This window comes from Lonchura striata, chromosome 6 (assembly GCF_046129695.1).
Source record: "Lonchura striata isolate bLonStr1 chromosome 6, bLonStr1.mat, whole genome shotgun sequence".
Lineage (NCBI taxonomy): Eukaryota > Metazoa > Chordata > Aves > Passeriformes > Estrildidae > Lonchura > Lonchura striata.
The window spans coordinates 57341893-57581878 of NC_134608.1; the positions used below are offsets into that span (position 1 = coordinate 57341893).

General features: G+C 39.0%; 1 protein-coding gene across 3 annotated transcripts; it reads right to left on the reverse strand.

Moving 5' to 3' along the window:
* Positions 1–6686: 6686 nt before the first annotated feature.
* Positions 6687–219933, reverse strand: GALNT18 (polypeptide N-acetylgalactosaminyltransferase 18). 3 transcript variants are annotated; one of them, XM_021544855.3, is made up of 12 exons: positions 219714–219929; positions 219311–219570; positions 129403–129595; positions 117554–117720; positions 83274–83457; positions 81621–81818; positions 78798–78912; positions 63861–64046; positions 59821–59958; positions 53383–53478; positions 23780–23944; positions 6687–7167 (listed from the first exon to the last, which is right to left on the reverse strand). In XM_021544855.3, exons 2-12 carry the CDS (start codon positions 219537–219539, stop codon positions 7021–7023), a joined length of 1818 nt encoding a protein of 605 aa, XP_021400530.1. In that variant the 5' UTR covers positions 219540–219570; positions 219714–219929; the 3' UTR covers positions 6687–7020. The 3 variants fall into 3 exon arrangements, with proteins under 3 accessions (XP_021400530.1, XP_021400532.1, XP_021400533.1); XM_021544857.3 differs by lacking the exon at positions 53383–53478 and having other exon boundaries at positions 219714–219933; XM_021544858.3 differs by lacking the exon at positions 23780–23944 and having other exon boundaries at positions 219714–219930.
* Positions 219934–239986: the final 20053 nt, after the last annotated feature.

A 239986-nucleotide genomic window follows, 5' to 3' on the forward strand; every position in this document is an offset into this window, starting at 1 on the left:
CATCTTCTAATGGTCCCATTTTGATCCCAGGGGGGCTTGGCAAACCTTTCCAAAAGGAAAGAAAAAGGCCATTTACTGACAGTGTAATTTGAATGTGGAATTGTTATCTTGTAGCTGTTTCATGGCTGTGCAGAACTGCATAACAAATGAGAATGTGTGGTACTTATAAACTCTGCTTCTCTGGCTTCCTGGGGCAGGCAACAACAGAAAACGTGAAAAAAGAATATTGAAAACCATTTTAGCTTTGTATTTTTTAATTATTAGTGCTGGGATTCAACATTATCCTTATGGGAATTAAACTGCATGAAACTAGTCTTTATAACAGAGTTCAGATTATGTATTCCAGTCACTGTTTATTGTCTCACCCCAGGGGAAAAAAAACCATCAGAAAAAAATCAATGTCTTTGTACTAATTCTCATTGGACTCCTATTGATATTGTATGATTTAAGAATCTGCAGTTGCATATTTTTATGTCAGCAGACATTTGGTGGTGCCTGGGACATTGTATTTTGCCATGCTACATTTATATGTCGGAACATACTGTTGCTTAGTTGTACCTGCATTTTTTATTATTCAGGATAACAAGAAGCAATTGTCTTCAAGACATAGTAAAGCACAACATTTAAGCTTGCAGATGACTACGAGCTCATCTTAAGTATGCTTACTTTTTTTCATAGTGACTTACTAGGGATCTGTACATATGGGAAATGAGGGATGAGTGGACCATGGCACTGTGGTTATGCTCTTCATTTATTTTCTGTGATTTGTTTTTTTTTTCACCTTCAGTCCTATCATGTCTTTGCATGTTAGTAATTGTGTATAGACAAAAAAAAAATTTGTCAGTCAGGTATTTAATTTTCCTTGGGGGGAGCACAAAGTTATCTCTTAGAAAGTTCTCTCCTAGCACTTAGAACTGTACAAGGCGGTATAAATTAGATTTGGAACTACATTTATTTGTTACTTATTTTCTTTTGAACATTTAAAAATCTTGTTTATAATGTTTCCTTTAGACTGGACAGCCATCCTCTCCCTCAGAACCTTGTTTTTTTCTCATAGAAGAACACCATCAGCTCTCACAGATTTCTGTGCCCAATGCCTCACCTCGAGCTCCTGCCTCACTTGTTCTTTGGGACAAGCAGCTTATGTATTCCTGTTGTTGCTCCATGCTTTACTTCCCTTTACTCACCTCCAGCTCCTTTCCATTTTTTTTACACTTTTTCCCATCAATTTTGTGCATTCTTGGCCACCATTCTTCATGTTGCTATTCTATTTTTCAGCTGATTATTGAGCCTGGTGCAAATGCAAATACATCAATTGGGCCAGAATCCCAGAACTGGGGTGTTCTTGTGGCAAGTCTGGAATTGTTAAACATAAAGGAACTTTAGTGCAGGCTTTAACCAGAGGGAAAAAGGAACCTTTTATTTTAAGAACCAGTGGCATCTTGTCAGTTTTTCATCTTTTAAAAAAACATAACCCCACAAAACCTATAATAAACAACAACAAAAGCAGACTGAAGAATTTTCTCCCTTTGCTTTTCAGCTTTTTATTCTCCTGTTTTTCTCCTGTATCCCTAGAAACCAGAGAACTTTAATCTAAGCTCTCTTTCCCTTCATCCTCTGGCCTGTCACCCCATTGCAGCAAACACAAATAACCTTTTCTTCCAGAGGCCTACTTGGAGAAAAATAATTTCCTTTTGATCATGCCAGTACCTGAATTGCTCATCCTGGTTTAATGCTCGTGGTGTCTTTGTATTCCAGCCTGGCTTTCTCAGGATAAAGACTTGTATATGTACCAGTGCCTCTAGATTCTGTCAGGCTGGTGCTGCCAGCTTTATCTCTGCTAGTCCTCCTCACAACCAGTACAACTACTACTGTTTTCTTGGCAGGCTGCTGCAATCATAATTTGCTTTCTTTTTGAACCTGAAACATCTCCCCAAAAGTTCATTTCTTTTGTTACTGTATTGGCTGGATATACTCTTCTGGTTTTATTCAATTTCCCAGGTGATAAAAGTTATTTAGAAGTGTAAATACAGGGATGATTTTTGCCTGTGCATGTGTTTGCCTGCCTGCATGAGGAGAACTCCTGAGATCAGCCAGTGCCCTTCATTATTTGTGCCTGTGCTATTCTTTCCCTCTGCTTTTATGTGCCTTACAAACTGTGAATTCCTCAGAGCAAGGATGATGACTCCTTATGTACTCGTAAGAATGGGTGTTCTGTGAGTGGTATTGCAATAATATTGATTAGAAGTGTTTCTCCTTGGACTGAATGCCCTGAGAAGACAAAATTCAACGAATAACACACTGTTGTCACTTGTGGAAATTACCAGAGTGCTCCAGATCTGTGTTTCACATGTAAATCTCACCTCTGACAGTTCTACACAGTCTCCCTGTGACAAAGCAGTGCTGGCTCACAGTGCTAGGAGGGCACGGGATGAGTGGGAGCTGCCCAGAACTTGAGCTGTCTGCAGTGCAAATACAGCTTTCATGCCCTTCTTATAGAATTTAAGCTTTTGTTTGCTGTGTTAGATCTAGGAGAGAAAAAATGAAAATGGCAGTATTAAAAAAAAATTCCCCCAAAACATACAAACATGCAAGTATATTCCTATCTCTTCTGTTGCCTTACTCCCAGGCCTGACACACCCTTGTCTCCCCCCCAAAAAACAAAAAATAGAAACTGTTTAGGGAATATATTTCTATGTTCTTAAGGAGAAACTTGCCAAATTTTAGTGCTATACTCTGCTCTGGTTTTAATTCCCATTAACAGCGAAGTGTATAATCATTCTGTGCTGCTTTGCTTTTTTCCAGTGCAATGGATTTGGATGAACATTTCTGCCTCTTATCCTAGCAAAGTATAATTTTATTAATGTTTCTAGCTGCATAATACAGTATGAATGTATTTTAATAGTCAGATGGAATACCTTGATGGTTTTTTTCCTTAAAATCATGTTTCACTGCTTGTAGATGAAACTCAGCACCTATATGTTTGGAGAGAGGATTAAAATAGTAGGGTAGGGGTCTTCATGGTGATTTAAAATGAACATAGACTTCAAAAATCATGGTCTAGTAATCTCTTATACTGCACTAGTTTATAGATTGCTGGACAAAGTATTTTTTTATGCCTAATTTTAACTTGTTGTACAATAGAAATAAATTAACTATTTCATGGGAATGTTATAAAGACTAATAAATTATTTAGGCAGGACTTTAAAGCACTGGTATAAGTAGGTGGCGAGTATTACTGGTGAAGGTACTCAGATGCATAAATGGTATTAGGACACAGCAGCCACTTCAGTCTCTGAAAATGTTTCACTGGCTGCTGGTGGTAGAGATTTGCTGTTGCATGTGACCTGGGGGAAGCTGCTTAACTCCTCTGCCAAATGGCAAGACTAATGATGTAGCTCAAAGGCATTTAATCTGCAAAGAGCTTTGAAATCTTCTCTCAGTGAGCTTATTCAAGTTGCAGGTCATATGATGGTTTTTGAAGATGTTTCTGCCTGTGCTTCTTTTTGCATGACAAGGATACAGGATGCTTTCTATTTCAAATATCAATTTTATTAATTATATTTATAAATTATTATACTCTTTGCTATACTTATGTTACTTGACAGGGAACTGGATCTGTACTGAGGATGTGGTCCATACTTGCCTTAGAAGTGAAGGAGCATCTTCATCTCTGACTAGACTCAGCTGAGGAGTTTTATTACTTCTGGAATGGTACTCTTTGCTAGCTTTTCCTCCTTAAAAGACTCAAAACCCCCCAAATACAAACAACTATTGTCAGGGAATACTTTTTTACCTTTTGAGGCAACTGATGGTTGAATAAGGTTCTGTAGTTTTCCAGAAAGTGAGGATAAGTTTTATTTTCCACTTGGTGCTTTTGATTATTTTTTTCTCTTTGACAGTGTGAGGCAGTGTTCCTCTATCTGTAATTTTTGTGCAGCTGAAAAAGTAGTGATGAGGGAGTTCATTGCTAAGAGTGTCCAGTGAAATGTGGCCACATCGTTCAGTTCTGCTTGTGCTGTTGTGTTTTTCTGAGAGGCTTGTCAGAGAAAATCTGTTTGGAGACCTGAGGTCTCAGAGCACAATAATGGTAATGCTTATGTACACTCATAATTTTTACTGTACCCTTTTGGTAGCTTTACCCACAGATTTAAACCCCTTTCCCTTTTATTATGTTATCACATAAAAATGTTTGCTCTATGATCAAATACAAAGGGAAAAGTATATTCTAAATCATGCATTTTACCTGTAGCCAAATTGCTGCAGTATAAAGTAATGTTTCAAGTCCAGATTTATAGGGTTTCCCACCAAGGATTTTTATTCTGGTAATTCTGCTGTAGTTACCAGAATTGCAGTGCACTCAAATTTAAATCCACAGTCACCACTGAGGAATTCCCTGTAAGGCTGTTGACAAAAAGTGTTCCTGAGTGCAGACCCCATGGGAATCAAGGGATGCAGCAGCCTTGGAGCTGGAGGGTAGCAGGGAGGCTCGGCTGTACAGCAGAGAACACGGGTGCCAGGACAAGGAGTAATGGGTTCAGACTGAAAGAGTGGAAATTTAGCTTGGATATATGGAGGAATTTTCTTACTGTGTGGGTGGTGAGGCACAGGCTGTCCAGAGATGTGGATGCCCCATCCCTGGGGGAGATCAAAGCCAAGTTGGATGGGGTCAAGTGGAAGGTGTCCCTGCCCATGGCAGTGGGAATTGTTCTAGAGATCTTTAAGGCCTCTTCCAACCCAAACCATTCTACATCTCTCTGGTTTGGCACTGTTATGTGGTTCACTTAAGTAGGGTGTGGATTTTTGTTGTACTTTTTTTTTTTCACTTGGCAATGGGCATCAGCACACTGCTGCAATGTGGTCAGGAGTAACTCCAATCTTATCTAGCCAGATTCTAGACACAGGATACTCATTAGGGTATGAAACATAGTAATTCAGAGCTCAGCACCTTTCTTTCAAGTCTTTGCCAGGTATTTCCTTCTCATAAATAACATCCCCAAACCAAAAAGTGAAGGCCCATGTAAGCAAGCCTGGAGAAATCAAGAGGAGACTGATATGATTCACAGCATTTGTCTTTTTCTCATGGCTGCATCTCCAGGCACCAAAACCTCGGTATTGTTGCTGGAAGAAAGTTCAGTTTGTCTCCTGCTCCTCTGCCTGTGTTCTGTGCTTTTTCTGTCTGAACATGTATTTTCTTCCCCATTTATCTGGAATGGTTGAATTAGGAAGTGCTCAAAACAACTCTGCATTCTAATTCTAATGTGTGTTTTTTTACTCAAAAAGGCTGAGGGGCCTCCACAGTTAGTCAAAGTTAAGGTGTTCAGCCCATCTCCACCTCTATGACTTTTCCCCTGTTGTTGGCTCAGAGTTTTCCTCTTTGAGAAGCAGATGTATTGTAACTATGATAAATATATACAGCAGAAATTCGAATACCTTAAGTTAATGTGCCACAAGGCTTTTTGAACAGCCCCAGGAAGCAATGCTGTGAGCTGATCCTCAACATGAAGCCAGTCTGTAAAAGACAGGCTGGCACATAACCAGCTCCAAAACAGGTTAGAACTGTTGCTTAAGGTAGAAAACAGAATAAAAATAACAAATAGAGAAAAGAAAGGAGATAAAAGAGAAGGAATTTATATACAAATAAAAGCAGCTGGAAATAGACTCTAGTAATCCCAGTGCTCTGGTTTATCTCATTAAATTTTCTCTCCTAACCAATCTGAGCAGAGATGAAGTGATACGGAATTGCATTCACACCTCCTTAAAGGCAGGAGAAAGGCAGAGTGAATTCATACCTTTTTCTCTTGGATGAAGCCATTTTTACCCAAGTCTGCAGTACCCAGGGAACAACTGCATTTAAAAAAAAGAGTTGTAAGAGCAATGAAGAATTGGAAGGAAAGTTCAGCCACTGAAATTGAGGCTAACCCACTGCGAAATATCAGGGTTTATTGTCGCTCTGCTCTTTTGAGAGTTTTAAAGTTCTTCTAAAAGTTTTCTATGCCTTCTGATGCTTACATATTTCTACTGGAGTTTCTCATGCATATTCATATAAACAATGATTGTTTTTCATTCTTCTTTGCAATGATTTTTTCCATTCTTGTGAGAAGAGAGCACTGATGGACTGTTGGTTTGACCAGTGTAGTTGGAGAGATGGTAATTTCATCCTCCAATTCACTGTCACTTTTGAAATTCTATATATTGTGGAGTCAGAAGCAAACTTCCTCGTTTGCATCTAGCGTGCGTATGTGAGTTATTTCATATCATAGTGCAACAGTTTATATTTTAGTTTTCTTCCAGTAGCTGCTGCTTTTCTCTTGGTTCTTTTTTCCCCTTCCTTTCAACAAATTCACTTTCCTCAGCAACAAATTCACCTCACTTGAGCCCTGGCGTTCTCTGTGGGGTTTTATTAAGTGGTACTGGAGAGGAAAAGTACTTGGGGGCATAACACATCCACACCCCAGACCTTTCCCCTGTACTTGTGCACCAGTAGCTACAGTGGACTAGAGAGAAAGAATGGAGAAAATCCTCCCTTGTTGTAGCTATTGGTGTGCAGGTAGAACTTTTTATCAAAAGTCTGGACAATTCTGATGCTCTGAAGCAACACGCCGAGATCAGGCTTGGGTTAATGAAAGGAATGAAACCAGCACTTAACTTCCAAATGGATTTCCATGGAGACACCTACACAGTAATAGTATTTGGACTTTTTTATTCAATAAAAGCTTGAGATATAAATATTCTCCATTTGCTTAATATTTACGGTTGTAAAATATTTTAGGATAGCTTACCCGTCACCTGTCATTCAGCATCTCTATAAATGTTGTGAAAACATCATTGTGAAAAAAAAACAACTTCTTATTTCCAGCCCACAAACCCTATTTCACCACACTCTCAAAATCAAATCAGAGACAAAAAAGAGGAGAGAAGAAACTGGGGGGATGGGGAGCAGGAGGAATACAGTACAGCAGGAGACAATGCAGTACTTGCTACACAGTAGCAAAAGAAATGGGTACAAAATTTAGTCTGCTATAATGATAAGCTTCTCAGGACATTTGTTATGGACCAGCGTTGTCCAGTGCACTTCTGAAGGACCACTTGAAATCCAAATTCATTTTCATTGTTTTCCTGCAATTCCAGGCAGCGCTTGGATTTTCGGTTCTGGATAGGACCTCCCTGTAAGGATTGGGGGAAAAAAGAAAAAGAAGTGTTTGTGTTAAACACTGACCTTGCTGCATTGCTACTGTGGAGTAATAGAAGCCATAGAACATTCCAGTGTCCATCTACTGTGAAAAACTTTCCACTTAGAGACAAGATAAGCGCTGGATTTGGAATGAAGGTTCCTTTGTCACAGGCTGGTTTAATCTCTGATTAAAATCTCTGAGACTTTTAACCCCTTCTTCGACAATGAAAGCTTTGTGAAACATTAATCCTCCTTGATCTGAAAGAGAAGAGAGATGGCCTGGGGTCCAAGATGTCAGAAGAAGTGGGAGGAGATGATGGAGTGGCTTTTGGCTGGACTTTTCTTGTATAGCCATAGACTGAACCAATTTCTCCTGGAACACAGACTGCATTTTAGGGGGATGCAGTGGTTTGAGCCAGGAGAGTGACAGGAGTGGAATGAACAGAGGAAGTTGAGGAGGGTGTGGTGGTGCTCTCTGCCTTCAGGGAAAAGAAGATCTCTGTTCTCTGGACCCTTGGGCCCAGGGGAGAAGAAAATGGGGGGGACTTTTTGTCCCAAAATGTGAAACTGTTCTTTGGTCCTTGGCAAAGCATCCTTAAAATGAACCCTGTGAGCAGTCTCGGTCCATGCACGGTGGTGAGAGCACTGTGACATGGAGAGGAGAGGTCACCATGGCAGATTTTCTCCGGGCAGTGCCATGTGTGACATGGAAAACACCAGAGGTTGTAATTGTGTTTCCTGGGGGTCTATGGTGCAAGAGAGACTCCTCTCTCCCCTGATGGATTGAATATTGATTATTTGAGGGGTGGTAACTTGATTGAGGGTCCAAATTTTGTCTCACTGTTTTGCTGGAAATTGCGTGGAGGGAGGGGGAAAGTTCAGTGTCTTTTATTATAGTTGTAGATTAATAAATTTACTTTCTTTATTTTTAAGCTCGAGCCTGCTCTGCTCTGTCTCTGATTGCATCTCACAGCACTTGTTTGGGGAAGGTGTGTTCTCATGGGGGCACTGGCATTGCACTAGCATCAAACCATGACACTTGCGTAGAGAATTACTGGCTCAATCTGTAAATCAAAGAAAGGAGTTGGTGTAGATTTGTACATCTGAAGTATGGAAAGAGCAGAAGCATTGAAATTGCTTATATGTACAATGGGGAAAAAACAGTTGCTGTAAAAAACCCAAATATGTGATTCCATACAAAAACTCACCACCTCATAGTTTTGTTCAAGTCTGTGTTATACCCTGCATTATAAAGTCATAACTGGGAAGGATATTGGCATAAACTGGGAAGGACTGGGAAGGATATTGGCATAAACAAGGCTGTGTGCTGTTTCAGAGCAGGCTGCTCCCCAAGTTCAGTACAGGTTCTGCTTCATTCAGAGAGGTGGCTGAGGGTCCCTTCCTATTCCATCAGTAATGCTTAGCAAGAGCTTTCTCTAAGGTGTGACTTCTAAAATAGCGTTCTGGGCCTGGTTAATGAAATACAGAATTAGGTTTGAAAGCTCCACATTTTAAATACAGCTTTGGATAAGAGGGACCATTTCTAGAATAATCCACAAAAATTCAAAATGTGTGGCTCCCATAAATCCTCCTGGTAGGTCTATGTGCAGCCTTGATAAAATTTCCACTGATTACTTTCCTAGACAGACAGGCTTGCAGAGGCATTTTAATACACCTCCATAATGAAATGCTGAGTGAACTGTATTTTCCCACTGCTGCATCACTGTTATTGACATTTGTATTAATAACAGTAGTTAAATTTGACTGCCTGGTGGGAGCATAAACTCCAAACTAGCCAAAAACAGTAATATGGCATGATTTACAAGAAATTTGAAGAAACTAGGATGAATACTTTGTCAATACTTTATTATATGCCATTTCTTCTCTTATCCTAGACACCCACACTACACCCCCCCATCACTAACCTCATTCCCCCATTCCCTTGGTTACTTTGGCCTTCTAGAGATCACTGTAGTGAGGCTGACTTTTTTTTTCTCCAAGTTAATTTAATGAGCTCTGAACTGGGTTATTCACACATAAAACTCTGAGGAAATGGGTATTTTCTCATTGTGAAAGGAACAGTTAACTTTTCTTCTAGAATAACATGACCTTTCTATTCTTGATTAAAGCTGTAGGGTGTGGCTTTCCACTGTGTAGACTCAGTGTTGCATGGCATCTCAGATTTCTTGGCTTAAACTGGGAATTGGGAATTACACCTTAAAAATGTTTCTGCCTAAACCCAAAATCAAGATTAAATTTGTTGTTTTCAACTGATGTTGGAGGTGCTTGTGTTGCTGTTAGTTATGTAAACTAGTTTTGTATCTTTCATTTATTGGTTGTCTCTCATCTGACTTTTGGTACTTGAGACATTCTCAGCTCAGAACCTGCACTGGAAGCTGAAGAAAGTTGTCCCACTTTATCTTGTTAGAAAACTAACTTAGCTGGGTCCATTACTTGCCTCATTTCTGGACTTGGGATATGACTCTGTGCATGGTACTCTTAGGCTTCTCCTGTCATTTCAAATTTACTGGCATAAGGAGAGGAACAGAATTCCCCTCTCTCAATTTTTTTGTGAAGTACAGCACTTGGAGCTCTGTTAGTAGAGGAAGGCACAGTGTTAAGATTTAAAGACTGCCATGCAGAGTTGGAAGTTTTCTGCTTAATTTCCATTTGTTTCAGTGGTTAAGAGTTTCTTTCACTTGAATGGGCCCAAATGCTATGTGGGTTTGGGGGTAGAGGAAGGAGGATGTTCACAGTGGAGACAATGTTTTTTGTTTTTTTCTAAATTTTGTAGAGCAGATCTAGGTGTTATATTAAATGTATTCATGAGAAACACTTTAATACAGGCAGCTACACAAACAAGGTGTAAACCATTCCTAAGGAAAAACAAAACAAGCGAGCAACCAAAAACAAACATATGAAGAGCCCCTTCACACTCCTTCACTCTTTCTGATGTGCACTCATGTGAAATATGGCTTTTATTTAACAGAAACAAGTGAATTGGGACATAAAAAGCCAAGGAAGCTCATTTTGATGTGGAGGAAGTGCACTGCATTGGCTACTGAAAACCACCCTGCTGAGTACACTGGAGCTGCTGTATGGAGTACAAAAGAGACACCAAAATTAAGTACTGCCTAATATGTGTGAATTGAGTATTGTAGAGAGCACAGATGCTTCCAGAAAGATGTGCTTTTCTTAACCACAAAAGGGAAACATGAACTCCCAAGCCTTGTTAGGAGCTAAGCTGTTCTGTTTCTAAGAGATGAGAAGCCTGTGCAGAGCCACTGCTTCAGCCCTCAGAGTGGGTGCAGTGTACACAGCATTAGATGCTTTCAGCAGGCATAGAAATGAAAGAACTGCTCTGAAGTACAGGGAGAAAGGTCAGTTACTTAAAATTTCCTGTTATTTTTCTATTGTAAATGCAGGCGAACCCAATGGGAAGAAATGACAATGTCTGACTCAATTCAGAAGGCTGAATTATTTCTTTATTATAACTATGCTAAAATACATCAATATACTATATAAAAGGAGGATACTAAAACTACATACTACTTTCTCTGACTCTAACACAACTTGTGACCCTCTCTGAGAACCCAGCCCCAGGTGGGTTGGATTGGCCATCAGGCTCAAACAATCCTCACCTGAATCCAACCAAGCACTCACCCCAGGTAAACAATTCTCCAAATACATTCCACATGGGAAAAACAAGGAGCAGAAATAGAAATTGTTTTCTCTTTCATTTCTCTGTCTGCACCTCTATGAAAAATCCTGATAGGGAGAGAAATGTGCTTGCCACAATTTTTCTACTTAAGTGTGTTCATTTTCATCTCTTGATATGCCCAATCTAAACCTAGGACAGTGGTATTGTCCTGTCAGCTCTGGGCTGCTGACAGTGCACCTCATATAGGCTGCAAGGCCTGAATTAGTGAGCTGTGTAAGGATTAAAGCACAAGAACTGAGTAACTCCAGGAAAAAACTGAGCAGGCAGAACTGAGGCATCCAAAGCTAACACTGTCTTTTGCCCCTCTAACTGGCTTGGCCTCCAAATTACAGAATTCCTGAGTGGTTTCTGCAGCCTGTTGTCATCATTAGCATTTGGAACCCTAAAGCCAAATATGTGGGAGGCAGTCCCAAGGAAAGTTACCCAAATATGCCTTGGGAAGCTACAACTGCATAAAAGTGTCATCTGGAGATTCCCCCCTTCCCCATGTAAATGAAGATATGCCCATCATATGTTGTATCCTCCCCAGTTTATGCTCATCACTGTTTGTACCATCCTTTGTCCTCATTCTACCCTCAATAAACCCACACGCTCAGTGAAAGGCAAGTTGCCCATCTGGTGCCTTTCCCCATTCTAGGCAAGATCTCCACTTTCCAATTTAAAGGCAAAAATTGATAGCCTAGGGTAATGTCTTTAATCACGAAACATTAAACATAATTCTGTAGGCTGAAACACGTTGCAAGAGAAATTCTGTGCAACTGAACAGAATTAGGATTAAGATCACTGATGATGAGAGAGCTCAATGGCAGTAGAAGTCTCAAGAGGATAAAGAAGCATCCAGGTCAACTATTCTGTAAAAAATAGACTGAACATGTCAGCACTAACAGGTTTGACTGCAAACTGCATGGTTTTTGCAAAGCAAATTGATGCAATTCCTGTGAGAAGCACCAATGTTCTCAGCTCCTGTTGGCACTCAGACACACAGAAAACTGATTGAGTGCTTTGTAAGTGTACTTTTAATGTTAATACTGTCTCAACTCAACATCCTGGTACACAGAGTGGAAAGCAATGCTTCTGACTTCCTTTAGAGTACTGCACTTTCTGCATTTCTGCTGTGTGGAAGGGGTTTCCTTCCCAGTCTTTCATTAAGGCAGAATTTATCCAATAAAATGGCACTTAAGAACACCGTTTGACATGCCTGCAAGCCCTTGCAGTAGCAACTTGTGCAAAGTAATTAGACAGTTTGTGCTGAACTGTTCTATGGGATCTTTTTTGGTTTACTGAGGGTGGTAAATTCATAGTTACCAAAGCTGATACCTGGTCACTTGTAGAGAAGAGGGATGTTAAATGAGTGTTGGAGGTTGTCAGCATTACTGAAAATCAAACTGACGGCTATTTTTAAGAAGTTATTCTAAAGTGAACACTTTTCCTTTCAGAGTTTAAACCTGCTTTTTGCTCATCATAATGAAGCTCATGTTATTCTTCCTGAAAGAGAAAAAACATACTTGCCTAAACATGGATATTTCAGAAAAAGGTCTTAAAAGGTTAATAAGTATATCCAGTCTCCTATCACATACACTGTATAAATCATTGTATTTTCTAGTCTATTAATTTTCTATTTGGATCTCACTCAGTGACCTCAAATATTTACATGCTCACTCTGCCTTTGAGGCAGAAACTCCAATCTTTGCTGTTGCTTTGATACATTTGAATCAAAGAATTATGGTGAGGTGTATGAGACACTCTCCACTCCAAACAGAACACTTGAACTCCTCATGCATTTCCCCAGAATACTGGGGTAAATTTTCAGTGACTGTTGGTACACCAAATTTAATCCTAAAGGAAATTACTCAAATTATACAAGGTGTCTTTTTTTCCTCTGTGTGATTCACTTCTGTATGGATGTTGAAGCAGTAACAAAATGTTCACAGGAAGATGGGAATAATTTATCCCATCCAGTAATTTATGCATTTTCAGTATTGCCTGTTACTTGGAAATATTGGATGATGTTATTCAGTTTAAATTTTCTGATTTTTAGCTGTATAAAGGATATAGTTATATATAATACAGAGGTAACTGATTAACCTCTTGAATCCAAAGAAGTATGACAAATTTTCCAACTCTTTGTCTGACAGGTGTGCTGTAAGTAAAGCATGCTCTATAACATTTTTTTTTGCTGTTCAAATCTTTAATCAATTAACTTGAACTATTTAAATTGAAATATTTCTCACTGAAGTATATTGATAGCTGCCCTTACTCAAATACATGCTTCCTAACATATTTTATATGAGTGCTGTGAAAATAAGGTGCATTTAACTGCTTTTATGTATGTGAAGTATCATATACAGCAGGTTTATATATTAAAAATATATTGTTATCTGTTCAGCTATTTGGATCATTATTTATAGGGTAGATAAGCAATTGAGAATTTTTACAAAACTCAAAATGTGAATGACTCACTTAAAATGTGAAACTATTTTTCCAATATTAAACAAAACTAATTACTATGTACAATGTAAACTTAAATGGTGCTATAATAGGGATCAGCCAAACCATTTCTTAAGGAAAAAGTAAATTTTTTCCCTCCTCCTACACTCAAGTTCTGTTGTCAGGTCTCCACCCAAGCACTTACATCCACTTGCTGGTACTCAGTGTGTAAATCCTGTGAAACATCCTCTGACAGTGATACATCATTCAACAGATACTTCAATGTCTACATCACAATTTTGTCTCATTCCTCTCCCAAGACATCCGAGTGCTCAAGTTTTACATGATCATAAATGCTAAATTTTCACAATGCTGCACTAGATTTTTAATACTGAAGCTGTGACAAATCAAATGAAGCAGCCTCATCTGTATGTCCAGAGCAGGTTTTAGTAATTAGATGTCTGTGCAATCATTTTCTGTTTTGTTTAGTCTGGATTTGATGGTCTGATTTGCTTACTCTCTCCAGGATATAGAAATACACCACACTGTTAATTAAGGTATTAAAATAAAAGCAATTAAACCTGGTACAAGGAAATGCAGTTTCATACAGAAAATGTAACTGGAATAGAAAAGAAATTATAGACATGCAGCATAAAAATTAAAAATTGAACACATGGATCTATACCTATCACTAACATTTCTCTACATATATTAAAAAATAAAAACATATTTAGAACAGGTTGCAGTCCTGTTAATAGAAAGATTAAGAAAATGATAACTTGAAAATACTTAAATTCAAACCTTCACAGAAATACCAAGAAGCTCTTCAGGATATGATAGCTGGAAATGTATTTTACTACAGAAAATTGGGATAAGACTACAAAAACATAAATTTTGGAGAAAAATATATTAGCCAGACTAAGAGATTTTTCAGAAAGTAAACACAAATTATTACTCTATCAGCAGTGGCCAGGAAATCTTCCTGACATGCTAGAAAAACATGCAGAAATAACTATCCTAGGCGTATGATGTGATTTTTGTAATTAATTATGAAACACTGTCTCAGGGGTGGGGCGTGGCTGTGGTAGAGTGGAAAGCAGATTAAAAAGGGAATCCTTTATCCATACATAGCCCTGATAATTATAGTTAAATGCAGAGTTTACAGCTGAATGCATTGTTTGGTTTTTATTTGGCAGCAAACCCAGATGATGATGCATTATGTTGATCTTCTGAGAGGCAGGACTACCTAGCAAGTTGTTTGTGGAAAAGGAAAAACTGTCTTGATGCTCTGCAGCTGAGGGGGATGTGCTTGGTTTTTCTGACCACAATTGTCCTGAGTAACCAGTAACAGGACTCAGAAATAATTGCCTTTTTGGGAACTTAAAGGAGTAAGCTGCAGAGATGCATGTTGGTGAGGGATGATTCACAGATTGGTATTTCTGATTTTATTTTCCTTATCACTAAAGGGAATGGTGTTCACACTTGTGTCTTCTTTTTCCCTAATTTGCCTGCTTATCCTACTTGGTAGCATTCAGAAAACTCCAGATTCAGAATGCACCACATTCAATGCTCACTGGCTACTTAGTGCTCCAACTTTGATACTCAAGTACTAAATTAGAACTTGATATGTGTTTCTAAACTATGTCAGTTCACAGCAACAACTACAACTGCTACATTTTATACTCCCTCTAGAAGGAGAAGAGTTGGAGGTAGGCAAATCCTGCATTTTAAACACCTCTGGAGTTGTGTGTGAGACTTGACCTATAGAAAATATCCAAAGTTAATGCTTTACTCAATGTTTTCTGCAGGGTAATTTTTCTCTAACTAAAACCCAGAATTCTTTACTTTCTTTTCATTTATTGTGCCATGCAACAGCTGCTTGTGTAGTGAAACAATATCTTGAAAAAGACATGAGTGCTAGAGAAATTTGCTTTATTTATTTTAATACTGCATTTTGTGAAAAGCTCAGAACAGTTACCTTCTTCATTCTGAGATTACATAAATTATTTCTGCAAACAACTCAGGCTTGATTCATCTGCTGTGATCTAGGCTTGCTTCAAGATGTCTGAAGTGTAAGACAGAGAAAAGCAACAAAGATGTTATAAAGTGTGATTGACTATTCAGATGGTGGGGAATTACAAAATGTAGTAACATGAAATAAAAAAAGGACTTTGCCTAGTAGGGGAATGAAAATTAGTGTGACCTGCCTTTAGTGTTCAAAAGTATGCCTACCTGTGAACAGCAGTGAGGAACTGGTAAACAAAGGTTTTAAGGAAAAAAGGAGTGTTAGACTAAAAATTTGCTACAACTATTGATGACTTATGAGAGTATAGGAAACCTGTTGAATTCATTGTCTCAGACATCAATGTTCAGTGACTGACTGATATTTTTGATGGGCTGAATTAATTTTAAGAGTGCTGCTAACTCTTTTTTAGGCATGCTGAGATGATCATTCAGACAAATCAAGCCTCAATCTTCTCAAAGAGAGCAAATCAGGGGTCAAGAAGGGAATCCTCCTCTTGGATTCACAGAGAACTGCTGGCTCACAACAGAGCTCATTTCTGTGGAACAGCAAGCACTGCCCTATTGCCTGGGGCAGTCTTCTGGATGAGGTAATTAATCCAGTTAATTAATTTTTTGATCTGTGATGTAGGAAATGGTATATTCCTAGGTTTTGCCTTCCTGTTTGGTTTTAGTAAAAGTAATATCACTGTGGTACATAGAATTAGAGAAGTGTTTCAGTGGCAAGAGACTTTTTAGATTATTGAATTCAACAAATTAATTCAACACTATCTGTTTCATAACCAAACGAAACCATGGCTCTAAGTGCCACTTCTACGTGTCTTTTAAATACACAACTGATGTGAAGAACACAACTTCATATTGCTATTTACCAGCCTTAGCATAGGTTACACCTAGTTACTCTTCTTCAGACAGATTAATGAGAAACTCCTTTCAGCACAACTAGGAAACCCAAGATTTTTATATTTTTTTATAACCCAAGATTTTTCTATTTTTCCCAGACACGCTAACAGATTTCCAAAGGTTTATGGGGTTTAAATGAGATTATTTGTGAGAAATAAATCCCTTGGAATACAAAAATACCAAATGACAATTTTATTTCTTTTGTGTGTGTGTTATATTTAATTAATCTAAGTTTTCTAATCTGAATGCTCCATAAGAAGGAGGCTTAATGCATTTTAACCCAGAAACTGAACTACTTGCATTATCATTATATGCTTATGATTAAACCAGTCTCTAGGGCCTAAGAAATAAATTGAATGCAAAGTGAAGAAAATTAGGAAATGAATTTGCACCAGTATTTCAATTGATCTGTATAGTCTAACATGGGATTTTAGGCTTGGGACTCTGATCATAGTGTCTAGTTTTTGAAAATAGCTTTTTCCCCACTAACCACACAAATCTGATTATAACTCATATTGGGAAAGTAATGTCCTTGCTGCTGCTGCAGCATAAACCTTGTGCAGTTTACTCACACAGTAATGAAAATAATCTATTTTTTTGTCTGATATACTGAGTGTCACCACTCTTGGTTTCAGGCTTGATGGCCTGATCATTTCACAGAATAACAACCACTTTTTTCTTGTCAATTTTTTCATCCTGATTTATCTGATTTCCAAGGGAATATTTTTCTCATCTTCTTATCTCAGCCTGTAGATGATTACTTGGTAGCCATATCTTGCTTACGTACGTACTGATTTTGTCTCCACTGGGATTAAAGATGCAACTTTTACTGACTTGATAGGGACAGAGTTTTGCTTTCAGCTGGGAATTTAGAAATAATAACAGCAAAACTTCTTCCATCCCTTCCACAGCTGGGGAATGCAGAACCCAAGCAGAGACTGGCATGGTAATGTAAAGGAGGAGCCAAAAGCAGAGTTCAGATCCCCTGAAACTCAAGCCCTTCACTTGGTGAGTGCTGGTTATCACTCAAGTTGTAGGAGACATTCTGGATTTGGCCATTGCTTTGCATGCCTGCCATGACAATGCCATGCAGTGCCTTGGCAGCAGCTGACACCTGCAGCTGTTGGATGCAGCCTACCTGGACAGCTGAAATTAGGAAGAACCATGAGCAACTTGAACAAATAATTTCTTTGTGAATAAAGGTGGCATTTAAAATTAGATGCTGAAATATGCAAATAGGGTATCTGTTTTGAACGAAAAACATGAGTATGTGTTAACTTCCTTCTAAATTAATTCAGCACAAGTGTCTTTGGAGCTTAAATGTAGTTCTCAGGAGAGTAAATACTGCATAATGTGATATGCTAGAAAATATTTGAAATGCACCCACTAAAATCTTGTTTTACTGCTGCATTTCACAAAAACTTTCTAGCTGGCAAGTTCTACACCAGTTTGCAAAGATTAAAACTTTCTGCTAGAAAATTACTCCAAATAGGAAACTAAACTGATACAATGAAATTTTGGTTACCACTAGCTACGGCAATAATTAAGAAGCAAATTTAGCATCAGTTAGGAATAATTGCCAATCAAATCTAATCAGTTGTTAAAACACAATATCATATAGTAATATTTCTAGTCCATATTTTTGTGCATGTTTTTCACATATACATTTTTGTTTTTAACTTGTAGTTAAGTATTCAAACTGGAGAAAGCTTGTGTGCATTTAGAGTTTTCTACTTCTCCATTCCATTCTGCATAAATGATACTAAAATGTTTATAGTAAGACATAGTTCATGGTGAATAAAAAATAAATACTTTGATACACCTCTTTTAAAATTCATATTGTCATGTTAAAATATGACAAGAATATTAAGTTACACGTTAGAGACCAATTTACTACAGAAAAATGCAAATTGAAGCATTAACTCTAGTTTTCTCATGTCTAAGCAGAACAATGGTTCATCTTCCTTATTCTCCAGCTATAATGCCTTGTGCAGTTATCCAGTTAGTTCAAATATTAAGTACAGGCAACCTGGGGTAATATTTGATCAAAAAATCGGCAAAGAATACCTAAATATAGAAATGCTGCTGATGTGCTGGACCTCTACACCAACACTGAACTGTGGGGTTTGTGGAAGTGCTTTTTTATGGGTGAGGTTCAAAACTCCACACTTGGCAATACTAGTTACTTAAAAATCAGATTGCCTCACTAAAAATACAGGGCTTAACGTAGTCTGTTGGCTCATGTAATTGAATAATTAGGTTCTGTTTTTCTTTATATTTCTCCTGCAGGATCAAAGTCTGTATCTCTTTTAAGAGGATCATCCCTTTCTGTTCTGAGCTGCCATGCAAACAGCACTGCCTAATTACACAGTTCTACAGCAGTACAGCTGTCTTGAACTACAGAGACATACTGAGAGTATTTGTATCCCTTGCTGCTAGAAACACCACATTAATGCAAACTCTTGATCAATCAGTGATGCTGCTTTGCCAGCCTGTGGCTCCCATAATGGAAGAACCTGATGAAGTGGATGGGGGCCACTGTTCCCTTAGACACACAGAGCTCTCCTGAAATTAATCCCTCTTGTATGCTGATGTCCTTGGCTAATGGATGGGATGAAAACAGGAGCGGACATTAGAATTAGGCTGCTGTAAAATGGTGTTGGGCTCTGCTTCTGCACTCTGTGCTCAGCAAGGGGGCATCTGAAATTGGTACAGAGACTCCCTTCTTGCTTCCCAGCTCATCAGTTTAATCTTGCTATGCAGCTGCATTCCTGTACTTCCCTGGGCTGTGGCAGTGGGTAACGTAGTACTGCACAACCTTTCTTTTCATTAGATAAAGGTGGGTAAGAGTAATTTAAATGCAAAAGTCTTCAGGAGGAACAAGATGTAAATTCAGTAATTTTAAGGTCTATTCTTTCTTTATACAGCTAAACAGAAGATCTCCTTATCTATTACCTAATACGTATTTATGTAAAATCGAAATCATCATATTTATCTGAGGAATACCTGTAACAACTCAGTAATTAATAAGCTTGTCTGTCTTCTCTTTTCCTTCCCAAGCAATTCCTACTATTATTTTTAGGATATACATATTGTAACTACAGCTATCAGCAACAAATTTTATTTACAGTTTCTGGCCATAGCATAAACCACTTCCTCCAAGCATTTATGAATGGGAAGACATCCTGTGGAAACCTTCAGTAGTGACTAGAATCACAATTCTGCACACCATGCATAAGGAATGTTATCAGAAGACATGGGAACAGGATGGTGCTGAGAGCAGGACCTGCACATCTTCTCTCTCCCATGAAGGATGTGGTGAGTGTCCATCCCTATAGATGCAGATTCTTCCTACCTTTCTATGGGAACCACACTGGAAGCTGAATTGCTTAAATTAACTAAGTATGAAACAGCTGTAAATGATTAATCCCAATTTTTAGCTCAGCCTGGTGTCTTTTCTTTTGCCTCCTTTTACACAGAGCTCTCCCCTGTTGCATTTCTCAAAAGAAGCAAAAAGCGAGACCATGGCTCATCAGGTTAGAATAGGATAGTCACATACCTGTCCTGCTGAACAGAAACAGGATAGTTCAAGAGAAAGAGTAATTACAGAAAAACTTCCTCCTTTTGCCTTTGCTATGCTTCTGGAGGAGCCCTAACGAGGTAAGTGAACTTTCTTACTGATCTGCTACCACCCAGGTGAGGCACGTAGAGACAGATTTCACTTGTAGGGCAGGCAACTGACTCTGCATCAGCAACAAACCTGGGAAATCAGATTGGAGACTGAGAGACTTCTTAAAATTCCACAAATATGGGACTAGTCCTCTGAAAAACCTGATTGCAGCACTGAGAATATACAATCAGAATCTCCAGAACATCAACAAAACGAATCATGTATCAGAGAACGGATACGATGGCCACAAGCAGTTTCTACCAACAGATCTCCTGAGGACTCACCTGCCCAGGTGCTCTGGCCTTCAGCAGCCCCAGCAGCTTCACTGGGCACAGGGACAAATACTGCTGAGCTGCTGCTGGCTTCCAGGGGAGCTGCTGCCAGCAGTGTCTGCACCTGCTCCTCGCCAAAACCAGCTCACAGCCTGAGCTTTTGCTTTCCTCATGCTTCATCCTGCCAAAGCAGCTTCCTCGAGACCGTGTTTCAAAGAATATTTTACTAAAATTCTGACCTTTTTTCTTATTCTTGCCTCTATCTTCTCTGCCTTGTCTAATTTCTGATCACTTACTGTTTCTTTTTTTTTTTTTTGCTACAAGCTCTTTGTTCTGATTAAATGAAAAAGTGGTGAGACAGACTGAACTACATGAGTTGTCAAACACCTAGAAAACATTCCAGCATAAAAGTATTTCCAAAATAAGCATTTCCCTAAGAGAAGACTTGACAAACAGCCTGAATAATAAAATTCTTGAACACCACCCAGTTGATGGGACTCTTTTCTGGGCTAATTTACATATTTTGACATAATTACTGTTATAAACACTTGAAGAAGCTTTGCAAGCAAGAATGCCACCAAAGCCTACATTTGATTGGGTCTCATTGCACTTGGCAGCTGTACAAAACTGTGGAGCATGGAAATGTACTCAGATAGATCCTGGTTATACAAACACATACTACAAGCTTTGAATGCTCAATGCAAGTTTCTGTACAGGACAAAGATACTGGAGGTAGTGATTCCCTCCAAGTGCCTGCCCACCAAACCACAATTTTGTCCACAAAGCAGCAGTGGACATCTGGCTGCCTGACTCCAACTGCCTGCAACTGAAGATAGCCAGGGATTTAAAAAATTTTAAAACCAAAGTAAAAGATAAAATAAAAAAAAGAAATCAAGTTTGATATATATGTCTAAACATATATATGTATATGTGTATACACATGCTTCTGATCTAAAAGATGTGACTTAATAATTAAATAGTTCCTTAATAGATCTACAGAAGCAAGGAGTCCCCTAACTGAGGATAACCCCATCTTCTACTTTTGTCATGTGGAAGCCACTCATCATTACACAGTACAAAGGAGGAGGAAAGTGTTACCTGGAGGATATTTTATTTTTTTTTTTAAGCTGTATAGTTTTCTATCAACCAGACTGCTGTCCATGTCCCACTACAGACTATTGTGAGACCTCTCTGATTACAGTCTTTCCTCATTCAAACTAATTTACCATAAATGCCTGTAAAGCAAGGAAAATACAGATTTTTGTGCTGGTCAGGGAAATTTAGTTCAATTGGCTTATCCTGCTTTGGGTGGTCAGTCTGTTTCTGTTCCCTTTCTGAGACAATCCCCACTTGCACTGCTGTATTTTTACTTACCTATACCATCAGACATTCCCATGGAATGGCTCAAGAGCCCAGAGAAGTCAAAGCATAGCTGCAGCTAAAGGGAAGTGCTACAAAAGGCTACAACCAGCACCTACATTTGAATTAACAGTTCTCAAATTTCAAGACAATATAAGCATCAGTATGATACTCACAGTAGTCCTGCTCACTGCACATATGGAAAAGAAATACCAGAGCTTTAAAAAAGTAATAAAAAAGAGTCTTTTTAGAGACAGCTTCCAAGACAGTTGCACAAATACATCTTTCACCAGACTAAATGGGTGCACTTCAAATGGAGTTCATCAGCTGATCTTGGCAAGACCTGATTACATTCATTAACTTTCTTCTAACTTACAGAATGTACCCTATTGAGCAGTAATGACATTTTAATTGTATTGGGTATTAGCAAAATCAGTTTTGAACATAAAACTTGTAATTATTTCATTTGTCTCTTAATTTATCATGAAGAAATTAGCTTTCACTTCTCTCAGGGAGATGTTCCTTTGCAGAAGAAAGAGAGAGGTCACAGAGTTGAGTTTACCAGTGCTGCACCTTCATTGAGAGATTGTAGCTGGAATATGGAATTGCAACAATTCTAATACTGCTAAATCCCATTTTTAAAGATTTTAATAGCTAAATTATCAAGGCCTTCTACTGCTGCCCCCCGCCCCAAAGTAGGATCTAACATAATCAGTATTATGAAATAGCAGCAGTATCCTGGAGTAGAAACCATTAATTGTCACCAAAACCTTGGGGTATACAGTGCAATCACTGGATAGGTGGACCATGATAAAATATTACTGAAATACTCTTTGATTTTAATGATACTTTTTAGAAATGGTACAAAAAAACCAAACACAGAGATGGATACAGTGAGGCTCCCCTCATGAAAACACTAGTGTTAAAATTTGTGAGAAGATATAATTAAAACTTTGCCCTTAAGTTGCCAATTTAGGGATTTAAGATCTGCTGCTTAAGAGTTACCTCCTAAAGACCTAGATGACTTTCAAGTATAAATAAAAAATCAGCTAATACTATGCTTTACTGATTAATGTCCAGATGCTTTCTGCAACAAGATTGATACTAACTGTATTAAAAATGTCCTAAAGCATATGGATAATGGCTATTAAAGAAATTATTGAGTTGACAGAAAAGGTATTTGCAAATCCATGTGGATATTGCAGAAAAATTAAATGCAGGAAAAAAATTGCTTTTATTGGTGAGCCTCAGCCTGTGGGCTGGAGTACTCAACTAGATTTGTTGACTCAAAACTGCAGAGGAGCAACTGTGCTACCAGGCAGACTCACACTAGCTATGACATTTGCCCCAGAAGCTCCATCATGCATGTGTTCTAGAAAGGAATGTGATTTAATTTCATTGATTCACTAGCATGCCAGCACCTGACGTGGCAAAATTCCACTGTGTTAAACTCACCTTAGGAAAAACTCATCTTTCTTTGAAAAACAGAATTTGACTGTTTTTGGCTTCCAACCATTGGAACCTGTTTTGTCTTCAGGGTAACCTATACCCCTCTGTGGAAACACTGAGATGCCTTGAGTCACCCTGCCATTTCCCCTTAGCTAAACCAGAGTGATCTCCTTAAGTGTTATGTGGCAGAGCACCTTTCCTAGCCCCAGAATTTTTGTGGCTTCTTTACTCTCCCTTATTTTTCTAAATCTGATATGAATGCAGACACTGGGCCTGGCCTTAGTGTCCTGTCAGCATTTTCATCACTATGAGAGCACCTCTCAGCCTTTCCTTGAGCCTCTTTCTGCATCTCTTACACTCATGTGTAAAGCATGAGCTGTTAAAAAAGAAACAGCAGAACTAGCTCATTATGAGGCTGTTACCACCAATGATCCACTACCACCATTTCTGAGTGGCTACTTTAGAAAAACCAAACAAACAGATTTCTGTTCCTTGTTCCTAAGTAGGTTACTTTGCATTTGAAATAACCATTTTTTTTCCTCCCCCATGACAGTACTCTTCCTTAGAAACAAGTTATTAATGGTGAACTGAGAAAACAATATAAGTTTTGTACCCTACTGAGGTAGCTGACACAGGGATCAAAACTAAACATCAGCTTCCTGGCTCTGCGCAAAGAAAGCAAGGATAAATTTGGTTCTGTTCTGTTCATAAACAGATTTACTCACATTTCAACACAGAAACAGCTTTAAAACTTTCTGAAATGGCTGCTGGGTAAGAATTACCTGAGTAAACTGCCAGTAAAGCTTCATTCTCTTGGCTTTGGCATAATTGCATTCAATGAGCCTGGGCCTGCTGTTCACATCCACCAGACATCTGTTGTCGTCATCGTCAATCGTGGGGCTCAGAACGCCCACGTGGAGCTGCTGACTGCTTGTGTAATAAACATTCTGCAACAGGAAGCACAAACAGGATTTGTGGCCTCTACACAGAAAGCAGCACTCTGACCCAAAAGCTAATGGCAAGGATAAATATGCTGAATAGCAATAGGCTGACCCCACAGTAGCTTTTAAATGATTTCCTTTCATGCAGAAGGCAACACAATATTTTAAAAGTTGGTCTAAATGAACAATTAATTGCTTAAATACTGGCTAAGTATTTAAGAGGAAATATGCAAATACAACTGATTATTGTCTCATCATGTGACTTTTTACTTCTGTTTTCTGTGGCCATACTTAGGGTCCTCAAAGAGGATTGGTTTGAATATGGCCATCAGCTTTGATTAGACTATTTCATCTGAGGATAACACCTCACTGGAGAGGTAAAAAAAGATAACAGCAGCACAGGAGTTCAGGGCATCTGTCGTTTATAGAACAGATAGAAAGATAAATTAAAGTTTTCTGCAAACGAATACTAAAACCCACACTTGAAGCAGCTACTATATAAAAAAAAAATAGTTGTTATCAACTGGTGACAGATACAGGCAGGAGAGAGAACAGAATGACCACGTTTCAAGGCATTTGTTCTCATTTAACTTTTTATATGTCAATACACACAGATATAAGAGACAAGGAAAAGGGACAGACACTGGCTGCTCTGTATTTCTAGCAAAGAAGGGCCCTTAAAGGCTTCAGGGATTACACCTGGGACCAAAGGCATGAGTTTATTATGTTATACAAATTCTTTCTGCTCTGTTTGACTACAAAGATATGTGGAAGGTTTCTCTAGAAGAAAGAAAAAGAAGGGGAAGGATGGAGGGGATATGTCCTGTTTCAGATTGGCAGGTTACATGTAAGCCCAGGAAGGTAACACAGGAAGGTAAACATAATCCTATGCCAGGATTGCCTGATTGCTAATCACAAATATAATTTATTTTGCTAAAATCAGACCTTTTTCTTGGAAGGACCATGAGAAAGATGAAATGGAAACTTTAGGTGTTAAGTCTGTGGTAACTCAGTAGTGGCAGAGTCACAAGAGACAAGAGTGGACAGAAGCACCAAATTAATGCCCCTGTCATTTACTGTAGCTATTCTATTTGTCTGTAACAAAAGGGAAACTGGAAATTATGCTGGGTATATTTGGGAATCTTTTTGGTGCCCAGATTTTCCTGGTATTTCTTCATTGTTGATGCAAATTGTTTTATGCGTGAGTGTTCTCATTTGTGAAAACTCTGGTAAAATAGGAGAGAAAGCAGAAAAGCCGGGTTTAATGAGCTTCATGTAATTAAAAAAAAATCAAAAAATTGAATGCTGGAAGCAGTCAATGCAAGGATTGAATACAATCACAACAAATGATGGTGTTTTGGGCAAGACTGCAGCCCCTGTTTACCCTCCTGTAACACTACCAGGGCAGATGTAACCTGCCAGAGCTGCATTAAAGTTAATTAAGTCACCATTAATGGTTTAGACTAATCCAAAGTTTTGCCCCCTTAATGAAGCTCCATTGTTTTCACCCCACAGAAACAATAATAAGCCTGAGCTGCCTGAAGAGAGGTGAGTGAAAGTTTTAAGAGGTTGAACAGAGAAAAGCTGAATAGTTCAGTCCTGCCTTGCAGGAGGAGAGCAGGGAGATAAAAGCAGCTGGCAGAGCACATTTCCAGAATGGATGGTTATGACTGAAGTAAGGATTGAAGTAAACTGTAAGAACTATAACAAGATCACTCTGCATCCACAACTCACGTTATTAACATTCCTGCAAACAAAACTGATGCCTTAGAAAATAAACAAATATTCAGAATGCACTTTCTAGACAGGCCAAGAACAACTATTTTAGACATGTATATAATTTAGACAATTTATTTTGGTGAGACTGAGGTAGTGACAGAGCATGGCTATAAGATCAAGATCTTAAAAGGGGATTGTTAGGACACCCTATAGATGAACATTTTGTTGCAGCTTGTTTACCTCTTACCTGAAATTACTACTAGAAAGCAAAGTGAAATTGTCAGTTATATAAATTTTTAACTAATAGGAAGTGGTATTTCATCTCAGCATGTTGTCACTACAGAAAACATGATACAAGAAAATAAAGGGGGCAATTTTTTTCTTAATGATACATATCAGTGACTGGAAACAAATGAGCAGGCCTGGCTGTAACTTGGGGAAGTGCATTCTATGGCTTAAGGTCTGCACAAAGAAAGCAGCGTGTCTGCAAACCCCCACGGCTGAGCTGTTGTAGCAGCTCACACACCTCAGCCTTCTGCAGCACGGCCCAAAGGCTGCAGGTAATCATTTCACCTTCTGGATGGCCAGAGCAAACCCAGCTCACACTACAGCTCTGCCAGCTCCTTCTGGGGTCAGTGCAGCAATTTTTCAGCCTGAGCCACTTTCTGGGCAGATGCAGAATGATGGCTCTGGCTGGAGGAATGACTCAATTCTGCTTGTTGGCAAAACTCTACAGAAGCACAATAATCAAACACAAATTTAATTAGCAGGTTGCTAATTAAGGGAGCCTACCTGCTGATATAACTTCATTTTTCATTGTGGGCCAGTTAGAAAAAGAGGTGAGAAATCCTAAATTCTCACCTAGTGTTGGGAAAGGTATCTTTCAGCTTGGTAATTGGCATGTAAAAATGAGCTAAAACAGAATGTGGTATGGTGGCAGCCTGTCCAGCAAGGCTCTTCCAGGATGTTGCTTTTCTTATCCAGTAATGTGGACAATATTTAACTGTTCTATGTATCATTACAAACATTTTAGTCTGTTATACAACAAATCCATTTCTTATTTCACTTGGGAATTGAAAACGCACGACCTTGCAGCTTGACTGCTGTTTCTTCTACTGGAGGAATCAAATAAAAACCACACAACCTCTAAAAATTAAATTTGAGCAGCATGTGAGCCAACAGGGAGGTACTGGTTTGTGTTGCACTTGGCCAGAAAACTTTTCTTAAAATCTACCAACAGTCCCTGGTTCCTCTTCCCCACCCTGAGAATTAAACCATCCCTGCACTGAGAGAACACAATAATAACTCTGTTGGCATGAAGGGAGGAGATCCATTTGGTAAAAGAGAATTAACTATTACTAATTACTGTTCTAAACTGAAACCTAAAAATGACTAAACATGAAACCATGGTAAAGTCTCCCTTTAAACAATTTCATATATTAAAACTACTTTAATTGCTTTCTATTTGCTTACTTGCATTTTCCAAAATACTTTTTGAAGGTTTTTTTTTGGGGGGTACTTTTTGGGGTTTTTTGAGTGGTTGTTTTTGTTTTTTTTTTTTTTTTGGTTTTTTTTTTTTTTTAATTTGTTTAAAGGTGGTACACAAATTAGTTGTCTGGAGCAGGCTGTAGGAGATTACCTGAGTTACATGAACTGAATTACCCTCTCAAAATGTACATCTTAGCTATGCACACTATGCCTTTTTATTGAACATATTTTTAATTGAACCTTCAGGTAAAGTATGGCCTTGCAGATTAAAACCATACTCATGCTTTAACATCTTGTAATCACAGTTTGCAATTGTGATTTAAACAAGCTCTTAAATATATGCTCCTTCTTGAGGAGGATGCTTTTAAGAAGCATCAACAAGCACACAAGCTGTTCTGCAGTGCACTTCAGCACAAAAATGGACCATTGAGGCACTTTTGTTTAAAACACTTGAAAAGATACAGGTGAAATGCATTTCACTAGTACATTTGTTCTACAATATTGCAAACATCATCATCAACCAACATAACAGGACAAAAATTCTGCAGTAATTCAGGGCAGTGATTTGTTGAACAACAACTCCAGACTGTCCTAGAAGTCCAAATGACTGAACACTAAATATTAACTGCTAAGTTGCTGGGGTAACTTAAAAAATTTTACTTAGAACTTGGACTATTTTTATTTGAGCTACAATAGCAAATGTCACAGCAGTGCTTGCTCAAGGGACTAGACCTTAGACAAAAATTTATTTTGTTCCACTGAAGTCAAGACACTTGCTGTGTGCTGATTTACAGCACTCATTCCAAGTTCCTTAGCAAAACAAGCACACATTTTCACATCACCATCAACACATACTCCCGGAGGAGCTACTGAATTTCCAGGGGAAGAATTGTGCTTGAATATTGGTACCAAAGCACCAGGTAACAACTCCCTTTGTCTGTAACAAAATAAACCTCCTTGCATTTCATTAGTCTGCTCCAGCCCACAGCATTTTAACATCTTGTTTTTTCACTCTAGCAGCATTGATGTACAACTATGTCTCCTGGGCACCTGGCAGGGAGCACTTCTGTTTAGGAAATCACTTTGGTTTGACAAAAGGCACTAACCTTCTCAAAAAAGTGAAGCTCCAAGGATTCAGCATTACTGCCAGTGAGGAACTCTAAAAACCTGGGCAGGATTTGTGATCCACAAAGTTTCAGAGTCAATGTGTGCCCTGAGCCTTTGGCACGGCCAACCCTCCTTCAAGCACTCTCTCACCAGGTGGGTGAGTGCCATGCACACAGGGACAGGCTGACTATCTAAGATGCAGAAGAAGAAGAAAACAGTAGTAATGTCATCAAGAAACAGTAGTTTTCTTCTTCTGTTGAAAAAGAAATAAAAGGCGGAAATTGTACAGTGCAGGTGTATTATTTCACTTCCTGAAAAACTGAGTAGGTTTGCTATTGCCAGTGGTTTTCGTTAGGAAAGAAGAGATTCCTTTAGAGAAAAAACTTCCAATTGGCTTTACATCAATGTTATGGTACTTAATTTCACCAGTCATGAAGAGAAATTCTCATCACTTGATATGGAAATCATGATGGTCATGGAGACAAGGATGTCTAGGCCATGCATCAGGAACATCAAAAAGCATTTGAATGCAGGTAAGACTGAGCTCCTATACTAGTGAGAAGAGAATGCAACAAAGACATTGTCCTTGAAGAGTCTTCAGGATTAACAGTAGATCCATTTTTTCATGTGAAGTGTTTGTGAATAGAATTAACCTTGAAAATAACATTGTTTTCAAAAACATCTCTTCTAATGATACACAGTTCTTATCAATAGAAAAAGAAAAGCACCTTTTTTCAAACTGTTGTGCACTCTTTTGACAAGAAAAAGAGTATTTTTTCAAGCTGGAAATGATGTTAACTACAAAAATGCCTTGTAGCACACTGCCATGGGCTGCCTGCATTCCTTGCAGGTCCCAGCTGCATTCAGGGACCTCAGGAAGCTTTCCCTGGAAGCCTTCTGGGGCTCACAGCAGATTAAAGTGATGGGAAAGAAATTCTTCAAAACAAAACCCTGGGTTGTCAATCTAAAGGTTTGCAGCAAGCCAATGAATAAAGTAACAGATGTTTCCTACCTGGGCCTGAAGAGAAGCACATTGGCTGCCTTCAAAGCATGGCAGAGGTGTCTGCCACAAGGCTTCTGTTCCAGTCACTTTTGTGTTCTCAAGGGCCAGCCTCCTAACTAAACTCTTCATAATTAATCTTCCCCCAGACTGAAAAAATGTGGTGATTTCTTGTAAATTGTTTCCAGGATTTTCACTATCTGCTGAGAAACCTGCCTTGCAAATACCCTTATATCTCTAAACTGGCACCTTCCAACTGAAGGACCAATTAGTTTGTAGCTTTCTTGTTTATTTTACTAGAAGTGTCCTATCTAAAGCCATTGTTTAATTTCCATTTGCTCTACCCAATAATCTCTCTGTCTATTCACATTAAGACAAGCAAACTGAGATTGGTATCACATAATTAAAACTAATAAAATGGTTTCCCAAATCCTCATATGAGTTTAAAGTGTGAGGTTTAGTCATGGCATACTTATTTTTGTTAAACAGTTTATCTTTATTTCTTAAGAAAAACATTTATTTGTCCTAAAAAAAGATATCTAAAGGATGAGAACATGAATGAGTGGTAGTTGAGACCTGCATAGGATTCTCAGGAAATCAGCATAATGACTAGGAACTATTAGAGAAAATTAGGTGTTTTAAATGTTCTCTGCACATGCATTTCAGGTGAACTAATTTGATAAATTTTTTTTCTATTTAATATTCTAAGCTTCACATTTTCTAAAAGTTTGCTTGACTATCAAGGAAGCTTATAATGTTTCAATGAAAACAAAAGCTGTATTCAGTACTGCTACACAGACCGACTCCAGAAGTAAGGACAAGCAACTTCACCTTTTGTCACGGCACCAAGCCATACCCTTGCTCATTTTTGGGGAATGCCAGGACTCCCCTCTCTTTTGATGCAATATCATGTAGCAAATCAGCAGGGAAGAGAAAATGGAGAGTTTATGCTTGGAGTCACAATCTCCCCTAAATCTCATTTGTTACATTCAGAACAAAGGGTCTTTTGGCCCTTCTATTCCACTCATCTCCTCCGAGATATTACAGATCTATGACAAGTTTTGCTTGTCTTCTGTTTTACACAGGGGGATGATGCTAAGCATGATCCACAGAATTTCCTCCTGTGCTTCAGCTCTGGCCCAGCCTGGTCAGACAGAGCCAGACCAAAAGGCTGGGACAGACCTCACTGGTACAGATCAGCCACTCAGCCAGGGCCTGGCAAACTGAAAGATGCTGCTGCTCTTTCTGAAAATCACCAGCTTGATTGCCTTGGCAAGTTTCCTGTAGGGCTGGAAGGATAATTCTGGTGCAACACTCACATACAGCGTGCTGCGTTGCAGTGGCACAGTGCAGGACACACCTAAATCTGCCATGGGAGAAATGAAACCCAAGGTAATTCAACCAACATTTTTGCCCAGTGAAAATATTTCAAACGCCAACTCAAGATAAAATCTGCACAACCCCCCCAGGATGCTGTAGAGTACAGGGGAGGGTAAATAAGCTCTGCTTACTTGGACACAAACGCACAGCTTTGGCCTTTTCAATGATGTCAGGCAGAACTTCTGTCCTTGAGAAGTTTGCCCTAAAAGGTCAAATTGTGATTCCAATTGCAACTAACACAGAAATTCTACCGACTTTGAGTGTGATGGGATTTTTGGCTCCAAGTTTGTTATTAAACTTTGAAAAGCCACCAGCCTTTATAAAGACTTCAGAGCTGAAGTGGGTTGCCAGTTGCAGTAAATTATTCATAGGAGCTAGTTTATCATGTAGCAAAAAATTACACTTAGATGTTCAACTTAACACAAGATGATTATCTGAAGGATAAATTGCCAACTCCCCACTGTAAGTTTAGAGCAATACATACCAATTTTCAGGCTGAAAGCCATTTGTAATCCTTATGGCAATGTTCCCAGTTGAAATCGTGCTGGAGACTGGTACATGACTCTGCATTTATAATGAGCAAACTTAATGCTCACCACCAGCAGTATTTATTTGCTACTTTGCCTTTGGCATAATAACTGAGGGATAAAAAGCCTGATTCACCACTGCTTTATTCCATCTTTGAACCATATATTTTTCCAAATGAATCCATGAAGTCATTTATTGTCAGGATTAATATATTAACATACTAGGTCCAAAATCTCATAGCAGATTCATACTTGACTGTAACTCCAGCTAAGGAGCAGTCTGGTGGATTCCAGTAAATCCCAACTTAGCTCCCATTGCCTCTACTTGGCTGTTTTTATTGGTCCTGATTCCTGTTTTGGCATTTCTTGCTACATAAATACATCAGAAGGAAAGAGCTTTCCAACCCTGAAAAGAAAATGCCCAAGAGAATCCAAGTTCATTCTGAACAACACAAACATACACATCATTAAGATAAAAATCAAGAGTTTTCCCATTTACTATTCATGTAGGAAGTGGCAAAGGAGAGAGGCTGTGCTATCCCTTAGCAACAGCATCTCTGTGTCTTGTGCTGCCCTAAAACACTGCTGAGGAAGGAAATCATGAGAACATGGGCTGAGAATTACAGAAAGTTACCCCTAAGCCACAAGTCAACCCTCAGAAGATTCATGCTGGTTTTGGAGGCAGGTTTTCAGCCTGATGATTCAACTTTAAAGCCATCATGATGATACTTTATCCATGTGGAGCATCAATTAACTATGAATCTTGCCATAGTGAAGAGCTGACAAACAGCTCTGGTATACCAAGTGTAGCAACACTTTAACTTAGATTTCAATTGTATTAAAGTGTGTAAGAAAGATACACTATTTCACGTCAGTGTTCCGATTTGTATCTACTGAATTAAGACACCAGCATATTGATTATTTGACCTACTTGCTGTTCTTCATGTCCATACACTAATTAAAACCTGAACTCTGAGCAACAATATTTGATAGTAATAAAACCAAGGTGCTCAGAAACTTTAAATAATACAGTGTGGTGCTAGAAATACATGCTTAAAGACACAAAAATGTTAACATTTTGATAGAAAATACACAGGTACTAAATGCCAGACCTTTTCGTTTTAATTTAAATTCATGAACTCATATTACAGTGGAATACCTAATTCTGATATTGCCTACTTTGGTATTCTGCTGTGGTTTTATTTTAAACAAGCAAACAAAAATCCTATTACTTAAGCTCCACTTTTTAAATTGAATAAAGCTGTCAATCATGGGTTTTACATATGCTCTCTCTATATATATACCCTATATATACAGGAGAACTGACATAGTTCCCTTAATTCTGGTAAGTACAGAATTAACAAGGCCTGGATAAATTAAAATTGTACTTGATTTGGCTTTCAATGTTTCTCAGAGTTTTGCTCTTTTCTCTGTACAAGATCTCTACATTTCTTCCACAAGGGGAAAAAAAATTAAAAAGGCAGCAAAAAATCCAGAACAATTCTGGCATCTGTGTCCTGCTTTTTAAAAAACATGTTGTCTTATGGCTTCTGTGACTTGGACCTATCTGCAGTTTCCTTCACCCTTTCCCACTAATCTCTCTTTAACCTTCACAGTTTTCTTTGTGGATTCCTAAAGAACCCCCATGTCTTTCTTTCCCCGTTTTCTTTTCCTTCAACATATACTCACCAGGAAACAAAATGTCTTTGTTTCCATATGCTGATGCACTGGTCCATCCTTTAAAGCAGAGCTGACTTCTAGACAAAATCTGAGCTTAGTTCACTGCCATCTGTGTATGGGCATTTGGTAGCTCAACATTAAAAACTTTAAAAGCAGAATTTTTTACCTTTTCATAGCTACACCTCCAGATTACTATGGGCACAGTCAAGTTCAGATAATATGATATATGTTTATATAATGCCCATCATCACCTTGAACCTCTTCCCAATCATCAAATCTTGCCATACAGCCTATTTTCCCTGCAATAAAATACAACTTTTCCACTTAAAGGCAACCCTTGCTGGTTTCCTCACTGATGTCAAGATTCATGCCCACTTCAAATCCCTCCCGAATGCTTCTGAATTTGGGTTTTCAGGCTGCCTTTCCAGAAGGCAATATCTTTCCTCTTGTTCTGTTTTCCACACTGCTTAAACTTACTTGTCTTCATTTTCAAAGCCCTTCTGAACTCTTCTCATGTTACTTATCAGCCAAGCAAGTATCATTACCTTATTATCCAGCTCCTAATTGCCAGCCTTCACTGTTCTCTGCCCATTCCATAAAATTTCCCAAATGTTCAAAAAGAAAAAAATAAAACAGTAATTAAAATTTTTCTGATTAGCCCAAAGCATTACTCAAGAATGCTCTGTCAGTATGTTCTAGCATTCCCTTTTCATCTCTCCCAGAATCTCCCATTTCTAATACTCTCTTTGTAGGCTTTAGCTCTTCAAGTCAAGGGTGCAAGTTTTATTCTGTGGTAGTAGAGCACTTGATATTAAAAAAACATCTGGATAATTATTGGAGTGCCTAGAACTGCAATAATAAGCATAACAATAAAAAATATGCAGTGCCAGGGATGTATCATGTAGCTTACCACTCCTCAGAAAGTGGTTCTTCCAGTAGTATAACCTTCTGAGAGTTTTCTAAAAAAAATTGTGTTATTTCTACCAGTATTATGTTTCCTAAACTAAATTTGATTGATTTTTTTTTGTCTACAAGGGATAAGTTAAGGGAAATTACAACCAAATGCTACTCTCTCTTAAGATGCTCTACAGGAAACACCTTGATCTCAAGTGTTCTGAGGTTCTTGCTTGTTTGTGAGGTTTTCAGATTGTAGATTCATTTAGTTTTGCTTTCTAATCCAGGCCTGTCATGTTTAATTTCATATGGCAGTGAGCAATGACTATGGATACAGAGGTCCTTTAATTCCTCTTGCGTTTCACAAGTGCTGTAATTTTTCATCATTTTGTGACAGGAACAAAGGAAGGTAGTTACTGTACAACTCTGGAAGAATCCCCAGCTCCCTACAGGTATTTCTTAACATATAGGCCTACTCTTTCTCCTGGCTCCACTGAAAGGAATCACAAATCTGTTTCTAAAATCAGATGAGCCATTCTCACCCATTCTTAGAATCACATGTGCACTTGATTTCAGTTTTCCAGAGGTACAACATTGACACCAACACATGCAAATTCAAGAAATAAATTATCTAAAATGTAGTTACTTTTTGTGCCAAAGACAATAAAATAAAGACATTAAAACTCCTATATGGAAGTGAACCAACACATTTTAAGCTAAGTTGGTTAGTGACAATCTCTTTTTTTTTTTTTTTTAACTACTAGCAAGGACATATTCTTGTGGGAGGATGGATTGTGAGAGAATAGAGATAATGCTGAAGGCAATCTCACCCCTGAGGAGTTGCAGCTGTGCTAATTACCAAGAGTAGGAACCCTGCCCTCAATAGGGCACAGCTGTGTCCAATAAGGGTGGGTGCTGTAAGAGTGGGTTTGCTGGTCCAGAGGGGAGTTGGAATAAATTGGCTGTGCTGCTGTGAGGAATAATGGTCAGGTGTTTGTGACAGGGACAGTAAGGGTTAGTATGTGCTACTAGGGATAGAAAGGGTCAGGCTGTGACCTTCATGAAGCACCTTTGAGAGGACAAATTGAAATATCAAACCACCTGCAACCAAAGAACCCGCTTAGAGACTTTAGTTACAATGGCAATGCTAAAGTTAATAAGCAAATTAAAATAATAACTTAGAATATCCCAGTGTGTCAGAGCACTTTGACAAAAAGCTCTGAAGTTTTCACTTAGTCCTATTAGCAGTGTTTCCTTCAGCAGCAGTTTTAACCTCCCGCTTGACCCCCTAACCTCTCTGAAATAATTATACTCTGGAAGTCTTATTATGGATATTATGGAAGTTGTGAATTAGTTAGGAGCACAACCCATCTGGAGACCCACAGGATGAGAAGCACCAGTGGTCTGGAGCACTACCAGTGTTCCAACACAGTGAGGAGGGACAAAAGCCTCTGCAGTGCAGCAGAGGACCTCAAACACCAAAACAAAAAGAATTTCACCTTGTTCAAACACAGGAATGTGAGAGAAACAGCACAGATGCACAGCAATCACACAGACCATTTTCTTCAGTGTTTTGTCTCTCACCTGGTTTCAGGAATTGTCTTACAGCTGAGATATTGCCATCTGGAAATGTCATCTTAAAGGCTTATTACTTGCAGGTACATTGTGCATTTCCATGCACAGAACATTCAGTGCTGCAGTTTCAGTGACAAACAGCAGTTTTTGTATCAACCTCCACCACTTGAGCCGCTCAGTGAGTACTTCTGTAGTCTTTTCCCAGGTTAGAATTAGTCACTTTTCAGAGTAAAACCTGACACTATTTGCCTCAGGTTATCATGTCATACATGCCTACATTGACAGAAAAGGCAAATACTATATGTAGCCTAGTTTCATGCACAGTAACATTATTTTTAATAAACTAAAACAAATGAGATCTCTGTCAGATTTAGCTGCCCACTTTGTCATAATATGAATAAAATTTTAGACATCTGATGTCTGAGTTGTGATGTGCTTTTCTTTAAATTACTTATGTGACTTAACAGCCAACTTCACAACAGAGTATTAATGGATGAGACAGCTTGAATTCTGATCTTGCAGACATGACTGGTAACCACAAAAGCAAAGAGCACATTTACCATTTTTGTTGATTATCTCTGTCATCAACAGTTAAGCTTCTCTCTTTTTATAAAAGAACAAAGCCTTTCTTTCCCTTTGGGTTTGTGCTGATGGGGGCCTGTGGTGTGGCTGTTCATCAGGCAGGGGTGAGATGTGCAGCTTGGTGCAGTCTCCCTTTCCTGGAGAACAAAGGAAAGTTACTGTGTTCCCACCTGGACACACTCAGGAGTAATTTTCCTCTTAAACCACATTAAACCCATTGAGCTGAAGAAAATAATTTCTCCTATTTTAAATGAACAGCATCAAAATCCAAGCAAATCCTTAACGACAGTAGCCTACAAAAAGTAAAAATATTATGCCTTACCTGTAGATAAAGTATTTCAAGTAATAAAGCCTATCACTTCAACTGATTTGTTTCACTCTTTACTGTTGGTCTCTCTCTGTAGGCTGACAGGAGCTCATGAAGTTTTATCTGTCCCAACTGTATCCTAAAAGAAAATTTCTTCCCTGAAATGCTTTTAAGCTCTCCAAGGCAAGTGGAGAAATATATGTGCCTTACTAGAATAGGCACCTTCCCTGCCCACCAAATGTCTTGAAGGAGTGGCTCCACTGTTTTCAGGGTGACAGCAAATGACACTCAGAAAAAGAAGTCACATCTAGAATTTTAATGAGGATCCTGAACACTGCGACCTCATGCCAAAGTTGGAGCTTCGATGAATAAATGCATTGCAAAGTTCACAAGGCTCTGCAAGTAAGATTGAGATGTGTTTCAGGCTGGAATACCATGCTCATATCCCAGAGATTCCTCTTTTCTTCTGCTCTTCTGGCCCCCAAAAGAAGGGCAAAGAAAAGCATCACCAAATACATTTCTATCACTAAATGTACTTTTCATGCTAATGCCATTTTAAATGGAAAGATGGAAAAGAAGAATGCCATTAGAAGCAACTATACACCAAGATTTTTTACCATGAGTATTTAAGTCTTAAAAGATTTTCTAAATCAGGAACAAATAAACAAATATAGCAGTTCAAGAAGCAGAAAATTGCTTTGATGTTAAGGAGGACATTAATTCAACTGCCTGAGCTGTGAGAGAAGCCTTACTGAGCTTCACATCTCCTACAACTACAAATGTTGCCAGCTCTGTGTTATGCCCCTTCCACAAAGCAGGCTTGGGCAAGAAATGAAACTGCAAATACTGTGATATGCAAAGGCATGTTGCTTAATAATGCAAATGGTATGATATCTCCCTCCATTTTTTATTCATTTCATTTAATTTAATTTCTGGGCCATTCAGTGATACAGTGAAGGCTAGATATAAACTCAGGACTTCACAGGATAAGCAGAAGAGGCACAGATTTCTGAGTAGCAGCTTATCAGATGGACGAGGCAGCAAAATAAAACCAACAACTCTAAACCCAGACTGTTTAAATGACCTTCAAGTACAACACTGAATAGCTAAAATAGCTCTACTAAGCTCCAGGCTGCCAAGATACCACTGGGCTGTGACGCTGAGCCACCCTCAGCAACAAAGACAGATTATGTCAGGTTTTTCCTTGCATTTTCTGCATGTCTTAGGAGGCTTTATTTTAATATCTGAAGTAGATTATCCCATAACTATCTACAGGACACAGACTTAAAGAAAAGAAAAAGCCTGCTGTCTTGCAGTTTAGAATTAATGCAAAAGTTAGGCACATCAGTCACTCATAATTAAAAGTCGCTGAATATTCACAATATAACTGATAGTTCTTTCAGGACTCTTTTAAGTAAATTAATTTTACAATATTCTTTTGATTCTTCTAAACCAACAATGACTACTGTTAGCATCTTAATTTGCATGTGAATAGAAACACTAGTAAGGATTATTACAATTGTCTATTGTACAATAAACCATTTAGTGATTTGTATTATTTTGTGCAGATTGTCCCTAAAGCACAAATCTCTGGCCCTACACAGGCCCTCTAGGGCTAGATGTTCCCACAGAGGGCAGGGGTGGCAGAGGCATGCACTGGGGAAACAGTAGTTTGGGAATTAATTAATAATTAGTGGAATGGCATTCTCTCCTCCTGGGCTGTGGCCACAACAGAGGGAATGCAGTCCTGCCCCACGTACCCACCCCAGACTGTACAGAGGGAGGACAGTGACCCTCTCAATTCCTAGAGAAGCTCCAAGGCCCAGACAACCTGTGCAGGAGCTCAGCAAAGAGGCAGTTCACACCCTGTCCTTGTCCTAGCTGGGCTGTCATTACCTGTGACATGAATTAAGTGTGGCAAAACCCCAAAAGAGCCCCGAACCCCCTAAAATCACATTGGTTGTATTTAGCTTTCCCCCCAGACTAAACTGGACTGAAGGAAAGCATCGGATTTTCAGTCAACAAACTGTTGGTCCAGATCTCCCCTTGGTACACACCTGGAGGACACAACTACAGTCAACTACGAGTTATTCCTTCAGCATGCTCCTTTCCAAGCCCACTGCTGTCGGCCTCTTAAGCAGAATCTTGGGGCAGAAATTTGTCAGTCTCCAGTACAACTCGGTCTGTGACTTGCACCTATCAGAGTCACTGCAGGAAGACAGTGGAACAGTTAAAATCACACTACTCACAGTCTTGGGCATTCAATATGAAATCTCTTTCTATGCTTCAAGCCAACAGAGCCCTTTCCTCATGAACGAAATGGCATCAGCCCTAAAAGGAAGTGCCAGAAAATTTTGTTCCTTCAAGAGTCACCGAACAATTTGGGAGATGAATGGGAAGCTGAGGTGACAGGCTACATCCTCATCTGAGATACTGAATCACACTGATGTACCTGATCCTGGTACAGTGCTGAGCACTCTCTAAATACAACTAACTTCACATTCTCTATGGCACTTGGGGCACCACACCAGATTTGCTCTCCTGTTGCACAAAGTGGCTCTCAGACATGTTTGCAGCTGCTTTGCATTTAAAGTCTGATTTAATTATTATTTAATTAAACCCACTTCATGGCTGTTACTCAGAAAGCATTTCATCAGGCACTGGCTGAAATCCTTGGGCCAGCCTTACTGAAATTAGAGCTTTAGTCACTGTCCTGTTATCTCAAAGCACCCAGAGTTTATCCTTCATGATCAGCTGGGGGGCTCCATCCCCACTGTTATTTACACTATTGACTCACAGCTGCCACTGTTTCTTGCTGAAGATGAAACATTTTTATGAGTTACTCTGGTTATAGTTATCTTATATCTTTAATGCTTGGTTTGCTTCTTTAAAGAAGAGGTGTCAGAAATATCAGTTTCTTTTTATCTATCTCAAGTATTGGAGAGTTTTTAGCCTTTTGGGGAAGCAATGAGCCTGAGATCATGGAACCTTTTTTCACCCCTATCCAGACAATATATTTTTTCTTGGAGTTGGCAAATTTGGGAAGAGATGGAATTATTTTCCCTCACAAGGGACTTTTCTGTTGCCCAAGATGAACTGGGCTTCATCTGCATTTATGGATAGAATAGGAAAATAAAGTATCATGAGATATTTTACTTGCTCTAGCTAACCCTTCTTAAGCAGGGAGGTTGGACCAGACGAACTCCAGAGATCCTTTCCCACTTCAAACATTCTGTGACTGTGGGAAATAGCTTCCCATAAGAGCAAGGCTGAAAAATGCTGAAGAGCAAAGAAGCTGGAGAGACAGGAAGAATCCTAAGAGGAAAATTTGTTAATTAACGAAAAATTTAATCTTTATTGATCTTTAGAAATATAAACATTGCCGAAGATGATGAAGTAAACATCAAACCTAACACAGTATTTGTAGGTGGTGTTGTTTCTTCTTAGTGACCTTAACAACAGTGTTATCTCAGGGAATACTGAGCAAATTACAGAAGTCCTTCAAATTTATGTGCAGCAAGCAGATTTAACTTCCTTGAAAACATGTGACATAGGATATTAGAAGATATTTGGAAGCCAGAAATGGGTGCTCTGCAACATGCAGTTACTCCATAATCATTAGGTGTGGCTCCTCCTGGAAGTGGGGCAATTAGGTATTGCAGAGTACTAGCCATGTCACAAATCTGGCAGAATATCATGCAGCTCACTTGACAGCTCATATTTAAATGTGCCTTGAGTGCTCAAGAAGGTCCCAAGAGTCTCAGTCTATCTTTACGCAAACATTCACTCTCATTACTATCATATTGAATCTAAAAAATGCCATTTGAGGAAAAAAATAACCTGCTCCAGAAATGCTTAAACCCCCCAGATTCGTAATTGCTAACAGGAATGAGGTTAAACTTGAGGAGATGTTTAAATCAATGCAGTAGGTGAAGGGACTTAGTGTTGTGACTGCATTGAACACAAATAAATTAAATTATGATTGATAATAATTTGATAATTTGATCCAGCAGTGCTGACAGCACACAACCCTGAGGTCAGCTGGTAGCCAAAATATGTCCCATATAATGAAAACACCTGCAGGCACAATTTAACAAAGGAAACTGTTTTAGCACAGTGTACCCTCTAATGAAATGGTACTTGATAATTTCTATTTGAACAATTGAAGAATTCCTCACGTAAACACATTGAAGGACAAGCTAAAAATTTAAGGATTTGGTTCTGTGTTAATATAAAATAGAAGATCAAATAAAACCCCTAAACCAACATTAAATTTACAACTCTGATTTACCATGATCTACTTCTTCCATACTGAGTTCAGTCCATGCCCTTTTGGTGACAGATCTCCATCCCAAAAGCAAAGCAGCATTATCCAAAAATTTCCAGGTTTAATGCAGTAACCTCAGTTTTATAATTTTTTAAAATTTTTATTTAAATCTCATGTTATTTTTACTAAACCTAGTGAGTTCATGAGCTGTGTTGCTATTTTTAACTTCCCAAACTACCATTTGTCAGTCAGCCAATGCAGACTTCACAGTTTTAAGGCTAACTTGAGAGCTCAAAAGCACCAAAAATAACTGCTGAAATGGAATATGCATGCTGAACAAATCACTACGTCCTTTACACAACAAGAGCAACAAAGCTCCAATGTCCACAATCAATGCAGTTCCCTGCCAAAAAACCCCAAAGTTAATTCTGTAATAACATCAGAATGACTTAAATGCATTCTTCAGCTTTTCCACTTGATTGCTTTGAGTCTTTATGGACAGCCAGCTGAGCAGACAGGCTTGGCAGCTATTGCTTATAATCTATGCAATCACACTTCAGGAGAAATAAAACAAAAAAAAAAAAGGAAAATTAATTCAAGAAATTCAATAACTATTTTTTAAGCTATCCAAAAACACATAAAACACTCCTTCCCCCCAATTTCTTTAAAGGCATACCATTATTCATTCCCTGTAACAATTAAGTGCTATTTCTGAATCCTCTCAAGTGGACTGAAATTCCAAGAAGTCCTAGCTGTGATTGTCTCTTGGCTGACATGTCAGCAGATTCATGACCCAAAAAGGATCACCAGTTTTTCACCCTGCTCCCCCATATGCCATGAACTCCTTATTTCCATGTGCTTATCTCTAAGTACAATGATTTGTATTGTATTAAATTATAGTTTCCAGAGTTGTGTCAGCTTTGATGATGTCAGCAATTACTTTCTGTGATGGCCACTGACCTGCTCTGACAGGAATACACACCTTATTCCTAATGGGCATCCAGCTGGCTTTAATGTCTAGCCATTGGCTCTTGAAACCACTCTAGATTAAGATCTCTAGTATCCCATATTTTCTTTGGGAACAATACATCCGCTTTCTAAATATATTCAGGTTTAGACTGAACTCAACTCTTACTAAGAGCTAGTTTGATTGCTGATTTCAAATAAATTATCTGACACACATAGCTCTTTCCTTGGCTTCCAAATCAATGCAGGTTTTCTTTTTTCAGAGTTACTCATAAATATTCAATCAACATTTTATGTGAACAAATAATTTCTGACATTCTCTGTGCTTCTCAATTGGACAAATGACGGTTAATCAGCAGGACAAAAAAGATACCTCCTATTCACAGAAACACACTGTGGATACAATCATTCCATAAACATTTCTGCAAATAACCACATTCTGCAAATGCAGAACAGTATCAGGGAGAACCTAAGCTGAAGCTGAATTGCTGATCAGAATCTGAATGAACGCTATGGAAGTAATATGGCTCACGTAATTACAGAGGGAGTTGAATATGCTTTCATGGGAACTGAACTTGGTCCATGAATTCTAAATGAGCCAGTGGATGACTTCAATTAATTGGACTGACATAATAAAATTATCAATAAAGCTAAAGTAACTATAACGTGAATTTTCCATCTACTGTATTAACTAGCTTCTCTGATAGTTAATAACATACTGTTAAGAATTTGAGAAACAAAAATCTGACCTTCAGAACTTCAGTGTCTGATGAAGTAACAAGAGACAGTGTAATATTAATCAAAAGAATGTTTAAATTGACAACCATCCCACAATTACTACACCATCCATCTCCAAGTGCTCTACATGCGCTCCAATAACTGTTAATTTTATGCTAAATTTAGATTGTAAGCGACAATTGGTTTTAAAAACTGCTGATTGAACTGCCCATTTGCAATGAGAAGAGACATCTTTAAAATATGGATAACTCTAGTAACACCTACATAATATCCAATCCTGATCTATTTCAAATTAATGCACTTAAAAATGTGAAATGTAGTATTAGATTATAAGACTAGACTGCAGGTACCCAAAGCAGCTGCTCTGTTTCTCCAAGAGTGTGAAATAAAACCATTTCCAAATTAGCAAAGGAAAGCCCTTCCCTTCTTTTGTGGTTGTACAACATAATCTCACACAAGAAGTACTCATTTGTGAAGTGCCTGAGGGAAAGCTGGGAAGGGGCAGCTTTGGGCACCAAAATCAGGGCAGAACCAAACACTGCAGAAAGGGGCAGCAGCCCCAAAACCACCATATGAGTATTTTGGGGGTGTGGGCTGCAAAGCCCTTCAGCACCAAACCACAGCTCTGAATCCAAATCCAAAATCTAGCGTCAGGCTTATCATCAATATTGCCCAGCAATATTTCACTTCCACATTGTCAAATATTTCTGATATTTTCACCTGCTGAGATCAATTTGACCAAAGCTAGTCTTACGAAAAATAATCACTTATTATAGCATAGCATAAGAAAAAAAAAGAAAAAGCCTGGAAATGTATGTGCATTTTTATTTCCTAGATGAGAACAGTTCTAAACTGTTGTATAATATTCAGGTTAACAACTCTAATCTTTTCTAAATTAAAAAAGTACATGAGAGCTTGAAATGCTCTGATAACTTTAAATTCTTAGGCACTGCAGTTGCTCTCAACAGTTTATTTCAATTACATTTTCAATGCAGGGATTGTTTTTATTACAGATATTCTGGGCAAATTGCCTTAAAAATACAAACTAGGGAAGAAAGCTCTTACAGTGACCATGATAAGCTCAATAATTATTTGAATAATATAAAATTCAAAAAAACTATCAAAAGAGGGCATTACATAGCCTGGAAATCAGTTTGTTCTATATTCCATTTGCCTTCTTCCTTCACCAGCCTCACTTATTTAACAAAATGCTGAATAAATTGTTGTCAGAGTCCAGGATATCCCTCTGGCTGCCCTGGCTGTCTCGAGACCCTGGCATGAAGTCAAAAAACACCTGTGGCTTTTATTTTAGCCCGTGGAAAACTGCCAACTCTGGATGAGGAATTACAAGTCACAAGGGTTTTAGTAGTGTGATGTTTGAGCTAACACAGGGTGGAAACGTAGAATTTTGGGATTTTTAGAATGGCATTCAAGGGGGTACAAGATGGAGGAATTTGGGTGTGTCCTAGCTTTCTTTCCTTTCTTCTTGTCCTCTATGTCTTAGTGTGGTGGTGGCACTTTTCTATTGGTTTGGGGTGGGTCACACTGTCCAACATAGATGTTAGATATTGGAGCACTGTTATAAACAGACTGTATGTAACTGTTGATATAAAAGGTAAACACCGCCAAGAGGGCTTGGCAGAATCCTATGGTGGACTTGCTAGGCAGAGCGAAGCAGGTGAGAGAAAGAATACTTAGATAAGAAGAAATAAACAACCTTGAAAACTAGACTTCACACATTCCAGACCTCTTCTGTGGCTGCATTTGGGCTAAGACAAGCAAAAACCCTTTACGATCTCTCCTGGGGTCATCCTGACCTATAGGAGCCCCAAGAGAAATCAACAAATTGTTTCTGGTCAAATTACAAAGAGAGCAGATATATGCCTCTCTCCTTCCATATCATTAACAGACTATCAGCTGTGAACAAGATAGCCAGAAAAGATTATAAAGATGGATATAGTCATATAGAAAGGCAATAGAACTCAAGATGAAGAGAATAACCCAAATGCTAAAAGTCAAATGCAACACCTAAGCCATACAGAAAACAGGCAAGGTAACGATAACACGACACACAAAACACAAAGTGAAAATACTTTATAAATTATTTTTAAAAAAATCTGTGAGGAACATACATTGTGGAGGCTGGTGGCCCTACACAAAAAGGATCCATTACGGTTCCTTAGAGGGACAGACCCCAGACCCTAACTTGGAAAAATCTCCCCTGTTCAAGGAGACTGAGCAGAGCCTCTCCCAGGATGCTCTATTGTGTATGCAAATGTATCCCAGTTCTACCTCCCTGGTTGGCCTGTTGGCCTCTCTGCCCCTTTTTCCTTACATGTATGTGCCCTAGAATGTTCTCCCTTCCCTGCTTACCCATTGGCACCACTTTGGCTCAATGTCCCACCCCCTTTGCCTTATTTACTGCCACCCCTTACCCCGCCTCTGTACTGCCCCCAGCCCATTGGCCCTGATGCTCTGCTCCGCTCCCCCTTGTGCCCTGTATTTAAACCTGGACCCTCCTGGACTGTTCTTTGGTCTGGACTCCTTCGTGAGTGAGTGGCTGGAATAAACCTCCTCCTCAGAACTCCACACGAAGACCTTCCCACTTTGTCGTTGGTGATTCTACAAGAGGTGCTGGAAGCATGTGCTTGAGTGATTGTGTGTGTGTGTCTGTGCCACCAAGTGGGTTTGTTGCTGGAGATGCTTCTGGAAGGTCGCAGCATCGCTGCCTCTCGCTCTACTGCCAACGGGCTAGCAGCTCGCAACAGTACAGCATCATCAACGAACCTGTTTTTCTTAAAAGCAATAAATAAAAACCCTCCCAAGGACATCACACAGTGAGAAAGTCCCAGTCTAAGCCATGTGGTCCAACAGGGGGAAACAGATATGTTAATTGATTGATTGATCCCACTGAGCATCCTCTGTGGTCTCAGGGTGGTGCTCTGAGCACTCCACAAGCTCCCTCACTACTATTTTTTGCTGACACAATGCATCATTCTCTTCTGCAGTAATGTGATGAAAGCCGAGTTTATCAAGTCTAGGTAAATTACAACAGATTTTTTGCCAGTTGAAGTTTCTATTATCTCTGTGGAAATCCTGCTTTACTAGGCAAAAGCTGAGGAACTGAACGTCTTTGATAGCATTTTCTGAGTACCCTTCTGACATTGCTTCTGATCAGCATTTGCAATTTTTCCTCCTATTAAAGGTTAACTTATGCTTCTCTATCTTTTCAGCACATCTTCTAATATATGGAAAATTGCAACAGTACCTCTACTGTAAAATGTTAAATAGTTCTGCTATCATAAAAGAGCTCTTATCCATTCTCTAAGATGAGCATTTCCCTCTTATTTAGAAGAATTGATGAGTTAACAGATACAGTGTATTACAGACAACTGCTCTTATTCCTGTTACATTTTGTGGTTAGGGGTTTTATTTGCTTTTTCAAACACATGTCTCCTGTGGCACTGGCCAAGTTATCTTTGACTCTCCTGCTGCATCTATCTGCTTAAAGGAGCAGTCACTTCTCAATCACAAAAATACTTGGCCATTCTTTTTTTTCTTAGAGCCTTCTTGGCTCTAAGTTTTGCAGTAATTCAAGTTCTTAGTACTCTTCCTCACAGCACTTAAAAGAATTGAACTACTTTTTGAATTCTTGCTTTTTAACTTTAGCTCAGGTGCTGAAACCTCAACATCCAAGATTACTGCTTTAGCCAGATCACTAATTTCACCTTACAGTGGTATTTTCCTTTTTCATTATTCATGCTCACCTTCAGCAGTAAGCCTATACACTAGGGAAGAATACAGATTTCAGAAGCATAGAAGACATTTTAAACTTCCTTTTCATTCTAGACTATTCTATTGAAACAAAGATTATATTTCTTCAAAACAAAACCATTTCTCCAAGACTACAAAAATTCTATATAGTTTCAAATGAGAAAATCAATGTTACTCTTAGGAAAAAAAAAGATTATTTTTCAACTCTTTAATTTCACCATGGCTGGAGTTTCAATTCCAAGTGATCAGTTCTCTCAATTCTCACAGGTACACTCAAAGTTTTCACACTATGGTTTTGAATACAAAAATAAATAAGCAGAAATATCCATTCCATTATTTCCAAATTGAGGGATGTAAAAGATATTCCCTCTGATCCAGAATAATGCAGTTCTACAGCTTTTCCCCTCTGCTTTTTTTTCAATCAGTGAAATGTAACATACAAAAGACCTATCCCAGGTCTGAAACCAGAAGGACCTCTTGTGCTGATTCTTTTGAATTCCAGTGCCTTGTACCCTCTGAACAGAGAATGACATTCATTATGTCTGATACTTTAATAAAATCAAGAGGCAGGTTGGTCTCTGTCCTATTATTATAAAGACTCTTATTCAGTTGCAAAATAGGGTGTGCAAATCCTTCAGACCCATCAGATTCACACTCATAAGCTACAAATTCAACACCATGGATCTTCACCTGCAATGAAAAACTCTCTTATTTAGGTTGGAAAAGATTTGATTGAGTCCAACTGCAAACTTAAAGCTGCCACAGCAAGTACAGAAAAAAAATCACTCATGGCAAATTGCTCAGTATAAAACTGCTCCAAACCTAGAAATCAGATTAACAGATTCTCCCTCTGAAACTCTACACTGAAGGAAATAATGAGAATTTGGCCAGAATCAAAGTTAAGGAAAAAAAAAAAATTAAAAAGAAAATATTATATAATGTGAAATATCTTCATCCACAACACATCCCCAAGAAGAAAGTGTTGCACTGCTTGTGCTAGGCCAAGAAGGATTGGTTGGTTTTGGAAGCCTTTGACACATTTCTGTAGCTCCCTGATGTACCTGTCATATACTCTAAAGAGGCTGCAGCTTTGAATTCATCTTCTCAGGTATACATAGGAAAACTTGACTTTGAAAAGGATTGCAAAAAACTAACACCAGATTTTGCTTCCCTTGCAATCAAGGTCACAATTCCTATTAACTTTACTATGATCAAAACCAGGATTTATGCACTAAAAGAAATCAGAAGAAATACAAATAGACTTAATCAGCTACTCGGCAGGAATGCCTTATATAAGACATTAATTGCCACAGCAATTTACAGAATATGTTTAAAAATATATATATAATTTAATAATGCTGATAACACGCTTGCCAGGCAGTTTCAGTGGCTCTCTACATTATCTTTATTATTTAGGCATCTACCAAACTGGGCAGTCCAGATTGGAGGGAAAGAAAAAAAAAAGGCTATTTATTATGGAAAAGCATCCTTGCTCCCAGAAATCAAGCATGTACACAGAAGTTTGAGTTAGGTCCAGTGCTTAGATCATTCCACAGGAGTTCATAAAAAAGGCAAAGGACAACCTGTAAGACAACATTAGCTAGCAGAGCTGGCAAATGCAGCCCCTGGAAGAGGAGAAGCACATACTCTGGGAGTCAGACTACCCAGCCAGGCATGGCTCTGCATGGGAATAATGACAGACTCTGGCTGGATAAAGAGAGGAGTATGCAAATCCCTCAGATCCACACTCAGAAGCTAAAAATTCAACACCACTGATCTTCACCTGCAATTAAAACTCTCTATTTCTAGCTGGAAAAGACAGTTAAGATCATCAAGTCCAAGTGCAAACCCAACACTGCCACAGCAAGGACTTGCTCTGTTCCTGATCTGGCTGCTCACTGGAAAAGTACCTGGACCAGGATAGAACTGGATGCTTTGTACAGCTCAGGTCTCTACAGCCCTATGAGTGTCTGCACACGTGGAAGGATCATCCTCAAGGAGGTGAGGGCCAGCTCAGCCTAACATGTCAGAAAGAAGTGGTGCAGGCAGCCCTGTACACAGCTGCTGAATCCAACAGTTGCCTCCAAGACAAACATGAACACCAACCCTAAGTTTCCACGTAACTGAGAGCTGTTAAACAGCTGCTGTGTTCCCTTTTACTGCCTATAAAAGGCTGCCTGAAATGTTTTTATTGCAGACACTTCATCTTCAAGGCAGTGATTTTTCAACACTGAAGGGCCAGTCATTGATCTATCTGCAAGTTTTGTTGTTTTATTCCTTATTCCCTGACAGTCCACATCTGTTGCATGTGGGGCCTTCTGTTAAACTATTTTCTTGCACTGAGCCTCAGTTTGCAATGCTTATGTGTTTTACACACACACTTAACAAACTTCTAAATAACAGAAGATATTTTCTGAAATGTATGAAAAGTATCTGTGTATGAACAACCAACATGCTAAGAGATTTCATAGAAGAAAACACAGCTTTTATAAAATATATATATTATAAACACTTTACAAGAAGCATTCGTGAACCATACAAAGTGTGTTTGGAAGTTTCTAGGAGTTTTTAGCAACTACTCCCAGTACTTCAGACACTGTGCTTAGAATACATTATGTTTTCAGGTCAGAGACTTGTACAGCTTTATGTGTTGGCAGGACTCTCTTCCACTGCCTTGAGTGGAGATGCAATAATTCATACCAGGCAGGGCTGTAGTCACTGGTGTCAGTTCTGCAATCTCTTGCAAGAATATGAAAATATATAAATGGGTGTCCCTTCTCACCTGTGTTTCTTTTCTAGTGATAATCCCCATTCAGTTTTCTGACCCTGGTTGTCAACTTGAATTCCTCAAAATCTAATTGGTTTCTATGGACTTTCACATCACTGGATGAGCTTTGGGGTTTAACTGTTTACAAATTTAGAATTATATGAACCAGAAGCTATTGAACAAGGGAACAGAACTGCCTATTATCCCCTCAGTCACAAGCAATTTTCAAAGTAAATCTCTACTTAAAATATCACTTCATTGATTGATGCTATTTATTTATTATATAATAAAGTCTCTAATAATGTGGTATTTCATTCTCATAAAAGAATCTTTTAAACTCTCACTCAGGAGCAGATTGAATGCAAGTGACATGCTGTCATCAACCTGCCTTCAAGATTACAAACCTGCTTAAACAGCAGCCTTAAACAACAAAAAACAACCAGGCTCAGGCAGATGCCAGAACCAGGAACGGAATGCAGTCAGGCCTGGAGCTTGTATTTAGTAGCTGCAACTACAAAAACCATATTTTCCATGCAGAACAGGGGCACAGCAGGAAATAGATCTTCTAAGACGTAAATGTAGGACTGAATCGTTGCTTTACTTTAACAACGTCAGGAATTAAAACACTACCTTTATCCTCTTCTATATGAACCACATAAAAGAACTCTCAGCAAAACCCCTAGAGCCCCACATGAACTTTATGCTTTAGTTACTGTTTTGCCACAACTGTTCTTCTGCTTTCACATTTATCTCCTCTCACTGCCACCTCATCTCCCAGTTTTCCTGCTTCCCTTTTTCATCACTCTGATGGGGAGCTGTTGTGTTTTGCCTCTGAGCTGATCTTATGTGATTAAAGCAACAGGATATCTACCATCACTAAACAGTGTATTAAGGAGCCTGGTTTAACTCCTGCAGTTAACTATGTTATCATGTTGCATTTACTTTTTTGGCTGTTTCATCAGAAGCTGGGCTTTGTCCAGCTGTGCTAAGCAGCTGCACAGCAGGAGAGGCTTGATGTGGCAAGCTAACACAGACACTGAAAGCCCCTTGCAAACAGTGGCCAGCAGCACATCAGAGGTACCAAAATCACCTGATGGCCTTGGTCTGTGACCATCTAACAGCTGCCTGGCACTGTGGTGGCTGGAGGAGCAGCAGCAGATGCTCAGGTGTGATGGTCCTGCAGGTGAGCTGGGGAGTTATGCAACACCCTGTTATGCCAACACATCTGCAGCTGTACAGATGGAGCAGAAATGACAGCACTGGTTTGGGCAGAGACTGTCTAAAGGCAGGAATGGAAAGATGGGATGCTTAGAGAGAAATACTCTTCAACAACAGAATCAGAGGAGGATGAGCTACTTAGATAGTCATGCTGTTCAGATGCCACCACTTAGACCAGGATCCTCTCAACAGAAACTCTAATTATCTGGGCAGAATTTTGTAATTAATTCATTCTTACCAAAGGTAAAGGAATAGCACTTCTTCCCTTAAATTAATGTGAGTGCATTGCAGGATCATCACCCTTTTTGTTTCTTCCACTAGTCAAACATTCAGGCTGCTCTGCTCAGTGAATGGTACCATAACTCTTGTCCAGACTCCTGGGGACCAGGACAAAATACAGCTGCCCTGGAAGACACCCCCTGAAGATGAAGGGAGGGTAGGAAACACACTAATCACAGATTGGAGTTTTTCAAGTGCCTTCTGTCTTTTCAGGCCAAGCCAAACACCCTGCTGTGAGGAATTATTTCACATTAGTAGTATCAGAGACTACAGAAATGGACAGATTATATTTTGATTTTCTATTCCATCTTAGTATCTAATCACATATAAGATTTGCATCAGTTTATCTGCAGAACAGAAATATTAAATAAACACAATTATAAAGCACTCCAAGATACTTGCAGGAATGAACTGTAAATATGGCAATGTTATTTACAGTAGACACAGTGGACTGTGGAAAGGTTTGGAAATCTGAATTACAGAAGTCTTACCATCACTAATCCTAATTCTATTTAAAATGAAACAGAAACATCACGGGAAAATATACTGCTGATCATTTCATTGCAATATTTTAGGATATTTCCTTGCCATTTTCTACTGCTTTTAATTATGAAGCTACACATGATGTTTTTGATACTATCTAACAAAAAGGAATTTTAACATCAGGTATGCAGTTCCCTTTTTATTGACTTTGATGATTTCTTTCCTATATAAAGCGTATGAAAAGGAAACAGTAGTTGTACCTATGATTGTAAAACAATTCCTTATGTCAAAAACCTTATCTAAGCAAGAATTCTAAGAATTCTAAGAATTCTGCAAAAAGATGAGAATTCAAGAACATCAGAAAGCAGTTAGTGGAGGGAAAAAAGGTAGTTATCCAATTTAGAAGAGGGGCTGTAGTAGTAACTAATAACAGCAACTTAACTGCATATGAGGGAGTGGTTCCTGGCAGTCAGATATTTTATTGCACAGCTAGATGCAAGTTTGCTAAGTGGAGGCAGCAATAAAACTGTAAATGGAATAGCTACAACAGAAAAATTTTGCATCCGAGCTAAGAATGGCATCACCCAAACACTCAGCCAAGGCAGTCCTAAATCAGGGCACTAATCTGTTTTTGTAAGGAATGCCAGATAGGAAAAACAGACCCCTTTATACAACATTTCACCACCACTAGAATAAAATTAACAACTTACCGATATCTTCTGTGGCTACTGGCAAGATCACATATAAGATTAAAAGGAATATTTATACAAATATTTCCAACACGCAACAGAAAAAGTACATGGCTGGGCTGCAGCTCTGCTTAAGCAAGAGATGCAACATTGCAGTGGAAATCTCATAGAGGTATGCTGAGTGATGTTAGTTCTTTCCCTTTTAATACCACAATCCCTAACATAGAAAAAGTCTAATTCTCTTTTGAAAAAGTTCTCAATCATTACCCAAATATGGGCCCTTTGGATGTAGTTTTTAACATTAGTTACAAAATGAAATACATAATAATGGGGAGGAGACACAACATTTTAATTATGAAGGAGCAGAGACTTGTCTAGAAAAGTTTCCCTTGTCTCTTTCTCCTCTGTCATTTGTTTGCTGCTATCTCAGTTGTACAGAACTTGAGCTGACATTCAAAGGTACTTTTTTATCTGGTGAATACTGAGCTGCACTAATTGAAGTGACTTTGGTTATCGTTGTTTGTCTCTCAACTATAATTAAAGTTTCTAACTGGAATTTACAGGCATGCCTGCAGTGTGTTGTTCTCATAGATGAGGTGCCACCAGAGCTGTGGTGCCAGGGGATGAGGAATAATGGCTCTGCTCAGGGGTGAATTACACAGTTCCTTTGCAAACACTGAGGACTGTCTTGAAAAGCTCCTGCAGGCAAACAGTGGTTCCCACATCATTCTGTGACAAATAAGGCACAGCCCATGCAGTAAGTGAGTCTGATGGATGGGATTTTCAGATATTTCTGGCTTCATCATCCATAATTCACTCAAACAGGATGCCACCAGTGATCAATATTAAAGATTCTCGGCAAAGGAAGCCAGTGCAGAACAGAGCTGCAGCACGTGCAAGTTGGCAGGGAAGTAGAGAATTGTATCTGCAGCTCACCAAATTCATGTTTCCAGATCACTGTGAGGTCCAGGCACAGGGGATGAGACCACCCTGCTGCTCTGTCTTTATTTCTGAGATACTGTGAGGATTCATTTGCTGCATAGTCAAATCAGGTAACTGACAACTCCTAGGTAAAACCACATTCCACAACTCCGTAGGGTGGAGTGTTATGGGGTCATTTCAAGAAAGCAAATATAAAAAATAGTGGAAAAATTCAAACTGGAGGGATTTTTCAGTGTCTCCAGTAACTCCCACAAGTATATCCATTTTCTTTACATCGTTTTTGTATATGTTACTTTTAAGGTTAAGTAATCTCCACATCTGTCCTTGACAAGCATGTTTGAGGCCATGAACATTATTTTTCCTGTCAAGATTTGCCTCAAAACCCTTTCCCTTAAGCCCATGTACTTAGCTGGGGAGACACAGGTCTTAACCCTTTTTTCTGCCAAGGCAGTAATTCCAGCAGTTACGTAGGAAAATGGAAAGATTTTTGTAATTTGAGTCTTTGACACATACTACAGTAACAGGACAACAGCAGAGAAAGACAAAAGGAAGATTTATATGAAGGGCTTTCACAAGAACAGAGTTTGGAATTTGACACAGCTGTATGGTGTGAAGAAGCTGGCTGTGCATTTCACATTTGTAGAAATGACACAGTAAATATAAAAAGGAAAAAAACATCTTGCTTCAGATAATATATATATATATATATGAGTATACCTATGCATGTATGCAAAATGTTTTAAAATGCATTGCTTCATTACTATGACATGCACAGTTAAGGAATAGAAATAAAAGCTTTTATCAGCAAATCTGGGTCAGTGCTGACTTTCAGATTCCTTAAATTCTTTCAAAATTTATAAATCAACGTCCTTGTCAAAGCATTATTATACCACTGCTTTCTCAATTTACAGCACAAATAATGCTGTCTCTCTAAAAAACAGCTACTAAACATTTTGCCAAGGGATTGTTGCAGGAAAACAATGACAGGTACAAGATGGTTCCTCCCACACAATCTGCTAACAGCAGCAGCAAAATCAGACAGAGATCATTAGACAAACTAACCTGTGGTGTCATCCCGTGGCAGATGTACATGATTGGGATATTCTCTGTGTCTGGCCCTTGATCAAGGCATAAATCACTTTTCAAGGAATTCTGCAGCTAAAATACACAGAAAAAAAAAAAAAAGCAAGTTTTATGTGAGGAAAAAGATGGTGCGATTTCTTTCTTTTCTTTGAGAAAATAGATCATATGTAATTGAAGAAGGAAATAGGCAAAATTAAAAATCTGCTGCAGTGAAGAGAAAGCATCTGGACTAAATTCTTCCTTGCAGATAATCTAGCACCACTGATTTCAATAATGTTGCACAAAGTTTCAGGCAGGGTATATTTCAAAAAACCTCCAGAGATAGCAATATTTTTTTAATATCTGTTTTAAAAATATTTAGTCTCTGGTACACACTCTATACAGAACCTGAATGTATCGTGCTGAGCAAGATAGATGATGTATTAAACAGCTTTAAGAGTCACTCATGAGAATCTTCTGATTTCTGTAAATAATTCAAAAACCTGCTTTCAGCTGACATCTGAAGACTTCAGGGAAATTGTTATGCACCAGCTCACCTGATTATTCTGGGCTAACCCCAGCAACAATGAACAGACTTCAAAGTACTTGGCCCTGGTCAGAACAAAACCCTGTGAAAAACCTGGGCTATGCTGAGTTTTCTAAAAGTGAAATGCTGAATTAATGAGCACAGATAGCTGGGAGGTCTGTTCAGAGTGTGAGGACAAAGATACGGACTGCATACCCATGGATGTGCATAAAAGTGTTCAGTGGTGTAAGACTGGCTCAGAGAACAGGAGACAACTGCCTGATGGAGTGGAAATGTGGTTTGCAACCACCTGTGATTAACTGGGCAGTTCTGTCAGCTGTGCACAGGGGCCTCTTTTGAGGAAACCAAATTCCTTTAGAAAGGAAGCCTAGAACTGCATGTAAGAAGAGTGGAGAAGCCAGAGGCTGAACCCAGGCAGTGAATAAAATCAAAACCATCAACTCATCTCCACAAGACTTACAACTCTAAACCTAACTCTAAATCCAGTAATGGACAGGATGCATCTCAACACTAGAGAGAAAATAGGCATTAGGTATCAATACTGGCATTACTCTCAAGAATTAAAGCCTTGAGAATTACATAAAATCTTCTCTCTCAAAGCCTTCTATTTCTTATTCATAATGTAACCATAGCCATTACTCTAATAACAAAAAGATGTCTAGGCACCCCTCTCTAGCCAAACCAATGATAAATATCAGCCTTATTAATTCATGGCTTGGTCTATCACTACCTGTGAGAAACAACCTCTCACTTTAAAATTTCAAGGGTTTATTAAACCCTAACAAATACAACAGATGACTGAATAAGGAGAAAGAGCAGCACTGGGAGTGTGGAACTAAACAACCACGTGCTCGCCCACAAGGTGGCTGCTCCACCTTTTACACCTCTGGTGTTCCATCAAGTAATTCTAGCCCCTCCCTAAGTCTGGAGTCAGTTCTTCTTCGTTGTCCCTTGGTGGAGACTGCTTCCTTGCAATTTGACTGGAGGTCAGGTGCTGCTTCCTAGTACCTAGCCCGCCCTCCTCCCAAATACCCCAACTACCAAGGCCAGTGACAGCAATCCAAGGGGAGAGGAAGGAGGACTATGGGGAGAACATATCACAATAACATAACTATACATCAGTAAAACTCCTCTTAACATACATGTAATATTTATTCCTTAGTTGTGAGAGCCAACCATCACATTATCCATCTATAACGCTACCACTGTGTTTTCAAACCTCTTCCCTAAACTCCAATCCTAATGCTTGTCCTAGTGCAAACATTATAAACTTTTCCACAACAATCCCCATAATAAAGGAAGCAAAAAACCAGAAACAAAACAGCCATGGACCTGTTACTTAATAATGCTGTTGCAAAGTCTGAGGCCCAGATTCTCAGGAACAACCACTTTACAAAATCTAGTGGCTTTGTGGCAACCAACAATTAACCTGAGTAATGCAATTTTAGCCTACCAAGACTTAATCTTAAAAACAATCCAAAATATAGCAGACAATCCCTGTACTGAAACTCAGAAATAATTATCGTTACACTGAATACTACAGGTTTTGGCCCAGTGACATTGCTTTCTTCTAAATAGGAGGGTACTGCAAAATTTAGAAAGAAGTTTACTTCCCAAATATTTACTCTGCCACCAATCCCAACCCTAGCTATATTACACAGCATAAGCTAGACCTGAATGCTACAACTATTTCCCTAACTCTCACAGAACATGAGGAAATGTCGGATTCAGGAAATAAATATGTGGGGTATGTCTCTGTAGGTGCCTATATCCTAACCTTTACCCCATTCTGACAGCTTTTTCAATTACTCAGGATTTTTAAAAATTGATAATGCTATAGTAGCAGTATTTCTATTTCCTAAAAAAAAAAAAAAAAGTTTCTTATAGGTAAAAATTGATCTAGCTAAATTAAAAAATAATAGCTTTTATTTAGTGATCAAATTCTATCTGAGCTAGCCACAAAGAAAAGGACAGTGCGGAGCCCGGGATCAGTGCTGGGCGAGACACAGGTCTGACTATTACAGTATAGGGTCTCTTATGTTTCACACTGACTGTCTTGCTCAAGCAGTTTTTATAGTTTATTTTGCTCAAGGCAAGATTTTTGGTGATTGTGCTTTTCTTTCCATTCAAAGTCCCACATATTTATAGAGTCTCTTTTATTTGCCCTGAGTTGAACAAAACTGTGTCTGGAGAGTGATGTACACACCTGACTGAGTTATGGGAACTTGGCATTGAGATGTATCTTTTGGTTGTCCCAGCGATCTCAGTCTTGGGTAGTTGTTGAGACAATCATGGCTTGGGATTTTTTTGATCACCTTGGGAAACGACCCATCTCCAGACCTGTTTTAGCTTGCAAATTAAGTCTTCCTCTTTCTTACCAGCAGTAGTTTCAATATATGTGAGGCTACCCCCTGGCTCAGACTCACATGCTTTATGACAATATTTTTTAGTAATATAAAACATTACATATATATCACCTTATAGGTGCAAATTACCCATGTTACACATAACACTTTGAAATATCACACCTTTCTCTGCTGTAAGATGTGAAAGCAAACAGCAAAGCAGATACGAAAGAAGATCAGACATCTGAATGATTCTTTTACAAGAAGGATAGGGGCACTTAATCTTGTGTCATACAACAGTATTTCATAAAACAGTGAGCTGTGTATTTCACCAAACGTGACTTCTTTATCTGTTGTCATAGCTGTCCGCTGCTTCCTTTGTGATGGTACCAACAGGCCCTGTTCCTCACATCTCTCTCAGCTGATGATAATCATGTGCATTATTGGGCAGTACCTAAATCCTAGGATCATAGAATGGCTTGGGTTATGTTGGAGGTTGGGCTTTTCTGCTCTTTCCTTGTGACCTGTGGGATTTCTTTGTATTGTGCTGGTAAGAAGCACTGATGGTTGGGTGCTTGAGAGGAACTCCTTTGGTTTTTGGGAGTTTCTTTGTTGGAGGGGGGGTTGTGGCAGAAATATCACGAGAATGGGGGCAGGTAAAAAAGGATGGGGTTGGGGGCAGCTGCTCTCTCGTGACAGCTGTGACAGAAACTGTACCAAAGGGGAGAGTGCCTGCAGTCAAGGAGCCTGTTACTGGCTCCCTGGTTCTGTTTGTTGTTAATGCCATAGTTATTGGTTTTTGTTTTGCCTTGATATATATACTAGTAAAGAACTGTTATTCCTATTCCCCTATATTTGCCTGAGAGCCCCCTTCCTTTCAAACTTATAATATTTCAGGGGGAGGGAGAGGGGTTTGCATTCTCTATTCCAAGGTAGGCTTTCTGCCTTCCCTAGCAGACACCAGTCTTGTAAACCTAGACAGGTTAGAAGACACATTAAAGATTATCTCATTCCAACCCCCCTGCCATAGGCTAGGACACCTTCCACTAGACTAGCTTACTCAAAGACCCATCCACCCTGGTCTTGAACACCTCCAGGGACAAAGAGTCCATGATCTCTCTGGGAAACTTCTTTCAGTGCCACACTAGCCTTAGAGTAAAGAATTTTGTCCAAATATCTAATTTAACCCTGCCTTTGTTCAGTTTAATGCCATTCCCTCTTATCCTATCACTATACATCCTTGTGAAAAGTCCCTCTCCAGCTCCCTTTAGCTGTCTTTAGGTACTGGAAGGTTGCTCTAAGGTCTCCCCGAAGCCTTCTCTTCTCCAAGCTGACCACTGTGTCCAGTATTTCTGTAAAAAACTCTTCTTACTCTTTCTGTTTGATGAAAACCTCTCAGTATAAAATCACTGTTGCTGATTTTCCTTTTGACTTGCACAATGTGGAGTTGATCTTAAGATGAGTACTTTAGCTCTTCCACAGCCTTTACCTTATTTAGGTACTTTATTTGTATTGTATCACTTCTACCTGGAAAGACTGTTTTTGTCCAAAGCCACCTACAAGCAGAACCATGCATTAGTTGGCTGCTATGCCTCCTTCTCCTCAGGAAGCTCCACACTTGATTGGATCACAGCATCACTGAGGGCAGTTCCATGGTGTGTGGCAGAGGCTCACAGGTATCATTTTGGCATTGTTCTGAACTAATGTGGGAGTGTTACAGATAAAAAATTGATCCTGCCAAATTAAAAATGAAAAATACAAATTTTAAATAAGATGTTCTCCAAGCCAAGTTTGTCATCTCTAAGTCATGCCTTCCAAGGACAGAGACTATCTTAGAGGCTATGCCTGTCCTTATTATCTTGTTCCCAGACCTTGTACAAGTATGCAGCTTCCCAGGCCTCGAAACAGAGACTGTTTCCCAAGCTCTGTTTCCCAAGGCAGACAAAAGCCTGATTCTGGGATCTTAGACAGAGGTTTTTTGGAACAGGTATTCCATAGAATCATGGCCTTGTTCCAACAACCATTCCCCAACAGCCCAAGTCCAGGATTTCTGCAATCCATCTTTTCTTCCCATTCCAAGTCCCACACATTCATAAAGTCTCTTTTCTCTGTGCGGGGGTAGAACAATTTGGGGTCCTGCGGTGATGACTCTCCTTGATGGAGTTACTGGAACGTGGCATTCAGATGTATCAGCCTGGAGGATTTCAGTCGTTGCTGGGATGATTAATGCAGCCACATGTATTAGGTTGCAAATGAGGTTTTGTCAGAAACCAGTTTTCGAATATGTGGGGGCAACTCCCAATGCTGGTGTGTGTGCTTGCAACAATATCAAATATTACACATATCGTATCATACTGGCGTGAATTACATTCATCACATATAACAGGAGGTAACCATTAGGTAATGCATTTAGCAATGAGCTAAACCTTTGCTGAAGTGCTTTTCTTGTATGATTTTATGAAAAGCCAGCATGGTTATTTTAACATATTATCACAGGAGCCATGGAACTTCACATGATGTACGTCCCTTTGTTTGCCAAAACACAGCAGCTGCTCTATGGCACCCTCAGGGCTCTTCCAGAGCCACACTGGCCAACTGCACAGATCAGTTTTCTGAAGACAAACCTTTCACTTGTATGTTCTGTTCCCACATTTTCTAATTAGGATTGTCTTACAAAAAGAAAAAAATTAATTCAAAGGAATTAATTTTTTGTGAAAATGACAGTGGAAGTGAAAGTAAAAAGGACATCCTCGGTCTACTACCTTATTATGGGCCTGTTTTAATTTACTCTGTTCATCTTCCATGCCATGCACACCTGCCCTTCCTGTCTGGGGCCCTGCCAATTTCCAAGGGGCAAGAATTGCTTCTGCCTTAATTAGCACAATGCAATTCAAGCGTGATTGCAACACAGACAAGGGCACTACTGTCCCACAAGTAATGATGAGCCCAAAATGCATGGATTTAGCTGCACTTTCTGTTGGATGCAACATAATTCTCAAACCTCTCTAGTGGTGCTTTATACATGGGAAGCTATGTGAGATTTGGTTAACTTGGAATGTTAGTCTTTGATTGTGATACCTGTTCTAGGGTGGATCAGCATTTCCCTTAAATGGCTAAAAGTCTAATAAGGGAGAGCATCAGCCTTTAGCAGTTGGATTTGATTATATTAAAGGTCTTTCCATCCTAAATGACTCCATGTTTCTAAATTAAGATCTGGCTACAATCTTAAGAAGGCTGCAGTTGAGATACCAAGTCTATTTTGCAAATTCCCCTGCTGCCACGAACCTGCCAGCTCCAATATACCTGCAAAATCACACCTTGAGTATTTCTGTGTGGAATGCAAGCCATGAAGCAAACAAACAAACAACAAAAAAATCAGGGAGGACAGAGTGCTGTCTCTGTCAACTAACCATATTATTTAACTGGTGACTTTAAATTGATCTGATTCTTTTACTTTGAGTCAGGCATTGTCTTCATTAATTACTTCCACTATTACACCTTTTTCCCCCATGTTTTTATAATGGGAAATGTAAACAAGATCCTTACCACCCCATAGGCAATGGTATCTGAGTACATTCTCATTTCTGGATACACGCTGACAAGATACCACCTAAAGGTCTTGCACTGGAGCTTTTTCCTTAGGGCCTTCCTCTCTGAAATATCACCAATATCAATTCCGGAGTCCTGCACATGAAACAAAGGGCAGAAAAAGTCATAGAAACATCAGTGACACACTTCTGTCTAAACTACACACCCAGAACCTTCCTCATTGCAGAATCACAGAATAAACTGAGCTGGCAAGGACCCATCAGGATCACTGAGCCCAACTCCTGGCCCTGCATACCACCATCCTCAAGAGCCAAACATCGTTTTGACCTATGACAATAAACACGTTTTGGTTGTGAAGTGAGTCTGCTCCCCACACATACCCCAGAAGTGCCCTAGTTAAATATGATACAGTTCACCATGGCAGGGTCTCTTTCATAGTCTGCTTTGGTGTATGGGACTACTCCTGTTGACTTCCATGGGGTTTAGATCCAGTGTCCAATGAATATCACTGCTGTTCTCTAATTTCTTGGCACTTTCCAAATCCAAAAGGAATTGGCAGGAAGTAGCAAGTTGCCCTAGAAACATGAGTATTGCTAGTGTCCCAGTGGGGCCTAATCAATAGTGTATGACACTTTCTGGCCATTTCTGAAGCCTGGATTACTGCTTGACTGCAAAGAGCAGAAGCTCTGCTCACCTCTCTGAAACAGCACTTATTAAAGTTCTTTTGTAATGTAAAAAGATAATGTGTTATTTTTGTTAAAAGCAATTGCTGAATATTCTCTACCTTAATTTTTACTCTCCTTTACATTTCTGGCTAACCTAGTTTCTACTTTTCCTAAGAGCAGATCACAAAGCATGACTTTCATAAAGGCCTTGTATAAAAAAATCAATAATTTATCACATCAAAATCACACAGCAGAAATTTTTAGAGATGGATCTAAGTGCAAATCTGTGGCTGCTCTTGACAGGAAGTAAAATGAGACATTTTGCTCCACACACTGTGCTCAATGACTTCTGCCTCAGAGCAAAACACAGGATAAATACATTTTCATAGGGAAATCTTAGGATCTATCTTCTTAAGCAATAGCCTTTTACTGGGCCATGAACACCCCAAAGATTTTGGCAATATTTAAAAAAAACCACTGAATTTTCTTAGTTACACAAAAAAAAAAGTATCTGTGTAACTACCTATATTTCTGAGCTGCTGAAAACAACCACTACATCCCAAAGCACTGAATTAATGTTAATCTGGAACAAGTATATTTTATTATGGAAGCATTTTCTAACTGAAGTAAAATTGACTTCCACATTGGCAAAGTCTGCTAAAAAGCAGGAAACAGTGATCTGGCATTCACAGATAAGACATAACACTTTTAAAAATGGTGACTCCCCTTCTCAAGCCCTACATCATCTGTAAAACTTTATGTGGAACTACTCCTTAAGTGGAATTTTTTTTTTTCTGAATTTTGCAGCAAATGACTAAAAAGGTTATAGTGTGCTGAAAAACAATGAATGGGTCTTGTGAAGAAAACCCATTCATGCACCACTCTGGCTGCACTTGCCAGTGTATGTGACACTTATGTAAAGGAAAAGGAGGGTGCCAGCACACAAACATTCCACTTCAGGCATTAACAAGGCATCCTGGGATCAAGTACTGAATTGGTCCACTGACTTCCAAATCCTTTCTTATGCAACCTGAAGGCACCAGTGCCTGTTCCCTCACAGTTCACAGTATAAGAAAGAGAATTAAGGGCCTCAGCAATCACATCCTTTCATGCAGCTGGAGAATAAAAACAGCTCACATGTAGCACACTGGCTTTATCACCACCGATAAGAGAGTGTGCTCCCCAAAGCTGAGAATATGACAGGGGGAAAAAAAACAAACCAAGAAACAAAACCAGAAGTGCAGGCAGAACACATGAAAAGCACAGCTCCTGATTCTGGGACTTGAAGAATCTTTCCTCTGGGTTTCAAGTGCTTTTCTGAATCTATTTACCCAAGTGTCAGTGATGCAGAAGTCACCATGGCAGCAGAGGTCTCCATTTGGAGCCCTCAGCACTACAGAGAGAAGCCCACAGAGATCCTGAAAGGGCAGTCACAGCACACTGCAAAATGCACCTGACTCCTCTGGATTATTATTATTATTATTATTATTATTATTATTATTATTATTATTATTAGTAGTAGTAGTAGTAGTAGTAGTAGTAGTAGTAGTAGTAGTAGTAGTATAAGTATTATTAGTGCCCAAAGACTAAAACCTTTGGAAACATCTGACTTCTCAGAGATCTAGGAATTCTTCCAAGGAAAAAATCAGGTCCCATATTTAACATTTTGGAATAACATATTTCATGGAAAGTCCTGACTATTGTAACTAAATACATTTCTACTACCTACACAGTCCATTACCAGTATTCATTAGCTTCCAGATAGAGAATTACTCCTGTAATTGTCCAACTGCAACTTATCTTTGCATTCTTTATGAATTTGATCTCTAACTGCATTTGGATCTCAAATTTGCACAAGATTAAGCAACACCACCATCACCTCTGCATGAATATGATGCAAATTAGTGTATAGTGCTGTACATCCTCATTAGCAAAAGGAATTTCTAAGTTTTGTGTTAATGTTTTGTTTGCAAGTCAAAAAACTAAAACTTGGATTAATCAATGAAGATGAACCAATCTTCAAGAAAATAATTAACAATATGAAATAGAAACTGAAATTTAAATCTACCAGGCTAATGACAAATAAAATTCATTTGGAATTGCTTTGTCATAAAATAAGCAACTTCTGTGCAGAAATGTCTTTATTCTTGTATGGACTTCTGTGCAACTACTCAAAACTGGGACACGTAGAGGGCAGTTTTGATTCCATGAACATGGGCCTTTCAGAAAAGTCCTTTCCTATATCAGGTTATAGAGGATTTTTTTTCACAGTCATAGCAAATTAAGTGACTAATGCTGCAACCTAAAATAGGACAATGACTTCCCCACTTTTCCTTATCTAGTTTTAATCATGAGAGATGGAAGAAGCAGCTGAACCAACATCAGGTTTCATGTATTTAGCTGTTGTTTCAAACATTTTCTTCTAATTAAACTAGAGGAGAAGTACAGCATTTTATTTCTTGACACAGAAATTGCAGCAAAATCAGTTTGTCTGAACTGTTGTCAAATTAGAGAGATTTTATTAAAGAAAAACTAATCTGCTCTTTAATTTAAGACTTTGCTTTTGCTGTAATGATGAGAGTTGTACTCTAAGTTAAACTCCAAATTCAACAGAACCATGCTTTCCAGCTTCTAGGTGGAAACAATCACACAATTTCTGAGTACGTACAGTGCCCTTGCTCTGAGCCCTTTAGCTCACAGTTGTTCACAGATTAAATACCATTGACTACAGAAATGAAGAACAGCTAAAATCAAACTGAACTCTGATGTTGGCCATCTGACATTATCTCTTCAATACAATGGACCAAGCAGTACTCATCCATGGAAAAGAAATCAGGACAAACAGTCCAGTGGGGAGTTGCAGCAAGAACGTCATGACACCTACCAAGCCACCTTCACTCTGATGTTCTGTACTTATCAGATACCCCACACTTGCATCCATAGATGTCAATATGCCCTGGCAGGTCTCTCCTCACAAATCTGATGGAATTATAGCTCTCTGTGATGGTAAATAGGAGACTAAAGTTCAAATTAAGAGGTGCAATTAATGTTTTTTCCCCCCCGCATTTCTGCAGCTACTAGTTTAAAATATCCATGAAGAGTCATCAGTGAAAAGAATAAACTTGACAATAAATTATTTTTTAAGGAACCTAAAGACAAAAACATTATTCTAGAATAAGACACAACTACATATATATGCTTACATGCAATTGTGTATGTATGGGCATATACCTCATGCCTGTATATGGGACATAAATACATACATACATACAAATAAAATCCTACCAGAAAAAAAAATCAAAATTCAGGATAGTAACCAAAATGAAAAGGATCTAAAGCCAGAGTTTAGAAGCACTGGTCGCTGTGACTTACCTCCTGGGGTATGTTCCAGGCCATATAGACATGGCTCTTAAACTCGTCCATCCAGACCTCAGCCACCCTCAGAGCATTTCTCCGGACATGAGCAGTCAGATCCTCTGTGTATGGTTTGTGTGCTCTTTCGATGTGGGCAATCCTGGAGCAAGGCAGAACCTCGATGCTTCCTCCACACTGCCACACCTAGCAGGGAGAAATAAAAGGACATTCTGCTAGTGGCAGCACCCTACACCACTGCTAGCCTCCAGCAAAACACACTGGAATTGTTTTATTTCATTGTTAGAAAGGAGAATAACCATTCAAGACTTCTTGGACTATAAAGAGGTTGTGAGGGGAGGGTTATTACTTTTTCTTACCATAAATTGTTAGTGCTACTTCACCTTACTACAGAGTTTCTACGTTACCAGTAGCCACTTGTGGGAACTCAAAATGTCCCTCAGACATTTTTGGAGGTTCCGGGTCCAGGTCAGAAGCATTTGAGACCCTGGCAGGCAGCTGGAAACAGCTGTGATTTTGGGTTTGAGCCATGGAATGATTTACCAACCTTGCAGGAAGAACAAGAAGTCACAAAAGTTTAGATATTATAGTAGAAGTAGTTACAAAGTAGAGAGAAGAATTTTTGAGTGTTGTACAGGGGGGTTTTCGTTTTGTACATGGGGGTCAGAGGTTTTAAGATGGATTTGGGCCTGTCCTGTCCTTCCTCTTTCTTCTTCCTTACCTCCATGTTCTTGGTGATGTTGGCACTCACAGATTGGTTTAGAGTAGAAAAACACCATTTAATATAGGTAATAGGCATTGGGGAAAAACTGTAACCATGTAACACGTAATGTACCATATAAAAGACAGAAAAGCACCATTTAATATAGGTAATAGGCATTGGGGAAAAACTGTAACCATGTAACACGTAATGTACCATATAAAAGATAGAAAAGCACCATTTAATATAGGTAATAGGCATGGGGAAAACTGTAAACATGTAACATGTAATGTACCATATAAAAGACAGCAGCAGCCCTGGGTGGGGAGAGAAGAAGCAGTCGGGGTCAGAGAGGATGTCAGGGTGTGTGTGTGCCTCTGCCTGAGCTCTGAGCAAACCACAGCAGCCTGAGAAGAAAATCTTTTAGATTACTTGCAATAAACTGCCTTGGGACTGAACAACAGAGACTGCTGAGCCTTTCTTTGGAAGCTCGGGTTGGAAGAGAGACTTTTCCACCACACGGAGCCACCCCTGACCCAGGGTGAGCTCTGGCAGCCACTCACCGCACTCTGCCTGGCTCAATTAAGTTGTTTTCAAGATTATTAATAAGACCATTTATAGGGCATTCAAAACAGTAACACCTGGTTCAAGTTTTAAGCCTTGCAAGACTTTTCTCTGAAGTTCTTCACAGTACATGCATGCACTACCCAGAATCTTAAAGTAGGCAGCTTGCCATAAAAGGGAAAGTAGGCCAATCAGCTTTTTAAGACCGTTGAAGTTTCAGGTTCCATGAAGATTAGGAATATAAATACACCTTACACTTTGCTTTAAACATGGTTGAGAAAGGACCAGGTCTATTCCTTTTGAGAAGGAGAGAAGAAGACTGAGACTGCCTAATGAAAAGGTTGTGTGAAAAATTTCATCGGAAACTACTCTTATAATAGCTTTTTATGTAGGTTACTCTACCTGTTCAATTAGATTTCAGTTTTGCCCACTACCACAACTGAGCTAAAATACACAATATTAATCATAATTAATGCTTTAATTTCTGATTTACTCTTTTTTGCTTTCAACAAAAGAGAAAACCACATTGACAAGCTTAAGAGTCAGTGAAGTATATGAGTTATTTTTTGTATCATGTAAGCTTCCTAACAAGATCAAGGCAGGCCATTCATAATGGTTGAGTGGATGCTGCTCAGGTGAAAGACCAGATGTACCCAAACTGTTTGATTCTACTGAACAATTACCTGGGTGTCCCAGAGGCAGGTGTACTCACTGAGAAGTGACAGAGTTTGCCTTGGGATACTGCCAGCAGAAACTCCTGAGGCTTGGTACCTCATACTAAGAAAGCAAAAAATGAGAGTGGAGGATGCTTCTTTCTTCATCCAGGGGGTCATATTCTGGTCTCCCTCCTGGTGGCCAGGGATGTGGGCTGGAAAAACATCCTGTTCTGGAGCTGATCTCAGGCCCCTCAGATCTGTCCACCCTATAGGCATATGCTCTACTACGGAGGCACTTTGTTCAGTCATTCATTTTATATATTTAGACATCTGGCTTGAATACAGCATTTAGGCATTTGGCAGCTCCCGAGGCCAGAAAATGTGGCATGAATTCAGAATGTTTACAAAGCTTTTTTCTGAACTGGTGCCTAATTGCATTCAGCATATGCTGGGAGAAGAGATAGAGCCCAGTTTGCAGAGCTCTGTGGAAAGGGAGCTAACCCATGAACCTGCTGTGCAGCCAAAAAGGGAGCTGAAAAGTCTTCAGCACATCTCTGTTTTCCAGAACTTGGAAAAGCATTAGAGTAAATAAGCATAGCCATTATCAAAATCAGAGAAAAACTGAGATGATGATAAATATTTAAAAATAAATAAGCAACTGATCTGGCACAAAAATAAACTGGAAACAAAATTTGTGTTCTGCCTTTCTAAATATCATATTAAGCGGGCAATCCAGTTTAACAATCTAACAAAAATAATAGTTTGTCAAACATTTAATTATAAATGGTCCAACTACATCTCTTAATAGAGATTAAATGTGAACTACCACCAGGCTGTGCTCACACAATGCCTGCTTTCAGTCCAACTAATTTCTCTGTACAGCATGGACATCCAGCTATAAATTGTTTCAGAGTTACTCATTGTACAGTGCCTAAATTAGTATCATAAAAAACAAGGAAGATGTAGAGATGGTCATAATTTAGCCCAGGACAGGGCAATTCACAACACATGTGCACTGTGTATTCTGCCCAGCCTCTACTCATTCCAACCAGGGATGGCCTTCAGCCAAGGCCAGCAAGTGAACACCAAATCTTTTGTGGGATTTTCAGAGTTAGGTCTCAATGCTGTCTTCACAACAAGTTGAGCCAAAAAGTTCACAGCTTACAATAAGCTGAATTTCCAAGCAAAGTTTTAAGAACTGAAATTTGGAAGAGCAGTCATGTATAATTTCAGCATTGATTCAGTTATCAGGAAACTATGATTTGACTTAATACTGAAGTGAGATGTTTTCAAAAAACAACCTGAGATGACCAAACCCTTAACAGAGTTTGCAAATAAAAATTACCCTCTACCTGAATAAACACCAATTAATCAATTCCAGTGGCCACTCCTTTCTCCCAGACACTGTCAGTCTTTGTTCCATTTTCAAAGACTAATTAATTTCTATCAATTAATTAAATATAAATATAGAACTGCTAAGTTGCATTAAACAGTTTCAAAACCATATTATTTCCAAGCAAAACTTTCCTAACATACACAAAAATTAGCTACAGCACTTAACAAGGAGCATGAAACCTTGCCAAGTGGAAGCAGAGGCAATGCTTTAAAAAGGCAGAAAGTAGAATCCTGACAAGCTCAGCTGGTCACATATGGGACAAGCCAATGTCCCTTCTCCCTCCCAGTGTTCTTTGCCAGTGGGATTACAGTCTGGCAAGAAATCTCTCATTGCATTTAGGGAGCATCTCTCAGTGCATTTAAGTTGTTAAAAAAAAAACAACAAATAGAAATGGAGGTAACAGGCACCAAAGTAGGACTTTCAAATGACATGATATTCTCCTGGAATCTCATAGAAGTCAGCATCCCCAGCTCCCTAAAATATGCAAAATCTTCAGCCAAGGAATGAAGGGCTTTGCTGTTCATACACTAAACACTACACTGAACCACATGTATGAATGCTAAATAATAAACATAATTAATCGCTACAAAAAGCATCAGGGTTTTTTTTAAATTCTTCCCTGATTATATTTTAAATAATGGAATTTCTTGCAGTTTCTTTCTCTTCTAGACTAAATATCCACTTGAATCTGACCACTACTACCTCCTCTCATCTCTTTCACTCATTTACATTAATCCCTGGTGCTCTAACCATTGTGTTGGAGCTATTGTGGGTAGCTGGATGGTTTTTCAAGAGAAAAACCTTGAGATGGTAAAAATCTCATATCAGAAGTGCACAGGAAAGACTAATTAATTACTCTAAACAAATACCTTTCAGTCAGATACAATTTTTATGGCTTTTTTTAAAAGTAATATTTTAATACTAAGAGATGCATTTTCTCAAAGACTCTACTTCAAGGGAAGTTGAGCAGCCTTTTAGAGTGGCCTGTTCTTCATCTAATAAAATTCATGTAAACAGGAAGGAATAGAAATTGAGGGGTTAGTTCCTCACAGCTTCACACTATTCCCCTGTGGATTTTGCAGCTATTTTTTGCTGTCATTAGCAATCTTTATTCAGGCTTTATCCACACTGAATAGCACCCTTCTAGTTTTCCTGGACTGCTATTTTATTTGATGGCTATAAACACATGCAAAAGTCAAAAATCAGTAGAGCTTTTTCAAATTATCACCCATGGCTTTAGAAAGAAGTCTAATGATAAGAGCTTCAAAGACTTTTTCAAACCACATGGAATGGTTTGAAGTAAAATGTTACATTTCTGAGCATACTGTGGCTGCAATCAGTAATACTTAATGACTAACCTACTTGTACAAATTGCAAAGAAAACAATTTCCTAAACCATGCTTAAAAGGAAATTCAATAAATTTTCCTGTTGCCCATGAAGATAATTTAGCTATGACAGGCAAGCAGTGGAAATTACCAGCAATAATCTCAATTTCCTGCCAAATCTCAAAATATACATATGCAGTTGTAAAAAATAACATATGCTTTCATCACTGTGACACAATACATAGTAATTCACATGTCATGCTGTAAAAGCATCAATTACAAAACTGCACCAACAGGCCTCAGACTTTGCATTAGAAAATTTTGAAGTGTGAGGGTCAATGTATCTTTGGGAGTACTTTCCATGATTGCTGGAGTCTCAGGTAGGCAAAAGGTTTATTTTTATCTGGAGGAATTTCCTGAGGTTCTCATCCTGCTGGTTTACATTGCAAAAACAGTCTTTCAGGAAAAGAACACAGCAACTGGAGTTTCCCTTCCAAAGAGCTCTGAGCCCACTTCAGTGCATTTCCAATGTTCCCTTCCAAGGCAGCCTGAGAAAGGGCTCTTTATTCTTGAATTTCCTTAGGAGGTTCATATATTTGGTACAGCCCCAAGAAGGGCTTAGAGGGATTTCTCTTCTTGAAAGAGTTCCTTGTTCCCTTATCACTACCCAAAGGTAGTAAAATTCCATAAAAAAATTCAAGATCCAAAAGGACAATAGCAGTGACAAGGCGAACACTTAGAGAGATGAAAGGCTAAAATTAGCAGACCCCATGCCCTAAACTAAGCAAATCAAAGGAGAGATGACAGGGACATTAAATGAGTCCAGGGAATCTGCTGGAGGGTGGGTGAGGGGGAAAGGAGGGGGAAACTCCCTTTTAAATCTTCAGTTGTTGTGGCTTAAGTGGACAAGCTGTCCAAGCTCTAAGCACTCACACTGTTAATTTACTGAATGTTCATTGGCACATCCTTTTAATTGTGACCCTAAATCTGTGAGAATTTATGTTTAAATTTAAAGTAGCACCACAGAGTAAAAGGAAAACAGGTTCTCCATGCTGGGAGAGGCAGGAGAGCAACTTAAAACCACTGAGAGGACACAGGTGATGGCACAACAGCTCAGCAGGACTCCTCCTCTCTTGGAGGGGTACAGGACCTGAGCATTGGGCAGTCCAGGGGGACAGGACAAGTGAGGCAGCTACAGGAGCAGGAACACAGCAAGTGGCTTTTTAGAGCAACTTGCAAAGTCCTGAAACCCCTGTCACCCCTCTCTCTCTCCCACCAGGCATCCCACAGCGCTCGCAAAGCCACATGGCACTCACACTTCCTTACAAATACCCAAATCAATCTGGTTACAAGTTTTTTTAAGCAAATTCCATTCACATCTGGAAAACTGCTTTCACTACATTAATTAGTAAATCCTCTCCCATTTCGCTTAAATGCATTTGAATTTGCATATTTAATCAAAACAATCACAACTCTGAAGCTGATCCTTTTCTCAAATATTTAATTTATACTTCATTATAACTTCTTAATTAGAAGTTTCTTTTTATCTCTTTAATCACTGAGTGTTCTTTTTATGTTATAGAACCTTAATCTAATAAAAAAATAAACCCTATAAGTCATCAAGCAGTTTATTAGCATGCACTGCATTCATTAAATTTACACAGATTATGCAGTTTCTCCAAGAGCTAATGTGACCTTGTTTGATACCATCAGCTCACTTGGACTGCAAACAAAAACCTTTTAATAATTAAGTGATTTCTCAAAAAGCTGAAGTAATTTCTAGATTCTGTGAAGGTTGCAAATTACAAAATTAGAAGTACTCATTAAAGATGCCCTGAAGTTAAAAAAAACAGTCAGTGTAAATTAATTACTACTGTAGATACAAACTAATTAGTTACCAGTATCTTTGAAATATATTTTTGGGAACAATTTATTGTAAAAACTACTTGTGAATCTTGTCAGCCTTTGTCATTACCATTAATTGTTTACAGATAACCAGTAATGAGCTTGATATTTTACAGACAAATATGAATAAGCTATTTTCATTCAACACCATAATAATTTTGAATCTGCATTTTTATTTTGGTATCTTGGCAGGTGACTGCAGAAAGGACAGAGAGAATTGTCAGACACAAAGATCCATGAAGTCAATGTTCATATTTCTAGTTGCTATCAGTGAGTTTTCGATCATACCCTGGATGTGTTTGGACTGTTGTGCACATTTGTTGAGTATCTGTCTCTGCAGAGAGACACTGGATGAAATATGTTAATGTTTATTTAGGTAATATCTCCACTGAATTCAAATAACCTTCACTAAATATTTCTGATCATCACACAATCCTGTCATACTTTTAGGTAAACTTATTCATTTGTATGGAAGAACAGTCCTTTTTCATAACCAAGCTGATATTTTAATGTGAATCTGGAAGCAACCTACAAAAGCACACCCCCACAATACAAAAGGCTTTTTAAAAGGAAAGTAAAAGACTTTAACATAACTAGAGCTGCTCTTCATTTTTAAAATGTAAATTATCCCTTAAATCTAACTTTTGAAGTCATCATTAATTGCCTCACAGGCCTCATTTTACGTTAATTGTGCCTTCATAAAATACTCTCATTGAAAACCTAATATATGTAAAGATTCTTCACAAATTAAATTGTCGTTACTTTTCTTCCTCTTTTAGCTAATTGCTTCATTATGTACTTTTTAAATTGTTTTGTTCTGAAGGGATTAATTTTGCATGCATCTTCATGAGCTGTGAAACTTTTACAGTGCACTGTTAAACTAGGCATGGTGTGCTGCTGGTGTGAACTGCAGGAACCACTCTCTGCCTGTGTCCCGTGGAGATAACACATGTCAAGGGTCACTGAAGGCTTGTGGCTCCAGTCACTTCTCTTCCAAGCGTGTCTGTCTCATTGCCAGGCACAGTGAAGGACCCACACATCAATCACTACATTTCCAAGTTTAAGTTATGAACAGGAAGTAAAAGAAATCACTTCTTGTCTTAAAAAGCACAAAAGCAGGAGGCTGAAAAACAGGATCACCATGGGTTTAGTATTCACAGAGCAATGTACTGTGCTGGCCATCTTTTATGGCTTTACCTTTCTCCCCCTTACCACAGCTACACTCAGCTTGATCAGTCTTGCGAATCTTGCACTGTGCCTAAAGACCTGGTCACAGAATACAACATGCTGGGTTGGGAGGGACCCACAAGGATCACCACAGTTCAATTCCTGGCCCTGCACAGGACACCACAAGAGTCACACCATGTGTCTGAGAGCATTGTCCAAACACTTTCTTAACTCTGTCAGGCTTGGTGCGGTGACCACTTCCCTGGGGAGCCTGTTCCAGTGCCCAGATACCCTCTGCGAAGAATCTTTTCCTGATATCCAACCCAAACCTTCCCTGACTCAGCTTCAGGCCTTTCCCTTGGGTTCTGGTGGTGGTCATCACAGAGAAGAGGTCAGGCTGCTCCTCCTCTTCCCCTCACAAGTTAATTGTGACTGCAATGAGCCTCATCTCCTCCCAGGCTGAACAGCACAAGTGTCCTCAGTCCCTCCTCACACACCTTCTTCTCCAGACCCTTCATCATCTTCACTGCCCTTCTTTGGACACTGTCTAAGAGTTTAATGTCTCTTTTATATAGTGACACCCAAAACTGTCCCAGCACTGGAGGTGAGGCTGCCCCATTGCAGAGAGAGTGGGACAATCCCTCTCTTGCCCGCTGGCGATGCTGGGCCTGATGTCCCCCAGGATAGGACTGGCCCTCCTGGCTGCAGGGCACTGCTGACCCACGTTCAACTTGGCATTAACCAGCACCCCGAGGTCCCTTTCCACAGCACTGTAGCCCAAATTCTATCAGCATTATTAAAGACTGAGGCAAGAGCAATATTTGTGAGCAATCTCCAAGTGCCTCCTCATCCTTTCTTGTAGGGCATAGTCATGTCCTGTGTTAGCTGCTGCTGTAATACTTTTCTTTCCTGTGGGAGCAGCTAATAAAATGTTCTCACCCCAGAAATAGCAAAACCACAAAACTGATTCACTGGTAATGTGTAATTACACATGCTGTAGCTGCAGATTACCTGCTGAGGCATTCATAAGAAGAACAGAGGGAAAAACAATTATTCCAATGTAAGAGTGACTGAAACCAGAACAAGCCAAAAAAAGCCAGTAATTTTTGTCTTGACTGGCAAAATTTGGAGGCATGACAATTACTTATTTTATTCTCAATAGAGCCTTTCTTTTTTAACCTGTTGGAATTGCAATCCTGTAAATAGAGAATTTTATCCTGTGTCATCTTGAGATTCAAATTGTTGACACAGTGAGGTACTTTGCAGAACAAAATTAACCTCAGGAATAATCCTGTGCACGCGGATAAGCCACTGCTGGTTACACAGGGTGCAAGGCAAGTGCTTATGCCTTACTTGCACTGCTAAGGAATTATTTTTGTCTTGGTGAAAGTGTGAGCTGTGGAAGGCATTGGCTGCATCTTGTAACAAGTAACATCTGGTCAATCTTTACAATTTTTTTCTTTCAGGCTTCAATCCAGAAATAGTCTCCTCTTAATTCACAAAATGGATAAAAGCAAAATAAACTGCTCTCTATTTAAAGCTTTAATGCAAATTTAAAGATAAATTATTATATGGAAAGGCAGTATTTAAAAGTTATCTCAGAGTAACAACTAAGGGTATTTCTATTTTTGGACTTTTCAGCCTTTTGCCTTTACACATCACCAACCTTGTACTGTTGAGCAGTATATGCGGTGAACCCTGGATGCGGGGATGAAATGATGATGTCTGCTCCAGATCAGAAGGTTGAAGGATAGCTTTATTAAAACTATACTATAATACATTAATATACTATTTAAAGAGATACTGTATTATTCTATATACTTATTTCTTACTTACCTAAGTCAAACTCGTGACTCTGCTGAGAGCCCGAGCCACAGCTGGATCCATTGGTCACTGACCCCAAACAACTTCACCAGAATCCAACCCAGCAATCCCTGCAGGTAAACAATCTCCACAGCACATTCCACATGGGGAAAACAAAGAAGCAGAGATAAAGATTGTTTTCTCTTCTTTTCTCTGTGCTTCTCCAAGAAATCCTGAGAGACAGAATTGTGTCTCTCTGTCCAGAGAATGTGAATGTTACAGAGCAGCACTTGCGATCACGTACTAAGGATGTTTTCTGTAGAGCAAATCATTCCCTACTGGCAAAGGATATTGGCCTTCCTACTGAAAACAAGCTAAAAACATGGCTTTAAGACTACAACAAGTGATGACAGCTGCAAGAGCAAGAATGGGGAATGTCTTGATTAACTTTCCTGAGGCGTATTTGAGGAAGAGCTACATTGCTCAGTGGAGTGCCACGAAGGGAGGCCCAGCAGCAAGGACAGAAAGGGACACCAGCCACACATGACACATCCCACTGCTCTCTCTCCATGCAAACAGTTCCACAACACAGCAGTTTGGTGAAAAATCCCTTCATCTTCTTTGTTCCTTTCCTGACATTTCTACCTCTTGGCACACCAGCCTGTCAATCTGCCTAACAAAACAGTTTGTGAGGCAGCAACGGTAAATCACAAACTGTTTGACATTAAAATTAACTCTACATTTCAAAGAAAATAAAAGTTTACTGAAACAGAGGTGTTCAAAGGCAGCAGGTGTGAGGCAGACCACTGTGCTGGAAGAGCCAAAGCACCAGTGAGCAGCTGCAAGAATGAGAACAAGAGCATGGCAAGAAGGAGAAAATGTAGCCTATGTGCTGTGAAACTTCACTCAAGCTTGAACACTGTTGGTGTGGTTTAATATTATCCTCATCCTAAACCCAAAACACAGCACTGTACCAGCTACTAGGAACAAAATTATCTCCACCTCAGCCGTGCCCAGGACAACTGTGGAAAGGCTTTCCTTAATAAAATCAGACATCTATTTACATGCAATATAGTCATGGTTTCATGTAACTTATGGCCTGTGTTAGGAGCACTGACAGGTAAAATTGCTGGAAACTTCTAGGTAAAGAGGAAAAAGGGCAAAATGTTTCCATATAAATATGGAGATTTGGGGCCAAGTGTAAGTATCTTCACTTGCTTGTGATTAACAAAAAGAACACCATCCCAAGGGCAGTATTATGAGAAAGGTCTCAGGTGAGAAATCATCAGGATACACACACACTGTGGACTGGAAATGGCTGAAACATGTAAGCAGCCATCAGTTCCTATGAACCAAATGGGAGAGACCCAACTAACAGATAAAGAAAAATCATGATCCCAGAAGTATGTTGTGGCGGGGAGGTGAAAGAAAAAACAAGATAAGTAAGAGCCAAAAACACATTAAAAAACCCCAAACAAACAACAAACCAAGACCCACTCCAATACTAACAAACAAATAATAACTTCTGGAATTTAAAAACAATAGATCAGGGAGAATCATGATAGACTTCACATCTGCTAGCTTTGCCACAGAGGGACCCTAATGCATGGAAAATACCCCAAAGAACACATGGACTATTTTCTGCTCAAATAACTAATTTCTCCATCTCTATTCATTAACTGCATTCCTCTAGATCTCCACCATCAGAAACAGCATCAGCTTCACAAAAGGTCTGCAGACAAACTACCAGACTAGCAAGAAATGAAGCAATTAATTTCACTACAGCAATATACTGTACAAAAGTAGCATGCCAGACTCAGTCTAACTATAAACGCAATTTTCCTCCTGGGTCAGTCAACATAAAGTCCTGTTATACCATTTAGTTGGAACAAGACCCAATCCTTCCCTTCAAGAGCTTTTACCTTCTAATAAATTTTCCTCTTACCCACTTAACAGGGCCATTATATCCTTGTGAACACGAATTCATCTGCAAGCACAAAGTATTTGTGACACACAAAATTACTCTTAGTCAAAGCCTGGGCTTGCATTTCCATTACTCTGATGATGACTTAGTGTGGGACCTGAGGCAAATCACTGAGTATTTGTTAAGGCATCCCTAAAAGTGGCACAAATAACTTATTGTAACAGACATTTGGGAACTTTATCAAGCATGTAGGCTGCTTTAAAAGACAAAATAATTGCTACAGGGTTGCTTTTGATAGAAAATCTTCCAACTTCATTAGGAATTGGAAGAGGCCTTTAAGAAGCCTACTGCAAACTAGATTTGAACCATGCAAAGCAGAATCTGACTGAATGCATCCAATTGATTGCAGAGGATTTGTAGGGTCTCCCATGGCCACAAGAACTTGCTGGCACAACCCAGAAGCTGAGCCCAAGTGACACTGAGAAACATCAGCCTTACACTCACATAATTTTTCCACTTTAAGGCAGTTACCAAAACAGCTCCTGCTTGGTCCCATGGATAACAATGTGATTCCAATTTGCCCTCTAAATGCAATCTGGTAATTTAAAAGCACACTTAAGTCCATTCAATTGGGAATAATTGAACAAAAAAGAAGCACCACTCATCCTTACCTGAATTTACAAATATGATGCTTCTTCACAGAAAATGAATCTTTTAAAATCCCAGTTAAAGTGATTGAACTGCTCAAAAATGATTCTATCAAGTCTTGCATCAACCAGCCTGCCTTTTTTGTCTTATGGGGCAAATAGATTCACAAGAAAACGTTTGGTCGAAGAGTAAATAAAAAGTTTTTTCTAAGAATCAAATGCATTTATGTTTTGAAACTCATCTGCCAGCTCCTGGCTCAAGGCAAAATATTCCTATTGATATTTATTTAATAATACATGTTTAGTATTTTACAAATGCTGTTACAAATCCACACACAAAGGTAAAAATCTTAGAAGTTAAAATAGTATTCCAAATCAGAGACCAACAGAGCTGAGTAGCAGCTCTGAAACAAATTCAGAACCAAGAGAATAATTCTCTGAAGTCCTGTTTTCTGTGGCTTGTTATGGTTTACCAACAATGGATACTTCAAATATAGTTACAAATAGTTGGGGATTTTCTTGCATTCATGTAACACAAATAACTATGTATTTGTGCAAATGATGAGGTGACAAACATAACTCCTGGGTGAGGATAGTGGGAAGAGTCTCCATTTGTCAGGATCTAATTCCTCACAATAGTTTTATATCCTCTGGAACAAAATCAGTAATATAAGGACATGGGACCATGTTCTACTTAGCATGTTTAAGATAAAGAGGTAGCTCAAGTGATCCTAACAAATGCTGCTATTTCTGCAGTCAGAAATAAACTCTCAATTTCCTCTAGATGTTTGCTCTTACAAGCTTATGCACAAAGTTTCCCTAGCAGGCCATTTTGGACAGACAGTGTCTGCTTGTCCATTATCCTGAACAATAATGCTTTTCACGCAGCAGAAAACTAGAAAAATCTGGATACTGCTTAAAAAACCAGAAAACGACAATGAAAGATGAGGTGCAGTGAGTGTGACATGGTCACAGATTGGAGACCAGCATTTTAAAATGGAAACATTATTTATTGCACTAATATTGTAATTATAATGTAGTTTTTGTAGAACAATGACTATTTTGATTAAGGCATTCATCATCGGCCCTACAGTAGAAAGTGACACAAGTAATCTGGAGATGTTCCAGTGCCCAACCACCCTCTGAGTGAAAAACCTTTTCCTGATACCCAACCTAAACCTTCTGTGACACAATTTCAGGCCATTCCCTCGGGTCCTGTCACTGGTCACCAGAGTGAAGACTCGTGAGGTTATTGAAGACCACAATGAGATCTCCCCTCACTGAGTCTTATCCTTGTATGATCTCAGGTACAGTGAGGATTGTGAGAAGAGATGTTAATAAAATGTTGAATAACCTGTTGGTTACAGCTCTGTAATTTGTTTTCATGTAGCCAGAGCCAAGCCAGCATAAAGTCAGATGAAGCAGCATATATTATGCTACCTTGCACACTACATCTGTTACAGATGTAGTAAATATTTTATGTAGGTCAGGCACTGCTTTCCTGGAGACAAAGAAAAAGCCATAAGGAAATCAAAGCAGTGTTGGGCCTTATTCCAGTGATCCAGCCTATTCCAAAATTTCAATTATGCAGAAATTGTGTCTGTCTGATCTTGTCTATCAACATACCAACAATCAACTCCTCCAAGGCTAAGTATTGCAGACCAGACAGGGTACATCTTATGATGAAAACCAAGAGAAAATGCCTCACACTCAGCAGGAAAACATAATTTTTTGTCCATTGTAAAAAGAACAGAAAAATCAAAGTGACATAAATTTTCAACTTATTGAAACATTGAGCTGCAAAATAAGTTTTTGGGAGCAGAAGGCAGCTCTCTGGCCCTCATAGTGAGAAGAACAGTGTTATTAAAAGAAGCCTTGCATTTCTCTCCCTTTCCTTAAAAAAGTGCTCTACTGTAGCTGAAAGGGGGTCTGTGCTTCACTCTGGCTGAAAAAACTCTGTATCTCTAACAGGCAGAAGAAAAAGAATTTCAAGAAACCAGAAATAAAAAACGACTATTTTTTGTTATATCTTGCTATCTCAGGAGATAATTCTATATTCTTACTTTAAGTTCCTTTTTTTTTTTTTTTTTTTTTTTTTTTTTTTTTTTTTTGCTATTGTACAGCAGTATGCTTTTCTTCTGGCAACTAAAAGGCTCAAAACACAATGTTACCTTTCTCTTACATTTCCTAGCAGGGTTCCGAACTTAGTTTTGTAACACACTACACCACTTTTCATTGCCATTATCTACCTAAAAACACCACTCTTATCAAAACCTGAAAGATTCTCAAAGAGAACAGAAAGGTATTTAGCTGTAAAGAGATACAGAAAGAAGTACACAAATCATACACAATACTGCATTATAGTAAACGGGTGAAGAGTGTACAATGCAAAAAGAAAATATATGCACTTTATGAATATCTTAATTCTTTTCCATCTGGAAGGCAGCATAAATGCCTCTATATTCTACATTGCTCCACAGTGATTTTCCTAATTTAAATAAACTAAGTCATCTAGAAAGGTTTTTCCCATCACACTTGTGAGAAACTATTCTCCTTACTGAGTCCAGGATCACAGGTAAGCAGGGAATTTTAGCTATCAACTCTGTGAAATTCTAGCACTGTTGGAAGAACATTCCTAAATTCTGTACTTCTACCCTTGTCCCAGATTAAATTCTGTAAAGAAAGCTATTGCTCTTTTTTCACTCCTCTCTCCTCAAATACATTTACATGTCTGCAGAGCTGTGGACCTCCTTTTCATGCCATCATCCATGTTTTGGACTGCTTTCCCCCCTGCAATAAGAAGCAATCTATACTGTAAGTCACCAGTACTGGCTAATTATTTTCCTTACCCTGATTCCAAGCTCCACATTCTCTCCTCCATACACTTCCATGCCTTCATCCAGTAATCCAATCTCTTGGAAGTATTCTCTATCTACTATGAAGCATCCAATCAATGCAGGACTTCTGGAAGAATAAATCATCAGCAACCAAAATTAGCAGATAAATTCTGAAGAATTTTATTATTCAGACACAGATTGTATTTCTCATTGCTAGGTAAAATGGTGCAGCAAAACAGATTTTTAAGAAAGTATTTCTCCAAGAGTTTTATTGAGCCTTGCTTTCTAATACTCCTAATTCTAAAGTAAAATTAACACCATTGAAGAAAAATAGAATTTAATTATTAGACATAAATATTCACCAGAGCAGTTAGGATTTCAGTGCTAATAGTGCGAGACACAGGAGCCACAGTTTTGTTTCTCAGCTACCAGCCAGTGTAGTCTCTGTTCTTGCTAAATCTCTTGTCTGTGACAATTACAAATGATACCCATTGATGCACAGTTCTGTGTGTTCAGCCAGAAGCCAGGCTCACCTAGAGCTAAAAAATTTATGTCTGTAAACTTACCTAAAAAAAGAGATTGTTTTGTGAATAGGACCATCCAGATAAGTTTTTTAATACAGAATCAAGAAAAGTCTGCCTTTACCAGCATAGTGTAACATTAGTCCATTGTCCTGAGCCAAATTTAAAGACATCATATAACTTTACTGGATCAGTAAGCTCTGTTTATGCCATGGTGTGAACCAGCTGATTTTTACCATACAGAACGAATTTTAATCAGGTAAGAGTTCAGCCACAGAGGGTACAATTTTACCTTATGAGTAGAGAAGGATATAGAGTCATTTAGCCTTTTCATTTTTCACGTACCTTATAATCCACAATTGCAAGAAATAAATATGTCTTTTCAGATTATTACACTGTTATCAGGCATTCTGGATATTAATTAGTACTACAGAGAAATTCACCCTGGTTTTATTGAGAACACTCAAGCTACAGCTAGTGGACTCACCTGCTTTCAAACAATTCTCCAGAAATCTATATATTAATGCCTCCAAGTGCTATAGTATCTGCTTTATAACAATTAAAGACCATTTCTGATGCATTTATTAATGAAGAAAATAGCAGTTAACATCAATACAAAACTTATGCTTCTTTTATGATAAGGTACTTTAGCTTTTGTTGTTTTAAAGTATTTCTCTGTGCACCTCATTCCCTTTGCTATAATTCTAGAAGGATAATGGAGGCATGATAGAAACCATCCATCAATACACATAGTTTTGTTTGTTGGTGTATTTGTTTTAATTATCCAAAACACACATGCAGCATATTGCACTGAATTAAAAAAAAAAATGTGCCAGGGAAACAGCTAGGGAACAAAGCTGAAATTCATATAGGACACTTACTCACAGTCCTCATATAGAACAGAGTTTAGGGGTAAAATGGAAAAGTATATTCCCTCATTACTTTGTGTTTCAATACTTTTATTTTTAAAAATCATAGTAATTACTCTATATAGTTAATCACAGAATCACAGAATGGCTTGAGCTGGAAAGGACTTTAAAGATTATCTCATTCCAAACCCCAGCCTTGAGCAGGTACATCTTCAAATAAATGAGGTTGCTCAGAGCCCCATTCAGCCTGGCCTTGAACACTTCTATGGATGGAGCATCCACAATTTCCCTGGGCAACCTGTTCCAGTGCCTCACCACCCTCACAGTAAAGAATTTAATCCTAATATCTAACATAACCCTGCCCTCTGTCAGTTTAAAGCTGTTCCCTGTTGTCCTATTACTACCTGCTTTTGTCCCTTACCAGCTTTCTTGGAACCACTGTTTAGGTACTGGAAGGTGCTGTAAATGTCCCTGGAGCCTTTTCTTCTCCATGCTGAGCAACCCAAACTCTCCCAACCTGTCTTCACAGGAATATTTTTATAGCATTAACAGAGTTCATTAACAGCAATAACTATTCCTAATGATGTAGAAATTATCACACCTTTTAATATTTGTCTGTGGCAAACCTGTTCATTTTTATCTCCTTCTTTCTAGGTCCTGTTTATGGGTCAGTGTTAAACTGACAGAACCTGAGAAAAGTGCCTGCCTGTAAAGACAGAGCTTCTGGATGAAAAATAGCTGCCAGTGTTATTTGAGGTTCTGCTTTTCATGTGATGAAAACAGCCTTCACACTTTATTTCTGCAAGGAGCTAGAGCACAGGTAACAGTGACCTCTTTGAATCAATGAATGTGTATCTACAAGAAAGGCCTGTAATCTCAGCAGAGCTGCTCAGTGGGTTCAGAGGCTACTACTCCCCTCCCTGAGACAAAGGTATTGTTCTGTACCAACACTCTGGACATGGTAAGAAAGTACAGAGTCTGTCCCAAAGCAAGGACCCGATACAGCCTTTGCTCACAGCCTTTGCAAACATTAACTCCTAGGACACAGCTGTACACCTATGTGACAACGTTATAAAGGATACAGATGTCAGATGAGCTCTGCTTATATAATGTAACTGCAATGAAAATTCCATTTCTGGCCTGTAAGCACTAAATTAGCAGGTAAGACATTTGGAGAAAGCAGCGCTGCTGAGCAGCCCCACCTACCACTCCACTTGGGCAGGAAACCTGTTTTAAAAGATCTACTGGAAACAAAAGCTTCCTTTAAAAACCTTTTAAAATATCTACTGAAAATAAGAGGTTTTTTGATGATTGTGTAGGCATCAAGGACAAAGCTGTAGAGGACAGGCCAAGGACATTTAAGTATTTGAACTTTACAGTCAGTAAAAGCTATTACATAGCTGAGCCCACTTTGCCAGTGGCACTGTAATTTGGGCCACCGTTACCTTATTGGAGCAGTTGTGTTCTCGAGTTTCCACCAGGACTTAGGAGGGTTCAGATACCGGCACCACAGCTCCCAGTCAAACCCTTGTGCTGAGAGGGGATACTCTTCTATTTCAAAATTATCATACTTAATGTTATCGAATGATGGAGAAATTACTCTTTTTCTGTTTTCTTTTATCCTGGTGAGCACTGGTTCCGCCCTAAAAAAAAAATACAGTGTTAAGATTACACCAGTACAAGCTGATGAAAACCATAGAGTAGTTTGTTTTGGAAGGAGTCCTTAAAGATTATTTAGTCCACCACCAAATAAACAATACAGCAACTTATGCAGTATTTTTCAGAAAGAGCAAAGTCTAAAGCTGTTACCCATTCAGAGCCCTCTCTGCTTCAAGATGGAGTTTTGACAGTGCAGGATTTGCCCCAAAATAACACACTGCAACATATCCTCTAAGATACCCTGTTGTTAACCTTGGTTTGAGCTGGTGGATGGAAGAAGTGAGTATCTGTGTATCATAGAGCATTTATACCCTTGCTACCAAGTAATGGTAACTTCAGGCTCTCAACATTATCAAGGACATCAGGATCAGAGTTAATAATAGATCTATCCTAGAGACAGAAGCTCTTGCCTTTTTACCATCATTTTTATTTAAGGACCAAGGGAGATAGTAAATCCAGACTGAACAAGTTAGAGTACGTTATTTTAGTTCTGTTTACTTTTGCAAAGTGGCCAAAATAACACTTGTTTATACTGCAGAACATAATAGAAACATAGCATTTTTTAATGAAGAGAAGGTACATTCACCTTCATGGGCAAAGGGCTACATTACTGGAGGTGTTTTTTAATGTGCAGTTTTCTAGTATTACAATATTACATTGTAATTAGATCAGCAGATTACTCAAACCATAAAAATGGATCTAGATCATATGACACAGCACAGACACATTTTTCCTGCTCCTGTCCATGATTATGCCTGAATTTTCATTAAAAAGCTCAGAATTCTCACTCACCCTCTAAATGCAAGAGGAACGCCAGTCAGTAATTTAACACCAGTGCTCGGTAAAGGTCTGGTGAAATTGAAGGAGAAGTTGAAGGAGAAATGGAAGGAGAAATGGAAGGAGAAGTTGAAGGAGAAATGGAAGGAGAAATGGAAGGAGAAATGGAAGGAGAAATGGAAGGAGAAATGGAAGGAGAAATGGAAGGAGAAATGGAAGGAGAAATGGAAGGAGAAATGGAAGGAGAAGTGGAAGGAGAAGTGGAAGGAGAAGTGGAAGGAGAAGTGGAAGGAGAAGTGGAAGGAGAAGTGGAAGGAGAAGTGGAAGGAGAAGTGGAAGGAGAAGTGGAAGGAGAAGTGGAAGGAGAAGTGGAAGGAGAAGTGGAAGGAGAAGTGGAAGGAGAAGTGGAAGGAGAAGTGGAAGGAGAAGTGGAAGGAGAAGTGGAAGGAGAAGTTGAAGGAGAAGTGGAAGGAGAAGTGGAAGGAGAAGTGGAAGGAGAAGTGGAAGGAGAAGTGGAAGGAGAAGTGGAAGGAGAAGTTGAAGGAGAAATGGAAGGAGAAATGGAAGGAGAAATGGAAGGAGAAATGGAAGGAGAAATGGAAGGAGAAATGGAAGGAGAAATGGAAGGAGAAATGGAAGGAGAAATGGAAGGAGGCACCTACCAACCCACATTGAACTCCACGTGGGCATCGAAGAGCGCAACAACCGGGGCTGTGGCTGCTCGCCAGCCGCTGACCCGCGAGCGGATCAGCCCCTCCTGCTTGCTGTGCCGGACAACCTTGATGAAACCAGGCTTGTGGGCATTCACCTCATCGACGTACTTCTGCAGCTTCTCCTTGAGCTCCGCTGTAGGAGGGGAAGAATTAGGTGTTAGCAAGAAATGTCAGCTTGACGAGATGTAAAAATCTGTTGTTTCAGTGAAACAGGAGAAGCTTTCACATAGCTACTCAGAATTCTCAAATAGTCAGCCTAAAAGGAGGTAAACAAAAAGGAGAAGGACCAGGAATTACAAAGCCAGGGACCTCATAGATTGGGAGAACTGGACAGGACAGAACAGACATCCAACCAACATGATTAATGCAACGTTCTCCATTTATTAGTGAGAAGATAGCAGTTTTTATACACTTTTATATAGTTTACAGTTTACAAAGGCATTGGCAAGTGAACATTGTTTATCTTTGTCTTAAGTTGGCCTAAACCTCACACTATAAAGCTATACTGCTTCACACCCAGACAGCCCAGTGCTTCCCATCACACCTTAATATAATTTCTAACTGCGCCACAAACTCTAAATTTCTAACTTCGTCTCAGGCTTAGAGGGCCTCACAAGGCCCAAATCTGAGGCCGAGACTGGAGTAGCTCAAATCTCACTCCAAACATGAATCACGCCCTCTCTCTCTCAGAAATGCTGCAACAGAATTATGTAGCAACAAAATAGTTATATAGATGTAACTATTTAGCCTACATGACTGCCATCAGAATCCTGGCACTGTTTAACAGTAACATGCCACAAAATGAAGTGTCATAGCTACATAAGAGCATATTATATTACTGCAACAATAAACAAGGCACCTGTCTTCTATTTCCAGGAAAAAAAATAAAAAGCCCAAGTATTTTTCATGAATCTTCTCTACCAATATTTCAAGAAAAAAAGAGAAGCAAGAATAAAATGCATTATTTTTCCTCTTTCCATTTTTTTTCCCCAACTTTGACAACTGGTTTCTGTCTTGACTAAGAAGTTCAACAACTTTTGCTCTTAGAACAAAGACCAGTGAAAGCTCTAGAGAATAATAATTCCTAATTAAAATATAATAACTCTTGGATCAACAGCTATTATATCTCTTGTTTAAAGACCACTGCATGACAAAATACAGATATGGAGTATAAATACTGTGTTCACAATTATTATTAACTGAAACCATTGTTCACTTTATTCTTTATTAGCACTCCTATGTTCTATTTACATTATGGTATCACACAGAATTCTCTTTGGGACAATAAATTCCCTTTATTCTGGATCTCTCCACAAATATAGGAATGTCTTTGCTCTGATGGAGACTAATCACAGTGGCTATAATGCTATGCTGGGCATTATCAAACCTGCATTAAAGCTCAATGCTGAGTGTGAAAACTTCAGCAAGCCACTTCTCCTGAGGAACAGGTTCCCCAGGGAAGCGGTCACAGCACCAAACCTGCCTGAGTGCAGGAAGCATTTGGACAACCCTCTCAGATACATTCTCATGTGAATTTTGGGGTGTCCTTCCATTGAGCCCATGCAGCTTCTCAAACCATCAGCCTTCCACTCTGGGAGCTGGTCACATCAAACAGATCTGGACAACTGGCGTGCTAGAATGGGTAATGGCACAGAAAATTAAAAGCAAGCACACTTTATGAGCCAAATTAAACATTCATCCTTGGAAAGGAGGTGGGTGTGTCCTCTCTTAAGCAGACAGAAGAACAGAGCTCATGAAGTCCAAAGACTCCTAAAGTTCATCCCTGTTTGTAAAGACACTTGGACGTCCCCCAGGTGTGATGAAGCTGGTTTCTCACCTTGCAGGACTGTGCATGCCATGTACCTTTGTGTCAATGAACTCTGCATGAAATGAGAATACCACAGAAAAGTCCTGACACTTACAGGTTTTCATAAAAACAGGAATTAAAAAGAAATATTCTGCTGATCCTGTCCATCACAACATTTAAAATGCAGCAATATTTTAGGAATTGACTGGATATATTGCCAAAATTTTCAACATTATATTGCCAATATCTATTCAATTTGTTTGTCTGTGACTGCATCACCTGGAATAAACAACATGAGCCACTTACATAGCACAGAGAGTTCTTCTGTTTTGTATTAGACTTGTTGCTTATTGATCAATATGCTTTTTCTCCTTTATGAAGTAAAAAAAAACCCCACATTAATTTATTTAATGCTTGTGCCAAACCATATGTTCTTACTGCTCACCTCCTAACACATAGAGATTTGTAGCAAGCACGTATCTATCAAACCAACCACTAGCTAACAGCACATGAAATTGAAAAGAAGATATTTATGTTATGGAAATTCTATGCACCTCAAATAGTATAAACCCATTTTCTATTCCCAAAATGCAAGACTGCAGAAGGTGAATATCAAAACACAAGGATTAAAGCTTTGTTCTTGGTGTAAGTGGCTGCTCACAGCTTTGCAATATCAGGAGGCTTTATTTGCCACAACAATGCAGCATCTTCACTGAGGATAAAATATGTGGAAGGAAAGTAAGCTCTAACCGAGGACTCGAGAATCAGTAGCCTTGACAGAGTCATTGCTCTCTCAGTCACTCCATTTCAGTAAGTGGGCTATTCTTACTCCTGCCTTACACATTTCCTAATGTGGACTGACTTTAGAAGCTTGAGTAAACACAAAATCTATTTCATAGCTGGGTGTACAATAGAAAGAGATGGAAATGGAACAGAACCCAAACCTTGGCTTGCCACCAGCATGACTTCAGCTACACATTAGAGCTGTGACACTTACTAGGCAGTACACGCTTCTGATTTTCTGGTTACAATGCTGCTCTTTGCAAATGAAGTGTATGGCCTGAAGCATCTCAGGGGAACCTTGGAGGATTACCCGTGGTGAGTCAGCAGGGAGGAACCATCCCGTGGGCTTCAGGAACATCCTCAGGTGGTTTAGGAAACTGCTGCTTTTTCCTTAATCTTCAACACTGGCCCACAAGCAGTGACTTTGTGGCATGTGCACAGGAGACAGAGCAGTAGTGTGCAGTCAGGCACTTTCTGGCCTTTATTATTTAAAACAGATCAGCTTTACTCTGCAAAGGCAGAGCATTATATGCACCCTTTGTCTTACAAGACCTATTGGGCAGATTCTCCCAGAAGAAAAGATAAGGCTGTGAAAAAGATAGATTATTTTCACTCAGCCACAGCACGGAGACAACATGCTAATGAAGTTTAGAAAGTCACAATTGAACACTTTAAAAATGCCCTAGCAAAAGAGTTGAGTTAGTTTTTTTCCCCATGCATTCCATGTCTTCCTGAGTTTTACATGAGAAATCTGAATTCAATTGTATTTGACAGTTTTAGAGCACCCAGTCCAACTGGCCTGAATGATGGGACTCTCCCCCCAGAACTATTCAAACACTTTGCTATGTCTCTGATGGTCTTCAGCAATATTATTTTAATCCAAGTTCTTTTTTTTTTTCCCACTTCAAGATATGTTGCCTGAATAATAAACAGGGTTTTTCATTAATTATTGTGCTTCACAACTTTATGTCACCATAGGGAGAAGACAGGGAATAAGCAAATGTGTCATCTTCAATACACTGTTGATTCAGTGTCTAATTATGGAAACAAACAGGCTTATAAAGATGGATTTGCCTTTCAGCACAGAATCTCTCAAATAAGGACTCAATTTGACTAAGCTGAATGAGGCTCTGCAATTGGAATGAAAGAGCAGCCATATATGGAATGGAAAATGGCACTTGGAAATGTTGCACTCTACCACCTGTCTCTATATGGTACAGATGTCTGGAGAGCACAGCACAACTCTCCTCACAAATGTAGAAAACATAATTAGTGTGCCATAATTATGTTTAATATTAACATAATTAGGTTCAAACTCTTCTAATAGGTTGTTTGTTTATTTTTATCAAATTGACAAAGATTTTGTTTGTCAAGTTCCCCTACTCAGTATGACAAAGCAGTGCTAAAGGATTCACACAATTTTGCCTTCTTAGGAAATGGCAGAAACTGGACAGGATGGAGCAAAGAGCTTGAGGAGTCAGACGGCATCAGCCACCTCATTTTCTTGAATGGAAAACCATCTACAGATCATGCTTTTCATCTAGCTGCATGAAGTGGGCTACCTTTTGTAAGCCTCTGTGCCCACTAAATTGAGAAGTGAGCAGGCTCAATGCTGGTGCCTCAGCCCCTTAGTGTCCTACAGCAGCTGTGGGTCTGTCCCCAGAATTCAAATTTCAAAGTAATTAATATAAACAGTGTTGCCATAAAAAAACAAATTACTGCCTCACAGTCATGGAGAAGGAGCTTAAAGAACATCTAATTAAGGCTAACTTTCAGTAACTTTCATACTTTAAAATACTCCCACTCTGAGTGCTTGAATGAGCTCGCATGTCTCACAACAACCAGGTTTATGAAGCCTCCTCACACTATGTTTGGCTAAGACATGCATTTTACTGACCTTTTTCTTAGCTGTAAGTTTCTCAAAAGAGCTAAAATAACAAATACACATAAATAAAACAACACTCATAACACTCTGCATTTTCTAAAGCCTAAGAGACCCTGGTGACTTTGGCCCAGCAATGCATGCTGCATGTTACTGCCATCTCTGCAAACCTTGTGATTTTCCCTTAGGGAAATAATTACTTTAATGTCAAATGCCCAGGAATTACCATGTCCCTCTTTACTTTGGCCCTTGGCACAAATATGGCTTCTTTTACTGTGAGGGGAAATAATTACTTGTCAATACAGAACTGGGTTTAAATTAACAATTGGCCTCCTTGTGCCAAAAACAGTGGATTGACATATTTTTTTGTCTGTGTCTTCACTGAGCTGCTTAGAAGGTGCACTCTGGTCCCCAGGTAAAGAAAATTGCTGGACATTTCCTTGGATCATAAAGGACACTTTTAAAGGCAAATCATTACAGCACCTGCAAGAACACAGCAGGAGTTTATGCCTGCATTTGGAACCAAGAGACCACTGGTCAGCTTGCTTCTGGCAAGGATCCCAGAGCCTTCCTGAATTCTCTGTGCAGCAGGTCAGAACGGGATCCACTGCCTTGTAGGAAGGCAAAACAGTCACCTAGCACAGCTCAACAAGTTGTTTTGCCACACTGGAAACATCTATCTCATCAGGTACATCTTATTTCTGCATGAAAGACCACTAAATTGGCAAAAAGACAGAATTCACACCAGCCAATTAATTATAAACTAAGATTTTTCCATCCTCTTTACCCAATTATTTTTGGCTCTAAGTCTTAGGAACAGGAAGAGCTGCTTTTCCAACTTTAACATGTATTAACATAGCTAACTTTCTGGCAAATAAAAAAAGCTTGTTATAACAGGTTTGCTGCAAAACCCCTCCTCTCTTCCCCCTAAATCCCTCTGTAGGCAACCAGCCTGAATTAATGTAACAACCTGAATTCATGGCAGCAGCTAGGCATATGAGAGAACCTGTTTTGTTGTCCTTTATCTAACAGAATATGTGGATTACATCACTTATTTTGTATGCAGCTCGGTGCTTCATCATTTTTGTTTTTCTTACCTCTGGTCCCTTATCTTTCATGCTGAAGTGATCACCTCTCATCTCTGTAGCAGAAGCAGATAATTCCAAATGGAAAATATTTATAACCAGACAGAGGCATGTCATTTGTAATGCACATGTGTACAGAGAATGTCTGCAGCAGAGGGTAACAAGGCTCAAGCAGATAAGGAGGGCCTGCTGTGCACACGTATTTAATAGCCCTATGTTATCTGGTAATAGATAAACTGCCCAGGGGAAATTACCAACGTGATAGACATGAGAAACAAAAAAACAGTGGAATCCTTCTCCTCAACTCCCATACCTAACCTGCACTGTTGACAGAGATGCATAGTCTAATCTCAGAAATTCAGGCTATCAATTTAATCTCAGAAGTTCAGGCTATCCACATGTAAAGATAGAGATTGTAATGAACTTTTACAGCCACAACCTTTGCATTCAGCAAGCCCAAGTCCCAGCTGCTGTCAGACCTCCTCGGGTCTACTAAGATAAATTGCCTACAACAATCTATTACAGCTCACATCTTGGATTACAAGCCAAGGGTTTCTTTAGCATGTGAACAGCACCCTTCTCCCACAATAAAGACAGGGAAAAGAAATGCATTTCCCTTCTTACCCCTACACACACACACACATTATTTGAATTGCCCAGGAGAATCTACACAGAGGAATGGGAAGTTTTCAAGGGGTTTAATAGGGGTTGCTTTGATCCATTCTCAGCTCCTTCACAAAAATACCTCTGCATTTCACTGAATCCTTGTGTAAGGTCCTGGGAATCCTACACCAAAAGGACAACATACAGCAAATAAATCCACCTCAAAACAGCAATTAAATAGCTTCCAACAAAAAATAGGCTTTGCAGAAGAAATCTGTGCCAGCAACTCTTCCTTGAGCCATCTAGCAAACACATTCACTACTTAGGTTCACTTTGGTTTTTTCCTAAATTATGTGTATTTCCAATCCTATTTCCAATCCCAGCCACGAAAATGCGATACCACACTTCAGAACATTAAGTCCTACATAAAAATATTGCTGTGTCTTAACAAATCCCAAAAAGAACTATGAAAATTATCTTTTGGAAACTCTTCTAGATCAATATCTATCTTCACAGCACTCGATTCACGTAAGGTGCATCCCATCTTAAGGATCACCCAGCCCACGTTATAGCAGCAGTCTCCCAACACTTTGCAAGACAGAGACATAAATTGAGATGCCAGATGAATCTCCAAGGTGACACCAGAAGTTGCAGAAGGGGAGGAATAGAACCTGGATCTCCCAAATCCCAGGGCTGTAAATTATCACTGCAAAATTTCCCTAAGGCTGTAATACTGCATTTTGAGCTGTGGCCCATATGGGGCCCTGAGAACTCTGATTCAGAGCAGATTCAAGGGCTTCTCCCAATCCCTGTGCCAGAATTAAGAGGCAGCTGATATCTGGGATCTTGCTGAGGTCAACAGAAATGCATTGCACCAAAGGAACTGAACACTGCCCTTCCATCCCAGCAACAATGGGAGACTCGCATGCTTACCTCTGAGTACAGAGCAGGGCTTACTAAAGGGAAGTGTTAGCATTTAGAGAGGGAAAAGTAAACAAATTTCCTCTCAGGTGAACATTCCATCTCTTTAAGAGGCAAGGCAGGACTAATAAAAAGGCACAAAACATCTTTTCTTAGATTGCCAGTCGGGTGTGCACGTGTGGAACACGCAAACACAGCTAAACAGGGAACAGGGACTTGCCAAGTGCTGCCACCAGTCACACAGGCACCAGAGGGACAGAGGCTGCCATCTATCCCTTCAGGGCCATACCTAGAATCCTAGGAAGGTGCTTGCTAAACAGGGAACAGGGACTTGCCAAGTGCTGCCACCAGTCACACAGGCACCAGAGGGACAGAGGCTGCCATCTATCCCTTCAGGGCCATACCTAGAATCCTAGGAAGGTGCTTAAATTTCAAATGATTTTAAATACAGAGCTAATTATATAAACTTAATGGTTACACTTGATGTACAGATTGCTGGATGCTTCAATTAATCTCAGCAGCAGCACTGTCCCACTCCAGCTTTCAGTGCATGACTGCTTCCTGCTTAGGGGCTGTTATTGCATGGATCATGGCTAAAATAATGTGATCACAACAATGAGGGCAGGGATGAGCACTATTGCTGAAGTCAGATACTTACATCACATCTGATCATAGAATCACTTCTGATGTTTGTTTGGATACAATAGTTTTAGAAAGGGGCTGTAGAGAGAGAGACATAACAAGCACCAAGACCATGCATTAGAGTTGACACATTGATATAACACACTGCTGGAATAGCATCAGCCAAATTTCTGAGTTCATCATTTCATTCCATGGTGTTCCTGGATTCATTTGTAAAATTACCTTTAAAAGTTAAAAGAAGTGCTTGAGAAATGCATTCTAGTCCCAGCTGTTTACAGTAATCCAAATGACACCTTTTTTTTTTTTTAATATACAGCATTTAATTCTAAACTATTTCTTGGATGTGTGTGGAAGATCACTATTCAGAAAAGAAACTAAATGCCTGAACATAGCTAGATCAGATTGTATAAACCAAGAAAAATACAATCTAAAGAGCACATTAGAAACCTCTGGACTTACATAACCATAAGATGCAGCAAGCTGCTCACTCTGCTGTGAACTCGATAAATAATCCTGACTCCAAGAAACAGCATGGCACTTCATGTTGTAATAGATTTACAAGGAAAAAAACTCCTGCCAATTAAAACACACTAGTATTTAAACACAGGTGAACCCAATGGGAAGAAATGACGGTGTCTGACTCAATTCAGAAGGCTGAATTATTTTATTATAACTATGCTAAAATACATTATTATGCTATATAAAAGGAGGATACTAAAACTACATATGACTTTCTCTGACTCTAACACAACTTGTGACCCTCTCTGAGAACCCAGCCCCAGGTGGGTTGGATTGGCCATCAGTCTCAAACAATCCTCACCAGAATCCAACCAAGCAATCACCCCAGGTAAACAATTCTCCAAACATATTCCACATAGGAAAAACAAGGAAGAGAAATAGAAATTGTTTTCTCTTTCATTTCTCTCTGTGCACCTCTATGAAAAATCTTGAGAGGAAGAGAAATGTGCTTGCCACACACTAGTCCAAATGTAACTACTTTATTTCAGGAGCGGATTCTAAGGAAATTAGTCACACAAGTTGCATTAGAAATGGAATATGCAAATGCTCAGTTAGAACTGGATGAAACAGAGCTGCTAATACTCCTCTCTGGATCAAACCCCTCTCTGAGAACAGGACTGTAAAAGGAAGAGGAAACAGAAAGCAATCACCAAATACTTGCTGGAAGGGGACCTCTGCAATCTAATCCTTTAATCAACACAGGTCCAAGTAAACAATATGAAGTAATATTCACTGTTAAATAGTTACTTAAAAGAATGACAGAGAGCACTAAAAGGTTTTGATTTGAATAAATAGGACTTAGCCTTGCATACCCTGTTGATTTTTATTAAAATCTTACTTGATATCAGATATTATAATCTAATTTTATATTTGTTGCATAGAATCCCTTCCCTGGGAGCAAACCAACATGCACAAAACCTGATGATACTATGAAAGCATTCTCGAGGGTCAGGACAGGAGTAACACTATTTCACAGTGCCTTTTTCTTTTACCTTGCCCAAATGTAGAGTTACAGTTGGTAGCTTTTTATTTTGACTGAATGACTCTTACTGTACCAGACAACTCCTACACATCAGATGCAAACTGTTCTGTCCATATTCCAAGACAGAAAGATTGATTTCTTGGCTACCAGTGATCATGTTGTGTGTGACCTGCTATTATCTTCTCCTTTCAATGGCTGCTTGCAGAATAATGCAATTCACACAGCAATAGCAATACAGCACCCAATCCACCAGGGAGAAATACAGCCTGCCTGGGCAGGAGGGATCTTTTAGCAGATGGGATTGGTTCACAAAAAGGACTTGTTTTATATCAGTAGAGCTGAAGATACAAGATGTTCATCGCTCAAGAGGTTTCTCAAAATAAAAATTAAAATAAATTATCCCCAGATGAGCAAATCTGGTTGTTATTCTAATAGGTAATACATCTCTGGCAATACAATCAGAGTAGATCAGGTAATACCCCTTGCATGTAAAAAAAATTAAATGGGAAATACTGTAGTCACTGATAAATGAGAACTTCTCAGAAAACATTGTTATATATCTAGGGTCCATCATGGGGCCCCAAATGCAACATCACACATGATGTCACTGGAAGTGCAAGTTCAAATCACACCTCTTAAGAGTCAGCTCTCACATATCCTCTTATTTTATCATACAGCCTTGAAAAATTCTGCCAAACACGATTTATTACCTGCACAGCCACCAAATCCTGCTCACCTGGCATAAAGGGGAGGAGCAGGATCTAACTGATCACCTTCTAAGCAAGCCAAGAGATGCCTTCAGAGTGCAACCCCTGGAGGAATGTCACCTCGGCAACACTGCCAAGCTAATTTGGGACAACTTGGGACGAAGCTACTGTGCTATATAAGTCATGGCTTTTAATTCACACCATTTTGAAGAACTTGGAAGTTGCAACTGCTCATTTTTGAAGTATGGATAAAATCCAAGTACTTTTTACACCTGTAAATCCTCCATTCAAATCACAAATTATTTGGTTTGAATACCATAAGAGCCACAGGGTTTGTTTCCATCTACAGATAGAAACTGGTTTTTTGGAAGAAACAACTATGAACATTTTCAAATTAAAGCAACAAATTCTGTCTTGCTTTTTTTCTAGCATATTTGCTTACTCCTTAGGAGTAACACAGTAATGGGATGGTACCATTTGGTACCTGTGGAAAATCTCTAAATCCAGCATTTATGATCTCCAAGAAAACTGCTTATTACACTACTGTATCATCCAGTGCTTCCTAAAAATCCTGAACTCCAAGTCTTAAAAGAACACAGTATCATAGAATTTGTATCTTTAAATATATAATCACGAAGCAAATTATTCCAAGCCCTTCATCAGTTATTACAGAAAATTTCTTTGTAGGCACCTAATCATAATCAATCTATTATTTCTAAGGACACGTTTGGGAGTTGTTATATTACAACTGTTTTTTATGGCCTGCCTTTTTGCATCAGAAACATGTGAAGGACAGCAGCAGCAGCAACCCTTATGGTTTCAGGGAAAAAAAAAAGGCTAGGTATTAAAAATAACCCAGATAGTAACTTGAACTAAAATTCAACATACCTTGTCAATTCAACACAGGAACAGCATTGATGTTAGCATCTTATTGCAGTCTGGGAAAGATTTAGTTAAATCCTGCTTAATTGACAGTATGTTATTTTAAAACTAAAGTATGTTAATCTGGCTGTTAGTTTGCCTTCCAGCAGGGTGGAAACCTTGCCTACATAAAACACGCACACACAAGTGCACACACCAGCCTTGGCAGTAAAGCTAGTATTTTTTTACATTAAATGCAGTGGAAGTGTATTTTTACTTGAATTACAGTGCCTCCCGCTAATATTTAGATATATTACACCAGGTTTGTTCAACATTTCTGGTAGAGTTCACAATAATTTCAGTTTGTTTCCCTTCTCCTTTTTTTTTTTTTTTTTTTAACTCTTTACTTCAAAATTTACCTTCTGAAGCAAGGCTTGAACACCTGTAGTCAAAGCAGAGATACTCCTGGGACCTATCAGTCACTGCCCATTGAGGACAACTCCAGATGTGTGAAACTGATTGTTCATGTGGAAAACCATGCACATGGGCACTTGTATCCAGTCCCTTCCTCACCACATTTTTCAAATAGCTTCATTTTCTCAATAAAGTGCAGCAAATTTAAATTGCTTCCATAAGAGCTCCCAGCTTAATTTTTACTGACATGATTCTTTTTTTACACATTAAAATTCTGAATCCTGACATTGACATAAAATATTACTTGGGAAATTTAAAGGTTTTTTTCCAGGACATCTTTCTGTGAAGGACTGTTAGTATTAAGTACTACCTGTATCTCATTCAGCCAGCTATGCTGTAGTCTGTATCTTTACAGAAAACCTACCAGACTCCATTTATTATAGATATCCAAAGGCTTGAAACTACCTCCTATTCAATTCTTCCAGTATCCTGTTTGACCTTTCACTGTGAATAATGATTTTGCACAGACAATGGCTAATTTCCTTGCACTGGATTTTATTTGCAATGATTTGCAGTCTGATTTGTAGTATATCCACATTTTTCAAAATAGTTCATGCCTGACTTCTCCAATTTAAACCCTTTAGCATCTTCAAAAGAACCCTTCCTGAACAGCTAAATTTGTAATGGAATTCCACTATTCAATTTCCTCTATCCTCTAAATTTCTAACTTGTCTTCATACTGCAATATGCTGCATTGAAGACAACTTTGGACTGAGCAATGATCTCATTTTCCTACATAGCATTCATCTCAACCTCAGAGAAGGTTTACACAGCTATATTCTTATGTCACAGGAGGAGGTTGCTTCCAGCTGTATAACTCAGAGTTATAATTAATATCCACACCTTAAAAATCCTGAGCAGCATTTATTCCATAAAGCAATAGTAAGAAGCTTCTTGAGGTGTGTGGCTCTTTCAACTCCAAGGCTCTCACATCACCCCCACTTTCTAAACCTGCTCTATGTTAAGTTAAAAATGTGTAAATTGTACCCTACATAGCAAACACAGTGATCCTACTGGCACTGAGAGTGTTAAGTGGCCTAAACAAAGTGTAATTAATTTCTTCCTTATATTTTCTATATACACCATCCAGTATGCTTAAAGCAAGGTTCTGATTATGGAAACAAGACAAATTAATATTATTCAAATAAATTATGCTAACCACTAACTTTTTGGATTCATAGCAGTACCACACAGATAATCCAGCGTTTTCCACAGAGGAGTGGAAAATGCTAGATTAACAAAAAAATGAAATGCAGCCACTCACATTCTGCACAGTATTTCTACCTGAAATGTTTACAGATTCCTCAGAAGAGCTGCTTGTAAGGCTGTTGTCAAAGGAACTAGCAGGGTTTGCTACCTGAGCTACAACAGCAGATAATGTGAAGAACCTGAACCACATGCTGCAATTCCAATTACAGAACTCAAATCAGGAAAACAAGTAACTCCAGTAAATGTCACAAACATAAGATGACAAAATGCCTGAAGAGGCAAACAAAAAGTGGTCACAGTTCAAATACTACAAATTGGAAACTAGTCAATGCTTCTGCCTTTCACCACAAACAAATCAGGAGAACCAGTAGGTTTCCTAACATCTCTTTGAAAAACATAGCAAGTGAATTATTTTCTTTTTTATATTTTTTTTTTTTACCATCCAGAACAACAAAAAGCTCAAACCTACAGCAAAAGCAAATAACTTTCTGTCATGGTTTGACCCTGGCACAATGCCAGCCCATGAAAATGCATCTTCCCCAGCTGAATGCTATGAGATGTGATCAGGAACAGAGCAGAGCAGGCCCAAAGCAAAGGGAAAAACTTTATTAAGCTACTAGTACTATAATAAAAGACAAACAGAATTTGAAAAGGAAAGCCTCCAAAACACTCCTCCCCCCACTACCCAATTTCCAACAAACCACACTGAGACAGAACCCTGGATTCCTGATCACGTTACCACCCTTCATATAATCAATTTTTAGTTCATCAAGGGAGAGAGGAGTGTCTCCTGTACCACAAGACCCCCAGGAAACACAATTGCAACCCTTCTGTGTTTCCATGTCACACATGGCACTGCCCAGAGAGAATCTGCCAGTGTGACCCTCTCCTCTCCATGTCACAGTGCTCTCACCACTGTGTATGGACCCAGACTGCTCACAGGGCTCCTTTAAGGATGCTTTGCCAAGGACCAAAAGGACAACAGTTCAGTTTCTCATTTTGGGACCACAGTCCCCCCATTTTCTTCCTCCCCTGGGGCTGAGGGTGCAACAGAGATCTTCTTCCTTCTGGAGACACAGGGCACCACCACACCCTCCTCAACTCTTCTCTGTTCACTCCATTCCTGTGCTGGCAGTCACTGGAGCAGGTCTCTTGGCTCACCAGCATCCCCCTAAAATGCAGTCTTTGTTGCAGGATAAATTGGTTCAGTCTGTGGCTAACAAGAAAAGTCCAGCCAAAAGCCACTCCATCATCATCCCCCACCTAGGATTCTTGTCCTAAATCTCAGGTCCCAGAGTGTCTCTCTTCTCTTTCAAACTGAGGAGGAGTAATATTTCACAAAGCTCTCATTCCCCAGGAAAGGGTTAAAAGTCCCGGACTCCCTGGACAGCTGAAGTCTCAGCCCAGACTCCATCTCCCACACTGGGCACCTTCCCACCCTTCTCCTTCTCCTCTGCTGGCAAATTTCCAGGTGCCTTCAGGCTCTCTGTCCCTTCCCCCTTCACCCCTGGCCCACCTCCCCAGGCCCATGGCTTCTCCTCCCCAGCCAGCCCATGGCTGGGCAGGGCAGAGTCTGCACCCTCCAAAGAACCAAAGAGAGACAGTTCTGCTGAGAGTTCTGGCTTTTAACCCCTGTCTTCTCAGAGGGGTGTCCAGCCATCCAAACCTGACACTGATCGGTTTGACCCCAGCCTCCTGAGAAAATTAATTTATGTGTCAAACCACGACACTTCCTGAAAAGCAAAAAGGCTACCAGCTTCTAACAAGAAGTTATTCCCAGTCTTTTTGCTAAGCTGCATTTGAAAGCTTATGTCAAGAGTTCCTTTTTTTTTTTTTTAATTTGCTATGTGAGTGAATCTTCTTGGTAGCTGAAAAGCTAACACTATGTATGTTAATTGGAAGCATTTGTGAAAACTAATTAAAATTGCTGTGCTGCAATTGTGCTTCAGAAAAGGCTTTTTGTATCAAATCCTAATAAAGATTTGTTCATCTTGTACACGCCTTATTTAATCCCTTCAGGTGGATAAACAAAGAATGTATCAGTCATATTTTAGCAGAGACTGAGTCAATCTAAATACATTAATTAGGGAGCATGGTACTAGGTATCCCTGGATAAAACTCAAAAGCATTCATGTCCCTTCAACACTAAACCATGCCACAACTGTTTCCATGTGACCATTCCCTAATGAATTTGTCTCCCTCATCCCTTTGCTCTCATCAAGTCTATCCTTCCCTAATGATGTGAAATGGACCTGATATTTCATATGCACTAGCACTCACAAATCCCTCTGATAGCAGCTGGGATTAAATGTATGTAAAATTCATGAGTAATTGGATGAGCTATGTCTCCATTTCCTCTTGGCTGTGTCCATACATAACACCTATCATTATCAAACAATGCCTTATTCTTCTCCACCCATCTGCTACTTCAATTTTGGAACCCATTAATCTCATTGTTTTGACTTGCACTGTAATGAAGAAAACCAGAAGGAGAAGCAGGGAACACCTCTTGAAGGTTTTTCACTGAAATCCTGTCATTCCCTTCACTAAAATTCAGTCATTTTATCCTCTGCATTTTAATAACCATAGTCTTTTAGTCATATGAGAGGTTCCTCTGGAGCTCAATCCTTTTAATTGTTGAAGAGAAGGCACTTTTACAACTCCTTAGCATCTGGCCATCAGAAATAATTCTATGAATTAAGATGACAGGAGCAGCTTTGATGAGAACTATTCAGCATCTGAATTAAAGAAATACAGTCAGTGAGGCTCAGCTGGGCTCATAAATCAAAAGTGATTATGTTTACATGCCAAAATGCAGTCAACACTTTTTAAAGTTTTAAACTTTTATTTCTGGCTTAAATTTTCAGTCACCTTAAGCCTTTTTAACTAGTGTAAGAAAGATATTACTGAGGTTGGAGATTTTGAAACCTAACTGGACATGGTCTTGGGTGACTTGTTCTAGCTGACCCAACTTTGAGTAGGTGGGTGGGACTAGAAGGTCTTCAGGGGTCACTTCTCACCTCAGACACCCTGTGGCTCTGTGACAGAGTTCACATCTGCCTTGGAGAGGACACATTCATTTCTTTTGATGCACACCTATCTTCTGATAAAATAAACAGGGAGTCACAGAACAAATTACAACACTGGGTAGATGGTTTGAGAGCAATACAGGAACTGGGATGTGAGTGATTTGGTCCTTCTGTGACCTTGCAACATCCAGTCAGAATTTTACAGAATCTGGCTTTAATAACAATACTTTTTCAATTTCCTAGATAAAATGAAACCCTGCCAAGAAACTAAGCACATGTTTCTGACACTTCAATGTTTTTGAAACAGATGGCTAAAACTTGACTCCTTAGCCCTTGCTTTGGTCATTGAGTAGAAATTTCCTGGTTTTGACAGACCTGCAGAGACTAAACACTACAGTATCCGGTTTTACAAATGGGCTCACCAGTTGTGAAATAATGCGATGGAGTCTGTTTCCTTGTTTATGAAACTCTATCTACCAGTGACTAAGTAAAGTTATTAAATGCTTCCACTTTAAATCTATGTAAAAACAGTTAATTCCAATCAAGCTGTAGCTGTTCTGTGTCACAAGTCTTCCAACAGCAACAGTTTGATAAAGAATTTGAGCTTTGCAATTGCTTGTTTGCCAATGGTAAACGAGAAGCATTAATGTAAAAGAATCTGGTGATCCTATGCACCACAGGCTGTTATGCAAAGAACAAGCTGTGAGCCTTTTTATGTGAATTCTCCATACATAATTCAAACAGATTGCAGAGCCTGATGGTTTTTCTTTCATAAACAGGGATCTCTGTTTAAAAGTACATCTCAAAAACATTTTTTCATGTGGACACAGTCAATGGTGACCAAATACTTTGAATATTACAACATGAGAGATACTAAAGGTATCTCTAGCTCTGCCTGTTGGCAGAACATTCACAGAATTGTTAAGGGCTTTGACAGAATCTAAATTTTTTATATTTGTCCAGGCCTCACAAAATGTTGAGGTCAGAAATTATTTACAGTAGAATGAAAATAAACCTACCAAATACAGAGAGACGTTTCTACTGCTGGTTGCAACTCTGTCACCTTCCCTGTAACAGGAACAACAGCTGCTGAAGTATTTTTATGACAGGTCAGAAACTATAAGAGGTTTCTTTGAATATAAAATCCCTGCCTGAAAATCCACATGCTGACTAAGCGATTAATGTTTATGAATTTTACTTTAGTGCTCTTCTGCTAAAAGACTAAAAATAGTTTGACAAATATACCATCAGACTGCAGCACTAAATGGATTTTGAGAGATCATCTGGTCTTTCTTCTTGCCCCAACACAGACAGAAATCTGTTCCAATTAATCCTGACAGAAGTTTGTCTCATCTCCTTTTAATTTTACTCAGCAAATATTGTCCCATGCTCCTTATAGATAGATCAAATGAACCACACTGTAAAGACAAATATATTAATCGTATACCTAAGTCTGTTGTCTGGCACACCCCAAACTTGCAGTGATTAAGTCTAGATACCTGCATTTGAAACCATAAAAATAACTTTCTTTAGGCTAACCACTTACGAGAGCCATAAGCCACAAAACCAAAAACTGCATGAAACACCTAAAACTCTTTCTGCAACTCTCCACTGACAAGAATACCTTTCCCTCATCAATCTGAAGACCAAGAGCTACTCTTGACTAGCAAGCCCCTTTGAACATTCATAAATATTCACACATTTCTGATGGCAAATTCATTGTAGCAACTTTGCTTTTCAAGCTGCTATTTCAGGATGCCCCTGGGACGGGGAAATGGAATGACAGATAACACTATCTCCCATCAACAAGATTCAAGAGAATCCTCCCACGAGCAATGCTGGATAGTCACACCAGTCGTCTGTATGGGGAAGATAGCTTTAAGGATTTGGCAAGACACATAGCTGGCTCTAAACCCTACACAGTCATCAGTAACATTTAAAAACTAGCTTTTAGACAGAACACAGAAAAAACATCCAAATTTGCTCACTGCCAAATCACTTGAAGACAATAAAAAAAAGAGCAAAGAACTAGTTTGAGAAAAAAAAAAACACTTCAAATACAAAATTGCAGGAGGAATACAGGGAAGGTCTTAGGATATAAAGCTATCAATTTTAATAAAAGAAGGAAAAATAAGCAATTTAAGTCTTAAAAGGTAAACCAGGAAAACGTCAAATATATCAAATCCCACCAAGGACATAACCAATTCAAGGAAAAATATTTTGTGGCACTTAAAAAAAAAAAATTACTGAAGTCAGCTGATTAAGAATGAAACTCATCTACTATCTCAGACAAAAGGCAACAACTGCCTTGTAATTTGCACTGAACTCCCTTCAGAATAAAAAATTAATTCGGTTATTTAACGTATTCTCAATGGTAAAAGGACAAATAAGATGACAGAAATTTGTAACTTGTCTAATAAATATTCCAGACAGTTGTCACAGTCCATACAGTTCCCTGGATCTTAAACTTTTTTTCCATGAGTATATGAAATCTGTGATGAATTATTATTCTATTTATGGAAGTCAAGAGATTGAAGTCATTGTTTATGAATTCTGGCACCATATGATACAAATAATTTCACTGAATGTAATGGCATCAAGGAGGATGTGATCCATTATGCATCTAATTGCTGAATAGCACCTAAACCAAGGAATACATCCCTGTTTCCACGTAGGAGCTTACAAAGTAAAGTAAGTCACACAAGTAATCAGGCTTACAATATACACAACTGGCTGCATCATTAGGTGTTTAGTCCATAAAGCACAAAACAGGACAGTTATGAGGGTTAGATACTTTTCAAAAGGTGACTAAATTTTAAGATTTTAAAATTAGAGATTTTCTTGAGCAGACTTGTTCCCATTTTAGCATCTGTGCCAGTAACAGCACATTAGCAAAAAATTAGTCTACTGAAAGAAATGCCAAGTAAACACATTGAGCAACCTGGAATAAGATGCCAGGAATGGACCTGAGCAAGCAGTATAATTCCTCAAGTCTTCCCCAGTGGAGCTGTGACTTGGCATACATTGGAGAAGCATTTATCTCCTACAGAGAAAGGCAGAAACATCCTGCATGGCCCCACTGTTGCTGTTGAGGCAAGATGGGGATAATGAAACTCCAAGTCAGAAGGCTCAAAGAATAGAACTCAACTGATTTCTTTCAAATACATCGCTCTTTTTATAGAGAACATCAAGAAGACTAACTTCATTGGTCTTAAAGTAAAATAATCTCAAACCATTGGTGTGCAGTGAATGACGCACAGTGGCAGAACATATCTATAAACAATGTGAACAACAAGAGGGATAGAGAATTATTTACATTCCTTTCCAAGTCTTCCCCAGGCCCAGCCTGGTTAGAAACCTCTTTTTTTCCCTCTGACTGAACTGAGAATATCCACACCCCACCACCAACCTGCTGTCACTCCTGCCTGTCCTGGGAAGGCTCACCCATTCCAAGCAGAACCAGCCCCAGCACTCCTGCTCCTGTCTGGCAGGCATTTCTGCACACTTCACTCACAGAAACAAAGTTGTGTCTCTCGGGGGGGATTAAACAGTTGGAATCAGAATTGTGTTAAAGTATGCCTCGCAGAACATTTACAGAGAAATCTGACTAATTTTTTCCAGAAGAATGCCAGACAGGGGATTGGTGGTGCCTTATCCTACCAAACAGATGTTGAACTGTCAGGCAGCTATGCAGGTACTCTCAGGATTACTGTACAGTACCTATAGTGATGGGCCAAAGATCTGTTCACTACTCCCTTCAAAACTGGCTATTTATTCTCTATAATTCATGTATTTCTCAGCTGTCACTAGTCAATCCCTTTAGGGATGCTACTGAGTTTCTGGGCTGAAGCTTAGTCAACACGGGTTCTGCTGGTGATAGAATAATGCAGGCAGTTTACTCCTCAATTTCATCAGTATCTTTAATCAAATTATCCAAAACTCACAGAGAATGACCTTTCAATTCTAAAAGGATCCATTAAAAATAGAGACATATTTATTTTATACTTACTTATGCTTTTATAGCTCTTTATCAGTCAGGAAACCACTGAACAAGTAACTGATTACACAGGTAACTGCACGTGGCATCACATTTTAAAAATATAGTACAAAGGCAGAGGAAACACCTTTCCCCTGCGACAGCCATTTACGTAAATCACAGGAAATCCTTCTGTAATGGGTATGTATGGCACAGACAGAAATGCAGTTTCACACTGATATGAACTTTTAAAAATTACCAGAATCAGAAATCCACTTAGCTCACCTGGAGATGGGCAGGTTGGGGAAGTTAAACCTGCAGAAAGCCTGGATCTGATAAAGAGACAAACCTGCTGTGATTAGAAGTTTCTGAGTGTGGAAACTTAACTGAAATAAAATCCGTCTCGAGCACACAGATTTGCTAACTCAGGTTGTATCTGGTATAAGCTAAGTGATCATTGTTCTATATTAAATTAATCACCCCACTATTGCTCTATTAGGATGGGGAAAGACAGCCAGAATAGCAGTGGAGCAGAGTCCATCCAAAGAGTTTAGAATTTTCTAGAAAATATTCTATATGAACTCTAAGCCACAGGGTGCACACAACACTGTGCAACACCATAAAAATTCATGCAATTTTTGAAATACTCTTTGTCATACATCAGAGCCAAGTCTTGATGCATAAGATCCTGAGCAAGATAAATCATCCACTGCTGTTTTTCATGTTACTTTGATAACTTTGATAATCCAAGCCCAGGAAGTCAAGCAAACTATTGAGCATGCATCTTCTTTTATACTTCTACTAAAATTTTCCTCTACTTTCCTTCTTGCTGACCTGAAGTTGATTGAGCTATTATGCAGTATTATGCACAGTTGATTAAACTCAGTTTGATATATTCTGAAGCAAATGGCATATTTTTCTAGGGTACTTTCCATTATAAGGAAAGCTGATTAGACCCTTTTTTTTTAAATTTTACTACACCTAAATAATTTCTCTCTGTGTTTCAAGTTCAGGGCCATAAAATGAAGGTTAGTTTAAAAGACCATTTTATTAATTCACCTTCCCTAATGTTTTTCTTTTTAGATATTTTAAAAGACCCCTGACTTCCTAATTTTTGTATTTGATTAAAAGAATGGTAAAAAGAACAAATATTAGACATGTCTAACCTGTGCAGAGCTTGAAAGTATGAATCACAGATCTCTGAAAGTGTCTCAGGCTCAGTTTTGCAATCCTCTTCCATTGACTCTCAGATGGGTGCTCCAAAGAGCTGAAACTTCTGCTGAGAGCTTGACAGGATCACAGAGGTTCCTGTCACCTCCATTTGGGAAGACAACACTCTATTTCAGTGATGAACACTTCTAATTTGAGGAGATTAGCTATGTGAGCTGACCTAGCACCACTAGGATTGGCTTTCCTTCATTTGGTGAAGGATTAGATTTCTGGACTAATCACACAACTTTATCCATAATATGTTTCTATGTCACAAGAAAGAACCTATGTCACACTGTATAACACAGCCTATTAATGAAAAATTAAGTCCTAGGAGTCAGCACCTTTCAAGACTGGCCCACAAATTAGAAACAACATTTAAAAGCTTTAGATATTTGGTAAAGATGGAGTACTGACATAAGGATAAAAAAGCTATAGAAAAAAATAAAAGAAAAAAAAACCCTAAAACTTTTCAAGTAATTGAAAAACCACATTTTTTTCCTTTTTGTTTTTAAAAATAATTTAATAAAATAATTATTTTAAAATAATAATTAAAAAAATAATTTTAATACTTTCTTGTATCTAATCTTCTTTAGATTTAGTATCATGATTAGTTTAATCTCAGCATCATTTGAGAAAGGCAGCTCACCAGCACCAAGAGCTTTCTGTGATGCAAGCTTGAACACTAAAATTATTGTACCATTCTCACCTCAGGGACTATGACTGCACATCTCCAAAACCAACTGCACATCCCATTCTACAGCATGCAGTTAAACAGTAATTTTGACTGTTTTGCACTGGATTTACTCATCTGGCTCCTGCCCACATGATATCTGAAGCTTTGCAGAGTATTCCAGGCTGCTGTATTTCCATCTGAGAGAGAAACACCAAGCAGTTCCCATGCTCAGTGTGTTTTCAAGGATATTAACTACCAACATTCCCTGCTATCAGACTTTTCCCAGAGCTCCTACTGGGGCATACAGTTATAGAGGCATTTACTCAGATTTCAGGAGAAGAGTAGAACAGTAAAAGTTTAGTTGGAGTTACATAAAATACTGCACAGGGTCAACTGAGTATAAGGCAACCTGTAAGGTACTTCTGTATCACTGTGTAACAACTGATCTTTTTAGGCTTTAGGGTAAAACTGAAGTACAAATTCTCTTATTTCATCTGAAATTTCTCTTCCTATATGATCATTCTGTGCCCACATGCGATGATGCTCCTTTTAACAAGCCATTGAGGTTTCCTGTAACTTCATTATTCTGTGATGTTCTTCTCTGGGAGATATAATTACTGAAGCATGGAGACATGGAGACACAGCAAATTAAAATTTCCGTAAGTCAGATCAAGAGAAAAAATCAAAAACAAAAACCTGACAAAACAAAAACCAACAAAACCAAAACAACGACAACAACAAAAAACCTTGACTATTTCCCTTGCTCCTAGTCAGTCTTTGGGCTCTCCAGGAGAAGGGAATTCTGCACACAGTCTTTACTTTTCAGTCAAAAAAATCTCCCTTTCTTTTAACCAACCTACCTTTTAATTTTTTTTCCTTGGCTATGCTATAGCTGAATTTTTCTGGTAAAAAAGCTTTCCTAAAGTCTATTTTCACACATTGGACTAATGCTCTAAGCTCAGATGCCAAAAGATTTATTCCTAGAAGAACAGGAACCTTCAGAGTCTAGCAGGTCTCCCTCCTGAACACAAGGCATTCCAGACATTGTCATGGCACAGCTACACTCAGTTCTTGCCCTTTTACAGAACACCGTGCAGCACAAATATCATTAATAAAAATTAAAGCTAACTGTGGAATACATTTCATCTTTGCCTGTGAGATATTAACCATACACACAGTCACACAGCTTTTGCCTGCATATTCCTTGCATTTTATCTATTTGTTTTGGGGGGAAACTGGTAAAGAGAAAAAGCCCCGTTTCTTTGGAAACAGAGATACCTGGTTAGAGAACACACAAAACCAGACCCAGTGCTACTCAGTTTCACCTGCATGTTCCAAACTGGTTATCAAAGCCTATGAATGACTAACAAAGAAGTTTCAAGTGCACAAATATCACTGAAATGTAATCCTAGACATTTCATATAAGAAGTAGACCATGGGGAGATGTTTCAAACTTGTTGCTTTTACAGTAAAAATAACACTAGAAGGCAGGGAATAACAGTCATTATTTGACATGGTAATGTAAATACATTTTTCAAGTACTGACACTGCAGTCATTCATGGTAATAAAAACCAGAAATCATTGTTTATTTGATGGCAGACAAGTTGTCAACTTGTTTATTTGCTGGCAAATTAGTTGCAACTTGTTTCTCATCTTAAAAGACCTTGTTATTCTCCTTCCACTTCATGTACATGAGCAAAACTTGAGACTAGGAGCAAGAGGTCAGGAGAAATAATTATTTCATAGTCTGAAATAACTGATAAATCATCTATTTAGCCACAGAAATATCTTCAGGCTTCCTTAAATTTCACCATTAATTTGATTAGCTATGCAGATTTTTTTTCACCTTCATAAAATGTTAATGATCTTAACGTCTCTTTTTTTTTTTTTTTTTTACTTTATTTTTCCAATTATTTCTATTTATACTGTATGCAAATCTGCTGGTATTTGTACTGCTTGAAAAGATTACTTCAAATAGAAGGTGGCAGCTTTTGAAACATTAAACAATTATTAGACAGGCACTGGGCCAAAGGAGTGTGTCAGTGAGGAGCAAAGGAACAATTCAGCAGCTGATGCTGAGCTATCTGGAGAAAACTGAGAGCACTTAGCAATTCCATCAAGGTTTTCCCTGCTGCCAACCAAAACCAACAATGATTCATGCTGCCATGTTATTTATCATTCATCATGATTCTGAATTACTCAGTTGAAAGTTCACACTGCAGCGCAGACAAACCCCTTTAAATTTAATGAAAGACAATTTGTCCTTTGAGTTGGTATCAGAAAGCATCTACCATTGATCTCAGATTATGTTTGAAAGGAAACTAATATGAAAAAAATTTAAAATAAAACAATCATTTTATTCACAAACTCCATTGCAAAATGCCATAGGGATGTGGCAGGAGAATTCAGCTCCACACAGGTCCCCAGACAGAACTTGTCACCTATCAGATGGCCAGGAGAGTAAGATTTGCCCAGTCATGTAGGAAATTGGCTGCAGAATTTACCTAAAATCTAAGAGACTCTAGACACTTGTGAAATTCAAAAAGAACATGAAGGGTATTTATATTTTCAGCATACAACCTCTATCTCCATCCATACAAACTCATGCACCCCCAGACACTCACAACAGAATTCCACCAAATAGTGCTAACAACAACTCTGGTCACGGAGACCCAATGAAAACAAAAGTTTTTTTCCCAAACAAACCAGGCAAGGAAAAACAAGCAGGAATTTGCACTCGCTCACAATCTAACCCCTAAGTTCTCATTTTTACCTTGTTAATTACATCATCATAAATGAAAGTTTTAGCTTTTATTCACATACATCACATTTTCCATAAAGTTTTAAATTGAGCTTCCCCAAAGTTTTCCCAGGCTGCTAGTTGAAGCACACTACTTTAAATATGTTGCTTTTCCAGGGTGAAAGGAAGGAACACCATTTTAGTAACATCCCCAGAAAGCAGTGAACAAGTGAAGTCAAGTAATTTAAAATTTGGCCATCAAATATACTTTGAGAACACTTTCAAAGAACTCAATACCAAACATATCTACAGAAAAGCAGGCCAAAAGAAAAGCCAACATGAATTGTTTTAGTTATTTTAGAATTCACATATCCTTTGTTAAAATGTTCTGTACTTAAACTTTAGACTTACAGTAGGTTCCACAATGCCTTTAAAATATATAGCAATGCCTATAAATATGCCTCTGTGTGGTGACCAAAGATTAATCTGTAATTTATGAATATATTTTGCTAACTGATTTTTATCATTTAGCGATATGCTTGAACACTTAAATACTTCTTTAGGCAAATCTTATGTCTTGGATCCTTCAGCACATCAAGAATTTTGAATTTCTATCACAAAGAAATGGAAGTGTTTGAAATTATCAGCGCTGGCAGGAAGTCTTACCACTACTCAGCATTGATTTTATGAAAGTTATCTTTTTATTCATTTTTCTTCTTAAGAAAAGTATGCTTGGGTTGAGAAGAAACGGTTCATTTTAATAAAGTTCATTTAAAAGGCAATTTTCATTTCTTAACTTTCTGCAGGACAAAATCCTTTAACTCCTTTGTTTGACTTTACAGAGTATTTTCCCCACACCCTGTCAAACTCTTTCAATTATAAGTGCCATTCTTTTGATAAGGAAAGAGAAAGAAATCCTTTAAGAAGTCATTCAGGCTCATAAGAGCTTACATTACTAGAATATTTCAAATACAATTTCTATTGAAGACTCCATGGGAAAAGGTGTCAAAAGGAAATAATCTGATCAAAGCACATGTCAGTATCTTACTGACATCGACAGATATTGGCACTTTTCTCATGAATGTTTTTCACTGCACCAAATCTATACATGTGGCTGCTACTTGAATTTAGTGACATGTGCTTGAGGACATTCTCAACAGAAAACATTCAAACATTTTTGAAGGCAAAATAATCTGACAAATGTGAGAGGGGGGAAAAGCGGGGAAAGAAAAAGGTTTTTCAACCAAGCAATTTCTCAGAGTTCTCTAGACATTCATTTCAAGGCTAAAATCACAGTGATGGTATTAAGGAGTGCACTAAGGCAGTATTTATGTGCTGGCATCCTCAGAGTCAGGATGCTAGCAGCTCCCAGAGCACCTCCAAGGCACACAGAGTGAATTCCTCATTACCACCAGAAGAGCTTAAACCAAGTCTGTTCTCAGTGAATGCAACTGAAACCTTTAAGCGTGGCCACATTTGGCTTCTGAATCACACCTGACACAGGTGATGCCATTTTCTGTAAGCTGACCCAAAGCATTCTTCCAGAATACCACAAAGTGCCAGTGTGCAGCTATTTATCATCACCTAGAATCTGGAATTATAATTTATTCATCTGTTTCAGGCTTTGCTATGATCAGGAACATGAGGGCACACATGAGTATGCCCACACTAAGGGTGTGTCATGAGAGGGTGGCAGGACAGGAGTGGGGATGAAGGATAAGAACATATTGACTGTGCATTGCACTGCTTGTCATTCAGAGACACAGCAGATGTGGAACAGAAGTGCAGTGTGAACTGGAACAACAGGATTCAAGGTAAAACAGCCACCATATAACAAGGGCAGTCCTCTTATGTCAGAATCTGTGCTATTGATGACCCTGAGATTGTAGAAAGTCTCTGTCTTTCAGCCCCCTGCCAAAGCAGAAGCCATAATTGGTCTGTGCTGGTTTCAAGGTTGTTTATTCTGTTTATCTCTAACATGTTCTGCTGCCCTGCCCAGCTCTGTCCTGCAGGGCAGCGTGTGGGGCTCTGCCCTCAGTGGGATGTTACAAACATTAAATACCAGAAACTCCCTGGGCTGGATTTACAAGAACGTGCCAATATCTGTCACCTACGCTGGACAGTGTGTCCCCAGCCTGAACCAACAGAAAAATGCCAACACCACAGTGAAAAATGGAGGGCATGAAGAAGGAGAAAAAGGACAAGGCACACCCAATTTCCTCCATCTTGTCCCCTTTGGACCCCTAATCTAGAATCCTAAAATTTTACTTTTGCACCCGTGCCACACTTAATTATTACTGATATCAAACACTCAGAGCTTGTAATTCATGCTGTAAGATTGAAAACTCTTTTCCATGGACAGAGATCACAGACAGTGTCTCTGGGGGCTCTGTCCAGGGGGGTTCCTGACCCCCTGCCAGGGTCCCAGACCTGCCAGGGCAGCCAGAGGGAAGCTCTGGATTCCCACACTCTTAGACTTTGTGTACTGAATCTGACACAGGAAAAGGTGTTCATCAGACTGCTACACTGCAAGTGGATCAGGACTGAACAAACTAAATTACCTCACAGATGGAATAAAAGATAAGATGACCACACATTAACGTCTGTCCCCTGCTGGTTAGGGAAGATTCAATTCATAGCATTATCTGAATGCTTGATTCATAAAGTCTGATGTCAGGAGACTGCAATAAAAGCTCTGCACTGCACAGCTGCCCCCTGCTGTGGACAGTGGTTCTGCTATCAGCTGGCACACACATTGAAATGTTGCTTTTCCAGCCATACAAACAGACCGAACTACAGTGTATTGCAGATTATTAAAATAACTGTTCTGCTGAAAGGCCACTTTATCACTGCCAGCACCTTTGGAACACATAGAGCTTCCACAGAAGCAAATGGTCTCACAGCACTGGAACTCTCCCAATTGCCCAGAAAAGGAAGGCTAAGGACCTTCCATTGGAGTCATAAAGAAAGGAGACTGTGATGGTTCCCAACATAAAACTCCATGCTCGCTATCAAACAGCTTTCACACAACTATAATGACAAGGACACAAAGCCTTGCCTCTGAGGGTTAGAAAGGGATGCTAACCCTGCCCCCTCATGTGATGGAATGGGAGCCCTTGAATCTGATGAACTATGGAATTCAGTCATGGAGGAGTTAGGAAAGCTGAATGAAAAGTATACTTCATAATCATTCTTAAATGAAAACAAAAGAAAATGGAAAAACATGTATGAAAAGGAGGCAATAGAGAGAGAAAGGAAGAAAGTGGGAAATTATAAAAATATACCCCAAAAAAGGAAAGAACAATTACTGGGGGTGGAGGAAGGCAGGGAGGGATGATTCAGGCAGGTGTTTAATTACTGCAGCTACAAGCAAGGGAAAGATGAATGGTGAGATGGGGAGATGGAGGAATGCAGTTTGTGAGAAAGTGCAGAAAATACTGGGATGGAGGAAATTATAAGAGGCACAGGTACCCTGGAATTTGAGAACATGCAAAGTGGAGACCCCACCTGAAGGACAAAAGCTCACAAAGAAAGATGAGTTGTAGGGATTGGGGGTGAGGAAGTGAGCATTCAAAAAGGGCAGACTGCTAGAGTAGAAGGAGTCCAATGAAAGTGGTTGACACAATAAAAACCAAGGAATAAGACCACCCCTGGATCAAATGTAGAGTGAATGAACACAGGAGGAAAAAAAGGTATGAAAAGTGATAAAAAAATAAATATAAAACAACCCCAAAAAAAACCCAAAAAAGAAAACCCAAAAAAACCCACCCCCAAGCCCATCCCAAACAACCAAAAAAAACCAAACAAACAAAAAAACCCCACCAAAAAAAACCAACCAAACAAAAAAAACCCAAACAAAAACAAACAACCAAACCAAAAACCACAGGGGTCAGAATAATTGGGACAAATAGCCTTATTCATCAGCAGTGATTCTCTTCTCTGCTGTGTTTCTCACTTCATTTTGATATCCTACTCCACAAGCTCTCCCCTTTAAAGCAGTAATCAAAATCATTGTCACAAGGACTGACAAGTAAGAGGAGACAACAGTCCATAGCCAGTCCAGGACATCAACAGGACCCAGTGTACTTATAAAAATCTCACAGTCTATTTACATTAGTGGCTCATAATTTTTCCCACCAGAATTCTGAGCTGCATGGCCAGGACATGAATAAGAAGAACATTATGCTTTAACTTCTGGTGATGACTGGAACAGATGGCCACAGGACAAGGATTTGCCTACGGATATTTCCCTCTTCTGTCTTTTCAGATGCATCCACAGTAGCTGGAACACCTCACTGCAGCCCCAGCAGCAGCACTTAACACGTAGCAGCAGATATATGCTCAAAGAATTGCCTTCATTAATTCAAGTTGCAGCTTTAAAAGTTACTAAAGTAAAATGCGGTAAAATTTGTAACAATAGCCAATATTTTTGTCAGATCCACAACAGGAACAAATTTCCTGCTCTATACATAAATATATGCTTCTTAGCATTTGATTCCTAGCCAGCACTGCACAGCCTTTTTTTTTTTTCATGTCGATCCCTGTCAACCCTTCTGAGAGTTTGCTTCTGCAAAGACTGTGCAATAATTATTTCAGCATCAAGGCCATTAACTAATTCAGAGAATCAATCTAGGCAGATAAAGTAAAGCCTTCCTGATGGATAAACCACAGCCCAAAAATGAATGCAGGTTTAGATAAATTTGACCTATTTCCTTGGTTTCAGATGTTTCTGTTTGTCTTGCAACTTTCCTGACATTCAGGTAAGGGAAGAGCAAGAATCCAAACAGAAAGAAAGCAAGAGCAAAGGTTTTCCCCATGAGATTGCTATGAACAGGTTTTTCATAGTTGTATGATCTACAAGTAAGCCATCTTCAAACTAGGCTGTGCTATGAAATCTAGCAGGCATTTGAACAGTAGTCTTGAGGTTTATTCATCACTGCTTTTGTAAAGAAAAAAAAAAAAATCAGACAATCTTCTATTCCCAAATATCTCTTAAGAATTGCCACAGAAATATAACTTTTTAATGAAAAGCTGTGGATGCTTTTTAAAAAGTTTCTTTTCAGTCAGTGTTTTGAGAACAACCTCTTACAGGTGATATGGTTGCACCTGACCCACTTTTTACCAGTCTGTGCTAATTCTCAACACTGCAAGACAAAATTCACATCCTGTGATATCCAGCATTATTACTGCAGTTCAATAGCTGTATTCATGGAAATCTCAGGACAAAATGAGAATTATTACACTGAATATATAGGAATATTTAATTCATAAGTAATGCTTCAAGGAAAAGGAAGGAACCTTGCAAAATCTGAGCCTCCACTGCAATATTATTAACTGTAATGTGAAACAAAAATGTCCTAGAACATGATAATTACTGCTATAGTATTAAATTTTGCAAGGCATACTCTGGACACACTAATGCCTACTGCCTCCCCATGAAGCTGAACTCATCATGACTAACAACTAGCTTTTTTAGAGAGATTTCAAATAATCTGAAAATCCCTTCAAGAGGTACTTTGTAATGCAGTGGTGCTCAGTGCCAGCTCAAAAGCAAAACCAGGGCTCCAGTGACACAAAAGGTCACCACCCTGTCCCTAGAGGGCAGGATGCCACAAACCAGGGGAAATAAACCACAATGCCAATAGTCTACAGCTCAAGCCATTCCTCTAAATATGTTTCTGAGGTCTAATAACCACCAGCAGTCATGGGAGTGGCCACTTAAATTTTTTTAAGCCTGTTTTCTAAAAAAAAAAAAAAAAAAAAAATTCCTCTGCTTTTGAAGTAAAAAAAACTTAAAAATTATATTGCCAAATTGTAAACATATACGTACATTATCTCTGCCAAGCAAACAGCACTACTGAGGAGAATGAGAAAGATTCTGATCTGACACTTAAAAATACAGTAAAACATCCGAAATCTGTGAAGTTGCTTAGTCACCAACATGACTAAGACCCAAATGAGACACAAATAAACAACACTGATACTTTGCTTGCTTTAAAAATATCTTCTGTTCTCATTATACAATAGTCACTGTGAAATGTGCCTTTTTTAATCCTTCAATTAAATTAAATTAAATTCTACTACTAAAGTACCTATCAGCATATATGAAACAATTCAGAGCAATCTTCATCCAAATTCCACCAGAAAAGATGGTATGGTGAAATACACATATTAAGCCATACAAATGGCTTTATTAAATAAAGGATCAAAATTTTAGGACCTGCAAAATCTATTTTCTGCTTTTAAATGGCACACACTGGCCTTTCACAGTTTTCTAACTCTGAACTTATTTTAAAAAAGGGAAACTTCACAAAGAGATTAATTGAGGTCTCCCAAAACATAATTTGGAACTTTAAAAACTGCAAAGAGGTTTGAGGAAAGTTATAGATAATTTCCTTGACATCTCTTGAAGTACATGAAATAAAATGCTATAGCTCATATTGCTCAAGACAAATGTACAGACTCTAGCCCTATATTTGAATTAATGGTTTCTGAAATCAGCCTTCTGGAATTTTTAAAAAAAACCCATCTAGTTCTTGCACTGCTCTTTTCCAAAATACAGGTCTACAGAAATTTGGGATTTGTTAAACTGTGCCCATTTGGACTCCGCTAGATCTCTGGTTGCACTTTTTCTTTCTGTAATGAACCACGGCAACACTGGAACAGCTGCTAGCTCACCCATATTGAAATGTTAATTAGCTAATTTCTCTATTTGTTTTCTCTAAACTACCTAGAGATAATTTTCCGCCCCCATCCACCATGCCCTTCTGGGACTAAAATGCAAATAAAAATCCCTTGGGACCATGGGAGTGGTTTTTTTGGGGATAAAGACGCCCCTAAATAAAGAACTAAACACAGTTGAGGGGGTTGGACAAATGCCCTAGCTGAGGAAGAGGGAAACACATCCCCTGATTGACTTTTGCTCTGTCACCATCACCTACAAAAAACTAGACTAGAGTAGGCTGTGGGAAAAAAAAAGAATTTCCTGGTATTACCACAAGGAAAGGAGAGGGGCAGTTGTTGTTCTGGACATCAGTGACAGACTCTGCACGCCTCCTCCCCCTTCAGCTACCTGGAAAAAGCTACAACAGCGGGGGTGAGCTCCATGTCGAGCCCCTTGCCCAGCTGAAATTTTTAATAAAGAGCTGGACATTAATAAAGGCATTAGCCCTGTTCATTTCATTTCTTGTCACTCCCCACAGTGTGATGTTTCCTGCCTGTGAAGCCCATGGCTGTGGCACCAGAGAAAGAAATCTTGCATCTAGTTAAGAGAAGCTGCCATCCCTGGCGAATGCTGGAGAGTAAAAATACCACTTATAATTAGGATTCTGACAGATCCCTGTGAGAAGCAGAGCTGGAGCCCACTGCAAGCACAGACCAAGTGTTTGCCCCCTCAGGTAAATACATGGAAACCCAGAGTAACCCACGTATCTTACAAGCAGCAACACTTGCAAGATAAAGAGCTACTAGCAAAAACACAGAATGACACTAAATATAAAGGATTCATCTCAGCAATGCTAGAAGGGAGAAAAAATGGAAAATAGAATATTGTAAAAGGAAAAGTAAGTTTAGAAATAAATATTTCAAGATTTAAACTAATAGTAGTAAAGCCCATAAATCATCTTTACAATTTCTCCTGTTCTGAACATTCATCTGCTCCAAATATATGCCTATTACCAGGTCTCCAGCATACATTATGGGATAAAGAGGACTGTAGAAATCTAATTTAATACGGCACAAAAGAGATACCAGAGAAAGGGTTAGAGGAGCAACATAAAATCCTGCAGAGGGTTGAATTTTTCTGTGAGACTAACTATAGCTCTGCACAGTGTGATTTTGTATAAAATGACATGTAACACCAAGCCAAGGCAGCCAAACCAAAGGTTACCGTCCTCCCAATTTCTGTCTCCCTGCTTGGGGCCAGGAACCCAAGGATTTAAGGCACTGGAGGGTAAGAAAAGCAAGCCTAAAAAAAAGGCACAGCAAATCATAAAAATACTATACAGTTCAGTACCAATACCGGTACTAACAAAAAAAAAAAAAGTGGCTGGACAGGTTTTCCTGAAAGATAAAGTAGTTCCTGTGATTTCTGTTCTATTTCAGGGATGAAATAATGAAAAATAATAATTTTGGCCAGTCTGTAAAGCACAGTGCAAAGAGTGTTTGTTAGCGAGCTCACCACAGTGATGACAAGCTCTCAAAAACACTGGTATTGCTGACATTGCTCTGCAATGTGCCCACTGCAATAACTGCCTGTAAACCATACAATATCAGACTCAAACTCTAGAAGCTGCTTTTTCTCCACCTTATTTCTCTCCTTTTATGACTGCTTTGTGGCCAGTTTACCAATGTTCAGAGACCTCAGGCCCTGCAGCACCAGCAGCTACTCAGATTCTTTGTATTCCCATTTGAAAGGTGAAGGAGTGGATTCACACCATCGCAGCCAAGGCCACCAGTCAAAGCTGTGTTTCAGGGTTGTGTTCCTTCCTATCAAATCGCTGGGTGTTGCAGAAGGAAGAAGACAAAACTTAAGACATAGGCTGACACCAAGTTGTTGAGTTTTGTGTGTACTTTGAAGAGTCAGGATTGCAGTTTTTCCTTCATTCATAGTCAGCAGAAGAGGATATGATGACGCGCAGAGCCTGGGGTGGGGAACTTACTTGCTTAGCAAAAAGTTTCTTCTCTGTACAAATCTAAGACACATTTGTGATCAGCAGCAAGACACAGGATTTAGCTACAGGGATATAGCCAGGTAACAGCAGTTGTGATGGCAAGGATAAGAGAAGCCCTTTGTTCAGCTTTTTCCTTCAAGGATGAGAGAAGCTCTTAGTGCAGCTTTTTCCTTCAACAAGATAAATTCAGATTCTCCTTGTATTTTAGCAGTTCAGAATTAACACAGCACAGCAGAATTTTTCTTTAAGTTCAGCATTCTGTGCTTATTAAAATTTCATCAGTAAAGTTCCTAGAAAGTAAGACTTGTAAATAGTGCCCAGCATGGCCTCACTGACATACATCCTGGCAAGCACTGAACCATCAGAGATGGGCAGTGCAATCCTTCAGATCATGGAGAGCAACATCTGAGCACAGACAGCAGAGAAGCAGCAAGGTAAGTGCTGCTAATGAGAAGAGAACTGGAAATCTAAAGAAGTCTGTTATGTGTAGTATGGATAATTTGCGCCTATAGGGTGGTATGTATGTAATGTTTTATATTACTATGAAATATTGGCATAAAGCATATGAGTCAGAGCTAGGGGGCTGCCTCACAGAAGTTGAGACTACTGCTGATAAAACTTCATTTACAAGTTAATACATGTAGCTAGTCCAGAGATGGGTCATTTCTCAAGGTGATCTAGGAACTCCCAGGTGATGATGTGGTCCTGACAACAACCCAAGATTGAGATGGAACCACCAAAAGATACATCTCAATGCCGGGCTACGTAACTCCATCAAGGATGTACATTGCTCTCCAGATGGTTTTTTCAACTCAGTGCAGAGAAAAGAAACTTTAAGAATATGTGGGACTTTGAATGGAAAGAAAAGGCTGATCACAGAAATCTCAGCCTCGAGCAAAATAAACCGTATAAAAATCACTTGTGCAGGATGGTCAGACCTGTGTCTCACCCAGTGCTGATCCCGGACTCAGCACTGTTCTTTTCTTTGTGGCTGGCTCAGATAGAATTCACTCACTAAAAATAAAATTACTTTTTATTTTTAATTTGTCTGGATTAATTTTTACCTATAACAAGTCTAAGAAACACAGACTTTTTATACAAAACAGAGAGTACACGTGTGGAATCATACAGTAGAAATAGAAGTGCAGAAACCATACAAGCTTGAAAACACTCTCAAGCAATAAGAGTAAAACTTGCTAGGTCTGATCTATTGACACATTCAAAACTCTGCCTACCAGACACCTCAAACATTCTTTCTTTTGTACACACTTTTAAACATGCCCCACTTGGAGTGGAGTACAAGACAGCCCAGCAAAAGTGTGGGATGAAGAAGAGAGAAAACCCACCTATAACATTTGAAAGGCCAAAGGATGAGCAACAGCCAGAATTCAAGGTTTCTCTTGTATGATCCAGCCTCAGGGCAGGGAAAGGGAAGAACCAAAACCTCTTACCATTGTTGCTGTTATCATCAACTAGGATGATCTCCTTGAGCAGGTGAGCAGGCGTGCGATTGATGGCTGAGTGGATGGAGCGCAGGATCACTGAGAGCGCCTCGTTAACGAATATGAACACAATGCTGACTTCGGGAAGACTCTCAGGAAATGTCAGGTTCCTGCACCTGCAGGGAAAGGTTGGAGAAAAGAAAATACATAAATTTTTGGCAATCTGCAATGCAAACAAAAAGTATTTCAGAGAAATCTATCCCCAGTTGTAAGAATACATTAGAAGATACAGAAAGAACATCCTGATACTAAACCTAAGACAGATGGTGCAGCCAGGAAAAACACATAAAACAGTGGAAAACTCATCTGTAAGCACAGACAAGGGGTTTAATCAGAAAGAGGAATACTCTCATAACCTGGTGCATTTTTCTTTCCTTTTCCAAAAACAGATATTTCAGCCATGTTCCAACTTGCTTATGGAAACAGCAGTATGGAAGTGCTGCCCACAACTTTAAAGCTCCTTAGTGTTTTAATGATTTTCTTTTTTTCACCTCCTTCTTTCCAAAAAGGATTCAAATGTTTCAATTATATGAGTAGAAAGCTCTTTTACCACTTTACCTTTTTAAACTGTGAGCAAAATATTTGCTTTTTAATAAAGCCAGAACTTAATTGAGCAAAAGGACATGAGTATTTTTCTGTGAAACAATTAATTCTACCTTTTTCTCAGATTTGAAACTATTTACTAGGATGAAATTAGGCACAGGCTGACTCAAGCAGCATTTTTAGATAGACTTTGCAGATGGAAATTATTTTCTCTACCTTCTGACAACACTAAGTCACTATCCTCTCCAGACACCAGAGTTCACTGCATCAAGGAACCCCAGAAAATTGTGGAAAGTATAACTAAGAGCCAATATTTTGCCTATACAGAAAGCATGGATGGATTCAGTATTTTTACTCAATGCTTGAATATGACTCCTTAACTAAATCTGCTCTTCAGGTCAAAGAGAAAAATTCTTTAAGGAGTTTGTATTTTAATTTGTGCAGCAAATAAACACAAAGAAGTATCACAAAAGCATTCAAGCATTCCTCTTCGTGTGCTGGATGTTGTACAAAAATTAAGTTCAATCAAAATTATCAATTTACTTCTATGCTTTTACAGGTTCTGAAAAAAGTCAGTGCATAGGACACATGACACCCAAGCTGACTGAGATAGCACAATATCAAAATTCATCTGGTCAACCAATTTTCTAAATTCAGTCATTGGTTTGAAAGTGATGGAAATCACATTAAATAAGCTATTTAATATTTTAGGTACTTTTCTCTCTGTCACCATGCAAAAGAGTTATAAGGACATATAAAACAGAAAACAGAATCTAGAAAAAGTAGCAACAGTTCAAGTCTTAAAAAGCTAACAGTATATTTTTTAACACCTGGTTCATACACCTTTTAGAAACAAATATGAAACCTCATTGTGGCAGAGATTCACAGCTTTTTGTTCCATAGGATCAATACCAGAGGGAAATAATTAAAATGCTGTTTGGATTTACTGATTCCCACTGTGGCTTATCTTTTGTGGCACAACAAACCAACACTTTTTTTTTCAGATCAGTTTGTATTTTGACTGGTGTTTTAATCCTCTAGTCATTGGTAAGACAGCTTTCAGCATCAGGATGAAAAGTTTTCTTTAAAGTATCCAGGAGTTGATTTTATGCAAAATAAAGCACTACCATAAGAGACAAGGGGAGCTGACTTTTCTTCCAGAAGGCAATTAGTGCAAGGCAGCACTGTTTTTCTCTTTTAACCAGCAGTGCAGGAGTGAAAACCTTCAGCCAGGACAGAAGGAGCATGAGTTCAATCTTCCCCAATCTCCCCAAAGAACCAACCACTAGCCAGCTTGGTATGATTATTTTCAGTCCCCCTTTTCAGGGTCATTCCACTTTCTGTAGAGCAATGAAACTAAGTTGGAGTGATACCAAGTTTCTCTAACCTCATATTTAGGATTAATCCCTTGGAGGAAGGCCCTGCAGCACATGTTCAAATGAATGTTTGTGCATTTTAAACTCTAAACTCCACTCTTCATGTCTATGTCAAATCTTTCTAGATTATAATGCCCCAAAAATTCTTGTGATAATTTTTTTCTTTCTTTTGCAAGCTAATATTTATTATTTCCTTTTAACTAGTGACAATTTGGCTGAAGAAACAAAGTCATTTTCACAGAGCCTGCAAGTATTTTCCTGCATCAGTATATTCAGGCAGGGTTGGGGTGCCTCCAATGGTGGAGACTACAACCTGTGCTTCAGTTTGTGCCCTTTGCCTTTGGTCCTGCCTCTGGGGAGCACTGAGAAGAGCCTGGCTCTTTGCAGCCTCCCTTCAGATATTTACCTTGATGATATCCTCTCTAAGCTTCCTCTTCTCTAGGCTAAACAGTCCCAATTCTACACACACACACTGGTTTCACATCTTATTAAGGAGAAAAGATAGTTTCCACAGCTGTCTCCTGTACCCTAGACTAAGCATTTTAACCCCTGACACTGTTCCTTAAAAAAAATATCACCTTCAGTGGTGAAAAATCTCTGAAAAGCCTGCTTAAAACAATCTCTAAAAGCCCTGCCCAGATGACTGAGTAGCTGAAATAGCCATAAATTTACTTGGGCTGAGCACTGCCAAACCTGAGGTGAATCTTTGACAAATGTGAGTTTTAGGGACCATCAGGTTTAAGTGGCATTTGACAAAAGGATTTCCAATGTGCATATTTCAGGCTCAAAGTGACTGGGTGGCCTCTGTACTTATAATCACATAATAATTCTTAAATACTAACACATTTTTTCCACAAGATGCTAAAACCATTAGAGATCCAGGCCCTTGAAGAACAGACCTATTCATGACAAATGGTGTGTATACATCCAAATTTTGAAAATTTGTCTTCAAACAGACTATGAACTAGTTAACAGGTTTAAACCTACTGAAATAATCTTCAGTATTACACTTTAAATAACCTACAATGCTTGTTATTTTAGTGATGTGCTTGCAGCCAAAATTAACAGATATAAAATGGTCCAGCAAATAAATCTTCAGCCAATGTATCTTTAAGCTTAGGCATGGTAATATTTTTTATCTTCATCCATAACAATGCACAAAGTAGATAGAATGATACTCTAGCAAAAAATGAAACTCTATCTGGTAAGATGTGGTACCTATAAAATAATTAAGAAAAATTGAGGGATTTTTGAAAATACTTGGAATAGCAGTAAAAGAATACTGAAAATAGTTCAAAGAAGTTGTTTCCTTAAATACTGGTGGTTTTTTCTCATCTGTCACATAAACTGAGCTTGAGATAAATGTAAAATATACTACTGCGATAAGCTAGTGACAAATTATATTCCAAAAAGTTTCTTGATGACAAAGCAGCCCCCAATACACTGCTTCCTTGCTGTAAATCCATGCATAAACTGACAGGTTCAAACGAAATTTCTGCTTATGATGAGTCTTTCATTCATTTAAAAGAAACTATTTGTATTGGTTTTCCTGCATTCATTTACATATTACATATTTGCAATTTTTTATCACTCTGGACAAAATTTTTCATTGCTGGCAACTTGTACAGACAAGAGCAAAGCTTTTAATCCTGTGGATGTAATTTGATTCCCTTTTTCACTACCATGTCTTATAACTACAGATGACATGAGAGAATAGAATTAAGATTCCTGTTTTGTCTAATTTCTTTAGTCTTTTCAAGAAGACTAATTTTCAAGGAGGGTACATGTTGCTGTCGAGGCAGGACGGGAATGAGAAGATTCTGAGTCAGAAGGCTGCTGAGAGTAAAACTCCAATTTATTCAAAATACACTGCGCTTTTATATAGAGCTCTGCAAGGACCAACTCCATTGGTTCTGAACTGAAAACAACCCACAGCATTGGTGCAGAGTGCTTGATGCACAGTGATAGAACTTAATTATAAACAATGTGAAAAACAAGAGAGATAAAGAATTATTTACATTCTCTCCAGCTCTTTCTCAGGCATCTGCCTGGCTAGAAACTCTCAGTTTCTTTCTTTGACTAAATCTGAGTCCCACAGGTACATTCCTGAACTGAGTGCATGTTTCCTTTTTTTTTTTCCCCATTAAGACTCATTCATTGTCTTTCTTCCATCTCAAATTCACTTTTTGTTTCAGTGTGCCTGTAGTTTATAAAAAAAGACTTTTTCCTCTCTACATAATTTTTCATATCCGCTTGATGACGCTAAAAATTACCTGTTTTTTTTTAATTTAAACAAATCAGAATTAACTCAGCCCCAGATCCTGCACAGAATGTAAAGCACTTGTGCATTTTCACAAATATGTCTGTCATCATCTTTATGCCAAGTTTTATGAGGAATAAAATTCCACAGTGATAGGAAAGAACAAAAAATAGCTACAGAGAGGGAGGGGAGGAAACTGCATGGATGGAAATCTCAGCTCCACTAAGCTCAGAGAAGGGAGAGGTTGCATGGCAACCACAATGTGCAGGTGCCAATGGCCGAGCTCACAATCCACGAGGCACCCAGCGTGTTCCAGTGTGACACTGGATTTCAGATCTAGATTCCAAATGGCACTTGGAGCTGCAATAGTGAGTGTCGCTTCAACAAAGCTAAAAATTACCGCCAGTAACCCACACCACTCAATTACATTGGGCTAATACCACTAAAGTAAGCAGTTGTCATGGTTACCAGAAATTTAGAGAAACTCCTGGTGTTCTATTTCAGGCACAGCTCTGGTAAATGGAGGGCAGCATACATTACGAAGCCCTTCTTGCAAATATTTGTCCACAAGACAACTCTATCCCTTTATGCATTGTGATAATTCAATTTAGCCAGTCATTAGCCATTAAAATTAGTTTATCATAACTATGCATGAAAGCAGCAAACCAAAAATTATTTCATCTATTAATAACTTATCTCTGAGACTGTCTACAAATATGGATATAATTATGAACTCAAATAATTTTCTGCAAGCTTTGAAAAACTTTCACCAAGAGGATCATATCAGACAGTAGCAAAACCCCATTGTTTTGTTTAGAAAATAAATTATAACATACATTCCACTCTTTTTTGGTTTTGGGTTTTTTTTGGTGTTTTTTTGTTGTAGTTTTTTCATTTAATATAATATGCAATAAGGATGTTACTAAAAGATGTTTGCAGTTCAAGTGTTGTTTTAGCACATACATGGCAGCAAGTTTTAGTTCAAAAAGGGTAAGAATTTCTCAAAAGCACAAGCAGAAACAGAATTGTGCTTTCTTCAAGTACTGGTAACATTTTGTCCACAGCCAAAATGGCCAACAGAAGTTCAAGATACATAGGAGTGGAAAAAAAACCTCACAAACATTCTGGCATCAATGAAATAAGTAGCAGTAAAACTGTGACAAAAGAACTGAGTATTATGGTGTCGGCGTTGAAGAGAGATGGGGAAGACTGATTTGGTGATCAGAATCCAATTTACTGTGGGATACAAATGCTTATATACTATTTTAGGGAGGCTAGTAATGTTTTAGTACAGTGATTGGGTTAATAATGACATAAACAAACTTATGCATTTTAAACACCTCTTGCTTGCAGAAGTCTGATGCAATTTTCCTTTCCTGGTAAACCTGTCTGGTTGAATCTTCTTGCAATCCTCAAAGTTCTGTTTGCTACTGCCAAGGCATCCTGTCATCAAACCTCTTATGTTAACCAGGTCCAAAGTCCATCATCTGTCTTGTATCCCCCAACATCCCAACATTGTAAGAACTCCTGCACAACTATTTTTATATTTATGTTTATAATGTCACTGATCATATTTCATTTTTCCTTTTGCCATTATCAGTATTTTAAGTGCTAACTGAGCTATGCTAACCAGGTTGGCATTGAATAGCATATAAAAAGGTCTTATTTTTCTTGTGCAAGTGTACATCATCATTAACTTGGGTTATTAGAGCAGCCTGACGACTGAAGCAGATTTGGCAGCACTACCAGTGACATTAAACACTTCTAGAGCAACCATTTGAGGAGGTACATCTCAACAGGAAAACTGAAGCTCAGGTCAGAAACCCAGGGGGCGGCTGCTCAGGCAGTACACACTACTTCTGGGAACCACTCTGATGGCAAAGGTGAGATGAGAAAAAGAAGAATCAGAGGTAGAGAGATAAGTAAAAGAGAGCATTAATATGACAGTATTAAACATTAGGTATTTAACAAGAACGCTGAATACTTGGGAAATTTTAGGACTTCTGTCCAAAACAAAACATTACAGGCTTTTGTGCACTTTTTAAATTACTCCTTTGAAACATCAAAAGCAACAAGCAATATTAATGTTCTCTTTTACCATTAGCAACAAAAGAACTTAGTCAGAAATAAACAAGGAGCCATATCCATCACTAACATAAACCCAGCAGAACAGAACTGTTTCACAGGTACAATTTGGGACAAAGGTTTATGGAATGCAACTCTGGAGGAGCTGGCTTCTGGGGAGAAATAGAGATTACATACAAATGCCCAACCTGAACCTCACTATTTGAAATAACTGTTTTTTTCTTATATCAATTTCAATACAGGGAGAAAATTAAAGAAGTCTGATGCATGCTACATCCAGGATTGTGTTTGCCACCATAGGACTGACAGGCATTTTGGACAAGTGTACACATATAAAAAACTTTTGTCCCAAACCACACCACTCTCCTCAACTAGCCAATGCTTGATTTTTCTTCTCTGTAGTCCCATCTGCATTCAGGGGACCTCTCGCCTGCTTTGCTTGTGCCCACTTTGTCACAAACCTAATTCTGCTGTCTTCAAGGCTTCTACCTTTGTCCCTTGCCAAACTGAGCCTCTAAATAATCAGTTTAGGAACAGTGAATTGGTTGAAAGAAATGCTTACAAAATAGCCAAAGCCCTTCTCTGCACAGGAAACAGGACTTCTCCTCTGCACTTTTCCAGATTACAAACTTTCAGCCAGGAAAAGGGGCAAACCTGCTGCAAGCCACATGTTATACCATGCATGCTATTTGACAATCTCCAAAGAATTAAAACATCTGAGCTTTATATGCTTCTTTTGCCTTCCACCCTTTCTGCCTTTGCTTCTTTCTTTTGCTTCTTTGCTTTCTTCCAGTCAGTTACACTGACTGAAAAGGTTGGTTTGCATTTACTGGCCAGGTTTCTTCATATCAGACAGTCTATGCAGGAGCCAGACCCTTTGAAACAGCTCCTCTGCTGGGATGCTGCTGCAAGCCTTCTTTCCTGCTGCCTCCCTTGCTCATCACATAATCAAAGAAGAATATTACTTCCCTCTCCCATGTGTGCTTCAGCACAATGGATCAGGCAACAAAAATGTACAAGCCAACAAAGTAGAATCTTAAGTGCATCCACTCAAAAGGACTTTGGGAGACAATTTCCAGATCCCTAAACAATCTAAATTGTTATAATGAATTTCTGCATGAGCTTGTTTCATTCACATTTCACTCTAAACAAGCTTTTTGGGTACTGCCTGCCCTGCTAAAAGTGATAAGCACAACAGAATTGTAACTAACACAGAACTATTATCCTCTGTTCCTGCACGCAGCAAGGGCAGCACTACCTTCCTCAGTGCTTCCAAGCTCATTAGATCTATTAGTCAGTCTGTGATGTAGACAGGTGATGGGCTAACAGATGCACAGAAGGGTGGGGAACAGCACAGCACCCAGCTTCAGCAGCACAAAATCAGGCCCTGGCAGAGACAATACTCCACAATAAACCCTGAATTGTCTACTGAGTATCACACAAACTGAGCCCACTTCACAGTGCAAGGGTTACTTCAGGAGCCTAAAGTATCCAGGGCATCTCTTACTTACTTCAAAGAGATTATTTTGGACTGTGCTGGGGACACCCTCTGCTAGCACAAATATTCACAGTGGAAAGGAACTAAATTCAGAATGAGACAGAAGGTTCATGGCTGTACAGAGGGTCAGAAACCACTCTGCAGTACCTGAAGCTTGAAAAGGTCTTTCTGAAAGGTGTGACAACTGCCACAGCTTGACCCAAGTGTGCTCTGCTGGATGTTTCCAACCAATGTGATTAACTTTTTCTAGAGAGGCCAGAGTTCAGAGGCTTGGGCAGAGTGCACTGCCCTAACTGCTAAATGTGTTCCACTGCCTCTTCATGCCACCCACACCGAAGAACTGGGCAAAGCTGAATTTTTGCCCTCTCTTCCATTTGTGCTGTGGCTCCACAATCTCTAATAGTCCTCTTCTTTTGTCATGGCATTTAATGTTGACAATCTCAACCCTATAAAATGCTGCATGTTATAATTTGGTGTTATTACACATGTGGAATGGCCTTTCTCTCTGCAGAACCTTGTAAGGACACACTGAGCTCCCCTGCTAAAATATGTTGATGTGAATTCTCAGAGCACTACAGGCCGAAAGGTCAAAGCTGAGTCATACCAGTATGATATAAAAGGAGTATTATCACAATTTTGGCAGATCACTTAATTCTCCTGCTCTCAACTGTGGCTAACAGTGTATGAATTTCCTTAGGTTTCAGCTGCAAATATTGTTGCCTTCCCAAATTCCTCTACTTCATACTATAGGTTCTGAATACAGAAAACAGACCACCACTGAGCCCAGACAGAACTATGTGAGGTCTGCCCCTTTATCTGCCTGTCACAAGCCTTTACTGGGATGCCACTGTCATGTGAATCTTGCAGAATTACTGCTAAATCCAGGCTAATGAGCTTGGGTTAGACCTTGGCTAACTCTGTCCTGATACTGTGACACCTCTTATATCTGTGCTCTCATGGATTTCTAGTCAGAACAGAAATACCACAACTGACTGAGAACCAGCAAAGGTGACTAACTTGGTCTCCATGTCACTTGCTGCAGGCCCTCTTCACACAGTGCTGTCCTTGGCCTTTACCCTGTGCTGCTTGAGCCCAGTACCTGCCCAAAGATAATTTAAACACAGCTATACACACTTGGGAAGTGACTTCTGCACTTGGCTTAAAAACCAGGTACTAGAAATCCCAAAAATTTATTATTACACTGGAAACATACTTCCACAGGGTAGACTTTTTTCCTCCACAACATTCATGCATGTGCTCTCACACAAATGAGAATTTGCTTGTCAGGAGCAGGAATTGTTTTTTCAACAGCAGGACTTTCAGAACACCTGTAGCTCTGCACTCCACAGGGTGCTGTAGATACAGCAAACAGTTTGCATACTGCCTGACAGCACAACTCATTTGCCTCAGGGTCAGAACTTACTCCATCCCAGTGTCAGAGTCCCTGCCTCCTTCCCAAGCCTAAATGGTGCAGGGAACCTGCCTGATCTACCATTACTAAGCCATTATTTTGTATCTATGTGTCCCTAAACATACTGTGATGTCTGTCGTGTTTCTAACAGACAGTCAGTGAGGGATCAAAACTTGCACAGGAATTAGGATCATGATTCATTTCTACCTAGAGTTTCTTTCAAAATCTTAACCTTAATTTATTTTCAGCTACAATAACATTCATTTTCCCATATTTTTAATTTCTAAAACACAGAGTTATAAAAAATTTATATTTAAATCATTCAGAAGAGTAATTTCAAAAGCACTATAAGAACAGAATAATTTCTATCATTGATGCCTAGTTAAAAAGATTTCTTTTTTCTCTAGATCTGTTTACAATTAAAAAACAAAAAAGAGACTGTCCCTACAGGCACTGCTAAACTGATTCAACCAAAACACAAATACAATTGCATGGACTTTGATTTCTTTAAAGTCATTATTTCAGCAAATCTGCAACAAAAATATTTATACAATGCAATATATAATGATATATAGTATAGATACTGCTAAAGTACTGCCTGGGATGGTGTTCACATATTTTTGCTATCATCAACTTAATGTGCAGCATCAACTTAATGTGCAGCAAAATGCACTACTGCTTTAGTTATTAAAATATTTGGTTAGAATAACTGAATACAATCACATTTGATTCACTAAGTATCCAGCATATTTATTTTAATGACTTCTTTTTTTAATGAGCTGCAAAAAAAAGCAGTTTTCCCTCCACCTATTTCTCCATCTCCAGAGCTGGTGTTTGTTCAAAGCATCAAATCTATCACCAACGTGTCAAAAAAGTTGAGCATTAACTGTCTCTGTGACCAGTGCTGCCCAAATAGCCCTCAGATGCACTGAAGGGAAGGTTGCTCCCTCCCCATGTCCCATCCACCTCCCCAAGCCATTGTGGAATAACCCTGGATGCATTCACCCTGCCTGGCATGCACGATTGTGAGCAGAGATGTGCCCAGGGAAGGAGGATCCCTGGGCTTTTAGTGCTTGGCTCAAAGGTGTATTTCACCACTAAAACTAACAACTGGCCTTAAACAGGCAGTTCTGTGCTTCCAAAGAAAGCAGCTCTTATTTAGCCAGATTATCTGATGAAACTGAAAATTGGCATTAAAAGGTTCTTTTAGCAGAAAAAACACACCCGGTAGCTAATGTAAATTGTAGATGAGATGAAGCTTCCAACAGATGCTGAAGAAATGTTAATGAATACTTAATAGGACTTTAACAGGACTGACTCTGGGTTCAGCAGTGCTTCAGAAGACAACTGAAATGTACAGCCTTAATCTGTTTGACAGAAATTACTCATTCTGGCTGTTACCTGTACCCAGACCTATGAGGTAAGCCTTGCAGATGGAAAAGAGCGGGAAGGCTGCAGTGTGAGCCTGCAGGGGGAAAAAGAGCTGGAAGGCTGCAGTGTGGTGGAACAGAGCTGGAAGGCTGAAGTGAAGCCCTCAGGTGGAAAAGAGCTGGAAGGCTGCAGTGTGAGCCCATAGATGGAACACAGCTGGAAGGCTGCAGTGTGAGCCTACAGGGGGAAAAAAGCAGGAAGGCTGTAGAGCGTGAGCCCACAGGGAGAAAAGAGCTGGAAGGCTGCAGTGGAGCCCACAGGGGGAACAGGGCAGGAAGGCTGCAGTGTGGTGGAGCAGAGCAGGAAGGCTGCAGTGGAGCCCACAGGGAGAAAAGAGCAGGAAGGCTGCAGTGGAGCCCACAGGGAGAAAAGAGCAGGAAGGCTGCAGTGGAGCCTCAGGGAACAGAGCAGGAAGGCTGCAGTGGACAGAGCAGGAAGGCTGCAGTGGACAGCAGGAAGGCTGCAGTGGACAGCAGGAAGGCTGCAGTGGACAGCAGGAAGGCTGCAGTGGAGCCTCAGGGAACAGAGCGGGAAGGCTGCAGTGGACAGAGCGGGAAGGCTGCAGTGGACAGAGCGGGAAGGCTGCAGCGGAGCCTCAGGGAACAGAGCGGGAAGGCTGCAGTGGAGCCTCAGGGAACAGAGCGGGAAGGCTGCAGTGGAGCCTCAGGGAACAGAGCGGGAAGGCTGCAGTGGACAGAGCGGGAAGGCTGCAGCGGAGCCTCAGGGAACAGAGCGGGAAGGCTGCAGTGGACAGAGCGGGAAGGCTGCAGCGGAGCCTCAGGGAACCGAGCGGGAAGGCTGCAGTGGACAGAGCGGGAAGGAAGGCTGCAGTGGACAGAGCGGGAAGGAAGGCTGCAGTGGACAGAGCGGGAAGGAAGGCTGCAGTGGACAGAGCGGGAAGGCTGCAGCGGAGCCTCAGGGAGCAGAGCAGGAAGGCTGCAGTGGACAGAGCGGGAAGGAAGGCTGCAGTGGACAGAGCGGGAAGGAAGGCTGCAGTGGACAGAGCGGGAAGGCTGCAGCGGAGCCTCAGGGAGCAGAGCAGGAAGGCTGCAGTGGACATAGCGGGAAGGAAGGCTGCAGTGGACAGAGCGGGAAGGCTGCAGTGGAGCCTCAGGGAGCAGAGCAGGAAGGCTGCAGTGGACAGAGCGGGAAGGCTGCAGCGGAGCCTCAGGGAACCGAGCAGCGAGCACTCACGCGCTGGGCCGCAGGTCCGGCAGGGCTCTGTCCAGCGGCAGGCGGTCGCTCAGGTAGGCGTTGTAGCCGTAGTACTGGAACTGCTTCAGGGCCAGCCGCCGGCTCTCGGGGCTCAGCTCCTGCCCCCAGTGAGCGAAGAGAGACGAGTCCGTGAACGCTTCTGCAGGACTGTCTTCCAGTTTTGGTGGAGCTTCTATGAGAGACAAAGACAAAAGGAAACAGTAAGGATCTGCTATTTTAGAAAGTGTAACTTTAGCTTCACTTGCTGCCCGTAAGTCTTTCCGTGATGTGCCCTCACACACTCTTGTGTTGGTCTAACTATTAGCACGTAAGGCTCAACATTTAACAGTCAAACAAAGTTAGGTATAAACAATTTTTTTTTTATCACAATCAGACTAAAGGCCTAAATTAATCAAATTTCAGAAGGATCTTTATCAGAAAATAATGTCATTTTGCTTTTATATACTAATCTGAAATATTTAATTTCAGCCTGCTTGCTAGGAAACAACTGAAGTTTTGAAGGGGAAAAGCAAAGCAACTGTACATAGTGCACAAAATGGCTGCCAGAGTTTGTGTGTAAAATAAGTTCTTTAAAACTATGTATTCAACATAAAGAAAATTCACTGTACTAGGCATTCGTGTGTAAATAGCAAACCAATTTCAGTCATGCAATAACTTTATGCTCCTGTTTACCAATTCAGCCTATTTGAATTTTTAGTCCATATTTAGATGCATGCAATGATGCTACTGGGATCATCACTTTGTAGTATTTGCCTGATTAGCAAAGGTTTTCATTTCACAAGGCCACCTCTCTGGCTGTTATGACAAACAGAGAGGAGGGGGAGACATATACCTAGAACTCAATTTAAGAAGAGCTCTAGTACAATGAAATCACAGCATTCATTCTCAATGTCTAGCTGCACAGAAAGTCTGTTCAAGGTGTCTTGTGAGCTCCCTGTGATTGACACATCACAGCTGACCACATAATCTAACCGGGACACCCTTGTTTCTGTAAATACTTTACAATCCATGGCACACCAGTAAAACAAGATCAATTGCCTTAATTGACTCCGATTTGTCAACATAAACTAGAGCCACACATGCACACAAAAAAAATCTTTTTCTGGAAGTTATTATTATTTATCAGAAGTCACATTAACAGTGATCCAACAAAATGAAGAACTTTCCTTTCTAAAGGACTGTACTTACAAACACAGAGACTTATGAAAATTAAAGTGAATCTTCTGAAAATCTGTCAATTGCTCCAAAAGTCCTCCTCAGCACCCAGATCCACCTACAGGCCTGAGAGCTGACTTAACCTTTGTGGAAACACCTAAAGACAAAAGTTTATGTACTAGCACAATATGCCATCAGAATCCTGACTCCCAAAGAATGCCAGGAAGCATCCTTTGATCTCCTACTAAAAGGAACCCAAGATGCAAAAACATAAATTGAGAAGATTCGGTTATTTGATTTTTTTGAGATGTTCTCCTTTTTTTTTCTGACAACACTGACAATAAACTAATGGCACTTGCTTCCTACACTATGTTCCAACCTCTGTAAACACTAAATGTTTCTTTACTTGTCAAAGTACTGTCTCCAAGCCTGAAATCAGGAATCAGCTCCAACTCTTCAGAGATGAAAGACAAGCTAAACCCTCCTCAAAGGAGGAAACTACTCTGACACAGGTCCTGCTACCACACAGATAAATGTTTGAGAGGGGAGCTTGGCAACTACGCAATTTGGATAAACTCAGATAATTTTAGAGGTTCCTAACTTGAAAGAGGCAGAATAATGTTTGAATACCACTTCAAAAATCACAACAACATGGGAGGTCATAGATGTCTCTGTCTTTTCATGGATGAAGAGCCATCCCAGAAACAACTACCTTCACAGACTCACACATATATTGAATATATTGAATTTCATCGAATGATTTCGTGAGTGAGAGTATTTCCTAAAGTGATCTGTGAATCTCTTGCTGTTTTCTTATTGAAAAAGTGCTCAGTAATCCAAGGTTGTATCTCAGTTTAGGATTTTCCAGTAATGGATATCTGTGAATTTAGTTTACAAGCTCTACTAAACCACCTACCAAATACAGTAATTTTTTTTTGTATTTGTTAATGGAAATAACATTGTTTTTTGGTAATTGGAAATAACTTAGCAGAGATTTATTACACAGATGTCAGCTGGCTGCACACCTGTGCTGAAGAAGTCTCCTTCCAGAAGACTGACTGGTCATAGCATCAGTCTGGAATTGGTCACACACTGCTTACCTGAGCCAAAAATCCCACTGTTTGTTTTCCAAAATAATCTGTGTCTCTTCAGCTCATACTCACATTTCCTAGTTATGCAATTAATGCTTACATAAATCCATTGCTTCACCAGATCTTTGTGACCAGCTGCTAACAGAAAAATTCACTCTCCTCTTCCTATTGCTCGTTGTATAAAATGTCAGAGACACCAAATCAAAAGACACCACTGAGATAAAAAGACATTTTGTTGTCTGATTGCTGCTTTGTTCTACGACTCCTAAAGAAAGCAAGTGTTTCATTTATTACCAATTAATATAATCAATTAATAACTTTGATTTAATCTCCATGAAAGCCTTTGAAACTCATTAAGAGAGACCCATTTTTTCAGCTGCATTCAGTTACCACGAACAGGTTCACAATTAAGAGAAAGGATCAAGTCAGAAAGGGTTGCAAAAATAGTTGCAGAGACAGATTCAGACATGCTGTTTGTTCTCATGAGTACCTAAGTTTCATTTTAATCCTATCCCTTATTTGACTGCAAGTCTATTCACAAAAGCAGCAGTATCTCACTTCAAAGCTTTGCCATTGTGAAAATGCCTTCCAAGAAGCAGAACTGTTTTACAAAGCCAGCAATGTAACCTTATGTGCTGATTTCATTAAGTGGCAGTAACAAGAAGGTAGATACAATAAGTCGGCACAACCACAGCGTCTGAAAAAATACCTCTATGTCAGCTAAAGACATGCAGAGGGCATCAATACTTGCACTAAATGATGCATGCTCAGGTGGAACAGGCTGCTCACAAAAAGAAGAATGAGTTGGAAATGCTGCCAGAGAGTAGGAAGATAGGCTTTGATCATGTTCTCCAGAGCCTGACCCTCTGATTTCTCAGCCCAGAGAGGAAGGAACAGGCCATGATTAGAGAGGTGATGCCACAGCTGTGCCTTGCCTCAGCATGCAAGGTGGACTCATGATGTGCATCTAAGCAGACTGTCATTAAAGGCAAAACAAAGCTCAGCTCTCACATGAAGCCTAATGGCTTCAAACTCTGGCTCTGTCTCCCAGCACTCAAAGGATCTATATTCTATTTCCTGCAGGCAGTAGCCTTTCAGCTTTCTATGGAAGGAAGGATCTTTTCATCCTTCTCCTCTACAGGTGCCCTTCATCTGTTAGGCAATCCATATGCTCTTGCCAGAGGCCATTCGGTGTGACAGGTAAAAATCCCAGACTGCCATTGGATCACAGAGCCATGATATAGTGTTTAGAAGTGGGAAAACTTCACCTAAACTTTTTCAGACAGCAAGATACACAGAGGAAAATCCCATTTTTAAAATCTATTATAATTCATGAAGACACTTTATCAGCATTCTCAAAAATCGTAGTTTGACAATTCCTGCCTTGCAAGGCTGCTCCCATGCAGGACGCTGCTATAAATCCTGTATCAGATGAGTGAACCTCTAAATGAAAACATCCTTGTTTGCATGGTGTGGTGAAACACTGACAAGCAACAGCAGAAGCAGCTCACCAAGATGCACCACTGCATCAGCCATAGAGAAAAGCATACTCAGAAGACAAAATTGCAACAGATCTTCCCTCAAATAAGTTATTTTACTTATTCTCTCACCTCCCCAGAAAAACACAATACTGCTGGCAAGGTGTCAGCATCAATATAGCTTTGTGCTAAAAAGTGAACTTCATTGTTTTGAATATTCAAGTCAAGTTAATTCCTTTTGGCATTCTAGTCTTGCTCCCAAAGAAATTACTTCAGCACAAGTGCTCTTAAGAAAAAATTCAGTATCTAAGTGGGTTAAATCCTGCTACTACTGCTTACCTACGGCTTAGTAAATCATACTGAAGTTGCTAGGGCTCCTCAGAGAGACTGAGAGAACCTGTCAGATTCTGTCTGCACAGATGACAGAAAAGCAGAGCCCAAATCTTAAGAAAAAATAAACGTGATGCGAACTACATGCAAAACACACAACCATCCTGAGAGGATTCAGCCCCATATCCAATCTTTGCATACCCCAGCACACTCTGTAGTTAGTGTAAACATTGGACAGATCAGACAGACAGAGAATGGAAAAAAACCCCAAAAAAAGAAAGGTGATCATCTCCTCAACAGCTGTCATGAAATCATGATAACACTATGAATAGTATACAATCAGACAAAACTTGAAAAATTAAATCAGACAAAACTTAAAAAATTAAACTGTGTATGACAGCACATATAGAAGGAAACGCTAAATTCCTCACAATTTTAAAGTTTTTTACAACTTGAAACACAATTTAAATACTACATTTACTGCATTTTTAGCAGCCAATACACATACATAATGGTATAAGCTATTAGCATTCTACTCACATATATTTTCATTTGTTTCTGTTGGGAGTTTTTTTTTTTTTATAAATAATCCCACTCTTATTGTGCATATTAGGGAAATGGAAATTCAGCGTAGTTCTGCTGCTTAGTGTAGGTGTAGAAAAAGGGATTACAAGTGACCTCACCTGATAAATCACAGTTGTTCTAATTGCCAAAGAATAAGAACAGCTTTGCCCTTAATGGGCTGCAGCTGTGACTAATAAACATAAGTGTGATAAAAGGGGTAGGTTGGATGGTCAGGGAGAGCCTGGAGGAAGAAGGAACGATCCAGAGAGACACAAGAGGAATGAAACATGGAAGAGAGTTGCTGCTGTTTCAGAAGCTCTGCTGTGAGGCCAGGCTGGGTCTGATGGAGTTAGGGCCTGCTGCTGGAGCCTGCAGTCATAGTCGAGCTAGGTAAAAGCCTGTGGTCAGAGGCAGCAAGGAAATACTTGCAGTCATATTCCAGCAGGAATAGCCAGCAGCCAGGGGCTATCAGAGAAGCCAACAGTAGGAACTTGCTGTATGTGAAAAATGCCAATCACTTGGTTTTTAAAATTTGAAAAGTTTAATAATAAAATGGTTATAAAAATAATAATACAATTAGAGTAATAAAGTTTAGTGTTAGGACAATTACAAGACAATAAAAAGCAAAGAATTACGGATGTCTGGATGCTCTTGGACACTGAGTCATGAAAAGCATGACTTGTGAACAAAGGAATCACCCTTAAACCAATACACTTGTTGCACATTCCTACATCATTCATGGTTATGCGTACATTCTATTCTAAACAAGAAACTCTGTCTGTTGTATGTCAACTGTTTCCTTTAATCCCCTGGCATCATTGAGTCTGAGCAAGGCCTGAAGAAATTATTTTCTTCTGATAAGAAGCCATAAATTCCTCTCCTCTGGAAGATTTAGGTGTTCCTCGAAGCAAGTATGTCATTCCTAAAAAAAACTTCCCCCACATACATAGTCTCTATTTTAGCATTATGTTGGATCCTAAAACTATATTTAACAACTACTTAAGAGAATTAATACAGCATCACTTTCTAACATTACTTTACACCGAAGAAAGATGTCTGGAGATGACTCTCAAAACGTGGGTCTTAAGAGAAATCTGAAGGTTTTGAAACTTCTAAAGAACATGTTGAAGAGCTCTCAGAACTACAAGTACCAAACTGATAAGCCACTAATTAACCAGCAAATTCCATTATAGTGGTTGTTTTCTATGGGTGAGAAAAGTGAAATGTTTATTATGTTATTGAGTCAATGCTAAATTAACTGATGTGAATGCACACAAATTAACACTTTATAGGAACAAGGTCTTGGTAAGGGTTCTGTATTTCTTATGTATGCACTCCATCTGGCCTATTCTGATCTGAAAACACTACAAATCCTGTGCACTGTTGTTCCTACTAGATATGTTCTCACTACCAGCCTATTAAATATCCCTTTAGCCATAACTGTGCCATGGATTTGAATCAGGCCAGACAAGTCCATGCATCATTCTGGCAAAGTTAACATGAAGGTACTACAAGCCTGGACAACTTGAAAACAGAGTAAATGCTTCTAATTTACTGGAATGGGATTATCTAAGGAAATAAAAATTTTTAAGTACAACCCATTTCCCCTCAGATGAAGACACAGAACTCTCTGACAGGCACCAATACTGCATTTTTAAGGCTTTCTGTATCCATTGACATCAATATTTTGTCAGGGACCAATTTTGTTTTCTCCAATGTGTAAAAGGTGGATTTTCAAAAAACACATTATGAGGATATTAAAAACTAAGGAGTACCAAGTTCCAAGTCTTCAGACTTTCTAAAATACAATTTTCAGCTTGTCCTAAGCAATACCTCTCTGCATTCCTTCTTGGAAACCAGATTTTAAGACAGTACCAATTCATTTAAAGGAACATATAATTTCTTAACTACAGACCTTCAAGATAAAGGGTGGTTAGAATAATTATTTATTGACTATAACTTAAAGGATTACCTTTATTGACTAGAACTTAAAGTTTAATTAAAACAAGTAGGTTTTTAAATGGCAAAGTTATTTTTCTCATTTCAAATAATACTTAAGGCATTAACTTAAATCTAAAACATACCACAATTTTTGGAATAACAGTCTAGAAATATGATAATAAGCTGCCAAAAACTGCCTGAAAATTTATTCAGTTGTGATACACAAATTTCAGTATCACAAACTGCAGTGTAAGTGCCCTGAACCAGCAGTTGTACCCATAAAAGAAAGAGAAGAATGAGATAGGCACAAGTACCTCCCTATTTTTTCAGACAAGCAGAGTGACAGCCTTGTTTCAGGTCATTAATCTGGTTAGGAGGAATAAACCCCCCTGCAATGCTGATTAGATCAGTTGTCAAGGAAAATGCTAAATCAATTTAAGCCAATAATCTCTGATCTGTGCAATTTTGTGAGAATTATTGCACTAGCCTAATATGCTTCCTGTCTTGGATGAAAAAGACACCATGTTACCATCACACAACTGCCATTTTTAAAATTATTTGTGATAATATTTTCAAAATGCCCAGGAAATTTTATGATAGTAAACCCTGTACAAATGAAAAGAAGGTACAAATTAAACCCCAATTTTGCAAAACCTACAGTTTTTCATTAAGTTCATTGATTACACTGAGTATTTTTTCCATGTAAGATTGGAAGACAACAGAATTTCACAGATGAGAGACGAGTTTGCATCCTGGAAACAGAGCTGTGCCAAAAACTGAGATTGCTTCTACTTGATGCTCAGGCACAAAGTTGAATTTCTGATGGCAACTTTCCTCACTTCCTTATCACCATGAAAGAAATAAGTGGAAACAGAGGAGATCTACATATAAAGTGCAGTTTGCAAAGGCAACAGAATGAACCAGGTTCCACATGAGGGCTTGGGGTCTGAGAACTCTCAAAGAGACAGCACAGAGAGTCTTCTGCAAGACAGAGGATAAGAAGGTTAAGAATATTCCACTGATTGTAACTGCATGTGTTCCTAAATTTAGGCATCTGCTAATGGGCTTACTAAAAAAGGAAACTCATCTGCATGTAATGAATAGCAGACCACATTTTTCTTCAGGATTAGTGGCTTTTGCATCAGTGCAGCTGTGAGGCTTTAAAAGCTCCATGTGTTTTATATCATAAACCCAAATCTATGTCACCTGGAGTAAGCATGAAAGGCATTTAAGTATTTTGAAAACTATTTTGCCAGGAGCTGTCAGGCTGTGACATAGCTAATTAGTCATGTACATACAGCTTTTCTTTTCACACAGAGCTGAGTAGTCACACCAAAAGTAAAGTTCACACAAGGATACCGAACTCTTCTATCGTCACCCCACTCAAAGCACTGAAAATAGGCTTCCTCTTTCAGTAATCCTACAAACTGAGATTTTTCTCTGCTTGCCAGGCTGTACTGACCTCCCTCAGATTAGTTCTACTTCAAAAACTTCCATTCAGTTCTTTCAGTCCTCTGAGGAATTTTGTTTGGCCACTTCTTTGGAAATACAGAAGTTTTGGAAATACAGAAGCTCCCTTGGTCAAGACGTCCCTTACTTTTTTCCTAAGCCCTTCCAACATTAGACATTGTAAACTGTCCCACCCCTTCCACCAGCGTGTTCTCACCAGCACCTCAGTACACAAACACTTAGCTCTGCTTGACAGGGCTCCTACTTAGAAAGTACTTCTCAAACACTTGCAGGCATTATTGCACAGTGGAGCTACTTCTCACTTCCAGTTTTCCTAAGCTACCCCAAGAGACAGAGATGAGTTTCAGTTTAAAAGGAACTTGAAGAATTATGAACACGGCTGCTTTGAAGAGCCATCGTGCTTTTACAAGCATCTTCCATTCTCAGGTGCTATGCTTGAAACACTGAATGTAGACAAATGCAGCAACAGGGAGCAGGTATATTTTAAAGGTTCACAAGCTACACTTCAATTAAAAAAAAAGTCAACTAAGCATAACACAGCTTCTCCTCTTGGCAGAAAAATATGAATGACAAATTAAAAGCACTCCTCTCCCATCTTTGATATCAAGTAGATGATTTGTGCCAACGTTAACATCAATAATACACTGAGCCTATCCAGATGTCAAGAATTCTCCTTGACATAGTAGGAAAAATTAAAGAAAATGCAATCAAATTAAGCTCTCTGGTTTCACAGGGAAAATGATGTGAGATGATACTTTAGCTTAATTTTAGAAATAGGACAGCAAGTCAAAAACATGTTGAGACAGCGAATCATGTGGACAAGCAGCAGTCTGCATCACCAGAAGGCAAAGAGGAACTTACAGATTGTACCCAGCAAGTTCTTTGGTTTGCTGTTATTCTCACCTCACTCTCTAGCCTACAATGAGGAACTTTGAGAAATATCTATTACCTGAGAATTTTCCTCTATTGTCTTAACAGCAGACAAAATGGCTTCAAACTGACAGCATTCTGGCTTTCCTTTGCAAATTTAAAAAGCAGACTAATTTTTAAAAATATATTTTTGAAATTGCATTAGATAGACTGTTCCTCTGCTTCAGTTATGTGAAGAATGGGAACATCTGGTTGGTTATTTCTGTTTTGGTTTTCTGGGTTTTCTTATCTGATTTTTTTTAAGTCATCATAGTCCAGTCAGAATTTTATTTTAAAAAAAGAAACAAGAAAACCCCAACAAAACAAGACAAAAAATACGTCAAACCCAAAATACAGCTAGATTAGAGAATGAAACAAACATAAAGCTAGAAATGCAGTTTTATACAGAAATAAGAAGCAAGAGGAAAAATGAGGAAGCCAAGAAAAACTGAACTTACTGCCAAAATAGAAAACTAAATGAGAATAATGGAAAATTTAATTTATTATGCAAGACACAATAGACAATTTAGTTAGTAATTACTCATCAAAAGACTACAGATTTCCCTGCAGATCTCTGTGTCTTTAGTGTGAGAAGCACTATTGAAAAAGTCTGAGATTCACCTGAAATCAACCTCTTGCAAATGTGCTACATCAACATAGAAGAGGTGAAGTAGAAACATCTTCTAAGGTTTTAAATTTATTACCTCTCCTGCAACATAAACCAAAGTAACACTTTGGTAAAATTCAGATACATATTTTTTCTTCCTGTCCTCACCCCACACCCAATTATGAGCCTCTGGTAAACCCACAAAGAAAAAAGGATGAGAGGTAAAAAGCTCCATCCCTTACTGGCACATATTTTGGAGTTGTGCAAAAATTTTCTTCTATTTTTTTAAATAACTGTGCATTTTGAAGAGAAAATCAACTTGTTCATTTTGTCTAAGATAGAAATGAAGACTCTTTGTTAAGAATGTTTCCAGCCCTTACCAACACAGCATCCCAATTTAATCCAGGTCAAAGGAGTATAGTAAAAATGCGGCGAACCCTGGATGCAGGGAAGAAATTATGATGTCTTGCTCCAGATCAGAATGTTGAAGGATAGCTTTATTAAAACTATACTATATTACATTAATATACTATTTAAAGAGATACTATCCTACTCTGCATACTTACTTCTTATTTACCTAACTAACTCAAACTCGTGACTCTGCTGAGAGCCCGACCCACAGCTGGATCCATTGGTCACTGACCCCAAACAACCTTCACCAGAATCCAACCCAGCAATCCCTGCAGGTAAACAATCTCCACACCACATTGCACATGGGGAAAACAAAGGAGCAGAGATAGTTTCCTCTTCTTTTTTCTGTGCTTCTCCTGAGAGACAGAATTATGTCTCTCTGTCCAGAAATGTGAATGTCACAAAGGAGCACTCTGCCTCTTGCACTGCACCTACAGAAACAGCCACATGTCCCCGAGTTACCACTGAGTCACTGTGTGCAGTGGTAAGAGGTATAGGTGCAGTGGCATCCATGGCAAAGCTGCTTAAATGAGTGGGAACAAAGGAGTTCCTGCTGATTTCTACCAGGTAAAGATCTAGAAGAGCATTTAAAATATTCTACTACAGGTAAAATTCCCATCTAAACTATATTAAAATGGACAGGAGTAGAGGTTGCTTTATTTTTAAAAGCTGCAGAAGGACACCACAGTTACATTTCACATGCATTCAACAGACAAGAACACTTAGGAGATAGCTCATATACACATAATCCCAGAGAGATGCTTACTAATCCTAGCTGCTCTAAACTGAAACAGAATTATCCAGGAGTGTCAGCAAAATGCCTTAAAAAAAGGGTAATTAAAACAGACTTTCACCAGTTTTGTAGAATATCTTTAGTAGTAGACAATCAGGGACTTCATTATTTATTCTCATTACTTGTAGTAAAGACTATTTGGGATAGATACCAGAAGAATATAATAAAACAGCTGAGAATTGTGAGATATTCAATTCTGAATTTATATAGTGCTTTTAGGAATTGTAAGCATGATACCAGATTCCATTAATCCCGAGGTTATGTCTAAAATGAGCAGTGGTTCTTTCATTTGCTCCACCTGCCCTGCAGGTGTTTGAAATCTGCAAGGTTTGCGAATTAATTACTGGTCAGTCACTGGGGTGGGATGGGCTAATCAAACTCTATTTGAAAAAGAAAATAAAGAAAAAATAATTTTACCATGAGAGTCAGGATATTAACTGCACAGTAGAAGTGAAGGAAGAAGTTCTAGAAGCAGCCAGCTCTGAACAGTAGACTAGGAAGAAACCAATGTCCCTTTGAAATAACTGTTCATCAATAAAACCAGTAATTTTCTATATTCAAGGTGCAAGTAATATTCTCTAACAGCAAATGGAGTTTCTTAACAGTTTGTTTCCAATTAATCTTTGCTCCTGGAGAAAAGCTGCCCTTTAATACTTTGACACTTAAACACAGTTGGCAGTCAAGTAAAGGTAACGGCAGTAAAGGCTCCAAAAATTTTGTAAGCAAATCCTAGCTTGAGGCATTGTCAGAGAATTAAATATTTTACCTGGAAAATGGAATATGAAATATTTTCATCCAGTAAAAAGAAATAATTATGAGATTAACTGAAGCAAATTAGAAAGCAGGAAGTGATTTCTCTGGCAGGAGAACTAAGGCTCATTGCCTTAGTCCTAAAAAACATCTCCAAACCTTAGGCAGAAGAAATTTTCCAACTGTCCCCCATAGTGTTGCTTTGTGTCCCTGGTGGAGAGGATTTGGTAATCCTGCTGAGGGGGTAGAGCTTCTTCCATGAGCAGAGCCACGATTTGGCCAGAATTTGGCAATGCCTCTACTTTCCTGTCCAACTGGCTAAAATGCACCCATGCAAGCTCTCTTCTTGTTTAACCAATGCTCATTGTGTAAAAGAGGTCAGCAGGTGCACAAGAATGGGAGATTAACTCCCAAGTTGCTTTTGCATGTAAAGTTCACCTACCAGAAAAATATATAATCTTCATATAAAGGGCTTAACGTTCCTAGCAAGTTTCGGCTGGGCTACCCAGGGCCAGAAAACTTTGCCAATACTTATTGAAACACTCCTAAAAGAAACAGACACTGATACCAAGGGAACTCCTACACTAGTTTGGCTCCATCCTAGTTTTGGAAGACTGGCCTGCTAAAAGGTTCAGCAGAGCAGTGTTTCTGACTGTTATTTATATCTCTCTGGAGCTGCATCTCTGCCAGTGTAGGAGTCTAAAAAACACATGCAAGGAAACACTGATGAGATCTTGCTCATCTGTTATGAGTTACATGAGAGTAGGTTGATCAGAAACAGTGAACTGAGCAAAACCTTCTATGGTTTCTTCTCCAATAAATGTTGTTACAGAAAGTTCTGTTCCTTCAAGTATTTGCATTGATAACACTTGTTTGTTAATGCACTTTCCTTCAAAAGATCTAGCAAGCTGTGAACGAAGGGGTGTCTGTTTTTTCCATCCATCATCCCTTTTTTTGCTTCATTTATCACCAGGTTCTCCAGTTCTCCAGTACTTCAAGAATTGTAACTACAGATACCAGATTTCCACATATTTAGGTGCTCAGCGTCACCTAGAGTCAGTGGAAGATTTGTCATTGGTATTTTCCTGTATACTTTCTAGTCTAATTTGACATAATCTTCATAAACCAAACTGTCCACAGCCAGCAGCACATCCTTTGGCCTCCCGTGGAGGATGATGGTTGAATTGGGAACTTAGACTAAGACTTGGGCTACTTTTCTCCTCTTGCTGCTCATAGTACCCTTCAACAGTGGTAAAGGAAAAAAGAGGATTTAGTTTTCTCCCTAAAATAATTCCTTATTTATCTCTGCACAGATGAGCTTTTGCAGAAAAGCCAAAACGTTTTCCCCATGGATCTCATTTTGCCATTGTAAAACAGGAATAGCAACACATCCCCTGCCTTGCAGGAGTATTAAAACAAAGCTACGCTTCAGAGCCGCTCAGTACCAGCCATTACTGAAATGCTTACAAAAACAATAAAAATCTTCTTTCTTCACATTAGCAAAGACATTAAGATCAGCCACTTTTCACAAGTTCCTCTGCATCAGCAGACAGGCTGCACCAGCCCCAGTGTTTAATTGCTCTCTGTCCCACAGGAAGTTAATCCTGACAATGTTGCTTTTTCCCTGTTTCCACGCCACTAGGCTCCAACACTCCCTGAATTACACCAAGCAGATGTTTATGTTACAATTCCATTGTCCTTAACTAGTATCAGAGGATTGGTTTTGTGTGTAAGGAGATTTACTAGATTTTTCCAACCTCTTTAGAGTGTGGCCTGTGAGGAATATTAGATACTTCAGTAGCACCATTTTCCCTGCAAAGAGTCACGTGGACTCAGATATTCATTGTCTTACAGCCTGGTAAAAATTTGGTTCTGTGAACAATTGTTACACAGAGGATTTCCATTCCCAACTGACTTAATCATACAGCAGGTTAGAATATATTGCACACAAATTATTTTGTTCAGGCAAAATCCCTTCTTTAAACTGTATCTTTTAGTCCTAATAACGTACACTTCTTTGCTTTATTACACAGCCTGCTTTACCCCTCTCTTTTCCCATTATCACTTTTGTTTTTTCTTGCTCAGAGGTATGCAAACCATCTGTGCAGTTAACATGGTCTAATAAGTATTTGCAAATCTGTTCCCTGAAAGTGACACCAAATGGTCATTTGGGAGGCCAAATGGTAAATAGTACCAGCTACTAAGTGTTATGATTTACTGTTATGATGCTGGAACATTCAGAACTTCTCTGAAGTGTCCCTGAAAAGATACTGAAATTTTATTCTCATAACACTTGCACAGTGTAGAAACATAGACTTATTTTATCACTTTTTTTTTTTTTTTTTTGATAAAATTTAAGTGTTTTGGATAATTAAAGAAACTCCAGGGAATCTACATGCTCCATTTACATGCAGAGGAATATTCCAGAATCAAAAGATACATCCTTGGCACACAGAACACCAAAGCATGTTTATAGAGTCTCTCAAAGAGTCTGTCTTCAAATTTTCACACGGTTTTCCCTTAGGTTGCATTTTGGGTATCTAGTTTTAGGGATTTACATTAAATTCTTCTCGTTATCTTTCTAAAATAAATAAGTAAATGTACAAGGGTGTACCTTAGAGAGATGCTACTTATACAGTCATATCACCAGCCAGAACTTTAGTAAACAGCACTATGACACTACAAGAGAAACACTGACATAATCTGACTTGGAGTACTCCACCGATGTAAAGAACATGTGCAGCTTTTCAACCACAAACAAGTGTTGCAACTGGAGCAAAGATATGCTTTTGACCAAAGGTAAAACCTGTCTCATAAAAAGAGCCCCCTTTTCCATGTTTTGAGGGGGAAAAAAAAACCTAATTTAAATATACTTAACAGACTCATAGGAGTTTATTTTCTTCTAGTAGCTCTCACATTCTGGTGCTCATAGCTTCCAACACTTTAAAACAGGCCATGTTCTATAAATCTTCAAACTTCTTTAAAACTTCTATTTCCAATTATTAATGTTAGTCTCAGCATAACCCTGAGTATTAGGGTATCTCTTTAGATATTTCTTACAATATATTTTTACCATTGTAGGGAACAGTAGAAGCAGAGGACAGGTAAGAGCAAGAAGAGGAAGCACTCTCATTACATTTCCTTCAACCAGCAATGCAGAGGCACTGTGTAGAAAGTGGTAAATTATGCAGCAGGGGAAAAGTCAATGTAAATCTCTTTTCTCTTGGAGTAAAAGGACACTACATACCACAGTGTGGCTCCTTCTTGTGTTTTCTACAATGACTACTCAGATCTTCCTACTGGGGACCAACTCAGCCTTTGCTAATGTTTAATTTAGATACTAATTTCTAAAGCACAGTTTTGAAGCAAAGGATCCTTAATGGAGAAGATAAAACATAAAGGAACATTGAAACAGTAATTCCAACATTATTTTAACATTTAAGGAAACTGAGTTATTCTTTCATGAGTATCAGTTAAATTAACAGCTTTATATAAAGTATATTAAAACTACAGGACTTACAAAATTAAAATATATCTTTTCAAGAGGTAAGAAAACATACTGACAGAAGAAAACAATACTGCAAACTTAGGAGGGATAACCTAAAATTTTGTTTCACTTGTGACTGGCTGATGCATGATTTTATCTTGCCAACGCTTAACTGGATTTCTAAGGTCTACCTTTTAACATTATCATGTGTCTTTCAGCCATACTCGACAAAGAAAATTAATTCTTTTGGATTTATGCAAGCTTCTTCACAGAATTTCAGTGTATAAACATAGAATTATATTTTTAATTTTAGTATTTCCCATTAGAAAAGAACAGGAGAGTGAGGAATGAGATTTTGTCATATATGTCACATAATTCTATTTGATGTCATTCCTCTTTCACTGATTTCCATCTGCATAATTTAATAGTTCATTAACATATTACAGCCACTGAATCTCAAACAGCTGCTAATGATCATATTTCAGCATCTATTAGCATCCACTTGCTAAGATCTTGTTCTTCCCATTTTCCATCTGAACCAATTCCAGCAGATTGGGGTGGGGGGAAAGTGTTACTAAAATTAAAACAGCAGGGCAGAAGACTTGCACTGTAAAAAGAAACACCCCAAATTTTCAGGAGGATGTTTCCAAACCAATATAAAAAGGTTTCTGTGTGGCTTTTAGTAATATTTTCCATGTGCATTATTTAAAAACAATCATACAGGTTAAGTTGTTGGGGCTTTTTTCTTCTCATGTTTTCAAATATTAAAAGAGTATCTTCTCCTGTAAGGGAAATAGCTCTGTGCATCTAAAATCATTAGTATTTCTTTTATCTCAGATGCTGCCCAGGTCATACCCTTAGTATTAAATAAAAACAGTATTTACATTAGAGTCAAGAGTATAAGCACAGTTAACTGAGCATGAAAACACATATGGATACCTCAGCCAGGAAATCAAGCTGCATTTTCTGCTCCCCCCCGCAATCTCATTTTTCCCTTCTTCTTCCTCAGAGTAGCTTCTAAACAAGTCAGTGTTAGAAGCTGAAATATTTATCCTATAAGACTGTGAAAAACTAGCTTTGGAGGACTGAAGACCCCCACAAGGACACCTGCAATTTCCTTGTAACTGCTGTTGATTCTTCATGATGAATCCAGGCAAAGTCAGGACTCTTTCCAAGGTCAGGGAGGTCACTACGCACTATTATTAAGATTAATGCCTATTTACACAAAGTCATATCTGATAATCTATTCCCTCAAACCAAGAAAGCAAATTACTCTGTAGCTGATACAAAACCCCAAAAAATGTCTGCAATTTCCCTGTTTTCACAAAGAACAACCTGACCCTCAGTCTTCATCTTAGCAACAAAAACAAAATCACAAGGGCTCACGTGAACCTCCAGTTTCCATTTAAATAGTCGTTGACACGCAAACTTAAAATTTTCACAGCTTATTTTGTATTCAGTGCTTAATGAAAAATTAACTCAGATACATTTTCCCATAGCAGTCATAGAATAATGGGTTTTTTGGTTAAAAACTGTTTCTCACAATCATAGAGCATTTCATCTCACATTGGAAGAGACCCATAAGGATCACCAAGTCCCTGCTCCTGGCAGACTATTAAAACTAAACCTGATTGAGACCGTTCTTCAGGTCTGTGATATGCAGAGAAATGTGGCTATCAGGCTGCCTTTCCTACATCCTACAGGCTGCCATGACCTACTGAATGATTCTTCTGGGTGATTCATGTTTCCATCAACATCAGCTATGTCTAAATGTGTAAAAAAAGCAGGAAAATCCAGTAGGAAGGTATCAGGAAGCTCGTTCTGAACAAAGAAATTATTGTAACCAAGACACTGAAGAAAAAAGATACAGACAAGAGCCACAAGAAATATTGTGGCTTATTACAGAAAGAAAAAAAAAAAAAAAATCTCCATTTTTAATGGTACATGTATTGGAGGTCTATTATAGACCAATTAAAACACATATTCATTTAGGCTTTACTGATTAGGTATATCATAATCTATCATGGTATTCTAGCACTTCAGAAAATTTTGCTAGCTACATTTAAAAAATGTTATTTGGAAAAGTAAAGTGTAGATACAGCAGAGCATTCCCACAATTTCAACAATGAAAACATTTTTCTAATCAGTTAAAATTAATTGAAGCAAATATATTCATGCAAGCTTTTAGCTTATGCATAAATTACATTAATTTCTTGGATGAAAATTCAAAAACTTTTAAAAAGATTACTCTTTCTGTGAAATTAAATACCAAACTGTTTCTTAATAAATGGAAGTCTTCACAAAAAGCCAATGAGGAACTATTGAATGAGAATTTAGATCAGCCTTGAGAATTCTGTCTTCAAGTTAGGGAAGGCGTTTGCATTCCTAACAGCCACCAGCACTATCAAGCTCGGTACTAAACGAGGGCAATCCAGCCTGGAAAACCAACTGGCAACTCAGAAAAGCAGCTTTTAAGTCAAGAATGCTCTCTGGTGACACACTACTGATAATGGTTTTTGTGTCAATGGCTAGGAGAGATGCAAAACATGAAAAAGCCAGAGATTTTATCTGCAAAGTCAGACTATCAGATGTGCATGGCACTCCCCAGAATACAAAAGGAAACATTACTTGATTTTAGTAGTCATTGAGTGCAATTATCTACCTCTACCTTACAAAAATTAAAGTTATCTATAGAAAAAAAGTATTAAAAGCATTTTCTATGGGTTTGACTATTCTACTTATGCTTCTTTTTAAGAACCCATAAAACAACTTGTGAAACTATGGTCCCCCATGCTGAGCAACTTGGTGATGGTGCTGACACATCAGCTTACTAATTAGCACATACTCTCCAACTGCAGCTATGCTTTGCTTCTTTATAAAAGTCTTTGCCAATATAAATTTTTCTATAGCTCTGTGATGTTCTTGATGTGCAGTTAAAACCTTTACCATATTTAATACCTATCCTGAAGGTAATTCATGACAACAGGCTTCCCAAAGAGTATTAATGTTAATTGATATTGCTCAAGCCCAACTGACTAGAAAATTTTACTTGATGGATATGAAAAAAAAAGTTTCATAATGCTTTAAAGCTTTGACATGGTAATAAGTAAGCAAAGCTCCACTACACATGGTATGTTGTTACCTTCCAGTAGTTTCAAATATGTTTCCTTTTCAAAAGCAGAAAAGCTTTTGTTGTCCTGACATTTCAGCAAAAAGTTCCCCCACTTTCTCCCCAGCTCTGAATATATTAGTAAGAAGACTCTTCTCCCATATGTGCTACAGAAATCTCATCCCACTGATCCCCCAGCTACTCTTCAGTTTGCAGATGTGCTTTATAGTCACAATATTTGTTTTTGAACTTCCTTGTTCTCCCATCTGAACTTCTGTCCTCCACCTGAAGCTCATCTCTTTACAAACACTGCTCTGCAACAGTCCTCTCTGGGGCACATATCACTATTTAGACTGGTTTTCTCATGGTGCTTTTCTTTGATCCTCCTGTCAGGTTTCCAGCCTCCTTTGGAATGATGCCTGTTCTCCCCTGAAGAGATCGGGATCTCATTTTGGTACCTGTACTTGCTTTGTACATCACTCAAAAACAAAATTAGCGGATGTAATTTATCCTCTGAAAGAGTCAGAGGAGATTTCACAAAAACAATACAGGAAGGAAGATGATAAATCCTTTGTTCTCAGGAAAAAGGGACCCAGATTAATCCAGCTTAAAGAGATCATTTTAGGTCAAAGAGAAGCCAATACTCAGTGTGTAAATTAAGGCAGAGACACACATTGGCATCCTTTTCCCTTCAGGCTCCGTCTCCTGCAAGTGCTGTATCCCCCAAAGGAGCCACCAGAGAAAAGAGCTCTGGTAGGGGTGGGTTCAGTTCTTTTGTAGATTCCTGCCATCTGCAGCTCCTCCCTCCAGGAACAGGAGTACCTTAATTTCCACTGTACTATGAGGACAAGGACAGGTGTGCCAATGTGATGCCAGGGTACCAGTTTTGCCCAGCTTACCAGAACATTTTGTTTTCACACGTGTACAACAGGGCTTTCAGGGTACCATTCTGAAAACAGTGCAGCTTGTTAAAATTCTCTTCCAAATCCCACTGAACAAGACCGAGTACTGAATAAAATGCAGTGTTAAGAGCACTAGGTTGCATTTTATGAGACCAGCTATCAATTGTGCTTACTTGCAAAAAGTTTTAGAATTTACTACTTTTACTGATTCAGAAGATGAGAAATGATCCATATCTGCTTACATTTTTGCATAGCCATCACTCTGGCTAGCAAACAAAAGCTTTCAATCCAACCAAAAAAAGACCAACAAGCTGAGAAAAAGTGGCAGCAGGATGAAGTTATTTTCCATGAGATACACCTGGCTTGTGAAGCTGATCACATCAATTTGGCAGATGGGTGGAAAAAGCAGCCAGTGCAGACAGATAAAGCTCTTCCAAAGAATCCTGAAGGTCAACCAAATACCCACAGTGATTTTGAGGTGTTGTGATAGCTGGGTAATCCTCCTACATACAGCAACAGCACTGAGCACAGCAGCAGGAGGTTCTGGCACAAGCTTTTAACAAGCAGCCTTGTTTTCAGAGGAGATCACTAACTGACATGAGTCCCACCTGTGTAACTCAGATTTGCTGGGTTGCATTCAGTTTGTAATCCTTTCAGGCTACAATCCATCCATAATAATAATGGAAGTTTAGTGCTTTACCAAAACGTTTCCACTTCCACACACAAAGCTGAAATCACTCATTAGCTGTAGCAAATCCTCACTGTTCAGTTACTTGGTCAAAAATGCATTTTGGCAAGTGCTCTAAGGAGCAACAGATTCCAGTGCTCTCTTATAGTCTCAGGCATCAGGACAGCTGTTTGTAGTTTCTCTTCATCAGATGTACACATCTGCTACCTCTGTACAGCTGACCTGTACTTGTGCTCCTAATGACACCCACTGGGAGCTGGGAATGCACAGCCTCAGCCAGCATTCCCTACAGCAAAACAAAGACATTGATTTTCCAGTTCAGGCAATAGCAGCAGGTTGCCTCTGCTTGTTGCCCAGTTTCATCTTCAGCAAGACATTTGCATCTTTGCAGTTATTAACCTCATCACTCTGTGGTATGAAATACCACTTTATTTTTCATTTCTAATAGAAAGCTCTCTGTGTCTCTAATATTTAGTTGGTGGTTCTTTAGTGGTTAAAGCATCATCTATCAGGTGCTCAGATAAAGAAAAAAGAGCTCTTTATTATTTTCAAGATTTATTGTTTAAAACTACAGGTACATTTGGCATGTGAGTCCCAGACTCTAAGTGATCAAAACACAGAAGTGTCATCAGCCTCAAGCAGTAGAAAAAGTCTTCCAAAAAATGAAATCTGCAGTTGCTTCTGAACTGGCTCATAATTAGCACATGGCATTGGCATTAAGGCAATATATTAAAATCCTTTAAATAAATAATGCCTTTAATATGGGATTTTTTTGAATTAATTTTTTTCTTGTTCCTATTATTTATGATGAAACACTAGCCTGGGACCAGAAATAGAGAAAAAAATGCTGAAAGAGTAAATGAGATACAGCAACTGAAATGAAAATGAAATGAAATTAAATGAAAGAGCCTCAAGCATAAAGCAGCAGTACCTAGCCAAAAGCTCTCTTCTCAACCTGCTGGACTCAAGGCTGTCAAGGCAAAATTTAACACCTTTAAGAAAAATCCAGGAGCACCCACCATACTTGATAATCAGTTTTTTTTACTTGACGCAGTGTGTATTATACATTTTTTTTAAATGCTGGATTTGTTTAAAGCATTGTCAGCTGTAATGTTCAGAAGATCAAGTGGAATAATAATAATAAAAAACCTCAGGAAAGATTACCATAATCTCAGAGAGTTCACAAAATGGCAAAATGGAAAGCAGGCTGTGAGTAGAGGATGTTATAAATTTTACAGTGTTTTTTGATTTTACACACTGAAGAATATCCTCAATCAGATTCCTTGCCTGCAAGGAACAGAAACTCTGGCTCTGCTTCTTGACAGCCACAGATGGTAGCGGGCAGCCTCAGCTCAGCAAGCCTTCCTACAAATGGATTGCTGCAATATTGACCCAGCCATGGCACCTATGAGCTGCATCCTGTCCCAGATTCCCTGGCCTTGACTAGAAAATGCTGAGTTTGGTCCTAGACCACCAAAAATCCACACTCAGCCATCCTCAGAGACAGCACTGTTTGTTACACTGAAGTGGGGTTCCAGTCCCACTCATGGCATAACCATGCCCTCCCCACCCTCACTTCTCAAAATACCTTCCCAGCTATGGCATACACATCTTGTTAAACTTCTCAGTATCCAAAGCATAACATTTAAATAACTTCCCATCCCCAGGATAACACACAGAATTTTCTGCCATGGTTTTTTAGACCATAGAAATAGTGCTTTGAGCAGTCTTCTAACAAGAGAGTTTTGCTTGATAAGGACCACATTATACACACAGCCTTGCATTCTGCTCCAACTGGGCTTCACCCAGGCCTCTGTGGTCAAGAACACCTATGAAGCCTGACATACTTAAGATATACCCCTTCCCAAAAAAGTAAATTATCAAAACAGATCAACATTCTAAAATAACAAATGTAGGACTAAGCTTGCAGAAATGCCTCTGAAATCTGAGCAGCTCCGAAGGTGCTTCCATTGTCTCCCAACCTGTCTTTTTGGTTTTAATAACCATTCACAACTCCAGACATGTTGACAACTTATTGAAAAGGATTTTTCTTCAGAAAAGTTCTCATCGCCAACTGTGTACCATCTTTATTACATTGGTACTGACATTTATCACTCAATAAATCTGCAGCCCTTCAGTGGAGCTCTGCCTGACAGTTAAACTCAGACTTTTTGTTTTCTTTTGATACTTGAGGTTTTCCAGGGACCAAGAGTTAGTCCAGATCTGTCACTTAATTATCATGCAAGCCACTTGCTTATACTCTTCCCACTGGGAAGATGAAAGGGGAGGGGAAAAAAAATCCCAAGGGTCTTTCACAAAATTTCACAGCTGTTTTTCTCTCAACACACAAAATCAAACTGTCATTCCACTGAGCTGCAGCTTGTAACTTCCCCAAGAACAATCACTGCAAAGTGAGTGAGTAGTGACAGCTCTCCCAGCTAAATCTTCTCTCACAAACTCATCACAAGACTTGATGGGAAAGGGTGAGGGGATGCTGCTGATTGACAGTGTCTCTCTCAAAATGGGGTGATGTGAGAACCCCTCAGTTAGAAATTCCTGCATAGAATCAACCCAAGGTAGGAAAGGCAAAGCACCAGTGCATAATGGCTAGGAGGGTTCTGAGAGAAAGCACTTCTACAATCCAGCTCAGAAACCTTTTATCCCAGGGGAACTGTTCAGATGTTTTTCAACTGGCAGCAGAACTCCCTCAAGCAGACGACTTCACAGGGGTTTGCAGCAGAGCTCAAGTGCAAAACACTTTGAATTCAGTGAGCTATGACAAAAAAGAGAATTTGGTTGACTTACCTGAACTTGCAGCACACAACTGATTCCAGAAGACTTTTTTATAAATGTTATTGGTAACAGGTGATAGACTTATGCCCCAGAAGCATTTCCCTTCAACTGTTTTTATTTTCTAAGTGTCAAAAATTAATTACAACCAAATAATTTGATCTACAGCAGATTTCCAGAGAAGCCAAAGAGCACAGATGCCTGAAACAAGGATCTGACCCCTTCAGAAGAGTGTCAAACCACCCCCTCTCTACCGGTAACCCTTTGTTAATACAGGCATACAAAAGTTACAAACTGGAAAATCACACTTGTGGGTTCTCATCTGCTGGAAACTGACACTTCTCCAGCACCAGAAACAACCTAATTCCACCAGAGACACCAAGTCTGTAAACAAGGCAATATTTTACCTTACACTTCTTCTGATTCATATCCATGAGCTTGCTCAACAGCTTATTATTTTTTTTCTGGGGTTCTATACAATATGCCTTTTCTTTTCTTTCTGGACTAGATAAATTGGGAAAAAAGGTGGCCATTGCATAATTAATCCAGAATCACCTGCCATTACACAGCTTAGCTCAAGATCTGATAAAATGCTTTACTTTGTTCATATTCAGAGACAGAACTGGCCCTAAAACACAAGAGAAAATACCAAACCACTGTGATAACATACTGTTGATAAAGTGTTCATTTTAATTGCCTTTCATTTTCCCTTATAAAAGAAATGATCAGCAGATATATCTTTCATCAAGACAAAATAATTCTTCATTAAAAAAATCTTCCATGGATAGTTTTCCAGCATATATAACATGGCATTGTTGTAGATTTATATTTGAAGCATGGTAATCATAGAGATGAAAAGTACAAATAGATATTTATTGACAATCCTCATGGATAATAATATTACTTATTTTACTGTAATAAGTAATCCCCTTGCTATCATTCAAGGGGATTTCTTAATGCTAAAATTCAACATTTTATCAAAAGAGTAAGATACCGGGTATATTCAAGTAATCAAAAAGTTTTCATATAAAAGTCTAGAATTTCAACTACACACCTGGCAGTTCAGATTTCATTTCAACTCAGTTTTGATGCTCTCCACAGGACCATATCCAAGTGCTAAGTTTCATATTTTTTGAGGCAGACTTCATAAGGAAATCCATCATTCCTCCATTTTTAAATTTTATAAATTATTACGGACTATGCAGCATGGATTTGTTTTCCTGATTTGACTACCCTCCCTAAGGACTACATAAATGAAACAAACCTTCAGGCTACATCTATGTTGCCTTGCCATTTTCCTTTTCTGAATGCCAAGGCTCTGATTAATTTGATTCTATCCAAAACATGAACATGAAACACAAAGACTGTTTAATCCACCACACACACAAAAAAAGTTTAAATTAAAAAGAAATGTAAGCCATTAATACTCTTGAAGTGAAAGGCATATCTGTGGAATTTCTTTTTTCATGCAATACTTAATTAATACTTAGCAAATAAATAAGCTGCTATTCCACCTGTAACTCTGGCCTATCAGAATATTTTAAGTTATTCTAAGACAACGAGTCATCAGAAAGAACTAAAATCTCTTGCTGAAATACATTCAGTCATGACACTGTCAATGGTGAATCCTGAACTCTAGAAGTTAAATTTTGCATAGTGCCAAAAAGATATTTAAACCTTCAGCTGGAAGAAATGAAAAAGAAAGATCAGAGATTCAAAGTCTCATCCCACATGAGCACTTTGACTACTGATTGGTTACCACTGGAAGAATCAACCTATTCTCAAGTCCCTTTTTAATGATAAATGGCAAAAACTCTTTGGAAGTCATTAAATGAAAAACTTTACAATCCCTGAAAGCATCTGATAATGACAAAATTGACTTCTCGAAAGCTCTGCTCAATTAACAATATTCAGAGGGAGGTATGTTAGCAGATACCTCTATATCCATTTTAAAATAATGTTTAGCTCAGTGAAATAAATCTCTTTTTAATCAGCAACGCTTTAAAACCTAAATTAGAGCTAAAGTATGCAATGAAGAGATAAAACTCTCTGAATAAGAATCAAAATTAATATAACAAAATTAAGTTTAATTGCTTGAGGAGAGGGAACTAACTTTATGAGATAGTTACAAAAGCCAAATCACAGTACTTTCAGAGGCTCTTGCTCAGAGCCTGCTTTCTTCTAATCTCAAATTTTCTGAGGACCCAAAGCAGTATTTCTGTAAAGTTTCAGGCAACACATAAAACCTGATCCCTCCAAGTCAGATTTGATAGAATTACTTAATTTAGAAATTATTGTCTAGTTTCCCAAGCATTGAAAACACTGCTACAGGGTGCTCATGAGTAGCACAAATCAATTTAGGATGACTGTTAAACCTTGGTTTCAGAACCTTTCCAGTTACCCAGGAGAAGCAGCAAGGCTCTCCTTGAAAGCTACAGATATTCATCTAAGCATACCACAACAGGCTAATAATAAATATATTATTCTGTAATATAGCTCTAATGTATATCTATGGAAATTTATATTGAATATGTACTGCCTTATTTCTTTGTCTTATTAAGAATTTGCAGAGGTTAAAAAGTCCCCGATCTGAACATCATGATGCTGCATCATAGAGGATGACTGGATCCAAATCCCACTGAAAGTATCAGGAAATTTCTTAGGAGGTGTTGAGTCCTGAGAGCAATGCAAGGTGTGAATGCAGGAGCTCTCTCCAGGTAAAACCCCACCAGGTACCACCTATGGATGCTCTGAATTACCAGCTGACACCCCACTGACACTTCAAGGCTGGATTTGTCACCACAGTCACAGCTACAAAGCTCAGCTCCTCAGGCAAATTCTGAGTTGCACCTTGCAGCCCAGCTGTGAACCAGCACTCTGAACTTAAGATCCACTCAATGTAGGCAACACTTCTGTTTGAAAAGTGAATTTCTATCCAGGCAGCCTGGCTGCTGCCTTTGCAGCTTAATGCAACAACAACTCTTCTTGCTCTTTCTGTTCTGCCAGTACCTTCAGAGCTGCATAAACCAAATACATTAATCACTGCCAATATTCAGAGCCACAAGTCACACAGCCTTTTTACCAGCAGGGCGACATTCCAGTCTCACAGCTCTGACCAAGTCAGCCCCTCTCAGCTGATTTGCCAAAGCAAATCCCAATTGCACTGGGTTAGACACCAAACCCATTGACTGCAGTCTGAGAGAACATCCCCTCTCAGAGCCAAAATTAAACTTCTGGGCAACAACAAAATGGAATTTCACTGTCATTGCAGAAACTTACACAGATTCTGCCGTATCACAGGAACTAGTTGTACCTTAAATCCCAGCTAGAAAGATGGAAGAAAGGAAGATACTAATAGCGAACATTCCAGTGAATCGAATGTCTGCATGCAGTTCTTCTAAAATTTGACTACTTTGCTTCAAAGGAATCTGTAATCTCAAGAAATCAGAATATAAGGTGTTCTCAAAATCTTTCAAGAAAAAAAAAACATTTCTCATTTTCAGTCAGCATGAACAGTACAGACACATTAGGATACACTAACCTTAAACAAGAAAACATTTTCAAAACACTGCTTCTGTGATAAAGCAGATATTTATAAATTTATACCTGGAGAGACAGGTAACTTTCACAAATTAATTTTCTATAGCTTTTTCTGCACAATCTATCTCTACACATATTTTTTCTGTATAATCAATTCATTAGTGTTTTTCCTTTTCCCATTTTGAATCTTTTTTCTTTCTTCCTCCTCTTTCCCAAATGTCTAAACAAAAAGGGAGATTGCCACTTGAGAAAGAGACAATACTGGAATAAACTCCTGACAACATGAATTAAACTCATAGGTTCTCTTTGACATATTTCTAGATAAAATATTAATAAGCATAAGAAAAGTATCTGTGACCTGAAAAGGAAGGGAAAACACTAGAACTGAAATGAAGTGAAAACATGACTATTTCATTTTTTCCCCCATAACCTCAGCAGATAATTGATATTACCAATTTAAAAGCTTAAAATGTTACATTTTCCTCTGTTTATTACTGCAGTAATCCATTTGAAGTAGTCTGCCTAATTTTAACTAAAACATACAGAGTCTTGCCTTGGTTTTTTTTTTTTTCCCTGCAAGGAACTGGGGATATCTATTACTCTGTAACCTTCACACAACTGTATTTCTGCTCAACATCTAAACCCATGTGAGGGAGATCCTAAGGGACTCTAATAATGAGTAGCATGTCTGCCACATGAAATACACTTACCTGTACTGGGTGCAGTATGACCAGTGTACTGGAAAGCTTCTTTATTTTGATTTCAAAACTGCAATTCAAAACTTGATGAGAAAATTTCCAAACTTACTTTCCTTCTTCCTCTATAATTTTGAAGAAATTAATTTGCACAGGTTTAAGATTCTTGAGGATGCTGACTAAAATACTCCATGTGATATACAGCACATGGTGAAAATGTGCCATGATAACACTGCCCTGTGGGATCATTTAGTAAATGAATAGGTACCCCTGCTTTGCATATTTATTGCTATTTTCCTGCCCAGTGAACTGCATCAGTGCCAGGGCAGTGTAACCCGTGTCCTACAGCTCATTTCACAGGCTCTTTTAGACACACAGTAGACATGGATTCCTCAGCAGAAGATATTTCCAGGTTCACTGAGGTTTTATTTTCACTCTGGAGTGGTAACCACCTCTGCAATTCCCTGAAGTACTAATTGCTGAAAGCCAGGAGAATATTTTGGGGAAGCTGTTGTTCAACACAATTTTTTTTTCCCTTTCCTCCATATGCAGGCTGCAGCCAGAAACAGGACAACATAGCAGGAAAACCTTCCTATGAGCAGCTCTATATTAATTTTATAATACATGTTACAGTATGAATTATGCACTATACAATGCAGTGTTCACTACACAACATGTGTATTATATAACACACTGACAATTCCTGAAGCAGGTTATTAGTTATTATGCAATGGAACTTATTAACCAAAATCCATGCAGTAAACTGATCCTATGAAATATGTGTGATTAGGCATTTTTAAGAAGTAAGAGAGTAAAAAGAAAATTGGGAGGAGAAACTTGATCTGCTTCTGCTTGGTAATCAACACATTTTTGACTCCAAGTGTCAGATATGCAAAAGCTGTAGCTTAAGTCCCAGAACAATATTTTCATCAAGAGAAGGTTTGGCCAGGGAAATACAAGCCCCTTTGTTTCTCATGTAATGCTGGTCATGCAGAAATGAAACACATCACTTGTAGGTATTTGGAAGACTTAATTTAGAAAAGTAACCTTCCAGTTTTGTGCAATGGCCTGAAAGAGCCTAAATAAAAACACATACACATGCTTTCATTACTTTATCTGAAATGCAAGAACTGTTGGTGTGGAATGTTGAAGAAATTAGTTACTACATTGAATTAAATATAGTAGTACTGCTGTTATTCTGAATTTTAGTGAGGGAAACTATTCGTAACAGTGAGATATTTATTGATGGGAGCCTTAGTAACAAAGCAAAACAAGCAGATCTCTTTCCAGTTTTACAAAAGATACCGTTTTGGATCTCTTTCTTGGTGAGCCTTTTCCAAAAAATAAAAGCATGACAGGTATTAAAGAGGTAATTAATACAACACCTGCTTGTGCCTTACATTCTTTGTAAGGAAAAATGTAAGGGCATGTCAGAAAAAGAGGTAAGGGGTGATCTGGGAGTGAGGCACTAACCTGCAGTATGAGCTGTGCTGTTTGAGACCAACACAGATTACATTAATCTGATTAATCTGGATTAATCTGAGTGACCCGCCTGCAGTGACTCTGGCCACGTGGCACCTAGAACAGACATCATGGGGCTCCTGCAGATTAATGCTTGCACAGGAGGCAGGGGAGAGGCACTCAGCACAGCTCATCGCCTCACAAGGAGTGCGACTGACAGCATAAATAAGACAGATTTCCAAGCCAAGTACATCTTACTGAATTTGTGTCACTTTGGTGTGCTCGCATTCAGCAAGAGCCAGCAGCGACTTGTTTTTGTGCCTTGCTGCACACAACATTCCTTGGTTCCAAAGAGAATTTACTAACAACCTCTTAAGGATGCAAGTGTGAGATCCCTTTTGTTTTCCAAGGGAACTCTCACCTCCTACTTGAATACAAGCCCACTGGAGGACTCTCATGAATAAATATCATGGTGGAAATCCCAAGGCGTTGCTGAACTACCAGCAGCACCTTTCAGAGGCGGTGTGTCAGTGAACCCTTCCTTGCCTCCATGAGCCAAGAAATACACAGAGCCAAAAACTTCAGGGAAGGGCAGTCGCGCACACAAACGTGCTGCTTGAGTTGTATAAATAGCTTTCCATTCAGTGCCATTAAAAACAGTCATGAAACCCAGTTTATATTCCTGCAATATGCTTCGTTTCCCAGTTTAGGCTTGGTTCATACATTAAAGGTTGTTTTCTCTCAGGCAAACAGAGATGACTATCAGTTTTTTCATGGGACTCCACATGCCAAACTCTTTATAGCCCAGGGACTTTATTACACACATCTTCCTGCCAGAATGTGAAACTACTGATCAGAGCTTTCTTTTTTTTTTTTTTTTTCTGCACTCACCAACTTCCATCTGACAGAAATCCAACTACAGAGTGCTTTTCTATATTCAGTTTTCTCTAGGATCCAAGTTCCTTGGATTACATATTCCACCTGGGGTTTATTTTTAGTCCAGATGACATTTGCTGTAAGAGTCTCAATTTGCAAAGAGACCTGGATCTAGTGTTTACTGTGGTTGGCATTAATTTCTCAGTGCAGCTGACAGTCCAGAATTTTGTGTGGTACAGGACCATTTCTGAGGACAATAGAAGATTGTATTAATTGATGAAAACAGACACCTGATGAAACACTGGGGTTAAAAGGACTGAAATTCATTCATATGCTGTTCAGGTTCAAACCTTTTATTCCCACACTTCCCAGAAAAATACCATAGTGGAATCTTCCCTGCTAGCCTAGGTTCCCATTATTCCATTTTTTCAAAACTTTTCTTTACCTCTCATTACAGAGACAATCAGAATGGTTTGGGTTTGGTTTTGTTTTTTGGTGGTTTTTTTTTTTTTTTTTTTTTTTTTTTTTTTGTAAAAGATGATAATGAATTTTTCTCTTCAAAACACAGAGGGACTTTAAAACAGAAGATGTAAACTGATAGGACTGTCAACTTCAAAGGACAGGTGAATCCTATATTGCCCCTAGAAAGACTATCTGGAGGCAATACTCAGGTGTTTTCCCTTTAAAATACCTTTATATCTGAAGGTGTCTTTGAAAACATTTTGATAAGCAGAGCAGGGTGAGGATACAACAAATGAATTTCCTCTCCTGGGTTATGAGGACTTGTCTTGCCTGCTGGTATCTCAAAGAAAGAAAGTTTTCAGACCTAATTTTAACCATTACAGAGCAAAGTAGCTCAGGTGAACACAGGGCAAGCTTGCCTGACTGCCTCTAAGGCACACAAGAACTTGTATTCCTTTTGGAACTGCTAAATTCAGCTTTGCCCTGGTGTTGCCAGACAATTATAAGATACACCCATGATTTGGAGGAAGGCATCAAGGCCTGGAAAGCCCCAAGAATGTATTCAATAAAACAGATTACTCAACAGCTTCTTATATTCCTATGGACCATTTCTCCACAAGCATAATGGGAGAGAAGGTCAGCTTCCATCAGTGTTCTCAGAGGCCTGGATTTTTGGGGAAAACCCAGAATTCTCTTTGACCTGTGTGGCTGCTCTACTGCTATGAGTGCAGATCCTTACCCGGCACAGAGCAGAACCTAATTCTGGAAAACTACACAGAGCATGGTGAGAGCCCATTCTAAGTGAGTAGCAAGTAACTGTGGAGTAAAAGGTTTTAAATGTATTTGCTCAAAGTGAATTTATAACTGACTCTTGCTACATAAATTCACAAAGTGAGTGGCATTTCAAAAATTCATCAAAAATACGTCCCCATTTTTTTTTGAGACATATTCAACCTGTACACAAAAATCTATGCAATAGTAGTTAAGATACACTGGTTGAAATTAATTTTAAAAAATACCAGTTCATTAGATTACTATCTTTATCTATGCCAGTTAAGGATTTTGTAACATCCATTTTACTAGCAACATCTGGATTTAACAAAGCTGTTGTTAGAGGCATTAAAATACTTTTCACCTTTCATAAAAAGATGTTTTAATAATAAATCAGACTCAAGGATACACAGAGTACACATGGAATATAGCCTTTTTCATCCATGGCAATGTCCTGTGGCCACTTGTTCCAAACACTGATGTTGCTCTAGAAAAAAACCCAACCAATAAAGCTCCTATCTTTTTCAATCTAAGCCTATTTTAACTCTTTTTACAGAGCACAAAGAAACCAGGGTGAACATTTTGTATCTGAACTGATAGGTCAGAGCAGTGGTTGGTATCCAACTAAATGGCAAAGGAAATGAGGCATAAAGAAGAAAATTATAATGCAGCTGTGGATCAATTCTGACACTTTCAATTACGGTTTTGTTTAGTTAAGCACTTACAAGTTTCAATGAGTGGTTTTGCAAAAAATTGATTAAAGTATTTCCACTTAAGTTGCCTGATTTCACAAACCCCCCCCCCCCCAAAAAAAAAAAACCCTAAAATATCATATTTGTATTCAATTCTTTTCATACATTTTACTTTCAGATAACTGCACTCCCGAGCAACACTAAATTCCAATGCTGAATTCTTTGCAAACTAAACTCTGCACAGAACTCTTTTTTATTAGGAACATTTGCACATCAAGATTCTTAAATTTACATTATTAACATATTTTGTAATAGTTCTATTTAATGAAGGAAATTTCTGCTCTAAAATCCACTTCATGTATTCCATCTAAGGAAATGCATCTAGTGAGAATTGAAAATCAACTTCAAAACTGAAAATCTCACCATACTTAAAGATAACATATGTGAAATCCCTAGGGTAAACTTCAGCATGGTAGTTTTGTCTGCTAATGCTCTCCTTCCTAGTATTTACTGAGAATGTGTGTTGCTATGACAGAGGAAAAAAATAAATGCACTTATTCATACTAATTTTACAGCCGTGCTTGTACAAACACTGCATCTCTGAATGCGCTTCTGTGAAAACTTCTGTCTTTCCTTGCAAAAGAATTTTCATTCCTGCTACTCTTGAGTTTATCAATTGCCTTCCCACTGAAACCACAGCTGGTGGGGGGAGTGGAAAGGTAAAACACATTTTGATTTATTCTTGGATGCATCAGACAGGTAGAATTCTTTTCCAATCAAAGACTCATCTGATGAGAGCCATCAAGAATGAGAATCAGCACGAATTACAGAACTTGAAATTACTTTGCTTCAAAAAAGAAAGATAAATCTATCCAAAACCCACTACAAACAGCAGGCATGACAACCCAGGTCATACTGCAGCATCTCATGCTGCATTTCCTTGCTTTGGAACCCCCAAGTATTGCCAGTATTAACCAAAACACTGGGAAAAGGTCTATAATCCAAAATGTGCAACTGTATTTCAAGAGTAGTTTTTTCCATGAAAGAAAACAACACTACTTGTAGACAACCACTCCTAGGGCATTTCACAATTTCAATATTTACAAACCTTATTTCTTTCAATAAAGCTTAATGTCCCTCTTGAAGCTGCTCAGGAAATTTGCCCAGGTTTCACTCCCTCATAAGACAGGAGATGTGAGTAATAACAAATATTCTAACAGTTTTGCACTTCCTATTAAACAGCACAACATTTCTACACCATCTAAAAGAGTAATGGAGTACCTATTCTCACAAAAATGAAATATGCTTTAAAAACAATGACTTTGCTTTTATTCATTACAGTAAAAACTTGAAGATAGATTTAACAGTGACCTATGTTATCATACTTTCTAATTTAACTTCTGTTAATATTTCTCAAACATAGGTTGGAGAGTGTGCTTGTTGAAAAGGCAGGAATATGCAGTTTATGTCTTACATCCCATTGATAAATCTTAGTCGTAGAGAAGTGCTAAATTACTTTGCAAAATCATAGATGTTAATATCTAGTGGGCAATTAATTTGATTTCCCAAGAAGCCTGTTCCCTGACTAAATTAATGGGCACACTTTTATGTTGTGTTGGACAGTACTCTGCTCTGTCCTCTTAATCAGAATTAAATACAAGAGCCAAGGAGAAAAGGCCCTCTCTCCCTGTTTAACAGCTTGATGCTGTTAGTGGCATCACAGCTATGACAGACAAATAGCAAAATTCATATTTCAGAGTCTCTGAGAACTTTTGGGGAAAAGAGAGAATGGCATCAGGAACAAAAAACAAAGAAAGGAGAAAAAAAATTCAAAATGTTTGCAGCTTTCACTTAGGAAACAAAAGGTTTTAACAGGAGATAGGGCCAATTTCTCTGTTTCTATTTTCATTCTCAGGAACAAATATTACAGAATTAACCCCTCCCCTAACTTTCAGCCTCCTGCTTCCAGCAAGGCTGATTCTGACAAAACATTTACACCTGCTTGGAAAGCAGTCAGATGCAGTGGAAATCATCTTCCAAGTCTACAATATTTTTACCATCATGTCCAAGAACTTGCACTTGTTTGGTGCTCTCTCTCCAAAACAGCCTTCCAAATCCACCACCAATATATTACTTTTGTGCTGTTAGAAATGAATAATGTCTGTAACAATGCTTTCACTCGGCTTTGAAAGGTCACTAATGAAGGCAGCTACTACAACATCCACTTCAGAAATGCCATTAAAATATATCTATACATTTATTCATGCATAAAGGTTAACATTGAAACTCTTATAACTACAGTGTGCTGCTTTTCTAGTCAAAAATTTTTAGAAATATCTAAAAACTCACTTGCTTTTTAGAAATATTTAAAAACTTACTTGCTTAACAGCTGCCTACAGACAGAGTTCACGATCACTTTTGATTTACTTCTCAATAAAGTCCAGAACTCCAACTACATGGTATCACTTTGTGTCCTTTTTCCTCCATTTAAGATAGGTTCCCACACTGATATATCACAGCATATTTCCTATTTCTGGGATGTGTACTTAAAACAGCTTATTCACCATCAGAGCCAACATGCTGACATACCACAATATTTTTTGCATGAAAAACACTACTTTGTCCCTTGCTTTTATGCAACTAAGCAAGTTTAGGGTTTTTTTTAAAAGCAGAATTTTTGTTCCTTCCTATTTCTCACAGAAATCTATTCTAAAACTTACCCAGCACAGCAATTCTATTTTAGTTGGTGCTACTCAGAGATCACCAGGCTAAGCAATGCCAAGCTTCGGGCAAGTGAAGAACAGCCAACACCAGCAGTGCAGGCTGGAGCCCTTGAAAGCTGAATAAAACACTGCTCTCTAATATCCCTATGTGCATAAATACAGCCATACCTTAATTATCTCCCCTCTGTTTAAACAGAATTCCATCTATTGTCATAACTGCTTCTTATATCCATTTCTGCTTGCCAAAATCCCCACAGCCTTGAAGTGGCCACAGTGACACTGAGCTCTGCTCTAAGCTGGGCTGCTGCTCGTGTTGGAAGAGGGTTCCTGGGTGGCCATGTGGAACCAGTCTCCTTTTGAAAAGATCACTGGGCTGAGGTATCAGCCACAACTTCAACGCCATCCGTGCCACCTCCCAGATATCCCAGGATGTTGTGTGTCAGGGTTTCTGGTAGGGATCCAGCTGCACTCCTTTCCTAAATCCCAAATCACTGTAATCACAGCACTGAGGTGGCAGTGCCTAATCAGTTCTGGAAGGGGTACAGTGATTTATTGAAAAAAATATGGATATTGATCTAGTACCTATATCCAACTGTGATGGACAAAAACTCTCTAAGAGTTTAAAGTTAGAAAGTGTGTGTTTATTGTGTGCGGGATCGCTCCCAAATCCACACTGCAGCTTCCAGGTGATTACAGAGTCTTTTTATCCATACAAGTATTGAATACCCAAAATACAAATACATATTCATAATTTTGGTACAGCCCATTCCTTGCTTTGTATGATAATCACTCCAAAAGCTATTAAGCATGCATGGTTTGTTCCTTGAAATGGGTCGGTGGTCCCTTTCATGGGGAGGGGTCCCAAAATGAGGAAGTAAATGAAGTCTTCCTCCTTCTGACCTTTCTACCTTTTCAATGCAAATATGACAAATGAACTCTTGGTAGAACTCCCATTCCGTGTCTTCAATTGGTTTCAGAACAGAGGAGGCCCACAATTGTCTTATGTTCCTAAAAGCTAATTGTCAGTTTGTGTATTCTTCATTATAAACCCAGCTAACTAAACATTGTGCTGACAAGCAATCAATTATTAGTTAACTACTAACTCCTTACTTCATCAAGGCCTACTCATTTATTATTATTATTTTAATTAACTCTAGTAAGGCTTATTTTTAACTAAAATCTTAGCTCCTCTAAAATCTCTAAATTCCTTAAAGTTTACATTTCAACAGAGCTCCAGGAAGAGCAGTCTGGCAAGGTGACACCTACTGTAAATGTAGGCGAACCCAATGGGAAGAAATGACGGTGTCTGACTCAATTCAGAAGGCTGAATGATTTCTTTATTATAACTATGCTAAAATACATTAATATGCTATATAAAAGGAGGATACTAAAACTACATACTACGTTCTCTGACTCTTCCACAACTCGTGACCCTCTCTGAGAGCCCAGCCCCAGGTGGGTTGGATTGGCCATCAGGTTCAAACAATCCTCACCAGAATCCAACCAAGCACTCACTCCAGGTAAACAATTCTCCAAACACATTCCACATAGGAAAAACAAGGAGCAGAAATAGAAATTGTTTTCTCTTTCATTTCTCTCTGTGCACCTCTATGAAAATCCTGAGAGGGAGAGAAATGTGCTTGCCACAGACACCCAAGACAGAGTCCATCCAAAATAGGTATGCAACTCACTGAACTAAGGGAATCAAAACTTTCTATGGAAGTCAGAGGTCTGATGCCTCTGAGCTGTTTTCAGGTTCCCAGCAGCTGTTCCATAACAGCTGAATTGCCATTCTGGAATCACTCAGCCACAAGCAACCTCAGTAGTCCCCATTCCACACAGATTTTGTGGGAATTTGTCATAATTGTCAAACAGGACAGCAAGGCTCTGCAACTAACTGGAAACAGGAGTCTCATTTGTCCCCTTCCTCACCCTCTTGGACAACCACAGCCCTTTACTTTGGAAAACAAACAGTCCCACGGAAGTCATCAACACAGCTCACATGATCACTGTCTACCTTTTTTTGTAGGGCTTTTATTCTTCCTTTTTTCACACAAAAGAATATCTGGAGAAAAAAGAATCATGAAACTAAAGTGGAACAGAAAGTTGCTTGCTATTAAAAAAAATATTAAGAGAAAGTTAATCCACTCAACCAACACTAAGTTGCATATGGATTCTGATATAAGGGACAGATGGCAAATACCTGCCATTAGTGACTTAAATTGTCACTGTAAACTGACACAGCTCTCACACAAGTATCAAGATTATTATTCAATATTACAAAAAAAGTCTGAAGGAGTTACCATGCTCAGAACAGTTCCAGCCACAGCAAAGACACTCTTAGGAAGAAAACCAGTGTTCATCTGAAATGTACCTAAATGGCAACCAGTTGAATTGTCACTACTCTTGTGTGCTGATTTCTTTCCACAGACAGACTCTCATTCCACTGGGAAAACTCTGCCATTTCAGTGATTTGGAGAAGGTAGGTCTACCATGCAAGGATATACCATCATTCCTGAAACCAAGGACTGTGGTCCTTCTGCACACTGTGCATGGGGTGCACTAAGTCCAAAATAGGAGCAAAGTGGGCAGTGTTATTGCTAAGAGGCTAAAATGCATTAAAATAAAAGTAAACTGTACCTAGAGTAAAACTCAATCAGTTCTTTTCAGAGAAAATTTTTATACCTAGTTCAATCCTGCTCAGCAAATGCTGGCTGGCAGAAAAAGCCAGGAAAGTACTGCCAAATTATGAAGAAAACTCTCAATACCCTAAGTGTGGAAAAGGATATCTAAATTCTTAAGATAATTTATTTTCTTTTTAAATGAGGAATAAATTAAAGCAATATTTAACACAATTTTATTAAAAACATTCATTAGCTTTCTCTGAAACACAAACTTGGGCAAAACTTATTTCCCCATTTATTAGACTAGCAAAGTTTCCACTTGTTTTGTGACATTAGATTTTTAGACATTAGATTATGTCTAAACATCTCCCTTGATTTGTATAGCTCAAGAGGTCTTTGAGATCTACCCTCTGGAACACAATCCCCTATTCTGCTGCAAAATAAGCATGTAACAACCCACAGCTTCACTCTGTGCTGATGTGATGTGTGATTCTGATCAGGACTGGCCTCTGGTTCTAGTAAGATTTCACTTCCTAGTGCTCAGGGCAGCATAAACCAAGTGGCTGAACCAAGCAGGTGCTTTCACTTCATCAGCTTCAACTGGCCCAGCAAAAGGCAAATTCCTCTCCTGTAGGTCTCAGATTCAGTCAAAGAAAGAAACTGAGAGTTTCTATCCAGGCAGACGCCTGGGAAAGAGCTGGAGAAAATGTAAATAATTCTTTATCTCTCTTGTTTTTCACATTGTTTATAGTTAAGTTCTATCACTGTGTGTCAAGTACTTTGCACCAATGCTTGAGTTGTTTTCACTTCAGAACCAATGGATTTGGTCCTTGTGAAGCTCTGTATAAAAGAGCAGGGTATTTTAAATAAATCAGAGTTTTACTCTCAGCAGCCTTCTGAGTCAAGTCTATTCATTCCCATCCTGCCTCGACAGAAACACTCTCCAGCTTTGCTCTCCAACTCTCCAAATTTCCTCTCCTGCACACAGTGAGCACTGAGCTCCTCTGACACGGGGCCCTGGCAGCAGTGCCTCCATTTTACAGAGCTGGAAACCCTCACGGGCAACACAGCAAACACCAGGAGAGATCTAGGACACAGGTACAGCCATGGAAACATTTGGCTCCAGTAGCTTTTTCATTAAGCAATAATGCAAAAATACACCCATGGAATGCGAATTAAGGCCTCCTGCAATTAAGAGGCTCATCTTTTTAGATGTCAGTTTGTACTTTCACTCTTCTAGCTATGCCCTGACAGACATGGCTGGCTGCACCTTACCAAGCTGAATTAGGCAGTTCATCTAAAAGGAGAGAAAATGAAAACCGGCCAGCAGGGTTGCTTCTGATGATTCCACCTCAATTAGACACAATTATTTCAGATCCTAGCACCACAGGCTGAAGATGCAGATCTCAGCTAAGCGACTCCCAGGTCCCTTTGCTCCCACATTTTATGGGGCAGGCAGGCTCTGTGCACGGCTGTCTGGGCGTTCTAAGGAAAGTTTCTCTTGGAATGTGCAGCCTGTGGGAAGCTGGCTCCCACCCATGGATGGCAGATGGCACCATCAGAGCAGCACAGCTGCACTGTAAGTAACTCCTGCACTAAACAAATTACTGCCTCTGCTAATGGGAACCATTTGCTCAGCACTGAAAACAACAGAACCCAAAGAAGTGGAAAGGAAGCAGTGGTGGGCACTGCATTGCCTGATCCTCTCTGTTGCACGTTCCTGGTAAATCCACCAAGTAGTGGCTGTCCCTGGGCTGAGAGGACTTATGCAACCTTATATTTCATCTTTCCAACACCTCACAGACAACCTTCTGCACAGCAGCCCCAAAATCCAGCTGTGCATTCCGCAGGTACATCTGCAATGCCATTCTACCCATTTGGTAGCAACAAGCCAGGCAGCCTATTTGCACAGAGGAGAAGATTCCCCCAATGACACAAGGGGAATTTCCATATACTTTTGCCTGTAAAACAACAATTATGTTGTTAGGCATTTGAACTACACCTGAATCAAACCATTAATATACAGCTACAAATGAACAGGCTTAAAGCAATTCACCAGTATAATAGAAAGTAATGCAATCTTTTATTTCACACCACAAAATATATGTCAGTATGTAGGAGAAGCAGGCTGTATCAGTACATTTTCAGAAATTATTAAGTCTGCTCTTTTCATGGTAACTAAGTATTATTTAATAATGGTTAAACTACGATGCAAATATCAGCATTTCAAAATGAAAATAAGCAAAACACAAGGAAAGAAAGAAAACCCATCCTTGCTTAAGGGACATTTTGTTCTAGATCAAGGCTGAACACAGTGCATTATTTCCAAAGAATATCAGCCTTGAAGCCAGTAGGCAAATTTTATTCTGTCCATCAAGAGGATAGCTGGACTATGGAACAAACAGAACCACTAAATTCTAAGTTTGTGCTCAGCTGAAGAAGCCTGCACAGAAAAGAGTTTGGAGGGGGGACGAAAAGAGCTGCTAAACCATTAGTGACAGTTGGGGGTATAATCACCTTTTCCAGAGGGTTCTGATTGACTTACACTGTTTTTCAAAGGAAGTCAGTCATTGTGAGAGAGACCAGGGACAGGTACACAGGCAAGTCCAGCCACACATACTCAGCACATGCATTAAGCCAACCAAAACTCAGACCAGCAAAGGACAAGAGAAAAAAAAGCAAGATTTCACCTCCAAGTTTGAAGACTTCTTTCCCATGTGGACTAAAGAATGGATTATAGGGAGATACACAGACATAAAAATGCTCAAATACATTCATATAGCACCTTCACATAAATATTACAACAGCCAGCACATAAATGGGTGGGTGATTTGTGGAGTGAGGCCAATTCTCTACACTAATTTCTGCAGTCCATTACCCACTCCTGTTTGTAATTATAATATGCATGGTTCCCCACAGCAAGCTAAATTTGCTGTTACAAGGAATATACAGCTTGTGATAATGGCACACAGAGCAAGATGCAGGTCATGAGAAGGTCACAAGAAAGTAAAGCCTGGGGAAAAGATCAGGATGTACAAGCCCTTTTTGGTCTTATGTTCCATAATCGGCCATTCTGAGAGCATAGTGTATGATATGCTGCTATCCACACCATCCAATCCCCCTGAAGTATCTTATATCACACCTGGGAATAATCAAAGCCTAAAAATTGTATCCTAGAAGTCCTGTAAGAGAAACAGGACTTTTCTTAGAGACACTTAAGCACCTCTAATTCATTTGCCTTCCCCCATTGCCCCTCTCAGCTTCTTAGATTAAACAGTAGCTGTGTGAAAACTTGAGGGTAGCTGTGACTTCGGACATTATGAGCCTTTTTAAGACTGACAGATAAGAGCAGAAGCAGTACCCAGACACACCTGGCTCAGAGGAATTAGGATCCAAGATCAAACAAGGTTTTCAGTGTCAGCTGAGGTGGTGAAAGGCTAACCTTTGAGTACCATAACTGGTGAATGTTCTGGGCACCTCGCCTTCCAGAGACACCACACATGTCGACTGTCTGGATAATCTTCTCTCAAAGAGAGAGGAAACACATGATTGTACCTCAGCAAGTGAGATTCAGTGTGCAAGAAAAGCACAGGGAGAACTGAGAACATAGGAAGAGCAAAAGAGTCACGGAAGAACAAAGGGAAAACACAAGGTGCTTAAGAGAACGAGGCATAAATCATATTGCAAAAAGGAAAAGTGAAGGCACACGCTAAAAAAAGCTTGTGGAGATCTCAGGCACTGACCTGAGGTGCATCTTTTGCAACTACAGCTCACTGACCCAGTTCTATGAAACAGGATGTGATAGCTTTTTACACCTTGTCACTGCCTGCAGTGGGGACAACACCAGTGTTGTGTGTAACAGAGATAATTCACACCTGTAGGATGGTATGTATGCTTTATATTATAAAAAAAAGCATATGAGTCAGCACTGGGGGGTTTGCCTCACATATGTTGAAACTGTCTCTGGTAAGACCTCATTTACAAGTTAATACACATTCCCTGTCCAGAGATGGGTTCTTTCTCAAGGGGATCCAGGAACTCCCAATCTAATCCGTCAAGACTGGAATCACTGGAACCACCCAAAGGATACATCTCAATGCTGGTTCCCGTAACTCCATCAAGGAGCAACTCCATCAAGTAATTCCATTGTGGCTGACTCAGTTAGATTTCAACTGCTAAATAAAATCTATTTTTATTTTTAATTCGGCTGGATTAGTTTTTTTATCTATAACAGCCAGCCAGTAACAATTCTGATGCCTCCAAAGACGACTTCAGCCATAGGAACTGCAAGCAGAAAATGACTTTTCTTTAATCTTTTTTTTTTTCATTTTTAAAATTCTTATATTGAAAGAGAAGAAAAAAATTTTTGAGGACACCCTCTGTCCCTCTAACAAACATTCTGACAATCAAGACCCCCACTGCTCTGACTCGAAAAACACTCATTAACAATTTGCTGTATTGCAGGAGACAAAGAAAAAATATTGCAGAAATAACTAACAGACCAATTTAATTTTGTTGGATTAAAAAGAAAGTATATATGGATGCAAAGGCATGCCTCTCAAAAAGCCATTATGCCTTCTGTAATTTCCTTCAAGGATTTTGCTTTTATAAACTATTTACTTTTCTAGACTATTATAATCTATGCAAGTCATTGCACTGGAGCCATTCTAATGGTTAGCCAGACATTAAATTCACCACAAATGAATTTACTCATTCAACTTCTTCATGGAAGGACAACAAAGCAGTAACTTTATAATATTATTCCAATATTTAATTTACTTAGTACAATATAATTGATGACCTTACACTGATCCAAACCCCCTATACATGCAATACATTATACTTCAATTTCATGCCCAGAGGAATTTTTTAGGAGTCCTTTGTATCTACAGGTGAAGAGCAGAAAGCCCCACTGCTCCTGACATTGCACCTTCCACACAGTTCTCTAACCTCATCCAGTTTTATGCCAGTAACTCACAGTTTACACACGTCTTTCCAAAATCTAATCCAGATTAGGTTTGTAAATTCTGCATCAAAGATTCAACTACGTCACACTCTACTTTAGAACAGAAAGCATTAAGAACTAAATTTGAATTTAAAAAACCCCACTTCTGTAATTTACTTTGATCGTTAAAAATTCATCTTCAATCTGAATTTACTTACTCTAAGGTTAAAACCTTAGCATCTTGCTATGTTTCTAATGAACATACAATTACTCCTCACTCATTTAAACATAGGCAAAGGACAGAAAGACCTTTTTGTAGTTTATAGTAAGCTTTTAATAGTTTGCAGGGTTTTTTTATTAAAAGATTTCAAGTCTCTGACTTGAAGAGGCATTGCTAGTCATGGTGTCTAACCCCTTGGTAACCTGGGATATCAACACAGCAAACAAAATATTTGACAAAAATCAACCTTGATATCATAGGTTCACCCTGCAGAAAAAAGCTTCACAAACAATACCTTGCCTAGCAAGTACATGGCTGTTCACGTGCCACTGGCCTGACAGCATGGATTAGGAGAAAACAAGATTAGATGAAAAGCCTGACTTGGATTTATTTTTCTCTGCCAGCATTCCAAAGCCAATGCCAGTGTTGGAAAGACAAAACAAACTGAATTCTCTACTGACCAATATTTCTTGAGTAAAACTGATAATTAGATTTTTATCACTGAGCATTTACACTGGGGGGACAGACGAGCCAGAAACAAAGAACCACCTCACCTGTAATAAATTAGACTGTTGGCCTTTGCCAACATCCACTTGTAAATTTTAATCAAGGACATCAGTGTTAACAGCTGATGATTTCTCATCCTAAAAGGAACAATTGGCAGCACCTGCAAAGGTATTAACCCAGTATCTACTTTAAAGTCACAGATGTAATGATGCAGAACTGAGTATCACTATCATCTTCAGTTTACAGGAATGTGGCTATTCCCACTGCACAGTTAGCACTGGCAATGAAACCCACCAAAATCTCTTCCTAGCAATTAAAAAAATATCTGACTTTGCTTGTAGCATTTCCCATTCTAAGTGTGAGAAAATTAAAGTCACAATCTAAGGAAGGAGAGTAAAGAAATGCCCATTTCCTGTTATTGTTGGTTTTACCCTGACCTGGCAAACAAGCAATCCATTTCTCCTCCTTAGGCAGGACATTAGATATCTCTTATTTTCAAATGGTTTCATTACTAACAATTTTTCCTCCTGTTTAGTAAGCAAATAGTGACAAGCTTTTGTACAGCATCTGAGGTTTCTTAAATGCCACGTTTATAAATATTACCACAGATACAAATTATTTTTGCCATCTGTCCCTTAAAATGTTAGGCTGCCCTTTAAATGTTTATTTTACCTGAAGTTCATCCACGTTGTGGAAGTTAATGAGCCTCCTAAAACTGTGTCATAAATATCCCCCTCTTTGCAGCATTTCTTTTCTATAGAAGTGTCTGGGGAACCTCTATAGAGATCTGTCAGATGTGGTAAGAGCCACAGCCTTTTGCCAATTTGTACGTCTTAAAAACAGAGTGAGAGTCTTTGTAGCAGCTGTATACAAGGGGAGCTAGCACACAGATTAACTGAGAAGTGACATTTCTCTCCCATGCTTAAAATACAAAAAAGAATAAGAAAGTAGAAGGACATTTTAATTCCAGACTGTCTGCCTGTGGGCAGGAATCCAGGCTTGTACAGGGAGCTCTCACGAGCACGCCTTTGGAATTCCAGCCTGCTCATTACCTGTGCTGTAAATGAATGAAGTTTCAGGACTGTTTTGCAGCAGACATCAAAAACCAGATTAGGACTGTGTGTAAACCCTCTCTAGATCAACCAAGTGCCCTCACTTTCCTCAGTTCTGGAACAAAACCACAGAGACAGATTTTGCTTTTAGGTTTTATCTCTGTAGTCATATTCCTTTCACTGCTATCACATGGCAACAATTGCACTGGGATTTGGTTCAGTGGATAGGAATCTTGAGGTTTTTTGTTTGTTTGTTTTGTTTTTTTTTTTCCTGTGAAGAGCCGTCAAGGGAAACTAATTGTGAAGAACTGTTTTGATAACATGATTTAATAGAAATAATGATTACAACTTTAGACTTTTTTTATTGTATTTTGCATTCCAGCTTTGCCAGACATCTTTCCTGTAGGCTGCTTGAGAATATGGACATAATACTCATCACATGAGCAACCCCCCTGGCATAATCAGAAACCTCCAAGACAAGCACAGAACTAAGCTGCTGAAAGGAGCACTCATTAGCAACACTCCTTTTGGAAAGCAAGAGGAAAAGAGGGATAAAAGTTAAAGAAAAGTTCAGCCTGCATATCACAAAACCAGTGGTTATGATGCTCCCAGCTGCCTTTTAAAAAGGGAGGGGGTTTCTGGAGGTCCCACACCTGTGACCCCCCCTACCAAAGTGCACAGCTCAGCCACTGAGCTGACTACAGTGTGCTGAGAACACAAAATATTCAAGTCAGAAAGTCAGTTTCTTCCTCTCTACAAAGTATAAAAGGAAACAAATAGATTTGCTCAAGTGCAAATAGAGAAGGGAAACAGGACAGTTGCATAGCCACCAGTGACAGGAATCTCTATCCATTTAAAAATGCCATTTGGCAATAGCTTAAATCCAAAGCTTCCACTGCAGCCCCTGAATGAATTAATTCTGTAATACCCAGAAAATAAAAGAGCAGGTGTACATTTATGTGGGACTATGTGAAATAGGGGAATAAATGCAGATAGCCTGACCTGCGAGATGTGATCACTGTCTATTTTTAAGAGTCTTTAGAGAAGGGCAGCTGAGGATTCAATATTAAATGAGTAAGTCTATGTATGCACTCTAAATTTGACAACCCTGCTTGTACAGTGGTAACTCCTGTACCTACTCAGCCCAACCTAAATCCAAGCCTGTTTATATTTTATTATAAAAGAGAATAAATTAAAAGTATTCTGACTTGCTATGCCACTGCTAGATCATCATTTCACTTTGAATTTGAACCATTTACCACAGACCACCATGAAATACCATTACAATGTTTTAGGTCTAACCAGTTTTGGTATGAAAGATATCTCCATGCAGGGGCACATCCTGGCAATCACAGCAAAGCACCCTTCCTCCCCAACCTGCATTATATCCAGGGAACTGCAAGGGAATTCCAACCAGGAATATTACTGGGTACTTACCATTGAAAGTTGTCCTGCTTGAGGCTATCCATTGCTGCTGGGTGAAGAACAGGTCCTGCACTGCTCCCCTTCCCTTCAGCTTACTGGAGTCACCCCTGCAATCAGTGATGCTGACTGGATACAGGTGGCTGCAATCTGCTCCCAATTTCACTTACCACTAATTGGTCACCTGAGGTTACTCAAGTTTCATCCTTAGTAATGAACACAGTTTCTATATTTATGCTGAAAGCATAGACATTTCAGAACAACAAACAGAAAAAGCGTATATTCAAGCTAGAAGAAATTCACTCTTCCTCACAACACTTTGGCTAAATCTTTCTTGGTCCTTGTGATTAGTGTAATCCTTGTTTTAATCTAGATCTGGTTAGAAATAGTTAACAACAGCAGAGAAATGATATTGTTGAAAAATGCACTCTGCTCTTTTGTAAGCCAAACATAAGTTTTACTGCGCGAGACTCCATAATTAAATCCTGAAGACCCACTTAAGCCCCCATTCAAGTACATTTTGTAGGAGCTGAGTAAGGGCATGTGAAAATCCCCAATCACTTGGTTTTTAAAATTTTTTAAAGTTTAATAATAATAAAATGGTTATAAAAATAATACTACAATTAGAGTAATAAAGTTTAGAGTTAGGACAATTACAAGACAATAAAAAGCAAAGAATTGTGGACATATGGATGCTCTTGGACACTGAGTCACGAAAAGCATCCCTTGTGAACAAATGAATAACCTTAAAAGCAACAGCCTGTTGCATATTGATATATCTCATACATGATGCATAAATTCCTTGCAAATTAAGAACTTTTCTGGTTTTTGTCAACTTCTTCCCCTTAATCCTGGTGTTTCCATAAAGACAGAGAAGGTGGAAGAATGTTTGTCTTTTCTGATAAGGAGGCAGTAGCTCTTTATGGGCCCCAAATCACTGTCATCTCTGTGTGAAGAGTTTCTTGATTATCTCATCTCTTGCTTGAGCTAGTAAAAAATTCTACATTGCAGAGTTGTTATGTTGTGACCTAAAACTGCATTTAACACACTACATAAGAGAATAAATACAGCATCACTTTCTAACATTACACATATAATATTCATTGTAACATTGCGAAAAGCCAATCGTAAAATATGCACTTTTCACAGGGCACGATGCAGAAACAATCTGGTCTATCAGCCCCTGCTGTGAATGACAACACTTGAGTACTTGATCTTCTGCAGTTCATGAGTACTTCACACAGGTCATGGTCCTCAGGGTGTCCTTTCACGTGCTAGGGATCTGCCCACACGGTTTCTCAGTTTGCATTCCATGGAACATGTTAATCCAGAAAAGTAACAAAAATGTGGAATGCATTTTAAAGAAATAATAAAAATATGTATTTTGAGTAGGCACTTCCTGTTACAAGCTGCTTTTTCTTAATTACAGTTACTCTTAGCTGATTTTTATACTTCTACCATTTCTGCCAAATCCCTGACAATGACTTGCAGGAAAGGATAACTAAAGAGAATGAAAAAAGCAAAGCATATGTTAAAATCATACCAGATCTTATGTTATTTCTTGTGATTTCTCAGACTGAAGAAAGATTTCAATAATACATAACTATTCTAATAATTGTTCTACATTATGAAAATAAGCCAGTTTTTAAGTAACATATGGTATACAAAAAACCACAGAATGGGGCAGGCTGGAAGGGACCATGGGGAAGATCATCTGGTCCAACCTCCCTGCTCAGGCAGGGCCATCCCAGAGCACAGGACTGTGTCACAAGGTTCTGGAGTTTCTCCAGTGAGGGAACCTCTCAGCCTGTTCCAGTGCATGATCAATGCACAGTGAGATGTTCTTCCTCATGGTCAGGTGGAACTCTTGGGTATCAGTTTCTGCCCTTGCCTCCTGTCCTATTGCTCAGCAGCACCAAACTGAGTCTGGACCATGCTCTGACACCTCCCTGCAGGCACTGACAGACATGGATGAGTGTTGTGCACATTGCTGCAATTAGCATAGTTCAGAAATTTTGGTCTTGACCTCATTATAATGGGGGGGAAAGCCACAAAGCAAACCACATATGGCGTAAGGGTAATTAGTGAGACCAGAGAGTAACAGTTACACACTAAATTAATAAATTATACTTTTTCATTGTTGTCTAGGCCTGTCCAGAAAGCTCGTCAATAGCAGCCTCATTTCATAAGCTACTCAAACAGTTAAAGTTACAAAATGCACTCAGCTCTATCTCAAAATGAAAATCATTAAATATTTTACTAGATCAAGGCAGGCCTAGATCAAAGCTAATTATGCAAACACCTTTATTTCTATCATCTGTAACAAGTTACTTTCTGCAGTGCTGCTACCAGAGGTTACCCAGACCATTCTGGGAGAAGAGTTGGAAGGCTTGTCTGAAGGTGTTCCATTACATGGGTTTGAAGGTTTTCTAATGTTTTCCAACATCTCCCTTAGCTGGGATATCAGATGACAGTCACTGGAGTGCCACAATAATGTCTGGGGGTTTTTCAAAGAACTGTGACATCCTTTCCTCTCAGGCTGACAAAACTACAGACCAAGAGCCAGTGGTGGTCTCCCTTCACAGGTCCCCATATTTAATGAAAACAGATTCCCAATGTGCAGGAGGAGAGAAAAGCTGGCATTGCAGCAGGAGCAGTGAGAAACATCTCAGCATGCAAAGCCTGCACTTTGCATTCAAAACCCATTGCAAACCCCAGGGTCACACATTCAGTGCTTCCAGGCTTCCACATTGTTTCCATGAATGAGGGGCAGCACATTACCAGTACCAGCCTAAGGCCAATGGAATGACATCAGCAGCATTCTCCTGCAGACCTGCCTGACTTCTCAATCTTGTTACTTGTTTTGCTGTTACTTGTAAAATTTAATGTACATTTAGATGAAATATGTATGAGGGCATCACACAGCAAAACCTCAAGCAGGCTCTGCCTCCTGCACAGGCATTCATCTTCCCTACAGGAAACCTTTTACATGCATGGAGCTTTATCTTCCCTTCTGTAGTGAAATCTCAACAACAACAAAACAAAACCAAACCAAAAAAACCCCACCAAATAAAAACAAATCAACAAAACCCCCCAAAAATTTTATTGGTTTTCTGGCTGATCTTTTTAGCAAATGTATTTTCAACCTTTGTGTCAGAGTGCAGGTCATATGAAGACAGGATGTGAAGAAATGCAATTTTGAGAAACAAAGAATACTAAAAAGTAAAGCCAAAAATGTCATTTTAAATAACAGTCTAACAACACCTAGGAGAGTTTACATCTTAATTTACTCTTCACTCCTAAGCTTTAAAGAGATTTCAGACACACAATTCTGACAGAGAAATTCAGAGTACCTAGTATGTATTCAAGAGCCACTGAAACAAGAATATCATTTTTATATAAAGCATCACCAAAAAAGTCACACTGACGAGTGAGTCATCCTATTTTGCATGCCATCTTTAGCTATCAATGCTGCCATTGGTTATACAAATAAAGACATAATGTTAAGAAATTAATTTAAATTAGTGTCTCTGAGCAAAATGTGGATAGGTACAGGTCAGATGCACATGACACAGGGATGGAACAGTGACCAGAAAAGCCCAGATAAAATTGTTTCTTCCTTAGCTATTTTCACAAGTTAACATGAACTATATCAGAGATGTGCATTTTTACTGTCTGTTAGCCAGGCTATCAAATCTGTACAATACATCACCAATTCCAAGGAAAAGACCTGGCAGAAGGAATGTTCAGCTTTGGAAGTGTTTGTCCAGCATGCTAAGGAGCAGAAGATCATGCTGATGGAAGGGGAAATTGAGGGAATGGGCATGGAAAAGCACAGGTAACATTAAACACAGACCTCACCTATCTCAGTAAATCCATGGGGTGAAAATACTTGAAGCTTCAGAAGGGAATGGAAAACATTCTCATGCATGCTTGCCCTGCTCTTGTTGTTTATGGCTACTGCTCAGGACGTATTTTATTTGATCCAGTACTGTTAGGTAATAAAAAGTGGTGTAACAGGAAAACAGACTGGAGAGATGCTACAGAGACCACCATAACACTGCCTGCTAAAAGTACAATCCATGTGGAAAATAACATTTGGTTAAAATTCACTTTCACATCTGATGAAACTTGGTGGCAACATGACAAACCTCAACTGGACTCAGTCTGCCACCATCTGAAGTGACAGCTACAATAGTATTCTGTGGGCTAAAGGGACTGTTGAAAGGAATTGTGCACATACTCAGACCAATAATAAAATAACCTCTAATTTTATTGACATTCTTCTGTGTCCTCCTGCCCAATCCACTTGCTTGTTTCATTCGCATACCATGATTGATTGTTGCAGTGCAAATCATTTTTGCAGAGGGCTCTACACAGCAGTGAGCATTCCATGCAAGCCCTGGCCTCTACCAGAACAGAAATGGTAGGAGGCAAGAGAGGAGAGCAGCTGAGGCAATAGCATGTCAGTAATGGTAATTCTGAGAGCAGCACGAGACTCACAGTGAGCAGCAGAAGGACCAGCAATGCAGGAGACATTTTGACATATGGCTACAGGACTCACATTTTAGTCCTTCCTTAAAATTCACCTTCTCCTAAAGGCAATTTGTTCATGCTCTACAGCTGCACTTTACATTAACAAATATCAGCTGCATAATAAAGTCCAAGTTTGGCTTTTATTGTTAAGTAAATGTTCATCATCTCCAGCAACATCCCCATTTTCCTCCTGTTTGCTGCTCTCTTCCATGTCTCTTGATGATCCACTTTAGCTTCAACCTAACTGAATGCAGTGGATGCATCAAAAGGGCTCTCCTATTTCTGTCTGTAAAGGAAACTGAAGACCTGAGGCGGAGTTAATTCATTTTAATTCATGGTAATGTACAGAAGGCAATGAAGCTGGCACAGTAACAGGGCATGACTCCAACACATGAGGAGCTTTGCTGCCACTGGCTTCAAATGAGGATTCTTTTCCTTTTGGAAGCTTTGTGTTCACAGCACTTCTAACTTCAGTATTCTACAGTTTGCTTTACTGCTCACAGAAAGGTCCAGGTTTCAGGTTCCCTCAGACCTCACTCTGCTTTGGCATTTTTATAGCCCAAGAAATAGGTACAAATATGAGCTAGGGAACAGCATTGTTTTGTCTCTGATCAGAATGTTAAAAGAAAATTTACAGTAGAAACACCATGGCATTATCCTTTAAAGCACGTCACAGGAAAGCTGTGTTTCAGGGGCTAAGGAAAAAGAAAATCTTCCTGCTACGTGTCTTGGTTTTCAGCATCATATACTAAAAATTCAAAGTAACATTGTTCAAAATTTAGCTACTTTGACAACACTGTTGATGCCACATCTCTATTTGCTTTGGTGATATTCTTAGAAAGTTAGAGATGTTGCCAATTTGCCTAATTTCTTATATACCAGGGCAAAAATTAAGGACTCCTTTAACCTCACCTGTCTTGGCAAAACTACATCAATTCACACTGACTAAATTTGAATTACAACTCAGTACTGCTCTCTCATATAGCTCTCAGATTTCTGAACAGATTTTCTTATGAATATTTTCAAAATTGCATTAATTTTCTGGTTCTTATTATTCTTCACATCTCATCTGTGCTGTCTGTATCACTAAGATATTATCAAGCAGAATTAAGATTATAACAGCTTTACATTAATGTATCCTCATAAAATATTCCCAGAACTGGTGTTACTGGCCCTATTCCCCAGGTAAAATCAAATGAGAATTGCATAGCAGAGAGGAATTAGGCTTGCAATCTCAGTGCAACAACAACAAAAAATCATATTCCCTTTGCCTTTCTAATTCTGAGATGTGTGTACAAGTAATATTTTGGAACAGATCCCCCATAAAATCATTCTCCAATCCTCCAGCACACAAGGTCTAAAAAATAACATGGCTAAAGAGAACTTGTCTGATTTGCCTCCCAAACACAATGTGCTCGTTCTTCTTCACTCCCACTCCAGTTCCACACAAAACTTTTTTCTTTTCAGCAGCAAAAAAGTAAGCACATCTTTTTCTGTCATACATGGAATTTTTAGCATACTTTTAAATAATTAAGTGAGCAGAACAGGGAATATTACATGGCCTGTTCATTATTGCCAGTTTTTAACTGGATCTTTCTTCCTTTTCTCAATAGCCTCCATACACCTGCCTGAAGTAAGTGCAAAAAACCACAAAAGGAAAAAATTGGTTCCTTTTCAGATCTCTAGTCTATCCTCTGCAATACTGACATTTTTGAACACTTAAAAGAGAGGAAAAAAAAAGGATTTCAAAAGTAAAAGGAGATGTCTGCTGTTAGGAAGCAAGAAGCACTCATGTAGTCAAACTAAGCAATATTTGTTTATGAAAAGCTGGCTCGTACAATGAGAAGACTTGTTTGCCACATGAAGAAAATGACAGACACAAGCTTTGAAAGCAGCCTTATTAGAGCCCCACAATGCCTCATACAATTAGAGGGAAAAGGACAGCAAGAGGCTTTAAAAGGTGAGTGGATTCTAGATAACACTGACAGCTTGAAGGTTATCAGTATTTCCAAAGGAAAATTCCTCATCTCACTTCACTTAGTGCCACCCATGACCAAATGCAGTAAGAAATAAACCCAACTTTGCACTGTGTGGATGCACTGGGAAAAGAGTGAGTTCTACAAAATCCTTATGACAGTACAGAAGTCAAGGATGAATTCAGAGCATAATGAAGCCAGAAAAAAAATCCAAGATGACAGTAACTGCATGTACTTGAAGCAGCTGCTGTCAAGCTCCTCAGCTTGAAATTAAAAACTGATAATATGTAATTATTATGAAACTCAGAAAATTCTCATGGTTTAGGGTAATTTTAAGACTCGCTCCTTGCCTACAACATATTCTTGAGCAGTATTATTCCACATATTTTGTAATTTGAAAATATTGGAAGATAGCAATTTTCTTTAGCCTTCTATTCCATCAGCAGCATCTCCTTCTGTATTTCACATATTTGTGCTGCAGCTCCTCCAAAGCTGAACAATGCACGTGGATCTAACCATGCCTCAGCTTCCCATGCTTCTGTCTCCAGCCGACTGCTGCTAAGGAATGAAACATCAGACCTTGTAATGAGAACTCCAAAGTTGTTTTCAAACTCAGGGCTACCTCTGCAGGATATTTCTCATCCCCACAGGAAGTGTCTTATTCTGTCTGCATGTGGGCATTCACTGCTTTTACTGACATGATGCAATTAGGACATATTTATACAACCAACAGGAGGTAATCTGCTTTAATTTTTTGAAAGAGAAGGACATGGATAACAGGTGAGGAAAGAAGTGAATACTGACCTTGTCAAAATTTCTTTTTTCTTTTCCCCCCAGAGCAATGAAAAAAACATTATTTCAGAAAAATATGGGGTTGAGCCAACAAATATAGCATTTGCATAATAAGTCCCAGCAGGCTACACACTACAGAGTAAATTGCTATTGGGAAATACTCCATATAGATGATAATTTTTCTGGATACTCTCTACAGAACAACTCAAGAGTAGAGATGCATAAAAGTTGTCATTATTCATAAAAATTATGTATACATCTCCACAGATTAAAAGAAACTCAAATACATGACAAAATGTGCATATTACTGAAAAAACATTATATGTTTATACAAATACAATCTAATATCTGTATAGTACAATCACACAATATATGTATTTAAATTATATGTAACTATTTAGAGATACACCATATATAGGTGTATTATATATAAAATATAAATAAAATCTGCAGGTAACATGATGAAAATTAATGTGAAGTTGCAGTGTAACAAACAGCTGTTTTTTAGGCAAAAGCCTACCAGGTGAAAGGCACCAAGCCCCAAGAAGTCTTAAAAAAAGAACCAGTATATTTTTTCACACCATCACATTAGATCAGCAGTGTGAAAAACTGCAAATAGAGAAAAGGTTGAATATGGAAATCAATCATTTTCATCAAAACAATAAGGACAAACTGTCAGGCTTATGGAACAGAGCTGCAGCTCCTTGTATTAACTCAGAAGTGCTGTCAGTATCCAGTGACACTGAAAACAAGGATTGACTTGTCTGCCTCAGCCCTGCCAAGGACTGGCTGTATTTTACCCAATCCCACTGTAAACCTTTGGGAAACATGCTCACAGCACCTCATTTTGCAACTCCAAGTCTGAGACAGTCAGTTTTTCAGCAAGTCAAAACAATTACAGAGTAATTCATCAGAATAGCTAATAAATAAATATTAAGAAAAAAACCCTACACATCCCTTCTTTAAGCCTCCAATGTGAATTTATAAATATTTTTCCTAATACTTATCACAAAACATCGTTCTCAAGCTCAAAGTATGGATTCAAAACTGTTCAGGAGTCCAGATGGAGTTTTCTATTCCATTTTCTCCCTGAGCAGCATCTTGACAGTAGGTGCTGCCTAGCATGGCCAGTTTAATTCCCATTAGAATCTCCTTCAACTCCAAAGACTTCTGAATGACTTCTGAGAAAATGTTTTATGCATGTAAATCTCAAGGATCAGTTTGAACACTGCTCCAAATTTACACTCATCGTATCTGGGAAGACTCTCATGTCTGGAACTGGGGAAGGAAATAAAAAGACCCTGTCATCCTTCCCACCGCCCCCTCAAAAACCCAACAAACCCAACTTGACATGTTCAATTAATCCCCACTTTCCTCAGAAGCTGAAAAACCACCAGTCATAATCCAATAAGGAGTTTACTACTAGTCTTCAAATGCAGACTATGGGAGCTTTAGGGAGCTCTCTAATTTTTAATTGAGAGTCAAATATTATTTGAGTGAAAAAATAAGCTGATTTTCGTCTTACTAATTACTTACAGAAATTTTGTTCAAAACCACTGAATGTGCACTACAATTTTTATAGAAGCTGAATAGTTTTTTTTTTGGCTTTGTACTGAAATTTTCATGATCTGGAACTGAAAAAAAGTTAAATAGTAATGTCTGGCAAGAAAAACATCACCTGTTTTGCATGAAGTTCCTTTTTTGCTCTAACTTCAAAGCCTACCATGTAATATTTCCAAATAAAAGCAGTAAGAAGAATCCAACATCTACTACTCCTTTACAGATGTTGAAAACGAAGAAATGGCCTAATAATTTAATTTTTTTTTTAATTACACATGCCAAAGTCTATTAAATACAGAAGAACACAGATTGTCAAGACTGTCTTTGTAAAACTATTTTTTTCTTTTTGCCTCTTATTAAATATATTTATTGAGCACAAAACTCACATAATTTTTTAAATATGTGCTACTAGTTTTCACCGGTGATATTTTGGTGTCATCAACCAATTCTTCTTTTTGAATACCCAGTGCAGGTCTGGGAGTTACAATGAATATTATATGTGTAATGTTAGAAAGTGATGCTGTATTAATTCTCTTACGTATTGTGTTAAGTGTAGGTTTAGGTTACAAGATAATGTTAAAATAGAGACTATGTATGTGGGGGAGGTTTTTTTAGGAATGAGATACTCGCTTCGAGGAACACCTAAATCTTCCAAAGGAGAGGAATTTATGGCTTCTTATCAGAAGAAAATAATTTCTTCAGGCCTTGCTCAGACTCGATGATGCCAGGGGATTAAAGGAAACAGTTGACATATAAGAGACAGAGTTTCTTGTTTAGAATAGAATGTATGCATAACCATGAAAGATGTAGGAATATGCAACAAGTGTATTGGTTTAAGGGTGATTCCTTTGTTCACAAGTCATGCTTTTCATGACTCAGTGTCCAAGAGCATCCGGACATCAGTAATTCTTTGCTTTTTATTGTCTTGTAATTATCCTAACTCTAAACTTTATTACTCTAATTGTATTATTATTTTTTAATCATTTTATTATTATTAAACTTTTAAAATTTTTAAAAAACCAATTGATTGGTGTTTTTCACCAGCTGAAAAAGCAGACTGAACAATTTCAGCCTTAGTGTGTTAGGCACACATTTCAGACTGCAGCAAAACCCAAGAGCTCTCAGTGCTCATTGTTCCAATTGAGCTGCAAGGCTTAGCCAGGAATTGGGTTAAAGTTACATAAACCCTAATTCAGAAAGAATTTCAGCTCATCCTCTGCTTCAACTAACACAATTACAGAAGCAGCTTTGTCAATACGCTGAAAAGATTTATTCTTTGCAAATGTTCCTGTTTTGTTTACAGACAGATGGGAATTAGGACAGAGACAAACAATGCCCACTGTGTAGGCAAAATTTCCAAAGGAGACAAGCAATGGGGAGGAATTTGGGTTCAAAGTTTCCAAAGGAGACAAGCAATGGAGAGGAGTTTGGGTTTGTGCTGACAGACTATGGATGGTGAGGAACTGAACCCTCCAAAAATCACAATGGAGAAAAGATATGCTGCTTCCCCTAGAGATGTCAGCAGCTGCTCTGTTCACTGAAATGAAGGGGTTATGCAACATAACTTTGTGAAGTTTTTTTGTTAAAGCTGCTATAAAATTCTGCAATAACTGGCCAGTCACCTTAAACCACCGAAACATTTCAAGCAACTGATTGATTAAAAAAGCATGAAGAACAAAGAACCCCTGTGATATCCTCAGCTTGCATTGGTTTGCATGTCTCAGGAGCATGCAACTAAGCAAAAAGCATCTGAGGAAAAGTTCTGGACTCTGACATTATGATTTGCTAGCTAGTTCACCTTTAAAATCCACATATCTACTAGCCCACAGAAAAGCTGCCTCATCACCACTGAGCAGGAAAAGGCTTGATCTCAACTTTAGCATGTGTTACTGGACTTTGTGTGACAACACTCAGCATCTCAAGTTCTCCATCTCTCACTTGTTATATACAAGATCCTGTATATTCCAGAAGCTGGATTCTGCCTAAGCAACACAGACAAGAAAACAGACAAGAGCTTTGGATAAACCTTTCAGAATTAGGTGACATATAGTGTCAAGCTAAATAGCTTTGATACTCAATAGATATAAATATTGAAATCCGTAATTCTGTTCTGGCTTACACAGGTTGTTTACAAGCTATTTTGACTAGGAGAGGAGTACTTGTACTATTTTATGGAAATGTACAATTGACTCGTACTCACAAGGTCTGCTTGATGGAAGAGACATCTGGAGCAGAATTTTGTTAAGTAGGTTCTGTTAAAAGCAAAAATATATACCTGAAAATATCATTTACATCCATTCAGACTATAGGGGCTGAATCAGGATTCAAATACCTCCAACCTTTGGCACATCTGAAACGCACAGCATTGCTATTTCTAGATACTTCCAAGTTCTGCTGGTGCTCTGCACATTTTCACACACCTGTGCAAGATGCAGGAATCATTAACTAACACAGAGTGCTGGTCAGGACAGGAGCTACTCACTGCAGCTTGCCTTCCAGTGTCACATCTGTTGCATTCCAATATCTGACAGGCATGAAGAACAACCTGGCATGCCTCTCACTTGGGGTGGGATATGCTGCAGGAACACACTCACTCTTACAAAATGCATCAACATGTTCACAACAGGGCTCTTGAGGCTTCTTCCTCAAAATGTACAAGATACATTTTTATTTTTTAAGTGTAGGTGAATCAGTGTTCACATAGAAGACTTTGTAATTATAAATAAACTCCCTCACTCTCCAGTAATGGCCATAACACAACTCCTAATAACCACAAAGAGATTTGCCTGAAGCATGCAGCAAAACTCTGTTTAGTCATTACATCTTTCCTGCTCTTTTCCAACCAAAATGAGATTTAACAGATTTCTGAGCAGCCAGAAGACGTGAGGGGTCTGAGTGGCAGTGTGAAAACACAGAACTGAGAGAAGGGGCAGCAGCTAACCAAAGTAATGGCACACCAGTGACTCCCTTCAGGGTATACATAAGAATTTAGCATTCTCACAAGCCAAAGCTGCACCGGTGGGGATTTCAGGCAGAGAGATCAAGCACTTTAAAAGTTCATGGCAGAACACACATGTAAACCTGAACATAGTCTTTCTGTCATCTCTTGAACCAATCTTTGGGGCTCTGTTTTTGGTTCTTTGAAATTCTTCAGACGGAGGGGGAAGAAAACAGGAATTGCCTGGATACCTCTGAGGAAAACAGAATGACATGTAAGGCAGCTGTGGGAGTATTAGCAAACCCTGAGAATAAAGATAATAAAACAAGAAAAACTACACATTACTTTGAGCCATAGAAGAATCTGGATTTAACTCAGAGGAGAGAAGGGAGAGGGTTCTTAGTCCCTGTAATGAAATGCTACACTAACTGAACTGCAAAGCCATGAAAATTGGTTCTTGCTCACATCAAATCACACTAAATGTGCATTTCACCATGGGATGAACTTAAGGTGCTTAATCTACAAAGCACCTGAAAAATCTCTTATTTTGAAATTATATCTGCACACTGTCTACTCAATTTTAACAAATTTCACTGCCTTGAAAGGCAGCACAAAAGGAGAGTAACACCTTGAAAAAACTAATGTGTTCAAAACATGAGTAAAATATCTTCAGAGAGGAACAAAGCTTTAACTGCATTTTAATTTCAATATTCCTCTATGACCTGGGGTTTCAGCCACATAGACATAATCCAGCTGTAAGATGCAGCTTATTAATAGCAAAATCCTCCAGTGCTAAAAAGCATAATGAAAGCAACCTGTTAGTAATAAGTAACCATGAGAGAAGGGTTGGTAAGAAAAACCACAAATCTTCAGATTAAAAAGTTGAGAAAGTAAACTCTTCTTTCAGAAATAAGAAAATATGTTTCTCAGAATGCCACAATGGTAATGGAAGTTTCAGGATACCAGGATTTCTGGTGGAAGAAGACTTTCAGATAAGTGGGAGGTGATGACTGAACTGTGGATGATGGAGTTCTGGGGCATGGCAGCCATTCATTAAATGACCAGAAGTCAGGTTTTCCCTTCACGTAGTGCAGCCTTTAGCATCCAGCTATTTGAATTTACTCTCAGAAATGTTAGCCTCAGTGCTTACTGGTGTCACAGCTATTTTGAAATAGGGATCAGCAGTGCCCAGAGATAACACCACTGCAGAATAAACACCTGGCAGCTCTTCAAAGAGGCCTCTGGACACCAATCCCACAAGAGCCAACAGCAGCTCAGTTTAGCTGGAGGTTCACAAATTGACCAAGTGAAGACTTAGCTCTCTCAGCCTGAAGGCTGTCAACAAGGTTCAGGAAAGCAAAGTATATATGACCAAATTCCTGCAGTTTGCAAGTAAATTTTTCCACATAAACTCATTAAGAATCTCCAAATCACATCCTAAATTTAATTAAATTAAATAAATTTAATTAATGTTGTCAGCCATACCAGTTTGCAAACAGCAGTCAGGATACAGGCACCACAATATTATTGCTACATCAGCAGCCTCCACAATCACCAGGGCTTTCCTGAGCAAACAGAGACACAAATGTGGTGTCACTTGGTTGATCCCAGTGCTGTGACATTCCAGCCAAGCTAAGCAGTGATAAGCATGGATTTCCTGTCTCAATCTCAAAATATACCAGCCTGTGAATCTACAGAGAAGTGCATAACACAAATTATTAACCTTCCAGTGGTACTGAGTAAATTGTGCAAAAACGGTTACATTCCCACGCAGTGAATGCAATGTTCTGAACTTCCCCTCAGCATTTTAAATGAAATAAATAGTGGCATCAAATTAAAAAAAAAAAAAAATCAGTTTGAACTAAATGAGCAAGTCTTCTATAAAATCATAACATGGATGAGGGCAGCAGTCCCTACCCTCTAATCCTCTTTGTTAACAATCAGTTCCTTCACCACAGGTGAAATGAGGCCCCACATCTTCAATCAAGTCTTTTCTGAGACACCACTCACTATCTACTCAAATATTTAGTCAAAGCTATTAAGTTTTACAAAGGTAAAAGGGTTAGAGGGCATCAGAGAGGGCAGCTACAAGGTCCTGGGGCAAAATTCAAGTATTGCAGAAATTACTACCAAAGTAAGATGAATGTACAAAGAAAAAATGTCTTTAAGCCAAATAAATGCCATTTTGTGTATCTTTTGAAATGAATCAAGCTTCTAAATTGCATACTGCCTCTTCTGTTTCTTTGTTATTCTCTCATATCCTTTAGATTGCAAAAAAAACCATTAGATTGAGCTCAACCTAACACTGCCAAGTCCACAACTAAACCATGTCTCTATGGATGCAAAGAGATGTGAATCCATTGAGTGCAGTGATCCTGGACCTGGGACACTGTAAAGAGGTGCAAGGCAGGAAACAAAGGATTTCTTAACATGGAAACAAGCAAGAGACAATGCAGAGCAAATATGGCATTTCTCAGGAAATATGTTTAAAAAACCCAAAATAGTTTTCTTGGGTTCCTCTATGACACAGACATTTAAACACAATAATAATAATAATAATAATAATAATAATAATAATAATAGTAATAATAATAATAATAACCACCACCAAAAAGAAAGACTGAGCAGCCTGAAAGCCTCCCTCCCTCCCAGCCTTCAGCCCACCCATTGGCCAAAGAAATTCCTCATCATGCATCAGGAATCTAACCAACATGGTCACGACACAAGGGGCAGCAGTGTTTTGTCACTCTGCTTATGAAGGTGAGTGAAATGTTGTTGCTGATTTTATTTAATCTGGCAACATAAAAAAGCATGACTGGAAAAGTCTGGAGCCTTCCTTGTAATTACTACCCACCCATAATGGCAGGAAATGACCTGGAACACCACACAAAAAAGACCAAACAAGGCTGTCCTGGGAGAAATTGTGCATCTTCCTTATGTAACCAAAGCAGAAGCTGAATATTTAGGCTCACTCCATTATCCTGAGGTACTCTAGCACAGGTACAGTGATGCACACATCTACCTCTTAATGAAAATCAATGCCAAAGCATGGTTCTTCTTTGGGGAGACAGAAAGTAGCTCATCCAGGTGTTCAAACATACCTATGGTACATAATGGTTAACTTCCTTTTGCTTTCTCACCTTCTGCTCTGCAGGTTTGTTGATTCTGGTATATCAGGATTCAAAAGAAATGCTGGATAATGTGGGCAAAATATGCAGCTGTTTTAGAAACCGGAGAGAATTTATTTAATAACAGCTTACATTTATTTATAAAAGTATATACGCAGAACAAAGTCCTAAATAGAAAAACAAGTGTTGCTGTGCTATTACTGGCTGCTTTCTTATGGCTTGGTTACAGCAGCCAAAAATCTCCACTGTAAGGGCATGACAACATCAACTACAAAAACCCTGCACAGCAAAAACATTCTGTGCTTCTAATAGGTTCCTATAGAAATATTTTTTCTTTTTTAATATCAAAGCAGCTTCACACAGCCAAGAAGAAGATTGGTTGCTCAGACATTAGTTTGAGAAGTTCCCTCCATTTACAGTACAGTAATAGGCTAAAAACCTAATTAAAAAAATCCCCTGAAAACCTCTTATAAGTTGATATAAACAAATACAAATCTAAATTGACAACTGGGAAAATAAAGCAGGTGAAGAAATAAGTTACATCCCATGAAAAAAAATTGAATTTCATCAGTCAGAAGTTCTGCAGGTTGGTAGGAATCTATGAAGTTCACCAAAAAAAATTTCACTCAGTGCAAACCGTGCATTTCAAGGTTAGGTTCTCAAGAAAAAAAATGTAAAATCAGGTAACTCATCTTGGCATGAATAATTTCTTTGACTGAGAGTATTTCAGCAATGCTCAGATACCTGCAGAAGATTTAGAAAGCAATAGCAAAACAAGCCCACTTGGGTACATTTATGGTTTCACAACATGGAACAGCTCAAAGGTAGAGGGATGTGACAGCAATTAAATGTATCAACCCAGAGTGCAGAGACCCTGATTGAATTTGCAGCACTTTTACAGGCACACAACTGCCCCCATCCACCTCTGCTCCCCATCACAAAAAGTGCAGTGCACAGCACCTTCCCATTCCAGGGGAAGCCTGTGAGGATGAACACACTGCAAACATGTGAGGCACCAGACATCACAGCAGTGGGAGCAAACACATCCCCAAGCTTGTGCACACGCAGCTCCTTTCCTTCCTACACGTCCGACAGCTGACGGGGCACAATTCCACATTGTCCAAGTTTCCAGCATCACCTGAATTCATCTGGGCAGTTTCACTGCAGAGGGATATAACCAGCTCACAGACATGAGAGAACCAGCTGTTTGCCATGTTCCTCTGCCAGTACTTGCTGCCTCCACAGAGCCTGGGTTTCTCTGCTCTGGAGACATCCTCTGCTTCCCCCATCCCTGCTGAAGGCAGAATGACTTCCACAGCTGGCACCAATACTGCTTCAGCTATGCCTCCACATCTGCCCTTCCAGAACAGAGCCCTGTCTCCTTTCAGCTTGTCCTGGCTTATAAGATAAGCATGTATTCTATTTGCCATCTGTTGGAGGTTGGGCAGTTTTCTTATCTCTTCCAAGAACAATGTCTCCCTCTGGGGAGATATCTTCTGTTCATGGACCATGGAATGACTCACTGCATGACTGGTAAAGTTCCATCATCCCACTGGGAGAAGTTCCACCCAGAGGGAGGAGCCAAGCACCCCTACCTGCATAAAATCAGCATTTTTGGGACACCAGGGCAGCCCTTCACTGGATTCCCAGAGAAGCAGCTTCTTCTCTGCTGGATTCCCAGAGGAAGACCAGGCCCAACTACTCCATCCCCAGACCTTCAGAGAAAACTCCACCCTTCTACTGATCCTGGCTCCAGCAGCATTTCATCTGCCCCTCCAGGAGGAGCAGCCACCATTTAACTGGACTATTCCCAACACCCTGACTCCTCAGAGTGTCAGGTTTCTGACTCCATCACTAGTCTTGTTTGTACTAATTACATTTTTTAAAATTTTTATTCCGTTTTTTCCTAGTAAACAACTGTTATTCCCATTCCCATATCTTTGACTGAGAGCCTTTTAGTTTTGAAATGGTGGTAATTTGGAAGGAGAGGGTTTACCTTTTCCATTTCACATGAAGTTCCTGCCTTCCTTCACAGACTCCTGTCTTGTTTTAAAACACAGCTAACCTGAACATGGTTGAGCAAGCCCAGCTGCACTTGCTGCTGACAAATGCCAGGAAAGCTTGTCACCCAGTAGTGACACAAATCTTCCTGTATTGTCTCTTCAGGCCATCTGCAAGCCCATGGGAGTGCATATTTAATACCTGTTAAAAGCTTTTTAGGAGTTACCCAACAGGAAGAAGGTCAAAATCCTTTTCAAGGATCCTGTCCTACCTACTAGTGAAAGATATTTTCCTTTGATGACTCCTTCCCACCCTTCACTGGTGGTGTGGAATAATGGAATAAATATAATGGAAAAATACCAAGACTTCAATGGGAAACAAAAAGCCAACCCAGAAAAACACCCCACTGATACACTTATGGAACATATGGATTTTTTTTTTCCAAAGCCACTCACAGATATCTGATGATATAGCTACTATGAAGCCTACTACATTAAACACTTACCTTTTCTCATTAGAAACTGAAAACCTGCACTAAGAGAACAACTGCATCAAATTTCAACACAGATTAAGAAAAGGAGGTAATACTTTTGGAAAAGTCAAATATTGACTTGTCTTTTTCAAATTACTGCAAATGCATGCGAGATTTAAATTTGCATGTGAAGAGGTATCAGGGGCAATATATTGATTGATTCCCTAACACCTAGCACATTTCAAATAAAAACACTAGAAAAATATGTTTGTGATGTCCTAATTGCATAGAGCGGTCACTCCAGTAATCCCTGAAACCAAAGGGCTTTGGCAAATAAAAATGCAAATAGGTGCAGAAATGCAAATTCAGGCCAGTGCTTGCAAAAGTCAGAATGTGACTGTCAGAGGAGCTGCCCATCAGTGTGAATGTCACTGCTGCAATCAAACATCCCCAAAAGGCAGAACTCAAGACTCAACCTGCCTCAAAGAGCTCCACAACTAAACCACAACAACCTGAAACATCTGCTTCACCACAGGAACAACTGCAAAAGGTGTTCCAGGTCTGATTTATAAACAGTATTGTTCTACACCTATTTTTTTCCCCCTAATTATCACTTTCCTACAAGGTACTTAAAAGCTTTTCTTTCTATTAAACAGCAAACCCAGAACTCGGTGGCAGAACTGGCTTGTCTAAGATCTGATCCAGCACTTTTTGAAACACTAAGAAGAATTTTTTCATTCTTGAATAAAAATTCTTGATGGCTGAAATACAATGTAAGTTAGACACTTTTAAAAGGTAATTTAAGCAGAGTACACAGATCATGCACCAGAAAAACCCATGCATGAGATTTTGCAGCATTTTCAAAGAGCAGTTCTCTTTTTAAAACTCCAATGTATTCATTTGTAAGGAGCAGAAGTCTTGGTGATTTAACAGACATCATGTGCTCCAAAGAAGGTACATCTCTACAAGAGCTGGCTGAAAAAATGAAGAGCCTTAAACAGATTCCAATTACATTAAATGAACCACTAGGTCTTCTCAATTTTGTCGTTTTCCCTCAAGATCTAGTATCTCAGTAAATTCAAAGATAGGCCTGAAAAAGATGGTAGAGTACACATTTTTGACAAATCACACTGAACTAGCATGTCCTTTAGCCATCTGTATCTTGAAATTGATTGCTGGCTGAATACAAACGAAATACATCTTCCTACCACTTGCAAACTCCAATGCACACTCTCTTGTAGCAAACCAAGACCAGAAAAAGGGATCACTTTGAATTGAAGACACCACTGCTTTAAAATTTTGTTCAAGGCCTTTGTGCTAATTCCTACAGAAGATTTTTGTCATAAAACTTTCCAGATCTCTCAGAGGCAAAACCTGCAGGTTTTTCATGACCAACAAAAAGAAACCAAATCCCAAAATTAAGAGCCTTGCAAGTTAAATTTCTTTCAGATACTGAGCAGCTTTCTCATCTAAGCTCTTTTTACCTTTCATATAATGGGGTTGGTACTAATAACTATACATGGTTCACAGAGTAATTGTTTATTCTATAAACACTGTTTATACTCACAAATATAATTTGCTTTCATCCCAGACTGACTGTTAGGCTGAAATAGTATTTTTCACTGAATAAAAAATTCTAATAAATTCGAATAAGGAATGACTAAAATGTTTGACACTACATCTGTCAGCAGCTCCTGGCTGCAGCACAAAACTCAGCAGCTACTGGCACTGCAGAACAAAGTTTGTCTAGTCTTAATTCTTCAACTGTCCTTATTTTAAAGAGATTATTCTAGCCGAATTAAGGGACATTTTAAAACAACATCTTGTTTCATATAAGAATTCTCGAGAGCAGATGCAGTAAGAGTGATGTGGAAGGCTTCTGTTCACTGTAGCTTTTTTTACAAATTTCCACTGCAGATCTGTCCCTTAAGATCAGGAGGATGCTCCACTTTCCAGCCTCTTTTGCTGAGATTCAGAGTTTACTTCCAGTACAGTAAGATTTGAAGCTGTACTGAAGATTTCCCACTGAGAGGTGGATTAGGGCTGGAATTTTGACTGCCCCAAGCAGGAATAAGAGCCTTCACTCTGCTCCAGCTGCATCAGGGACAGACTCCCACACCCCAGAGACATTTCCCCACCAGGCTGGCTGCTTCCAGAAAGGTCCCACCTGATGCCATCACAATGGAAAATATATCTGTACATCTCTATGTTAAATATTTTGAATAATGAGTTTTAGCGTTCACAGTAAAATTTAGATCTTTAGAATGTCATGGACTAATGTTATAAAATACAGACAACTTAATTTTTAAATTTCCCCCTGCAATTTACTCCGTGATTCCCATTTGCTAAGCATTTAAATTAAGAGAGTTTCACTCTATTGCTTGTACACTAGGGTTACATGAAAAATCCACATTTTTTGTGGTGGTGACCAGATTTATAAGGAGGCTGAGAGGAAGTGGAATGTTCAGTGATATATCCAGAAGTAGATATTTAAATTTAGAAATTCCAAACCAAATACCTACTGTACAATCCTCTTTTTCCCCCTGTTAATTGAATATTATTGCCAGACAGGACAATATAATGTCAGCCTTAATTTACATGTGACTTAACAGGAACTCATGCTCCCAAATTTAATGTATGCATATGACAGGAATGGATCCTCAACTCAAACTTTATACTAACTTGAATTTCTTTCTTCTACTTTACAATTTAAATCATTAACCTACATTTAATCTGCAATTATTTCCTTTAATTGTTCACTGCTTAATAAATTCAAGATCATTCTGTTTTGATAATTCTATTCATAAATAAAATATTCATATAGTCTATACAAAGGGAAGCATTTGTTAGATTTAGTGCTGTACAACATCCCAATTATACAAAAAGGTACTCATATTTATATGCAATTTCCTATCACTTCATGAAAAGAGACTGCTTTAAAAGTACAAATTAAAAGATCAGTCTTTGGGGATGACAATGACACTTTAATTGCAAGCCTTACAGCACCAGACTCTAAGAAGACCATGCACAAAGACAGGAAAATGCAGAGTTTAAAGAAAACTGTCATTGCTAAGTCCTGGCAGTTATTAAAGTAAGACCTGGAGCCTTGGATATAATCTAGATATTGCAGCATGTAGAGATTGAACTAATTTGCACTCCAGCCATACCAAATATTGGCAGACACTAACTGGGGACATTTGTTTTATCACAAGCGTGATCAGGACCCAGGTTTTATTTTTGTGCAGACAGTCTTAGCTGCCAGAAGAAAAGTGCCAATTCAGTTAGTAAGAATAGTGGTGACATTTTGCAATCAAATTTCCTTTTAAAAATAAATGTAGTGACACCTTTCTCCCCCTTGGCTTCATTAATAATCAATACCATAAAAATATTCACACCTCTCAGACTTTGAATTATTCCCTTAGAGAACCCACACCCTTCCCAAGCCTATTCCGCAAATCGGAAAGATTTGATTTTACAGTTTGCCAAAACTGTGGCATCAAAATAAACCTTTTTTCAGCTCATACCTTCTTGCAGGTGCAAGCAGGTTGCTTGTTTAATTAAGTGAGGGGTCTGGAAAGGGCATGGGTTTCAAGCTAGCACTGCTTTTACTTTGTCCATAGGGGCATTCATTAGATTTGAACATCAGCTGGAAACTCAGAATTTATACTTGCTTTTCAGGTGCTGCTGGGATAAAAATTTCAAGGGCTTATCATCCATGAATATCTCCAGGCACTGACAGTTAGCCAGCAGGACTTGCCAGAAGGGTGAAGTTTTTAAAAAAGCAGGAGGGAAAGTACAGAAGGCATTAATCTACAGAAAATCCCACGAGACAAGGTCAGTACATCGGTCATTGTCTGCCTGAGGTGAAAAATTCAATAAAGTCAGAGCCCTGTAAATCTCCTGATGAATCTTGGTAACATCTTTCATTTCAATAACAACCTTTATGGCTGGCAGAAAGTAAAACACTTTGTGATAAGTGGCTCTTGGAAAGTCCCAGACAACTGCAGTTGCCAGCCTCAAAAAAACCAGGAACAGCTGTTGCCTGGAAATGTCTACCAAAATTTGGCAATTCAACAAGATTTTCCTAGAAAACTGTGCAGATTAACTTTTTAACACAAGCTGTTTACTTATAGCACAATACTCTCAGGAGTCCCCGTCACATTTTGTGACAATTTTATTCTTCACCTATGGCCACACAAGTGAAGAGTAGCTATTCTTCCTAAATTCCATATGCAAAGGGCATAATTTATTTCTGAACAAAAACCTTTTATTACCACTTTCTTCCACCCAGAACGAGCCTGTGCTGCTCCAACCCCACAAAACCAAGAAATTCAACCAATGCTCCTTATCAGAAGTAGAATTTAAACAATATAGTTCACTTCTAACCATCATGACTGATCTAATGGTATGAAGAGTTTGGAATGCCATGAACTGAACTAATTCTGTACTGGAGAAAAAAAAAAATGTCAAAGGCTGCAAACTCACAAAAATTTTAGACTGAACTTTTGATGGCAATCACTGGAAAATCACCTGCCCTGCAGCCAGGTATAAAAAGCTCATAGAAGAGTCTAAAAACTAATTTGAATTACATAATTTTGTGATGTCCATAAATTAAATATTCTTATGAGATAATGAATGAATCATATAACCAGAAAAAAACTCCTTTAGGAGCTAACATACCATATACTGTTTCACACACACAGTTTAAGCACCCTAATTAGTATCTTACCTATAATGAGCAGCCACTGTTTAACTCTTTGTATACAACTACAGTTAAGTGGACAGAACTAATCAGATTTAATTTGCATGATGCCTCAAATTATGCGCCCATTTAACTTCAAGATGCACAATGTGCATGAGTCTTCTTTTTCACCTTTCTTTTTTGTTTGCCTTGAATCTTCACTTCTTATGCTGTGCCCTTCTAGAAGTAAATAAATATACTGAATAAAATTAATTTGGCACAGAAAAAAACTTTAAAATATATCCTCAGGGAAATAAGAAAAATATGAAAGGTAAATATTTAATAAAAAAGCACTGAGGTGAGACCTGCACAACTTTCAGACTCTCTCCTGTCATGAACACATCAAAGCCTGTAATGTGACATTGCCAAGGCAGGTAACAAGTTGTGACAACCTATGGGCAACTATGCAAAACATTATGCTATTCTAAAGCACGGGGCTATTTATATTCATCTGTCATTACCCAGTCCAGCTCATTAGGTTGTTTTATCTGCAGATGAAGAACACACAGATACCCACGGACCTGCATTAAATTCCTAAACGGCAGCCCAGCACCATAACCAGAACTGCCCTTCCCGGACTGTGCTGATTTTAATGTGTGAAAAATGCATATTTATGATTGGCTTTTCTCAAATGTTACAATGAATATTATATGTGTAATGTTAGAAAGTGATGCTGTATTAATTCTCTTACGTATTGTGTTAAGTGTAGGTTTAGGTTACAACATAATGTTAAAATAGAGACTATGTATGTGGGGGAAGTTTTTTTAAGGAATGAGATACTGGCTTCAAGGAACACCTAAATCTTCCAAAGGAGAGGAATTTATGGCTTCTTATCAGAAGAAAATAATTTCTTCAGGCCTTGCTCAGACTCAAAGATGCCAGGGGATTAAAGGAAACAGTTGACATATAACAGACAGAGTTTCTTGTTTAGAATAGAATGTATGCATAACCATGAAGGATGTAGGAATATGCAACAAGTGTATTGGTTTAAGGGTGATTCCTTTGTTCACAAGGGATGCTTTTCATGACTCAGTGTCCAAGAGCATCCAGACATCCATAATTCTTTGCTATTTATTGTCTTGTAATTGTCCTAGCGCTAAACTTTATTACTCTAATTCTATTATTTTTATAACCACTTTATTATTATTAAACTTTTCAAATTTTTAAAAAACCAACGGATTGGTGTTTTACACAATGAGTATTTAAACCCAGCAGAGAGAAGCCCAAACTGACTGTGAAGGGGCTGGTACAGCACAGGGCAAGGCTGGGTGAGCAGGGGCAGGGATGCCCCTGGCAACCTCACCAGGGTGGGTCTGGTTAGTGCAGACACTGAGCATAGCATGTCTTCAGCTATGGAGACTCAGGTTTATTTTTCACTTGATCTCAACAGAGCTGGAGACTATTTAAAGAATTTTAAACTGTGCTATCACAGCTGTTGCTAGTTCATCTTTGTTTTGTGGGGGTTTATCCTCCCTAAAAACCAATATGCACATTCAAATGCTGGCATATGATACTAGCTTTAATAACAGATGCCCTTTTGGATCTCCAGTGGGTAAGGGATGACACACAAAATATTAAAATGACCTTAAGAGAGGTTCAGGTTACCTGTGAAACAGTTCATACTCACCTTTTTTTTTTTTTTTTTTTTTTCAAATCTTGGCCTTTAGATAAAGTCTTTAAAAACCAAAAATTTCCAAAATCTTTACGTTACAGATTCCTTCTAACTGGCAGCATTTGAGAGTATTCTTTTAGCTGACATTTTTATTATTTCCCTGCCTTCACTTTTTAATGAAATGAAGAAATCCTTTAGTGTTTGTGAAAGCCACCAGATCAGTAGCCCCAGAGAACCAAGTCTAATTAAACTGTTTTCGGAGTGTGTGGCTTCCTTTTCCCATTATATAAACAGAGGCTGGCAGCCACCCAAGTTGCACCGAGGGTACCCTAAAAGCCAACATCCACTTCCCACTGAAGCCAAGGGTCTCAATCCCTTGTGCTTTCCATTTTCCCTTTTCCAACACTATCAGAGAAGGTAATTTCCTGACCAGGAGAAATTATCCCCTTGGTTTGTGAAATGCCTTTCAGCTCCTGCACCACAGGCAAAACCCTTCCTGTTCTTGTAACTTCCACAAGAAGTAACAAAACACAACAAATCCTTCCTGTCCATGACTGCTTCTTTATAGGATTTTTTTTTTAAAGTTGTAACGCAGCTGCAAACTCGTAACAGAGTATGCTGAGGTGACTCTGGTACTACTGTAATACTCCAGGATAAAGAGGGGAAAAAAGAAAATAATTCAGAGCTTGTGCCTTACACATGATGTGTTATCTCTGTGATGCTGCACTGAAATCTGCACAAAACAAACAACCAGTCTCATATTCCCAGTCCCCAGTGGAAGCAGCAGCCTAAAGGAAAAGCTAGAACTGAAGCACTGCTATAAATTGGTTTTTAGTACTCATAATGGCTTGTCACTCAAAATTCCCAAATGGCAGCAGAAATAATTTCCTGAATTTGTATATATAAATTAATTTCTTCAGTCTGCACAGAAATACCTTGTTTGCTCACTAGCCTCCTGCCTTATCTATTGTTTCTGACAGAGAATCTGACTGAGATTCAGCATTGCTACAACTGTACACAATACATTCTAAGTATACTGTTTTAATTAAATGAGCCTGAGTAGCCCAAGTAAAAGGCTCAGTACAATGAAGATTTAACTACCAGGGAAACAGGGGATTATTGCAGATGCAACCAGACCCAGGAGCCAGTATGTCAATGCATTTATGTATGTATTCACAAATACAACAGACAATGATATTCATGTTGAAATACTCTGATAAACATCTTGGAAGTGCATTTATTTTAACAGCATATTTTAATATAGTTGACACAGCCTACCTAAAAGGACCACAGCACCTCACAAGAAGAACTAATGTCTGAAATGAAACACAACAAAATACTGGTTTAGCAGAGAAGACAGGCTTTTTTGCTTGCTAAAAGACATTGCTTAAAACTGGCCAACCTCACTCACATAATTAACTCTATTGATTTCAAGAGATTTAGACTGAGAAACCTTTAAAGTGGGGCTGATCTCATTTGACTGTAATACTTCCAGGGTGGATATCTGCATGTGGATGAGTCAGCTCAAGCTCCTTTTACAGCAGGGATGTGCATGTGGGTTATTAAGCTTCAGTCCCTCTACAGTTTGTGGAGAGAAGCAGGTGCTTCCATGGAGAAATGAAAATAAATGCTCTGGACTGGGTTGATTAGAGCCTCTTCCTTTACAGGGAGCCTGGACACAAACTTTCCATCAGCTAAATCCCCCTCCCATTCTCTATAATGGTCACAATATAGAAAGGAAGTGAAAACCAGACTGCTGCTCAAGATTTAAGGCAAAACAATTAAAGTGCAGAGTCCTTTTTCATTATGAACAAAGGCATCTCTGAGTAAGAAAACTGAAAAAAAGAGAGCTCACACTAGACCTATGAACATCTTTATTGAAAATTTGCACTTTGTGCATGCTCCCGCTCTTTATCATTCTGCAGAAGACTGTTGCTAATTCAGAAGAGTTCCTGTAAAGCACTGATTTAAAATAAACAATCTAAAAGTTATCATGCAAAATAGTTACCCAAGTGAAACAAAATATTCAAATGTCAGTGAGGCACAAAGTCACCCAAACTGCCAATCAAAATGACATCAGAATTAATTTGAAACAGGTAAGTTTATGAATACACTTCCTTTAAAAATTAAGCTCTTGGTTCTTCTTTTCTCTTTGAAACCAATAAATGATTCTTTATAATTTCTGTGACTTTTCTTTATCTTCCATGCTTTCATGCAAAATCAAACCAGTTAGGATAGCGTTCAGCAGACTTGCACAAGGAATTAGCAAAAGACCCAAGTATATTTAATTGCCACAGGAGTATTATTACAAAACATGGCTCTGAGACTGAAAACTGTCTCAAAGAAACCTCCAGGGAGAAATGTAAGAGACTACAGAGGAGACCCTCAGCACCACTGACACCTCCTTGTCCTCCCTCTTTCACGCCATAAGATGCAGAAATTGAGATAATTACTCAGTTTAATTGCTGGATGACCTTAATTCACCATTTGCCTGCAACAGCAAATCCTTGTGAGCCTCATGCACAAATAAGAAAGGGGGAAATGTGAAATGCATCCCATGCCCACACCACTGCCCCGTGCTCTGCTCCCCAGCCACAAAAAACAACCCTGCCCCACGCGCTCCAGGCAGAAGTTCAGTTCAGAAGTGAACTCCAGACTAAGCATGGCTTTACAAAGAAATCCTGCCCTCCACCAAGTCAAAGAGAGCAGACTCTTGGCCAAGTTTGTGCACTTGTTGTGAATTTATTTTTTTTTTTCCCTCAAGTTGTGATCAATGGAAAAACCTCAGGCAAAATTCTAAAAGTTATCACAGTAAAACTACTGAATCAGTAAATGTACTAGGAAGAATCCAGCTTCTAGTGTATGTTTTTCTCTGTTTTGTTGTACAAATACATTTGTGTGGGGGGGTTTGTTTCCCCCTTCTTTCTCTCAGCTGCACAAGTTGTAGAAGATATAGAAAAGCTGCACTGAAATTCTCTCTCGAGATGGTTGTTTCACAAAAATGTTTTTCAAAGTTTACCTTGGACTTTTTTGCAAGGGGATAAATGCATTTTTCCCAAGGTGAATAACTAACATTTGCCCTCTCCATCTTAACTGGCAGACAGGGATAAGCTGAACTCATCAATTTGACTGCCATAATAAATATTAATGTTCTGCACACACATTTTCTTATTCTTGTATGACTGAGAAAAACAAAACAAAACAAACAAACCACCAAAACAGCTCCAAAAACTTGTAAGAAGGAAATACTACATGTTCATAACAATCTGGAATATACAGAATAAACCACTTGGGCTTTTCTGTACTTGTAAAAACTCAACAGTAAATGCTCCAGGCATATTTTCAAAAATTGGTCAAGGAACAGGCTGCAGATTGGTCTGGAAAAACAACAGGGTCAGGGTGGAATTAATTTATATCAAAATGCATAGTGAAGCAGATTATCCCAGTGTCACTCATGCTGACTGTGGCTTTACAGACCAAACCAGTAGGATTGCAGGAGTCATTAGGATAAAGGAAAAAAATAAAGTACTATGCAATTCAGAAAATATAATACTTTGTCTGGAAAACTTCCAGCTCCAAGACAAGGAAAACAAAATAATTAAGTAACTTTTAGAAGGCAATTGGGAGGCTAATATAAAGCAGCATATATTCTCAAAATCAGAAAAAATTAAAACGTGCAAATCTTGGATGCTTCCATTCTGAAGAGTCATTATGGGAATATCTATTTGTTGAAGAGGAAATGGATGCACAAAATGTGCATTTCCATGAATTAAACTCCTGTCTCGGTAAACCCTCTTTATTAAAATCACTGAGCACCTAAAACTCAGTGAAACTTAGGGTTAGGCAACTTGCCTTGGAATCCTTTTTCTGACCTGTACAGAGGGACTTCTGGAGTAAACCTGCAGAACAAAGAGCTGCCCCCCTGACTTTGTACCTTAAGGCATGCAATCAACCAGCTGAAGAACCAGTAGCTCGAAATGTTCCATTAGAAGGGAAGTGCTCACAGCACTGAGGCCATTTGCATGAGCTTTATGAAATTAAGATATTAACAGAGTAAATGGCAACTCAGCTCTTCTATAGGTTGAAATTCAGCCCTGAGTAAACACCAGCTTAGTCAGGCAAAGGCACAAGGACCAGGGTTTCAAGGCTTTCAGAGGCAGGGGGAGGAAGGGAACAGGTTTTGCTTTTAAACAAAGATTCCTGGAGAGAGATGTATTAATAATTAAACAGAGCTTCTGGGTTGAAAAACCAATCAATAACATACATTAATATCAGGTATTCCTTTAAAAATTGGCAAATGTGGGGTTTCAGAGGTTTTGTATTCACATACAAGAGTTTCTATTGATATCCCTCATATCTGCCATTACTCTATCAAATTAATGCTAAATTTAAGAATTTCTAAACTGTAGTTCCTTGCAGTGTTGCATTAAAAGCTTGTAATAATTCACAAAATATTCCTAGTTACCTAGCAGAATTATCTTTATTGTTCTTCTACAGAAAGATTTATGTGACTACATCAGCTTGAGGGTTGTGGTTTGGTTTTGTTGTTTGAGAAGGTTTTGTAATCTATCTGTAAAGAATTTCATGAAAGTGAAATTTTAAAAGAAAAACAATTGGCTTCTGTCAATAAACTGCTAGGCAGTACTTACTAAGGCATGAATTAAAATGGGTTTTACTGTGAAAGTATCAGTTCACCAAAATGGACATGTACAGCACTATTACAGTTCTTAATGGTTTTGTTGCCTCTACAGTAAATTTTCATACTTCATTTGGGGAAGTTCTCCTAACAAGGAATAAAACATTTGCTACAGCACTAAATTACTGCTAAGCACTAAATTACGTTACAGAAAACCACAGAAAATATACACTTTACAAAGCAACCATGCTGTAATCGTCAAATACGATTTTTTTAAAGTTTCAGCCATTGTCAAGGCACTCCATAACTCTACAAAAGCCTGCTAACTGAAATTTTGCCAAGGTAATATAAAGTACAGAGCTGACAGCACCAAACTATCAGAATTTCCCTTGCTAGGTCAAACTGCACATTTTTTTTTTATTTTTTTTCTTCCTGAACTGGATATGGTAGCCCTGCAAATGTGCCTGCCCTGCCACCCTGAAATAGCACACAATTTCAAAAAGGGGGGTTGAATCTACATCTGCACCATAAAAATCTGTTCCCAAAAAGAAACTCAGTGCCTTCCCTGCACATCTTTATCTCTTCTTTACAAATGTAGAAGTATAAGGTAGCATTCCCTGTGCAGCACAAAGCAAGAAAAGGAATTGCATCCAAACTAGTGACAGAAACAAACATCACAAGGCCTTCAGTCCCAATGTGTACAAAATTGTCACAAGGTCAGCTGGCATTTTACCAAAGCAGCTAGCATATAAATTGAACTTAGACAAGAGGAGATATGTATGTCCTCTGACAAAGAAGATTCCCAATAAAAACAGCAAAATAATTTCCATAAAATAATTATGGAAGAAAAAGAATGCACTTATTAAAAATATAACAACATTTATCTTCCTGCTGCAAACATTTTTTTTGCCATTCTGTTTATTGCAAAGGCCCCCAAACAGTGTTAAGTTTCTGTGCTTTGTTTCAGAAAAATATTCATACACAGGCTGATTATGATATATCCTAAAACCAATTTGCCATCTAAATATAATGACTGATTGAATTTGACAAGCCTCCTTCAAGAACAGTAAACACTTAAGCTTTTTTTTTTTTGTTTTTTAGGAATATTAATCAGCTCAGCAAGTTCAATGTGTCACCTGTGCCAGAATGGAAGAAAAATCATCTCCAACTCCTGGTAGAACAACCAACCACCAGCAATACACAAAGGAGGCAGGACCCTTCACTGAAAGAATTATTCTGGATCCCACCTTAATACAGAGTGAAGACAGTGCTCACCACACTGAGAATATCTTATGTCTTGGAAATCTGCCTTGAGTTTAAGAATAATTAGAAAACACAGATGTCAGGGCATAGTTGACCAAAATTCTTAACTGCAGCTTGGCCATCAGCAGATCTTACTGACATTCTTACCTCCTGCTGCTCAGTGGCAAAGAACTTAACTGATTACTTGTTTTCAAGTTCAGGTTCCTCTAGAATGGCAAATGATTATGTAAAAATCAACTGGCTAACTGAAGTGGTGAAGTCAGTGCAAAACCACCACCCCTCTGCTGTAAAATGCTAGTTTCTTACAGGAGGATATCACACATGCTGAGCAAACAGGAAAAATCTTCAGATACTGACAGAAATGATCCTCCTTAAACACTGAAAACTTTATCTGTCCCATTGGGATGTTTTGACATTATCAAGCTTGTAATAAATAAGCCCAAAATGTGTCAAAAGCTCAGCCCTTCCCACTGACTGAGGCTCCTAAACTCTGCAAGTGCACACGTGCAACCTGGCAATTTTCCATCTAGTTTTTACTTATTTTTACATTCTCTGATCCTTGCAAATGGGATATTTGGCTCCTGAAATGAAGACTGGAGTGGTGAAGACCCATCTTCATGTTTCAGTGTCCTAATTCCCAGAGATGCTGAATTCCAGCAGCCACTCTATTTTGACTCGCAGCCTCTGAAAGTCAATGAAGTCCATGAAGCTGAGCAAATGGACTGTCAGCTCAGACAACCTTCTGCACAATATCTAGAAACAGCAAAGTTCACTTTCTGTCTCATTTACTAATACTGCTGCTGTGAAAAATGCATATTTTATGATTGGCTTTTCCCAAATGTTACAATGAATATTATATGTGTAATGTTAGAAAGTTATGCTGTATTAATTCTCTTTAAGTAGTGTCTTAAATACAGTTTTAGGTTACAACTTAATGTTAAAATAGAAATTCTGCAATATAAGATTTGTTACAGGCTCAAGCAGGAAGATAATGAAGAAACTTCACACAGAGATGTCAGCAAAGGGGGCCCATAAAAAGTTACAGCCTCCTTATCAGGAAAGACAAACATTCTTCCACCTTCTCTCTGTCTTTTTGGAACCACCAAGGTTAAGGAGAAGAAGTTGACAAAAACCAGAAAAGTTCTTAATTTGCAAGCAATTTATGCATCATATATGAGATATATGAATATGCAACAGGCTGTTGCTTTTAAGGTTATTCCTTTGTTCACAAGGGATGCTTTTCGTGACTCAGTGTCCAAGAGCATCCGGACATCCGTAATTCTTTGCTTTTTATTGTCTTGTAATTGTCCTAACTCTAAATTATATTACTCTAATTGTATTATTATTTTTATTAAACTTTAAAAAATTTTAAAAACCAAGTGATTGGCATTTCTCACAGCTGCTAATTTTGCTGTGGCCCAGTTTCTCATCCATCTGCAATCTGAATTCAGTTTAGATGATGGAAAAGGAAACATGCCACAGTACAGACCAGGATCTGGCAGTCATCTTAGGAGAATGAATAGTCTCATTTCTGCTCAGAAATTCTTTCCAAAAGCTTAGGAAGGACCTACGACATGATTTAAATAAATCAGATCACTAAGAACAGGAGCAGATGATGCCAGTTTTCCTTTGGACTTAGTTCTGGGGTTAATGCAAGCACTTTTGAAAATTTTGCAATGTTCAGGAAATTGCTGGGAGCAAGTGAGTGTTCTTTCCCATGCACATTGTCTGACAGTGAATATTAATAAATGCAGCTTTTCATCTGGCACAAGAGAGTACCTACAGTGTCTCCCTCTATTAGCTGGAGGAGCAAACAGGACATAGTTATTTCCAAGATTTTTAACCTCTGATGATTTGACTGCTAGGTTCCAAAGCTACTAGAAAGGTAGACAGTTTGCTTTCTTAATAATTCAGATTCCGAAATAAAAAACAGAAAGCTTATGAGATAACCCAGTAGGTATCTGATTCCTCCTTTTAATGCCAACATTACTGGTAATACTTTTAAGCAATTACATAATAACTAAAATGCATTGTGTGAATTCCTCAGAATTTCTATTAGCTGGTGTTTTACCTCCAGTTCCCTGCGGGAAAATTCTGAGGTATGCCTCAAGCAATTTCATTTTTTTTCTTGGAAAGGTAATACACACTAAAAGAGATTAAGCACTGGAGGCTTCAAAGTAACTTACAGGAAAAAAAAATTCAAAACATATCTAAGAGACCTATAGAAATGGGACTTACAAGTTTTTCAAAAACATTTTACTGAAATTCTGCTCCTCTGACAGCTGTGTGCTTTGTCATCATTTCTAATTTTAAGGTTTTCACTCACACTAATGATTTGACTGCACTTTTTGTGTCAGGTAAAAGGCAGTGCCTAAGACATGTCACGGCAATCAAGAGCCAATTTAAAATGTATACATCAATAAACAAAGTCATTCAAGAAGTTGCACATACTGAACAACTGGAAATAACTTACATTCAGACCCTGGAGCCCTTCATAAAATTCTGTATGGGGATCCAAGGCTGAGGAACTCAAAGAATGGCATCCTTGAGAAAGCAGAAAGGAAGCATGTTGGCCAACTAGCTGCTTCCACATTTCTGGAAAACAAGTTATAACAAGAACAGAAGGAGACTAACCTTGCCTTCTGTGGCTTTTTAGTCAAGTAGATCAAGTCGCTAGAGAAAAATGAATTTTCTTTGATGAAAACGCTATTTTGCATTATAAGTACTCACTGAAATTTGGCTCTGTACAGACTTTAGCAAAGATCTTTTCAGCAGTCCCTTACTTTTCAAAAATCTCTTTCAAAGAGATGTGCAGCATGGGAGCCCCTGCACATTTGTAACAGACATCCCATGGCCAAACTTGTCTTTTCCTAAATACTTTTATCTGCAAGTTCCACAAGTCCCCCAGCTGAAAACTGCTAACCTGTTACAACACAGGTGCACAAGTTTTAAATATTCAGGGTAATGATGGGGGGGCAGGAAATGACTCCTAGAAAACAGAAGATATTAATTAAGTTAGTTAACAGGACAAAAAAAAAAAAAATAAAGGAGAAAACCAGTAAAGGGGAAAAGGTTTTCATTCTGCCACGTGGCATTGCTGCAGTGGTTTAAACTGTTTAAATTTTCCACCAAATTCTAATTGCTTGACTGCAAACACCTTTGTATCCCTAGTTAATCCCATTTCAGTTCACGTTTTGGGTTTGGAGCTGCAAAGGCAAGCTAAAACAAAAACTTTGTGAGACATGAGATGACTTGAAAACACATCCTGCTCGGTGCTGGAAAAAGGGAATGTGGCTAAAACACCATGATCAGGTCTCAAGTATCAATACAATAGTTAACTGTAGGGAAAATTATTTTTGTCCACTTAAGGGGGTGCAAGTCTTCCCCTTAAAATACTGGAACTGAAAGATGGGAAATGTAAATGTGTAAATTCCTTCAGGCTGGGCTTTCTACACCCAGTGTTATACCTGTTGTCTTAGGTGACTTTATAAAATTGATTTATTTTTTTTAATCTAAAAGACAAATCTACCCATTCTGATGAATGAAATAAACGGGACTTCTTGAGTTTATTTTAACAACAGTGAAAAGGGTACCTTGTTTTGAATTGGCCCTTCTAGGTAAATTGCTTGAACAAATCCTTCTCGTTGCATGATAATTGAATGAGCATGGGGAATTCTGACAGTTACAGGTGTCAAGATGTTGGGAGAAAATAACATCTGTTCCCATCAAATAGCAGAAGAGCAAATTCAAAGTCACTCTTAATAAATGTGTAGCATAAACATTGAACAGAGAGCAAAACAGATACATTTAAAATATTTTTAAAGTAAAATTACTATTTTTTTTTCCTTAGCTGAATGTAGCAAAGCTAAACTGCTACATCCTACATTGTTGTTTTATCATTTTTTTTCCTGTCATGCCTCTCACTGTCACAAGCTGCCCTTGTGGCTAAACCCCTCCCAATCTCTGCATCATGTTCACAGTAAAAGCAGCCAGACAGTGCCATGGCACTCACTGACACACAAGAACAGCCTGGCTGCCAGCTCAGCATCACTCTTAAAAAACAGACAGGCACCAGAGAACACATTGGTTAATATTTGCCATTGCCTGGATTTTGACATGGTATTTATGTCAATCCCATCATAATTACATTCTCTTTTATGCTGGTGAATCCTTTGGTTTTTCTTTCCCATCTTCATGCTTTGCTTTTCATCCTGCTCTGCACAGACCATTCTGCTCCCTCCCAGCCCCACAGAGCCTCTGGGAACCACTGCAGCATGGCCAGGACTGCAATTTATGTGAGTGCAACAGAGGCAAAACATCAGAGCAAGGATTTTGAGTGCAATCACACTAAGAACTCAATCCAGGGGGTCTCTGCTACATTATTTCTGTGGGAAGAATGCAGTCTAAGAAATAATATCTATTTATATATATATATATATATATATATATACATATATATTTATATATTTTATATATTTTTTAAAGGTAAGGAAAAAAATCATGACAGAACAGTAATTCCCAGGACTTCCTTGTTTCCACTTTTGAATAAAAACCTTGTATATTTTTTTTATTAACAGAAAGGGTGTAAATGCACAGTGCCTTCAGAGATGACTTTACTACTTAAAATTGGTCTAAGTTGGACAGTTAGAAATGATAATCCAATTGCTGGAGAAGCAAACACCCAGAATTATCTAGAATTATCTTCCAGTGAATCTGTGCCAGCGCAAAGAGCAGACTGAATAATTCCTTCTCTCTGTTCCTTCTTTCCCTAAGACAGATAAATATTTTTTTTTCAAGGAAGTTACATGGCATTCTTGCCTGGCAAAGCCAGGTTAAATGCACAAGGTTTTTGTCTTAACCTGCCAAGAAACATTCCCTGTGGCTGACCCAACACTTCAAACACTCTGAGAGTTCTTGTTCCTGTAAGAATTCTGAACTTCAGGACAGCCACTCATGGCCCAAAAGCTGTTCACACAAGGATCTTTGGAAAAAAACAGTAATCAGAAAATCACTGGTGAGTAGAACTCAGCGTAATAAAAAAAAAAAAAAAAAAAAAAAAAAAAAAAAAAAAAAATCACTCTCCATCACCACCTCACTATTTTAGCAAAACTTGGGGATTTCTCTGTAACCTGCACCTAACCCATGGAGTTGGTCCCTGCACTTAGGGTATTTATTTCCCTGCTGACAGGCACACACTGGTGCATTGGCTGAATGGCTGCTTATCCATCAATTCCTAGAAAAGGGATACAGGTGGTGAACACACAGCCACGTGGGACAGTGTCTGTAATGACATTTTTGCACCACATCTCCTTGTACCTCTCTGCTTTTTCGCCAGACAACCTCTCTCTCCCCATAGTGTGAAGACAATACTGGTTTTTCACTAGGTATTGCAACCTTTTGCCAGACTATAACAGAAGCTTTTGTTTTCCTCTTCATCTCAGAACACAAATAGAAACAGTCTTTGAAATATATTTAAACTAAACTTTATTTTTTAAATGTTAATTTTCTGGAATGTTGCCAGTTCACTTTTAGCAGATTGTTTGCTATTTAATGTCTCCAGGCAGGCAGAAAGGCTTTAATCAATAGAACCAAAAGAAATGTTGAGAAATTACAAGCAATTTTACAAAATCAAAGGCATTTCCTACATATTGTCAAGGAGACAAAAATATATTGACAAGTTGTTACTGCAAGGAGCTGAGGAATGTTCCCCATATTACAACACTGAATTTTCTTTTACGTGTTTTCATGTCTCCAGGTTTTCTCATAATAAGGAATTTTACCCTGTCATAAATTTAGAAATTCTCCAAGAGCAGGTTAATTAAGGAGAGAAAAAAAAAAAAAAACAAAAAAAAAACAGGATCCAGAGCTTTATCTCTGTTTATGTCTTTGAACAAGAAATCAGAGGTGTGGCTCCCCAGTCCCTCTGGGGTCCAGCATCCCACCTGCATCTGCAGGCACCCAGGAAAGAGAAAATGGGCAGGGATCAGCTGTTACTGCAGAGAGCACTGACAGCTATCTGAAAAGCTGATTCCAGCACTCTTCAGGCAACACTTCCAGGCTGTAGGAGTCTCCTCCTGCTACGGCCACACTGAGATATTTTGCACACACGCTCCCACTAATGGTGCTCTAATCAAGCTTTGGTGCTTGCATTCCATTCACAAACTCTTCCATGGTGAAGCCCCTTCCTACCTTCCAGACATATGGATCCTGAGCTCAACCATATTTTTAGAGAGAGATATCACAGAGAAAATATTTTAGATATTTAATATTTCCGTATTCATTTGCAAGCAACATTTTGTCTCAGTATTTAAATGTGAGTAACAGAAGCAGCACTGTGAAGGTGCTTTAAACAAATTTTGTGTCTTTTTATATAAGAAAGACATAAGCTGTGCTGAAAACTCATGTGTGTTGATTGAATTGTACTTACAGGAACTATAACAATGAACCAATGAGATTTCAATATTTCTATACAAAAAGCATTCCTGTTACAATGGGAGCAAGTGGGAATGACATGTATCCAAACATAAGTCTTCTGTTGTCCTTTTGTTACAGCTTTTTCTGGTCCTGCTGCTTTCAGTGCCTAAATTCACATTGTGTACAAGTTTACGCATCCCTTTGAAACTTGTGTTTGGGTTTTTCTATTACTGCTTTGTTTGGTTTATGTCTAACAGTTTTACATTCATTTTAAACTTGTACAGCTTTACAGCCACATGAAAACATTAGCTAAACAGAAGCTTGAAATACCTCATTTTGTTACAGCTAAGTTTAATGATGTCACAATCCTTTATGGCTGACATCATGTTGTAAAGTCAGAGTTTTAACTCTGAAAAAGCAGGATCAAAACAACAACGCACAATTATAACATTGGAGGCCAATAGCATCACAATTTTGATTCCAGACCCAGTATTTTGCTTATGATAGTCCGGCTGTATGCAAAAAAAGTATTTCTTATTTCATTAAAGGTGCTACACATGTTTTATAAGATCCATATGAACTAAAGCAAATAGATTTAAGTCTTCAATTTTTGAAGATTTCGGGTTAATTAACAAGCAAATGTTTGTAGCAATCTACTAGATGGTATATTGGCTTTGAGAGTAGCAGGAAAGCAAAAGACTTTCAGAAGAGAATCAAAAATTGTGGGTTCCACTCCATGGAAACTCACCAGCACTAGCTGCACCAGTTTCAATAAAACCAGTGGAGAAAACAGAATTTCTATGCAATAACTGCAATTTCATATCAACTAAAAAAGGATAAAATAGTCAGGTATTCTTGTGCAGCCTGTAGCTTTTGCTGTACTTTTCTCCTCCTTGACCCTCCTTGTCCTCCAAACTGTTAAATGTGAACACATCTTCTAATCAGAAATTCCACAGAAATTACAGCATACTACTCCCACACCCTTCACTTGAACAACTTAAAATATTCCTGTTAGCACAAGTAGAAGAGGGAAAGGCTGGCATAATATGATCATTCCATATACAGCTGGTAAAACTACAAATACCTCAGAGAAAGACAAATACGCAGAACAAAGTTATTTTAAAAATGATTCTCTGCACAGTTCTGCAAGCCCTTTTTATTCTGTGCACAGAGAAATCCCAGAAGACATTTTCTCCAACCATAATTTCAATGCAATGATAATCCTGTAATGGATGAGTACAGACTCACTGAGTCTGCAGTGCTTGAAAAGTTTATCTGTCAAGTTTTACTTTTACCTCCGGCATGCCGAATCTTCTTGCAAAGCCCCTGGCAAGTCATGACTTGACAGAAAAAGAAAAGCTTCAAAGCAATTTGAATCCACCATGAAAGTAGGGACAGGTAATTCTCTGCATTAGTTGGATGAATCATGAAAGAGATCTTTACCTAGATTCACATTACATATGAGCAAGTAACACAGTCTAAAAATCTGTATTATCTCCCTAAAATGAAGACTGGAATAATCATTTATCTATGAAGAAAAAAACCCACAGAAATACTATCTTTTTCTTATGCTCTTCAGAAAGCTGCTTATAGAAATCCTATTTTCTCAGAGATCACCTGTGACAGCTTTAATAAAAAGAAAATTCAAACATTCGCATTTAAAATATGGGGCTTGATTTAGGAGGTAGGAAATGTCAAAACCAAAACTGCAACAGGATTTCTACACCCCTACTGATATTACTAACACAAGGTCACTGAGCTCCTGAATTTTCAGCATGCAAGCAGAGATTTAGGCAGTTGTGTGGTATTTAAAATGGGTTAAATAAAATCTTCTTAATGCTTAAAATCTGCTTTAAATGGGTTAATTAAAATGTTGCCAAAGCTATCTCATCTCATACTTCAGGATTCATGTCAGCCTCAAATTTGTGCCCCTGGAAAACAGATGTGGCTACTGCAGCACACCTCAACATCTGGCAACTGCAGGACTCACACACCCCCTGGGCTCTTCCTGGGGGGAAAAAGGACCTTGTATCTGATTTTTCTGAGCAGCTCCAGCAGTCAAATCTGCCATCAACATCTGTAAAAGTGGGGCCACAGCAATTCTCTCTATCCCCCTCCTGTGCCCTGCTCCTGCAGACCTCATCCATACGGATGAAGGCTCCATGTCAGGGCTTCCACTACACATTCATATGGCACTGATCACAGGGCAGCTGGGACTCCTGCCAGCTGCCACAGCATTGTTGTCATAGAAATAAGGCATTTTTAAAATCTCATGTGTTTAAAACACAACTGAAGTAGTGAATATAGCAAGAATCCCTCAGAGACTTGAGAAGACACATTGACATTTTAAAGACAGAGTACTTCAAGGTAGCAGCTTGGACCTTCCACCTTCATGTTCTAAAACAGAAATCAGAATATTCTCATTTGTTAATTTTCAAAGCCAAGCAAAGGAGACGCTGGAGAACTGTAATAACAACCATCCATTTCAGCTCCTAAACATCTCTGCATTTCCCTCAGAAAACTGAGGATAGCATGTTAAAAACAGAACCTTAAGTACAAAACACCAATTGAGCAGAGAAAAAAATGTGTAGAAAACAGAAACAAATGTTGTTTCACAGAGCATACATCTGCATTGCACAACTGTAGAATAGATTTAGGTATATATAACAACACCATGAAGTCAAAGCATTAAGCTTCATGTACCTGAGAATTTCAGTGTCTATGCAGAGTATCTGTTCACACTAATCCAGCAGCTGGTTAGTGAGCTCTTTATCAAGTTCCTAAAAGGAAGGAGCCCAGAAGTTTCTAAAGAGGCTATAGAGCTAGCACTGCAAGGCCAGGGGCAGCACAGAAAGATACTTCTGGAGATAATTAAATGGAAAATAATATAGCAGATGAATAAAAAGGGATTTGCCTCAGAGGAATGAAGTTAGTTTTCACAATATGAAGTTAGTTGTCACTTCTGCAGTAGTCTGAAATTAAGCTTCATTAATTTTGTTAATTGTGGACCAGTACATCACCTCACTGCTCTGGACTCAGGGATAATCCCAAGACACCACAGAGCCCAGTCTCCAATCTCCATGCCAAGTGTGGCTGACAGCATAAGCTTATGGCTGCATGTAATGAGGACAGCCATTAACCAGTTACAGAGGATTCATGTCCCACTGTGACACTTTCCAAATTCCATAATGTATAATCAAGTTCCTGGGCTGTTCCAAAGACAAAAAAAGGATCCTCCATCACCCTCAGGAGGCAGCTAAGCCATCTTCACAACTGCTACTGCTGCCTCAAGATTTGACCCCAATATTTGCTTTTTAAAATCACCATAGATCTTCTTTACACATCATGTCTCTAACATTCAGATAGGTAACATCAGCTTATCCCACACTTTCACAGTGTAACATTGATGACAAGACCTTCCTGTTGAAGGCAGAATTAAAGTAAACTGCTTCTGTGTCTTGTCACAGGCAGGAGAGCAATGTTAGGTGGAGACAGGCAAAAAATGCCTTATGTGATGTCATGAGAGAGTGAGACTCCAGCACCAAGCTGACCTCCCACATGACACACAATTCCCAACAGCTGTGTGTAGGTCTTGCTTTATGCTTCTTTTAATAGAGAAACATTTGTATTTACCTCTATTCTGGCCATACAATTAGTTCTGAAGTGGGCATAAGAAGCTGGCAGGAAAGAGCTCAGCTGGAAGCCCTGCCCTGCTACAGGCTGCCTGTGCCAACCTGGGCAACACAGCCCAAAGTGACACCAGAGTGGCACAAAGGAAGCACTGAGTGCAGAGCCTGAAGCACAACACCTCTCCATCCCTGCTCAGCCCAACATCCTCTGCTCAAACGCTGCACCAAAAACCCTCCTCCTTCCACAAAAGCCTGTGCCACTATGCAGAGATAACAAATGTCAACAAAAATTCTCTTTTTCAGAGAAAAAGGCCAACTTTTCTAGCTGAGCAATAAGGGAATTTGTGGAGGGCATGGAAGTCACAGCTCTGCTCCTGATTAATTGTTTCAGCCTTCTGTTGAAGACTTCTTTCAGGTGAACTACAGAAATTGTCATGATTGAAGGAAACAGAATCCAGGTGAATTCCCTTCCCAACTACAAAGCTATCATTCACTCTCACTCTGTGGCCAAATAAAACTTTCCTTGTTTCTGTCAAAAGAAACAATCTCAAATCTGCCATGCCATTCCCATTGTATAAACCTGAAGAAACAGAGCAATCTAGATGACAGTCAGGAAAATGGAAAATAAGTTTTAAAAAAGAAACCTCGTTCTGAAGAAAACAGAATCATTCAATATCTAGCAATGAAATTCAGTTACCTTAATAAGCACTCCTCAGTTTTTCCCACTGCATCCTAACCCCACTGACATAAATCTTCAGTGGAAGAACTGGCAAGAATATAACTAGAAGGGAGCTAAAGATATTCAAAGCACAAAAAAGTTAATTTTGATAATAGTAATAATATACTATTAAGGTGTAGACAACAGAATCAACAACATTAAGACTCCATTAAATTGTCCTTGAAATACCTACACCTCCAGTGCTGCTTGAAAATTTACAGCAAATTAAGTCTTCCAGTTGAAATAACTCTATTAAGGTTTCTTTTGTGCACTCATCCCTAAGCATGGAAGAACATGAAAGTTAAATCCCAATTAATCTGCACTGACATGCAGCCATCTAGAATGACTTGAGAAGTCACAGTCTAAAGAGAAAAAATAAAGGGATTAATCCTGTCTCTCTTACATATGCCAGTAGTTGCTCCCATTGCAATTAGCTGCACTGGGACAGCAGATTTCTGTGTTTACACAGACACAAGGAACACAGAGCCCTCTGCAGTGGAGTAAGAGCTGAGGATTCCCAGGGCTGCTGTCTGGTGCTCATTTGTTTCCCAGTAGAATAAATATGCTGCAATGAGTGATCAACATGCCTAATTGCTTTTGAGCTTGAGGGAGATAAGCTGAGGGGATTTAGCCATTTATTATTCACAAAAGGAAAGTACCCCAGGAGTAAGAGACATGGTGGAGTGGCCATTTGAATCCTGGTGAGCTGACTTTATGGAGCCCAGCTAGAGTTAGTCAGGCTGCAAAAGACAGAAGCCATTCTTCTTTGCGCTTGAGATCAAGAAATAAAGGGTAGATAAGAAACAAGACATTTAGTTACTCAAATCTTTCCCAGGCTAAAATTAAGACTGTGGGTTGACCTAGTTCCCAAGCTCAAAATATGCAGTTTCTGAGAGCAAATCATTTTACCCTAAAACCTGACACAGGGACTGAGTGAATCCCACACTGGAAACCTCTCCCTCACCCAGCTGACCACAGACAGTGATCAGATATCCAACCATGGGATAGCTAATATTAACTCAAGTAAATCCACAAGCAAATCATTCTAAGCAGCAGAATGAAAGATAATGTAAACAGCCCTTTCACAGATTTTCCCAAGTCCACACAGTGCCTGATATTCCACTGACAAGAACAGCTGCAGCAGCTTGCAAGGATGGAGGACCAAAGTCCTACTAAGACACAGACCAAAGTCCTACTAAGACACAGACATCTTAATAACCATCCATCAATCTTAACTAAAATTTCAGCTAGTCCAGAAATCAACTATGTGTTAAACTTCAATTTAGATCTAGCCCATGTCTTAACTCTTTAGTAAATCTGTTTAGGTCCAAGGGGTTGGGAGGAAGAATGGGCGAGGGCAAAGAAGCAAGTTCATGTCACCGACTTTACAGTCTATAATATTTTAAGATAATTCTGCAACAAAATCATCATCTGATTAAAACTAGGGAGTCTGAAAAATACTAAAATGACATTGAGTAATAAGACAGACAGGATAATATGCAGTGCTGTTTTAAGTGATACGAGTTTAATCATAGCTTAGTTTTTCAAGGAAAATTAAGCTATGAACTATGGATGGCCTAAAGCGAGGCTGTAGAAAACAACACATTTCTGCCTTTTGGCTGGTGTTTTTCACTTTGTCACTGATACAAACCAAGCATCAGATTAAGAGCATCCCGCCCACTCCCCTGATCTTCCAAGTGCACATATGATTTAGGGTGAGTTTTTGGTGTCAGAGCCAATGCATGATGCATTATTAAGATAAAAGATATGTTGTGATCGGTCTGAAGCACTCTCATATTGATTTTAATAACCTGAGAGTGTCTGGGGTTTCTTGAGCCACTTTGGTGTTCGTGAACTCAACAGAACACAGTTTTTCTATCCCATTTAACACGTGTTAACCTTAGCCCTCTAAAGTGTACTTTCTCAGCCCTCTTTCTGTACTTTCTACACAGTCCACGTGCCACACACCTCTGTCAAGCATGAAAAGAGCTGCATTTTGCATCAAGACACCCATCTGATCCTTTCCTCAGTTTCTTTCATACACATAAACACATACACACAATTAATCTCAAAAAAAAACACCACCCAAAGGAGGTGGGAACTGAAGGTTTCTCTCAGTGGGCTGCCTGCTAGCATGGAGCATATGCCTCCTACTGAAGATCTGGGCTGGGGTGGGGAAGAGAATCTCCTTGTTTGTGGAGCATTCAGATGTAATGAACACCACCATACCACAGAAAATCCTGCAAAGTCACTTGAGCAAAACAATCTTGTGAGCTGTGTCTGAGCCAGCAACTCAGGATTCCCAGGTTTCAGCCAGCTCAAGTTTCAGCATGGAGCTTTAGCTCCACGAGCTTCTTCCTGTGGCCTGGGATTTCCCTGTCCATACCATTCTTTCCAAAGCTAAGCACACCAGCTTTGATTCTCTCTGAACCTCTGTTATCTGGAAATCTCTTTTCAGTCTGATACTTTTCTTGCCATGAAAATGTCTTTTTAAAATAAAGACTTTAAAAAGGGGTTTATATGAAGGCACATCTTATTTCTTCTCATTTCCAGGACACTTGATGAAATATTACAAAATTTATATGCAATTTATATGCTAAAGGAATTCCCAGATGGCATCTAATCAAACAGACAGAAAGCAAATTAAAATGAAATATTAGTGTAACCTCATGTGCAAAATGCAGCAGCTAAAGCTCTCTGGCATTTGCAGGATATCCTATGGAATGTAATTCAATTACCTGTGCTAATTTCATACCTGTTCATCATTGCACAACATCTGAGCTATTGAGACCTCTGTCCAACACAAAAAAGAAAAAGTTTAACAGTAAAAAGGAAAAGTTTAACAGTAAACTACAGATAACCCTTATAACCATGTCTAGAACCATTACAGCAGCTGGTTCAATCAATTTCTGGCAACAACTCTCAAACATATAATTCCTTAAAGCTAGCCTTCAGGTTCAAATCAAACCCAGTCAAGCTTGGGATATTTCTTTCAATAACTTCATTGAGCTTTGCACCATGACCCAAAATTCACAGCATCTCACAGTTCCAAACAAAATCTGATTAAAATAACACCCTATTCTGCAGTATCTGCCACAGGAATTCCTGTGAGAACCCCAGTTATAATTATTTGGCAAATAAAAGTACAGAAAATCCAATTTGAGCTAGGATCTGTGATTTTTATTTTATTCATTTATTTATCTTAAAGACTAAGTAGTTTCAATAAGGCATGAGAAGCTTGTAAAGCTTTTATTTTAATGCGCTAATATTTTAGTAGTTATCACCAAACTGTTCACTTAGTTAATTTTGAAAGACCCTCTCCAACTTTAAAAGAAGCATTATTTGAGGAAAAAAAAAATCTGGTTTGGCTTATGGATAGTCACCAAAAAAAAGCTTATGCTCTAATCCATGCTATACTCTCCCCTGATTGAAGTCAACCTTTTCTCTGCTACTCCAAGAACTAGTGAGCAAAGGCACAAATACGGTTAGTTTCTTTGAAAACAAACAAGGCTGTTTGAGTTTCACACCAACCAACCTGAAGGAGTTATGCTCCAGCCTCATAAGGGAAATCAATTTACTTTGTGTATCTCACTCTTAGCCAGAGTCTTTTGGAGAATCCCTGCCTTCATAAATGCTTCCACAGTGCACTCCACTGGCACACAGACATTTCCTAGGAATACATTTCCTTTTAAAAATCCTTTTCAGAAATCAAGAAAATCTTAAGGACCTTATGATAGAACTTAAAACTTGAAGAAGCTGCCATAATCATTCACCAGAGAAGGGGGAAAAAAATTATAAAAATCAGCATTTTGCTCCTTTGAGCAAGATGACAAGACTATCTGAGAAATGAGTGCATATGCCAAATGAATGATGATATGACATATTTAGCAAGATATTAACACAAGTCAAAGCAAAGTAGCTGGGCTTTAATAGCACTACAAAGTTATGTGTATTGACAAGCAGGGAGGCCCAACACAAACTGTGCTACCCACTCTGCTCGCTCCATTTGCTTCATATTCACAGAAAACCAGTTGGTCAAAGCTACTTGGAAGTGAGCAAGATTTTTTTGCACTGGTGATAGGTATCCTTCATCACATGGTCTACCCTTCTTCTTCAGGTTTAGGAAAGACTAGAATTGGGGTTTGAATATTTGGTGGAGGTTATGCAGAAGTAGAGAAAGATGGTTCCTCTAGATTCTGTACAGGTTCTCACTACCCCCAAGCCTCTTTACCATCCACACTTGGCAGGCTGAGAGAGTGCATGGTATGATGCCATGCAGCTGATGAAAGTATAAAGGAAGACACTAAAGATTCCTCATGTAAAATCCCAAACTCAAAGAAAATAATGATATGCTCTCCCAGTGCCTCCCCACTTCAACCCTTCTCCCAGGGCATCCATGAAAAAGCAATCAGATTAAAAGGCATTCCATAAAGAGAGATCGCTCCAGTTATAATCCCAAGAGGCTCCCGGCACTGAGGGAAAACCTTCATCATCCCAAGCAACACAGAGACTAAACACGGATTAGCAGAGTCAGGCTTAAATGGGGAGGAGAACAAGAATTCCACTAGCGGCAAACCATTTTGAAAAAATAACAAATAGAAATATTAAAAAAAAAAAAAAAAAAAAAAAAAAAAAACACAAAAAACCACGAAAACAGCAAGATGGGAAGCGGGTCTTGGCTCCGAGCCCTCCCCACGGACCCCTACTTGGGGAATGCCCAGGCAGGGAGGGAGCCGGGGTTCGCTCCAGCCCCGGGCCGGGCTCCCAGGTGGGGGCGGCTCCCGCAGGGACCCGGCTCCGGGAGGGCTCCTCCGGCGATCCCGCACAGCCCCGGCTCTGCCGAGCTGGCCGTGGCTCCGCCAGTCGCGACAGACACGACAGACACGACAGACACGACAGACACGACAGACACGACAGACACGACAGACACGACAGACACAGCGGGAGGGATGGAGCTGCACACGGAGAGGGGAGAGGAAGGCGAGCAAGCGGGGATGAGGTGGTACCTTGGATGTGCTGCTTGATGACATTTTCCAAATGGTCCAGCCTTTCTATAATCCTTAAAGTGTCCCCTTCCTCTAACTTTTTTTCTGAGATCGGCTCCTGCACTTTCACATAAACACTGGCAATGTAGTTGGTGACCCAGCCCACATACAGCAGGCAGACGATGTTAGTCATTCCACTCAAAATCACGCAAGTGGACACTAAAGTTTTGGTTTTCCTGGTGCACACCATCCTGAGATCCCTCCATATAGCTCCAGAAATCCTGTGATCCAGAAAACAAAAATAAGCCGCAATTAATAGAAATCCTTTCCCCCCATTCCCCGAAGCGGAGACCACTCCGAAATCAGTAAATTTCCATGCAAAAAAGTGATCTAATCCACAGAACGAAAACCACTTGCCGCCTACCTAGAAGGAGAGGTGGGGGCGGGGAGGGCTGATAATTAGAATCCCGGCTCGGAGTACACGAAAAGAGCCGAAAGTTTGCGATGGCAGCGCCGAGAGCCGCCAGCGAGGCGCGCCCGCCGCTTCAGGCGCCGCCCCCCGCCCCGGGCATCACGGGCAGCGCCGCGCCCGAGCCCGGCAAACTTCGCTGCCTCCGCCGCCGCTTCCCATCCCGAGCGGCCGCCGCGGCTCCCAGCGCCGGGAGCAGCCTGCCGGGAGCGGGGCTCGCCGGGACTGACAGCGCCCGGCGCCAATGGCAGCGGCTGCGCGGGATGCGGGGCGGGATGCGGGGCGGGATGCGGGGCGGGGATGCTCCAGGACCCACCTGCTCTCGGAGCGGTGATGGGGGCAGCCCCACGCCTCCCTCGCTGCCTGCCTGCTTCCCTCTCTGCCGTGCCCGAGGCTGGCAGCCAAGGATGTCCAGCCTGGAGAAGCAGAGGGAGCAGCCGGCGGTGCCGGAGCGGCGGTGCCGCCGCTCGCACCCGGAGGCGTCCATTTGCCGGAGGGCTGAAAGCGGAGACGTGCCTCGCCACCGCTGCGATGTGTTTGGCTTCGAGCCTCTTGGCGTGCCCGCTCCCCGCCGAGGTTGGGCTGAGAATACCCAAGAATACCAATACTCGCTCGCATCCGCAGCGGCGAGCCCTCTATCCATCCGTTCTTCGCCTCCCCCACCTCCCTAGGGACGCGCTCTACCCGAGAACGTCCAGAATTAGCTTCAGTATCAGGGGCAGGATCAGCAACTCACAATTTAGTTCAGCATACCCGTGCTGCTTTCCTTTCTTCACCTCACATTTTACATCATTTTTGAAAACACATTAAAAAGGCGGATTCCTCCCAGTATGAAATCTCACGGATTTGAGAGAAGGCGCATGATTAATCTTTTCTGTTCCTATTAAATAGGGACTTCTGTACTATATGAGATCATTTTCTTTTGATAGTCTCAAGTCAGAAATGTAACCAGCATATCCAGCATTAGAAACAATGAGGCACGTGTTAATTAACATTCTAAAATTATCTTAAATACTTACCAAGGAAAGCAAGAATTTCAAATGTTGTAGATTGACTGCACTCTGTAGTCACAGTCATAGGGTTTGCCAGTGTGCAGAAAGCCCAGCTAGGTATCAGGACTTACTATGCTGAAGCATAAACATGTGAGTGTTCAAACCCTTCAACAGCTCCAATGTACATTGCAACATCTTAAGAGAAATAAAAGTAGATTATTTGTCTTGGGTCTACGGGTTGTTATTTTTAAAGACATTGCAAGCAAGACTCAGTATTCAAGAGAGAAGGCAGACAACGGTCCTGCCAAAAGGCAGAATGACTTCTTCCTTTCCATCAGTTGATACTCCATAGAAACAGTAAAATGACGAGTACTCAGACACATACAAACCAGCACCAACAGAAGCTGCAGTCAACTCTGCCAACAAAGCTGAAAAAACAAACTGCCCCCTCAGTCTGCTGAGCCTCTCTGAAAACTAACTGAATTTTTGGCCAGTTTAAAAGTACTTCCCCTGTGGTAACACTAGAAGAGATGAGCCCAATGGAACTCCCTTGGAAATTAGAATATATAACACAAGGTATTTGAATGAGAATACAATATTTCCATTGTAAGGAAAAATATTTTCAATAATACAGGGAAGTTTGCAGGACAAAGCAGTCAATGAAGAAGTTCAAGCTTTGTAAAAGACAAAACACTGACAGAATAGATTAAAACAGTTCCACCCTGTAAATCAGTTAATCCACTTGGTCTGCAATAATTGTTTGTCTACACCATCATTTATTTTCCTACCTTTGTGTAACACTTCAGTGTTACAGCTTTGCTTCTGGTAGCAACTGTGTGCTATGGCTGAAGCCTTTAATAATAGTGTTACCTAGATTTCCTTTAATCTTTGTAAACCCTGCCTGCAGTCACAAACTATGAATTCTTCAGCAATTTAAGCAGAATCCAGGGCTTAGCCTGGGACTTCTCAATTTAAAGCACAACTTACCTGAAATCAGACCAGGTAAGGGATGAGTAACATGCATTAATAAGTCATAATTGTCATGGAAATATATAAAAAACAGAGCACTAACTGCTTTTATAAACAAATAGGAACAATACTTGTTACTAATGACTGTAAGCACATCCATAAGCAATACAAACATTTGGAAAAAGATGGACAATGTGTCTCACAGTCTTAATAGGTTGCTTACAACAGTAGATAACTGATTAACCTACAGTAACTATTAATAGTTCTTTAGCCTTTTGTTCCCATCAGCTCTCTGATCATGTTTAAAATATATTTTCATTTATAACCACATTCTCCTACTGCCAAAGCTGCACTCCTCTCTCCTAACTTGAGCCTTGATTTTACTGAAGCTACTCTTAAAACTGCCTTCATAACAAAACCTCCAGTTGCTTTGATACACACAAAAAAAAGTGCTTGCTTTCATGCCTCTGGTAATAATATTCTAGACAGGTCTCTTTAAAAGTCTTCTTTTATGGGTTTCCATAAAATTGGAGGTACTTAAGTGTGAGCCATTTAGAAATTGGTTGGTTTTGTAGTTTTGATTTATTGTTTAGTATTACAATCCAGATGAGACCCCTTTGCGTGACATATTACATAAATACATAAGCAGTCCACTTTAATAATTGAATGTGAACAAAAACTGGAAAAGGAACAATAGGAGAATAGAAATGCTGCCAGCCTCATATTATAGTCATAGAGAAAATTAGGTGGTAAAACCTTGAAATGTTTATTTTTTGAACATTTAAATTGTAGGGGAACACAAGGTCTATGAAATATTTTCGCTTAAATGAAAATGGTGTTTTCTGCTTCAGGTATTTAAGCTTGAGGCAGTACAATCTACTGTGCAGGTTATTATGGTTTTATCCTTGTCCTGATACTGCTGTGCTATGTCATGGTATGAAAATTATTTCATGTAATTATTTCACATTTCTTAAACCAGGTATGTATTACAGGCTTTAATGTGGATTTCCCCATGGTGCTGTAATGGGGCTCCATTTCAAATGATGCTGAGGAAAAATTAACCTCACAATCTAGTAAATAATGCAAGGTAGGTGGCAGCTGTAAAGTGACCTATAAGTAATCCAGTTAGTATTTCTTAGCATTACAGTGAAATGTTTAAGAACTGTATTTTTACTGCAGCATTTTGATGCGAGTTAAAGCATTTTTATGTGTAAGATTGTGTTTGAAACATCAGAAACAAAAATATTTAACCCATTATATAAGAACAAGTTTCTTACACTTTGTTAGAAATCAGTGCAAAAGCTTAGCTTTTAAATTTTATTTTTATCACATTCTATTCAGATTCTTAGCTGAAATCCTATTAGGTTGTGGAGATATAATCTTCCTTATTATCTAGTCTGAGGAGCTTTTCTTCTATTATTTCTTCCCTCTCACCCATGATTATCACATCTTTTGTTTGGAGAGGTGATAAAAAATTCCAAAGACAGTCACTAAGCAACACAGTATTTTACATTGTGGAGAGAGATGACTAAATAAATTTAGGAAAGTCTAAAAAAAGTCTAAAAAAAATTAAGAAATTACCTCTGAGAAGGTAATTTTTTTGGAAGCTCTGATGTCTGAGCCTGCACACACAAATCAAGACCTGCACATCTCAAGCAGAGATTACCCCTTCTGCAGAGGAGATCTTTCCAACAATTCAAAATATAAAACTGGGGTTTCAGCTCCTCAAAAGAGGAAGCTTTTTCTATTTTGAAGATAAAGGTCAGGTGTTCAGTCCCCAGGGAAGTGATCTGATGATCTTTGCAGTCTATTGTCCCTAGTCATCACTAACACTAATTTTAAACTGATCTTAAACTTCTATTAAAAAAGACATATGCAGGAATTGCAAAGATGCCTTTGCCTTTTCTGGAGCTGGGCTTTGGAGTAAGGGATTTGGTAAGTGGATGTTGTAAGATAATGAATAGGAACTGAATGCAAACCAAAAAGAAAGGAAGAAAAAAGCTGAATGAATGGATGAATGAATGAATGAATGAATGAATGAATGAATGAATGAATGAATGAAAAGTAGGATGGAGGAAGACAAGAGAAAAAAAAAACCTACTTTTCCTTGTTATCATCCTTATTCCTCTGGCATTTTTCTTTGTTTCTCTCTTGCCTTCTTTGGGTCCATATCTGCTCTGTCCCTTTACTATTATTTCCCGTCATCTTTTCCATTCCTCATTAAAAAATCACTACATTTATGCTTACACTAGTTCTGTTACACATTACCTTTTGTAACATTTTTAGCAATCATCAGCTCATTCAGGTCATGCAGGACTCCTCATTTTTCACTGCTTTACTGCTCAGCAAAGCACCAACTACAGCAAAAGTCAGCTCCACATGGCCACTGCAGCCTCTGGAGGAGGAAAGTGAATTAGTTGAGCCCAGAGACATCCCGTGGCATTCTACCATCCATGAATCACAGGAGCACTGAGGTTGGGAAAGACCTTTGAGATCGTCTGTTTCAGCCTTTGACTGAACAGCACCGTGTCAAACAGGCCATAGCACCAAGTGCCATGCCCAGCTCTTTCCTGAACATCTGCAGGAAAAGGGATTCCATCACATCCCTGGGCAGCCTCTTCCACAATCTAATCACCCTTTCTGTGAAGAAATTCCTCCTGATGTCCACCCTGTCACCGGTAGCCTGGGAGGAGAGGCTGATCACCACCTCGCCCCAACCTCCTGTCAGGCAGCTCAGAGAGGGGTCGGGTCTCCCCTGAGCCTCTTTTCTCCAGGCTGAATGCCCCCACCTCCCTCAACTGCTTCTCACAGGGCTTTTACCCTCCAGAACCTTTAATTAATAAACCTTTAATTAAGCTCCATTGCCCTTTGTCACTCTAGGACACGTGAAAGCACAGCGCAAGCCGCTGCTATAGCAAAGGTGAAAAAGAGGAAGTTTATTTTCTGACTCCAGCATTTATACTTTTTCAAAGGTGACAGTGGATTGCAGGGTAAAGGTGCCACCTCTCCAATGACATTGGACAAACTACCAGTACATCAAGTTTCTCTGCCTCTATGAAGGAATGCAAAACAATAGGTTGTTTACAGAAATTGTGTGAGAAAGTTCTCTAACAGAATGTAAACTCAGAAGGTTTTAGAAAATCTTAAGAATCAGGGTAACAGCCCTTCTCTGGACCCCATCAAGCCCCTCAATCTCCTTCCAGAACTGAGGGGCCCAGACCAGGACACAGCAGTGCCCAGTACAAGGGGACAGCTGCTGTCCCCTTGGACTTGTTGAATCTCACACCATTGGCTTCAGCCCATCCCTGCAGCCTGTCCAGACCCCTCTGCAGGCCCTTCCTCCCCCCAGCAGATCAACACTCCTGCCCAACTTAGTGTCATCCATGAATTTGTCTTTCCAAAATGTTTTTCTATCAAAACCATCAAAAATCACTTCATACTGTAATTGATCTCTGCTATGCTGCTGTGTTAGCTGCCTTTATGCACTGGTGTGATTTAGTTTTTTCTGGCAGCATTACACTGCACCCTTTTTTGCCTCAAAACTATCAGTTAATCCATCTCAAGTGACTCATGTGTGACCAGCAATTCTACAGCAGGAGTAAAAATGTAACATATGGTCCTTTGTGAGTGGCATGTCTACAGTTTCTCAGAGAAGCATTATGTTCTGTTCTCCTCAAAGCTGTCATCTGTCTATACCTTACACCTCCAATGACAACCTTATCCCTAAGCAACTTTAAGTCTCTTCATTTTGGGGTTTTAAACTTTGGAAACATTTGAAACAGATTTCCAGAGATTGCAGCCCACTCAATTTCTGAATCTTTCTATATTCAGATTAAATCTTGAAATCTTGGCTTTCTCAAACAATTCCTCAATGCTGTTTTATTTCTATCTTTAACTACTGTAATACAAATTACTGTACTACATCAAACAAGAAATGAGGCAGCCAAATATCCTATTTCCAAATACTGTCAGGCTCTGAATATTGAGGGACAAGAATAGTCCTCCTGCCAGGCTTTGCCTGGAAAAGCTTCAACAAATTTAATGGCTTAAAGGCTGTCTGTGTCAGTGGTTGCAAGTGATTGCTTACACTAGCTGTGCAAGCAGTCACAAATTCACAAAGTTCTGAACTGGTACTTTCTCATATTCCAGAGAAACATGAACATATTGTGCAGGCTTATCACAGACCCCTTTCTTAGATGGCTTAGATGTGAGTCTTATATATGCAGCCTCTTCCCACATGACAGGAACTCCATACTTCAATTAATTTTTGTAATTTTGCTGTTTCATCAGCTTGCCATTTGGGGTCGTGCCTTCTTCCACCTTTTTGCAGCTGGCTTTAGAAGTTACTAAGGCTGTGGTACCCTCACCATTTACATGCTTGTCTGGTCACATCTACATATGCTGAACAATGCAGATCGTGACTGTCTTCTCTTTGGAAACTTGTGATTTCTTCCTATTCTTTGTCCTTTCTGTCTTAATCAGTTTTTAATGCATGAATGGAGCTTCTCCATAAGCATAATGGAGAACAAACCCTTAGGAAGGATTTGCAGCCCAAGTATCAATTAAATCCAGCAGCAACTGTCATCATTATCCATCTTCTCTGATGTCTCAAAAAAGAAAAAATCTGTAAATAGTTGGAAAGCGACTTCCTTCAATTCCTCATTCGATAATTACTTTTCTAGACAGAAATTCTTTAAAAGAAGGCTAAGAATCTTCAATAATCCCTTTCCTCCCATTCCTGCAAGACAGGGTGTGTTTATTTCTTCCAAATTCTCTCTTTGCTGAAGGCTTGGATCTTCATACTGTTTCAAAGGAATTGACACTGAAGTATTCAAGAGCATTATGGCAGAGTAAAGGGAGTTAATGAAACCACTACTGAGGATTAGAAAGGTAGAGCCTCAGAAGTGACTGTAAATTCAAAATAGAGATCAGAAAAAATGGAACATGAAAGTAATTGTCCTTCTTAATTCAAATTGATGATTAGAAAGAATTAATTACTTCTGTAGGTTCAGTTTGTTGTTCAACCAGGAATTATAAAAAATTGCATGATTCTTCTTTACTGGTTTAATGTAAGGTAGGACAGACACCATTGAAGGACAGTGGTGGTGAAATCAATTTAAGTGGTTTAACTCTTCCATTTCCCAATCAACATTATCCAGATCACTTTAAAGATGAGATTAGGCCAGCTGTCCTTCAGCCAGTGGTTAGAGTAAATGCACAAAAGCCTCTGTTAATGCTCTTTTGCTAAATTTACATCCAAATACGTAATTTAGCTGAAACATGAGTTTCTACAATTTGAGACTGCTGGAATGATTTTCTGTATGACACCTTTCATCAGATACTGCAGCCACAGCTTAAGCAAATTAACAATTCACCTTAGAATACCTAGAGTATGTTAGTAATTAACTATTTTTCTTATGTAAGTGAAAAGGCTTTGGATGCGTTTTTGTTTGGTTGGTTTTTAAAGGATTTGGTGACATCCAGAAGTTATCTTTTCTCTGATCTGTTTGCTGCATAAAAACCACAAGCAACACCATCACCCTGGAACACAGAAGAAAGCCCTTCTGCCATTTTTAAACAAAACTGACTCCATAGCAAGAAAGCTTCCAGTCCACCTTGGTATTTTAACAGCTCTCACGGTGCGAGAGGAGATTGAAGGTTTTATTTGGTTTGGCCTGGAATATATCACACTGCTCCAAGAATGTCTAACAAAACACCTGTGCCCTGCTGCAGAGCTCCCTGATGAACTGCAGAGGAATGGTTTTGTAATGCTGACAGTTTGGATTAATATAACCCCTTGTGCTGGGTCTGAGTGAGGTAAAGCTCACAGCCCTCAGTGCTGTGCTTTGCAGTAGTAGCTGGACAGGTGTTGGTAACAGACCAGTGTTTTGGCTACTGCCAAACAGTGCTGACCCAAATTATAATGCCAAAGGGGTATTCCACACCATATGACTTCAGCTCAGATATATAAACTCTGGGAGAGAGGAGGAAGAGGGGGCATTCGTGGTTCCTCACCCTTTGCCTCCCGGAGAAACCATTCTGCATGCTGGGGCCCTAACTCCTGGGAAGGGTCCAAACATCATTGCCAATGGGAAGGAGGGATTGGCCTTTTCTCCGTTAGTTGATGCACACATAGATTCTTGCTTATTGCTTTCTTTCTCTAAAAAAACTACCTTATCTCACCCTGCTGGTTTTCCTTCTTCTTACTCTCTCCCCAGTCCCATTGGGAAAGGGAGCGATAGAGCGATTTAGTGAGCACCTGGCATCCAACTGATTATGCCCCTTTACCTCATGGTTTTGTGGATTAGTTTGGCCTTAAGTTGCTACAGAATTTAAGAAAAACTTAAACATACAGTGAGGTCTCCCCTCAGTTTCCTCTCCTCCAGCTGAACAGACCAAGTGCCCTCAGCCTCTCTTCCTACAGTTTCCCAGACTCCATAGCCTGGCTCAGTACCTCAAGCAGAGGATGTCCTGAATACAGCCCCAGCCTTGGGCAGCTCTACCCTTCCTACTGGTCTCTGTGTCCAGCTCAGGGTTTCTCCTCTGCCAGCAACACTTTTTCCAGCAGTTGCTGCCACAAGCACTAGGCACATCACTGCCAGTGCTGGACAGCCTCAGCCAGGGCCACACTTCACTGAGCTCCAGTTCCAAGGTCTTGGCTCAAAATTATTGGAATCTAAATCCCAACTCCAGATACGAATATCCCTGGGATCTGGTAATACTCCTCTATTTGGTGCACTTCTGCGTAAATTATTTATCTCTGGAAGATACAAAGTGTGTGGAGCTGTGTATGTTCCACACCTAAAAATTTTTTTAAGAAGTGACTCAGCTCATTCACATGTGCTCATTCTCTCTCTGCACGTATAACATCGTAGAACTAACACGGAATTTCTGTCATTTTGGAGTTCCATTCTCCTCTGCTTTGAGGGCTCTAGGACTGGAGGTGGCCTGCAGATTGTCCTGCTGCCACAGACACGCCAGCCTAGAAGTGCCTTGCATGTGCTGCTCCAAGTGCATCTTCAAAGGAATGGCTCTGCTTCCTGAAAAGGTCTTCCAGAACAAATCATCTTCTACTTTCCAGCCTCAACGTTTTTCCCCACTCTATTTCTTGTACCAAATGTCTGCGACATGAACCAGCAGGTCTTTCCTGAGCTGCTGTGTTCTTCTTTAATGGACAGATAGAAAGAATCAGGAGAGGAGTCCCTCTGAACGTCCTAAAGGTTGAGGAACACTCAATGGCACAGCCTCCTTTGCTGCTGACATGTCAGTGCCAGACTTCTGCCAGGTGGGCAAGACAAGGGAGAGCAGATGCAAAGTGTTATAGATAAAAATTAATCCAGCCGAATTAAAAAATAAAAATTGATTTTCTTTAGCAATTGAAATCTATCTGAGCCAGCCACAAAGAAAAGGACAGTGCCGAACCCGGGACAGTTCTGGGTGAGACACAGGTCTGACCATCCTGTGCAAGTGATTTTTATATGTTTTTTTTTGCTCAAGGCCGGGATTTCTGTGATCAGCCTTTTCTTTCCATTCCAAGTCCCACATATTCATAAAGTCTCTTTTCTCTGTGCTGAGTTGAACAATCCGGTGTCTGGGAAGTGATGTACATCCATGATGGAGTTACAGGAAGCAGCACTAAGATGTATCCTTTGGGTGGTTCCAGTGATTCCAATCTTGGGTCATTGTCGTCATTGCTTGGGAGTTCCTGGATCCCCTTGAGAAAGAACCCATCTCTGGACAGGGAATGTGTATTAACTTGTAAATGAGGTCTTACCAGAGACAGTTTCAACATATGTGAGGCAAATCCCCCAGTGCTAACCCTTAAGCTTTCTTAATAATATGAAACATTACATACATATTGTCCTACAGGCATGAATTATCTATGTTACACACAACATTAGGCAATGGAGTCCTAGTAGTTTTTCCTGCCATTATTTGTAGCTTTTAAGAGTCTTAAAGTTCAGTAAAGCTCAGGTTTTCCAGACATTGCCACGATCTTTGGTTGCCCTGATTTTTAAAAGTGTTTAGTTATCTTTTATAGCTCTTGAAAGTTTTAAAGTTCTCATAAAACTTCTTTAGCCTTCTGATAATGTTTACATATTTGAGAGTCAGAGTTCCCACACAATTTCATATATAAATTGAATAGTTTACATATTTCTCTGTGGGTGGAGAGAAATGATTGATTGATCTTTGGACCGGTGTGGTTGGAGAGGTGGTTATTCCATCCTCCAATGCACAGTCACCTTTGAAATTCTGTAAATACCAGGTGCTTGAATAAAACTGTGTCTTTTTCTCTTTTGAACTTACCAAGCTTCTGTGTCAAATATTGTGTCAAATAGCAATAATCTTTCACTGCTCCACATGAGATGGGAGGCAGAGATTCATGGGTTTGCATGGGAGCTCCACACCAGCACTCATGCACCAACATATTCCTACTTCCAAAAGACTTTCATTTACAAAATAGAGATGCTTATAGAAGTTATCACAGGAATAGAAAAGGAAGCCTTCAGAGGAAGCCTTGGATGTGAGCCAAGAGTTTCTTCAAAAACCAGTATGATACTAGCAAGTGGAGATCACCCCATTTGGAATTCTCAAATTTCTGGGAGTGTCTTGAATCAGGTAGAAGTCCAGGTTTTATAACTTCTGAGAAGAAATATATTTTTTTACATAAAATTAATTTTTATATAAAAGCTTTTTTGGAAAAAAAATAAAATGTTTTTAACATCTCCCATGAAATCCCAACCTGTCTCTTTTCCTTACTAAAGAATAGCATTCCTTGTGGTGTTCATGGTAGCCAAAGGCACATACTCTTCTGCTGTTGACTCCCATAGTCCTTCAATTTTTTTTTTTTCTATGGTGTGCTCTGGCTTTTTAATCTTCAGCAGGACCAATCATGCACTAAGGAGGTAGAAAAAAGACACTTACATAATTTGGAAAATTTCCAGTCTAGGAACTGGCTTCACACACACCCAGGTCTAGGCTCCAGCTGCAACATTTACAGCTTAATTTACAGCTTGATTTTTTATCATCACAACACACACACCCAATTCACAGCTTCTTTAGGCCAAAGAAAAGCTACAAAATGCATTTTTTAACAGCAGCAGTTCACTAGGCCACAGCTTTCACTCTAATGATCACATGACAAGATTAAAAGAATGCCAAAGCTTTTTTTTTGACAGGAGGGATGCAAGGGAGAGCTTTTTTTAATGTGCTGAAGTGGTTTCACCCTTCCTTGCATTGTCTTTTCCAGTCAAGTCCAAGAATAAACGGGGCTCACATGGTCATTACTGATATCCGTTTGTTCATTGCCAGTTTCAATACCAGATGCCAGAAAAAGACCAAATTGTTTATTCCTTTTTTGGTCTTAAGTAGCTTTCACACCAAGGAATATGTTCTTTTTTTTTTTTTTTAATAAAATAACCTACTTTTATACAGTTCAAGACAGGAAAGGGCATGAATTTCTATTTGTCTCTCTAAGTTCAACACACAGCATGTTCACTCAGAGAATAATAACCACCAGGCAGCAAAACTTCAAGATCATCTAAGGAAACGTGGAGCTGAATTGCCCTATGTAGATATTCCAGTTTACGTTCCTGTTTGTTATGCTATTTGCTTTATAATTGCTGGAACAGTCTCTTCTGTCCCACAGAAAACTTCTTTGAAAACATGACTGGGTCCCGGAGTCTAGAACAGAATGTGTGAGCTCAAGAAAACTTTTGGAATTCTTACTTATTGAAATACTAAACACCACATATTTAAATGATAAAGTCACCTGCAGGGTGGCTTTACAATGGAAATTTCATTAATAAAAGATATTCAGGAGTCCTATTTTATCCCATTGAAGCTACAGAGTTCAAAAAAGTTACACAACCACATGGGTTTAAGAGTAAGGCGCAATCTCATTATGTTGTACCATGCCTCCTCCTCAGAACATTTCAGTTGCTCATTTTCACCTACCCAGTTTTATGGCCTTGGTTTTGTTAGATAATTTCCTCTATAGGATTACATTCCACTGGCCTCTTGCCCAAAACATTCGGAGTAGGAGAGATGAAATCTTCAGCCATCTACAGAATAGTGTAGCTGACACACACACACATCTTCAGGCAACTGCAGTCTGACATCAATGAACAGCGCTGTGCTAAACACAAATTTCACTAAATGTTACTCAGATGGTGCATCAACAACTACGTAGTTGTTGATAAAAACGTGCAATATAGACTGTAAAGTGTGGGAATTGCAGCAGACACTGTTTCTCTGTAGATTGTAAATAATACATTTATTTTAGCAACAGAAATTCATGTTATTTACAGCAACCTCACGCTTTCCCCTGCAGGGTCTGCCTCAACAAGATTCTGTCTCTCACCAGGGCGTTAGAAAGTTCTGCTGCAAATGTTTCAGAAACAAAGTTTTTAACTCTGAAAATTGATGTCAGTTTTTGGCAGGTCCTCCTCCTGCATCTGGACTTCTCAGCTGAAGTCTCTCAGGATAAAATGATGCAGAACCAGGATTCACATAATGATTTGTATGGTAAGCAACCCACAAAAACAACACTGTAACCTTTTGCAATACAACTTAATGAGGAAAGGCTAGACTGAAGGTGGAGGTTTTTGGGAAAAGATAGGAAAACAACCTGTATGCGAAGGAAAAAAACAAGGTACAATGAAAATGATATATTTAGTATTAAGTGTTCACCTGTGGCACAAAATACAACTCTATGCTTTGGTTTTTGCTCTAAGGGGAAGGAAGGACCACAGGTAGGACTAAAGAGAAACATCTAATCTGATGTTCATTTCCTGGTGATACTAATTTATTTTGCTTCTTGCTGTAAAAGACTTGGTGGGGGAGGGGGCAGAAGCCCCAAACATGTTTAAATGTAATTCTTCCTGCAGCTCAAGCACCAGTTTTAACTTAGATTTATCTATCACATTCCAAGCATTATTTCAATGCAATGCTGTGTTCTGTGGATGACTCATCAGTCAAATAATATTTCTGTGAAATACCTGCAGAACTCAGTGATGCCAGGCTGCAGAACACTGCTGCTAGTTGTTAAGAGCAGTACTAATTCCAGTTGCAAATTTTGATATAGGAAAAACAAGTAGGCATAATTTGGGAGTTATTTTCATTAGGATTTTCATTAAACAGGACCTCCTGTTTGCTGTGCAAACTCTGAACAAGCTCATCATTTACCATTTCTATCAGTAGAAGTTTTCATGCTTGTAAGTGCACTCTGACACATTCTAATAATTAAATGGCATTGGAAACACTCATCATACAGCAATAAGGTGAGTTTGGTGTTTTGAAATAAAACATCTGTTTGGGAACATGTTTTATGGCCAGTCTCTGGCAAAGAGAAGAACTCGTGAAATAGGCAATGATTGTCTTACTGTCCTAGCAACTTAGATTTCTTCTATTTTTCAGAAAAGTCAAACTGATATCATGTACCATCTTGAAAGTTCCATTTCAAGGTCCTTTTTACAAGGGCTGAACAGAAAAGTTCAATGTCCCTAAACCTTCAAGGGTAAAATAAATGCCAAGCCCCTAAGAAAATTGTTCTAAAAAGTGAGACAGTCCTCCTGGACTTCTTTTTTCCCTTTCTTTGTTATTGAGAGCTGTAGGGAATGATTCCCTTGATTTGGGGGGGCAGGGGGCGGGGGGAAAGGAGGTGTTTGCTGTTTTTGTTATTTTCCTAAAGCAAATTAACTTAATGGCTGTGACAAACACAAAAGGAGGAGTAAAAGCAAAGCACCACCAGCTTCCTTCATTAAAGTGTGTTTTCCACTTCACTGTGTCTAGTATAAGAGCACAGGAATATCTCTACAACCCAGCAATGCTGCATTATTTTGTTTTGTTTAAATGAGGCAACACACGCCAATCTAGCAGCATGAAAAGATTCTTTCTTTGCTGCAGTGAGGGTATGTGCAGCAAATAGCTTCTATTAGCTCACAGATTCAAATTTTATCTCCATCAGTGTCACAGAGAGACAAAGCATCAATTGTTGGTCAAAGGCTAGAGAATATTTGTACAATAGGGAGCAGAAAATATTTCAAACTAATTCATGTCTACCATAAAGAAAATACCAATTTATACAAATCATTTTTTAAAAAATGTGGAGACACAAATATAACTAAAATAATCACATTATTTCCTTAAAAACTGTTACCTTTGGGAAACATCAACATAAATAGAATAACTCATTGAGAAATATTAATTTCTTTCAACTAAGATGAAAAGCATTAGTCTCTAATCTGACTTTAAAGCCTTTGCCTAGAAATGAAATATGTTTTCCCTTCCCTCCAAGTTGTTGCACAGAAAGGCTTTTTTGTGGGAAAAATAATTTTTATTCAAAGAAAAAAATCAATCTATTATTTGATTACTGTTGTAACTCAGAAATCATTCTAATGATGTGGTACTTCTAATACTGTGTTACTTCTAAATTCTTGATATTCTTAGAGTGAAATAAAAATAAACCAGTCAAAAACCATACACACTTCCAGTAAAAAAGAAATAATCTGTGCACTAATTTAGAAAAAAAAAATAAATCTAAAAGTCTGTTCACAACCCTGTAGAATATTAACAGGACTTTTTGAAACTAGTAAATCTGTCATGCTTTTAAAAACAAAACTAAGCCACACAGCCAGAAAGGGAAAAAACTCCCACACTTTCCTGTAGCTCAGAGCCTAAGTGTTTAGAAAAGAACTGAAACATTTTCTTACAATCTTTAAGCCAGATTTAATAAATATCCTAAATCAAGACATAAGACATCACATAATTCCTATCCATCTTAATGAACTAAAAAGAGAGAATCTTTCATACCAGATCAGATCTGGTTCTTGTCCTGTTAGAGAATATTACTGTTATAGATAAAAATTGATCCAGCCAAATTAAAAATGAAAAATATAAATTTTATTTAAGATTGAATTCTCTCTGAGCCGGCCACAAGGAAAAGGACAGTGCCGAGCCCGGGACTGGCAATCACTCCAATCCACACATGGGGTCTCTAAGACAGAAGGTGTTCCTCCATAACGTAAGAAATTAAAAAAAAAAAAAAAAAAAAAAAAAAAAAAGGGCAATGTGGCCACTGCTCTCTGGCCACAGAGAGCAGGCACAACTTTCCAGGCATTGTCCTGGGGAAGGCTGTGAGAAGATCAGAGAAAAGAATAAGAAACAATTCTTATCTTCACTTGCTGCAGCTGTTGTTGTGCACGTGTGGACTGGGTTATGGAGATTTGTTTACCAAAGGGTGATTTCTCAGTTGGCCAATGGTGATGGTGTTTTGGATTCAAGGACCAATCTGGTCTGTCTGTAAGGGCAATGAATTTTTCTTAATAAGTATAGTAGACTATGATAAAGCAATGGCTCAGCCTTCTGGAATCATGGAGTCAATGCTAATTATTACCCCACTGGGGATGCCCTGCTATGATAGGGCAAAGCTTCCCCAGGTTTTAAACCAGAATTTAGGGGACACTGAAGCTTGATAATGCAGTGGGAAAACACACAAAACCCATGAATACCACTTAGACACATAGTTTTCAAAAAAATGTGGAACCCCAAGCCAAGAGGGTAAGTTTGTGAGGCTGACAGCTGTTAACCTGAATGGATTTAGGCAGTGGATGTGTTCCCCCACTGCAAGCTTTCATGGAGGGCTGGGAATAGCAGCAGCTGAAATATCCTGGATTACAGAGATCACAGGGAATAAATTGCACCACCAAGCATTCTGCAGCAATCTGAGAGCACTCACAAAGAACAGGGGTGAGTGACCTGCCCATGGTCCAGCCTCAGCCACTGCCTGCACAGAGCCCTGTGTTACCAAAAAGGGCTCAACTTTGGGGAAAGGAAGGGGAGCTGGTGTCACAATTTATTTTATACTTTTTTTAGTTCTAACGTTAACTGTGAAGTTTTCTATCACCTGCATAGAAGGCTTTATAGCCTCATGTATATAAGAACCATCAATTTGACTATTTCCTACGTAAATAAATCTTTGACTGTATTCCACTGATTATAAGAATGATACCCCAGATTAATATATGCTACAGTAGTATTATTAAATGTTAGGAATTTTTTTATAGAAATAAGAGTCCTGACACCAAAAATCTAAAGTTTTAGAATTTGCAAAAAAAAAAAAAAAAAAAAATGTGCTTAGAGATTCTGTTTTTAGTTGCTCTTCAAGAGGAGGAGGATTTCCCCTCAAAGTCCTCCTCTCTCTCATTCCCACTGTCCATTTTCCTCACCATTACCATTAAGAATTCCTGCAGTGTTTTACAACTTTTAACGAGTTCATTAGGCAGCTAAATCAGATTGAACAAATAAAATACTACGCAAAGTGAAGACAAATAATAAAAACAGGGAAAACATCTCAAACTGTGCAACTACAATTATCTCTCTATTTTAATTAATAAGGTGGGAGTACCACTGAGTTTATCCCAAATGTCACATTGTAACCTCTGTCACTGGCAGGAGAAATCTAGAAGTCTGACTGAAGTCTTGCTAGATGCCAGCACCAAAAGTTGATATTTTTTCTTCCTGCTAAATAAATATCTTGCAGAGCTGAAGGAGATCACAGATGGAGGTTAAAGGAGGTTTAACATTACTAAATCATGCATCACTGCTGCTGGTCTTTGTCTTTGCATTTCATTAGACTGCTTTCTGTGAATGAATCTGCATCTGAGACCAACACCTTCAGTAACTGGTCAAAGCTGGCTGGTTAGGAACATGAAATATTTGGCAAAACTGTAAATTAGGGTGTGTATATTTACACATTTTTATTTGAGGGAAGCAGAGCTCATTCATAAAGAAACATAACGAGCAGAAAATTTTATGGCATCAGTTAAATAAAAAAAAAAATCAGACATAGTTATCTGACAGATCAAGTATGAAGAGATGAGTTCTGCAATCACTAAGCTGGAAAAGTTCTATTCAGGACAGGTCTGTCCCCCACTGGTTATGAAATAGTGCAAAAAGGTGAATATTTCGCTTTCTCAGAGGGCAGTTTCCACTAACCACGTGTAAACACGAAATCCACGAGCACTGGCTGGAAACACTGCTACTTTTCTCTCCTAGTTACAGCCAGAACTGGAAATTTTCTTATTGCAGACTAATACAATTGCTGGATAGTTAGTGAACTGCAATATTGTTAAACCTGAGGTTGCTCAAAAACACCAAGAACCTATTTCAGTGAAATGCCCTTTCATAGCAAGCCTTTCACGTCATGGATAGTACAGAAAAAGGTAAAGAGTCATAATTTCATCTTTCTTTTTTGACATGAATGTACACCTTCCATGGCTATTACTCCCCCTCAAGTGCAAATATGAGAACTTACAGAACTTAAGAAGTTTAACATTTAAGTTGCACAATGAAAAGCTTCTCTTATCTTTTATTGCATTTAGTATGCTACACATTCAAGCAACAATGCAGCCATTTTTAACTTTTGTCTGCCCCAGAGAATAATTGTGCTTTGAGCACCCATGCTGCAGAACAGGGCCAAAGGATCCAGAATATCCAGCTTTACATTCCTTGAATTGGTTTCAGACACACAGTAAGGACCAACGGATAAGATTTCACCCATGTTAGATTTCTCTCAGTATTTACGACTCCCCCACCACTTCCCTTTACAGTTTATTTTTGACAGGCATCACAGGCAAACAAACAAACAAACAAAAAAAGACAGTTAAGGATTTCAGATTCACAGAACAAGAAAAAAAAATACTGTTTTTTTTCCATATTGTGAAGTCACTGTGATCTGGAGATGACCTGTAAAACAAACAAAATTGCAAAGAGACTTTTCTCTAAGAGAAAATTTCCATTGTGCAGAGGAACACTTCAGTGGCTCCAGTTAATATTACTGTGTTCAAGCACAGGATTCTGTGACTTGCCCTCTGCTAGTCTTGGTGAGTGATTTTTAAATGTATGGACCACCACGTGGAACATTTACCCATGGTCTCATTAGAATAATTTCAGGATTTGACTGGTTAGTGTTGTCATCTTATTAAGATTTTAGAAAAAAAAATTATCTTCTGTAATTGTTAATACAAAAAGTCTTGGACACACCTTCCCTTCAGACAATAATGGGATAAAACAGCCCAACTTCCCTGCCCTCTAGGATGTCATTTTGTGTTTATGTATCTAAGGGGATCTGATACCAGCCATCAAGATTAAATTTTATCTCTGAACCTGCCAAAGAAAACCTAGCTTACAGAAAATATCTGAAATTTATCCTCTGAAGAAAAATGAGAAAAAAAAAGCCCCAAACTAAAAAACCTACCAACCAACCACTCAGTCACTCAGTAAAGCACAGAATGGCCTCAACATATATTCAATGTCAGTGCCTTTCTTAATTCCTGACTGGCATTCAGAGTCCACAGCAATGTACACATCTGCCTTTTGTCACACAGAGGATGTCACCCCACCAGTCTTTGGAAAGGCAAGAGAGAGGACATGCCCCTGCTTTCCCAAAAGGTAGGAGACAGGACAAAGCCCTGCTTTCCCAAAGGCTTCCATCCACAAGAACCATCTCTGCATTGTGCTACTGCTTCACAAGGAAGGTTTCAGGCAAGCTCAACTCTTGGCAAGTAAGCCATAGCTGACAAATGCAAAATCACCACAGGCTGCTCCCTCATACTCTGAATTATTCAGGTTTTGGCATTATGATACAGTAATGACTGAGGTCTGTGCATGCACTTTCACTCATCATCAGGCAACACGCAATTAAGTTCACTGTGGTGAACTTCAACAAAAGCCACCTGTTCATAGGGTAGGGTGGAGGTGATGGGATAGAAGAGGTTTACCTAAGCATAGGATGCATCTAAGATACATCTACAATTCAATCCAACTTCTACAATGCATCTGAGATACATCTACATTTCACTAGACTGCTTTCTTTGAATGAATCTGCATCAAGACAGTAAAACAGTTTCACCTCCTCCAGGCTGGGAAAGTCTTATTAGAAGATTCTGCCTTTGAAATGGAAAAAAAATACTACTTAGCAGCCAAAAGGCATTTACACACTGACAAGCAAGTTGGTAGCATTTCATCACCACTTTTATACAAAAATGAAGACAGAAACCCAAAGAAAATCTCCATTATTATTTTAGCGCACCCTTCTATGAACAGACATTTTCTTCAGCAAGTATTAAATGTGATAAATGTCTATTCTCAAGTTACTGTGAGCTGCTTTTCCATCCCTTCCCGACCAAGTTCAACTGGTTGTTGGGCAGATGGTGTGAAAGAACACACGTGTTCTTAATCTGACTGATACAGATTATAGTTTCAAAGCAGTGATTGAAGCACTTTGATATACCATTTCCTCATCCTCTACCATCAGATAGGAAAGTTTCCTTAGTTACACTGCTGCTGTCTCCTCAGTAAATTGTGTTCTAATTATTATGCAAGGCACGGAAGTCTATTTTAAGAGTCTTTGCTTTTATTACAGTGCATATGGAGGAGGTTTTCTCCTGACACTTGAATAATCTGTCTTCACCTAGCAGGTGTGTTTTCCTTTCAGATTTTTTAAAATAACCTCCTGAAAAAATAATCAGGAAGATTGAAAGGGAACAAACTAGAATTCTGCTGACAGGCATATGTGCTGTGTTTAGCAGTGCACAAGAACAGTGCCATGCTAAAAAAAAAATCCCTAAACCCACACTTATGGCAGAGCAAGTGAATCAAGTGAGAACATCCATGCATTTCCTTTTCAGGTCAGCACACAGCTCCCATCCTCTGCTCCTCCCTGTGCTAATGGCAATAGTGTAAGAGTTGAACCAACCTTGGTATCACTCACCACCCTAGCTAGAACCAACCTTGGTATCACTCACCACCCTAACCAGAACCAGCTCCTGGCTGCAGAGATCTTCTGAAGCCAGAGAAACTCAGGTGCAAGGCTTCATTGTCTGGAGGAACACAGTTACCATCAGACAGATGTTTCCTCCTTCAGGCATGCAGTGGAATAAATCCTGTCACAACAGTCAATGAGCATTCTTCAGGATCTTTAGAAGCATCTGTCAGGTTTTCTTCTGGCAAGCATCTTGGAAGCAGTGAACAGGTTGCAGCTGGAGAAATGCTTCAAGGAGTAAGCAACAGATGTAGCCAACACCTTGAGAGAGCATCCTTGACCACTACCAAGTTTGAAGGCTTCTTGTTCAAAATACAACTCATTGAGTGGTCCTTTTGCAAGCCCTCTGCAGCTGGATGGCTCAGACTGACAAAAATTTGAAAGCAGAAAAAAGAAAGGTGAGCTGAGAAATCCCTGTAAAAAGATGAGCTTAGCTGGGGTAA

Bases quoted from the DNA above. Each gene is read 5' to 3' on its own strand.
- GALNT18 (XM_021544855.3), bottom strand. From the start codon at position 219,539: ATGGTGTGCACCAGGAAAACCAAAACTTTAGTGTCCACTTGCGTGATT. The intron at 83,458-117,553 runs GTAAGAGGTTTT...CCCCTCCTACAG, and splicing joins TGATGATAACAGCAACAATG to CGGAGCTCAAGGAGAAGCTG. The intron at 53,479-59,820 runs GTAAGGATCTTG...TGTGTATTTTAG, and splicing joins ATACCATTGCCTATGGGGTG to CTGCAGAATTCCTTGAAAAG.